This window comes from Oncorhynchus mykiss, chromosome 26, assembly GCF_057628025.1.
Source record: "Oncorhynchus mykiss isolate SJ-2025 chromosome 26, ASM5762802v1, whole genome shotgun sequence".
Lineage (NCBI taxonomy): Eukaryota > Metazoa > Chordata > Actinopteri > Salmoniformes > Salmonidae > Oncorhynchus > Oncorhynchus mykiss.
In genome coordinates, this window is record NC_143047.1 from 8,756,707 (window position 1) to 9,004,714 (window position 248,008).

Below are 248,008 nucleotides of genomic sequence, written 5' to 3' on the forward strand. Positions count from 1 at the left end.
CATCCATAAATTATTAAAGGCCCAATGCAGCTATTTTTATTTCAATATCAAAACATCCCCCCCCCCCCCCCGAACCTCGGCTCTGACATAAATCGGCCCTCGGCTGAATGTAGTTGCCTAACTCTGTCATATTGTGTGCCATTATGTTGCATCATACTGTATTTTAAGCCATTCGTACGTGACATATAATACATGTTAGTGTCCTAAATTGCAGCTGTGCAGTACATTGAGTACATTTGACCTTTCTTCATAAACTCTACTATGCCGCAGGCCAGGGTCAAGATTTGATGTGATTTTACCCCAACTGAGAACCCTGCTCTTGCTTCAGTAGGCTACACAAGACTGTCTCCAGTGATCCCCTATAGCAGGGGTGTCAAACTCATTTCATGGAGGGCCTGGTGTCTGCAGGTTTTTGTTTTCCTCTTTGAACAACCAGGTGTGTGGTTCCTTACTAATTAGTTACCTTAATTCATCAATAAAGGAGGAGTGAAAACCTGTAGACACTTGGCTCTCCGTGGAATGAGTTTGACACCTGTGCCCCATAGGTTCTACTTGTGCAGATTCTGTCCTTAGGCATGCTGTGTCTGCACTAATCATCACCACTCTCTGGCTGTTACAGTGGTGGAGACAGTGGCTCACAAAGGAGATGTCAGGGCCACAGTAGCACTTTTGATGAGCACTACTGAAGTGGCTGCAAGATCAATCTCAAACCCAAAGAGCAAACAGACTTTAGTCTACAGCCATGAGATGTTGTGCATTTAGAATGCTCTGTGCCAAATAGGAGGTCAAGGAGAAAGAGGACTACTGCGGGTGCACACAATGACCATGCTGCAGGCACTCACTGTGGACAATCCAATCTCCAACATAACGCATCTGCTTGATCATTTCAACAGGGCTGAATCATTTTGCACGCCCAATTTTTCAGTTTTTGATTTGTTAAAAAAAAGTTTGAAATATCCAATAAATGTCGTTCCACTTCATGATTGTGTCCCACTTGTTGTTGATTCTTCACAAAAAAATACAGTTCTATATCTTTGTTTGAAGCCTGAAATGTGGCAAAAGGTCGCAAAGTTCAAGGGGGCCGAATACTTTCGCAAGGCACTGTATCTCTAAGTATGGTACATCTTTCAAATACAAACTCATCTCATTAGTAATGTTCAAACATCCTATATTACTTCAATCACAATAGTAATTTCCATACTGTGTGAACAGGACATTTTCATAAAAGTAGAATACCCAACTCGCATGTTAGCCTACGGGCAAATGTGCACACCCTTTCAGCATACAAACATTGACATTTTGAGAAGAGTGGTTTGATCCTTTTCGTGGTGTTCCAACAAAATACAAAGGATCTGGAATTCTAAGCGTTTCACTCTAGAATTTGCAGATGTTGAATATGATAATATCCACATGTTTTGTGGATATGATTAATATGCCTTAATCATTTGCTTTCAAATAAATTGGCATATTTTATTTTGTAGTCATGTTCTGTCTAATTGTGTGATACAGGGCTAATGTGGGGTTTAATCTAGGCTGTAGGACAGGGGCCTGTTAGATATGGGACTGTTCTGGCATTCAATTCCCAATCTTGACAGGGGTGCCCACAAGCTTTGGGGCCCCCAACCCCCCAAAATGAATTTGCTTTAAAACAACTAAATTTGCTCTCAGCCTCATGTCAAAATTAGCAGAATAAGCAGAAAGTTTGTTTACAGATTCTTGAAAGTTGGGACAACCCTTCTCCAGCAGGGAAACGTTATTGTTATAGTAGAAAATTGTATTGAATACTCGGGGAGAAAAAGGTGTAGATTCACATGTCGAGCGCGGCAGGTGTTTATTACGCCTTCACAGAAGGCAGGAATCATGGTCACAGGCAGATAATGATTATACACAAGTAGGCAAACAGGCAGGTGAATCAAAACTAGGACTGAAGGCTATAATTGGTTCTCACAAACAAACTACGAAAAGGCTTAGTAGAGTCAAAACAAACAATACCTCACAAAGGCACAAACAGAATGAACTGAACTAAATAAGGAGCTGATGAGACCAGGTGAGTAACTAACAATGAACAAAAATGAAAGTCAGGGCTACGTTCAAGAACACAAAGAAACAGGGCTACAAACACAATGAAACAGAACACAAGGTTGACTAAGAAAATAAATACAGAACCTTACACAAATGATTGATTTTGTTGTGTTATTTGAGCTTAAAATGTACATTTAGGAGAATTTGATAAGGGAAAATATTTATTTTGGTATTTTCTAAATACTTTCAATATTATTCATGTTGGCTCTATGCCTGGAAATGCATTTGTTTGGCTCAAAGGATCCCAATTTCAAACTGTTCAAAATTCTAAAAACTGGCAATAATGATTATTAACTGGAAAATGATCTTATGTATATAGTTTCTTGCAATAGCCCCCTGTGACTTTAATATTTCTCTCAAAAATGTGATTTGGTCAGCGCCGTCAGATTTGTCTAAAATGAATCAGGAATGAGCAGGGTCAGCTATACTGTATCATAAGGACCCTTTTTTCATTTCTTAATTACATGTAGTGCAAAAAGACCACACATGGTCTTTAAAGTTCTTTACTTTTGATCTATTTAAACAAACAATGTTGGAATCACCATGGTCACAAAACTCCATCTGCCTGATAGAATATGAATTCGGTTCAAATACACTGAGTGTACAAAACATTAATAACACCTTCCTAATATTGAGTTGCACCCCCCTCTTTTGCCCTCAGAACAGCCTCAATTCGTCAGGACACGGACAAGGTGTTGAAAGCATTCCACAGGACTTCAGTGCACAACACAACAGCTGTCTGTGACCAGGCAACAATAAAAAGACTGTCAAAGTCAACATAGCTACTAGAAATAGCGCGTTAGCAGCCTCCTGAGTGGCGCAGCAGTCTAAGGCACTGCATTGCAGTACTTGAGGCGTCACTACAAACCCAGGTTTGATCCCAGGCTGTGTCATAACCGCCCGTGACTGGGAGTCGCATAGGGCGGCACACAATTAGCCCAGGGGAGGGTTTGGCCAGGGGGGGGGGCTTTACTTGGCTCTAGCGACTCCTTGTGACAGGCTGGGTGCCTGCAGGCTGACTTCGGTTGTCAATTGAATGGTGTTTCCCCCGACACATTGGTGCAGCTGGGTTACAGGTTAAGCGGGCGGGTGTTAAAGATCGTGGTTTGGAGGGTCATATTTAGGAGGACGCATGACTCGACCTTCGCCCCTCCCGAGCCCGTTGGGGAGTTGCAGCAATGAGACAAGATCGTAATTGGATATGACATTTTTATTTTTATTTACAAAAATAATTATGTGCTAGTAAAACTGCTACAGTCATGCAGTACAGTGTACAGTCAACAAGCAGTTTAGCAGTTACATCAGCGGACCCTGGTGGCAATAAATTAATAAAACCAAAAGCTTACCTTGACTTGGTAGCATTACAGTGTTGGATAGCCATAGCCAGCTAGCTAACATAATGTAGCATCCCTCTCTGTTTGAGCCGGGTGTTTGAGTATGCTAAACTAGCTAGCTGCATTCGCTAGTTAAGTGAAAGTGAGAGAACAAATACAACAAAATCTCTCTCTCTCTCGCTTCTCCTTAATTTTTAAATAAATACATTTGTTCCAAACTGTTCAACTATCGTCTTTCTCTCTCTTTAAGTCAACTACTCGCCACATTTAATACACTGCAGTGCTAGCTAGATTAAGCTTATGTTTTCAGTACTAGATCAATTCTCTGATCCTTTGATTAGGTGGACAATGTGTCAGTTCATGATGCAATAGCTCTGTTAGGTTGGAAATCTTCCTCCGGAAGTTGTCATAATTACTGTGTAAGTATATGGAAGGTTGTGAGAACCATGAGCCTCCTAGGTTTTGTATTGAAGTCAATGTATCCAGAGGAGGACGGAAACTAGCTGTCCTTCGGCTACACAATGGTGTTACCCTATAGAGTGCTGTTGAGGCTACTATAGACCTTCATTGCAAAACAGTGTGTTTTAATCAATTATTTTGTGATGTGAATATATTTAGTATAGTTTTCATCTACCAATAGGTGACCATTTATGTGAGGCAGTGTAAATCCTCCCTGGTCATTGTAGTTGAATCTGTGCTTGAAGTTCACTACTCGACTGAGGGACCTTACAGATAATTGTATGTGTATGGGGTACAGAAATGGGGTAATCATTAAAAAATCATGTTAGCCACTATTATTGCACACAGAGTGAGTCCAGCAACTTATTATGTGACTTGTGAAGCACATTTTTACTTGGCATTACAAAGGGGTTGACTCAAGTCATTTCAGATTTTAAAAAATTATTGTGTAAAAAAAAAAAACACAATTCCACTGTGACAATATCGGGTATTGTGTGTAGATCAGTGGCACAAAATATCAAATTAATTCATTTTAAATTCAGCCTGTAAGCCAACAAAATGTAGAAAAAGTCTGTGCCTGTCAGATAGTCTTACATCATTATCAACCTCAGTTCTTCTAACAAAACATTTTTTTTCTTCTATATATTTAACCTTTATTTAACTAGGCAAGTCAGTTAAGAACATTATTATTTACAATTACATTTATTCACGTTAGTAAGTAACAATATCTGATTTGTACGTGTTTGTCTGTCTGACTATGATCAAAGCTTCTGAATGTGGTATATCATTGCAAAGAGTTGGGGTATTTGTGTCCGACAATTCGTGAAAGTGGTCTGTTACTTTACATACGAAGCGTTTCATCAAGTCTACATCCGGGTTTTTTTCCTAGGCAATGGAGGCATATCACCTCCGTTCCTTAGGCAAAGGGAAATAAATTCGCCGCACCGTCACATAAAGTAGATCCTCTACTAAATGCGATTTCATCTATATTTATACATAGCATCACAATATACTGGATCGATTTAATACTTTAATGATATTATTGAATCAATCAGAGCCATTGGTGACTTGTTTTGTGCTAAGTGCCCCTCAGTTTTCCCTGCCCCGTTCTCGCTCACTCTTCTTACGCGCATTGATGTGCAATGTGCTCAGGATAGGGGGGTGAATGAGATTGACGAAGAGTTCTTGTTCTGTATCTCAGTTTTTCTCTTTATACTCAAATTAAATAGTGGGAAAAATTATCGGGAAAATCACATCATATGCAATGGAGTGTATTTGGATATTAAGTGGATAAATACACGCTCTGGGCGTTTTTCGGTGAAGAAGTACTACGGTGTTTGTAAATATTTATTTAAATAATTTGTGTGAGAAGAGCAGGGTTGGCTGCTGCTCAAGTGAGTGAAAGAGGAGGGTAAGAACATCTCGGGATCTTTCTATTATTATAAGAACTTTCATTTCCATCTCCGCTACTCTCTTTTATCTGATTAATATTGTTGTTTTAGATCAAGTGTATTCGCATTTTAGTCGAAGGAAAGCAGTCGCCGAGCAATCGTTTTGTTCATATATCCATATTCTAGGAGTTGGGTGATATTTTATAAGTGCCTTGCTATTGGAGGGTATTGAACGTAGTGCGTAAAGGGGCTGATTCTAACTTGCGCTAAGCTTTACGCCTCTGTTATACAATAAAAACAACGTTTGCAAAGAATTTCAAAGCACAATTCTAATGTATTTTATTGCGTGGGCAACTGCCGGGCAGTCATCCATTTCAGGTGGATAATAAGATGTTAATAAGTCAATGTGTCTGCTTTTTAGTTGAGCGAATGCTTTGTTGCTTGCCCTCTGTTTCTTTTTTTCGCGACGAGTAACACGTAATAGCGCCACAAAAGCGTTAGTGAATGCTATTGAGTAGGTTACCATTTCACGTAAAAGAAAAAAAACGTATCACATAAGTTCTTATATTTTATTCCAAAAGAGGGTTGACATGTGCATCCCCTGCTCTTGCGTAGTTAATTTTTTTGATTCAAGTTTATACCATGTGATATTTAAGTTAATAGTGTAAAAGAACTAAGCCGATTCTCATTGGACAACCAACTTGCTATTTGGAGGAGTAACTCCAGCTCGTGAATGATCTTTAGCTAATTTAGTTATGCCTGCATCAAGTGGAACTCGATAGTTTTTCTCCTGGTGCCCCACATACTAGCCTACTCCGAGAAATAAGAGTATTTACCTACTGAACAAGATATAACTAATTCGCAGGATTCGCTGTACAGTTATTCCCCCCCCCCCCCCCCTAATGTGGCCTAGCTGGTGAAATAGTGGGGGTAGTTGTAGGCCCTATTCCAGTCGAACGGCTGAGATTGGAACGCTTGATATTGTATCAGTTTTTCTTAAACGATGTCTTTATTATTAGTTTATTTGAGTGACAGACAGGTGCAGTGACGTGTCCTCAATTCAGGCCACTTTAGGAGTAGGACGTATACGTTGACCCATCTGTAGCTTACATTTCTAGTTTTGCATGGCGTTCATGTTTGGCCCCACTTTACATCATGTATTTAGACAGGTGCAGCGGAATTACAATGTAGGAACGCTACTCATTGTTGTACTCACTTACTGCACTGTTGGAGCTAGGAGCACAAGCATTTCGCTACACTCGCAATAACATCTGCTAAATATTTGTATGCAACCAATAAAATTTGATTTGATTAAACCGTATGTAGGCCCAGCCTGGTCTCATAGACTAGACGTAAAAATAGTAAACGTAAACCTAGAAACTCAAATTAGTATGATATGTTACGTTTGGTATTGTTACTAAAGACAGACGGTTACTTAACCTGTCAAGGACTGGCGGAACCCCTGCAACAGCCAGTGAAAGTGCAGGGCGCCAAATTCAAAACAACAAAAATCTCATAATTAAAATTCCTCAAGCATACAAGTATTTTACACCATTTTAAAGATACAATTCTCGTTAATCCAGCCACAGTGTCTGATTGCAAAAAGGATTTACAGCGAAAGCACCACAAACGATTATGTTTGGTCACCACCAAGCCACAGAAAAACACAGCCATTTTTCCAGCCAAAGAGAGGAGTCACAAAAAGCAGAAATAGAGATAAAGTTAATCACTAACTTTTGATGATCTTCATCAGATGACACTCATAGGACTTCATGTTACACAATACATGCATGTTTTGTTTGATAAAGTTCATATTTAATATAGTTCATATATAAGTTCATATAGATTTTCAAAAAACTTTACGGAGAAAGCAAACCATGCAATAATCTGAGTACAGACAACAAAGCAGCCAAAAAGATACCCGCCATATTGGGTAGTCAACATTACTCAGAAATAGCATTTTAAATATTCACTTACCTTTGATGATCTTCATCAGAATACACACCCAGGAATCCCAGTTCCACCATAAATGTTTGATTTGTTCGATAATGTCCATCAGTTATGTCCAAATATCTTCTTTTGTTAGGGCGTTTTGTAAACAAATCTAAAAGCACGTTCAGGTTGCGCTGAACGTCGGACGAAAAGTTTTTAAAAATTCCGTTATAGCCCGTAGAAACATGCCAAACTAAGTATGGAATCAAATAAGATGTAAAACTTCATTAATGTTCCAACTGGACAATTCCTATGTCTGTACAAATGAAGTGGAACGTAGCTACTTTTCATGTGAGTGCGCCAGACCGAGGCTGTGGCACTCTGCCAGACCACTCACTCAAAGAGCTCTTATGAGCCCCTCCTTTATAGTAGAATCCTCAAAATAGTTTGTAAATACTGTTGACATCTAGTGGAAGCCTTGGGAAGTGAAACATAACTAATATCCCACTGTATCTTCTTTTTTCTTTTTTTTCTTTTTTGAATTTTACCCCCTTTTTTCTCCCCAATTTCGTGGTATCCAATTGTTAGTAGCTACTATCTTGTCTCATCGCTACAACTCCCGTACGGGCTCGGGAGAGACGAAGGTCAAAAGTCATGCGTCCTCCGATACACAACCCAACCAAGCCGCACTGCTTCTTAACATAGCGTGCATCCAACCCGGAAGCCAGCCGCACCAATGTGTCAGTGGCCCGCCACAGGAGTCGCTGGTGCGCGATGAGACAAGGATATCCCTACCGGCCAAACCCTCCCTAACCCAGATGACGCTAGGCCAATCGCCCCACGGACCTCCCGGTCGCGGCCGGTTACGAAAGAGCCTGGGCGCGAACCCAGGCAGTACAGTGCCCTTAACCACTGCGCCACCCGGGAGGCCCCCCACTGTATCTTCAATGGTGGCTGAGTTGAAAAACTACAAACTTCAGATTTCCCACTTACTGGTTGGATTTTTTTATCAGGTTTTTGCCTGCCATATGAGTTCTGTTATACTCACAGACATCATTCAAACAGTTTTAGAAAACACTCTGAAGTTTCTATCTAAATTTACTAATTATATGCATATTCTAGCTTTTACAGCTGAGTAGCAGGCAGCTTAATTTGGGCACGTTTTTCATCCAAGCTACCCAATACTGCCCCCTACCCCAAAGAAGTTAAGGCAAAAACAAAAGTAGGGTGTGTGTATAACGCAAACGTCTAGCAACCCAGCGGTTGCATGTTCGAATCTCATCACGGACAACAATAGCATTTTAGCTTATTAGCACCCATCCAGTACCGGGTCTGACCCCCTTTCCCTCCAGAACAGCCTACATTCTTCGGGGCATGGATTCTATGCTCAGAGATGCTGTGGTGTTCAAATGTTATTTGACGAACAGAACTGGAAATGAAAGCGATCTATACTTGTTCCGGAACAGAACTGTTATTTTAAAAGCATTGTACCCGTTAATTACATTATTTTACGTTCCTGACATTTTTTTTCCAGTCCCCCAAAAATCCAACGAAGTGCCAATGCAAAGCTTTCACTCTGTCACTCAGAAACGTATTCCTGTGTCGGCCTGCCAGTTTGTGTGTAGGTGTAGGCTACCAGCCCCTTCCACTCTGAAGTATAGGTTACTAGCCTACTGACGATGTTACAAGCGTGATTTCGATATTATGGAGAGATGTTTAATTAGAGAAGAAGGGATTAACATTTTCAATGCTAGTTAAGGATACTATAGTTATCAGGTTTCACATTGGATTTAACTAACTTCAAAAAGGTAAGACGTGTTTTTCATTCTAGTGCTGTTCTGCACACACAAGCTTGTCAGCTATCTACACTGGTCTGTCCGTAGTGACTGGCAGCACAGTGTTTGTGTTTGTCTTTCATTATGATTAAGCCATGCTGTTAAGCAAAATACAATTAGCTCATAACGACTTTCCTATACAGATTAAATAATGATTCTGAACGAAACTATTCGATTTTTAAGTTCCAACCCCCCCCCCCCTCTCCACACCACTGCCACTGTCTGTTGTCATCCATGCATAGTCACAACTCTACCTACATGTACATACTACCTCAACTAACCGGTGCTCCTGCACATTGACTCTGTACCGGCACCCCCCTGTATATATTGTTATTTTTTTTACTGCTGCTCTTTAATTACTTGTTACTTTAATCTCATATTCTTGTCCATATTTTTTTTGAAACTGCGCTGTTGGTTAGGGTTTCGTAAGTAAGCATTTCACTGTAAGGTCTACCTACACCTGTTGTATTCGGTGCATGTGACTAATACAATTTTATTTGATTGTACGAGTTGCAATTTGTAACTTATTGTACGAATTGAAATTCGTAACATCATATGAAATGGATGATGGACATCCACAAATTAATACATACCATATGAAACGAAACATATCATACTAATTGGAGTGTTCTGGATTTACATTTACTATGTTACGTAGACCCCTGAGTCCAGGTTGGTAGGCCTACAACTGTTATACCTATAGTATTAACATTTAGTATGCTCGTCATGAATAATTTCAAGGATTTCTGCAGAAAGTACAGGTTTTTAGAAAATAAAGCCACTGTAACTGTTGATGATTTTTCATTGCAATGTCTTAACCCTTGCACTATAAATTGTGCACACCATCAAAGAGTGGACCACGAACAAAACAAAAACAAAAACAACGGTGCAAATGCATTTAATGCATGACATTGTTATGTGCAAATATCACTTGTTTTTTATTATATGTCTGTAGGCTATGGTGTTCAAGCAATGACATTCCATGACAGCATGGTTTAATCATAATGAAAGACAAACACAAACACTGTGCATGCAAACTGTAACGTTTTTTGAAACATAATTTGAAGCTATAACAGTATTGTTTACAAAGTTTTCTGTGATACCAAAAACAATGGACTAAGTGCTTTTTAGTTTTTTGGTTTTGATCATGTTATATTCTTCTAAATCAAGGGATACAGACTATTTCCCTAATTAAAATTACTGGAACTCTTACATACTTTTAGTAACCTACAGTATGAAAAAGCAGTGTACTCCTAGATCATTTGAATCGTAGATCAGCTTCCTGTACACTAAGGCTGTGAATTGCCAGGGACCTCCAGATATTATCTTAATGCTTAGCTCCCGATAGGATATGTATTGCGATGCGACACTGCGATTCTATTGGCGTTTTGATGTTCCAAACATATTGCTCACTATTTGTCTGCTGCTGAGAGACGAGAGATGAGAAAACACGTTTTGTTCAGTCATGGAAGTAAAAGTGCTGAAAATACATTGATCACTATTTAAAAAGAAGATGGACAACAAGCTATAGGATGAAAAATACCATAGTTTTTCCGCAGGTACACCCGGCTAGCGCTGGCTAACGCTACATTCAGTGCATTCGTAAAGTATTCAGACCGCATCACTTTTTCCACACTTTGTTACATTACATTACAGCCTTGTTCTTTTTCCTCAATAATCTACAGACAATACCCCATAATTACAGTGAAAACAGGTTCTTAGATATTTGTACAAATGTGTGTGTGTATAATATATATATATATATATATATATATATATATATATATATATATATATATAACTGAAATACCTTATTTACATAAGTATTCAGGCCGTTTGCTGAGACTCGAAATTGAGCTTGGGTGCGTCCTGTTTCCATTGATCATCCTTCAGATCTTTTTACAACATGATTGGAGTCCACCTGTGGTCAATTCCATTGATTGGACATTATTTGGAAATGCGCCCCCCTGTCTATATAAGGTCCCAACAGTTGACAGTGCATGTCAGAGCAAAAACCAAGCCATGAGGTGGATGGAATTGTCTGTAGAGCTTCGATACAGGATTTGGTCGAGGCAGAGATCAGAGGGAAAGGTACCAAAACAATTCAGAAGCATTGAAGGTCCCCAAGAACACAGTGGCCTACATCATTCTTAAATGGAAAAAGTTTGGAACCACCAAGACTCTTCCTACAGTTGGCCGCCAGGCCAAACAGAGCAATTGGGGGAGAAGGGCCTTGGTCAGGGAGGTGACCAAGAACCCAATGGTCACTCTGACAGAGCTCCAGAGTTCCTCTGTGGCAATGGGAGAACAATCCAGAAGGACAACCATTTCTGCAGCACTCCCCCAATCAGATGGAATCCACTCCTCAGTAAAAGGCACATGACATCCCGCTTGGAGTTTGCCAAAAGGCACATAAAGACTCTTAGACCATGAGAAACTACATTCTTTGCTCTGATGAAACCAAGAATTAACTCTTTGGCCTGAATGCCAAGCATCACGTCTGGAGGAAACCTGGCACCATCCCTTCAATGAAGCATGGGGGTGGCAGCATCATGCTGTGGGGATGTTTTTCAGCGGCAGCGACAGGGAGACTAGTCGGGATCATGGGAAAGATGAACGGAGCAAAGTACCGAGAGATCCTTGATGAAAACATGCTCCAGAGCACTCAGGACCTCAGACTGGGGAGAAGGTTCACCTTCCAACGACCCTAAGCACACAGCCAAGACAACATAGAAGTGGCTTTGGGACAAGTCTCTGAGTGTTCTTGAGTGGCCCAGCCAGAGCCCAGACCCGATCAAACATCTCTGGAGAGACCTGAAAATAGCTGTGCAGCGACACTCCCCATCTAACCTGGCAGAGCTTGAAAGGATCTGCAGAGAAGAATGGGATAAACTCCCCAACTACAGGTGTGCCAAGCTTGTATCATCATACCCACTGAGTAAAGGGTCTGAATACTTATTTTATTTGTCATAAATTAGCATACATTTTTAAAAACCTGTTTTTGTTTTATCATTATGGGGTATTTTGTGTAGATTGATGAGGGGGGGAAACTATTTATTCCATTTCAGAATAAAGTCTGTAACGTAACAAAATGTCAAGGTGAAAAAGTCAAGTTCAAGGTCAAAGTCAAGGAAAAGGTCAAGGTGTCTGAATACTTTCCGAAGACACTGTATAGTAGCCCAAAAATAATATATCATATTTACCTACTGAACAAAATCAAACTCATTTGCAGGCTTAAGTATACAGTTATTTCCCCCAAATAAATGTGGCCTAGGGATAGGTAACTATCGATTTATTCCCCCATCACTAATGTACACCTGGACTGTGTTTTACCTATATACTCTTTCCCTTGAAGTTGGCATGTTCTCAAGGATAGTGAGGGAAGGATATGAGGAGAGCAGGAGACAGAGAGAGAGTGAAAAATGGGAGAGGGAGGAAGCCAGTCCACTCAGCCAGGTGGTGAGTCCATGTAATGTCTCCAATGTTATTATTGTTCTCTTGGCACAAGGCCCTGGCCGGAAATCAATCCGCCGGCTGGGAGGCTGTAACACTGCTGCGATTTGACTCGCTCTCTTTCCCAGTTTTCACTCTCTATGAGTTGCTTACACACAGTGTACAAAACTAGCAGGATGTTAGTTTGCACATTCATCTCTTTATTTTCTGATTATCAAACAGTCTTTAAAAAAAAAATACTGCATTTGTTTTGGACCACACAATTGTCTAATGTACTATTAATACTTTAAAGGCCCAACCAGGCCTAGAGAAGAGAGGGTAGTCCATACTATCCAAAACATAGTAGAGTGAGATGATGTAAAACAAAAACCAGAAAAAAACAATTCCAAAACATTATGCGGAATCTTCTCTGGCATATCACAATCTAACGACTTAGTGGAGTAGCCCTGGGCCCTGACGTCTTTGAATGGGCTCTACAGTGAGAGAGAATAGAGAGTGGACAGCAAGTGTTTTGTGCCCCTGCTGTGTGTGAGGAAAGCCCATACTATGACATGCTGCTGGACGTTGTACTGCGACATTATTTAAGTGGAGTGGCTTATCTGATTCATTCTTTTTTTTTGTGTCACAGCTGCCACCCCCTCAATGCAAAATTGGATGGTGTTCAAAACTGAAGACTGTGTGAAGGTAAAGCTTTGAACATTTATGATGTGTGTGTGTGTGTTAGGGGTGTGAACGTTTAAATACAATTGGGATCCTTAACACATAACTGAACATTTTAATCACAGTGCAGTTATCACAAAACATATGATTTTACATGTTATAGTCTAACTAGACGATAGGCTATAAAGGCCTCGGGAAAGTTGTGTAATTTAAATAAATCCAGAGAGGATGATGTAAACTTTAGGCTACTTTGGTGAATTTGCGAGGCATATTAGATAAGACATTGAAAGATACAGATAACCAAGACATACAGTGCGTATTCAGGCCCCTTGACTTTTTTCACATTTAGTTACGTTACAGCCTTATTCTAAAATGGATTCAATATTATATACATTTTTTCAGCAATCTACACACAATACCCTGTAACAACAAAGCGAATAACAGGTTTTTAGATTTTTTGCAAATGTATTAAAAATAAAAAACATACCTTATTTGAGCTGAGTTACATCCTGTTTCCATTGATCATCCTTGAGATGTTTCTACAACTTGATTGGAGTCCACCTGTGGTAAATTCAATTGATTGGACATGATTTGGAAAGGCACACACCTGTCTATATAAGGTCCCACAGTTGACAGTGCATGTCAGAGCATAAACCAAGCCATATGGTCGAAATAATTGTCCATCGAGCTCCGAGACAGGATTGTGTCGAGGCACAGATCTGGGGAAGGGTAAGAAAACATTTCGGCAGCATTGAAGGTTCCGAAAAATACAGTGGCCTCCATCATTCTTAAATGGAAGAAATTTGGAACGACCAAGACTCTTCCTAGAGCTGGCCGCCCGACCAAACTGACCAATCGGGGAGAAGGGCCTTGATCAGGGAGGTGACCAAGAACCCGATGGTCACTCTGACAGAGCTCCAGAGTTCCTCTGTGGAGATAGTTGTCCTTCTGGAAGGTTCTCCCATCTCTTCAGCACTCCACCAATCAGACCAATATGGTAGAGTGACCATTCCTCAGTAAAAGGCACATGACGGATCGCCTGGAGTTTGCCAAAAGGCACCGGAAGACATAGACCATGAGAAACTAGATTCTCTGGTCTGATGAAACCAAGATTGAACTGTTTGGCCTGAATACCAAGCATCACGTCTGGAGGAAACCTGGCACCATTCCTACAATGAATCATGGTGATGGCAGCATCATGCTGTGGGTATCTTTTTCAGCGACTGGCAGACTAGTTGGGATCAAGGGAAAGATGAACAGAGAAAAGTACAGAGATCCTTGATGAAAAGCTGCTCCAGAGTGCTCAGGACCTCAGACTGGGGCGAAGATTCACCTTCCATCAACGACCCTAAGCACACAGCCAAGACAATGCAGGAATGGCTTTGAATGTCCTTGAGTGGCCCAGCCAGAGCCCGGACTTGAACCCAATCGAACATCTCTGGAGAGACCTGAAAATAGCTGTGCAGCAATGCTCCCCATCTAACCTGACAGAGCTTGAGAGGATATGCAGAGAGGAATGGGAGAAACTCCCCTTAATACGGTTGAGCCAAGCTTGTAACATCATACCCAAGAAGACTCAAGGCTGTAATCACTACCAAAGGTGCTTCAACTAAGTACTTAGTAAATGGTCTGAATGCTTATGTAAATGTGATATTTCAGTTATGTTTTAAAAATAAATTGGCACAAATTTCTAATGTAACAATGTGCAAAAGGTCAAGGGGTCTGAATATTTTCAGAAGGCACTGTATGCACACCTCTCTCTCCCACACGCTGGCTCGCCTGCTCTTTCTCTTTGCTAATGATGCGAGATACAGCATACCATTTGCTAGATGCAGCTTTTGATTGCCTAGTGCAATAGTTCTGACTTCGTCTACTTGGTGTCCGACCTGCCTATACTGTGCCCCTCCCCTCTCTCATCGTCCCTCGCTAGTTCGCTTTGAAAGATGCGAGCGTATGTGTTCACTCATCCCTTGGAAAACAGTGTGCACAGTCATTTTAGCTTGGACTTCATGCTAGTTAAAGCTGCTTTCTCTGATCTTTACACCACACCTACACACACACACACACACACACACACATACAGCACCCCGAGCTTGGCACACTCCCCACATAACACGCACATCCCAACTTAGCTGTCACAATCTTGACACTCAGCGATAGGAGTCAACACCGGGATGTCGACATGCAAGGAGTCGAGGAATCAATTATTTTGGAGTCAACTTTCCACCTCTACGTCCTCGCCGTTACCCGTTGGAAAAATTAGAAAGGCAAATGACAAAAGCGAAGTCCTGTATGGCCGTACATAGAGAAGTTAAACGAGAAGGTGGTGAAATGCAAACTTTGGTGGAATTGAGGTACGGTAATGGTAGTACAGGTGCAAAGCCTTAATCATCAGAAAGGGACGCACCAGGAGACCCAAACCTTTGCCGGCAGCAGCACAGCTGCATTGTGAATTCACGTGGAATTTGAATGACATTTGCTTGTCGTTTTAATGGGAACCCGCGAAAAGATTGGTTGTTTTAAACTTTAAAAATATATATATTTGTCACGTGTGTGTGTGTATACAGTTGAAGTCAGAAGTTTACATACACCTTAGCCAAATACATTTAAACTCAGTTTTTCACAATTCCTGAAATGTAATCCTAGTAAACATTCCCTGTCTTAGGGTCAGTTAGGATCACCACTTTATTGTAAGAATGTGAAACGTCACAATAATACTAGAGATAATCTTTTATTTCTCTCATCACATTCCCAGTGGGTCAGAAGTTTTCATGCACTCAATTAGTATTTGGTAGCATTGCCTTTTAAATAGATTAACTTGGGTCAAATGTTTCGGGTAGCCTTCCACAAGCTTCCCACAATAAGTTGGGTGAATTTTGGCCCATTACTCCTGACAGAGCTGGTGTAACTGAGTCAGGTTTGTAGGCCTTCTTGCTCGCACACGCTTTTTCAGTTCTGCCCACAAATTTTCTATGGGATTGAGGTCAGGGCTTTGTGATGGCCACTCCAATACTGTGTTGTCCTTAGGCCATTTTGCCACAACTTTGTATGCTTGGGGTCATTGTCCATTTGGAAGACCCATTTGCGACCAAGCTTTAACTTCCTGACAGATGTCTTGAGATGTTGCTTAATTTTCCTTCCTCATGATGCCATCTATTTTGTGAAGTCCCTCCTGCAGCAAAGCCCCCCCACAACATGATGCTGCCACCTCCGTGCTTCACGGTTGGGATGGTGTTCTTCAGCTTGCAAGCTTGCAAGCCTCCCCCTTTTTCTTCCAAACATAACAATGGTCATTACGGCCAAACAGTTTTATTTTTGTTTCATCAGACCAGAGGACATTTCTGAAAAAAGTACCATCTTTGTACTTTGCAGTTGCAAACCATAGTCTGGCTTTTTATGGTGGTTTTGGAACAGTGGCTTCTTCCTTGCTGAGCAGCCTTTCAGATTATGTCGATATAGGACTCGTTTTACTGTGGATATAGATACTTTTGTACCTGTTTCCTCCAGCACCTTCAAGGTCCTTTTATGTTTTTCTGGGATTGATTTGCACTTTCGCACCAAAGTACGTTCATCTCTAGGAGACAGAACGCGTCTCCTTTCTGAGTGGTATGACGGCTGCGTGGTCCCATGGTGTTTATACTTGCATACTATTGTTTGTACACATGAACGTGGGACCTTCAGGCGTTTGGAAATTGCTCCCAAGGATGAACCAGACTTGTGGAGGTCTACAATTTCTTTCCCTGAGGTCTTGGCTGATTTCTTCTGATTTTCCCATGATGTCAAGCAAAAAGGCACAGAGGTTGAAGGTAGGCCTTGAAATACATCAAAAGGTACACCTCCAATTCACTCAAATGATGTCAATTAGCCTATCAGAAGCTTCTAAAGCCTTGACATACTTTTCTGGAATTTTCCAAGCTGTTTAAAGGCACAGTCAAACTTCTGACCCACTGGAATTGTGATACAGTGAAATAATCTGTCTGTAAACAATTGTTGGAAAAATGACTTGTGTCATGCACAAAGTAGATGTCCTAACCGACTTGCCATAACAAGAAACTTGTGGAGTGATTGAAAAACAAATTTTAATGACTCCAACCTAAGTGAATGTAAACTTCCGACTTCAACTGTATGTGTGTGTGTGTGTGTGTGTGTGTGTGTGTGTGTGTGTGTGTGTATATATGTGTGTATATATATATATATATATATATATATATATATATATGCAGGTTAATAAACCAATAATTAAATGTTCAATGTGAAGTGTTTTGGAAATTAACGTCCACCTTTACTCAAGGTGATAGATAACATCTCCATTTTTACAGTGTTCTATGGCCTGATGCCATGTCATTGCTTTGTTGTCAGCACAACTTGATTTCACTGTCACAAGTCTTTATGTTGACATATTAGTATTGTTGTTGAATGAAGGGATAAAATATCCTTCTTCCTGGCTGAACAGGCTGAAAGCTGTCCAGGACTGAGCTTCCGACAGAAAGGATCAATGATGGAATTACAGACCCTCCAAGAGGCCCTGAAAGCGGAAATACAGGTTCATCAGGTAATGGGACTATGCGTTTCTCTGCTTTTCTGCCATTTAACCACCAGTTGTTTACTTCTTTAACCTGGAAATTATCATCAGAGGTGTTTTCGGGAGGAAAGTTGGTAACACACCAAACTGTGCAACAGAATATGGTTGGGTTTTTTGTTAATTCACTCCATCAGATTCTTGCCCTCAGACTGCTGCATGAATACTTCCTCCTTAGACTCATCCTATATGTCTGCTTATCCACCGTCCTTCTCTACTCTGCTTCCCCCAGCCTCTTCCTTCAGCGATTGTCCTTTTAAGTATGGTTTAGTGTCGGGTTTGGGTCAGAAAAATATACTTCAACCTGTTAATGTATACTCTACACTCTTAGAAAAAAAGGTGCTATCTGGAACCTAAAAGAGTTCTTTGGCTGTCCCCGTAGGAGACATGCACTCAATGCATGTCATTCAATGCAGAACCCTTTCCAAAGAGGGTTCTACATGGAATAAAAAAGGGTTCTACTATGGGGACAGCTGACTAACCCTTTTGTAACACTTTTTTTGTAAGAGTGTATACTCTGTAGTCTTATGAGTTGTATTTTCCTGCCATCCATAATGTTTCTGTTTTGAGGTTTGGTGCATGATACCCTCCATCTGGTTCAACCCAAATGCAGAAACCAGAAACATGAAGAAAACTTATCCCCACACATCTATCACTAGCCAGATGTGCTCCTTTCTAGAAACATGTGTTCATTGTTATGAGACTGATCACATTAGATAGACCCACATGTTCAGTGTAGTCCGTATAGTGCTCCTATTCGCAACCACTGGTGTGGCCCATCCAGTTGAGCATGAACCTCCTTGTTTGTCTGGAATGGATTGTACAGTGGGGAGCCATGAATGTGTTCCAAGGTTGCAGTATTGGAAGGTGCCTCTGGGGGCCACTGTGTCTACAGTTTGTATGGCTGTGACAACAAGAAGGCATTAGGTACTGCAACGTTTAAAGGGGGAGGGTGAGCGAAAGGAACGTTCTCTTAGGAAACATGTAAAAACCTATTGCAAAACCTTTTCTCAAACCCTTACGAAGCATGTGACATGTTAGGAACAAGTGGCACAGCCTCTCTCATTGTAATATATTATGTGTATCAATGAAATTGTTATGTGGTTGTTGATAACGTTCTATGATTTCTCTCTCACAGAAACTAGTGTCCCAGATGAAGCAGGATCCACAGGTAAGCCCCTCCTGTCTCCAAGGCAGTTGTACCAGATTGCTAGGCCCAAATACAGTATACGTTTTGGGGTTGACATTAGTGTAATTACTACAGAACAGTTCCGTCTGTTCAGAGGTTTTCAATCTTTTGAAAGAATGTAGTATCCCTATTACTCAGTCTACACAGTTGAAAAATAGGATTTAAAACAGCCTAAGAGGAAAACCGGATAAAAGGCAAGATATGATGTCCTTGTCACTGGGGCTCAGAGGTTTTAGATGTGCTCCAAATTCCACCTCTTTTACTTCACGCTGTCAATTTTGAGAACAGCCTTAAACTCCCCAGAGCTCTTCTATCTCTGTAGTATCCGCCCACCATACTTTATCATCCTGCATCCCTTTTACGGGGACTCTGCTGTAGCAGCAGCCCATCCCACATTTCAGTGGTGTCCCTACATCCCAGCTCTGAGTTCCCCCTCATGTGGCTGACAGCTGTGGCTGTGGTAGCCCAGTGACGGGAGGGGAGTGGATTACTCTTTCCACCTCATTTCTTCGTCCCGTGGAAAAACGGTGTGCACAGTCATTTTTAGCTTGGACTTCATGCTAGTTAAAGCTGCTGTCTCTGCTCTTTACACCTACACCCACGCACACAAACACAGCACCCCGAGCTTGGCACACTCCCCACATAGCACGCACATCCAACTCAGCTGTCACAAATGAGCAGTTCTTCACAGCTATGTATAAGGGAGCTATAACAAGCTTGTTGCTCTCTGTTTTTTTTTTCTTCTTTTTGTTATTGTTGCAGAATGCTGATTTGAAGAAGCAGCTCCATGAACGTCAAGCAACGATCACAGCACTGAGTGAGAAGCAGGTAGGCAACTGAAACAGGAGAGGAGACCTGTGGGTGGCTCTGGGATTTCATGTACCATCTCACTGAAACACACCAAGGTCTTCCCCACTCTTACATTACTGCACTGTGTATTAAAATGCTAGAGGTTTCTTCGCATGACAGAGCCTACTTTCACTTCCTGCCAGAGCTATCCTTTCTTTTTTCTCTGTCCTTGTCTCTTTCTTGAGTGGGCCTAGACAAGTCAATGTGGCAGATCTAAGAGTCCTGCATGCCACTGCACATGATGGATGATTTCTGTAGAGTTGAGGGTGTGAGCCTGGGATCACTTTGAGTTGGGTTTTGTCTCCTGCTTGAGGCTAAGGGCTTAGAGTAGGTTTCTGACTGATCCAGTTTCATGGTATGAAAAAGCAGCACTCTGACGCTGTTAACATTCACATCCATTGACAACCATGGGATAGGCAGAGATAAGAGTCATTTGAGACTTTAACAGTTTATCAGACCGATGTACAGCAGTGGTGTAAACTACTTAAGTAAATATACTTAAGTACTACTTAAGTAGTTTTTGGGAATATCTGTTAGTGATGCACCGATATGATATTTTTGGCCGATTCCGATATTTTCCTTGCCTAAAAAAACGATACCAATATTTAAGATTTTAGCAGCCTTTTTAAACATTCTAGTACAGGTAAATAGTTCAAACACACAAATGGACGCAGCAGTCTAAGGAACTGCATCTCAGTGCAAGATGTGTTACAGCCTGGATTCGAACCAGGGACTGTAGTATCACATCCAGCCGTGATTGGGAGTCCCATAGGGTGGCGCACAATTGGCCCAGCGTCGTCCGGGTTTGGCCGGGGTTAGGCCATCATTGTAAATAAGAATTTGTTCTTAATTGACTTGCCTAGTTAAATAAAGGTTACACACACACACACACCACACTGACCAAAAAGTTATATCGTTGGCATTTACGTTTGTCCCCATTACCAGCAAAACATAATCAAACCTATTTCTTTCGCTTACTTGCTGTGCTGTTTCGTTGTTCAGTCGTCACATTCGCAATCAGGATTTCTATGGAATGGCATTTGGGTCTTTGCGTGTCAAAAAGTATACTATTTAACACGATTTGACGTGTCCAATAACATGATTTGACGTGTCCAATAACATGATTTGACGTGTCCAATAACACGATTTGACCCATCAGGACCTGAATATGACTGCACGCCACATAATACTTTAACGCGTTCATTAACTTTTTACGTAGTTATTACACATTGATTACACTATCACTCGTATTTCATATTTCACAACGATTCATCGATACATATGCTATGATACTGGTAAAGTTGTCTCGCGCACCTACAGTGCTAGTCATAAAAAAAAGCTAGCTAGCTCATGGATGCAAATAATGTTCATCCCCAAAAACATAGGAAAACGACATAATCTGTTTCAGTAGCTTTATAGTTAGCTAGCTAACTATATAGCTAGGTGCCATCTACAATAACCCTAATTTATAAGACCGTTTTTAATTGATTAATGGTGGTCGGACCCATCTATGTGAAGCTAGCCACAATAAGGATTAGCCACAACAGTGGACTTTGCGGTTAGCCTTCAAAATCAAAGTATGGCATAATTCTACAATTTGTATTAATTTGCATCACTGTCAGTGACATACTTTTATTTTGAAGGCAAACCGCAAATTCCACTATTGTGCGTAATGCTCATTGTGGCTAGCGTCACAACATAACCCGGTCCAGTAGAACCTCGAGTTTCAAGCTACAATAGTCATTTACAACATTAACAATGTCTACACTTTATTTCGGATCAATTTGATGTTATTTTAATGGACAAAAATTAGCTTTTCTTTCAAAAACAATTGACCCCAAACGTTTGAACGGTAGTGTATATATTATTTTGTTGTTGCCAACTTTTAATTCATTACATTCATAAAGAAAATGATGTACTTTCTACTCCATACATTTTCCCTGACACCCAAAAGTACTCGTTACATTTTGACAGAAGATCTGTCCAATTCACACACTTATCAAGAGAACATTCCTGGTCATCCCTACTGCCTCTGATCTAGCGGACTCACTAAACACAAATGCTTAATTTGTAAATGTTGGAGTGTGCCCCTGGCTATCCGTAAATCTAGTAGTATTTTACTGGGGGACTTTTACTTGAGTCGTTTTCTATTAACTTTTTATGGCTGCAGGGGCAGTATTGAGTAGCTTGGATGAAAGGTGCCCATATCAAACGACCTGCTCCTCAGTCATAGTTGCTAATATTTGCATATTATCATTAGTATTGGATAGAAAACACTCTGAAGTTTCTAAAACTGTTTGAATGATGTCTGTGAGTATAACAGAACTCATATTGGCAGGCAAAATCATGAGTTGAAATCAAAACAGGAAGTCAGAAATCTGAGCTTGTATGTATTCACCACAGTCCGAAATGAAATCCCCTTGAGATATGAATGATGTTGCACTGCCTAGGGGTTCCACTAGATGTCAACCATCAATATAAATTATAATGAGGCTTCTATGTTGTTGTGGGAGTGAATGAGAGCAGAATATATCAGATGTCCATCAAGCAGCCATTTTGTGATCGTGCTTTTTCCTGGTCGTCACTTGCGTTCCATTGCTCACGATGACCAGAAGGAGTACTCCGGTTGGAACTTTATTGAAGCTATATGTTAAAAACATCCTAAAGATTGATTCTGTACTTAGTTTGAAATGTTTCTTCAACTGGTAATATCACTTTTTGAAGTTTTTGTCCGATATAACGCTGACCAGAATTAGCGTTTGGACATGTATACCAAACGCGCTAACAAAATAAGGTATTTGACATAAATAACAGACATTTTTGAACAGAACAAACATTTATTGTGGACCTGGGATTCCTGGAGTGCTTTCTGATGTAGATCATCAAAGGTAAGGGAATATTTATCCTGTAATTTCTTGTTTATGTTGACGCCATCTTTGCGGCTGTGGTGTTTTTAAATTGAGCGCCGTCTCAGATTATTGCATGCATTTCTTTTTCCGTAAAGTTTCTTGAAATCTGACACAGCGGTTGCATTAAGGAGAGGTATATCTATAATTCCATGTGTATAACTTGTATTATCATCTACATTTATGATGAGTATTTCTGTTGAATGATGTGGCTATGCAAAATCCCTTGATGTTTTTGGAACTAGTGAATCTAACGCGCCAATGTAAACTCATTTTAAAAAATATATAAATATGAACTTTATCAAACAAAACATGCATGTATTGTGTAACATGAAGTCCTATAAGTCATCTGATGAAGATAATTCAAGGTTAGTGATTAATCTTATCTTTATTTCGGATTTTTCTGAATGCTATATTTTGCTGGAAAATGGCTGTGCTTATTGTGGTTTGGTGGAGACCTAACATAACCGTTTGTAGTGCTTTCGCTGAAAAGCCTATTTGAAATCAGACACGTTGGTGGGATTAACAATGAGAATAGCTTTAAAATGATATAAGACACATGGATGTTTTAGGAATTGTAATTATGAGATTTCTGTGGTTTGAATTTGGCGCCCTCTATTTTCACTGGTAGTTGTCATATCGATCCCGGTATCGGGATTGCAGCCATAACAGGTTTTAAGGTACCTTTTACTTTTACTCAAGTATGACAATTGTGTACTTTTTCCACCACTAATATACAGTATATTTGTTATTGACTTACAAGTACAACTGGCATGCATGTAGGCTAGTGTTTTAGTGAATTTGCCCCTCAACCCTCATTAGCATATTCTTGTAAGAGGCTTTATTTTGGTGATTTGAACTGAACCTGGCTTTTGGAGATGATGTTTTTCCTCTTAATCACTTTGCTGCATATATACTTACCCAGTTATTGTGGATAAGTCTTGGGAATGACAAAGGTTTCTATTGAACTCTGTTTACAATGTCCCTGTTGTCTCGTTTTCTTTACAGACTAAAGGAAGGGGTGTGATTTCTGTAGACGTGTCCCATTTCTTTCCGCCTGTCACTTATCGATCGTCCTCTCTCCAGGCCCTTTGTCGGCTCAACCGACGAAGTTTTTAAAACGTCAAATTTAAATGCTGTTTGGGAAAGGGCCTGTATTCACTTTCAAAAAGAGAAATAATTGGCATGGTATTTGTGCAGAGGCCGGCACTTTTTTTGTACCTTAATTGAGGCTGTTTGTGTTGCTGTATTAGTTTTGAGAACCCTTAAGCTTTATGTTTGTTTAATGGTTTGTGCTATGCGAGCAGTTGGTCATATACTCACTGTGGAGGCATGGGTATCTGATCTGAAGAGTAGTTTAACACCTATTGAGAGTTGTTATTTGAGAATCAAGGAGAACATTCTACTGGAATTAGCATCAAACCTGCATCCCCATAGTCCCATCCAGACACTGCTTGTGGCGGTGCACTTTCTCAATCTATTCTTATTTCCCCCTCAAGATATGCTTATTAATAACAAGGTTGCTGTTGCAGTCTCTCCTGTATTCACTTTACATGGAGTCAATGTCTTCATTATTTAACTTACATGAAATGAATCCACGCCTTGCGGCTCCGCAAGGGAAACATGTTTGAAATATATTTGTCACTCGTGTGTGTGTGCACATTAGTGCTAAGCGATTAGTGCTTTTAGATTTTTGAGTTAATAAAAGGCCCATGATGGTAGTGACTGCCCATTACTGCTGATCACGTATTAACCATTGTTTATTCACCTTACTTTCATTTCATAAAACATTTGTGTTTTTTTTACATTTGTTTTATTTGATTGCTTTATTATTTAATTCCTAGTCATCTCTGTAGAACTGCCTGTACTGTGACAAAGTCACTATTTTTAGTAGTTCTTTAAAGTAAATAAGTCATAACTGAATACCAATTATCAACCACTTACAGTAGATCAGGGATGGGCAACTGATTAGGGATGGGCCAGTTCCCGACTACACAAGCGGGTCCCGATCCAGAATTCTAAATAATGTCACGGGTCGAATCAGATATGAATCTCTCGAGGTACGTGTAATTTAAAATGACTTTTCCAGAAGGACCCATATAGTTAAAAACTGTGACTGTTGCCGTAGAGAGAGCGAGAGAGAAATTGTATAATTTATGTTGCTGCTCTTTGCTTCTCACGTAGGTCAAAAAAGGCAATAGGCTAGTCATAGAGCCTCTGTGTGGGGCATAAGTTAGGAGCTATCTATTCAATGGAAGATGGAATTAAAATGATGGAATTGGAAGTTTAAGGAGAAGGATTGGCTACAATGACCAAGAGCCAAAAAGGTAGGCTGCTACTACTATGTTCTGAATGGAGTTGTTGTTGTTTAACTGTAGAACAAAAAAAGCACATGCAGCCTTAATTAGCCTACCTAGCTAGCTTAAATATCTTCTCCCGGTTTGAAGACAAGTACTATGTAATCATATTAGATGATGAATAACTTAGCTGGGGCAGCTATTAGTCTACTGTAGCGTGAGCTGGCTTGGTTGGTTGCAGTCTCATCTCTCCCTTCCTCCTCCCTGTGTATGAGCCTACACACACAGCACGGCCCCTGCTAGAGCGTCACTTCTCTCCACCTCCTCTCCCTCGCACTTTATCCGCTCTGGTTAATAAAGTGGCATAACATTTTACTTTTCTGCTGCTTCCCTCACTCAGATCGGACTGGGTCTGGATCCAACCAGGCCAATATGGAATGAGTCTAGTTGTCCTCAGGTCTGTCTGGAATGGGTCTCTATATTGTAAAAATGTACTTATTCATATTGGGTCCGGTTGGGAAAGCCCCAGGTCCATTTCAGAACGGGTCCAACTTTTTTTGGACCAGTGAAGACCTCTAGTTTCAACTTACTGTTGTTGCAAGTTAGAATAGTAGCATACACAAGGTGCAATTTCGAAATTTGGCTGTCCATTAGCAGTTTTTCTCTTATGTCAGTCACTGATAGTCACTCAATTAGCCCATGTCAGCGAAAAAATGTTGATTGGTAAGTCAAGTGGCCAACTATCTAAACTTAGTAATCATGGTCGAATTACCAGCCTGGGGACCCCCATTTGATTTTGTTAGTCAGCCTCACTCAAATGTCATACAAATAACTGCAAACATTTCTCTCCCCCCTATGGCAAAATGTGTAGTATTGCAACAAACTTGCTTTAAAACTACTACATTTTCTCTACGTCCCGTGGCAAAATGTGTAGACTTGTACAAAATTAACTCTAAAACGTAAACATTTTCTCGTCTGTCAAGCAGGAGACTACTAAAATATTGAGCTTGCAATGTGGTGGGGGGGGGGGGGGGGGGTATTCACATGTGGGTATGTAGTGGACGTCACGCTGCCTGCTTAGTGAGTACCACTTCCTCCCGATTCGGTGCAAACTCGGGACCTCTGCCTTGCTAGCACATGTGATCGTCCTCCCTCAAGCGTCTTAGCCGATCGCACCACCTCAAAAGCTAGCGAATGAGGCAACACAAGTGGGACACATAAGGCTGAGGAGTAAGTTTCACACGTGTTCATGTGCTACAGGTACGCAGACCAGCGAGCAACTGCGACCCCTCATAAGGAGTTCCGTTTTTAGTTGCCCATCCCTGACTTAGCTCATGTATTTTCAGGTAGAGATACCTCGTTAAGCTCTCTGGGATATGTGGGACGGTAGCGTCCCACTTGGCCAAAAGCCAGAGAAAATGCAGAGCGCCAAATTCTTTAGAAATTCCTATAAAAATCAAACTTTCATGAAATCACACATGTAAGATACCAAATTAAAGCTACAGGTGTTGTGATTCCAGCCAACATGTCAGATTTTCGGCGAAAGCAAACAGTGCTATTATCTGAGGATAGCACCTCCATAAACAAGAGAGAAAACATATTTCAACCCTGCAGGCGCGACATAGAAATACAAATTTAAATCATGCCTTACCTTTGACAAGCTTCTTCTGATGGCACTCCAATATGTCCCATAGACATCACAAATGGTCCTTTTGTTCGATTAATTGCATCCATATATATCCAAAATGTCCATTTTATTTGGTGCGTTTGATCCAGAAAAACACTGGTTCCAACTTGCGCAACGTGACTACAAAATATCTCAAAAGTTACCTGTAAACCTTGCCAAAACATTTCAAACTACTTTTGTAATAAAACTTTAGGTATTTTTTAAAGCAATTATCAATCAAATTGAAGACGGGATGATCTGTGTTCAATACAGGAAGAAAACAAACTGACGCTATCTTTCTGATCATGCGCCTCTATCAAACAGTACACATGAAGTGACCCTTGTTCAAGGTGGCCGTACTTCTTCATTACACAAAGGAATAGCCTCAACCAATTTCTAAAAACTGGTGACATCCAGTGGAAGCGACCAAGTCCCTTAGAAATCTGGATTCCCAATGAAAACCCATTGAAAAGAGTGACCTAAAAAAACAATCTGAATGGTTTGTCCTCGGGGTTTCGCCTGCTACATAAGTTATGTTATACTCACAGACATGATTCAAACAGTTTTAGAAACTTCAGAGTGTTTTCTATCCAAATCTACTAATAATATACATATCTTATCTTCTGGGGATGAGTAGCAGGCAGTTGAATTTGGGCATGCTTTTCATCCAAAATTCCAAATGCTGCCCCCTATCCTAGAGAAGTTAAACAACTGCTCTCTAGCCGTCTCGATTGCACATTCTTCTCTTCTCTCTTTCCGTGTCTTCCCCACACTAACGTAGCAAGCGTAAAAGAAGTAGGCGCTCAATGTATTATGGTCACTGTAGTTAATTGCCACCTTTTCTGCGCTAAACTATGTAGAATATTGACCTTTTGGAAAATACAACTCCCTACTACATCGCACAGTTCAGGCATGGCACTCTCTGTACTGTCTCTTGCCCGGTGCTGAAAGACAGGACACCTGCTGACGGAGTGTGAATAATACCAGGTTCATTTAACAAGGGTGGCAGGCTGCTCAGGCCAAGTATTTCAGCAGCTCAGCTATGAATTTTTAAAAGTGTTTTCTGTAAATTCACACGAGCAGCCGATTTTATATTCTATGACGTGTGGGGCCTCCACTAAGTCGATGTCGGATGAGCGTAGCTTATCACAGGAACGATTAGATTATCATTCCATAGAGCATTTACATTTTTCTATCATACTGAACTACTCGTTGTCTGTATGAATAGAGGTCCTTTGAGAGGATTACTTCATTTCAGCACTATGTGTGATAGACAAATAGTCAATCTGAGGATTTTCCGCTGAAATTAGTCACACCAGTGTGCTTTTGGCCACACGACCTCCACCACTGCATTGTAACCAGAAAGAATGAAATATTTAAGCACTGACTGAAGGTCAGGTTGGTTGTGTGTGTGTGTGTGTGTGGAGAAACCTGCAGGCCATTTCATGGACCTGAGCTGTTTTCATCTAGTTTTTCACACTGTTCGAGAGGATTCTAGCTGACTTATTTGCTGGACTGGCTTGATTGGGAGTTAGATACTGCAATGCTCTTGAGGAATATAGTTTTGACATAAGTTGTGTAACACAGAATTTGAGGTTCAGCTTATAAACGTATAAATCGTTATTTAAATTGTTTTGTTAACAAGCTTTTGAAAAAGGTCATTATAAGCAATTCATTCTTGTTAGGACCTTCGCTTAGCCCCCATAATGCACGGATGACTTGTTTTATGAGTGGAGAAACTTTTCCAGAAACCGTTTAGTTAAAATGTCCTGGACGATTAGCGTTCCACACATCAGCAGTTTTCATTATGTGGACTGAAAAGATGTAAACTCTCTCTCACATTTAATGAAAAGGCTCAACTCCGGGGATGGTACCCCCATCGGGGCTATGGAAGCAGCCATGCTGTGCTTCTATAAGTCATGCTGCAATGATCCAGCCGTCGATTTCAGACTGGGTTCGTCTTTAGCACAGTTGAAAACCCTTAAAAATGTGTTTTTTTTAAATTGATTCCTGTATTTATTTTTTTCCCCCCAACTCTTCCCTGTCCCCCATTTACAGTATTTTTTTCCACACTTGTCTCTCAGCACTGTATCTATGTGTCAGTGTGAAGTGTTATAATCAGAGTTGACAGCACAGTTCTTTCAACATTTTGATAAGAAGTAACAAAGTAGTAAAAAAAAACAGACATAAAGCTCACTTCTTGGAGTTAAAATAAACTGCCATGCGTTTTGCAGGGGTCGATACTAGGACCTGTTTTTCTACGATTTTATATAAACGCTATTGGGCAATCTGTTAAAATGTTTACATTTCATGGATATGCTGGTGATACGATTATGTATGCAATTTCCCCGACTGCTGCCCTGGCTGTGACAACGCTACAGTCTGATTTTGCAGCTGTGCAGGAAGCTCTCCAAATAATCTCCAGAAGATGTTTTGATTGGATGCTTTGAAGTCCCTAGGACAATTCAGACAGCAGATTTATTTATAATGAAGAATGTGTTCGTTTTAAATGAATGTGTTTTTGTAATGTGTATATTGTCTATATTTATGTTTATCTATACTTGCCTGTTTTATGTGCTTGTTTTTGTATGGTGCAGGGCTCATTTGCGAAAGAGACTCTAGTCTCAATATGACTTCCCCGTTGAAATAAATGGTAAATAATCTGAATATTTCTCTGAAAATCCTTTTTACTCTGGATAAGGAAAGTCGCTTTCCGTTGTTATTTGTAGAGACTCAGTAGCTTGTCTTTCTGAGCGTTATGGTAGCTCTGTTGTCGAGTTTACATTTTATTGGCTTTTGAGAGGTATACCGCTGAGGATGGCCGTGAGAATAAAAGGGGTTCAACCACTGGTCAGATCTGGCCTGATAAACTTGGGACACACGGGGGCAGAAAGTGCTGAACCTACCTTCTCTGATAATGTACTCCAGGGAGACTGTGTCAGTGAGCTGGTGTCTTATGTCTATTTGTGGGTTGGCCCAGGATTTATCCATATTTTCAAGCAGGTTTCAAGCAGTAGAAGAAGATTCCAGCATTCTGTATTTATGATACTATGTGGCGGTCCCTTCCTCTTAAGAGGTGTGCTATTCAATTTGGTCTGCAGAATTCCGAAGAAAAGGCTGCTGGCCCTCCTTTAAATGAGGGATCTCTATTGTCTCGGAATACCTGTCTGTCTGTGTGGCTCCCACCCCGGGATAATAAAACACCTTGAGCTCCTCCACTGTAGAAATAATGACCCATGGCACTGACACTAGGCACAATTGAATCAATTTATCTGCAGTCTGTCCTTTCTTTGACTGCCTCAATGGTCTGAATAGTACGAGACATTTTATGAGGAGAGGAACCCTGTGGGTCCAGAGAAATGGCACTGCGCTGGATGGTTGGGCTCGTCTCAACTGGCCTGCCCAGTACTGAATAGAGGGGAATCCGACAGACTGGCTGTGACGTGACATTATGGCTCACTGTAAAAGTCTTGCAGCTAAACTCAGCAAAACAAGAAACCTCCCTTTTTCAGGACCCTGTCTTTCCAAGATAATTTGTAAAAATCCAAATAACTTCACAACTCTTCATTGTAAAGGGTTTAAACACTTTCCTATTGTTTGTTCAACGAACCATAAACAATTAATGAGCATACACCTGTGCAACGGTTGTTAAGACACTAATAGCTTACACACGGTAGGCAATTAAGGTCACATTTTTGAAAAGTTAGGACACTAAAGAGGCCTTTCTACTGACTCTGAAAAACACCAAAAGAAAGTTGCCCAGGGTCCCTGCTCATCTTGCTGAACATGCCTTGGGCATGCTGTAGGCAGGCATGAGGACTGCCGATGTAACCAGGGCAATAAATTGCAATGCCCGTACTGTGAGATGCGTAAGACCAGCGCTACAGGAAGACAGGACGGAAAGCTGATCGTCCTCGCAGTGACAGACCACGTGTAACAACACCGTACACAGGAACGGTACATCCGAACATCACATCTGCGGGACAGGTACAGAATGGCAACAACAACTGTCCAAGTCATACTAGGAACGCACAATCCCTCCATCAGTGCTCGGACTGTCCGCAATAGGCTGAGAGAGGCTGGACTGAGGGCTTGTAGGCCTGTTGTAAGGCAGGTTTTCACCAGACATCACCGGCAACAACGTCGCCTATGGGCACAAACCAACTGTCGCTGGACCAGACAGGACTGGCAAAAGTGCTCTTCGCTGACGAGTAGCGGTTTTGTCTCACCAGGGGTGATTGTCTGATTTCGGACTGAGGACTGAGCTTCGGACTGAGCTTGTTGTCATTGCAGGCAATCTCAACGCTGTGCGTTACAGGGAAGACATCCTCCTCCCTCATGTGGTACCCTTCCTGCAGGCTCATCCTGACATGACCCTCCAGCATGATAATGCCCTACTGCTCGTTCTGTGCGTGATTTCCTGCAAGACAGGAATGTCAGTGTTCTACCATGGCCAGTGAAGAGCCCGGATCTCAATCCCATTGAGCACGCCTGGGACCTGTTGGATCAGAGGGTGAGGGCTAGGGTCATTCCCTCCAGACATGTCTGGGAACTTGCAGGTGCCTTGGTGGAAGAGTGTGGTAAACATCTCACAGCAAGAACTGGCAAATCTGGTGCAGTCCATGAGGAGGAGATGCACTGCAGTACTTAATGCAGCTGGTGGCCACACCAGATACTGACTGTTACTTTTGACTTTGATTTTGACCCCTCCTTTGTTCAGGGACACATTGTTCCATTTCTGTCAGTCACGTGTCTGTGGAACTTGTTCAGTTTGCCTCAGTTGTTGAATCTTGTTATGTTCATACAATTATTTACACATGTTAAGTTTGCTGAAATAAAACGCAGTTGACAGTGAGAGGACATTTTCTTCTTTTTGTTGCTGAGTTTAGTTGCACTTTGCATCTTTTGTCAATGCTTTTATTCTATAATCTCACACGTTATGAAGATGCAAATGGATTAACACAGACTGTCAAGCAGTGGAGTAAAGTTTTAGCATTCTGTATTCTTGATACTATTATCACCCTTATATTGCTCTAGGGACACAGGTTTGCTAGTGGGGCATTTTTGGGCAGGGCTGTTTTTATGGCTACTTCAGGAATGGTTCAGGGCTGGTTTCAAGACTGGTGCAAGTTTGGTTTGGGCTTGGTTAATCTGGCACTCCGTCTGAGCTGTATTTGCAGGCTCTAACGAGAGTCCCTGCTGCGAGGCCCAGTTATTATCACCCACCGTTGCTCTTCCATGCGTGGAACAATTGAGTGAGTCTGGATGTGCGTCTCTGCTGTGTGCCCAGGAAAGAGACGAGGGAGGTAGGGAGGAGAGAGATGGGTGGGCATAAAAAGAGCTGAAAACTAAAAAGTGCTTTAGTGTTGTTGAGGGATGATTCACAGTATTGCCCTGAAATGATATTTCCTGCATACAATATATGGTTGTCCTCGGCTGCACTCTTCTATATGCAGACAAGTATTGTTTCACACAATTTCCAATTGAATATACATCAAATTAAGTTTTCTGACTCTTAATGTACTTTTTAATTATTACCACACTCTTGAGGCTGTACCACACATTAAGTTGTGCTTTCCCCTCCTCACACTTTGAAAACACACACAGTAGAGGCATACATATTACATTCAGCCCACCAGGTAGACTCCTATTTCTTCTGTGTTAGGTACCTGTGTTGGAGTCAGTCTGCACAGGGTTCAGTGATCACTGTTCCTTAGCAACAGGTGAGCCATATGGTCGTTTCTGGCACAGTCAGTCTTTTCGTGAGCAGCTGGCTAGAACTTTGAGTTTTTTTTGTACTGCTGGTGCTTGTGGGGTGATTAGGGTTGCACTTGTGTCTGGTACAGGTGTACTGTATGTCAGTGATCTCCCGGTCACCTCCCAGAGTGCGCCAGTAGACATCTAGCTCCGTCTCAAGAGAGGAGAGTAAAGAGCCAGTCCCCTCACTGACTTTTCACCCTTACAGTTCAAAGGTTAGTGGAGTAGATGCACCTCCATTCTACCCTACAGCCCCTTTTAAGAACACCCTCAACACTTTAAAAGCTAACGGGGGAAGAATGCATCTCTATCTCTATCAAATCTCTATCATTGTCTTTTCTCTTTAAACTGAAAAGAATCAGAAAATCCCTATTCCTGAGAAGTGCTGTGGCGTTGCTAAGTCACTGTTTTGAAAGGAGAGCGAGCGAGGGAGGGAGGGAGTGTGTGTGTGTGCCAGAAAGATGTGCTTTAATCCAGCAGCACGGTGCCTCTCTGTGTTAGAATGTCAGCTCCACTCTTCCACACAGATGCCCTCTGGCTCCCTGCACTGTGGTCTGGAGAGGAGACTGTGGCAGGCCAGAGGAGAGCAGGAGAAAGGGAGCAGCCTGGCTGGCTGTCACTGGGAGAGTGGGGCCCAACTACCATGCTGTCTGAGAGCCGTGTGGGGAGGAGTTTCACTAAGACATGCCCCCGCGCTGTTCCACTGCAGGTCTGTCCTGTCCGACCCCCGGAAACCTTAAACTACAATCCGGGATAATCTCCTTGATGCCTGACTAATATGCCTGACTAATACAGTGAAAATTAGCCTCATAGACTCCCTCCTGGGGTGTGCTTTCCTCGGCGTGTTCTTAAAACGAATGACCCCCACCTGCTAGTTCACTGATACTTAAATCTCCATCACCAATCTCTCGGTAGATTAACATTTGCTCAGGCTGAATAAGCCACCAGGCCAAGGTCTTTGACTCAATTGAAAGTTCCTCCAAAAACACATCCGAGTGCCATGTGCTTTATAGGACGCTTTGACGGTGACCACAGACAACGAGCTTGTTAACTATCTGGGTAGATGGGGATTCTGTTTTCTCTCGTTTTCTATTCTGTACTGAGAAGGATTTAGAATATGCGTCATGAGAAATGCTGTAGGTAAAATAAAATTTAAAAAATCATTTATTTGGTAAATATTAGAAGAAAATTGAGAAATCACCCAATTTTGTTAATACCAATTTTGTTAATACTACTGCTTTATCTATATCAAAGCAGGTAAAGCTCTGCTCCTGGTGGACTTAGTAAATTGATTTAGAAATTAAGTTTGAAGATTAAACACACATTCATGGAAATGCTAATCCTTTTCCTGCTCGGGGTGCAGTTTACATTGTTCAGCACTTTGTACTTTGAAAGTAGATTTGTATTCAGTGCCCTGCACTTCCTCCCACCCCGCTAGAGCGTATCTGCAGGGAGCAGGGCTGTCTGGATAGAGAAGAGGTTTTATACCTGCTTAACCCACTTTCACAGCGCTCTGTGGCTGACTGTGAGACTGACTGAGTAAAAGAGAGCAGCGCATACCCCATAATGCATGTAGTTGCTGAGTAAATACTTCATTCTGACGGTGTGTGTGTGTGTGTGTGTGTGTGTTAGAAGACTGTACAGCTTTTACTGTTTCCTCCCTGGGTTTTAGCTCTAGGTGTGGTGGGCTTGATGGGAGGGGGGTAGAGCTAAGTCTGCTGGGTTATGCTTAGCTTTAAGGCCGACAACACGTGAAAGTGCCTCCCGAGGTCAACCTCTACTGTGGCCAGCCATGGTTGCATTAATAGTAGTGACACGTATCTACCATGCACGTTCATCGGATGTAATTGATCAATTTCTTTCTTTTTTTTTTTTTCATTTACTTATATGCTTGTGTATGCTTTTAGAGGCCTTATGATAATTACCTAAGCACCCTCTTGTTCAACCTCTCTTTTGTCTCCACTCCTATCTCTAAAATACGGGAAAAAAAGAAGCTGCAATGTGTTTAACACTCCCCCAGCTAATTGATATTAACGACTACCATTAAAGTACAACAGCATAGTAAATATCCCAGGATCCCTTACAATGCTTGACAATGACGCCATCCCGAGGTAGCTCTGACTTTAAACTCAGGCTCCTGTGAGAGGAAGATGAAACTGACGGGATGACCAGCTCTTTTTTCCTTGTATTTGACCCTTTGTAAGAAATGTCTACCGTTTACTATTGCCAAGCAATAATGTAACTAATAATGTCAAGTAACAGAGTAGACAGAGATGGACGCGGTATGAAATTGCCACAATCTAGTGCAACTGAGGCGGCCTGGCTGCGTTTTCATTTATTATATATTTTTTTAAATCACACTCGTACTTACTGTAATATGCATTGGTCACTCTGCCTCCGTGAAGAGCGTTGTCTTGGCAGCAGAGTGTTTGACAGTTAAGGGAATTGACTATCACTTTCACTGTAACGGGTGATAATGAAAGGCACAGGGAAAGGGCAAACGGTGGAAAGAGGTTGTGTGGAGGAGCGACATGATGTCAGGCTAGGACAGGATCCCTGTTACTCTTTCATGTTCTCAGTATTTTGCCCCACAATCTCTGTCAGTTTGTTGAAAATGTGCTTTTGTTTTAGTGAAGGAGATATGACCTTGCCTTCATTAGACCGCTGTGGCGTGAAAATAATCTCATGACAATACAGCTCTACCTGACACTTGGTACTTTTGAATTGGCTGCGTGTGGGTAACTGCGTATATATATATGTGTGTGTGTGTGTGTGTGTGTATTTATGTGTGGCGATAGGATCTTTTGAGCGGTGAATAATTGTAGCTGACGCATTGCATCCTCCGGTGTTTATTACTCCCTCACGAATCTTTGCTGCGAAACAAAAGGACATGGACGACTCACTCCCTCTAACTCATGGTTTCCCAACCCTCCCCCCGCCAGAGGTTTTACATTTTTGTTTTAACCCTGAACTGGCACACCTGATTCAATTAGTCAAAGGCTTGATGATTAGTTGACTAATTGAATCAGGTGTGCCAGTAGGGTTAAAACCAAAAAATGTGAAACTTATGGGGGGGGACCTTGTCCAACTGAGGACGGCAACAGGAGTCTACTGCAGCGGTAGGCAGTGCTGCGGGGACCTGGAGTTCCTCAGGCACTTCATGGTTTCGATTGAACCGACCTGGAAGACCAGGCATGTTGAATTTAGGCCGTCACTAAACTGATCAATTAGCGGATCAATGGTGCCTAGTTGGAACAACCATCCTGCAGTACCTGCAACACTCCAGGAACAGGGTTGCCTACCCCTTGCTACTGTGTGTACAGCCCAATGTAATCTGTAGTGTGTGTGTGTGTGCGTGCAAGCATGCCAGTATGTGTTACAATTACACACACTGGCTGCAGTAGGGAGGCTTTGTATGTGTCATGGATCTGCCCAGATGGAGCGAGAGGAGAGTGTTAATGTGTGCCTGTGGTGGGTTTAGTTCTAGCGTCGAGAGATAGCGAGAAAGAAGGGAGGGAGAGCGAGAGAGGGAGGACTGTGAGGCAAGAGGTAGTGTGAGAGGAATTTCAATCAAGGGCTCAACATGCTGTTTAAATACCATCAGCACAAAAGGGGAGGGGAGACTGTCGGGGGGGATAAATCCTCACACCTGAGAGGCTGAGAGGAGGCAGGCAGCCCCAACCCTACCAGACCTCCCTCCACATGGCTGGGAAGTGCCAGATGTGCCGCTCACATTTCATCCTGTTTCAGAGGAAGATAAAAAATGAAAATATAAAAATGAGAGGGTGAGGAAAGCCAGAGTCAGCAGGTCTTAAGCCAATGATGATAGCTGAGTACCAATACACAGGATCTGGCTTTTATGGGAAGAGATACATCTTGTTGATGGTTAGTACTGGATGCCATCATTTATAAGTCTGTTTATCTTGAAGTTTCTAGTTTTTGTTGTCACAGGCATTTCACTGTACTTGTGCATTTCTTGCTTTCTCTTTCCCATGCAGTAATCTATATCAGTAGTACTATTAAAAAAAGTTGAAAAAAACAAACAAAGAAAATAGAAATAAGGAGAACATAAGTAAGCTATATACCGGGTCAGTTCCAGGGTCAGTACCAATGTAATATTTATAACTCCCAAGTTAAATAAAATGTTTGGACTATTAGTTTTTTTTTCTTTGTACCGGGCAAATTAAATCAAGTGCATGTTAGTCATTTAAAAGTACACTGAACAAAAATATAAACGCAACATGTAAAGTGTTGGTCCCATGTTTCCTGAGCTGACATAAAATATCCCAGAAATTTGCTATACACACAAAGCTTATTTCTCGCAATTGTTTTGCACAAATCTGTTTACGTCCCTAGTGAGCATTTCTCCTTTGCCAGTATACTCCATTCACCTGAAAGGTGTGGCATATCAAGAAGCTGATTAAACAGCATGATCATTACACAAGTGCACCTTGTGCTGGGGACAATAAAAGGCCACTCTAAAATGTCCAGTTTTGTCACACAACACAATGCCGCAGATGTCTCAAGTTTTGAGGGAGCGTGCAATTGGCATACTGACTGCAGGAATGTCCAGCAGAGCTGTTACCTGAGAATTTAATGTTAATTTCCAACGTTGTTTTAGAGAATATGGCAGTATGTCCAACCGGTCTCCTAACCGCAGACCACCTGTCCAGCCCAAGACCTCCACATTCGGCTTCTTCACTTGCGGAATCGTCTAAGACCAGCCACCTGGACAGCTGATGAAACTGAGGAGTATTTTTGTCTGTAATAAAGCCCTTTTTGTGGGGGAAAAACTAATTCTAATGGGCTGGGCCTGGCTCGTTTTATATTTTTGTTCGGTATATATGCCATATGTACAGTATTTGACCCAGGTCTGCTGTACACGGTTTCCATGGCACAGCATGACATGAGGAGGAGGAGTAGGCCTGAACAGAGTGTACCCCTTCATTCCATCTGTTATATCCCTCCCTTGAGATGAGATGGGGAAATAAAGGAGCTTGTGCTTTTATAAAGTCAACCTCATCTGTGAGTCACTGCTTCCCTGCTTCCCCTTCCATTTGAAATGACAGCATTCTGTCCTCGTTGACAGGGGGATGGCCATCGGAGGCTGAGTGATGAAGTGCAATTTACCCTCGCCCGTCACTCACACGGTAGAGATCCCAGTGAGTGATCGACGTGCAGTCGGGGACTCATGACAAAGAGGTCTCCTAGTAACGGCAATGCCGATGACGGAAGGGCTTTTTTTTTTTTAACATGCGCTATGGGTTTTGACACACCCTGAGGAAAGCTCACAGAGGAAACAGCTGATGCTTTGAAGCCAGAGACTAAAGACCATTTAGCAGAGCATTGGTTCAGATTTTTTCCCCGGCAGGCAGCCTTTGGACTTTCCACCATGTATAATTTGTGAACGACAGACCCTCCCAGAGAAAGTGGGAGGGGGGCCAGTTATAGGGCGCCCTGCTGTGCGTGCTGAGTGAGCACTGGGCCTTTGATTAGCCAACCACTGCTTTGCGCCGTATGTTCAGCAGCCAAGTCAGCACTTCAGCAGACACACGGGGCTTTCTGCAAGGCCTCCGAAACACGCCAACACGCATCTGGAGATGACTCACTTGTGGTTCAAATCTATAACTGGAAAGGAATTGTTGCTATGGTCTCTCAACAAATGATTTTAAGAAAGTACATTAGGCTGTGTGTAAAATGTAGTTACTGTCCATTCCTGTTTTGGCTTTTGAGAGATTTGTGTCTTTTTGACCTCGTATTTATTCATCATTTATCATGTAAGCCTTGACCACATTGTCTGTGCATGCAACTGATAAACAGTGTCCCCCATCAAATAAGTAAACGCTTTGATTTCAGTCATTCGAGGCTCTGTGACCATATTGGGCCCTCGGGGGGGTCATGTCTGCCTGTGCAGGTTTCTTACTGTATCTTACTGGGCTGTGTTCCCTCAACAAAAAGCATTCCATCACTAAGGAGACCCCAAAAGGAAATGTAACTGTCTGAACTACCGTATGCCCCCAAGGACTTCTGCAGAATGAAACTCATCCTGCTGTAAAAATGGTCTCTGAAAAGCTGCTAGCTTGGTCTAGCTATTACTGAGCATCAGATAATACTGAACAGTTATGCTAAAAGATGAGGTACATTTTAAAAGTACCTAAGGACAGTAGTTCACATACTGTAGCTGTATGCGGAGTAAGAGAGGTGGAACATTTGAGGATGATTCAAGATGTCTTGCATTCGCCCAAGATGTCCCAAGACCTTAGTGGCTGATAGCTGTTGTCTGAGAAGAACAACTGTCAGAATCATGAGGGTGGTCTTTGATGAAACCTGTCTCACTGTGGCAGCTGTCCTGCTTTGCGTGCTTGTGTTTGCGTGCTTTGTGGTAGTGTGCGCGTGCGTGGCACAGAGTTATTTGTCCATTGACTCAATGTAACTGATGGCAATAACAGCAAAAAAAGCTTGAACGTGCCCAATTCTTCTTTGCGGAGCACTAAAGGGCAGCTCGTGCATATGCATCAATGACATTGCCAAATAAAATTTGAAGCGTTACACTGATAAAAAAAAAAGAAGAAGCGATTAATCATTTTACACGATCATCTAATTAGAATTTCCGTAATAAGCGGACGGTAAAAAGGCTGGTTTAAAACGAAATCATTGGTTAAACAAAAAGTATAATAGAAATCACTGCATCGGTCCTCAAGGCTTAACAGGAGTGCGTGCACTGAGCAGATTATGACATTCCAATGTTGAGCCTTTAGTCCTTATTAGTAGTGTTGCACGGTATACCTAAACGTCTGTACTTTTTTTCGATACTATAACATTTTTAAAAAACGGTCCGCTACTAGAATTTGTGTTCTTTTCAGTCCTTCTGTCAAATGTGTCTCACGAATCAAGCCTGTCTATCAGCGTAGCCGACCCCACTTACTCACTGCTAACCTGCACTTGGAGTCTGGGCTGCGTCATGTTCGCTCCCAACTCATGCTGCACAGAAGTTAACCCACTTGAATAATGCGACACGGCATGTAGAAATGTTGCAACTGTTAATTACTGTTTGCAAAACGGGCTAGTACATTACAGGCTAGAACACTTTACAATGGAAGAAGACGCTGGTGGCTTCCAGCTTTGTTAGCAAAATGTCCTTGCTAGCTGAGAGCTAAAGCTAACATACGTCAATTCACTATCCTAGTACCTTGTTTGTGATAATATGCAACCATAAGGCAAAATATGCAGCTTTTCCAAGCTGATTGCCACCAAAAACGTTATTCGTTGAATTGATTTCAATTCAATGAATGTCTGTGTAACAGACATATTCAACAAAATGTACAATGTGGACCCAGAGGATATCACTTGAAAGTATTCATTAAGACGCTTATTTTCAAAGTGGTCCTCGAGTGTTCCGTTCACTTATTTGGTCTCACCCACGTCTCTCCCAAAGATGATCTATAGAGAGCAAAATTAATGGCGTCTTTTTGTAGGCACTAACCCCGCCATGGTTCATTGGACAAAGCCTATGGAGAAAATGAATGCTGTTTTTTTGGAGGGATTTTGAATAAACGCAGGAAATCAGGTCTGTGGTGAAAGCAGGCTTAGGAGATCTTGTACGTTTTGTTATATGAGATCATCTTCATCAGCTAACGTCACCAGCTGTGAATTCTTCAAAATTCATGTAATAAACCATATAAAGGCTTTACAATTCATAAAAGTAATGCTAACTGACTGCTATTATCTCAAATGGAAGGAAAACTGATTTTGTCATCTGTAGCCCCATGAAGTCAGTCAAAACAAGCTCTAGATCTCAATGCACGCACACACTGCTATTGAATATGCATTCACCTGTATTGTGGATAGGCCTAGGCTACATCTCGATTTACGCAGTTTATCAACAGAGATTTGCCATCCAAATACATGATTACCATTATGTAGTTAGATTGGTAAAAATCAAATTGACTTTATAATTGATGAATTAATGCGTACATGGAAATCTCTGTAAAAAAATGTATGTCAAAAAAAATTGGGGGTTGGAAAGCTGCACTGAGGGGTGGAAAGTGCAGTGCCTGTAGCAGTTAAATAGGCCTGGTTTAAGAGGAGATAAGGGAATGTGAGCAGCATCACCATGTAGAGCTGACAGGACCCTCACCTCAAAACCAATGAAAGATTACATTAGAGGTGTGCAGTGGTGGAATTGTGGACCAGAGGGGGGATGTAGCACATGAATGGAAGTCACTGTCTAATTCTGACACATCCCCTCTTGTTAAACTAACACACAAACACATGCCATTCACAACAACACTTCTGAAAGCCTCATGCTTGTTGCTCTTCCCTGGAGCTGTGTATTTCACATGCACAGGTTGGCCTTTTTGTTCAGACACGAATGTGTTTGGTTGTTAATTGATGTTGCAGTTGCCATGTGGTCTCAGAGAGTTTGTTCATGCGTGTCGGATCTATTTCCAAATAGGCTGTTCCGTATTGTACTACTGCTTGATATTGATCAACAAAAATATTGTATTTTGATGAATAGGAAGAAACTTAAAGGTTGTTTTCCTATTGGGGATCAAATTAAGTGGAAATGGTATTTCAGTGAAATACTTACTTGCAAGCTCTTCCCTCAACAGTGTAGTATGAATCTAACAATTGTCAATGCCAGTAATATATATACCCACAAAAAAAGAGCAGATAAAAGTCAGATAAAAGGTAAGAAAGAACATACATGATTGGGATTTATATTTATTAATGAATGGTTATATTTTCACTGTAAAGCTACAGTTGGGTGTTTTTACTTGCTCTGACAGAATGTACGTAGCCAGTCAGTTACCCTCCAGAAAGTGAAAGTTTGGCTCAGCCCGCTGGCTCACTTTTCACTGCAGTGAGTGTGAGTGAATGGAATGAGGTGAACTAGAGCGGTCGGACTCTGTTCTGTCTTATCAGACACAGGCAGCAGGGGGAGGGGGGGGGGGGGGGGGGGGGGGCTTTCAATGCATACGTCAATAGAGTGAATGTGAGGGAAGAATGAACTGCGTCTCATTGTGCTGACTTCATCATACGTGTCCTCTCCTATCTCCTGGCTGGCCCGCGAGGGGCAGTGCCAGTGCCACAGTCAATGCGAACTAGTCTGAAGCCAAGCCAGTTGGAAAGTGTGTGTGTGTGCAAGGTTCAGCAATTAGCTCTCTGGGCATAAAAGAAAGCAGGAAATATTATAAACCGCGAAGCATTCTATGAGCCTACCAGATAAGGCTGGATGCTCACTGAGTGGGTAAGGTTACAGATCGTTGAGAATGTTTGTGATTTGCTGTGTCAGAACCAGTATAAACCTGTTGGGGGATGGCACAGATGATTTGCCTAGAAGCAGGCTGCTCATAACTGGGGTAGGTGCCCTATGTGCCGTAGCCAGGGGGAATCTGGGACACCTGCCACTTCGCTTGCTGTCAGCCTTGTGTGTCTTTGTCACAGTGTGTGTAAAACGGTTCCAGGCGGTATTTTATTGGACCAAATTCCAAACGTGAGTTTCAAGAACTGATTCTGCAGGAGGCTAGAAGGATTGTTCATCCTCATTTACTTTGTATTAATGTTTAGCTGTAGTAGTTGGTTGTGGTTAATATATACACATGTAATACTGAATCTGTGCCTTTTTGCCATAACAAAGGGATAACTAGAAGTCTCCAGGACACTTCCTGGTATTGCCCAGTGAGGGTTACATGTATATGGAACAGGATTTAGGCCTACATGCGTTTGAAAAGAATCCTCATGTCATTTTATTAAGGTCTAGTCCGAATAAAAATGTGGATACATAGAACATTTGTTTTTTGTTCAACTATCAACTGGGTAATGTACACCGTTTGGATTCTTTAGTTCAGTGCGCGATGTGGCCATTTTTTGGTTTGTTAGCTGATGTCGTCTATTTTGGGGTATAAATTTAACCTGAGGCAGATGCTGTTCTTTTCAATGTGAATTTAACCTGAAGCAGATGCTGTTCCTCTCTCTTCTTGCTCTTTCTGTTCCCATTTACCTCACCACCTCCCTCTGCCTTAAGCAGAAAGCATTTCTATTACGTTTAAGCAAAAAATGCCTTTATTGCCTATGAAGATACTTTTTTATATATCTTTTTTTTTTAATGACTGAATCAGCAACAAAGGGAATTGAGTTTGTATGAGGTAAAGAATAACATTTGACAAGGACAGTTGCTTGTCTCTTTTTACTTTTGTTTCGTGCTTTTGATATCCTGGTACTGGACAGTTTTGTTAGAGTCATCATAATGTATGTACCTCTCTCTAGGACAGCACGATCCATATGAAAACTTCAGAATTCCTTCTGTCGACTTAAATCTGTCTGTCCTCCGCTGTCTTGCAGAAGAAGGTGGTGGAGCAGCTGAGGAAAGAGCTGCTGGTGAAACAGGATCATCTGGAGGTCCAGGCCCATCAGCAGCCCCAGCACCCAGTGCAGCCTGATGGGAAGGCCTCTGCCCTGCCTAACCTCCACACCCCACCCTCCCTGCCCTCACCTGACAAACTGAGCACGCCACAGGTACTTGCTCACACACACACACACACGCACACTGCTGTAATAGTAATATTTTCGTATGTATTGTTGAAGGGTAGCCCCATATTCAACTTAGCTTCTCTCCTGGACAGAACACGATGACGGTCACGCCGGTCATCGCCACTAAGACTCTACCTCTGGTACTGAAAGCTGCCACCGCTACAATGCCTGCTTCCGCCGTGACGCCGCGACCCTCCGTCGCCAAGGTCACAGCCATCAGCAACACGCCCAAGGCCAGCATAGGTCACCCTGACTCACTGAGTGCACCTATCAACCTTCAGACGTCCAGCAAGTTGACCCATCAGGGGATGGAGCCGGTTCGGATAGTCCCCAAGAACACTATTGTTGTAAGTATACTGTATGTCCGGCATGTCACTCACTCCGCTTCATTGTCTGCACATACAATTCATTTACACGGAAGTGTCCCTGAAGTCCCGATTGTGTTAATAGTATATTTCTGATTTTGTAAACAAACATTTTAAATCACGGGGCACAGGTGGGGTTGCCGTGTTCTTTAGATAAGGAGGACGTATCGCCCTTTTCTGTGTCGCCGCAAGAGTGTCTGCAAATGCAGATTTCACAAGGAATGAGTCGGATCTGGGACCAACTTTTCTTCACTGTGTGAAGGTCTATCTCCTTGAGACTGTGTGTGGTTTTCCGCATTCTCTAATGTAAACGGATGGTTTCATCGCAGGTGCAGGCCACTGCCCAGCCTATCAAAGTTCCTCAGTTTATCCCTCCGCCTAGACTGACGCCTCGACCTACCTTTCTAACGCAGGTTCGTCCACGTGGATCTCCCCTCCCCTCACCCCGCAGCCTCTCTCCAGTAACACTAGCAGGGGGCGTTTAGACTGGATATCAGTCCTAGAATGGCCAGCTTTTAATTCGTTAGCTATCATCTGACGTCCTATAATGTCAAATGTACTCCATTTGAGGCAGTTTGATTGGATAGCCTACCAGACTACAATGGGTTTTCTATTCAGAGGTCTGAATAGGGATTCTACTGGAGGGGACTGTTGGAGCAAGTTCTTTCTAATTTGTTGTGTTTGTCTCGTGTCCTTTTGTGACGTGTGTGTGTGTGTGTGTTCCTGCATTCATATGCTTTTTGTTCAGGACCGAAGGCTTGGCCCAAGACCTGTTTCAGTGGCATTTTCGTAACCCCTTGCTAACTACCTGGCTTCACTATCTATGTCAGCGGTGTTGTTCCTTACCACGTGCTTTGGCTGTTCCTTCAATCTACCTGCCCAGTGCCAACCCACCTCCTACTAACCTTTGTTGTGAATGTGGCATGCCCTCTGTTGTTGCTGCTCTGTGTGTTGATCACAGAGGGCTAATGACAATGCTGTGTATTTGGTATGCACTTTTTCTTACTGTTTAAAAGACATGGGCTCTTACATACTGTATACTCACTATCCTCCTGTCTATATTGTGGACCAGGTCCGACCTAAACCAGCCACGCCTACGCCCACTTCCATGGTACCCATCGCCCCTGCGCCCCCTCCTCCCATGCTGGCTGCTCCTCAGCTCCTCCAGCGGCCTGTCATGTTGACCACCAAGCTGACCTCCACCTCACTGGCCTCCACCACCGGGCCCATCCACCAGGTACGCGTTGTAAACGGCCAGCCCTGCGCCAGCATCACCAAGACCCTGCCCTCTGCCCAGCTAACTGGCATCGTCATCACCTCGCCGGCCACCATTACAGCCACCCTGGCAACTCATCAGACCCTTCAGATCAGAAGCCTCAGCCCTGACACCAAGGTGAGAGGAGGGGGAACAAAGAGGGGGCGGGCAAACTTGATTTGTTTAAATTACAGTCTTCTCCGTGGACCCAATCAAATGAAATCTATTAGCTTCCAGATAATATTTTCAGTAGGGCCGTCGGTAGTGGAATTACCATTTTCATTGCTGTTAAACCAAGAAGCACCCAGCTGTTAGCCTTGCTATTTTGTGTTCATCACAGGCTTCTTACTTAACTCAATTTGGTCGGCGTAGACACCCTGCTTTGTTGATGTGCATGGATAGGTACTTGAGCAGCTGCCACAAACTCTATTCCAGAGAGTGAATTCGTAGATACACTGAATATTGGAAGACCTCCAAATAACATTCACGAATGTAGAATCCTCCACCTACATAAGCCAGGTCATCACCACCCTCTGTCCTGGTTTGCTGTGTGTGAAAATGTGTCTCTCGTGGGGGGGGGGGCGTCACATCCACCGCGGAGGGACTGTGGCTCTTGTTGTGTGTGGCTAACTCTGTTACTTCCGCCCTCCAGGCTGTTAAAGCTCGGGGTGTTACAGACCCGAAGACTTCGGCCAGTGCGCCCTCCTCCCCTTCACACACCGCTAGAAGCAACGCTCCACCCCTGCTGAGGAACAAGAGAGAGGACAACCCCCAGGTGGGCCTATACTCTATACACAGATGCAATGACAACGAGAAAATAAAAGTACAGTAACAGTCAAAAGTTTGGACACACCTACTCGTTCCAGGGTTTTTCTTTATTTTTTTGACTATTTTCTACATTGTAGAATAATAGCGTAGACGTCAAAACTATGAAATAACACATTGAATCATGTAGTAACCCCCCCCCCCCAAAGAAAGTGTTAGACAAAGTAGCCACCCGTTGCCTTGATGACAGCTTTGTGCACACTCTTGGCATTCTCTCAACTAGCGTATTCTACAACTTTTGACTGGTACTGTATATGGTCAGCTTTGTGGGGCAGTCTTTGACACGTTTAATGAAAATGTGATTTCTTGTTCTCTCCCACAGAAACTTGCCTTCATGGTATCCTTGGGACTTGTGACATATGACCATCTGGAAGGTTGGAAGACCCAAATGGAGCTTTTTAAAATCTTTTTTTTATATAGCATGCCCCCCACCCTATTCTGTATACGTTTTGTCAATAATGTCTGCGCCTACATGAAGACAATTTAACATCAGATATGTCCAGTGTGTTATACTGACCTGGTCTATTCTATACCTGTGTAGAGATCCAGAGTCGGAGGCAGGAGCGCAAGAGGAGAACAACAGCAAACCCAGTATACAGTGGAGCAGTGTTTGAGCCTGAGGTGCAGTACATAGACCACTAACGTTGTTATTATTATGGCATTATGATGATACTGTCAGGGTTGGTCTCAATTCCACTTATGCATTCCAGTCAGTTCAGGAAGTACGTTGAAATTCCAATTCTCTTCAATGGTTAAAAAATGTGGAATTGGAATTTGGTTTACTTTCTGAAATGGACTGGAATTGAAATGGAACCGACCCCAACTCTGGATACTGTACCTGTTCTAGGTCTGCTGTGTGCGAGAACCAGACCTAAGTAGTAAACACAACCTATATTTACAGCGTAAGAAGAACGGCGTCACCTACCTGAACACTCCTCTACACCAAGGCACCAGGAAGAGAGGTCAGTATGAATCTCCTGTCAGGTTATGGAAACATCTAGCTACTCAGGGTTGTGTGGAGTGTCCCACCTTGTAACCTTGCTAACACAATGTCAATTGGACCGCACAACCCTGCTCTCCCAGACACCTCGAGGAAGTCTATGCTGTCATATCTCATACAACGGTGGAGACCAGTATACATCATTTTGTTGTACTGTGATACTGCCCCGTCACAGACTTCTTGTCGGAGCTCTTTTGGTTGTGCTATCATGCTAGTGCAATAGAGCTGGCTCTTTCCTTGCACTTCCTGCTTTTAATACCACTTGACTCTGTGCTTTTGCCCTGTCTGTAATTCATGCTACTTAACCAGCTCTCTTTGCCCTCTCAGTAAGATGCCTTCCCACCCTGCTCTGAATGTATTGTTGAGGATGGCTTCACAGCTCTGTACTGTATTTGCTCAACCCCAGGACTCCACCAAGTAAAACACCCCCATGTGGATTTGAGCCATGTCTATGTCTGAATGCTATGTGTATGGCATTAGCCTGGGTACCAGTCTGAGTTAGCATTCCACTCCTTGCCACTCTTTCTCATGTTTAGCATTTACACGGAGTATATGTAGTGGAATGTTAACCAAACAGGTTTGTGGATCTCAGGCTAGTATGGCATGCCAAGCCAAGTCAGATCTCACTGCTCATTTGTTTGCAACAGACTTAAGAGGCCTGTTATGTAACATATTTAGTGGTACACTGCGGTTCTGTGAGCAGAACATTTGGGAGAATGAATCCTCATATGAACCAAGCATTTGCTTCCCACGTTCTGACTGACAATGTTGAATGCAGCTCTATTTGACCTATTGTTTCATAGAGTACATTGAAATAATGTAGATATTAGATTTTACATTTGTTTCAACAAAGTCTTGCCCTGCGGGTCGATTCGATGTGGCTTATGTCTTGCTTTGACCTGCTTTGTTCTCGGAACTACTGTCCCAATTAACTGTCAGCTTTGCCCAGCTCACCCTTCCTCTTGACCCGACTTCATGCTGTTCCTCCTCGCTGTGTACTAACGCTTCTGTCTGTGCTCCTCCTCTTCCTCTTCCTTATGCGCTAGCCAATGAGGACCCATTGTCACAGGTATGTCATAAGAATGTTTTTTTTATTTTGTTCTCCCATTTCCCTTTCTTTTGTTTTTGTTTTGTTTTGTCGTGTCTCATCTCACCCAGGTCGCCCACCCAAATACAGCAGTGTTCCTGAGCTGGGTCTTCACACCCCAACATCCCCCACCAGCAGTCATTCCGCCTCCCCGGCCAACCACCGGCCAGAGAGGGGGGGCTCTCACTTCCCCGTCCACCCCCACACCCTCCCTCTGCCTAGACCCAGCTCTGGGGATGTAAGTAGATGATGGAGAGCCCACTGCACCTACCAGGACTAGAGGAAGCCTCCCCCAAATCCCCCCCTCAGTGGTATCTCCCTGAGGCCCTATGGTTTCAGGACAGACCACCCCTCCTTACAACATGAAACATCCACATCCATTCACTTTTACACCCTACATGCCATTACATCCATCATTCATTTATGTCTGACAATCTATGTGTGTCCTGGTGTCCATAAGCTTACAAAGTGAAAAGTCCCTCACTCCTTTGGCTGAGGATGTTTGGATCAACGCATCGCACGTCATTGCTGTTGACAGTGGTGTTTGGGGTTTGGTAGGGTACCGTGACCAGCAACATTACTCGCGGTCATCCAGTGAAAACTGGCTCGTGTGAACAACACCCAGTGCCCACAAACACAATTACAATGTGAACAGTTTGAAAGCACAGTCAGATTGGGCAGGTGTCATTCAGTGAAGGGCGTCTCCCCTCTCCTCTAGTCCCACATATCCAGGTATGATCGGTTGGGCGTAGTGGGCCACAATACTGATTGATGCAATTCTTCCTGACAGGGAGACATCCATGAGGACTTCTGCACTGTGTGCAGGCGCAGTGGTCAGTTGCTCATGTGTGACACATGTGCACGTGTTTATCATCTGGACTGCCTCGCTCCACCCTTGAAAACCATTCCCAGGGGCATGTGGATCTGCCCCAAATGTCACGACCAGGTAACAGCATCACCTGTCCCTGCAGTCTCAGCCTCTTAGAAGCTCCCCCAGCAGTTCCCAGGCCAGTTGTAAACTAAATGCAGCTAATACAAGCTCCAGCTGAGCCACAGCCACCCCTGTTTATCCAAGCCAGTTTTTTCAGAGTGAGATATTAGAAGGGTGAAACCTCAGTGAGAACCACTCGTGCCACCTTGTCCTGGTGCTCTCAGGAATCTCAGAGCTTGTCTTAGTGTAGGGGGTCTGAGCAATAAGACTGTTTCCTAGCTTTGTATGTTCTCCAAACAACGTTTTTGAACAGGCACGAGAAAGCGCCATGCATTTCACTTCATTATTTGTACAAAATGCTTCTTGCACTGTCATCTTGTTCTTTTTTTGTTCGTCTGGTCTATGAAAGATTTGTGCACTTAATGTGGAAGTGCTCCAAAGGGGCCCTGTATGTGTCCCTGGACTTTTGGTAGCTTGGTTGAAAGGGAAGACGCGTTATGTTGATATCCCTCTGTGCAATGTTTCCATAACATACAGTATGATAACCTACAGTAACCAATAATCATTTGATTCACGGCCTTGTCTCTCTGTCCTAAACTCCTTGACAACAGCGTTCAGAGCCATGATTGTGTGAACATCTAAAAGTGGGGCGAAGAATTCAGGCAATTTCAACTAAAGTATATACAGTGCGGCCCGAAGTTGTTGACACCCTTGATAAAGATGAGCAATAATAACTGTATAAATTAAATAATTCAAATACCGAGCTATGTTTTATGCAAATTTTTCTTTTTTGGGGGGGAGTATATTATTTTAAACTAATACAATTGTTTAGGAAAATATTTTTATTAACAAGTAATGTTTTTTCTCAAAAGTAGCCATCAAAGTGATTGACACTCATAAATACTGGTAGAATTAAAGTAGTCAAAACGTTAGCATTCGGTCCCGTATTCATAGCACGTAAGGACTACATCAAGCTTGTTTATTTCGTTTTTTTTTTTAACATTTTAACATTTTAACATTTTAATTTCATCTTTATTTACCTAGGCAAGTGACTACAAACTTGTTGGATGCATTTGCAGTTAATTTGGTTGTTTCAGATTATTTTGTGCCAAATACAAATGAATGCTGATTCATGTATTGCGTCATTTTATAGTCACTTTTATTGCAAATAAACAATCTAATATGCTTCTAAACGCTTGTACATTTAATGTGGATGGTACTGTGAATAAGGATGAGTGATAAAGTCAGAGGGCCAGAGATCCTACCCTGAAGACATGCTAACCTCTCACCATTACCAATAACAGGGGAGGTTAAAAGCATGCGGCTGGGGGTATGATCTTTGACCCTCTGATACTTTTTCACTCATCATTATTCACAATTAATGCAGGATTATCCGTAATCATGTTAGCATCCACATTCATGTAGAAGTGTTTTTAGAAACCATATTTTATTCTTATTTACAATAGAAGTGACTAGGATACATTTATTTACCATTTGTTTCTATTGGGAACGAAATCATCTGAAACAACCAAAACTAACGTGAGCTGCAAATGCGTCCAACAGGTTTGTAGAATGACAAGTGCTAGTAACATGGGACCAAATACTAAACCTTTTGACGACTTCATTTATCAGAATCTTTAGGAGTGTCAATCATTTTTGAGCGCTACCTTTTTTGAGAGAAGAAAGTATAACTTGTTAAACGGAAATCTCTTTCTCTAAACAATTATATTCGTATTATATCCCAACTTTTGGGGGGGGGGGGAGCATACACTATATAGCTCAGTATTTGAATTATATTGTATTTCTCCGCTCACTTGTCTCCCCCCCCCCCCAAAAAACGAATGAAACATAATGGATGGTTGAATGGTTATTCAAACATTTTTAAAAAAGAAGCAGAACTTAAGCCTATTGTTGACATGGATTCCATTGTTTTCCCTTTTCTTCTTTAGATTTTGATGAAAGATGAGGCAATCCCATGGCCTGGAACCCTCGCTATTGTTCATTCCTACATTGCATATAAAGCAGGTACAGGAGAAGCCAGATCTTAAAAAGAGCTAACCTCCAAATGAATTTGTGTTCATCTAATGTAACACTTTAATGTTGACTGTAATGGTTTATCTGACAGCTAAAGAGGAGGAGAAGCAGAAACTGGTGAAGTGGAGCTTGGAACTCAAGCAGGACAGAGAACAGCTAGAACAAAGGGTCAAACAGCTGAGCCAATCCATAACGGTAAGCAGTACACTGCATGACACTGATGCTAACCCTGAAGGCGTGTGAAGTCATCTCAGAACAATAGATGAACTGGATGGTTAATTACTAATGAGCCTGTCCCTATTTCTCTCTAAAGAAATGTATGGAGAACAAGAACACTATCCTGGCCCGTCAGAGGGACATGCACAACTCCCTGGAGAAGGTCAAGGGCCTGGTGCGTCTCATTCAGGGCATCAACTTCTGCCCATCCCCTGAGGCCTCACCGCCAGCGCTCCTGACAAATGGAGGAGCAGACTGTGCCAGTGCTGACCACACGGACGACACAAGTCCCGAGGAGCACAAGAACATGACTAACAATAGTGGCGACGACCTGAACAACAACGCGGACGGGGCGACCGAGGAGGAAGGGAAGAAAGAGGACGTTAAAGAGATGGACAACCTCAACAGCAGCAGCCTTGGCAAAACCTTTGAGCCTCCCCAGACTATAGCACTGGCCCTTGTGGATGTAGCAGAGGGGGCCAAATAACACCCACCCACCCAGTCCAGGGACAGGAACCCCCAAAGAGAGGGAAAGAAAAAGATAAAGCACCCCATGAAGTTGCCCAAAGTTGCCAATCGATTAACACACACACCGACATATATATTTTTGGGGTCGTTGTTATTGTTAGTTTGTGTATTATTGGATTGTCCGAGAGGACATTATGATTATCAGATGGAGAAAGGGAAAGGGACGAAGGAGGGTGACTTTATGTACCAGTGGTATGCCAATCGAGGTCAAAGATTATTATTCAAGTCTGACGATGTTGACACTCTTACTCATAATAACGATATTGTTAATAGTAATAAACATCACACCAATGTGTGCCTCCAATAGTCGCCATAGCGCCTCTTTGTGGGGATGGTTTCTTAGGGTGTCTTAGTCTGCAGCTTCAGGGGAGATGGATCCGAGATGTCCAAAGATGAGACCTGCCCGCTCGCCTGAAGATCCACCACCTACACCACACCAGAAACAATTGGATCAACCAAAACACCATAACAGCCATTTGGAATTTATAAACTACCAGGGGACGAGGTTTTTGTTTGCTGCAGTATTTGTCAACAGTTTTGAAAATCACTGAAGTATTGCCTGAGGGATCTGATTAGTCCCAAATCACACTTTTTGTCTTACAGGAGCTCCAGCTCACCTCCATCCATCTATCCTACCTGCCCCCATTACGACCACCAACAACTCTGACAGTACAGCTTAAAGCTACATCACAGGACAGATGATGGATCAACATAGGTCAGCCTGACGTTCAAGTTGTATCCACTGTCACCTCAGTGCTGCCCAACAGACAGCCAGACAGACCGGCTACAGTGGGAGGAGCCCAGCATTCAGCTTACGGTCTGTGGTCTTCAGCAGCATCACATGGACTCGTTGCAGGCTTCATTGACAATGAAGATGTTTTTTCTTTACGAGGTCACCTTATCATGACTTGTTTTGCGTTATCCATTGTTGCTGAACCTAGCGTTCTTTTTGTATTATTTTGAGAATATGATTGACCACTTTGTTGATTGATACGTTCGGAGGCATAGACGGAAAGCGGCTGCATCAATATTCCATGTGAATGCAGCTCTAGGCATGCACGGGGGACTTAGCGACTATCAGTTCAGATATTGTCTGAGAGGTTTTTTTTTGTGTCCGTTTGTCATGCCCCTGGGATCTGTTGCTAAAGGAAACCATTTATTCTGGGGGAATATATTTCTATTCACGTCTTCCTAGTTTTCGAACATCAAGATATGCTTCTTCAAACGTGCTTTTCTCTTTCGCATTACTTTGGTTTCTTATAAAATATATTTGAACCGGAAAAAACTATGTAAATAGCTTTTATTTTTATTTTTTAGATGTTCCTTGCAATTGAATTTTTATTCAATATGCTCAATTCATAACTGCCAAATGCTATTGTATCCAAATACAGCAGGGAAACAGTCCTATTTTCTTATATAATGTTTTTAAGGTTTCAATTAGGAGTCCCCGTAGATAGGCACAAATTTAGCATGGCAGTTACAGACGTACAAAAGAGAGCGTGGCAATGACATTGTACCATATGTTGTTTGGGAAAATGGTCAGGAACGCTATAGGAAAAGCACAAACTTGTTGGCAAAAAAAAAAAAAAACTGGAACCGAACCACATACCCTCATCCTGCCATAAACATGTCTAAAGTAAATATGAACATTTGAACGACTATATTTTACACCACCACACTGACAAGTCACTTTTCATTTGACACTTTTGTACAGTATGTGTAGCTTTTGTTCATAACCTGCCGTTTTACATGTGTAAGTCCTTAAGAGTTGCAATGCAATGTCGATACATTAGTTGTGAAGCACTTGAGAAATGAGGGACGTTGAAGGAATAGGTTGCCGGTAAACATATCATTTCATCACAGGGCCTACTTGCTGTACTACATCATACGGTATGGGTCCCCCTGGCGGTGCCTTTGTCTAGAGAGTTTGAAGGCTTTTACAGGGCTCTATATATTTCCTCTTGACAAACCATGGCAATGTTTTATGTTTGAAAATACATAAACAAATCATCACAATAATGCAATTAACTGGAAAGCACAAAGAGAAGATGCAAGATCGGGTTTTTAATCTATCGCCAGATCAAAAGGAGAGCATTAGTTAACGGATAAGTGATGGCCCAGTCCAGTGTCTTGTGTTGAGGCCACTCTTCCTTTTGGCCTGCGGGTACTTGTCGTTGTGTAGCAATTGCCTTAAGAAAATGTTGCGCCTCGTGAACAAACTGTTCGGTGTATTGTTGGTCTTGTTTGAGTGTCACAAAAAAAAAAATCAATGATTTGTGGAAATCTTGTCTATTTGTGATGAACCACTTCAGGAAATATACTTCTCTTTGCACAGAACTGAGATAATAGGCTAAAATGGGAACCTATTGTATTTACAAGGGGGTCAGTTGCTCTGAGTCGTGTAAGAGAGTTCCGATTCGTTTTGACTTGACTTGCCAGTGTATGAAAAATAAGGATTGTGATTTGAACTACTATTTGAGTTGTCCCTCCACCAAGTCCCTCAAATACAAGCAATTCGCAAATATTATAATGCACCTTTGTGGTTGAACACTCAACAGTGTTAAATCCTGTAGTTCTCTCCTGACTTGCCATCTTCACGGGGCAAGATGCAAATGATAAAAGTGGCAGCAATGACACATACTTACCATGAAAATGTATAATTTAGGGCCAGATTTTTTTTCTGAATATTGTTAAATAATTGACATATTCTTCATATTATCTTTATAATCCTTTTGATGTGTTTTTATTGGACCTTTTTTGGTGCAGAAGCTTAGAAAAATGTGGCTCTCAGTGCCTCTAATGCAATAGAAATAATAAGCATCTCAGCAAATACACTCCCCCATCTGTGCTCAGCATGATGAGCCCAAAAACAAAACTATAGCTGTCGAAACCTCAACAAACCTATGTCTACATATGCAAATAGATTGTATGGACATGATTATACTTTTAAAAAACATTCCTACTTTTCATATATAGAACTGAATTTCACCTTTCCAACCTTGGTAACACTTTACTTTCAGGTGCCTTTCATAAAATATTCACAAGTCGTTCATAGACTGTTATTTAGTAGTTTACAGATTTAAGTTTATAACCCATTATAACGAATAAGTAACACAAAAGTAACCAGGGTATAGGCTACCTTAATGTAAAGTGTTACAGCAGTATATTGAAAGCTACAGCTGTACCATTAAATGTTTAATGTACTGTATACGTACCCCAATGACTCACGTAGGAAATGAAATGTCCCTCTCAATTAGTGACTTTTTTATTGGATCATAACTTTGAAGGCAAAGTGCTGAATATTATGGGCGGAATTGTTTTTATTTTCTGACTTAGGGAGGATGATGTGGTATGGCCAACTCAAATATTGTCTAGTGCTTTGTGCTGTGAAAGAAAGTAAATGTCATGTTGTGGTAAGAAAAAAAAATAGAAACAAAGTTAATATCCAAAGAATGATTTTAAAGATTTTTTTTATTTCCATTTATGATCTACACCAGCTAAATAATATTCACAACGAGAGCAACCAATTAGGAAACCAATATTGATTAGATTCTTCATCTCGGCATATCTTGATTAGTTCTGAAAACAGTTATTCTCATGCGAAATCACGTCACATCTGTGGCCTTCAAGTATTTTAGTTGCATTTCATTGCCATCAATATGGAGACTCCCCCCTTTCTTGTAAACCTCTGTCCCACCTCTTACTTCATGCACTCGTATCATTTCATTCATTTAGAAGGCTTTTTTTCTCAACGTAAAGTATTCTTCCTCTTTGTTAAGATGCATTGTAGCAGATCAAGCAAGTCAAAGGCACTAATGTGCTGGATATAGTGTAAATGGTTTATTGCACAGACTGCATACTCTCTTGTAATATTTGTCGGTTGTATTTTTTCACAATAATTTTTTAAAAGAAGTATTTGTTTATTTTTTACTACGGTTTTGTTACCAATCCTTTTTGTTGCCTGTGATCCACTGATTCATTTGACCTCTTTCCTGTACTTGAGTTATTTTATGCAGCTATTTGTATGCAGTGTTTGGCAAATTCCATTGCAGTGTCAGAGTAAGTCAAGATTTTTTGGAGCATTCGATCAATTTGTATTTATTTATTTGACCATTTTTAAATAAAATTACAAAGTTGTAATTGTGGCGTCTCTTCTCTCTCTGTATAAACGTATCCGGATTATGAACAGCCATCAAGATGTAGTGTGTGACAGTTCTTCTTACAAACACTGTAGACAGCAATCAATTCACTGTCAAACAGGTGGTAGTGAGAGATAATACCTCCAGGTCAAAGTGCAACTTCCGATCCATTTTCAGCTGCTTTCTGTCAAACTCCCATTGATGTTGTCAAGTGCCATATCAAAGCAGTGTGAACCTTTATGCAATTGTGCATTAACCAAATATGCCATAGACACACTGTGTGTGTGTGTGTATACTTTCTGTGAAATGCCTTCATCACCATTGCTGCGAGGGAGCTTGAGTGACTGTCCATGGCCAGTAGGTGGCGCTGGTATTCCAGACGCACCTCTCGTACCAACCTCTCAACCGCTACCTCCACAGCCACAGAACATTCCGCCGCAGACAACTCAAAGAAGCTGCACCTGAACATACACGAGGCTATAGATCAGTTCTCCATTCCTCATCACCCACTGAAAACAATTGGACAGTGTCAATTTAATGTATGGATATGGTTGAGGGACAAAGAAATGGTTTTCCAGCATGGATCATTCACCACCGGCTGATTATATTTTAATTCACTTGTGTCGGCAAAAACTTTTACTACATTTTAGTTCACACATCTTCAAAATGTAGTATGATTCAGTGTTCCAAGGCTAATAGGAATATAGCCGAATGGAAGTTGTTGCTGATGGCACCAGACAAGTGAATCAATTGAAACATGTCACCTCAGATCACTGGCAGGGGCCTTTCCTTCTCCTGTCCGCACCACCATTCTCCATGTCACATTTATTCACAACTATCACAGTAGGTATACCTGATGAAAGAGCACGAAACAGAGTTTAGAAACCTATTAAAGGGACACAAAACACACACACACACACACACAATACAGAAAATACACAGAGATGATCTTGTTTAAGATGGTCTATCTTGCTATGCAGAAAAGACAACCACCACATAAAGTTTGCAGTTACAATAAGCAGACCTACTGTTTTATCACTGTACTGCACTGGTGTGTAACAGTGGCTTGCAGTCAAACTCAGCTTAACACAGCCATGATAAAACCCGTTCCCCTAGTCATGAGTGATTTAATGGAATCATGATAAATTAGACAAACATTATACAAAAGCGTAATATCCGCCAATGAAAAGACAGCTGGACTTGCCTATGTAAAGTATGTTCTGAAAAGAGTCATGGTTGGGTTCTAGGTTGTCCTATAGCCTCTTAGAAGATGTAACCTCTGCAACAATGAGATGCCCTCCACTCCAGACTCAATTTGATTGCCCTTTCCTGGTGTTTCCACACGTTTAAAGTTGTCATCTCTCCCAGGGTCTACGTGACGTGATCAATACTCATCCTCTTTAAGTGTGAGACCGACTCAGAGCTGCTCCGGTCTGTGATGGAATACATCATTTGGAAACCATCGGCCCATTTAATGGAACTCTAGCAGAGGCATAGCACTTTTGGGAGCATACGCCAGTTTGTTTTGTTCTCTACAGTTGTTAGAATGGTATGGGGGTCTGGTTGTTTGAGCCTGAGAGTAATCGTCCTCTTTGGGTTTATAGAGGCCTGACACAAGGGCAGAGAGAAACAAATCCCCAAAACAGTAAAAATATAGACTTAATTCTGAGGTCGATTAAAGCCGAGAGGATGATGACCTCAGTCTCTGGATAGTACCTTGTTGGCTGTGTCCAATATTTCAAAATCGATGGTCTCCTTGTCCACAGTTTTCCAACACCTGTAAATTACTCCTGTATGAGAACACCACAGACAGAATGCTGTCAGCCTAATATAGTCAAGTGACAACTTGCATAAGGGACAGTAAAATTAGATGCAGTCTTTACCCTTTTGAACCGCTTGGTGATGTATCTAACACACAGGGGTGAGGTTCAAACAAAGCAGACCATGAGCACTCAGGTATTTTAAATATTTCCTCAATATTTGCTCAGGTTTTCAGCTCACAGTCCAGTCCATCCATTGCCTTCATTTCCCTTTTCAAAATGAAACAATCTGTAAGGGTGCGCCCCTTCCAAGTCTCATTAAATTGATTTGATTCATTGCTGTTGATAGCCAAGCATGCTGTGCGATGGAGACAGCTTGGCCTTTTCACCGTTAACTCAAACAAACCTTTGATATGGCAAATTAACTTTCTATCAAAGAGTTTTTGGAATGAACTTTAAACTGTATCGTTTCAAAAAAAATAGTTGTGCATAGTTATGCGTATAATGATTAAAATAAATGAACCAGTCATTTACACATGTATTTATTGGAGCATATACATCTTGTACACCACACCCTGCCCTCTTTTTTACAAATTAATTAAAAATGAAAAGCTGAAATGTCTTGAGTCAATAAGTATTCAACCCGTTTGTTATGGCAAGCCTAAATAAGTTCAGGAGTAAACATTTGCTTAACAAGCCACATAATAAGCTGCTGGATTCACTCTGTGTGCAATAATAGTGGTTAATATGATTTTTGAATGACCACTTAATCTCTTTACCCCACACATACAATTATATGTACGGTCCCTCAGTTGAGCAGTGAATTCCAAACAGATTCAACCATAAAGACCAGGGAGGTTTTCCAATGCCTCGCAAAGAGGCACCTTTTGGTAGATGGATAAAAATAAAATAAAAAGCAGACATTGAATATCCCTTTGAGCATGGTGAAGTTTTTAATTACACTTTGGATGGTGTATCAATACACCCAGTCACTCCTGAGTGGTGCAGCGGTCTAAGGCACTGCATCTCAGTGCTAGAGGCATCACTACAGACCCTGGTTTGATCCCAGACTGTATCACAACCGGACGTTATTGGGAGTCCTATTGGGGCGGCGCGCAATTGGGGCTCAGTGCGTGCTGAGCTCAGTGTTCTTAACTGACTTGCCTAGTTAAATAAAAGTTAAATTTAAAAAAAGATACAGGTGTCCTTCCTAACTCAGTTTACTGGATCGGAAGGAAACCGCTCAGGGATTTCACCGTGAGACTGGTGACTTTAAGAGTTTAATGGCTGTGATAGGAGAAAACTGAGGATGGATCGAACACATTGTAGTTACTAAGCTAAATGACAGAATGAAAAGAAGGAAGCCTGTACAGAATACAAATAATCCAAAACATGCACTTTAAAAAAAATCTTATTGAATCAAGCCCTAAGAACGGACACATCTCTCAACATGCTCACAACCCGCCAAATACAGTATTTGAGTAGAATTTGACTTGCACCATTTTTTTCCCTGTATCCAAATGTTTATCATTTGGATCCAATTGCATGTTGTGAGCATGTTGAGAAAAAAAGTATTAACCCCTCCACCACCACCCCTCTTTGGAGGAGAAATATATATTTCAAAGTTTTTTTTACAGCTTTTCTGCTACATATACATACATTTTACATATACATACAAATCCAACACAACACATCACTGAGTACCACCATATTTTCAAGCATGGTGTTGGCTGCATCATGTTATGGGTATGCTTGTCATCAGAAAGGACTACAGAGTTTTTTAGGATACACATTTAATTATCAATAAATTTGCAAACATGTTTTCACTTTGCCATTAGCGGGTATTGTGTGTAGATGGGTGAGAAAAATAATGAATCCAACAACAAAATGTGGAATTAGCCAAGGGGTATGAATACTTTCTGAAACTGTACATCTACACCTACTAAAACCTATATTATCACAAAATCATCTTTCTTTCTGCTTATACAGAATCTGGTGTCAACCACTTCTCTATTGCTGGCAGTGTCTCTGTGGAACATAGTGTTTTCCCTGTTGATTCTGAGCATGCAGACCTAGCTGAAGTGACTAAGAATGAGCTCCTGGAGGATTCGGACTGCCTCCGAGTCCACAGCCTCTGGCTTTCGACTGCCGTCGTCTGACTGGTCTGGTATATCAGTCCTCTCAAACGTCCAGGCATCCAAGCCTGATTGCAATGACATGTTGTGCAAGACGCAGCAGGCCAGAATGATGCGAGAGCACTTCTCAGGTGAGTACTGAAGGTAGCCTTTGGACCCATCCAGGCAACGGAAACGGGTTTGAATGGCCCTGAACGTGCGGTCCACAATGTCATGAGTGGCAGTATGAGCCAGGTTGTATCGAAAGTCTGCTGAAGTTTCTGGGTACTGGACAGGTGTCATCAGCCATTTCTTTAAAGGATAGTGGCAGTCTCCTACAAGAAAAGGCATGGCTAGGTTAGACATTATGAAAGAGGGAAGCTTGAAGAGCAAGACAATACTTTTTTTTAAAGTGTTTAACAATGAAAGTTTAAAATGGAAGATTATCAGCTATATTACCTAATAACCAGCCTTTGTGAATTTCCTGCTCTTCCAATTCCTTGTACACTGAAGACTGTTGAAATATGCAGTTATCCTGTAAGCTGCCAGGCCAGTTAGTCTCTGCACTGAGCAAAAGTCCCCTGGCATCACACACAAGTTGACAGTTTATTGAATGGAAGCCTTTCTTATTGACATATGAAGAATCATCTGCATTGGGTGCCTTAATGGCTATATGGGCACAGTCTACAACCCCCATGACGTTAGGTATTCCTGCTACCCTGAAAAACTCCTCTTTGGATTGCTGTTTTGTGGCTTCCTCTCTCATGAATCCTATGCACTCTGGAGCTTTCTCAACCAGTGCCTTGGTTGCATTTGTCACACAGCGACTCATGGAAGCCTGGCTAATGCCAATGGCATCTCCCATCCTCGTCTGGAAGTATCCTGAGGTATAGAATCCTAAAGCAGCAAGAATCTGAACTTCTGGGCTGATTGCTCGAGACCGTTGCGTACATCGTGATAAAGTGTCACGATGTAGATCCACCGGGTAGTAGATGAAATATCGAGGGAATCCAAATGTTGTTAATAGGAACTAATCTGAAACAGTCTCTATATCAAACCTGTCGAGAAATGTATGTCCACGACCATGGAGCAGCAGGTCACAATCCAGAATGGCTATTTGTGTAGCCATTTCGTTATGTATATTCTGTAGGGGGAATGCCCCATTTTTGAATGCATCAAAACAGAGCCTTGTGTTTTCAGCATGGTCTGTTTCTTTCAATATTATGTTTTGGTCTGATATGCTTAATCTCTAACCAAATGTCCAGTTAGATAAGTCGGAGATAGTCTCTACTTGATATAAAGATGATCGGTGTTCTTTGTTGTATTGCTAGCTAGCATTAAGGCTTGCGGCTAGCCTAGCAATTTCCTTATCAGACATTTAGTTGGGAACAGTGAAGCAGAGTCACCCAAGATGGTGCTAACTTAGAATAATACGAACTATAAATATCATTCATTATAAAAAAATATTTGAAAAACACGTCGAATTTGAACCTACCGGCGTTTGTTGTTATTGTCGTTGTGACTCTTCTGCGCAAAGTACACTGCGCATGTCACTTTTCTGATATCTAGCAAAAATATGTGAGACGCAGTTTCGAGTTTAAAACAAACAAATTAACGTAATTATTGTTTTCAAAACAACTTGTACTGTGTTTTTATTGATATTAAAACACTGAAATGACGATAGATGGGATTTTGCACATTTTATAGACCACAGCGTTGGAGATGAAAGTGCTTCTCAAAATACAACTCTTTCGAGACACGTCATACCCTCAAAGAAAATAAACAAGAAATGGGCCAGGTGGTCAAGGCTGGTGTCCAAATAACATAATGCGACGGTGTAACTTAGCCAATATAAGAATATATAACATTTAGACATATAGGTAACCAGAACTACGTTTTTCAGTACGCTATCAGCGCAACATTGAAATTACATGTGAATTTCTGATGTGATGAGCTAAGTACGTGCATGCTAGCTAGCTAGCTATGTTGCTAAACGCGGTAATTAGCCATGCTATCAAATTAATTATCTAGATAGCTACCACCAATCTAGAATATTTTCTTGTCATTGACAGCCAATATGTTTTAGTCAAGTATTACCTAGCTAGAGTCGAAGTTAGCTCGCTGTTTTTTGTCAACACACACAAGCTTAATGTGGACACACTGGAGTTCTTAGCTAAGATGACTATAGAATGGGGCTAGACAAAATCTAGCATGGTTTTGACTGACACGCAATTGATATAGCCTGCCAACAGTTAGATTAATGTGGCTGTCCTTGCTCACCAGAATGTGTTTTTACATTACAAGGGCATTCCATGATGGACAGTGATCTAAGTCCTCAGGATAAAAAAGACTTGGACAAGTTCATAAAGTTTTTCGCTTTGAAGGTACTGTCTTTAATTATGCACAATATTGCCACAATTAGATTATCAAGCACTTTCTATAGTATTCCTGAGTTGATTAATTCACTGAGGTTGATCATTTCCTAATTTGTCATCAGACAGTACAGGTGATAGTCCAAGCTCGACTTGGGGAAAAAGTATGCACACGCTCCTTGTCTTCACCTACTGGCTCTGATTGGGTATGTCACAATTTATTCTTGTTCTTATTAATTTACCGGTGCCATTTTTTTTCCCTGAAAGAGTTGTAGATTCAAGTCTCATTAAACTAAATTATTTTCACCAGTTCAACCTGGCAATCAAAGATATCCCAGAAGTTACACATGAGTCAAAGAAAGCTCTGGCCGGGCAGCTTCCTGGCATCGAACGGTCCATGTGTGTTGAGATCTCCCTCAAAACCTCAGAGGTAAGATAGCACAGACTGGTGTCACAGACAGTTCTTGAGACCAGTGGTCTGGATCATTGGGCATTTGTTTGTCAATAAGTCCAAGTCACTGTAAAGGTTAGAAAAACATCATGTCTTTGTCATATTTTCCAGGGAGACTCGATGGAATTGGAGACATGGTGTCTCGAAATGAACGAGAAGTAAGTAATGAGGATAAGTTTAGCATTTTCTTATTTTTGTGCCCCAGGTTTTGTAGTTGCTTTTTACATTTCATGGACCGTAACACTCATTGTAAAATGTATGATTCTTTTTTTTGCAGGTGTGACAAAGATATTAAAGTGTCCTACACTGTCTATAACCGCATGTCATTACTGCTCAAGTCACTACTGGCTATCACAAGGGTAACCCCAGCCTACAAACTCTCACGAAAGCAAGGGCACGACTATGTCATACTGTACAGGTTTGTTTGTTTTATGGTATACAGATATGTGTTATCATTATTTTGACCAGTATTGCTAATGATGATGTATATCGTGTTAGTAAACAGTCTGACTAATAGATACATTCTTTTGCAGGATATATTTTGGAGAGGTTCAACTTACAGGATTGGGAGAAGGTAACCATGCCTGTTATATTATCTACAGTGCGTTCGGAAAGTATTCAGACCCCTGGACTTTTTCCACATTTTGTTATGTTACAGCCTTATTATAAAATTGATTACATTGCCCCCCCCCCCCCCCCCCCTCATCAATCTACACACAATACCCCATAATGACAAAGCAAAAATAGGTTTTTAGGATTTTTTGCAAATGTATAAAAAAAAAACTGAAATATCACATTTACATAAGTATTCAGACCATTTACTCAGTACTTTGTTGAAGCACCTTTGGCAACGATTACAGCCTTGAGTCTTCTTGGGTATGACGCTACAAGCTTGGCACACCTATATTTGGGGAGGTTCCCCCATTCTTCTCTGCAGATCCTCTCAAGCTCTGTCAAGTTGGATTGGGAGCGTCGCTGCACAGCTATTTTCAGGTCTCTCCAGAGATATTCGATCAGGTTCAAGTCTGGGCTCTGGCTCGGCCACTCAAGGAAATTCAGAGACTTGTTCCGAAGCCACTCCTACCTTGTCTTTCCTGTGTGCTTAGGGTCGTTGTCCTGTTGGAAAGTGAACCTTCACCCCAGTCTGAGGTCCTGTATGCACTGGAGGATGTTTTCATCAAGGATCTCTCTGTACTTTGCTCTGTTTCTGTCTCCCAGTCCCTGCCGCTGAAAAACATCCCACAGCATGATGCTGCCACCACCCTGCTTCACCGTAGGCATTCAGGCCAAATAGTTCAATCTTGGTTTCATCAGACCATAGAATCTTGTCCTTTAGGTGCCTTTTGGTAACTCCAAGAGGGCTGTCATGTGCCATTTACTGAAGAGTGACTTCTGTCTGGCCACTCTACCATAAAGGCCTGATTTGTGGAATGCTGCAGAGATGGTTGTCCTTCTGGGAGGTTCTCCCATCTTCACAGAGGAAATCTGGAGCTCTGTCAGAGTGACCATCGGGTTCTTGGTCACCTCACCGACGAAAGCCTTTCTCCCCCGATTGCTCTGTTTGGCCGGGCAGCCAGCTCTAGGAAGAGTCTTGGTCGTTCCAAACTTCTTTCATTTAAGAATGATGGAGGCCACTGTTCTTGGTGACCTTCAATGTAGCAGAAATTCTTTGGTACCCTTCCCTCGACACAATCCTGTCTCAGCGCTCTATGGACAATTCCTTCGACCTCATTGCTTGATTTTTGCTCTGACATGCACTGTCAACTGTAGGACCTTATATAGACAGGTGTGTGCCTTTCCAAATCATGTCCAATCAATTGAATTTACCAGCGGTGGGCTCCAAACAAGTTGGCAAAACATCTCAAGGATAATCAATGGAAACAGGATGCACCTGAGTTCAATTTCAAGTCTCATAGCATAGGGTCTGAATACTTACCTAAATAAGGTATTTCTGTTATTTATTATTTCATACATTTGCAAAGATTTCTAAAAACCTGTTTTTGCTTTGTCATTATGGGGTATTGTGTGTAGATTGATGAGGGGAAAACAATTATTTAATCCATTTTGGAATAAGGCTGTAACATATGATAACGTGGAAATAGTCAAGGGCTCTGAATACTTTCCGAACGCACTGTACACATTTTGTCGGTCGTTTGGGTCTTTGGAAGTGTTGTGTAGGGCTGTGAAGATTCTGATATTTGTTGTTTCTGAATGCTGTTTTTCAGCGTTCCAGACAGTGCGTGTAGGAGTTGTGGGAACTCCTATTGGAACCATCACCTTATCTTGTGCTTACAGGACAAACCTGGCCTTCATGTCCACCAGGTACAGAAACAGAAGTTGTTCACAGCACTGCATGTGCTCACTCAGCGGTCTCAAATGCACTGCCTGTAAAATCTGCTTCTGTTTTCTCATTTTCTTCCATATCCTCCTCATTCTCCACTGGTTTTATCTATACATTTATTCCTAATTCTATATTCATATTCTCACAGGCAGTTTGAGAGGACGGCTCCGATTATGGGCATAATCATTGACCACTTCGTTGAGCGCCCCTTTGGCAACGTGGGACACATGCATCCATGTAACTACAGGTTGGTTAGCCCGCGCCCAAACACCTATACCGACCCAATACAGATTTGTGCATGCCTATTATTTATGATCATCTTTAATGAAGTTCTAAAATAAAGGATTGTGTAATGACCCGGTCATGTTTGTTTGCCTTCCCTATACTCCAGAGCACCCGGAGAAGATGAAGGAGCATACAATGGGGTGGAGGATTCTCAGGAAGTGTGCACCACGTCCTTCTCCACTTCTCCACCCTCACAAGTACGTATGTCACTGCTTAGCAAAGTCAAACTTTGCAACTGTGCAAATTTCGCAAACGTGTAACTTCATATGTGGTGTCCACGGTGAGATTTGTGACTGACTTCACTACCAAAAGGGTCAGGTGTTTTCTTAAGCTATTTTGTCCCTGCACCGCGTTCAAATAGATATGCATATTCAAACATTTGACCTATATTGATGACCATACATCCAACTGTTGTGTAGTTGTGTATCTATCTGGTGGTTTGCTATTCTCATACCCAAAGCTCATGTCACAATTCTGGCAGTGGGAAAGCACTGTGTTGGAGACATTACCAAGCCCCCGTACCAAATGGGTCCTCTCCGTTTTTCCGTATAGGTGCTTTAATTTCTTAGCCCCTTTCTCTCCCTCTTTCTGTGCTGTCTGTGTAGTGCGTGTTCACTGTACATAAGGCACATTTAAAGACCCCTAAACCTGCAGTGATGGAAACTCTGAAATGACCCATGATGGGCCTGGCCTTCTCACACCAAGTGAGTCTTGTCTGTGTGGGCATGTATCTCACTCACTCACAATGCCTGAGGTGTTCCAGGACTATTTGGCCTGTCTTCAGATACCTCTTTAAAAGTAATAGAAGTATAGAACGCTTAAAAGCAAATCAATGAAGCAATCAAATGGGACATCTCTTTATCCCTTACATTAGGGTGTCCAATCAAAAACACATCTTTTGACCCAATGGGTAAAATAATATGTGTGTTGTGTAGATACTCCTCTAATAAAACCAATGGTCCTGACCTCATCTCTCTATAATAATCAGTTCAAAAGTTATCGGTGTTGTTAACCCTTGTAGAATGGACTAAAACAATGGAGGCCAGAACACAAAAAAGTGGTAAAAAAATCAGGACAATTGCATTGAGTCAGCTATGCTGGGTTTTGTGCAAGAAATAAGGCTACTGTGGCTACCTGGCAGGCTCACTTTCCCATTGAACTCATCTTTCTTCAAATCCGCAGGACATAAAACAATATAGATGTAAGATGGACACCGATTTTGAGACATGACATGTAGAATTTTCATATTTTAGTATACCCTTTTCATATTCATTTGAAATTCCTGTTGTTTTTTTGCAGATTTCTCACAAAAACAAGTGTATCTCTGAAATGTCAACGGGGCACTGAGCGTTTTTCCAAGCTTTTCTTTTCCCAAAGCCTTTTAGATTTAATTCAGCTCGTGTCGGGCTAATTGTGCTTTTTGCCACCCATGGAAACAACTTTGAAAGACAAGGACCACAAAATGTAAAATGCTCAAAAGTTGTTACGAGAAACCTTCCGTCGCTAGGTCAACAGAGCTCTGTGCGTATTATCGTATGTATAATGTTAAGAAATCCAACATTTTGTAATGTAATGTTAACGATATGTTAGAGAGACTCCACTGAACGATTCAGAACATGAATAATCATGTTTGTCTTGGTAAAAAGCTATTTTATAACCTGCGGAAGTGCTTATGTAATTGACTACATTATCTACGGACTGCCCTAGGATTCCTAACCTTAATCCTTTCCACATGGTTACATTGGTTTGCTGACGAGGATTCCTTAACAAGTAGTTAGTCATCACATAAATATGTTTAATAGATTATCACGTTCATTGTCAGGGTAAGTCAAATCTGTTTAGAAGAGCCGTGCTTAAAACGTTTACCCTGTCCTCTGTAATGCTATAGTTTCTAAATCCTGCTGCCCGCCTCCCATCAGCCCATTTCTCCTCTGTGGATTCATTCATGTTTTAGCTCGCTCTCTTTTCTTTCTTTCTTTTGCTCTTTCTCGCTGTCTCTTCCTCTCTCTCTCTCACTCTCTGTTTCTCTCGCTCTCTCTCGCTGTCTTTCTCACTCTCTGTCTCTGTCACTCTCTTTCTCGCTCTCTCTCTCGCCCTTTCTGTCTCTGTCGCTCTCTTTCTCTCTCTTTCTCGCCCTTTCTCTGTCTCTCTCTGTCTCTCTTTCTCGCTCTCTCTCTTTCTCGCCCTTTCTCTCTCTCTCGCTCTCTCTCAGCTCTACTGCTCTCGTCTTTCTTATCAGTCTCCTGTGCTTGTTGGAGCTGCTGACTTCTGCCACCCCTCCACCTTAAACGCTGCCAACCCACACCAGGTAACCACCCAGGTGTTGAGCTAGTCAAATCACATTTTATTTGTCACATGCTTTGGAAACAATAGTTGCATATTAACAGTGAAATACTTACTTACCGGCCCTTCCCAACAATGCAGAGAGAGGGGGGAAAAAATAGCAAAATTATAGAAAAGTAATAATAAATACACATTGAGTAACGATGACTTGGTTATATACACGAGGTACCAGTGCCGGGGTACGAGGTAAATATGTACATACTGTATAACTAAGAATAAAGTGACTTGGCAACAGGATCAATAGCAAACAGTAGCAGCGGCGTATGTGATGAGTCAAAGTTAGTGCAAAGAGGGTCAGTGCCGATAGTCCAGGTACCTATTTAACTAACTACTTAGCAGTCTCATGGCTTGGGATCGAAGCGGTTCACGGTCCTGTTGGTTCCAGACTTGTTGCATCGGTACAGTCTATGACTTGGGTGGCTCGAGTCTTTGACCATTTGTAGGGCCTTCCTCTGACACCGCCTGGTATAGAGGTCATGGATGACGCCTTGCGGTCGGATGCCAAGCACTTTGCCATACCAGGCGGTGACGCAGCCAGTCAAGATGCTCTAAATGAATAGATTTGAGGGCCAACGAGGGAAACAAAGCTTTGTACTGGTGTTTCAACATGACTCAGCCAGTGCCAACTATGGCCTTTCACACGTCCTATGTAGATGGGAGTTCCAGGGAAGGAGGGCGGCGTACCCCAGCAGGTGCCTGTGCAGCCTTGTCATGGAGCCCAGGCAGAGCATCGACGAGTGTCCTCATGCCCCCCTGCTGATCATGTTCCCGCCACGCCCTCCAGCAGGTAAACCCCAGTCTGCCATGACCCCCCCCCCGTGTGACAAAGCGAAGCACCCTGTGGAACTCAGGATCACCTTAGGTGACGCTTGCTTGGGAGAAACCTGTTTGTTACAGCTTTGCCGTGTGATCTTTCAAAGTGGTGAGGACGCAGAGACCTCGTCGAGGAGCGTTGGGGTGAAGAGTGGCTCTCCCTGGGGTGTACTGGAGACCACCTTCACCAGGAAAGTGGGTGCCTTTGTCAACAAGCCAGGCACACAGGTAGCGACAGCCCTTTTATGTCCTTGTTTAAGTACAAAGCTTAGATATTTATTCCTGGAAGTACCCATTCTTACGAGTAAAGGACATATTACCAGTGAGTGTTATACCCTTGTAATTACTGCAGTATTAATCTATGTCCATTGCAGGTAACCACGGCAAGCCTGGACTTACCATTTGCAGCGTTTGCTCCCAGAGCATATGACCTCGAGGAAAATGACCCTATGGTAAATCAATTATTCACATAAATAATTGTCAGCCTTAAGTAACTATTTTCTGGGATCTGGTTAGGAGTCATTTTAGTGCAGACGTGGTAATGATATTACCTCTCCTTTATCCAAGGTTCAGCCTCCGGAGTCCTCAGCCACGTCCTCTCCCCTGCAGGGCAGTTTGCACTCCCAAGGCTCTGGTGAGAGTGGAGGCCCGGCACAGGACGACTTTGTAATGGTGGACTTTGTAAGTACCCTGCCTTCGGTAACACGGATTGCTCTGTTTTGTTTTCCAGAGGAGAACAGAGACTACATTTTAGTCAAGGACAGATAGTAACTCAATCAATCTGACCCCATTTCTTTGTTGTATCAAATGCTGCTACAAACAAATGTCTGTTTATGTCTGTCAATTGTGGATGTTATCTGCAGAGGAAGAAAACGTTAATTTTCTTCATATAGAAAAGAGCACTACTTACGTCACTTAGCAGTGGTCATTAATGTGTCTGCATACTAGGTTCGATTTGCTCCTAGCAGAACTCGGCTAGACGAAGTGAATGTCTGTGCCTCACATCCTCCCTTTAAAGACCTTGGCTTGAAAAATTATTTTAAAAAGCAGCAATGGTACTGTTTGTCCCTCTTTAGATGCCGTAGCAGTATTCAAGATTACAGTATACAAGTTTTCAGTCGTAGTCTTGCAATTTTACAACTAACTGAGATGTGTGGTGCAGTATTTCTCAACTGAAACAATTTGCATGAAAATGAGTCCTCTCTCTCGTTGAACGACATCAAGCACTCCATTGAAGAATCCCTACTCTTGACCAGTCACCGGCGAAGGAGCGAAGACTTCGGCTACCAAACATCGGCTTGCCTCAGGAACATTTTTATTGTGTGCATATGTACAGCCGAAATAACCCTTGCCCAAAAGACCAACATTAACAAACTGCTTCAGACAGTTTTTATTTCTGACTTGTATCTGGGCTGTAGAGTGACCATGAGAAATTCAAATCCAAAACATCAAAGGCGAATGCGACAAAGCACATAGCAAAGACCTAATGAAAACCAAAATCGATCAAAGGAGCTGGCTTTTTAAAGCAACAGAGGGAGAGATGTCAGCTTTGAACATTTTAGATAAACGCTTCTGATGTCGAGAAAATGAAGCTTATGGGAATGAGCGTTCTTACTTCAAATCTCTGACCTCGGACCCCTTATCTTGTGGTTAACAGTTGAGAATGAATTAGGACTATGTTGCTGGGAAGAAAATGTTTTAAAAAACGGAACCTCTGAGAATAATATGTGCTGCTGACCAAAACAATCATAGGGAGAAGTCTGTTATTAAGGAAGGGGCTGTGACAGTTGTTGCCCTGCACATCTGATTGTGTTCTGCGTGCTCTGTTCTTCAGAAGCCTGCGTTCTCCAAGGATGACCTCCTTCCCATGGACCTTGGCACATTCTACAGAGAGTTCCAGAACCCCCCACAGCTCACCAGCCTCACTATTGATGTCAGTTCTCAGTCCATGGCAGAAGACCTGGTGAGACCTCTGACTCCCAAAGAGAGATGGTTTCTGTTTTGTTGCCAGGTTGGGGGGTGTTGTCTATGAAGTGGTCCTGTTGGAATTTAAACGGCTTACAGATAGTAGTGAAAGGGGAACATAGTAGTTACCATTATATTATTTACTGTGTGTTTGAATGTCTCTTTTCTGTGGTGCTTTTTAGTCTAATAAATCAATATCTTAGTCATTCTATGTTTGTAATGATGTTGTTCATTTTCCCTACAGGACTCTCTTCCTGAAAAACTGGCAGTATACGAGAAGAACATTGATGAATTTGATGCATTTGTGGACACATTGCAGTAGGGATAGAAATGGATCCACTGTCTGCAATGACAAATGATCCCATTTAGTCCATCTGCAAGGTCCTGTTGTCTTTCAAGCTTGTTTGCATTCAGCCTGTGTATGCCTGTTCTTTCTTCTCGTAGTTTAAATTCCTTATTGATTTGTAATCAGAATGTTTCTCTTCAAACCTCACTGGTTGATGTATTGTAGAGTAAGAGAGCCTGTACCCAACAACCGAAGACATCTTTAAAAAAGAAAAAAGTTGCACCGTTTCTTTTCTGACGTGAATAACTGCAACATAACTCAACACATTTGCTTTAGTGTTGAGCAGACTGTGTCGTAATGTAAATACCAGATCCCCTCTCACCTTGCTGTTATAGAGCTTAACACGTAATAATTAAGACGTTCAGTTCATCAAAGCTGTTGTCTAAAGGTCATGAGGCGTTGGATTATTGCTGTCCCGTGTGACACTGAGAACGCTCATAGCAACTTTGCAGCCAGGCGTGGCCATGTTTTAGTAGATAGGAAGAAGCTATGTATGGAAATTGATCAATAGTAGTGAATCTATATCCAAGAAACGGAAAACATGCTGTGTAGCTGAATCTGTATGTTGAAAGAGAAGTTCCTGTGGTTGTTTTTTTGTAAATGGGGAGAAGAGTTGTCTTCTGCTTTCCTTCTCTAGATGACCAACTTTAGGCCATACATCACTGTGTGTCACTACAAATGATGTACAGTCACTGCTCACCTCTGAATCGCCATATAAAGCAAGCTTCCCTTTTCCCTATCTGTAAAGAGGGTAAACATTATTTGCACTTTCAATGTATCAATCTTAAGTCATCTTGATTTCCCCCAACGCTTGAATATACAGTAGCATGGTCATGTGTAATACATTTGATCTCAAATGGCCTATTTTGTATTATGGGAAAGGAATAAGCCAGAGGCCCTATATATTTCTGATTGTGGTCATTTGTGATTTATACCAGCACAACACGAGGGATCGTATTCGTCGTCCTTCTTGAAGCTTTTAAAATACAATAGAGCATCAATACACTTGTCACGTGAGTACGCTCCTCCACACATCTGAATAAATCAAATGAAGGCACTTTTAACCATCACCTTTTATTTATACTTTATATTCACAACATATAAAAAATGATTGCAGTAAAATACTCAACGAGAAATTTCATTTTCACTGTAGCAACCAGGAAATACTATTATTTGACAATACAGATAAACAGTACAATAAAGGTGGGACAAACGGGCACAATTTTTTTAAGGAGATATGACTGGAGTTGGTTCCTCGCCTGTTTGTTTCCTTAAGGCACACAGACGCAAAATGGGGTTGTAAAGGCTCTACTAAGCCACTGATCCGCATGTCAATGCAATTGTTTCATTGACATGACCAGGAAGTTTTCATACACCGTAAACAAATTAATTTTAATAATAGACAAAACATCGAAGCACAACAGAACTCTTACTTATTCCGTCTTAACATTAGCACGGTTCTCGTTCAGGATATGTTCATTACAAAGTCATTCAGGATTACAAAGCACAGGAGCTGTACCCCCAAAAGTTTGGCCATTGCAAATGGAAAAAATGTTAAGGTAAAAAAAAGTATCTAAATGGAACCATCTTAGTGTTCTCCAATGCAACCATAATTCTTTGGTTGAGTTGAATTTAGTATTGAACAAAATGCAACGACCGTCAATAAAATGAGCAAAATAAGGCAGAGAAACAACTCGCCTCACAGTAAACAAATGAAATACAGCAGAGCCTGAGAGCCCCCAGGTCTGTAAGTACACAGCATTTCAGTCTATCCATAATTAGAAGCCCTTCTAATACCCCTTACTGACTTTAAGGCTACAGAAAGATATTTTGCCAGCAATGACATTAGCCTTCAGTCTTTACAGAGGGATGGTGATGTTCAAGGAATAACTGCTGTAAGTAGAGTAATAAAACACAAATGAAAGTAGAATATGTGTCATGAAAAGACTGTCCTGCATTGAGAAAGCTAATCAGGCTTAACATGAAATGTAGAAGTTAAATGATTAAGAATAGTTTATTTTATAGTTGACCTGTACAAAATGATCAAACGTAATGCAGCAGAAAGGAACAAAGGCTTGCTGGATATGTTTAAAGGGGATACCAGTATGTTTTGTCAGATGAGTAAACATTTAAAAAGTAAGGCGATATGTGACCCCCCCCCGAAAAAAACGTAAATACACATGGTTTTATTTAGCTATATACTCTGTAGCTTTACACATAACCATGATTCTTAAACAAGTTGTGGCAAAATATAAACTCCCGATAGAATTGAGTACACTGGCTCACTGACTGCAGCGACCGATCATTTATGAAATTCGAAAATGATTTGTTCCAATGCAAATAGGACTTGACATACCAAGTAAATTAATATGAAATATATCTTGCTCCCCAGATACAAAACATTGCATAAATGTTCTCTGAAATCTGTACCATCAAAATAAATATTTGATATGATTCAAACCAGAACAGATGTGAACTGGTTTCGGTTATTCCAATTGTTTTAAAGTACCAAATCATGTACACTGTGTTGAACTTCTCCTGAGTGATAAGATATCTGGCGGAGACATTAAAGCCTTCTTCATACCGGACTTCTAACCCGACTTTTGGCATCTTCAATGGTTCGTCTCCCCTGTCTTTTTCCTCTCTCTGTGTCCTCAGTCACAATACACACATGCATTTGGCAACACTACTAGGGGACACTGGGAGAGACACAGTTACACTGTACTAGACCAATACAGAGACGGGGATTTAAACACCGAATGAATGGGGCGTGGTTAGAGATAGCTGTACAGGAGACGTCTTAGGGGGAAAAGACCTCGTAGTGTTGGTCCAACAGAGTTCTGGTGAAGTTATTGATGGGGCCGATGGCACTGAGTGTCATGGCAGCGTCTTGTCCCCATAGTAGGTTGGGTCCGAACACCACTGCCAGGTTGGTGTTGTTCATCTTGTTGATCTCACTCTGTGCGGACACCTACATGGGCAAGCATGCATGTTTGTAGAATATCAATAAGAAAATGACTCACTGGTTAATTTACACAAACTGGTAAGGGCCCGTGTCACCGGGCAGTACTAAAGGGCCAGTGTCACCGGGCAGTACTAAAGGGCCAGTGTCATCGGGCAGTACTAAATGCCCAGAATGATGCTTATTTAGACAGAACCATAGAACAACAGGCGTCCAAAGACAAAACAAGGAATGTATGCCCGAGCTTCTGATAAGTATTCAGCTGGGGATATGATACGACAGCAAACATACCTGCACCAGGAACTCAATGAGGAACTTCAGGGAGGTATAGTTCTCCTCGGGGAGCATTGCCAGCATGTTCTGGATCGCAGTCACTTTGGCACTGCTGTCAACATCTGAGGAATGAGCATAAAATAGACCCTTAACGTTACGTGGCTATGACTTAGAACTATCCTCTCAGGATTATGACCTACAAAAACAAATTGATAGCTTTAGCAACAAACATAAAAAATAGATCTCCATCTACTGTGTGGAGGATAAGAGAGAGTTCCCCAGACTTACTGTGGAAGTTGACAATGTCATTGTAGAGCTGGTATGTGAGGAGGGGCTCTGGTAGTTCTCTGAGGAATGTCTTGAGGATGACAGCTGCCAGGTGAACGTCCTCCATCTGGGAAAAACTCACCTCCTCACCTGCAGCCACAGACACACACAATCACAGAGCCATACAAATCCCACAGCTACAGCCAAAGAGATAAATGAGGTCTACCCAGGGACTTCATGAATTTTTAGACATTTGTTTAAGAGTAATGAGTGCAAATGCTTCACCCGAGTTATATCTGTGCTGAACATCTTTGACGAGCGTCACGTTGGCTGACCGCCGGAATATCCCCTCAATTTCAAGACCTAAGACAGGACCGAAAAAGGGGGAAACCATGAAAACAAAAACCTTTTGTAAAACAGAATCAATTAGCAGAATTATCCTTGTTTTGCAAGTCAAATACTAAATCCATGTCCAGTATCCATGAAATCGTCCAAAAAAAACGGATCAGAACAAAGACTCAAAAGTTTAACCCATCATCAAGAAAAATGACCACTGGTAAAAATATGCAAGAATGGTGCTTACCTTGTTCCATTAAGAAGGCCACAGTGTCTCGCATCACCAATGGAACTGCTTCGTTGTCAGAACTTCTCGCTCTTAGCCTTGACAAATCAACAACAACAAAAAAAACTGAAAATCTTTGAAACATCTTACGTATGTAACGTCAAGGTCGGATATTGAGGAAGTAGAGTCAAATAAAAAACAGCCCTCATCCAACTACCTACATCGGCAAGGAGACTCCAAACTGTTGATTGGGTAGTGGTGGACTGCGAGGGGGGGACATCTGGGCCTGAACTGATGGTTTCAGTGAGGCTCTGATTTTTTCATCATAGCTAATGGTTTGGGTGTGAGAAAGCAAAGTAAATGCACTTAACAAACTAGTCAGATATCACAAATAGACATCCTTTACGCGAGCGTGATCAATTCATTGGCAATGTTGAGATACAGTAGTTACATGAAACGTGTGTAAAAATGTTCTTACTCTCGCACCCGGGTGGGTATCACTAGCTGCTCACACTTAACAACGTCCTCCAGTTCACTCAGGTAGTTGATGTAGTTGATCTTTCGTCCAAACTTGAAGCTAGACAAGAAAGGAGACTCCATCACACATGGCAAACACTTTACAGTTGAAAGGAATAAAGAGCATCTCCTGGTGCTAGAATGCTAACCTGATGAGAGGCTTGAAGAGGATGAGAAGAGTCTTGATGAAGATGGTGGGGTGGACAATGTACAGTGCCTTGATGTTCTTCTTGTACCTGAAGAAAGCAGAGCAGTCAGCAAAAGTAAACTTGAATCGGTTCACTTGTTTGAGAAGTCAAGCCATAAGTACAAATAAAGCACATGGTACTTTTCATAGACATAAATATGGGTGAGGGCAAAGTCCACTTCCTCTTTGGCTTTAGTTTTCAGAGCTCTAGTGAAATGGAGTGCATCATCATTCATAGGTGAAAAAATGATCAAAATGTGCTTTGCGACTATGGTCTCCAGTGTCTGGCTGGAGGTAGGGTGGGACTCACTTCCTGTCAAATTCTCTGTAGGCGTCTCTCAGCCAGCTGAGAGATGGCTTGTTCTCACTGGTGAGGCCATTATGGAAGTAGATGAGGGTGTAGTCGCTCTCAACATACTGGTCTAGGGTAGCCTTCAGGTACCTGGATAATAGTATGATAGTTGAGAAGTCAATCCTCATCACTTATGAAAACACAACGACTATCGACTTGACTAGCAGCGGGGGAATCAAAGCACAACAAGAAGCTATTTATTAGACATTTGGCAGGATGAAAATGTCTCAGTAATCTCAAAACAACAACACCCACATCAGTAGCTTGTGGTGGTCCAGTTCGTGGTGGGGGGGCATCCGACAGGCGTTGAAGACAATCACCTTCCTGCCAAAGTTATCATCACCTTGACAGCAGAGTGAGAGAGGAAACAGTGTCAACTGGATTCAAGACTGAACAGGAAATCGAGGTCAGATAAGCTACACATGTAGAGACAAAGTTCTTACCTGCTACTTCGACAATCTGATGCCTGGCAATATCATAGTATGGGTGGTCCCAGGATAGGTGTGACCCCTCCCCCAACCGCTTGGATATGTCCGTCTCTGTTGACAGGAAAGGGGAAACATTCAACCACGTCACGCGTATCTCACTAGCTCATATCTTCGAGGGCAGAGTGCTCAGAATTTCACAACTCAATGTTTCGGCTCTGCCCCGTCACAGACAGTACTTGCTCACTGCTCAGGCACTCTTAGAATGAGTTTGCGAACACACTTTGAGCCTCTTCTCAATGCATACCAAAATAATTAGTTGGTCGAAACATTGCATTTTACAGGCTACCCCACACACACACGACTGCATTGTGTACTTAGTAAACCAAAGTCCTTTTCACAGAGTAAGTCACTAACATGCAGTTGCTCGAGGCGTGGTCAGACAGTGTGCTCTTCGTTTGATATCTCATAAGATGAACCCTTGTACCCTTCTCTTTCATCGTCCGTTCATTAATAACGATTCTGAGAATAATTCTAACTCTAAATCATGGTGCTGTAGATGCATCTATTAGTCACAAATAATGGCACAGTCCTCATCCTCCAATCAGACAAGGGGCTGGAGATCTGCTGTGAAAACAGAAATGAACCAGAAATTTGACTGTGCCTACAAATAGAATGCATAACTAATGTACGCACACTGCATCAGAGGGCAATATGCAATCAAGTTGTAATAATATGACACGAGTAACAAAAGGCTCACTGCATTGGGCTGTGAATAAGGCTCTCTTTTACTCTTCCCTTGGACTGATGACAGATTTACATAAAACTGCACGATTTTTAGGGAAATAACAGTGATAGCCCTACAACAACGTTCCATTTCTAAAAACTCAACTGATCTTACAACAGGCTGATTATTATCATATTACAAGGGCAAACATTTTGCCAGGAATGTGGCGTTTTAAAACAGTGATCTCACGATTTTGTTTTACTCAAGGGATTAGGTGGCTTATAGAACAATATAATTTTTTTACGCAATTCTCAAATTTCAGCAAGTTATTTTTATTTTTTTCATTGTTACCCAGCTGTCCACATCTGACAGCACAGAGAGGTCCAGCTGTCCTTCTAATAGCCTTTAGGTTCTTACCAGACTTGCTCATACTGGAGTCATCTGGGGGCCACAGCTTGTCCCCCATTGGAGACAGTTTGAGCTGGTCCAGGGCATTGCTGGGGGGATCATCTACTCCAAGGTCATCATTGAGGTCAACCAGAAGGTCTGAAGACATGGTGGTGAACTATGAGACTCCACACAGAACAAAATCTGGTCAGGTGCTCAGCCAGCCTCCTGTCACAGAAACAAGTGTGTTCGTCAACATCCATCCATAGATAAGGTGCTATCTCAGCAGTGGGATCACTTTCAGGATCTTTTTTTGCGTCTTCCTCAGAGTCCCTTCCCTATAGCTTAACTTAGACAAATAAAACAGCTAACAATTGTTTAACAGGCACAGATGCAAAAAAATGTAAGATGTCTTTTCTATTGTGCTTTGTGGTAAATTATCACTGCTATAATGGACCCTAGACACACAAACAAAAAAATACTTTAAAGCTGTACTGATACATCATAACTGCAGATGAGCCACTCCAATGGGGCCAGAAAGGACAATGCATGAAACATAGACTGAAGAAACAAATAGGTCTATAAACTCTTGTCCTTCACTCTTTTCAAAGTCCAACCTAAATGAAAAATAGACAAGGCCTAATTCACATCTGCAATCAGGTTAGCATTTGGTAATAATTTGAGGAGATGTCTGTGCAATGAAGCAACAATTGATTGGCTGGTTTGTTTGTGGAAGTTCTACACATTTCACACACACACACATTTTCGTATGAAATGACCCAATTTATCTTACAACACCACAGGGGCTGTGTTTGAAGAAGCAGCCTTGTTGTGTTACCCGTTCTTCGTTTTGTGGGAAGGCTCAAATACAGTCCTCCCCAGCTATGAGATGCAATATGCTCTGACATGTTGGTTCTTTAAAATATCACGACTGGAGTCAGAAACACATTCATGTATGCGCAGTCCACGTGAGGATAACTGCATTCAGGCAAAGTGCAATAATTGTATACATCTATAGTAGATAAACTAGCCAAAATATGGTATATTGCGAAACACTGCAACTGCCATATAGTTTAGCTACCGAAATAAGGTGATTCGTGTCTTAGAGAAACAGCTAACGTTACCCAAAACAAGGCTGCAATTTGTCCCGACTCCTCTAGTTAACTATTTAACGTATGCCCCATTACGCTGCGATGTCGAGATATATATATATATATATACATAAAAATAAAAAAAAACGTTAGCTAACGCCGGACGGTAACTTTACAGTAGTAGGTAACCTAGCTACTTAATGTTTTACAAATATCGATAGATTAAAACAAACGTTAGCTAGCTAACGCGTCAACTACCAGCAGCAGCTAACCTGTTTAACGGTGGTTAGCTAGCTACTTAACAATAGTTTAGCTAACAGCTTGTCAGCTAGCACGGTACAGTACGTTACCATTCGCCTCGGCTGGTTAGGCTAACGTTAACTATCTAACGAGGCTAATCCTCGGTTATATGAGGCTAATCCAAATGAGCTCGTCTCACGTTTATGTCCTAGCTAGCTATAGAACACGCAAAATACATTGATTCATTCAAACCTAAATCATTAAATTGGTGGATTTACCGTAAAAGCGAAATTGATCCCCGCTGAAAGGCTTGCTATAAGTTATCTCGCTAGGCTACCAACGTTAGCTAGGTCAGTGACAGCTGCTTGCTTCACAAGTCACAAACATCCGGTTTTCGTTCCGTGGGTGGAGAAGAGCTCCTTGCCTAGGCCACCACTCTTTCTGACTCCGAAACGAGACAGGGGCAAAGTGCTGTGTGAACTAGGCTTAGCTTTGATTAATGATAGCAGGTTCCAAACTTCCTGTCTGATAGCTCTCCAGCGGTGCTTGCTTTTACTTCATTAGATCTGTATCAAAACAATGTATGAAAAACCTTGTGTAACAACATGCAGAATTCTATTGGCAGTCTCAGATCTGAATTTAGTTTTGATTAATTTCTGTAAAAAGTATTATTGCTGAGTCTACGAGTAATAACAAGAAGATCATGATCAGGAACGCATGTTTATTTCCAATATTACATCAGTTTCCTTTGCATGTAGAGAAAAATGAGAAGAAATAACAATCAATCATCGTCATCGCCGCCTGTTTTGTCAATAACTTTCTTCATCCACCGTCTCATACGGAAAAGATGGGTGTAGAATCCATATTTCCCATCCCTGTCACATCCTTCTCCCCAGGACACAATGCCGATCTGGTACCAACGGTTGTCATCTGGGCTCTGTGAATGAGGATATAAGTCATTCTCATGAGTATATCAAATAAAGTGGGGGATATGCAAGACATTTAATGAGTGAAGTTTGTGTTTCTCTAGTTGTATACCTTCATGACAAAGGGACCACCGCTGTCCCCTTCACAAGCGTCACCAGTTTTCTGTTCCTCTGGTTTGAAGCCTGAAAAGTACATTGGCATTGTGAGGAAGCATCATACTAATGGTAACACCTGTGATTCACCAAATTGTTTATCAAGTCACCAATTAACTTTTGATTAACATATTGGATGGACTTGAGCTGCAATATACAGCAATTACCACACTGAGATAAGAGCTGAGAACTGCTACTCACCAGCACAGAACATATTGTCAGTGATGCGGATAGAGGTAGAGTCTCTGCAGATATCCTGTTCAACGATGGGTAGATGGATCTGCTGGAGAACTGTGGGTAGAGACTTGGGGGAGGAACTCCATGTCTCATATAGGTTCCCCCAGCCTGTCACACGGCCTTTATAGCCAGCAAACATCAGTCTTGAAGGAGAAATCAAAAAAAGATGCTACCATTGCTAGTAAGGGAAAAAGCTCAGAAATGTTAATAATTCATATTTAATCATTACTGCTAGCTACGTTAAACTCTCTTACGTCTTAGCAACCTGCTTGGTTGGTAGACAGACAGGATGAATCTCATCTGTGAAAGTAATGGGCCTCCTCATGTGCAGCAGAGCAATGTCCCGGTTCAGGTTCTCCTTCCAGTTGTACTTGGGGTGGACAATTATCTCATCAATAGCCACAATCTTCTCTGTGCCCTTCTCAAACCTGGGATTAGGTTGAAATACGGTATGAGCCAAGAATATTTTGCTATATTATTGTTTTGTCTTAAGTCTTATGGCATGTCATAGTTCACTGTTGAACTGTGCAAAAGTCAATGCGTGTCGCTTGTTTAATAAAGATAAAATGGGAAAATAGGAGATGGCCACTCACTTAGCTCTGTTATGTTTGCCAAGGCGGACCAGGATGTCATTAATGGTGAAGTTTTTGTTCCATGGTGGATAGAGGATGCAGTGGGCTGCAGTGAGGATCCACTCATCACTGATTAGACTGGCCCCACACAGCAGCTCCTGTGGGCTTTTCTTGTACAACATCACCTGCCTACCATCAAAGCATCCATGAATAACAGGTATCATCATTTTCTTCTGCCAAATTACATCTGTGCCTTTCTTTTTAGGCCGAGGCTGCGGATCTGACTTTTCCGGCCTTGTGCATTTCTCACGGTCAATCGTGAAATGATAATTATTCAGGTTTTACTGGTGAAACGTCCATGCAGCATCTGCATACCAACCATTTGATCTCAATCAGATTCATGGGGATAAGCATTTAGATCTTCTTGAGTTTTAGGCTACCGTTTCAAAGAAGCCTACAGTGTTATTTTGAATTAATGTACAGTGAGTGTATTTTAGAGCAGATGGTGTTAACGAACTGTAGTATAGCCAACCTGTGTCGTGTTTCAATCAAAGCACATATTTTGCCTAGTGGTGCGCTTTTGAGTTTTGGCTACATGAGGAAAAAAAAGACAATTTGATCGCAATCATCCTAAAATATCAAAATAAATTAGGTGGTGTTTTTTTGTCTTAGAGTAACGTTACTGTGCTATTATATTTGGTTATGCTATGTAGAATAGGCTACCATCATTATGTGATCTTGAAGACATCGATTCAGCTTTGATCTAACTTTATTAAAACGGGCACCATTCGCCAGAGTAGCCCTGTTGTCTATGAGTAGAACAGAGACTGTGTGCAAAGTAGAGAACCTTGCATGTGCAAAAGCTTCGGGGGCCCTTGGCTGTCTGGAAGAAAGGTGCAGAAAAGTCAGATCTGTAGCCACTCCATTCTTTTAAATTGGGCAATGCATCGACAACCCCAAAACACATCCTCTAAATGACAGACACACAGATAACTTCCTTTCCCGCACCCACCGTGTATATGGTCAAACATGACGACCATGATCCTGAGTGCCGGTCCTACGTAAATGCAATAGAATACATGTGGTGTTTTGAATATCTATTAATTTCATTACCATGGTGCACTGGCCACTTCTGCGTCAATCCCTTTAACAATACGGCCTCCTTGGTAGGAGTCAATCAGTTCTTGCTCTCTACCATCCTTCTTACTTATCTTCTCAAACATGGGTCGCTCTCCGCACACTGAAAACAAAGTCATGAAATAGACTCTTTACTCCTCTGTTTGCCGTACCTTACACTTTATGTAAAAAATAAATAAATAAATCCTAACCAAAATTATACTACTTACCCAGCTCTCCACTGCCAAAGCTCTGAGGGCTGAAGAAGGATTGTCTGGGCCCAGAGAGTGTTGTCCTTTCCCTTCCGCCAGCCGCCTCCTCATAGTTATCTATTGGGTCATCTGAAAGAGAACAACAGTCCAGCACTCACAGTAAAGAGCATTTATGATACTTGTCAGATATCCTTTCCCCCCCCAGTGTCCTAATATTTTAAGTTAATCATTTAAAACGAGAAAAAGTGTTGAAACAGCTCACCACACATCTCAAGGTCACAGTAGTCCACAGTGGTATTTCCATGCTGGTCCACATAGCACCAGGGTCCCTCCATATCTCCGTCAGGGTTTCTACAGTGGTTCGTCACAAGTTTGACCTCTGGGATGAAATTCTTTCCTTTGCTGAGTGCCAATGCCTTTGGGGAGGCCCAAGGCAGACACGTTTTGCCATTCATGGTAACTGAGAGATCACCTGTATAATCCAAGCCATTGTTGGCCAGGCAGTCCTTCTTAGTGTACTTGGCTTTCCTATCCACTGTAGCAGCTACTTTTGGGGGTACCCAAGGCTCACCTGTAAGGGAACAATCACAATAGAGGACCACTAAGACATATTGCAACAAGCAACATGCTCTGCACTTTGTTGTTGAACAAGGAGGCATATAAACCACCGATTGTCAGTGTAAAAGTACACCTAGCTCAGCAACAACATGTAACCAAATGTTGGTTATTATGCAAGTAGTGAAATCATACCACATTTTGGGACGGTGCATTGCTCTCTCCTGACTGTGGGATCCCTAGTGAAGCACCAAGGTCCTTCAGGAGTTTTGTCTGGGTTCCTGCAATAGTTCTCATACAGGGTCTCATCCAGCGAAGAATTGAACTCCCTAAGAAGAGATGTTACCCCTCAGCAACAACACATCATGAATGGAACAACTTTGAAATTACGTTCCTCATGTTATGGGGTCAATAATACATACGTAATTCTGTGTGGGAAGTTACTGCGCCAGTACTGGCATGTTTTTCCTGAGGAAGTAGTGGAGATGGTACCGTTGTAGTTCACACCATTGCCCACTGAGCACTCTCCTGTAAGACGCAGGCCCACATAATATTTGAGAAACAGGATGTCCTGCTCAAAAAATTGATCTTTACATTATAACATTTTCCTGGTAGATTCCTCACACTTTTTAGCTGATTTCAACACAAACATTAACATTCAGTCAATCAATCATTGACGTACAGTGGCTTGCAAAATTATTCATCCCCCTTGGCCTTTCACCTATTTTGTTGAATTACAACCTGTAACATAAATATATTTATATTTTTATTTAATGTAATGGACATACACTAAATAGTCCAAATTGGTGAAGTGAAATGAAAAAAAATAACAATAAAAATAGGCAAGGAGGGCATTTATCAGAGAGGCAACAAAGAGACCAAAGATAACCGTGAAGGAGCTGCAAAGCTCCACAGTGGAGATTGGAGTGTCTGTCCATAGGACCACTTTAAGCCGTACACTCCACAGAGCTGGGCTTTTACGGAAGAGTGGCCAGAAAAAATGCCTTTTCTTAAAAAATAAAATAAGCAAACACGTTTGGTGTTCACCAAAAGGCATGTGGGAGACTCCCTAAACATATGGAAGAAGGTACTCGGGTCAGATATGACTAAAATTGAGCTTTTTGACCATCAAGGAAAACGCTATGTCTGGTGGAGGTGGGTCTTCAAAGTATTGACTTTGGGGGGTGAATAGTTATGCATGCTAATGTTGTTTTTTTTGTCTTATTTCTTGTATCTTCAAAGTGGTAGGCAATGTTGTGTAAATCAAATGATACAAACCCCCCAAAAATCTATTTTAATTCCAGATTGTAAAGCAACAAAATAGGAAAAATACAAAAGGGGGTGAATATTTTCGCAAGTCACTGTATTTGAAATGTGCAGTGTAATCAGGCCATAATTATTACCACTGGCATCAATACACCCTCTCAATTTTTTTATACTGTCCTTGGCTCTCAGCAGTGAAGTGCCTTTGCAAGCTGTGAAGAAGACAGAGCAAGAATTAGAAAACATGAGGAAATACTTGACTCTACTTGCTTATAATTGCCAAAGCCGATATTAATGTTTGTATTTTAAGCATAAAGAGCATATCATGTGTGGGAAGAGCAAAATGTGTGGGGTCACCGACACGGGGGCTAAAGCCTGTTCCTCAAACAAGTCGACTCACATCTCAGTTGCACTTTGTTCTGGTTCAATACCATCTATTTACATTGGGTGTTCTGACTGATGATTGCATATTCCATGGATAAGGTTTTGATAGAAAACACACGTAATAACGAATAAAAAACAAATACTTACCCAAATAGGTGGTCCAAAAGGCTTTCTAAATTAAGAAAGATCAATTTAGACAGTTATTTGGGGAGAAATACTATAATCATACTTTATTACACAAATAAACATAGTGTTACCCAGGTAAACAGAAAGCTCATGATTTAGTTACCAGTATACCAAGGTGAATATTAATGTGCTTTGCATGATACTTCAATCGAACAAGCCAGACATTCTCACCGTCTTGTCAGGCTTTTCAAAGACTTCACGGGCTTCTTCATGGTCACAGATCTCCTCGATGCACTCCCGTTCCAAGTTCCCAGGTTTCAACTCCTCAAGGAAGGAATTTGCCCGTTTAGCACGGATAAAAACCTGTGAGGCCTCCTTGCTGTTAAGAAATACTATAAACAAATATTTGATAACTCAACCTATTGTTTAGTGAAATTATAACTGACAAATAGCCTAATTCACATCAAGGAGTAACAATTTAAGGAGTATACATTTTCAGAATATCAATATTTTGAAGCTTGCTTTTAAGCTTTCAGGGCTGGTAAATAACTGGTATCTCACCATTTTCACAAAGGGTGATCTGAAGAGTAGAAGAAAATAGTAGAGTGAAAATGAGAGTTGCGGGTATTCGACCCATTGTTGCGGATGGTTAAGACAGAACTCCTTGCAAAACCTAGGACATCACCAAACCTTCTCACCCCCTCAAAATCCAGTACTCATTGAAACCCCCCACTTTCTGTTACATTGAACCACCTGGTTAATATTGAACCACTGTACTAAGACTAGGGGCTGCGCCTCCCACCTGGGTCATGTCAACAACAGAAAATTGTACTCAGTATTTCCATTAGTTTTGAACTAGTTTGAACTATTACCTATAGCCATGGATACGCTTTCCACACTATGTCAAGAATAGCTTTCTCCATGGTTTATTTTCTGTCAGGGCCTACTCATGGATTACTTTATAAAAAAAAAATGTTTGCTATTAAGTCATTACAAGAGGAATATCAAATGATAAAGACAAAGGCCATGTCAAAAACACACACAATAAATAAACCTTTTAAATACTGCCATTTGCTAATTTAGAATATGATAGTGTGTGCTGCATAGACAAGCATAGCAAACACACAGTAAAGTTGCTCCAAACCAGAATATTTGCTGATTCAGTCTCGGACTGTCCCAACCATCTAAATATTTGCACCCAAATATTGAATGACGCATTGGATAAAGAGTGAATGGTCAAAGTCGTGTTCAAAAACACATACAACTGTTGTAAAGCCACCACAGAGGTTCTTCTCCATTTTAATTGGAGTCTTCAACAATAATGATCGTCTTGTTGATGGACCATATTTACAACAGTATATTAAAATACAGTAAAGCTATTTAATAAGCCTTCATAAACATTCTCTTAGACATCAAATATATTTTAGTCAGATAAAAAAGAAAACTATTCATGAGGATTTCTCTTTGTAACCATTAAGATATTTCCTAAAATACAGGGGCAGGTAGTTTTAGTACAGTCCTTGAAAATAACATTTGCTGTAGATAGTGGCTAGGCAAGATCCAAGATAGATGTGAGTCAATATTTGCTGATATCTTTAACTCGTTGACAATTATGGCTCCCTTCTCCAGTAATCTAAATGGAGTATCCTGATGGTGATAACATATTTTATATTCATGACAAATGTATTTTCCTACTAAGTACTGCTTATTGTCTTATTTTAGGTAAAGTACATCTAGCAGGCAAAACAACATTTTTTTCTTCACATTCTTGGTTTTATTTGAAGATTTTAAAAAATAAAAACAGCATCAGAAAGCAAAACGGTGTGACTTGCAGTTTTAAACTCCTGTTTCTATCTCTATTGTCTCTGCCACAGAGCTCAGTCCATCCTCTTCCTGTAGAATCACCAGGTTGCTGTGTGTTTTGTGCTCCCTTACCACAATGCACTTATCATTAGAATCTGAGACAACTATCTCAATGACATTCTCATTTAGCTGGATCTGGCCCAAATCCTGTTCCAACCCTTCCTCTATTACCACAGAAGATATGGCATTATCATGATACGAGTCATAGGTGCTGACAACAACCTCCCCTGAGTTAGGCATGGCTAAGTCTTCGATGGCCTGAACATACACTACTGTCTGACTCTCCATGTTCTCTTCAGTGACATCAACCCATGGCTTGACCTCTGTCTTGCGAGGGGTCTTTCTAGGTCTGCCTCTAGCAGGGGCAGAGTGGCTAGACTCCAGAGCTGCCAGAGCGTCAGCTAGCTCCCCAGATGTCCGATCGTCTCTCTTTTTATGGGAGAGCTGGTGGCGAACCAAGCTCTGCATTAGCGTGTAGCCAGCACCACATGCCTGACATTTGTAGGGCTTCTCCTCTAGGTGGGACTTCATGTGCCGGCGTAGCTTGGTGGCCATGGTGTAGGCCTTCCCACACACCTCACACTTGTGAGGTCTCTCCCCTGTGTGTAAACGTTCGTGGGCCCGCAAGGTGTGGGGGTCCCGCAAGGCTTTGCCACATATAGGGCAGAGGTAGACTTCCCCTGTGTGTGATATGAGGTGTCTGCGGAGTTCAGGCACCTGTGAGAAGTACTGATTACAATGGTTACACTTGTAAGGCTTTTCCCCTGTGTGGATGCGTAGATGCCCCAAAAGGTTCCCCCGCTGTCGGAATGTCTTACTGCAGTGGGGACAGGCATAAGGCCGTTCTCCTGTGTGCAAGCGCATGTGATTCCTAAGGGAGCCCGAATTGGCCAGTTCTTTATCGCAGACAGGGCACTTGAGCTTAGGAGCATGGTAATTTTCTTCCTTGGCGCGGTGGGCCTCTCTATGAATACGTAATGAAGGCCGGCGGGCAAAAGCCTTCCCACAGATATCGCAGACAAAAGGCCTCTCTCCTGTATGAAGAACTTCATGCTCCTTCAGATCCCGTTTCAGGCCATAGCTCTTGTCACACTGCTGGCACTTGAATGGCCTCTCTCCCTTATGCATCAGAAGGTGGGCCCTGAAGTTCTCTTGAGAGCTGTAATTCTTACCACACTCTGTGCATAAGTAAGGCTTTAGGTCCGAGTGAGTGAATTTGTGCTTCTTCAGGTGACAGAGCTGAAAGAAACTCTTGTCACACTCGTCACATGTATACCGCCTTTCCCTGATGTTAAAGAGGTCTGGAGCTGTCCCTTTGTCACTATCCTTTGGGATTTCACCTGTGCTTATATTTTCTCTATCTTTTATGTCTGTTTCTTGGCAAGCTTGTCCATTTTCATCACCAACTCTGGACGTAACCTCCAATGTCACTTGACGATCCAGATACCTATTTTTGCACCCTTGAAGACGCTTGTGGATGCAGCTGACTAATGAATGCACCTTCCTGGGTTTAGCAGCCAGTCTGCAACTGGCCCTGACAACCTGTGGCCCCTGCACCTCCTGGGGATTTCTTACCACATTACCTGGTTCTGCACTGCTCTTTGGAGGCTCGTCTGCAGGACTCACAAGTTTGTCCTCATTAGAGCATGGCACATTGGTTAGTTCTGGAATGAAACTTTCTGTTTTTATTATTTTGCCTGAGTCAACTTCTCCATTCTGTTCCATTGTTTTATCACCCCTGGAATGAGAGTCTCTCACACCTCTCTTTTTCATTTTGTAGATAAGAGGTTTGGTCCTTTTGATTCCAGCCTGGCTTTTCTCCTCCGCCACCATCGACCCCAGTGGAGAAGTTGACATGTCTGAATCTTCAGTGTGCTCCTCAGGCTCTGTAAGACATACAAACATCTTCCACGTAACATTTCGGAAACAACTATCCAAATATAAAATGTCATCATTTCATAACATCATCCTTATTAGTAAAAATATTTATTAGTTAGTGTGTATTAAGAATGTGGGTGTCAGGCTTACCTGTAAGCTTGAGCTCTTGCTCCATGAAGTTTACACCTGGGGATCTATCCTCCCTGGACTTGCGAGGTGTAACTTGTTTGCGAGGTTTGCCTGGTGTTATTAGTGGCCCTCCTTGGCTTCCATCGTGTTCCGGAGGATCAGCTAGGAAACTCCAAAGCAGAAGTTCTGTCCCTGGGTTGATGTCTTTGTAGGCCCTTAGACAGAGACTTCCATCCACCTCATGAACAGTAACATTCTGTTCATCCTTTCTCCTTGCATTGCAGGCAAATCTGCATAAAACAAAGAGGGTTTCTCTCTCCCAATGACCAAATTAAACGTGACAGTAATGTTAATGTGTTTGATACTGCTGAGCGCTACAACAACAACAAAAAACATTGTGTTATTCTTCTTTACCTAGAGACACCTACCTAATCCAATAGCACCTGTCCCAAAGATGCCCCTTGATTATCGTATGATATGCTTCTTCCATCAAGCTCTGACGACAACAAATGTGTTACATTCAATACACTTGCAATATTATAGAAACTTGAGCAAGTGCGTGCCTCCGCCATCACAACCACTCTGATACACACCTCTGTAAAGTCTTCACTTTGGTCAAAGGTGTTGCTTTGGTTTTCCACACCCAGAAGCATCCCTTTCTGCAGTGCATGTCCTACACACCAGAGCCCCAACTGGCCATCATTTGCTAGAGAGGGGCCCACTGTCAGTCCACGAGGAACAGCATTCAGCACACTGTGTAGGAAGTCCTGGTTTAGGGATGGGCCCCTCATACCCAGAGAGTCCATCCTACTCTCTGTAGCCACAAAATGTAGAGACTCTTAAAAATGCAAATGTTTTGAACGTCGTTTACAATGACTAGCTACATTGGAAGTATCTCCTTGATTTGTGTTTCAAGCTGTCATTGATACAGTACTTGTATAATGTGACAGTACTGTATACGAAACAGTAGCCACATATACAATGTATATACCATAGGAATATAGCTAGCTGAGCTTTATGGCCATCGTTGATCAATAATTGTATGTGACATGCATACGTGATTGCGTGGACCTGGCGGGTGGCAAGCTTTGTCGTGACAACTTATGTGTACATGCGCCGACAAGGCAACACATCTCAGTGCTAATGTAAGCCCCTGTCAAAACCATTAGCCAACGTTAACAGAATGTTCTCACTAACAAAAGTTGGCCTGCTTAACTGGAAACAGTACACGTCGACAAGGGACCGTGAGTAAGTGTGTCAATGAATTGTGAAACAGGCAGCCAATTATTGTGAAGAAGCACAAGCCAACTATTAACTGGCGAGCTAGCAAGCTATGCTTTCAGTAGCTAACGTTAGCTCGAGCAGGCTTGAGTATATATCAGAACTCTAGAAACAGTGGTTATTTAGCTTGATAGCTAATTAATAACGAACGTTAAAGCTTTTTTTATTTGTTCTCGGTGGCACTGATGATGCTAACTAACAAACTCAAGCACCTGTTTTTGCTACCTTGCATGCTACATTGTTGTTGTCTGGCTAACCAGTCGACGACAGTGTGAACATGATACTACGATTAGGATATCAAACATATTTCAACAAGACGTTCGATTCGCGGCAATAACACGAAAATATTTCAACTAACTCAGGATTTCCACAGGGTCTTGGCCAATTTGTATCATTCGTTTTTTCCATTTGAAAACTCCGGGAAAATCATCGTTCTCCAGCCGAGGACAGAATCCGGAAATCCTCAAGTTCCTTTCTATCGAAACATTCCGACAGGAAATATGTCATTTGACCCACATCTTAAATGCTATATTTATTCTAATTAGAATGGTTAAAAAGCCAGATATAGTCATGGATCTTTAGCTATCGTACCTTGCTGCTTTAGTTTTTTTTTCCAACTTCAACATATATTTGTCAGCGGCAATAGGAACTCATGTACGTTATCTCGTAGAGCAAGTGCCGTTGTCCCATTTATGGTTTTGCCATTGCCAGACTGAAATTTAATGTCGAGTTTATTTTAAATACTAGGACTAATTGTATTACCTGATCCACTTGTATTCATGAACTGCCATTATATTATGCTTTTTCTACCAACAGACTTGACATGGTATGCTGAGGTGGGGAGTCTGGGGACCTATGCACTTATGGCAGAGTCACTTGGCATCCAGGACCATTCAACAGAAGCAGAACTATGCACCAAGTAGTAATATGAATCAATTTGGCCTAGTAGCCAGCGGATTGCTTACAGCTGCAGACAGGCTAGCGTCGGACAGTCTTCCTGTGTAAATTAAGACACAGCGCCGGCTCCGAAAATGTACCTCAAATCCAGCGATGAGAAATGTGTTGTACTCCATTATCCCAACTGTTACACCGAGATGATTGAACGACTGCTAAAATAACAGCGGAGCCGGCGCGAGATATGGCTCGCAAAACGTAACCCAAACCAGGGATGATAAATACATTGAACTTCCGAATTGTCCCATTATCCCAACTGTTACACAGAGAAGATCAAATAGCAGTTGTTCAATCGTCTCAGTGTAACAGTTGGGATAATGGAACAATTCAGAGTACAACACATTCCTCATCCCTGGATTGAGGTACGTTTTGGCTCTGATGTGTCTTAATCTACACAGAAAGCTGACCCTAGTGCAGCTGTAAGCAAGCGGGTTGGATCTGCTGGATAGCCTAGTAGTATCTACGTGTTCTATCTTCTACTAATCAATGATCTGCTGTTTTGATCAGTGGAGGCTGCTGAGGGAAGGACGGCTCGTAACATGTGCCTGAAATAGAGTATAATGGCTGAAATGGAGTGAAAGGAATCGAACACATGAAAACCATTCCATTCCAGCCATTATTATGAGTCGTCCTCCCCTTAGCAGCCTCCACTGGTTTTCATATAGCCTAGTCTGTTTTGATATCTGTTGCCTTGATAGCCCATCTTTGCAGGTTAGTTGAATAAATGGATGCTAATCAGGTGCAGTAAGAAAAATCTAATAAAACATTTGACGCTCATCCAGAGATTGCATAGTCACTTTACTTCTACCTGCATACATATTACCTCAACTAACCTGTGCCCCCGCACATTGACTCTGTACTGGTACCCTCTGTATATAGCTTCACTACTGTTATTTTACTGCTGCTCTTTAAGAAAAATAAGTGTTAAGTAAAAACAAAGATTTATTCATTTATTAAAGCTGCATGTTGGTTAAGGGCTTGTATAACTAAGCATTTCACTGTCTACACCTGTTGTATTCGGCGCATGTGACAAATACAATTAGATTTGATTGAATTTTGATATGCTATAATCTTCTAGTGAAATAAAAGACATTGAGTCCTTTGAGACAAGGAGCCAACCAGAGATTGAAAGTCGACCACTTGCTTTTCACCATTGAAAGACACCAAAAATGTTACTTCTGGTGTGATTATTAGATATTTCCGTCCAGTGCCTTTACACACAGACTCGCACTAAGAGCCTTAGACTATGACTAAGAGCAGCTGAACTGTGTTTTACTGTTTCATTTGTTCTGATACTTTGATACATTTCCCAATGCCACTAGGCCTATCAATGGACAGTTTGTGACAAGTGCAAAGACAATTTTATTGATGAATGCCCCACACATGGCCCTCCAGTATTTGTGCCTCACACCCCTGTGCCAGTGGGTTGTCCCAAACCGTGCCGCCCTTACTATCCCTAGTGGCATTGAGGTCATTCAGGAAGGCAGTGAGGTGGATGTGTACTGCGTAGACAAAGACATTCCCAGGTGGGGCACTCTTCGGTCCTTACCAGGGTGAAGTGATGTCACAGGACAAGTCCTCTGGTTTCTTCCCCTGGATGGTAAGTTGAATCCACAAACCTCCTTACTATGTTTTGCAATTCACTTTTCACTAGTACAGTGGGGCAAAAAAGTATTTAGTCAGCCACCAATTGTGCAAATTCTCCCACTTAAAAAGATGAAAAAAATCCAGAAAATCACATTGTAGGATTTTTAATGAATTTATTTGCAAATTATGGTGGAAAATAAGTATTTGGTCACCTACAAATAAGCAAGATTTCTGGCTCTCACAGACCTACTGTGTAACTTCTTCTTTAAGAGGCTCCTCTGTCCTCCACTCGTTACCTGTATTAATGGCACCTGTTTGAACTTGTTATCAGTATAAAAGACACCTGTCCACAACCTCAAACAGTCACACTCCAAACTCCACTATGGCCAAGACCAAAGAGCTGTCAAAGGACACCAGAAACAAAACTGTAGACCTGCACCAGGCTGGGAAGACTGAATCTGCAATAGGTAAGCAGCTTGGTTTGAAGAAATCAACTGTGGGAACATTTATTAGGAAATGGAAGACATACAAGACCACTGATAATCTCCCTCGATCTGGGACTCCACGCAAGATCTCACCCTGGGGGGTCAAAATGATCACAAGAACGGTGAGCAAAAATCCCAGAAACACACGGGGGGACCTAGTGAATGACCTGCAGAGAGCTGGGACCAAAGTAACAAAGCCTACCATCAGTAACACACTACGCCGCCAGGGACTCAAATCCTGCAGTGCCAGACGTGTCCCCCTGCTTAAGTCAGTACATGTCCAGGCCCGTTTGAAGTTTGCTAGAGAGCATTTGGATGATCCAGAAGAAGATTGGGAGAATGTCATATGGTCAGATGAAACCAAAATATAACTTTTTGGTAAAAACTCAACTCGTCGTGTTTGGAGGACAAAAAATGCTGAGTTGCATCCATAGAACACCATACCTACTGTGAAGCATGGGGGTGGAAACATCATGCTTTGGGGCTGTTTTTTTGCAAAGGGACCAGGACGACTGATCCGTGTAAATGAAAGAATGAATGGGGCCATGTATCGTGAGCAAGGGCATTGAAGATGAAATGTGGCTGGGTCTTTCAGCATGACATTGATCCCAAACACACCGCCCGGCAACGAAGGAGTGGCTTCGTAAGAAGCTCAAGATCTCAACCCCATAGAAAATCTTTGGAGGGAGTTGAAAGTCCGTGTTGCCCAGCAACAGCCCACAAAATATCACTGCTCTAGAGGAGATCTGCATGGAGGAATGGGCCAAAATACCAGCAACAGTGTGTGAAAACCTTGTGAAGACTTGCAGAAAACATTTGACCTCTGTCATTGCCAACAAAGGGTATATAACAAAGTATTGAGATAAACTTTTGTTATTGACCAAATACTTATTTTCCACCATAATTTGCAAATAAATTCATTAAAAATCCTACAATGTGGTTTTCTGGATTTATTTCTTCTAATTTTGTCTGTCATAGTTGAAGTGTACCTATGATGAAAATTACAGGCCTCTCTCATCTTTTTAAGTGGGAGAACTTGCACAATTGGTGGCTGACTAAATACTTTTTTGCCCCACTGTATATGGTAGGACTCATGAAATTGTCTTCTTAACGTCATGCACCATGTGTAACTTTAAGGCTCTCGCATCTATGTGTTTATGTCAATGATTTTTTTTATTCCTAGTTGGTGGACAAAAACAACTCATAAAAATCCATTGATGGTAGCTACGAAACCAAAGCCAACTGGATGAGGTATGTTCGAAACTCTTCAGAGGACATTGAGCAAAACCTGACAGCCTTCCAGCATGGTGAGCACATCTACTTCCGGGTGTGCTGTGACCTGTCAGTGGGAGAGAGGCTTCGGGTATGGTACAGTGATGACTACATGGACCGATTACACCGCATGGCCCAGGACACCATTGACAGCAACTTGGCCACAGGTAACACTCCTAACTAATCCCTTTGCCAGCCCTCGAGTTAACTACCAAACGTATTGTTATTGCTTTCCAGAGTGCTACAATGTGTGTACTTTTCTACCCATATCCCTGATCTAAGAGCTCCTAAATAGTTATTCTAAGAAATTCAATAGTATGACATTTTGACCACCAGGGGGAGCCATGTTCCAAAATACATGCAGAAGCTCAAACAATGAATGGCAAAATCAAACCTTTTGAAATTAATACTTCATATACTTCATATTAATACTTCATATATCAGCATGTCGTTTTACACTCAAATATAGTTAATAAAGAGTATTTTGTCATTTTATTATGTAAGAATGATTACATGTTTGTTTATATTATTATAAGCAGTTTTAAGGTGCTTACCCGTCAGAGGCTGATCAAGTTAAACTTGGGGTTTTGAATGATCATCGTGTCTCCCTCCACAACAGTTGAAAAGGATTCACAAGTGTGGTCAAGCCCCTGGAATGTTACAGCCCGGGACCGGGAGGCCAACCAGGCCCTCATCGAGCACTACGGGTCCCCAGAGATCCAGGGCCTAACTGATCGACCGGACAACCAGAACCAATGATTTGAGATCATTGCCAGTCGGATAGAGGCACAGGGCTTCCTGATCAGTGAGAACTCCTGGCAGGCTGGCAAGCGATGCTTCCAAAAGTGGCACAACATGGAGCGCACGTTCAAAGACTATGTGCTGGCGTCCAAGAGGACTGACGCTGGACGCAGGAAACAGCCAGAGTTCTTTGACCAGTTCCATGCACCCATGGGCCAGAGGCTGAGCTCCAAGCTGGCTGCTGCTGACACCCCAGCCAGGGCATTGACCAAGCTGAAGCCTAAAGCTGTAGCACCAACTCCAAGCCTGCCCCTCTATGCTATTGTAGTCCCATCGGGCCATCCAGTCAACCTCCGTATCCCCTCCACCCCAGAGTCAGAGATTGGAGTCTATGAAGGCACCACTGAGCCTGAAGCGCTAGCCAGGAAGTCCAGGAGCAAACAGTTCCCACATCCCAAGATACGCCAGTCAAATGCGGAGGAGAAGAGGGCAGAGAATCAACTCCAAAAGGGGAGGTGGTCAGAGAATGTTGACATGGCCAAGAGGAAGCTTCCAGCCTACTTCAACAGGCTCTAGGACCTCATAGGCCACCGGCTTAGCCTTCAACTATTTGAAGACTCCCCCGAGCCTGATGGCAGCATGGGAGATGCTGAGGCAGATGCAGGGGTTGAGGACATAAGCCAGAATCTGTTACACATTGTGGAGGTGCCGGGGAGCCCCATTGACATTGTCAGTCCCCACTCCACTTCTGCCACCTTCTCCTTTTCACATAGAGAAAACCACCTCCGTATTAGAACCAGTGGGTGGAAGATAAGGAGGATGGCAGATATATTGGATGTCTTTCAGGGTTATAGGGAGGAGAACAAACGATTGCAAGAGGAGAGGGAAAGGAGGGCAGAGGAGCGCTTTAATCAGCTGCGACACACCTACACACCTACTCATTCAAGGTATTTTTTATATATTTTTTACTATTTTCTACATTGTAGAATAATAGTGAAGACATAAGAACTATGAAATAACACATATGGAATCATGTAGTAACCAAAAAAGTGTTAAACAAATAAAAAATATATTTCATATTTGAGATGCTTCAAACAGCCACCCTTTGCCTTGATGACAGCTTTGCACACTCTTGGCATTCTTTCAACCAGCTTCACCTGGAATGCTTTTCCAACGGTCTTGAAGGAGTTCCCACATATGCTCAGCACTTGTTGGCTGCTTTTCCTTCACTCTGTGGTCCGACTCACCCCAAAACAAACGCATTACGAAGGAAAGAAATTACACAAATTAACTTTTAACAAGGCACACCTTTTAATTTAAATGTATTCCAGGTGATTACCTCATGAAGCTGGTTGAGAGAGTGTGCAAAGCTGTCATCAAGGCAAAGGGTGACTATTTGAAGAATCTCAAATATAAAATATTTTCTGATTTGTTTAACACTTTTTTGGCTACTACATGATTCCATATGTATTATTTCCTGTAAATAAATGCTCTAAATGTCAATATTTTTATTTGGAATTCAGGAGAAATGTTGTCAGTAGTTTATAGAATAAAACAAAAATGTTCACTTTACCCAAAACACATACCTATAAATAGTAAAAACAGAGAAGCTGATAATTTTGCAGTGGTATCTTAATTTTTTCCAGAGCTGTATATACATACACGTATGTATGTACAGTTGAAGTCGGAAGTTTACATACACTTAGGTTGGAGTCATTAAAACTCGTTTTTCAACCACTCCACAAATGTCTTGTTAACAAACTATAGTTTTGGCAAGTCGGTTAGGACATCTACTTTGTGCATGACACAAGTAATTTTTCCAACAATTGTTTACAGACAGATTATTTCACGTATAATTCACTGTATCACAATTCCAGTTGGTCAGAAGTTTACATACACTAAGTTGACTGTGCCTTTAAACAGCTTGGAAAATTCCAGAAACTTATGTCATGGCTTTAGAAGATTCTGATAGGCTAATTGACATCATTTGAGTCAATTGGAGGTGTACCTGTGGATGTATTTCAAGGTCTACCTTTCAACTCAGTGCCTGTCACAGCTGTTTCGCCTCATCACATTGTCCTATGTCAGATTAGACTCTGGCCAAAACAATGGCTCCATTGCTGACACAACTAGGCAGCAAAAAGCATTTGCATTTTAAGTTGAAAAGAGAAGTATCAGACCCATGGGACAGGCTGATCTAGTCAGTACGTTTTACTTATTAATGAATCAGTGGGTTTATTTCGTAGTTCTCGTTCATGCAATTATTCTTCCAGGTTCATGTTGTCCTTGCCAGGCAATGGATAAAAAATGTCCCATCGTTCTTTCTCTCTTTCCTGGCCATGACGGATATTGAGGTTGATGAACTGTGCTATTGGTTATGTTATATAACCGGCAGATTGGAAACCACATTCATTATTCATTCTGGCCATGTCTGCAGCTGCAGGGAGATTGTAATGGATAGTCCACAGAACGCGTGGCAGGTAGCCTAATGGTTAGAGCATTGGGCCAGTAACCGAAAGGTTCCTAGATAAAAATCCCCGAACTGACAATGTAAAAATCTGTCGTTCTGCCCCTGGACAAGGCAGTTAACCCACTGTTCCTAGGCCGGTCATTGTAAATAAGAATTTGTATCATAACTGACTTGCCTTGTTAAATTTAAAAATATATATTTATTAAAAAGGACAACTGCCTGGAGACGCTGGATGATTTATTGTTGCCTTATATCCAACCACTGCCTCTGCATCAGTTAATTTACATAACAATGTAGCTACATCATTAGTTGGAAGTGCTGTTGTTTAGGGCTATAAAGTGTATGCACATTGCACACCATTGCATGCATAATGATTGCACTACTTACACACAAGCTCATATCTTAACAAATAGGAAGGAATATAATAGCCATGCTAAAACAATCTGGCAAATGATCATTCAGAATCTCATGAAGATGTAAATTTGTTTTTTAAAATATCTACAAACGATGACTTAAGGCCTAAGTACAATAACACACAAAATAAGACATTTGTTGAAAATATTTCCTAGAAAAAAAATATACATTTTTTTTTATTTAACTAGGCAAGTCAGTTAAGAACAAATTCCTATTTTCAATGATGGCCTAGGAACAGTGGGTTAGTTAACTACCTGTTCAGCGGCAGAACGCCAGATTTGTACCTCGTCAGCCCGGGGGTTTGAACTTGCAAACTTTGGGTTACTAGTCCAACGCTCTAACCACTAGGCTATCAGAAATGATAAGCCTGTGATTGTGAGTCAAGGAGAAGGCTACGTACTGTGAGCAGGATTTACGTAGGTGTATTGACTGAGATTAACCCCTTGTTCCCCTTTAAGGGTGATATGCTTTACAACAACAAAAAACTATGCATACATTATTACCAGTGTTCTTGTAAATTCAACACTGTGCATGTGAAACAGCCATACACTTTAGTAGTCAATAAGTTATCATGTAATAGGTTGATGATATTCCGGTCTGTTACAGTAAATCTTTGTTTTTTTGTGAAATGGCTTGGACCGGTGATATTAATATGTAACTTCATCTCAACGTGATAACGGTAGCTCATTCAGCTATGAAAAGCTAGCTACTGTATAGTAGGTCAGGTCCAAGGTTATATAAGTTACGCAAAATGAGCTCTGAGGATAGGAAGTATCAATAAATAGATATATTACATCAATGTCTGCCCGGATGTGGTGTTAGGGGCTGATACTGTACATAGTGCTCTCTGGATGCCCGGGTATTTGCACATCCTCAGTACAACTCGACGAGAATCAGATTTTGGCATGATATATTTTGAAGATGTTTTTATTTTCACACATTTTGTGTGTCAGTGTGTACATTTTCAAATTACACAGTGTGTTCCTCACTGGCACAGTCTATAAGCAGTTCACTTGACAAAAGCTATGTAAAAAATAAAACCACAATGGAGAAAAATACCTTTTGTACATAACTGAAGCAAAGTGGGTTGAATGGAAACAGGTGTGAAATTGAGTTGATAGTTGTATTGTAACTACTTTAAATATAACATGTATATCAACTCTCGTATTCTCCTAAGATAGAATATAGCTGCACATATTCATAAAAATGACAAATACAGTATATTACTAGATTAAACACTGCATGATTTTTTTAATACATCAACTGGAAAACTTTAGCTGCCGTTTTTAGACCCTGTGTAATAAGATACAGTGGACTACAGGTTTAAAGTGTAATTTATCACTGTTACAGTATATCTATGAATACTAATACTTGTCCTTTCAGTAGTACACCGGGCTTTTGAATCTCCTATCCGTTCAATATTGGCTGGCCTTTAAGTTTCTGCCAGGTGCATTTTCTCGATTGCTTTCCAAGCGTGTGAATACATCCCTTTACAAATAAAATGACAGCTCTACTCTAGAATAATTCACTGATATTTATCATACCCTTACATACCATATACACAATCCCCTATAACACAAAAACACAGGCATTATCATATTTATTCTGTTCAGCTATAAAAACAGATCATAGAGGTGGTTAAGTATAGGTACTGTAGGCAAAGTATTACATTGCATTGATGAGTTTCATTGAATATATAAAATGTGTTCATAATTGGTATTCTTTGGAAATTCTGTGATATTCAGTGACATTTCAGTTTGGTGTATGCTACTGTTGTCATGGGATGCTGTGGGTTAATTAATCGCAGGTATTGGGATACTTTCAATATAAGTGGATAAATAGATTTAGGCTCTTAAATCCTGATCCAGGAAGGCAGTTGACATGCCCCCCCCCCCCCCCCCCCCCCCCCCCCATTTGGGTATTTGGAAGGGCAAAGCGGACAGGTGGTTATCTTAGTCATACAGCGAGTGCCACATGGCGATCTGCTTACGGGGGTTGTCTAGCATTTGCTGCCAGTGTTGGAGGCCAGTGTTAGAGGCCTGTAAACCCAGCTGACAGTGGCCCAGGGACTCCTGCTCACTAGGACCTGCCTGGTTCAACACCTCCAAGTCCAGACTGGATTTAGACAGCAGCTCGCGGGGAACCTCCAGCATCATCATCTCATTCCACACTGGGTTCATCTTGTGCTTGACCCGTCGCGTCTGCTTCTTCTTCCTCCTCAGCTTGGTAGTCTGGTGCTTCAGGGCCAGTTTCACAGACAGGTCTAGGAACAAGGAACGAGGCTTTCACTACAATGACATCCACCAACAAAAATATTTTTCTATCTTAACATACTCTAGCGTCAACCTGTGGATGGACTACCCATTCACGGTTGTATGGTTTAATGAGCAGTTGTAGGCGTCATACAGTATGAGCGGCAATGGGTTAAATGAATAAACAGGGTGTACCTATGGAGTTCTTCAGCTTGTCTGACTGTAGTCCTCGAGCCTTCATCACCACTACTCCCAGCCGGTTGGCTGCAGGCAGGTAACTTATAGACAGCAGGAGCTCTCCAGCTGCCTGGACATCCTGCCGATTGTAGTCAATAGTCAATTACACCAATTCACTGTGATTAGAGCAGGTCACATGAAAACCTTTCCTCTGCAAATAATGTCAAAAACACACAGCGGGAAACTTCAACACATAGCAGACTTTAATATACATAGGTTAGAACAAATATCAACAAGCAATGTCCATTTATGAATGACAATAAGGTACGCCTGTTACCTTGACACCATCATTAGCGGACACAAAGTTCTGATTCACTAGTAATCAAATGGACTGGATGAATGGCTGAGTGAGTCACCTCTGTGCCTCAGGAAGACTAGGATTCATTAGGCACAGATCCTTATAATCCCTGCCATTATGCTTCTGATGCTACTGGTGAATCTCATATTGATCTGAAATTGTGCCACTTTGGTAAATGGTCTTCCTGCGTGGGTTAGGGGCATTGCAACTCCTACACATACTGCAACATGTCCCAATATGTCACTTTACTAAGTGGAATATCAGAGACTCTTACAACCAGGAAAGAGTCTGTCGTAAAAGTAATATCATATAAACGTAATACGTAATATGTGTGTAGGAGGCTTTACAGTCAACACGCCACCTTTTGTCAAACTGTTATCATGCACAACCAAACTGTGTGGAGGGTTGATTTGTGAAAGTAATTGATATCTAGGGTCTTTGGTCATCCAGTAGTGCACATATGAGGAAGAGGTTCGTATTATGTTCAAACAGGCCACACACAAAAATAGGGAGCCCACTAGTCTTGTTTTTTTTAAATTAATGTTCTTCTCTGAGTCATAACTCTGCACATCCACATCCAAATCAACAGTTTTGTGAAAATGTTTCTCTCTCTTTCAGTGGACGTCTGATAAATCAAAGATCTTCTCTCTTTCTTCAGTGGAGTATCATAGTGTGTAATCTCCTGAGGAGCTACAGCACAGTCTACTGCTGTGTGTGTCATCACTGGCTTCTGTCAGCCCCATCTGCCCCCTGTGTTCTCTTTATGCAGCTATGACCATTAAATAAAGAGCTGAAAAACTTCTCACTGTGTTCAATTAAAAATCATTTATAGCTATTCTCTCGCGGAGGTGTATCACTTGCGTCACAGCCTACATCAGACAAAACTGCCACCTTCCCCTCCCTGCATTTCTCAGCCTCCTCCTGTCCTCTCCATCTCCTCTATCTGCTCTTTGTCTTTGGCAAAGACTGATTTCTCTCGTGTCATCCTTGTATCTCTCTCCGTCATCTCCCTCTCGTGCATCATCCCGGTTTGTGATTCCTGGCAGGACTTCATGCTCTCTTGCGCATCCCAGAAGAAAGATAGTCCCAAGGGTTTGTGATGACGTAGATTCTGATCTCCTGCCTAGCTTGGAGGCTTACGATGGAGCTGCCAGGAAGAACTGGAGAGCTGGCTGTTTTTTTATTAAATCCCTATTTGCATTCAGGTGTCCTTGTAGCTGAAGTTTTGAAGAACAGCTTGTGGGTGGACAGAATGAGCTGTTCCGAAAGAAAAGAGAAACAAGATCATATTGGGGTTTCTTATAATTCCCTTTTTTTTAAAGGTTTCCCAGCCTTGCAAATGGATCAGAGACTGAATAAACTTGCAGTATAAATGTAGTCTCTGTATGTACTCAATCCTTTCAGAGATTTCTATCAAAACGTCCAACAACAATCTCCCTTTCAACACTATATACAAATACTCCCTGTGCCACTGAGAATGAGGCGTGAAATGGATTTCCTTTTTCTGTAGCGGTTTGAGTAGCTATCCTTTTAACCTAAATCCTCTTTAGGTTAACATAACATTGTCGCTGTATCTTGAGGAGGCTTGACAGTGCTTGTTACAGGGTAGCCATACAGACAGGCAGACCAAACCTAGCCATTGAGATAAATGAGTTTGGCCTTGAGTAAAAATTATTTTGATCACAGTGCCTAGTATTCAGTTTCACCAGATCCACAGAACAGTTGTCCAGTTTGAGAGCTGGGATGGCTCAAGTCACTATCAGATCACCGAGGGGTAAGGGCTCTCGAAGGACGCCATGGCAACGCCTATTTTTTTATAACGAACACCTGACAGCCCAGAGAAGCACAGGTTAGAGATAGTTAGTGGAAACACAAAATATCAGTGACTCAGCCAATACATCTCACCCCAATTCAGAATCCCTCATCATACCACCCAATCTTCAAAAGAAGATAAACAGTTACAGTACTCAAACTATATCTATGATGGTCTCAAAGAGGAACACAGTCCTATACAATTCAATTTACAAAAATATAATAATATTAAAAGAGAAACTGCACGTGCTGATTTGGCTCCTTTTATGGCTCGCTGCGGCCTTCTGGGAGAGAGGAAAGGAGGAGCTGGGATCCTTTGAGAGGTTCATGGCTCTGTTCAAGGCAGTCTTCGACTATCATCCCAGAGGGCAGAAAGGGAGGGGAGATACTTCTCCAGTGGGGTGCCCAGACCTCTGTGGAGTATGCCCTCACCTTTCGGACTGTGTCAGCCTCCAGCAGATGGAATGAGCCGGAGATGGCCATCCGTCTGGATAACCAGCACCTACCTCTCTCCTAGCCCTCCTGCTTTGGCTGTCCTGAGGCAGAGCCTGAACCCATGCAGGTAGGGGCCACACACCTTTCCACGGAAGAGCGGCGTTGCCGGAGACAGCTGGGGCTCTGTTCCTATTGCGGCCAGGAGGGGCACCAGCTTCAGTGGTGTCTGGTGCGTTCCAACCCAGGGTCCACTATGGCAGAGGGGCGGCCATGTATGCGCACAAACCAATCTCCCCGGCACGCTCCAGCAGGGAAACTACTTCCTCTGCCTCAGCGGCCTTGGTCCCATCTGTCCATATACTTTGTTACTGATCTCCCCCCCATCTGATGGTTTCACCACTGTTATGGTTATTGTGGACAGATTTTCCAAATTCTGCCGTTTTATCCCTCTCTCTGGTCTCCTTACCGCTCTCCAGGTGGCAGAGGCACTGTTCCAGCAGGTCTTCCGGCACTATGGTCTTCCGTAGGACGTCGTCTCTGACCATGGCCCCCAATTCACATCGCGGGTATGGAGAGCCTTCATGGAGAAGCTGGAGGCCATGGCCAGCCTCGCATTCGGGTACCGGCCTTGGTCCAACGGGCAGGTGGAGAGTACCGACCAGGAGCTGGGGAGGTTCTTAAGGAGTCACTGCCAGGACCGATAGGGGGAGGGGCCCGGTACTGTCATGCATACTCCCACTCACCCTCTCCAGTGATTGACATTACCAGTCAACTAACCACAGGCCCTGGCAACCATTATTATGCACACCTGCTCCCCATTATTATGCACACCTGCTCCCCATCATTATGCACACCTGGACTTCATCACCTTGATTACCGTCCCTTTATTTAGCCCTCGGTAGCCTCAGTCATCAGGCAGTATTGGTTTGATTTGATTCACGTTCTGTACACTTGTTTTATTTATCTGCATTTATCATTATTAAACTCACGTTCTGCACCTGCTTCCTGACTCCCCGCGTATTCGTGACACTCCTCAAGAAATGCCTGCGGCTATGACAGAAAACAAACTTGAGTTGGCTTGGGGGTGTGGTTTGATGTGGGTGTTTCTTACGTGGGCCCTTTCCACCACCAGGACACAACCATCTGTCAGAACCTTGCCCGCAGCCGTTTCCTCCCACTCAATCTCAACAAACCTCCCGGAGGTTGAGTTGAATAACTACAGATGCGTGAGGAGATGACGGAGAAAACTTTGAATAGGTCAGTAGCCTACAGAGTAATAATGAGAAGAATGCAATTGCTGAATGCATGTATACATTTTAAACTAAGTGTTTTGATAACGTTTAAAATGTAGCAACAGTTCCATGTAGAATAAACAACCCTTTACATAATACCGTAGAAGCAGTGTTCTGCTAACATAACAATGAGCACCTTTCATTGTCATTCCCAGTCGATACAGATACTGTGCCTATCAGCCTGTCAAGTGGTAGTGGGGCTACCTTGGCAAACATGTCAGAGTGGTCATACCTTCCTGTGTGATATCCCGTATGCAACAGGAGTTCCCTGATCAGATGCAGAATACACAGGGTTTCTCCCTCCCCATATTGACTGACACCATTAAATTCAGTCATTTAAAAAAAGACGATACAAGTAAAAGTTGTTTCTAGTAAAATGTTTATGCAGAGTGCAAGATCTCTCTCCATTCAGAGACATCTGTATCAAGCTCATCTGTCAGTCTGGACTTCATCCCATCATCTTGCAAGTCTTCATGTGCTGGCTCCATTCATGTTTCTGTTAACACATGCACATAGTCACTGTTCTATTACCAATGGCAGTTAGGATAGGTAATATCTGACACACAAACGGGTGTTATGTTGAAGTTTGAACAAGTCAGACTAGACCTACCTAATTCTGTTCTCTCTATCAACGACCGTTGGTGAGCAGGCAAGAGGTGAGGCTGGAGGTGAGGTCTTTGCCAGAGCCCCTTTGATGGGCATAGCAGCGTAGATCAGCTCCTGGCCCCTCATCAAAGATACTGGTCGTTCACACACACACAGAGCACTGATTATGATTAGCCTGGTGGATCCAACCTGAACGCTGGGTTCATCTTTCTATTTCACTTCAGATCGCTTATGCCCCGGACATTATATGCATCTAAAAAGGTAGAAAATAAGCAACAAGTAATGTCAGTTTACATCAATTATGTTTCACAATTGGGTTAGAATGTATCAAAGTAACGAAACGGGTTACCTTCTGTATTTGTACAAATGATGAGCCTGTGAAAGCTGTTGCCGCCGACAGGTGAAGGTTGCTGGCCGGATACTTGCCATAGGAATGCTCACAGCGAGGGCAAGTCTGCATGATGCTGATGAGGGCCCTCTTGCTGGTCTCTATGCTGCATGTTTGGCTGCAAACCTAACATCTCTGGAACAACCATATTTATTTGTGCCCTACCTGGACACTAACTTAGAGTGGCATGGAAATATGATTACATCGCTAAAGTAACCAAATAATTAGTATGATACAACTTTGCCATAGTATGGTGTCGTCAAATCAACTTTAGAGAGATGGCAATGTTGCCATTTCTGTTACGAGCAAAGTTTGTAAAGAAAAATTAGCTAGCACTGCTAATGTTAGCTAACTAAAATACGGTGGTCCCCTCAATCTCAGAACATCAGTCATGACAAAAGGCTTTCCTACTAATTATTTGCCTTCTTTTGAAATGTTAACGTTTCTCCATGCCAAATCTGAGTTGGATTTAGGTAGGCTAACGCTAGCCAGCTAGCTAGCTAACATCAGCTATGTTAGCGATGATAGTGATAATGATAATCAGTAAACATAACCAGATACATAACCAGCAGTCTATGGTCTAGTTACCGGTATACTCACCACCACTGGGGACCAACAAACTCCAACCACCTATTCCGCATGATTAGGGTCCTTCGGCAGGGCATGCAAACCATAGTTGTTGGCTATGCTTCTTGCTGGACGCATGCATTGCATGGTCAATCCATATAGATATTTTCAGTCTCAAACGGCCGTGATCCTTTGAACATGTTGGCTGGGGGCGATTAAACAACGGAGCCCCATTTAAAGAAGGGAAGCGAAGTGGGAGGAGTGATGATTTGCATGTGGAGCTTGGCAAAACGGGGCATGATTTGTTGACATAATTATAATCCAAACCCACCTTTCAGTTCCAAACTGACTTTATGACCAAAATGACCCTATTTAGACTTTGTAGTCAATTTTGACAATATAATAAATGTTCTGCCAATAGGCCATTTTCAAAAGGATTAGTTCATTTTTAGGAGCAGTTGCTCTTTAACTTTGCGGCCAATGCTGTCTACTATATATCAATGATAAGAACAGGGTAGCCTACCTGTTTTGGTGGTTGTAGGTCGACCCAGCAGTCTGCGTTGGACATCATGCCCACATCAACCAGCTTGAACCTCATGACGCCCAGGTTGGTGTTCTGGGAGAAGTGGTCACAACTGTGAAGGGAGAGAGCCACTTCGCCCTCCACCTCATACCCCCCTGGTAGGGAGAACACCAGGCCTTCCTCCCAGCGGGTGTGGCTGGTCAGGCGTCGCAACGAAGTCTGGGCCTCCCTCTGTCCTGCTGCCAAGGTCAGGACTCCGGCCACATAGCCCTCACAGCCTGACCCCACACTCAAATGCTCCGCTACAGAGGAAGACAGAGAGGGAAGGAAGGCAACAGAGAGAGGGGGAGCGAACCCTGAGAATAGCAGTCTATTGATGTAGTTTTAATTACATTTTTACATTTTACATTTTAGTAATTTAGCAGATGCTACTCTTAGAAGAGGATCGGGTTTAAAATGTTTTCAGAAGATGGGCAAGGACTCTGCTGTCCTAGCTTCAGGGGGAAGCTGGTTCCACAATTGGGGTGCCAGGACAGAGAAGAGCTGGGCTGACCGGAAGCTGCCCTCCCGTAGGGGTGGGAGGGCCAAGAGAACAGAGGTGGCAGAACGAAATGCCCACGTTGGGTGTGTAGGGCTTGAGCATAGCCTGAAGGTAGAGGGGGGCAGTTGTTCTTGCTGCTCCGTAGGCAAGTACCATGGTCTTGTAGCAGACGCGAGCTTCGACTCGAAGCCAGTGGAGTGTGCGGAGGAGAGAATCTCATTAGCTGTTCCCAATTCTGCAAAATACCAGGTCTGCAAAATATCTTATTATGTCAAATTCACTGAAGTTAGAACTTTATAGGCTATGTATTTATAAGGAGAGAATGCGCATGTCTAGTAGATGTGTTTATGATAAACAATGCAGAAGCACTTTGCAGACCCGGCATAGGTCTCTCCCAACAGTTTCTCTAACAGCAAAGCAGACGCTACACCTTGAATAAAAACAGTAATTAATGAAGCTAAAGGCTTGGATATAATGAGATATAATTGAGCACTCGGCAGGTGATAAACAAACCAAAGAGGCAGGACTCGCAGATAGCTGGCCTGCAGAGAACCTGTGTCCTCCGTTAGCATATCTCCATAGGCGTATGATGCTGGTATGAACAATGTGACAGCTTGCACCCGGACCCCACCACCAACTACCACCCACCCAACCGCCCGCCAGGCAAAGTAGATGCATTGTTGACCTTTTCATTGGGTGACGCATCAGCATCTAGTCGCTAAGCATCGACATACGGGGACCAGCCAATAGAAGGCAAATGCAAAGGCGTCCAAGCTACTCAACCCCTTATCAAATCCCCCACAGTCTTATGAAGGGGGGAGGCCGGTGGATTGCTTTGTCTCACCACAAATGAAATCAATTATTTTGTAGATGGAGGACATAAAAAAAGCAAGGTAGAATATTGAAATAGATTAAGCCAGTGTGACAGCGTTGGTGCGTCATCACTTTGCCACTCTATTGGCTTTGGAATATTGCTCCACAAGACATGATGCACTGAGGGGATTGGGTTGTGAGGTCTCCATTTACAGTTTCAATCTATTTGTCACTATTGATTAACTGTTGCCTCACATTTATTTATTCTATTTGCAGACAACTGCCTCTTAGTTTTTTCCTTTATCCTTGTTTTCATTTGCAGAAGACATCTGCATGTTGACCTCTTTGATAATGTTAATGAGGTTTGACAGAAAGAAATGCACTGTCATGTAAGTACTTAAATACAGTTGAAGTCGGAAGTTTACATACACCTTAGCCAAATACATTTCAAATCAGTTTTTCACAATTCCTGACATTTAATCCTAGTAAAAATTCCCTGTCTTAGGTCAGTTACTTTATTTTAAGAATGTGAAATGTCAGAATAATAGTAGAGAGAATGATTTATTTCAGATTTGATTTCTTTCTTCACATTCCCAGTGGGTCAGAAGTTTACATACACACAATTAATTTTCCTGCCTCATGATGACATCTATTTTGTGAAGTGCACCAGTCCCTCCTGCAGCAAAGCACCCCCACAATATGATGCTGCCACCCCCTGCTTCATGGTTGGGATGGTGTTCTTCGGCTTGCAACCCTCCCCTTTTTCCTCTAAACATAACGATGGTCATTATGGCCAAACAGCTCTATCTTTGTTTCATCAGACCAGAGGACATTTCTCCAACAAGTACGATATTTGTCCCCATGTGCAGTTGCAAACCGTAGTCTGCCTTTTTTATGGCGGTTTTGGAGCCGTGGCTTCTTCCTTGCTGAGCGGCCTTTCAGGTTATGTCGATATACAGTGCCTTGCGAAAGTATTCGGCCCCCTTGAACTTTGCGACCTTTTGCCACATTTCAGGCTTCAAACATAAAGATATAAAACTTTATTTTTTTTGTGAAGAATTAACAACAAGTGGGACACAATCATGAAGTGGAACGACATTTATTGGATATTTCAAACTTTTTTAACAAATCAAAAACTGAAAAATTGGGCGTGCAAAATTATTCAGCCCCCTTAAGTTAATACTTTGTAGCGCCACCTTTTGCTGCGATTACAGCTGTAAGTCGCTTGGGGTATGTCTCTATCAGTTTTGCACATCGAGAGACTGACATTTTTTCCCATTCCTCCTTGCAAAACAGCTCGAGCTCAGTGAGGTTGGATGGAGAGCATTTGTGAACAGCAGTTTTCAGTTCTTTCCACAGATTCTCGATTGGATTCAGGTCTGGACTTTGACTTGGCCATTCTAACACCTGGATATGTTTATTTTTGAACCATTCCATTGTAGATTTTGCTTTATGTTTTGGATCATTGTCTTGTTGGAAGACAAATCTCCGTCCCAGTCTCAGGTCTTTTGCAGACTCCATCAGATTTTCTTCCAGAATGGTCCTGTATTTGGCTCCATCCATCTTCCCATCAATTTTAACCATCTTCCCTGTCCCTGCTGAAGAAAAGCAGGCCCAAACCATGATACTGCCACCACCATGTTTGACAGTGGGGATGGTGTGTTCAGCTGTGTTGCTTTTACGCCAAACATAACGTTTTGCATTGTTGCCAAAAAGTTCAATTTTGGTTTCATCTGACCAGAGCACCTTCTTCCACGTTTGGTGTGTCTCCCAGGTGGCTTGTGGCAAACTTTAAACAACACTTTTTATGGATATCTTTAATAAATGGCTTTCTTCTTGCCACTCTTCCATAAAGGCCAAATTTGTGCAATATACGACTGATTGTTGTCCTATGGACAGAGTCTCCCACCTCAGCTGTAGATCTCTGCAGTTCATCCAGAGTGATCATGGGCCTCTTGGCTGCATCTCTGATCAGTCTTCTCCTTGTATGAGCTGAAAGTTTAGAGGGGCGGCCAGGTCTTGGTAGATTTGCAGTGGTCTGATACTCCTTCCATTTCAATATTATCGCTTGCACAGTGCTCCTTGGGATGTTTAAAGCTTGGGAAATCTTTTTGTGTCCAAATCCGGCTTTAAATTTCTTCACAACAGTATCTCGGACCTGCCTGGTGTGTTCCTTGTTCTTCATGATGCTCTCTGCGCTTTTAACGGACCTCTGAGACTATCACAGTGCAGGTGCATTTATACGGAGACTTGATTACACACAGGTGGATTGTATTTATCATCATTAGTCATTTAGGTCAACATTGGATCATTCAGAGATCCTCACTGAACTTCTGGAGAGAGTTTGCTGCACTGAAAGTAAAGGGGCTGAATAATTTTGCACGCCCAATTTTTCAGTTTTTGATTTGTTAAAAAAGTTTGAAATATCCAATAAATGTCGTTCCACTTCATGATTGTGTCCCACTTGTTGTTGATTCTTCACAAAATACAGTTTTATATCTTTATGTTTGAAGCCTGAAATGTGGCAAAAGGTCGCAAAGTTCAAGGGGGCCGAATACTTTCGCAAGGCACTGTAGGACTGGTTTTACTGTGGATGTAGATACTTTTGTACCTGTTTCCTCCAGCATCTTCACAATTTCCTTTGCTGTTGTTCTGGGATTGATTTGCACTTTTCGCACCAAAGTAGAAGATTCGAGGGAAAAAACGCTTTAATGTCCAAAAACCAGGAACACGTACAAATGGGTGAAGCCAAAACACAGGCGCAAACACAACCCAAGAACCACTGGTAATACCCGGACAGCGAAAACCCAACAATAAACAATACACCTCTTACATACACAGCAACAAGCCCACACAAACACAAGCGGGCTAAAACCAAAAAACCCAACAAGGAACAGGTGAAAACAATTAGATGGTGATATTCGTGACAATAGGCCTTGAAGTTCAGTCAACTTAGTGTATGTCAGTGTATGTAAACTTCTGACCCACTGGAATTGTGATACAATGAATTATAAGTGAAATAATCTGTCTGTAAACAATTGTTGGAAAAGTTTATTGTGTCATCCACAAAGTAGATGTCCTAACCGACTTGCCAAAACTTTAGTTTCTTAACAAGAAATTTGTGGAGTGGTTGAAAAACAGGTTTTAATGACCCCAATCTAAGTGTATGTAAACTTCCGACTTCAACTGTATGTTGAATAGGTAAACTAGGGTCAATATCATGTTTAGTGATACCTCACCCTTCATAACTTCCATGAAGTGGACATACTGGCAGATCATACTGTTGAGATTGTTGCCTTACCTTCTATCACGGTGATGTGTAGCTCGTTCTGGTCTGTATAATAGGTGAGAGAGAAATGCAGCTTAGGGTGGAGGATGGAGCTGCTTGTTGTCATCCCATTGGTTAGAGCCCTTGCACAGGGGGTTTTGTCCTTTGAGTCTGGGAAAGGAGACGACGTTAGGGCTGGTCAATTCCTTGGTAACGGAATTGCGCTGAGATTTTTCACTTAAAATGTATGACAAACAAAAACCATTGATTTCAAAGTTCAACAAACGCTACAACTCCATGCACAAGGACTACTTTTAACAATTTACACTGAACATTTGACAAAAAAAAAAACACATTTACTGGAAGAAATATGCAGATGCAAAGTTTGGTAACAGAATTTTGGTAAAATCTCCCTCAATTGTTTTATGTGTCCACGTTTTCCAAAAACTCTGTTAAATATGTGCTCCGAATTAAGTCTTAACAATGTCTGCAGAAAGAATGGGGTGTCAGCTATGACATGATACATTGACTTTGAAAAAAAACATTTATTTTGGTTATTGAACTACAGTAAGTGAAGTGGATTTACACCCAGTACAGAATTGTGTTAATGGAATTTATTCATGGGTCTGTGATCTGTACTACACAGAAATGCAGAATTATGCATATGAATGTCATTCTTTTCATGGTGATGTATCCTAAATCGGTACACAAAGGTATAAATATGCAATATCCTCCTTTGCATATTTGGGTATTATTCTTCACAATGGCTATTATTTTAATGAGCTCTGCCCCCAGACAAGACCAAATTGGTTTGGTCCAGACCAGACCAAATCTGAACCAATCATAGACGTCTATGTTCAACAAGTTCGGAAATCGAAGTGCAGCACAGTAGGGTAGAGTTCAGTACAGTATAGTTCAGTACAGTACAGCATAGTACAGTACAGTACAGCACAGTAGAGTGCAGTAGACTTCAGTACAGTACAATACAGTACATTATTGTGTGCTCTACTCTAGTGTGCTCTACTGTGTACTGTACTGAACTCTACCCCAGTACTGTACTGAACTGTACTCTAATTTTCCTTGCTGTACTGTACTCTACTGTAATGTACCGTACTTTCCAAACTTGTGAACCCAACTGTGGTTTGTGACTATGATTTCCCATTGTAGCCAATTCAATTGCAGAAATTCTGTTACCGATGTTTCGGAAATTAAATGATCGATTTGGTAACACAATTTCAAGTTTTAATCACTTAATAATTCATGAACAAAATTGGTATCAGTAAAAATACTACAACTAATTGATAGGTCTACCTTTACTTGTTACTTGTACTTGTAATTTCTCATGAGAGGAAGAGAAATTTAAAAATATATTAAAGATGTGTGGGTTTTTGGTAATGTAATATCAAGGCACAAGGCAATTTTTCTTAAACTTACAGACAGCAGAAAAAATTCGCAAAACTAAATATAAGTTTTGATATTAGTTGGCAGGGATCTTTACTTACAACATTATTGTGTTTTGATTGATTTCTACTTCCTTTTCAGACTTTTTCTGTAAGATGTTTCCTAAGACCCCTTTTCCATCTGTTTGACCAGAAATCGAAGGCTTTGCTCATTCCAAATTGTGTATATACATTTTCATTTCTCTAAAATATAGACCCTTAGCTTTCATTTGACACCCAATTTGATATGCTCCTATGAACTTAAGAGGTTGGTGCTCATGGGTCCTTTTATATGGAAATTACCGTCTGTTTGTCTTCCTGGGGACATTGAATGGTAAATGTGTGCATCAACTAAACCATGAAAATCAGTGCATCGTACATTTTTTTTTTTAAAGAAACAATTATTTGAGAAACTATGTATAGCCAAACTGGCTGTTACCGTAATTCAGTTGTAAGAATTCAGTTACCGCATTCAGTTGTAAGAAAGCACCAAGAATAGCAGTAGGAAGATCTTAGCCTTCTGGGACCAGTCCTATCCATCATGCATTAGGTTCCATTGACTGGACACATCAATAACACTAAGTGGATGAGTGTAGGGACGAGGGAGGGAAGAAGGGAGAGTGGGGCAAAGCCTTCGATCAATGCTCTGGCAGGAGGAGAGGTGAGTTTATTTGTATTTATCCTTTATTTAACTAGGCAAGTCAGTTAAGAACAAATTCTTATTTACAAAGACGACCTACCCCGACCAAACCCTAACCCGGACGACGCTGGGCCAACTGTGTGCTGCCCTATGGGGCTCCCAATCACGGCGGGTTGTGATACAGCCTGGAATCTAACTAGCGTCTGTAGTGACGTCTCTAGCACTGAGATGCAGTGCCTTAGACTGCTGAACCACTTGGGAGCCCAATAGAGTTAAGTAACTCAAACACAATTATCTAGACTGAGTGAGTGGTAACTCTAATACAATAGAAGGAAGTGATTGACTACAGTAATTAGCAACACCATTTGTTTCTGCCAAGAAACTGCCAAGATTTTTTTTCCGGATTTACAGAGAAAAAGTGGTTTCAATCTAGGTCCAAAAATTCACATGTAAAATGTTGAATCTAAATAACTGAAGAGTATAACGCATTGTATATGATGGAGGCATAGTAGCTGTGAAAAGAATAGGAAATGATAAAGGAATTTATCTTGTTTAATTCAGGGTGTATGTTATTGGTTGGGGTTTACCTTGTCTGAGGATCGTGAATGTGTCAGAGCTGTCAGTTGCTTGGTTACCAGCATCAGGCTCAGTCGAGGGTCCCTCGGGAGAGGGCTCGCCCCCCTTCTCTGAGGCATGATCAGGGTAGCTGATGACCTCAGATGAGGTCACAGATGGTTTGGGCTTGTATATTTTAGGACATTTCAACAATGTCCTTGGTTGGATGGGCTCTGTGGATTTTTCCACACTGAACTAGAGGAGGAAGAGATGGTTAAACACAGGCTAATAATACTGTACTATGATACAAGGTGTGGTGAGAAATCACAGCTAGTTTGTAGACTGCTTTCATGAAGATTTAGTGTTGGTCGTGCAGTTCAAAGACAGCAAGCCTGCTGTATGCTATCAATCCCAGAGGGGTTCATTAAGGCCATAGCAGTCCATTATCACTGCAGTCTGGCAATTCACTGTAAAACATGGAACACCAATTTACAGTGAATGCTACTCTCTGACAGTCAGCTAAATGTGGGCCACTCAGATGGGTGAGTTATGGTTATGCTTGCTAAGAATTTCCATCGATTCTCCTGGGCATGCATCATTACTCTCCCAAATCAAACTCTCAATGATAACATTGACTGGTAACTGGAAGCTATTATTTTAAGGTATAGAACTTTATTTATGCTTGTGGAATAAATTGCACACCGTTAAGTTACATTCCATAATGGGATATAAACAATTCAGAGGAGGACTAAATCTCTCCACCCAACAAGTGTTCTTTCACCTCCTTAGCAGCACAGTTGAAGTGCTGCAAAAAGCAAGCTGACTGGAACGTGGTGTCCCCCTGGTGCACGCATCATGTGCGAGGGCTTGTGTACGCTGAGGAAAGGAAGGCTGTGTGCATAGACTAGACGTAACATAGTAAATGTACATCTGGGACGATCAAATCAGAATGATATGTCACGTTTGGTATGGTTACATAAGACAAAGGTTAGGAGTTAGGTTAAAGGATTAACACAAACGTCTCGTAACCCAAAGGTTGCGTGTCTGAATCTCATCACGGACAACTTCGGCATTTTAGCTAATTAGCAACTACTTAGCATGTTAGCTTAACTTTAACCTAACTCCGTACCTTAACCCTAACAATCCTTTGACCTAACTCCTAGCCCTAACCTCAACCCTAACCCCTAGCCTAGCTATCGTTAGCCACCTAGCTAACGTTAGCCACAACCAATTGTAATTCTTAACATATCATACGAAATGGATGATCGACATCCAGAAATGAATACATACCAAACGAAACTTAACATACAATACTAATTGGAGTGTCCCAGATTTACATTTACTATATTAAGTCTACGCCTGATTCCAGGTTGTAGCGTGAGCTGCAGGGGTATCCTGCTCCCCAAATTACACTGACACAGATGTGCAGGGAACCCATGCATTCTTTATTAGGCTAGTCCTAGCAGTTTTTTTTTCCCGTTCTGAAAGATTCTGAATCACTCATCCCCTCGTCCTACAAACTCATCGGATTGCTGGGTGCGAACATATGCGTGTCTTTAAAAAAAATACATTATCTGCTTCTAACACCATTATTTAGCCATCTTCAAATGAGACCCATATTCAGGAACACTACACAGATCATTAGGCCATAGGAATTAAACACACTGTAGTTTGTTTAAACACACTGTCGCTCTTCAAAGTGGTTGCTGAGGTGTTAAGTCTGCTTCAAAGCTGTGGGATCTCACTCTATGACTAATCACTCAAGGTCAAATGTGGACATAAGTGCAACACCTTTCGCTTGGCTCAGAGAGAGGATGGGTGGGTTCACTGTAAAGGGGACTGCAACAGACAATCAACCTTTCCCACAGAAAGGACACTGTTTGTGAGCAGAACTGTGATACAATGCCACAAGCCAAGTCACAGGTTAAGCCTCCTGCAGCCCATAGGAACAAGAATAGAGTGCTATAGTAACTGTACTCCAGTGCCTATGACAGTAAAAAGACTACAACAAATGGTCATCAGAGGAGCCAATTGAAGGGCTCTATCTTAACGCAGTCCTTTATTGTAATGTAACCCCTATCTGATGTTTTTTTTTTTACTTCTGCATTTCCTGTGTTACAATCTTAATATCAGTTAAGGGAGATATCAAAGGCAGGCATAAGCAGATATTTGTAATCATCTTAGCCTGTTCAAAAATCAAGAGTAGTTGTTGTGTCAGTGTATTAAACAACTGTAGTTAGCTATATTATTTACCAAGAGAAACTGTAGTTACTCAAAGTAAGTTAGTTACCACTCAGAGTAGTTACTACTCAGTGAAACTGTAGTTGCTCAAATCAAACATACAGGACAAAGCTTTTTGCACTACAATTATAGATCACATATGAGATATTTTTTTTAAAACAGCTCTACATGTGATATGACATTTAGTCAATGTTATCACTCAATAACCATGGCATTCACTCCAGTCCCACGCCACATAAACCTAGTGACACAGATTCACCAAGTCCCCTGCGGTGATGGTAGTTACCCTCCCAGGAAAGTAAGCTCTCTAAGATCTGAGTCCATGTCCAAGTACTGTAGTAGGGCAGCTCACCTTCTCTGAGGAGTGCAGAACACTGGGTTTAGCCTTCTCTGGGTCTGCATCTTCACCACTTTCCGACTTGCCTTTCTTACAGGACCTGCAGATCAGTGAGAGCCCACAGAGAGTGAGGATGCCTGACGCAGTGCCCAGCGTAGCTCCAAGGATAGCAGCTGTGGTGAAAATCATGCTGGTCAAGAAGGGCAACACAGGAAAAAATAAAAAGGAAGAAGGAAGGAAACTAAAAATGTTCAAGTTACTCTTCAGGCAGCATTACAAATAAAGATGCTGATTGGTTAGTCTGCAGCAAATGTCCCACAAAAATAGGATGCTTTTTCAGGAGACAGGCTACACTTCATTCGGGTACCAGCAGTTGGTTGCAAGCACTTTCAATCTGCAGTTCCCTCATCCAGAGACAGAGGGAGAATGTTCCTGTCTGCAGAAGAGACGCGAGAGAGAGGCAGTCTGCATTGTCTACTTGCATATATTCAGTGAGAGGAGGGATGGGTTAATGACAAAGGGAGAGAAATGAGTGGGAGGGTACAGGCTGGCTGTCTGGTTAGCTGGTTAGGACAGAATATGTCTGTTTCATGTATTATGTCTGTTTCATTTATGCTTACCTTCCCTGTCTCTCTTTTGCTTTTTATCTCTAAGTTTCTCTCTCTTCCTTCCTTCTCTTCCCCACTACCACTTTCCTGTTGCCCTCAGACACATCCATGTCTGACATCTGAAAAAATCCTGCTCCCCAGAATAACTCCCCAGCTGAACTCATTCCCCTTCTCTCAATGCACTATCCCCATTATGCTGTTCAGCCATGAGAATGTGCACCACCACAATATGTATGTTTATTCCTCATGGCTAGGCAAAGGATATCTCTCTGAATTGAACATATCTCTGAATCTGAAATAGCTAGAGTATGAAGACATTTAATTTAGCCACATGAACAGTAAAAAATATATATTCTCGCTCATCAAATTCTATATTTGGTCCCCCAACCTTGCCTTCATATGCAGTTTCCATGGAAACAACATAACCCACAGTACAAACAGACCCCCAAAACCTGTAAAAACATCTTGAGGCCAAGCACTGTTCTTAGCACTGCTGTAACCAAAAGTACAGCACTTGAACATGACAAATAAAAAGTCTCAAAGGCTAATTTACTAACAACAGTAGCTGACTGCAAGTAGTTCCATTTTGCAAGCTCTTCTGGAAACATGCTGTATAATGAAAGCCATCACCATGGCTGTCTGGATAACTTAATAACACTTTAGTCTTCTTTTACATTCCATCCCCATGTCTAGATGAATCACATCCTGAAATTTCCCCCAGGGCAGTGGCCATCTCTCCAAACTGTGTGATGAGGTATGACATATGCTGCCTCAGTTTGGTTTTCCTGGCCGCTTTCATTCAGAAGGCAATACTGGTTCATAATTCTCATTTTTAACACAGCTCATCTATACAATTGAAACAAAAAGATAGCATTCTATAGGTTTACATGTATCCAGCAATGTACATCCAGGGTTAAACCCGCAGGATGCCTTTTGCCTTTTGGTATTCCGTCATTGTAAATAAGAATTTGTTTTTAACTGACTGATAAAGGTTAAATAAATAAGTACAGTATTATTATTTCAGACAGTGAGGGAAGTCCCTTTTAAGACAATACTCTTTCATGAATGTGAATTGAACATGCAAGAGCACAATATGTGAATTGAAGGATAACCCAATGTAGAATATAGGCCTAATCTTTGATGCCATCTTGAGGATGGCCTAAATTATAAGCAGTTTTAAGGGGCAACATGCAGTTGCTACACTCATTTTTGGATGTGTAACTTAATGATATGTACCCATTGATTTTTGAAGAATACAATTTATAAATGCCTCGTGAGCTTAGTTCAACTGTAGTATCCCATCAGAACCCAAAATATAAGATTGTTTTACTCCAATGTTTGTAAATAAACAAAGTAAATGTAAACAAACACTATATAGCCTCAAAACATGGTAAAAATTGTCAAAGACTCCAGCCACCCACGTCATAGACTGTTCTTTCTGCTAACACATGGCAAGTCTTGGTCCAAGAGGCTTCTAAAACAGCTTCTACCCCAAGCCACATTGACTCTGTACCGGTACCCCCTGTATATAGCCTCACTATTATTATTTTACTGCTGCTCTTTAATTATTTGTTACTTTTACTTTTAGGTATTTTCTTAAAACTGCATTGATGGTTAAGGGCTTGTAAGTAAGCATTTCACTGTAATACCTGTTGTATTCGGCGCATGTGACAAATAAAATGTGATTTGAAAATGATCATTGATATCATGGATTGTCAGTCCCTGCATCCATAGTTCTGTCTATGGATGCAACTGCTGATTCCTGCTTTAACAGGTGGCTTGAACAAGCAAGCATACATGGTATGAACACTGCACTACCAGCTATAATAATCAAAACTCCAGGTTCCAAAATGGCACTGTCCATGGAGCTAAACTTGAACAATTTGTCCTCCGATCCTTTGCTGTTAATGTTATTCTTTCTTGACTTTAGAGATTTGATCAGGTATGTATAACTCGCTTCAGATGGATAAATAAATGCCTGTGCACAAAATACCGTTATGCTGTGTAATAGAACTATGCTTAGCCACAGTAGCTAGCTATAGCTAACGTTCTCAATATGTTGTTCAAATCTAATTTTATTTGTTGGCTAGCAAGGCAAATAATTAACTTTTTTTACTAGCTAGCATGCTATCGCATGACATGTTGTAATCTTTCCTGGTTGTTTGGTCATGGGTCTTATTTAATTTGACAGTTTCAGGAATATTTATTGCATAAAATGTAACTACCAATTAGCCGTTGGCTAATTTAGTATCGCCAGGCTAATGCTGCGTTCATAACCAAGTGGGAAGGTGGTATTTAGTAGTTACATAAAGAAACGTGTATATTATTCATGTTCTCCGACATCTCCCACATGCTGATCTCTGACGTCACCTACTAAGAAATAACCTCGATAACAGCATTTTTGGCAGTAAAATGTACAGTGTTTTTCAGCGAGTTCAAAGAGCTTGAATGCCTCCAACGGGTAAATACCACCTTCCCACTTGGATATGAATGCAGCATAATAGTTTGTTTTGGTTTCAGAATCCTTGTTCTTGTATCTAACTAACGTTACTAATCCGCTGTCCCATTCAGATTAGACGGGAAATGTTATTAAACATTATACAGTGTCTATTCACAAAGCTGCCTGGGGAGATTTTGCAGACACTCCGACGCTGTCTAAACAAAAAGAGCCCAGCACGAGATACAATGTTTTAAACGTTTGGAACTTAAAGGTGCAGTATGCAGTTTTCGCGCCGCCATTTCCTGGTTGCAATTTTTTTGTTTGTGTGACAAACCAAGCATTGCATAGTTTTTTTCCCAAGCTATGCATAGTGTTGAGAATCATTGTACAATCTAAACCGCTGTGAAATATATTTTCAATAACCAACAATATTGTGTTTTCAGCTGTTTGAACCTGGTATACAAAAGTAAAAGACTCAAAAACGAAATTTAGGAAGGGGAAGCATAGAAATAGCATGCATAGAACATATCTACCGCTTCTTGTACTTGCTTTAAAGACGACATGACAGATCTACAACTCACTTTTCTATGGAATTTGGTCATAGCCCAAAAAGTGACATATTGCAGCTTTAACTTTAATATAAACAATAAAAAAATATTGTTTATATTTATGCAAACGATACACTTAATGTATGCAGTTTAGGAAAGTTGCACCTGGCTGAGAAACAGGAAAGGTGGAATGGAATGGTCCAATGGAAATGTGCCTGCTAGGTGAGGACAGTCATTGTCTGTTCTTTTAAGTTTTGATGTTGAGTCTTTGCCCGACAAGTGATGTTAAGATATATAAGTTATCCTGTACGAGCTTTTGTACCAAATACATTACGTTGTTACAGATGTCAAGCTTATGGGCATGTGGCAGCAGCGTGTAGGAGGGAGGTTCCTAGGTGTCAGAAATGTGCAGAAGGGCATGAGACAAGGGAATGTGTAGCATTGGGGAAAGTAGTGGTATGTGTTAATTGTAGGGGTGCCCATGGGGCTGGGGATCAGAAATGTACCGTGCAAGAGAGGCAGTTTGAGTTTTCCAGGGTTAGAGTAGTGCAGAAGTTACTCCCGTCGTTTACCCACGCTTCATTGAATTTCTTCACTTTGACATTTAGAGCACTGGGCAGAAATCAAATTGCGTCAACACCCACCGCGGGCCTTCGTGATGCTTTATTTTAAAGTTGTCATATGCCGAGGCAGTGAAGAAAGTAGAGGAACATGGATCAAGGGGGAGGGATCATGAGAGGAGTGGTATGAGTAGTAGATCTGTACCAGTACAGAGGGATAGGCCAACAAGTAATATATGTTTCAGTAAGATTGGATTTTTAGCATTTATTGCAATGGTTATCAACTGTACTGCAGGGATGGCACGTAAGTCGCAGAAAATTGAGGTTGTGGTGGCAGCTGCAGAGAAGTATCTGGGTGTGCGAGACTTGACATCAGAAGAGTTACAGGGTGTGTTTTTACTTTTTATTATTTGACCTTTATTTAACTAGGCAAGTCAGTTAAGAACAATCTTTTTTTTTTTTATTACTTTTTTTATTGTAAATGTTATTTCACCTTTATTTAATCAGGTAGTTCAGTTGAGAACAAGTTATCATTTAGATAAAGATAAAGCAAAGCAGTGCGACCAAAAACAACATCACAGAGTTACCCATAAACAAACATACAGTTAATAACACAATAGAAAATAAAAATAGAAAAATCTATGTACAGTGTGTGCAAATGTAGAAGAGTAGGGAGGTAGGCAATAAATAGGCCATAGAGGTGAAATAATGACCATTTAGCATTAATACTGTAGTGATAGATGTGCTGAGGATGATGTGCAAGTGGAGATACTGGGGTGCAAGAGGGTAAGTAATAATATGGGGATGAGGTAGTTGGGTGTGCTATTTACAGATCGGCTGTGTACAGGTACGGTGATCGATAAGCTGCTCTGACAGCTGATGCTTAAAGTTAGAGAGGGAGATATAAGACTCCAGCTTCAGAGATTTTTGCAATTCGTTCCAGTCATTGGCAGCAGAGAACTGGAAGGAAAGGCGGCCAAAGTAAGTGTTGGCTTTGGGGATGACAAGTGCAATATACCTGCTGGAGCACGTGCTATGGGTGGGTGTTGCTATGGTGAACAATGAGCTGAGATAAGGCAGGGCTTTACCTAGCAAAGACTTCTACAATGACGGCCTACCCGGACAACGCTAGGTCAATTGTGCGCCACCCTATGGGACTCCCAATCACGGCCGGTTGTGATACAGCCTTGATTCGATTCAGGGGGTCTGTAGTGATGCTTCAAGCTATGAGATGCAGTGACTTAGACCACTGCGCCACTTTGGAGCCCGTGTGTTAAGTGGTGATGTCCCATCCTTTCAGGTTGTTGGCATGAGGTAGGACTAAATAGATTTAAATAGTGGAGTAGGGTGGTGTTATTTTTTTTACAGTTAGATGGTAGGGCATTTATATTTATTTTTCAAGCAAAGTATAAGGGAGTTGTACTCCAGTCTAGTAGGTGGCGGTAATGCAACATATTGGATGCCAACCGCCGTTAAACCTAATCGAAGAAGAGTGTGAGTTGTAGGGAGGGAACACGTGAAAAACAGCTACACTGTGCAGAGAAGCTGGTCCTTCTTGGATGATAGTATGATAGTACTTGAATCCAAATAATTGTTTGTCTAAATGTTTTTGTCCTGCTGAGCTGAATAAGATGAATTTACATGAAAAAACTGCGCATATTAAGTGTATATTTTGTATTTGAAAGATTCTTTCTCGCTAGTAAGAAAGTTAAGTTCCAAAACCTTATCGCTAGTGAGGCTTTATTTGGGTAAACTGGATATACCCCAAGAGGAAGAGAGAGACCCAACTCGGCTGAACATCTTTCCCCTCCAGCAGGTGTTTTTTTTATTCTTTCGTTTAGCCCACCAAGCAAGGAGTTTTTGTCAGTGAGCGTGTCGAATTTGTTCAACAATAAAACGAATGGCTTATTTGCTACGTGAGATTTATTTGATCGAATAGAAGTTTGGTAAAGCTTATGTTGTTACGTAGTGTACTGATAAGACATTTAAGTTACATCCCTGCAACACAGCCCGCCGTGCCGCTTTGTGGACATTGTTAGGGCGGAGAGACATGTATATTGACAGTATATCGATCACCTTTGGTCTACCCCTTGGGTTCTTGAGAGCTACTTATTTGCCAGGCTATTAGCGTCCGAGCTAGCTAATGCTCATCCGTGTCCGTTATTTTATAACCCTCAAATGATTCTCCCCTGTATGATATGTGATCTCATCAGCATATGAACAGTTCAAAGCCTGTGTATTAGAATCTTGTCTGTAGCAAAGAGTAGAGTTGTAGTTCACTTCCTCTGGTTTGTGGTGAAGAGTGTGGCAAAAGTGTGGCAAAACATTCACATAAAAACGTTTCAAATTGTAAAAGGTTCAAAATGGCTTGTACCAACATTCTTTTGATCTCTTATTTGATGTATCAATCAGGAATGTTTGTACTGATTACTCAATGTGTTTATTTGGCAAACTGAATAGTATTGATACGTTTTTTATTTAGCTAATATTTTGTTGTTGAGCAGGTCTGACAAAATCCAAAAAGGTTCAAACCTGGAAGGAACTCTTCCTCGAGTTCTATACTGACTTGGGTCACTACATTGATCACTAATGGCACCCTGAATAAAGCCTGGGATGACCTGAAGGGATACCTTGACCCCAGGATGATCGCCTCTGTCAAAGGTAAGCCTCCACAAGGCATACACATCACCACTTTAGGGGATTTGATAGCAGTGAGATGGTTACATCTCACAATTAGGCCTTATTATCATAAAACCCTCAACCAATATGTTGATGGATTTCCAAATGCAATGGATAGAAAACCCATACTTAATTTTTTTTAAATGTGATTAGTTTGCCAAAGTCAATCTTATGATTTCCCCTGAGCAGAGGGAGCAAAGGAAGAAGAGCTGGATGGCATTGAGGCGCAGGTGGGTTGCAAGATTTCAAATGACTACCGGTGCTCATACCGGATACACAATGGGCAGAAGCTGGTTGTTCCTGGCTATGATAATGTTTGTTGTGCTGCTGAGCTGAATAAGATGAATTTACACTAACAAATGTACATAATTTTTTTACCACAAGTATACTTTACCTACCCCTATTTTCTTTCAGTTTAATGGGAAGCATGGCCCTGTCTAACCACTAGCGCTCAGAGGACCTGCTGGATAATGAAACGGAAGCAGGGGGCTTTAAGCAGCGCAAGGTCATGAGGCCATGTTTGCCCCTCACCTTCTGCTTTCACACAGGCCTCAGCCAATACATGGCCCTTATTTCACCTTTATTTAACCAGGTAGGCAAGTTGAGAACAAGTTCTCATTTACAATTGCGACCTGGTCAAGATAAAGCAAAGCAGTTTGACGCATACAACAACACAGAGTTACACATAGAGTAAAACAAACATAATAATACAGTAGAAAAATTAGTCAATATACAATGTGAGCAAATGAGGTGAGATAAGGGAGGTAAAGGCAAAATATTCCATGGTGGCGAAGTAAATACAATATAGCAAGTAAAACACTGGAATGGTAGATATGCAGTGGAAGAATGTGCAAAGTAGAGAGAAATAATGTGGTGCAAAATAAATACAGTAGGGGAAGAGGTAGTTGTTTGGGCTAAATTATAGATGGGCTATGTACAGGTGCAGTAATCTGTGAGCTGCTCTGACAGCTGGTGCTTAAAGCTAGTGAGGGAGATAAGTGTTTCCAGTTTCAGAGATTTTTGTAGTTCATTCCAGTCATTGGCAGCAGAGAACTGGAAGGAGAGGCGGCCAAAGGAAGAATTGGTTTTGGAGGTGACCAGAGAGATATACCTGCTGGAGCGCGTGCTACAGGTGAGTGCTGCTATGGTGACCAGCGAGCTGAGATAAGGGGGGACTTTACCTAGCAGAGTCTTGTAGATAACCTGGAGCCAGTGGGTTTGGCGAAAGCTAAATACTGAAAGTTATTTTTGACAGATACAACTCACTGCATCTGGGGGGAGACATTTTCTAGCTTTCTCACCACGTCAATTGCAAACAGCTTCCAGTGTTTACGTTTCATAAATTGGAGCAAGGACAACTCTTTGCCACTGGGAGCAGCCCTTTTCTAGCTATGGTATCTCACCACAGGCAGGAGAAAATGTTGAAAATGGAAATGAACTAATGGCGGTAGTGGAAAAAGTACCCAATTGTAATACTTGAGTTAAAGTAAAGATACCTTAATATACAATGACTCGCGTAAAAGTCACCCAGTAAAAGTATACAAGTCTTTGATTTAAAATATACATAAGTATCAAAAATAAAAGTTAAAATAATTTCACATTCCTTATATTAAGAAAACCAGACTGCATGATTTTCTATTTTTTATTTACGGATAGTCAGGGTCATACTCCAACACGCAGACATAATTTACAAACAAACATTTGTGTTTAGTGAGTCTGCCAGATCAGAGGCAGTAGGCCTGACCAGGGATGTTCTCTTGAGAAGTGTGAATTTGACAATTTTCCTGTCCTGCTAAGCATTCGAAATGTAACAAGTACTTTTGGGTATCAGGGAAAATGTATGGAGTAAAAAGTACATTTTCTTTAGGAATGTACTTGAGTAAAAGTTATAAAAAAATATAAATGGTACAAGTGCCCCAAAAAACAACTTTAAATTATTTTACTTAAGTACTTTACACTAATGGATGACTAATATGATTGTTCTAAATGTTTCTATTATAGGATAAAATGGCACAAGATCCATCTGCAATTGACATGTTCATCACAGGTATGATGAGATATTAGTTTGTTACTGAGGGATTCTGTATTTTACATTATAGCTATTAGCATATATATGATTAAATATTATCTGATGTTGGTTGTGTGAGGTATCTGCATTTGTGCACTGGAGCATCATTATGAGATTAAACAACTGCTTGCTACTTGCCTGTTTGTGTGTGTGACAAGAACTGAGTAACATGGTGTGACCTACATGTTGCAAAACTGTAGATAACAGCCCAGCAGATGCTTTGTCCTTGTGTTTGTATGTAACAATATTGAGCACATGGTGTGACTTGCTGTATCTTACAAAGTTGCGGTTAAGCAGGCATAGGGAGGGGTGGTCATCATGAGGTTTAACTGAGATGGAAAAATACTGAACAACACAATAGCAGGAACTGAGCAACTGTTATAACCAGGGGGTGATACCAGAACAGTAGGAATCTTTTCATCGGCGGAGGGAGGACTCCAAGAAACGCCAAGAGGCGGGGACCTGCCTGAGCGCCTGCGATAGGCTGAGCAAGTTTAAACCACGCCCAGCCTCTACTGTGATAGGCCAACAGACAGGTTGGAACAATGTCTATCACAGTATAAGAACATTGTTTATGTACATCCTATCAGTTCCCTGTTCTGCCCTGCGTGGTATTACAGTGAGCCCGTATATTGCATTTGCCATTTATTACTTAGCTAATAAAAAATACATAGTATACAATCGGTGACTCATTGTTATATTTATCCTGATACCAGATTCGAATTTACGCAACTCTAACATTACATATATTATAAAAATATTCAGTTAGGTTGTGTGAAGATGTTTCATGGCGACATCTCACTGCAAGTTAAGCAAACTTAAAAGCAACTTTTATTTGGATGCTTAACAACTAGGTTATGTAAGTCCAGGAATTCTTCAAGGTACAGAGGATTCTGGCATTGCTCCCATTCTTGAGGTTGTGGACTAACTGCATGATGGGAGATGTGAAATATAAACTGCTGTATTGCAACATAGCACTTCATTAATGGAATAAAAAAAATGAAAGTCTGGATTATTTGCTAAAATAATATTTGTTGATATTCAATGTTAGTTCCTCAACATAAATGGATTTGAACTTATGCAGTGTCTCACTTACTCATTATTTTTCTTCCTCTCACTCTAATTTCTCACCTCAGGGTCCAGCTTTACTGAGTGGTTTACCTCGTACGTCCATAATGTGGTAACAGGAGAATACCACATCATCTGGGATCAGACCTCCAGGTAACCTCCATTAACTTTCCCTTTCTGAAATACCTAAATGGCACATGCAGGGAGGTCGTAGTTTCTGTCTCATGATGGCAATACTCTACAATATGTAGTAGGGCTGACTGAGATTTCTTTAGTCGAGCACAGGCAAAATATATATATATATATATATATATATACAGTACCAGTCAAAATGTAGGACACCTATTCTTTCAAGTTAAAAAAAAATTGTATTTATTTTTTCTCTACATTGTAGAATAATAGTGAAGGCATCACAACTATGAAATAACAGATATGGAATCATGTAGTAACCAAAAAAGTGGTAAATCAAAATATATATTTTATATTTGAGAATCTTAAAGTAGCCATCATTTGTCTTGATGACAGCTTTGCACACTCTTGGCTTTCTCGCAACAAGCTTCACTTGGAATGCTTTTCCAACAGTCTTGAAGGTGTTCCCGCATGTGCTGTGCACTTGTTGGCTGCTTTTCCTTCACTCTGTGGTCCAACTTATCTCTAACCATCTCAATTGGGTTGAGGTCGGGTGATTTGTAGAGAGGGCTGGTCATCTGATGCAGCACTCCATCACTCTCCTTCTTGGTCAAATAGCCCTTACACAGCCTGGAGGTGTGTTGGGTCATTGTCCTGTTGAAAAACAAATGATAGTCACAGTAAGCCTAAACCAGATGGGATGGCTTATCGCTGCAGAATGCTGTGGTAGCCATGCTGGTTAAGCGTGCCTTGAATTCTAAGTAAATCACAGACGGTGTCACCAGCAAAGCACCATCACACCACCTCCTCCATGCTTCACGGTGGAAACCACACATGCAGACATCTGTTCACCTACTCTGCGTCTCAAAAAGACAGCAGTTGGATCCAAAAATCTCAAATATGGACTCATCAGACAAAAGGACAAATTTCCACCGGTCTGTCAATTGCTCATGTTTCTTGTCCCAAGTAAGTCTTCATATTATTGGTTTCCTTTAGTAGTGGTTTCTTTGCAGTAATTCAACTTTTCTTCTGCAGCAGAGGTAACTGTGTCTTCCTTTCCTGTGGCGGTCCTCATAAGAGCCAGTGTCATTATAGCGCTTGATGGTTTTTGCGACTGCACTTGAAGAAACTTTCAAAGTTCTTAATTTTACGCATTTACTTTAACACATGAAAGTCAGTCATGATGAACTGTTGTTTCTCTTTGCTCATTTGAGCTGTTCTTGCCATAATATGGACTTGGTCTTCTGTATACCAACCCTTCCTTGTCACAACACAACTGATTGGCTCAAATGCATTAAGAAGGAAATAAATTACACAAATTAAGATACACCTGTTAATTGAAATGCATTCCAGGTGACTACCTTGAAGCTGGTTGAGAAAATGCCTAGAGTGTACAAAGCTTTTAAGGTGGCTACTTTGAAGATTCTGAAATATAAAATATTTTTTGATTTGTTTAACTTTTTTTTTCTCATTACTACATGATTCCAAATGTGTTATTTCATAGTTTTGATGTCTAAACAATTATTCTACAATTGTTATTTACATATTAAAATTATTGAGTAGGTGTGTCAACTTTTGGCTGCTCCTCTATCTACAGAAATAAGACAGATCCTGCTTCTGTTGCCTGTTTGAGTGTTTGTTTAATAGCCTACTGATTCCATGAGCACCAAGCCTAATTTTTAAAATTTAATTAAATTTTTTATTTTACCTTTAATTAACTAGGCAAGTCAGTTAAGAACAAGTTCTTATTTTCATCAATGACTGCCTAGGAACAGTGGGTTACTAACTGCCTTGTTCAGGGGCAGATTTGTTCAGGGACAGATTTGTACCTTGTCAGCTCGGGGATTTAACCTTGCAACCTTTCGGTTACTAGTTAGAGCTACGTTACGCTGCCGCCCCATGCAACGACATGTCAAGTAAACAATTTCACAAATTCAGCTTTTTAAAATCTTTGCTTTGCTGTGATAAAGGCTTTACACTTTATTTTGTTAAACAGCCTCTCCTGTATTATTTATAATCGATTTAGTGTCTACAGTACTCCAAATTGTCAGAAAAATATTATTATAATAATACTACATTTGTTTGATGTTGTTGTTGTTGTTATTATGAGGATCCTAAGTAATTTATTTTTTATTTCACCTTTATTTAACCAGGTAGGCTAGTTGAGGACAAGTTCTCATTTGCATCTGCGACCTGGCCAAGATAAAGCATAGCAGTTCGACAAATACAACAACCCAGAGTTACACATGGAATAAACAAACATACAGTAGGAAAAAAATAAAACCAAAAGTATATATGCAGTGAGTGCAAATGAGGTAAGATAAGGGAGATAAGGCAATGTTTGGCAGCATGAGTGAAGGATGCTTTGTTGCGAAATAGGAAGGCAATTCTAGATGTAATTTTGGATTGGAGATGCTTAATGTGAGTCTGGAAAGAGAGTTTACAGTCTAAGCAGACACCTAAGTATTTGTAGTTGTCAACATATTCTAAGTCAGAGCCGTCCAGAGTAGTGATGCTGGATTGGCGGGCAGGTGCGGGCAGTGATCGGTTGAAGAGCATGCATTTAGTTTTACTTGCATTTAAGAGCAGTTGGAGGCCACGGAAGGAAAGTTGTATGGCATTGAAGCTCGTCTGGAGGTTAGCTAACAGTGTCCAACGAAGGGCCAGAAGTATACAGAATGGTGTCGTCTGCATAGAGGTGGATCAGAGAATCAGCAAGAGCGACATCATTGACGTATACAGAGAAGAGAGAGTCGGCCTGAGAATTTAACCCTGTGGCACCCCCATAGAGACTGCCAGAGGTCCGGACACACTGAACTCTATCAGAGAAGTAGTTGGTAAACCAGGCGAGGCAATCATTTGAGAAACCAAGGCAGTTGTCTGCCAATAAGAATCGGGTGATTGTCCGTCGAAAGCCTTGGCCATGTCGATGAATACGGCTGCACAGTAATGTCTCTTATCGATGGCGGTTATGATATCATTTAGGACCTTGAGCGTGGCTGAGGTGCACCCATGACCAGCTCTGCAACCAGATTGCATAGCGGCGAACGTACGGTGAGATTCGAAATGGTCGGTAATCTGTTTGTTAACTTGGCTTTCGAAGACCTTAGAAAGGCAGGGTAGGATAGATATAGGTCTGTAGCAGTTTGGGTCTATAGTGTCTCCCCCTTTGAAGAGGGGGATGACCACGGCAGCTTTCCAATCTTTGGGAATCTCAGACGACATGAGGTTGAAACAGGCTAGTAATAGGGGTTGCAACAATTTCGGCAGATCATTTTCGAAAGAGAGGGTCCAGATTGTCTCGCCCGGCTGATTTGTAGGGTTCCAGATTTTGCAGCTCTTTCAGAACATCAGCTATCTGGATTTGGGTGAAGGAGAAATCATGGCCAGCCATAGAAAAGCATGGCCAGCCATAGAACAATTATTATTGAAATTCTCAATTATAGTGGATTTATTGGTGGTGACAGTCTTTCCTAGCCTCAGTGCAGTGGGTAGCTGGGAGGATGTGCTCTTACTCTCCATGGACTTTACAGTGTCCCAGGACTTTTTTGAGTTGCAAATTTCTGCTTGAAAAAGCTAGCCTTGGCTTTCCTAACTGCCTGTGTGTATTAGTTCCTAACGTCCCTGAAAAGTTGCATATCACAGGGGCTATTCGATGCTAATGCAGAAAGCTACAGGATGTTTTTGTGCTGGTCAAGGGCAGTTGGGTCTGGAGAGAACCAAGTTCCTGGTTCTACATTTTTTGAATAGGACATGCTTATTTAAGATGGTGAGGAAGGCATTTTTAAAGAATGACCAGGCATCCACTACTGACGGGATGAGGTCAATATCCTTCCAGGATACCCGGACCAGGTCGATTAGAAAGGCCTGCTCGCTGAAGTGTTTTAGGGAGCGTTTGACAATGATGGGGTGGTCGTTTGACCATGGACCCATTACGGATGCAGGCAATGAGGCAGTGATTGCTGAGATCTTGGTTGAAAACAGCAGAGGTATATTTGGAGGGCAAGTTGGGGAGGATGATATCTATGAGGGTGCCTGTGTTTACAGATTTGGGGTTGTACCTGGTGGGTTCATTGATAATTTGTGTGAGATTGAGGGCATCAAGTTTAGATTGTAGGATGGCCCGGGGTCTTAAGCATGTCCCAGTTTAGGTCACCTAGCAGCATGAGCTCTGAAGATAGATAGGGGGGCAATCCAAGGCACAGCAGGGGGCAGAGGGTGGCCTATAGCAAGCGGCAACGGTGAGAGACTTGTTTCTGGAAAGGTGGATTTTTAAAAGTAGAATCTCGAATTGTTTGGGTACAAACCTGGATAGTAAGACAGAACTCTGCAGGCTATCTCTGCTGTAGATTGCAACTCCGCCCCCTATGGCAGATATTTCAAACTTTTTTAACAAATCAAAAACTGAAAAATTGGGCGTGCAAAATTATTCAGCCCCCTTAAGTTAATACTTTGTAGCGCCACCTTTTGCTGCGATTACAGCTGTAAGTCGCTTGGGGTATGTCTCTATCAGTTTTGCACATCGAGAGACTGAATTTTTTTTCCCATTCCTCCTTGCAAAACAGCTCGAGCTCAGTGAGGTTGGATGGAGAGCATTTGTGAACAGCAGTTTTCAGTTCTTTCCACAGATTCTCGATTGGATTCAGGTCTGGACTTTGACTTGGCCATTCTAACACCTGGATATGTTTATTTTTGAACCATTCCATTGTAGATTTTGCTTTATGTTTTGGTTCATTGTCTCCGTCCCAGTCTCAGGTCTTTTGCAGACTCCATCAGGTTTTCTTCCAGAATGGTCCTGTATTTGGCTCCATCCATCTTCCCATCAATTTTAACCATCTTCCCTGTCCCTGCTGAAGAAAAGCAGGCCCAAACCATGAGGCTGCCACCACCATGTTTGACAGTGGGGATGGTGTGTTCAGCTGTGTTGCTTTTACGCCAAACATAACATTTTGCATTGTTGCCAAAAAGTTCAATTTTGGTTTCATCTGACCAGAGCACCTTCTTCCACATGTTTGGTGTGTCTCCCAGGTGGCTTGTGGCAAACTTTAAACGACACTTTTTATGGATATCTTTAAGAAATGGCTTTCTTCTTGCCACTCTTCCATAAAGGCCAGATTTGTGCAATATACGACTGATTGTTGTCCTATGGACAGAGTCTCCCACCTCAGCTGTAGATCTCTGCAGTTCATCCAGAGTGATCATGGGCCTCTTGGCTGCATCTCTGATCAGTCTTCTCCTTGTATGAGCTGAAAGTTTAGAGGGACGGCCAGGTCTTGGTAGATTTGCAGTGGTCTGATACTCCCTTCCATTTCAATATTATCGCTTGCACAGTGCTCCTTGGGATGTTTAAAGCTTGGGAAATATTTTTGTATCCAAATCCGGCTTTAAACTTCTTCACAACAGTATCTCGGACCTGCCTGGTGTGTTCCTTGTTCTTCATGATGCTCTCTGCGCTTTTAACGGACCTCTGAGACTATCACAGTGCAGGTGCATTTATACGGAGACTTGATTACACACAGGTGGATTGTATTTATCATCATTAGTCATTTAGGTCAACATTGGATCATTCAGAGATCCTCACTGAACTTCTGGAGAGAGTTTGCTGCACTGAAAGTAAAGGGGCTGAATAATTTAGCACGCCCAATTTTTCAGTTTTTGATTTGTTAGAAAAGTTTTAAATATCCAATAAATGTCGTTCCACTTCATGATTGTGTCCCACTTGTTGTTGATTCTTCACAAAAAAATACAGTTTTATATCTTTGTTTGAAGCCTGAAATGTGGAAAAAGGTCGCAAAGTTCAAGGGGGCCGAATACTTTCGCAAGGCACTGTACCTGTGAACTTTGTCCAAACATTTCAAACAACGTTCTTAATCCAACCTCGGGTATCCTAAAATGTAAATATTCTATCAAATTTAAGACGTTTCCAATACCGAAGAAAAACAACACGGAGCGCGCTCCTGTTCACGCGCAACAAAATACTGGAGACCTTCTGAGTGACATGTAGAAAGAATAGCACTACTTCATTTTTCAAAAGAAAAACATCGAACAATTTCTAAAGACTTTTGACCTTGTGACCATTCTATGTATCTGTTGTTTGTCATGTAGTTTGAAAGCGGTGTATCTTGGCTATAAAAGACCTTTGTACTTTTATTTTATCACACTCAACGGATCATTTGCTTTGCTATTGCAAAGCTCTTATTATTAAAAATGTAGTTTAAGTATAACTCTGGCTTGTGTAATAAGTTTGTCTCTCCTCATTTGATATGAAGGAAATTAACCACCACAAACTGCAAACTGGGCCCTAATAATTCAGGTTTCCCATAGAAAAGCATTGGAAAACACCATGACCTCAAACTTTTTTCCCTGGATGGATTGTGCTCGGGGTTTCGCCTGCCAAATCAGTTCTGTTGTACTCACAGACATTATTCTAACAGCGTTTTCTATCCAAATATACTAATTATATGCATATCCTAGCTTCTGGCCCTGAGTAACAGGCAGTTTACTTTGGGCACGCTTTTCATCCGGACGTGAAAATACTGCCCCCTATCCCTAAGAATTTTTAAACCAGGAATAGTCACTCGGATTGCAGCTAGCTAGCTGTGGTGATCCAGGTGAAGAGGTTCAGAGCTTGCGGTAGGAAACTGGGGATATGGAGAGAAAATAGGTCCGGTATGCTCTTTTGAATCGCGTTGTACAAACTGGCGAGAGCTTTCTGAGCTAAAGGTTAGCTGATGACCACTAGCAGTTAGCTAGTTAGCTGGCTAGCTTCTGTTGGGGAATACCGGTCGGAGGTGGATACTGTTAGAGTTGCGTAAATTCGAATCTGGTATCAGGATAAATATAACAATGAGTCACCGATTGTATACTATGTATTTTTTATTAGCTAAGTAATACATGGCAAATGCAATATACGGGCTCACTGTAATACCACGCAGGGCAGAACAGGGAACTGATAGGATGTACATAAACAGTGTTCTTATACTGTGATAGACATTGTTCCAACCTATCACAGTAGTGGCTGAGCGTGGTTTAGACTTTAGCAGGCGCTCAGGTGGGTCCCAGCCTCTTGGCGCTTCTTGGAGTCCTCCCTCCGTCGATGTATAGATTCTTACTGTTCTGGTCTGGTTTCTCATGGTCTGAGAGTCTTTAGGTGCCTTTTTGCAAACTCCAAGTGGGCTGTCATGTGCCTTTTACTGAGGAGTGGCTTCTGTCTGGCCACTCTACCATAAAGGCCTGATTGGTGGAGTGCTGCAGAGATGGTTGTCCTTCTGGAAGGTTCTCCCATCTCCACTGAGGAACACTGGAACTCTGTTAGAATGACCATTGAGTTCTTGGTCACCTCCCTTCTCCCCCAATTGCTAATTTTGGCCAAGCGGCCAGCTTGTTCAAAACTTATTCCATTTAAGAATGATGGAAGCCACTGTGTTCTTGGGGACCTTCAATGCGGCAGAACGTTTTTGGTACACTTCCCCAGATCTGTGCCTCGACACAATCCTGTCTCGGAGATCTACGGACAATTCCTTTGACCTCGTGACTTGGTTTTTGATCTGACATGCACTGTCAACTGTAGGACCTTGTATAGACAGGTGTGTCCAAATCATGTCCAATCAATTTAAATTTACCACAGGTTGACTCCAATCAAGTTATAGAACCATCAAGAATGATCAATGGAAACAGGATGCTCCTGAGCTCAATTTTGAGTCTCATATCAAAAGGTCTGAATAGTTATGTAAATAAGGTATTTGTTATTTTTAATACATTTACTAAAATGTCCTGTTTTTTTTTGCTTTGTCATGGGGTATTGTGTGTAGATTGAGGAAAAAATCGTATTTTATCATTTTTAGAAGTCTAGAAGTAACAAAATGTAGAAAAAGTCAAGGGGTCTGAATACTTTCTGAATGCACTGTAGTTGATTTGATTAAAACACATAGGATGTGTCTATAAATGGAAAAATAATGATTACATTATTTTTCAAAGAAGAGACAACTCTTGGTTGACCAAGTTTTTTTTTTTTTGGTGGGGACACCACTAATATGTAGTTAACATGCATTCAAATCAAGGCTTCCAAAGGATTTTGAAGGTTTAAGCTTTGTCCCTATTCACAGGTACGTCCATGTGTTTCCGCCACGGGATATTACTGTTTCAGTGTCTACCTCATTCTTACCGGAGCTCAGCTCAGTGGATCCTTCACATTTTTTCTTCACCTACCGGATCAGGTACCACTATTTCCTCTACTGATTTTAGCTCCTGATAATGATTAAAATGATATGGGCAAATGGATCATAATACAGCTGTCATAACTTCCCTAACCTTATACATTACATTTTACCCTCAGGATTGAAATGGCAAATGATGCCCTCCCTGAGAATGGTTGTCGTTATTGGAAGATCACCAATGCTAATGTGAATGTGGAGGAGGTGACTAGACTAGAGATGATTCTGTGGACTTAGCGTAATGTTTCATTCTCAGTTGTCTCCTTTTGGTAGCAGTGGACAAAAACCTGTTACGATCTAAGAATGATTTGCAGCTAACGGATTACTAATGTAATTTTCATCATACAGTTGAAGTCAGAAGTTTACATACACTTAGGTTGGAGTCATTAAAACTCATTTTTCAACCACTCCACAAATTTCTTGTTGACAAACTATAGTTTTGGCAAGTCGGTTAGGACATCTACTTTGTGCATGACAAGTAATTTTTCCAACAATTGTTTTGACAGATTATTTCACTTATCACACTTATTCACTGTATCACAATTCCAGTGGGTCAGAAGTTTATATACACTAAGTTGACTGTCTTTGGGACCCACCCCCTACACTATTTGCTTGATATCATGGGAAAATAAAATCAGCCAAGAACTCAGAAAAAAAATTGTAGACCTCCACAAGTCAGGTTCATCCTTGGGAGCAATTTCAAAACGCCTGAAGGTACCACGTTCATCTGTACAAACAATAGTGATTTTAACATGTATTAACTCAGGACTGTGAACACGTATGTAAATGTATTTCCTTTTCAATACATTTGCAAAAAATTCTAAACACGTGTTTTCACTATGGGTTATTGTGTGTAAATGGGTGAGAAATATATTTAATCCATTTTGAATTCAGGCTGTAACAAAACATTTTTTTTTTAATAAGTCAAGGTGTATGAATACTTTTTGAAGGCATTGTATCTAGTTCACTTATTTGTTTTTTTCCCCTCATAAGACTGGACAAATTCAAAGAATTTACAGAGGAAGAACAAGAGAGAGAGAAAGTTAGAGGAACAAAGATAATACCCCCCAAAACGCTCCCCTCTCACAATTACCATTAACAGAGGTGGTTAGCATTTTTGCAGGGGTATGAACTTTGTTCTTCTGTAACTTTCGTGGTCTTTATTATTCACGATTCATACATAATTATCCACAATCATGGAAGCATCCACATTAATGTAGTGTTCTGAAACATCTATTATTTACAATAAACGTGACTCCAAAATGACAATACATTATTCACTATTCAGTTCCTATTGGGTGAAAGGTAATCTGAAACACAACCAAAACTAACTGCAAATCCATCCAACAAGTACAGTCGTATGAAAATGTTTGGGCACCCCTCTGAGGCTGCATAATAATTTACTCTGTCGTCACAGAAAATGATCACAGTGGCATGCCATTCATTTTCTAATAAAAGCTGAGTACTGGGGTATTGTCCAGACAAAGATTTTTAGTGTAGCAATATTAAGTTGTATGAAATTAAATCAGATGTGAAAAATAGGCTATGCAAAAATGTGGGCACCCTTGTCATTCTGTTGATTTGAATACCTGTAACTACTTAGCACTGATTAATTGGAACACATAATTGGTTTGGTGAGCTCATTAAGCCTTGAGCTTCATAGACAAGTGCATCCAATCATGAGAAAAGGTATTTAAGGTGGCCAATTGCAAGTTGTTGTTCTCTTTGACTCTCCTCTGAAGAGTGGCAACATGGGGGCCTCAAAACAACTCTCAAATGACCTGAAAACAAAGATTGTTCAACATTATGGTTTAGAGGAAGGCTACAAAAAGCTATTGCAGAGATTTAAGCTGTCAGTGTCCACTGTGAGGAACATAGTGAGGAAATGGAAGACCACAGGCACAGTTCTTGTTAAGGCCAGAAGTGGCAGGCCAAGTAAAATATCGGAGAGGCGAAGGATGGTGAGAACGGTCAAAAACAGCCCACAGACCACCTCCAAAGACCTACAACATCATCTTGCTGCAGATGGTGTCACTGTGCATCGTTCAACAATTCAGCGTACTTTGCACAAGGAGAAGCTGTATGGGAGAGTGATGCGGATGAAGCCTTTTCTGTACACACGCCACAAACAGTTGCTTGAGATATGCAAACGCACATTTGGACAAGCCAGCTTCATTTTGGAATAAGATGCTGTGGACTGATGAAAAAAGATTGAGTTATTTGGTCATAACAAGGGATGTTATGCATGGCAGCAAAAGAACACAGCGTTCCAAGAAAAACACTTGCTACCCACAGTAAAATTTGGTGGGGGTTCCATCATGCTGTGGGGCTGTGTGGCCAGTGCCAGTACTGGGAATCTTGTTAAAGTTGAGGGTCGCATGGATTCCACTCAATATCAGCAGATTCTTGGGAAAATGTTGAAGAATCAGTCACAAAGTTGAAGTTACACCGGGGCTGGAGGAATGGTCCAAAATGTATTTAACCTTTATTTAACTAGGCAAGTCAGTTAAGAACAAATTCTTATTTTCAATGACAGCCCAGGAACAGTGGGTTAACTGCCTGTTCAGGGGCAGTTAACAACAGATTTGTACCTTGTCAGCTCGGGGGTTTGAACTTGCAACCTTACGGTTACTTGTCCAACCACTAGGTTACCCTGCCTTCCCAAATGGATACCTTCAAAAACAAATACCTTCATCCAGAATCCAGACACTCATTAGAGGCTATGGGAAGTGTCTAGAGGCTGTTATTTTCGCAAAAGGAACCTCTACTAAATATTTATGTGATTTTTCTATTGGGGTGCCCAAATGTATGCACCTGTCTAATTTTGTTTTGATGCATATTGCACATTTTCTGTTAATTCAATAAACCTCATTTCACTACTGAAATATTACTGTGTCCATCAGTTATTTGATAGATCAAAATGAAAGTGTTGATCCAAACACCCAATTATTTATAAATGGAAATCATGGAAATTGTCAGGGGTGCCCAAACTTTTTCATATGACTATGTCGTCACAAGCTTGATGTATTCATTGCATGCTAGGAATATGGGACCAAATACTAAACTATTGACTACTTTGATACAATAAAAGTGAATAAAAAAAAAAGATGCATAAAGTTATTTCATTTCTAAACAGTCAAAGAGATGTATTAAAATAAAAGGTGACATTCTGTGCTGTCGCCTCATATTAAACGTATGATCTTAAATAATAAATTCTGGAGTATAGAGCCACATTTAAAAAATGTTGCTTGACTGTCTAAGTAAATACGGCGGGAAGTGTATATTATGTTTTATAATGCTTTCTGATGCAATTTCAGGTCATTAGATGGATATTATCTCAGCTTTGAGTACAAGTGTATCACTCATCTCAGCATGTACAGTTGAAGTCGGAATTTACATACACTTAGGTTGGAGTCATTAAAACTAGTTTTTCAACCACTCCACAAGTTTCTTGTCAACAAACTATGGTTTTGGCAAGTCGGTTAGGACATCTACTTTGTGCATGTCACAAGTAAGTTTTCCAACAATTGTTTAGACACATTATTTCACTTATAATTCCCTGTATCACAATTCCAGTTGGTCAGAAGTTCACATACACTAAGTTGACTGTGCCTTTAAACAGCTTGAAAAATTCCAGAAAATGTCATGGCTTTAGAAGCTTCTGATAGGTACACCTCAAATGATGTCAATTAGCCTGTGGATGTATTTCAAGGCCTACTTTCAAACTCAGTGCCTCTTTGCTTGACATCATGGGAAAATCCAAAGAAACCAGCCAAAAAATTCTACAAAAAATTGTAGACCTCCACAAGTCTGGTTCATCCTTGGGAGCAATTTCCAAACGCCTGAAGGTACCACGTTCATCTGTACAAACAATAGTACGCAAGAATAAACCCCATGGGACCACTCAGCCATCAAACCACTCAGGAAGAAGACGTGTTCTGTCTCCTAGAGATGAACGTACTTTGGTGCGAAAAGTGCAAATCAATCCCAGAACAACAGCAAAGGACCTTGTGAAGATGCTGGAGGGTTCAAAAGTAACTTTATCCACAGTAAAATGAGGCCAATATCGAAACGCAACCTGAAAGGCCGCTCAGCAAGGAAGAAGCCACTGCTCCAAAACCACCATAAAAAAGCCAGTCCAACGGTTTGCAACTGCACATGGGGACAAAGATCGTACTTTTTGAAGAAATGTCAGATGAAACAAAAATAGAACTGTTTGGCCATAATGACCATTGTTATGTTTGGAGGAAAAAGGGGGAGGCTTTTGAAGACATCCCAACCGTGAAGCGTAGGGGTGCTTTGCTGCAGGAGGGACTGGTGCACTTCACAAAATAGATAGCATATTGAGGAAGGACAATTATGTGGATGTATTGAAGCAATGTCTCAAGACATCAGTCGGGAAGTTAATGCTTGGTCGCAAATGGGTCTTCCAAATGGACAATGACCCCAAATGTACCTCCAAAGTTGTTGCAAAATGGCTTAAGAACAATGAAGTTGAGGTATTTGAGTGGCCATCACAAAGCCCTGACCTCAATCCTATTGAAAATCTGTGGGCAGAACTAAAAAGCGTGTGCGAGCAAGGAGAACTACAAACCTGACTCAGTTACACCAGCTCTGTCAGGAGGAATGGGCCAAAATTCACCCAACTTATTGTGGAAGGCTACCTGAAAAGTTTGACCCAAGTTAAACAATTTAAAGGCAATGCTTATAAATACTAATTGAGTGTCTGTAAACTTCTGACCCACTGGGAATGTGATGAAAGTAATAAAAGCTGAAATAAATCACTCGTTACTATTATTCTGACATTTCACATTCTTAAAATAAAGTGGTGATTCTAACTGACCTAAGACAGGGGATTTTTACTATGATTAAATGTCAGGAATTGCGAGAAACTGATTTTAAATGTATTTGGCTAAGGTGTATGTAAACTTCAACTGTACGTAACTGGACATGAAAATACCCTGGCTTAGCAGAGCAAATTCAGTTTTTTCAGAGAGATGTTTTTTCTTTGACAATGTTGCCAGGAAGATGTGTGCTGTTATGTATTATAACTGACTTGCCTAGTTAAAGATTTTTAAAAATAATAAAAAAGTGGCCTCTGTTGTAGCCTGACCAATGTTCCTTTGTTCAGCTGTTGAGTTGTGTTGGCCTACTGGTGTAAACCAATAGCCTCATTTCACCCATTCATGTCATGATAACTAATGTAAAGTAGGGTGCAGTAAGCTGGTCTTATTTATGACTAGCATTCAGTCTATGACAACTGTATTACAGTTCTCAATTCAGTTCATTTAGTTATCTAGTCCAATGAATATAGCACATTCCAAGGATGCATTGTTAAACCCAGCTGTTAAATTTTGCCCTGACATTCATTTTCTGAAACAAACCGGTGTAGGCAGTTGTGGGGTAATCAGTTAGTCTACCTGAAGATAAGAGTTTCAGTTCAAATAGTTGGCCATTTTGAAATGCACTTCAACCTCCAACTTGGTATCTCTCATGTCATGTGTCGATTAATTATTGTATTTAAAAAAAAAAATCTAACCTTTATTTAACTAGGCAAGTCAGTTAAGAACAAATTCTTATTTACAATGATGGCCTACACCAGCCAAACCCGGACGACGCTGGGCCAATTGTGCGCCGCCTTATGAGGCCGGTTATGATACAGCCTGGATTCGAACGTCATTAAATTATTAATGCTTCCTCATACAGTATTATGAAATGTAAATTGTTGTACCCTGAATATAACACCACACCTTAAATAATACTGAATTTACTTAATAGGTTGGTGTCATCACAAACTACGTTCCCCAGCAGTCGGCAGTTTATTTTTCTGAAAGGGAGGGGCCATGGTTGATATTTCTGAGTTCCTAAGCACTTGTTTGCCATTTTGCTTTCGTTGTTCGAGGAATCAGGGTAAGTCAAGACCTATTTCCTTAAAAATGTTCACTGTATGAATTAACGTAACTATTTGAGTTAATGTGGTGTGGTTGGCTATCTAGCATAGCTTTAGCTACACAGCTAATGTTAGCTACTGTAGCTAACGTAACCTTAGTCCTGCCAGTTGACCAAGTCTGGACTCTTTGGGACATCACTAATTACCGTGTTGGTCAGGTTACTGTAAACCAAAGCCATGGCAGATGCATATAGAGAGATACAGCTGGAAAATGGCTAAATAACGTTGGCTAAGCTGGAACACTAACCCATAGCAAACGAATGGAACGGTCGCAGGCCCTGTTGACTGGAGTGATGCATAGAATTTAATTTAACCTAAATGGCACCAAAATATGTATCCCTTTTTATTTTACCACTACAATCTGTTCTTAGGACGAAACTAAATAATACCAACTTGTGTAGAAAGTAAACATCCGCACCTCAGTGGTGTGCTTATGTCTGCATAACGAGAAGTAGTTAGCAAATGGCAACTTCTGACACTTTCTGGTCTAGCGTTTGACAGCGTAATACACTGCCCAGCCTTAAATAATTAGAGGGGATTCTCATGATTTAAAATGTCCAATATTTTTTTCTTCTTCTAAAGATACACATTGCGAGAGACAGACATACCTAGATTTCCCTATAGGAAATTCCATTAGTAATTTGTTTTACATTTGAACTACAAACAACGTGGGTAGGTCTCATTGCCAACAATAGCAAAGCAAGCATTGTGAAGTAGAACAGTAAACTGGGAATATAACGTTTTGAAGGCCTTAACTAATAGGAGATGGCAGCGTGAAAAAGGCCTTAAAATAAGGTGTTTTTTTTCGTGATTACTTAAACTATGGCAGGCAGCTTGTACATATGGTAATAGTATGAAACTGGGCTCCACGGCGGATGCAATGAATTCATTTTTATCAGGAAAAAAAGCATTGTTTAAAAATGTGTCATGTCTTTCATTGAGGAATGCGTTTGGACGTAATCCGGAAAGTGGTGTCATTGGATTTTACCTAGGCATGTGATTTGCCAGTGATCTCACGATTGGGTGTGTTAGTAAATTAAATATGAAGTGCGAGAACTGTGCGTTCGTAAATTCAGAGCGTTGTCACATTGTCCATTCGTAGATTTAGAGTTTTGCCCTAGGAGCATTCAGAACGCACACTGGACGCTCTGGCCGTTCTGACCTCAACGGCAGTCAAGCACCCGAGCTAATTGGCTAACGTTGGCTAGCTACTTCCAGACACAAATGAGAGAGCACCTCACTCTGACCATTTTACTCGCCCTTACAGAGCTGGTTGTGCCGTTTTCATGTTATCCAGAGCGTTGGTGACTGCAACTTTGCTGCCGGCAACAATTTAATGACGCTTTTTTTGCCAACGTTTACCTACACCGGTCTTATTCAACGGGTGTTGAGCTTTTGTAAATTCATCAGTTATTCTGCGCTCTGGCATATTCAGACGAGAGTGCTCTGAAATCGGAGTAGATGGCCAGAGTGACTTTACGAACGCACCCATTGTCACACTACTTAGCCGGTGCCAATATATGTATTGTGATTCGATGTTTCAAACATATCTCCCCATATGTCTGCTGCCTAGGGACAAGAGAGCCATGATAACTAGTTTGGATCAGTCAGGGAAATACAAGTGCTGAAAACAAAGGCTCCCTATTTTAAAAAGATGGAGAACAAACTATGAAGGATTAACAGGAGTGTTGGTGTAGGTACAGCCAACTAGCGCAAACTGTATATTGCGATATTGTCGATATGATATAGCGTCAAACATATCCCGATATGTAACTGTATAGGTTTTTACCCCCATCACTAGTTAAAGCCAGTCCTTCACTGAAACAATAAGTCACCCTGTTTTGGTAAAACGCTGAGGGATGGGCCTGGAGAAATGTAACTCTCTAATTCATAAACTGCTATCAAAATGATGGTTAAAACTATGTTTTGAGGCTATACATTAGATTAAAACAAGTTTATATTTTGGGCTTTTTTTATTTATTTTTTTTATTTCACCTTTATTTAACCAGGTAGGCTAGTTGAGAACAAGTTCTCATTTGCAACTGCGACCTGGCCAAGATAAGGCATAGCAGTGTGAACAGACAACACAGAGTTACACATGGAGTAAACAATTAACAAGTCAATAACACAGTAGAAAAAAGGGGAGTCTATATATACATTGTGTGCAAAAGGCATGAGAAGGTAGGCAAATAATTACAATTATGCAGATTAACACTGGAGTGATAAATGATCAGATGGTTATGTACAGGTAGAGATATTGGTGTGCAAAAGAGCAGAAAAATAAATAAATAAAAACAGTATGGGGATGAGGTAGGTGAAAATGGGTGGGCTATTTACCAATAGACTATGTACAGCTGCAGCGATCGGTTAGCTGCTCAGATAGCAGATGTTTGAAGTTGGTGAGGGAGATAAAAGTCTCCAACTTCAGCGATTTTTGCAATTCGTTCCAGTCACAGGCAGCAGAGAACTGGAACGAAAGGCGGCCAAATGAGGTGTTGGCTTTAGGGATGATCAGTGAGATACACCTGCTGGAGCGCGTGCTACGGATGGGTGTTGCCATCGTAACCAGTGAACTGAGATAAGGCGGAGCTTTGATGGGATACAACAGTTGAAATAAGCTTGATGCATTGAAGTTATTCTTCAAAAATTAATGGGTATATATCATTAATTTACAAGCCCAAAAATGGATTTAGCAACTAGGGATTATAGCTTTAAATGATTCTTGTCTCTTTTTATCCAGACGTGACAGTCAGCAGAAATCCAAATCATGAATAATTATCCTGGGATGTGCTTAGTGTTCTGTTTTGCAATATTTGGATTGGGTAAGTAATAATTTTTCTGCCATTAAAGTTGCTTCTTTGATACTGTTGCGTCTCGCCTTGCGCTTGAAAATTGAAGGTCATATAGCCACATGGTTCACATTTACAATGCTCTGTCTAACCGTTAATCACTGCATACAATACATTTTTGGAAACCGCACTCTACATTCATAGCACCCAAAAATGATTTTACAAATACAAAAATATATATTTACTGTGTGCCGTTTTAACAGATTCTCACAGAATTATTTTGCATTGCACTTCCTGAGCTAATAAACTCAGGAGGAAAGAAAAGCTTCCGAAACAAAAACATGAGTGGACATTTGTATATGGAAAGTTATTTTTGGATGATATTCAAGTTGAGTTCAAGTTTTCTAAAACTGTATCGCAATCAAGGATGGAGCATTTCACATTTGACCAAGTCACAGTAGCTAATCAAAATGGAAGTGGAATGATTTGAGTCATGTGAAGGGCTAAGTGTCTCACCTGGTTTTCTCAGGCTCTGCCATCCGCTGTGTCAAATGCAAGGATGACACCGGGAGCTGCACAACTACACAGGACTGCCGTGTTGATGAGGATGCCTGCCTGACACTAGCTGAGAGAGGTGCCGTAAAATGTGTAATCTGAATCAAATTATGAAAATCCTCCCATTTCTCTGCATTACCCTGTAACTCGTATGTTATTTGGCACAGGGGGACAGACAACTCGGCAGTGCATCAAGGTCTCTGACTGCGACTTCAATCGATTGGCCCAGATGTTTCCATCTGTACCAAAATTTACCTTTGATTGTTGCAGCAGTCACCTATGCAACGGAGCCACATCCATTGGCACTGGCAAGCCCTTGCTGGGCCTTCTTGCCTCATTGGCAGTGATGTGGTGGTGTATGCAGTAACCTCTCCTCACACTTACATCTTAGAAGCTCTAATGCTGCCATTCGACTCAACAGAAGCCACTGATGGAACGGCAACAGGAAGATATGATCTAAAAGCTCATGCTGAAATTCTGCCTTATTTGCCTGACTTACTGCTGCACATTTGCAATATTGAATTTGACACTTTGCACTTAATTGGATTTTAAAGCTTTCTATGATAACCTATTTGTTGATTACCAATGCTTTGTGCTTCAGCCCAAGGGCTGAAAATAGGAAACGTGCTCACAGGTCATGAGTTTGGAAAAGGTATATCATTCAACCAATCCTATTTTGAGGCTTGTAAAATAGACTAACAATTTCCATCTAAGGGGGTTTGCTCAGAATTATGACCAAGTATTGCTCCAATAGGTTGTCTATAGTTTGTTGACCCAAAGTTACTATAATGTGCTTAAATGTAAGGGATAATTTGAGAAATGTTTGTGGGTCTGTGATTGAGTGGACAAAGTATTGATTGTATAATTAAAAATGCAAATACTGCAGAATTAATGATGTGGAATTTGGAACTAAATGTTGATCATTTTGGGAGAGACATTTGTTCACATACAATGCCTTCACCGCTCTTATACTGTGTAGTGGCTTACCCTGGTACATAGCATTGCTTTGCCTGTTTTATAGGTATGTTAAACCAATCTGTCTTTTTTAAAGGGCACAGTATAGACCTATTAGGATTCAAATGAAGGGGAAGAAGTGAAATATTTATTCTCTGGACAATAAATAAAATATTACCAAAAAGCCATATTTGTCAGAAGGCTGTTTGTGTTTATTCTGTTTACCTACATGTTTTGATTCAGGAATGTCTAGCATTGTTTGAACGTGGACTACACTAATATTAGTATTGACAAATGGAGTTTTTGTAAAAGTCCTCAGCATCTTTGGTTAGAAAGGAGCTGTGCAGACTGGCATAATTACCATGATTCATTTATCTCCAGTCTAGGATTCCTTCCCTCTAGTGGTGAACTAATTGTGTATTTTATAAGTGAAAATTGCATTTTTTTTGCTACATATACAGTGGGGAGAACAAGTATTTGATAAGCTGCACAATCGGCAGTGTTTCCTACTTACAAAGCATGTAGAGGTCTGTAATTTGTATCATAGGTACACTTCAACTGTGAGAAACGGAATCTAAAACAAATCTAATTGTATGATTTTAGTAATTAATTTGCATTTTATTGCATGACATAAGTATTTGCTACATCAGAAAAGCAGAACTTAATATTTGATACAGAAACCTGTTTGCAAAGATCATACGTTTCCTGTAGTTCTTGACCAGGTTTGCACACACTGCAGCAGGGATTTTGGCCCACTCCTCCATACAGATCTTCTCCAGATCCTTCAGGTTTCGGGGCTGTCGCTGGGTAATACGGACTTTCAGCTCCCTCCAAAGATTTTCTATTGGATTCAGGTCTGGAGACTGGCTAGGCCGCTCCAGGACCTTGAGATGCTTCTTACGGAGCCACTCCTTAGTTGCCCTGGCTGTGTGTTTCGGGTCGTTGTCATGCTGGAAGACCCAGCTACGGCCCATCTTCAATGCTCTTACTGAGGGAAGGAGGTTGTTGGCAAAGATCTCGCGATACATGGGCCCCATCCATCCTCCCCTCAATACGGTGCAGTCGTCCTGTCCCCTTTGCAGAAAAGCATCCCCAAAGAATGATGTTTCCACCTCCATGCTTCACGGTTGGGATGGTGTTCTTTGGGGTTGTACTCATCCTTTTTCCTCCAAACACGGCAAGTGGAGTTTAGACCAAAAAGCTCTATTTTTGACTCATCAGACCACATGACCTTCTCCCATTCCTCCTCTGGATCACCCAGCTGGTCATTGGCAAACTTCAGACGGGCCTGGACATGCGCTGGCTTGAGCAGGGGGACCTTGTGTGCGCTGCAGGATTTTAATCTATGACGGAGTAGTGTGTTACTAATGGTTTTCATTGACCAGGTCCTTGACCAGGTCCTGCTGTGTAGTTCTGGGCTGATCCCTCACCTTCCTCATGATCATTGATGCCCCATGAGGTGAGATCTTGCATGGAGCCCCAGACTGAGGGTGATTGACCGTCATCTTGAACGTCTTCCATTTCATAATAATTGCACCTACAGTTGTTGCCTTCTCACCAAGCTGCTTGCCTATTGTCCTGTAGCTTATCCCTGCCTTGTGCAAGTCTACAATTTTATCCCTGATGTCCTTACACAGCTCTCTGGTCTTGGGCATTGTGGAGAAGTCGGAGTCTGTTTGAGTGTGTGGACAGTTGTCTTTTATACAAGTAACAAGTTCAAACAGATGCAGTTAATACAGGTAATGAGTGGAGAACTCTGTGAGAGCCGGAATTCTTACTGGTTGGTAGGTGATCAAATACATATGTCATGCAATAAAATGCAAATTAATTACTTAAAAATCATACAATGTGATTTTCTGGATTTTTGTTTTAGATTCCGTCTCTCACAGTTGAAGTGTACCTATGATAAAAAATTTGACCTCTACATGCTTTAAGTAGGAAAATCGGCAGTGTATCATACTTGTTCTCCCCACTGTATATATACATATGATCATGCATTTTTCAATTTTTCATATAAATTATTGCCATCAGAATCAGTAATAGTACCAATTCCCTGAGCCAGCTCTCTTTTTAGCTAGGTACAACAAGTACTTTCCTGGCTTATCGCTTTTGCCTGACAAATCTCATTTTCTTTTCAGCACCCTGTGTTAGGAGAGAGTCCAACGTTGATCTAAGGACTGATATTTCCTTTTAATAGGGCAGTTTTAATGTAGTCCTTCTCTTTAGTTTCTAATTCACCCTCTAAAGTTGTTTTGCTTTTCATGCTTTTTCTGCCTGGTGTATGCTTTACAGGTTTCCCAAAGGAGCGAGGGGTTATCTGTTGATTGAGAGTTAGAGAAAAATGCTTTAACCTCTTTGGTGCTGGTGGGACGCTAGCGTCCCATCTGGCCAGCATCCTTTGATCTTCCTCTGTTTGCAATCCAAAGGGTCCCAGCTACATCACAAATGGTCATTTTCTTCGATAAAGAAGCCCTTTACATCCCAAAAAAGTGTTTAGTTGGCGCGCTTGACTCCGTAATCCACCGTTTTCCCTCGTTCAAAATGCATACAAATGAATCCCGTAAGTTACCAATAAACTTCGTCCAAACAAGGCAAACAACAGTTCTAATCAATCCTCAGGTACCCTGATATGTAAATAAACACTCAAACAGACTCCGACTTCTCCACAATGCCCAAGACCAGAGAGCTGTGTAAGGACATCAGGGATAAAATTGTAGACTTGCACAAGGCAGGGATAAGCTACAGGACAATAGGCAAGCAGCTTGGTGAGAAGGCAACAACTGTAGGTGCAATTATTATGAAATGGAAGACGTTCAAGATGACGGTCAATCACCCTCAGTAATAGTATGTTCATTACCGGAGATAAATAACAAAGTGCGCGCCCTCGCCGACACGCACACAACACTACAGCCAAAATGGGAGCCACTTACAAAAACTACAAATTCTAGCTATTTTTTTCAAACAACAAGCCTGAAACACTTTCTAAAGACTGACATCTGCTGGAAGCCTTAGGGACTGCAATCTGGGAGGTATCCCTTATATATTCCCATAGACAGCCATAATAATCAGTGCTATATCAGTTCTGTTATACTCAGACATTTATTTTGTTTTCTATCCAATACTACCAATGATATGCATATCCTAGCTTCTGGGCCTGAGTAACAGGTAGTTTACTTTGGGCACCTCAGTCATCCAAACTTCTAAATACTGCCCCCTACCCTGAAGAAGTTAAACTCTGTAATAAAATATGATGTAAATGTATGGTCTTTAAGAATGGTTATATTCAACCTCCAATGTCTTGACAGATTGGATGCCCCATTGAGTTATGTCCAGGATCACCTCCGCATGATCAGATATGATTATGCTTCCTATCCTAGCGGATAAAACAGACTGCAAAGATGTCCTGGGCATAAAAAAGTAATCTATTCTAGTCTGACATCCATGAGGTGCAGAGCAAAAAGTGAACTCTCTGTTGGAGGGATGAAAGGTTCTCCAAACATCAGAATACCCCAGATCACAAATAGCTTTAAGTGACTTAGCTTGAGGAGAGAGTGAAGCTATACTGCTGGGAAACTTTTCAATAAGGGGATTCAACAAACAATTAAAATCACTGCAGTGTCTGAGTTTAATTCTGAGAAGTCTATAAATACCTTAGTGAGGAAATCAGGGGGATGGGCAGGGGGGAGTAAATATTCATTATGGAAATGTCCTGCCCTTGTAAAGTAACATTTGGTAATTTTGTTATAATTAATGGATCTTTCATACAATTCAACACCTTAAGGGGTAAGTTCTTTTTCACAAGAATTGCTACACCTCTACTTCTGGATGTAAATGATGAGAAAAACACTTGACCAAAGAGGTCATCATGTTGTAATTTCAGATGCTCCTTATCATCCAAATGAGTTTCTTGCAAAATCAATATTTTTTTTCTTCCAAAAAGACAGTACCTTCCTTTTCATGGGATTTTGGCTCCCTCTAATGTTCCATGTACATACACGCAGTCTGTTACCTGCCATTGCACTTACACTGGTACTGATTCCAGTTCAGCATTCTTAGCCTGAGACATTTCATAAATGCGTACAGAGGAGTACTGTTCTACAATCAGCTTTGCCTAGATCATACTGAATAAGATTATATGGACAGGGGTGAGTTTGATCATAGATCAGCACTCCTACTCAACACCAGTTGCTGTAACCTAACATTTTATAATCCAATTTCCTTTGCTGTCTAATGTCCTTCCGGAACACCACCTCAACATTGTTCTGTCAAGGCAACAAAAGCAAGTTGGCATGCTCTTGCAAGAATTTTAATTCACAACCTCTCCTTTGGTAATTCACCACCGTAACTACTACAACTATTTCTAAACTAACATGTGGGTTTCTTCAGGGGGACTAAGGTTAGGAACACCTTTGAATGGTCTACAAAGCATGCCCCCAGGTAAAAGTAGGCTTTTTCAGAGAATGGTTGTATTGTTACTCCTCAGCATAATATGTTAGCACAACTCTATTTAATGTACATTCGAAACAAGCCGTCACGTCATTCTTGCTATTTGATGGGAACTAGCCTCTGTCCCCCTACATACCTCGTTTGCTCTTTCAGGCCCACAAAGACAAGAAAAAAAAGTTACCCCATTAACTGCTCCTCTGGGATTTGAACTCTCAAACCCTCACTTTGGGGATCAACCACCATAACATTTTGACTCTGTCTGGTAGAGTAGTGGTTAAGGGCTACTTGAAAATGCACACAAAGACAGAGGTTGGGGAATGGTGTGGGGGCTTGCACTTCTTGGTTCAACCATTCCTCAAACTTCTGATGACTACAAGCATAGATTATGAATCTTCAAAACCTACACTATAGGATGGATGTTTAGGAATGGGGGACGAAACTCGAAAGGTACATGTTTCCAATGACCAGCAACTAGACGCTAGAAATGTTATTCCATCATCTTATTATTGTACCTTTTTCCCTTAATTTGCCTACTACTGTTTCTAAGCTATCATAACATGTGGGTTTTTTCATGGGGACCAGGTATCGGAACCCCTTTGGTCTACAAAGCATGCCCCCAGGTAAAAGTTGTCTTTTGCAGACAAGGGTTGTATTCCTGCCAGATTGGTTTCAATACCATTTTAATTCCGCTCAATTCAGAAAGTAAACCAAATTCCAATTCCATTTTTTTTTAAATCCTTATTGACAGCATTGAAGATGTTGTCAATTGGAATTTCATTGTACTTCCTGAATTGATGAGTGACATGGAATTCACCCCAACCCTGCCTCTTAACCCTTGTGTTGTCTTAAGGGTAAAACAAATGATCCACTATGTTTAACATCAGAGAGAACCCCCTAAATCATGTTTTTTCAACTTTATATTTGATTACTTTTCCTAGAGTGACCCCAACATTAGAAAAAGTGAAACATTGCCTTTGTTAATATTTCCATGAAAACTGTACACCACCAGAGTACAAAGATTGTCTTATGGTCATTTTTCACACAGCATTTATACAATCATTTTCACAACACAAAAACCACAAAGACTCTCTCTCACGCACACAGACACACAATGAGACATTTAGATTGTGTGCTACTGATTTAACTCAGACAAAACTAGAACTTTCTTGTGCATGTGCAGCATCTCCCCTCCACGACCCCAGACGAGTCACAGACAAAATGTAAAAAAAAATCAGACAAAATAAACTAAGTCTATTGGTCTGAAATAAAACCATTCATTGTTTACTGGTGGGGAATGCAGTCAGAGGCTATAAAGGTGCCGCAGATTACAGTCCCCCCCAGTTCTCTCTTTGCTCTCTTTCACGTTTCAGTCCCCAACAGGTCGTAGATATGTTTTTTTCAACTGTCCTGGAGGATCAATAGAACAATGATTTGGAAGAGGAATCTGAAGAAGGAGAATAATACAACCCAGAGTACAATGCATCATCTTCAGATGAAGAAGAAACCCCCCAAGGTGAAAGAGATACAAAAAAATCAAAGAACAGCTAAATAACATGGTCCTTGTCACCATATGACAACCAGGGCAGGATGGCAGCATGTAAGTAGTTGGTGAACCAAGCAAAGCAATCATTTGAGAAACCAAGGCTGTTGAGTCTGCCAATAAGAATGTTATGATTGACAGAGTCAAAAGCCTTATGTAATGGGTCCTATGTGTAGCTGGTGTAGAGAGTCAGGCGCAGGACAGCAGATATGAGTAATCAACATACTTTTACTCAAAATGTCAAATATACAAAGCAACAAATACACGCACACCATGACAGACCGAAAATACAATAAACAATCACTCACAAAAATCCATGGGGGAACAGAGGGTTAAATAATGAAACAGTAATTGTGGGACTGAAATCAGGTGTGTAAAACAAAGACAAAACAAATGGAAAATGAAAAGTGGATCGGCGGTGGGTAGAAGGCCGGTGACGTCGACCCCCGAATGCCGCCCGAACAAGGAGAGGGACCGACTTCAGCTGAAGTCGTGACACCTTAGGCAGGTCGATGAATACGGCTGCACAGTAATGTCTCTTATCGATGGCGGTTATGATATCGTTTAGGACCTTGAGCATGGCTGAGGTGCACCCATGACCAACTCTGAAACCAGATTTTATAGCGGAGAAGGTATGGTGAGATTCGAAGTGGTCGGTAATCTGTTTGTTAACTTGGCTTTCAAATACCTTAGAAAGGCAGGGTAGAATAGATATAGGTCTGTAGCAGTTTGGGTCTAGAGTGTCTCCCCCTTTGAAGAGGGGGATGACCGCGGTAGCTTTCCAATCTATGGGAATATCAGACGATACGAAAGAGAGGTTTTAACATGGTAGTAATAGGGGTTGCAACAATTTTGGCAGATTTTAGAAAGGGAGGTTCCAGATTGTCTAGCCCGGCTGATTTGTAGGGGTCCAGATTTTGCCGCTCTTTCAGAACATCAGCTATCTGGATTTGGGTGAAGGAGAAGTAGGGGAGGTTTGGGCGAGTTGCTGTGGGGAGCGCAGGGCTGTTGACCGGGGTAGGGGTAGCCAGGTGGAAAGCATGGCCATCCGTAGAAAAATGCTTATTGAAATTCTCAATTATTGTGGATTTATCGGTGGTGACAGTGTTTCCTAGCCTCAGTGCAGTGGGCAGCTGGGAGGAGGTGCTCTTATTCTCCATGGACTTTCATATCACTATGTTGCCCAAAAAGTTCAAGACTGTTATATTGTTTCCCTTTAATAAAAATACTTTCTGCACATTTCTGCTACTTTTTTACACTATACAAGTGCTATCTCTTGAAAAAAAACAAACATGTTTATACCTATGCATTACCTTTTAGCAATGATAAGAAACCTCTACTTTAGTGAAGAAAACTATTATGACAGGTGTGTTGTAATACAAAATTAGTGGTGTCCACTGACTAAATGCAGTCTTTCTGGAAAACCCAGATATTCATAAAGTTTGATGAATGACTGGTTGTTTCTTCATGCATAATAGATTTGGCCTTTACAATTCAATTAAGCTGCTTTATTTTCAGGGTTTAGTGAAGGTGAGTCATTTTTGAGTAAACAGGATGTTAAGACTACACAAGGGTTAAGTCAAATATTTACAAGGTGTCTAGTCATTCCTGGTAGTTAATGTCTAATTGACCACACTTTGTTGCAAGTTGAAGTGTCGTCAATGCTACACAGGTGTCTGTCGTCTAGGTGCTCGTTATAAGTGCTTGAAATCATAGATTGACGCCTTTGCCGTGTTCAAGAGCGTCAAGACTGTGATCGATCAAGGGTGAATTGTGACTGAATTACTGAGCTGCAAATAATATTAAGCGGTTATTTATAAATCGAGGTTAATCTAAATCAGTCTCGACTCGCCTTAAAAGTCGTCTGCAACGTGGAACGTGCCTCCAACAATTCATTGACACCGCTGTGACTGGTAAGGGTTATTTGTTCTAGCATCACATTTTACACAAGACATGCCAAAATTAATATAAAGATCATTTTAACATACACATGCCAATGTCATGTCCCATTGTGCCTCAACCAGACTCCTTCAAAGCCAGCGCTTTCACATCAACCATCTAATTGACGTGAAAGGACGTGACCCTCAAGTCTTACATTTTAGATTGATCGTCACATTTCAAAAGTAGTTTAATGAAAACATTTCACAATTTTATTTGAGTGTCGTGTCCCTTAAATTACATATCTTGAATTTGAAAATCCTGTGGTAGGTTATTGAGGGCCTTGGGGCACAATAGGAATTGAAATAGGATTGCTCTAATTCTGTGACTATTCCTGTGTTTGAATGGCTATTAGATCACCCACTGTTGACAAACTGTTTGAAAAAGGGTTGTTGCAGTCAGTCAGTCATCCAGGCTATATGAAATGATAGGGTGACGAACACCATATGGGTGGAGGACATCCGGAATTTAGAATACTCAAGGGGTCCACGGTCCAATTTATCTTTAGGCCCAGAATGGCACTAGTAACACAAGCAGGTGAAATACCCTGTAAATGCAATCAGTCATTCTGGTCAATATCAGACAAACATGCATGCATTACCCTAATAGTTTTTTGCCTTTACAGTTATGGAAATACACAAATGTTGAAAGTGGGTCTGCTACCTTGGTGGTCTGCAGCACCACTAAGGACCATTCTCCTATGATGTAGTAGACCCTATCAGAAAATATGTAACTTTTTGCTTTTATACAAAAAACAAGCCATTTCTCAATTTTGGTGAAAGTGGGCCATTAACTAACCACAACTTTCCTGTTCGAAGACCTTCATGAACTACTAAAACTATATCTGACAGTTTGGGGTAGAGAAATTCCATCTAACGGGTGAAAAATGAACCGGGTCTTTTCTGTGCATGTGTCTGTCTTTATGCATAACTGTATACAAATATACTAATAATGCATCCAGTCTCTGGTTATTGGTGATACTACCCATTCTGCCCAATTGTGACCTTTGACCCCTTGCACATGGTCTTAAATTTCCACATTCTGGATGACATCATGCCAAACTTTGTTGGTATTTCACTATTTGATCTAGCATGTGACTGTTTTTTTTCCCCCCAGCACTTGTCCCATGTTGGCTGGTCTATTATGCAGTTAAATTGAAAGGTTCTACAAGATGTAGCCATGACATGTGAATTGGGATGAGGGGAAATGCCAATTAATGACAACTGAAATGGCAAATATTTTCTGCACATCGCTATATTTGTTCATGGCGACATACTTTGAACATGTTTAATATGTGGGTGAAGCATTTATTTCTAGTCTTCTTAATTTGTAGTTTTGAGTGGCCTGTAAATATTTTTCAATAATTTGGTCGGATGTCTGTGTAAGAAATTATTAATGGTCATGATTTCAATTTAGTTTAATAACATCAAACACTCACTTCTGCAGATGGGCGCACATAATATTATTCACTGTTTTCCATAAATGTAAAAGCTTTAGATTGGCATATGCTAAGCTAAAATGAGTTTGCACCATATTTCCTCTACATGCTGAGAATTGAATGGGTGCACTTTGGGAGAACTGAGAAGTTTGGCACTAATTACTGCACAACTCCTTCCTCCCTCAATGAAGCAGTCACTGCTTAGACAGGATTGGGCAGGTCAAACCAAGGGCTCCACTACATGGGTTTAACCCTTCTAGTTATTTATAATCAGTTAGGGAGGAAGAAAGGGGGGGTATATGTAAAGATTGAGCGAGCCACTATTGTCAGCTCGACAACCCAATCGTGTTATTTGCATATAATAGACTTTTGACCTCTGACCTGTATACTGTCTGTACCATTCCACAGATATCTCGTACAGTGGAGACACTTGAGCCTCTGCATCATCCACATCAGCAATAACTCATCACTCCTACTCCAGGTAAATTCATTAGCATGAAGTTTGATACCCATATGACCCCACTCAACCCCAGGGGCCAAGTGTCAACATTCAATCTAACCTGGGGCCTTACGTATCAAGTGTCTCAGAGTAGAAGTGTTCCTCTCGGATCAGTTTTACAGTTTACAACAAGAACAAGATTATAGACTCATACACATCCTAGATCTGCAATTACTCTGAGATGATTTGTGGATGAAGTCCCACGTCCCCCTCTGTCCATGTTCGGATGTTCATTTGGATCTTAACATGCCTTTTGGGGCCCCTAACTGAGATTTTGTTGGGGTGCCCCCCAACCTCGCTGTCAAAACATTTTAGCTCCCCCTGACAGTGGAGAGAAATAGACATTTAGAATACATGTCATGCAATTAGACTCAGTTAGCCATGGAGCAGTATTATAGGGAATTTCCTGCAATTCTACACTGTTTTGTCAAGACTTAATGTATGTTAACCATATCTGAGTGAGAGTGACTTAACAAAATCGGTGTTGGGCCTTTATTACTAGAAGTTTAGAAAACTGGCTAGACAATCTACATTTTTGTAGCTGACATGTGACTTACACAACTTGTTCTGATATTTATTATATACATTTTAAAGATTGTTTTCTATTGTTAGGTATTACTGCATTGTGGGAGCTAGAAACAAACGTTTTGTTAGGTATTACTGTGTATGTGACAAACTTTTTATTTGATAACCAACTGCTGATTCATAACCAAATTTCAATTTCACCTTGTGTATTTTACTACTCTAATACAATAGTAAGTGACTGAATTCTTTAAAAAATAAATCATAATAATATTGTTAGGTGGCCCCCTAGCTACTGCTTATGTCGCTTATACCTGCAGCCCACTGGTTATGAATGCTAGCGTAATTCCATCCTCCCTGGAAGTAATCATTGCTTAGACATGATTTGGCAAGTCATGTATTTAGAAATGATCATTGATTATGGTTGCATTTTTTTCAAAGAATAGAATTCACTTTAAATCCATTTCCTTTACCTTCAATGTCAAATTCTGCATGCAGATTTGAATTGAAAATGATGTAATTTATGTAGAATGTAACAGGTCTCAATTTCATTCTGAATGTACCCGAGTCTGGCTTGGTAAACTATTTGATGCACTTCGGGATATTTTTCCATAACATTCCATATAGTTAGGACAAGTTTAAGACAGTTAACTAAGTGTAATCTCAAGACTTATACCAATGTAAATTTCCTTGTCAGAATGCCAAAGAGAAAGAGGGCCCCAACTTTTGATGACATTGCCTCAGTTGCTGAAAGGCTAGGCCTCTCACCAGAGGAAGTTACAGCAGCGAGCGACCATCAGGAAAATGTATTATTTTCTGTGATGGTCATTGAACTGGAAAGGTCTAACACCCTCAGCTATCGCCGTCAACTATACGACATGTGGAGTAAGGGAAGGATGGCCAATGCATAACCCCACTCCATCTCCCAGATTTCCCATTCACTACCCCCAGGTCCCATCAATCACTACCCCAGCAAGTATACACCACGTGGCAGCTGCCTTTAACACCAGCACAAGCAGCTGAAACGGTTGATCCCGCTAAGGTATCCCACCTTCCACCACTCCAACCCAAGCCTGGATACATTTTTCTGTTTGCAGGTAGTTCCTCGTCATGTGAGAACTGGAAGGCGGACCAAAAAAGATGGATTCAGAAGGGATCTCACAGCCTTCCTCGCCGTTCACCAAAACTAAGGGTGCGGTACTATGCAGGAAAGGAAGCACCAGGGTGCCAAAAAAGGGAGTATGAGTTGCTTCACCAGCCTGAAACTCCTGTGCTAATTCACTACTTTGGTGAAGAGGCACTCTCCAATGCCCCCAACCCACGCCAACAGCAGCAAGCAAGGGATTTCATCCGATCAGCTACCTCAATTATAGATGAAATGTCCCGGCGAAAGACTGAAACACCTGGCAAAGTATACTCTGATATGACCAATAACCCACCACCACCCCCAAATGCATCATTCATGCCAGTTTACCGACCTCGCAACTTGGCACAAGTGAAGAACACAATTCGTTGAGCAAGGGACGTCACTGTTTTGGACCGGGACGAGTTGGTGGCAACACATATGATGGGTGACATTCTCCCTGGATTTGTCACCCATATGGGGACTCAACCCGCAACCCTTCTGGTAGTGGTAGCACCAGAAATGGTTGAAGAGGCCAAGGCAGTTATTAAAAGCAAACACCAAGGGGCACGCATTTTTCACTATGACACCGCGTTTGACCTCGGCAATTTTTGTTTCACCCCTTGTTTTCCGTCATGTAACATTTCAAGAGGTACCTGTCCTTCCCCTGGCATTCCTCATTCACACCACCCGGCACATGGAAAACCACAGTTCTTTCGCACCATCCTTTCATTCATTCCCCAACTATCAACTTCAATCTTCTGCACAGACCATGAGGCGGCTATTGAGGGAACAATCCAGTCTGTGCTGCCGCAAGCCAGGATAGTCAATTGTTGGAACCACATCTCGAACAATGTGAAGCAGAAGATGGGGGTCAGAGGGTGCCGAAGGTGTGGCCGATTACCAGCAGGCTATCAAAGAGCTCTTGGCCTCGAAATCAAGGAGTGACTACGAATGCACACTGGAGAGTGTGTGCCTCCACTGGAGCCTTGATTTCGAGGCTTATTTCCATCAGTTGCTCTCTGACGCCATGGACAAGGGTGCACAATATGTGCTCAACAGCTTGGGCATCCAGTCAGATGAAATGACCAACAACTGCTCAGAGAGCTTCAATGCTGTCCTCAAGGCATTAGTTGGATGGAAGGTCAGAGTAGACAGTGGTTTATCTACTCTACCAACTCCAAACCAAAGCCTTGAGGGAGGTGCAGCGGGGCTACTGTAACCTAGGGAATTTCTACCTGACCCCAGAGTGCCATGAGCAATTTTCCAGGTGAATGCTCACCACCAGTTTCCCCTACCACATGTCAGAGGAAGACATGGTGTATTTTGCTGAAGGCATCCAGTCCTGTGTGGCACAAGGAAGAGGTTGTCATGGCAGAACTTGGAGTAGCAGCCTTAGCCAGGATGATTTTGTCAAAAAGGACGTATCCTCCTGGTTCCTCTACCAGGGCTTCTCAGACAAGCAGCATGTCGTTACTCTATTGCCAATGGAGACGTGCTCCTGCTCTGCATTTGACAGTTCCCAGAGGTGTGTCCGCTGACGGGCAGTTGTACTGGCCATTGGCGGAAGTGTACCACCCTATGCCAATAAAGCTGAGAACAAGGCATCTGGCTGCAAAACGCTCTGGCCATAAGTGTGCCACCAAGGAGCATGTCCAGATGGGAGCCAAACACCAGGAAGAACAATCGACCGTTCATCAACAGGTTGGTCTTTTGTGTTGCTGTTTAGTTACATGTCTTATTTGGGTATGCCATGTGGTCCTCATGGGTTTTATGTATATCTGGAAACACAAAATGCAGATCTGTCCCAAACTGAACTGTCACCGTTTATTCAATAGGGTCACCTGTCTGTCTGACAAACACCCCAGCAGGGATGACGAATTGGAGAATAGAGTAAGTGGAATGTGACTGTTTTGGTTACATTCTGCATGTTTTCCTACTGCATGTTGATCACATCTGTACTGTCAGGCAGTTTGGACCCCATTTTTTTGATGCCCAACATCTGTTTGTATAGGTCAATCAATCAATCAAATTTATTTTATATAGCCCTTCGTACATCAGCTGATATCTCAAAGTGCTGTACAGAAACCCAGCCTAAAACCCCAAACAGCAAGCAATGCAGGTGAAGAAGCACGGTGGCTAGGAAAAACTCCCTAGAAAGGCCAAAACCTAGGAAGAAACCTAGAGAGGAACCAGGCTATGTGGGGTGGCCAGTCCTCTTCTGGCTGTGCCGGGTGGAGATTATAACAAAACATGGTCAAGATGTTCAAATGTTCATAAATGACCAGCATGGTCGAATAATAATAAGGCAGAATAGTTTAAACTGGAGCAGCAGCACAGTCAGGTGGACTGGGGACAGCAAGGAGTCATCATGTCAGGTATTCCTGGGGCATGGTCCTATGGCTCAGGTCCTCCGAGAGAGAGAAAGAAAGAGAGAATTAGAGAGAGCATATGTGGGATGGCCAGTCCTCTTCTGGCTGTGCCGGGTGGAGATTATAACAAAACATGGTCAAGATGTTCAAATGTTCATAAATGACCAGCATGGTCGAATAATAAGGCAGAATAGTTGAAACTGGAGCAGCAGCACAGTCAGGTGGACTGGGGACAGCAAGGAGTCATGTCAGGTATTCCTGGGGCATGGTCCTAGGGCTCAGGTCATCCGAGAGAGAGAGAAGGAGAGAATTAGAGAACGCACACTTAGATTCACACAGGACACCGAATAGGACAGGAGAAGTACTCCAGATATAACAAACTGACCCTAGCCCCCCGACACATAAACTACTGCAGCATAAATACTGGAGGCTGAGACAGGAGGGGTCAGGAGACACTGTGGCCCACTCCGAGGACACCCCCGGACAGGGCCAAACAGGAAGGATATAACCCCACCCACTTTGCCAAAGCACAGCCCCCACACCACTAGAGGGATATCTTCAACCACCAACTTACCATCCTGAGACAAGGCTGAGTATAGCCCACAAAGACCTCCGCCACGGCACAACTTAAGGGGGGGGCGCCAACCCAGACAGGATGACCACATCAGTGACTCAACCCACTCAGGTGACGCACCTCCTCCAGGGACGGCATGAGAGAGCCCCAGTAAAGCCAGTGTAGGTGAAGGTGAAGCAAGTGTGGGCAATCGTCGGATGGAGTGGACAGGGCAACTGCAATAATTTTGTTGGAGGGATCCTTTGCCATCCTGCACCTTCCTTACGTTGAAGTCCAATGAGTGGCTTAGTGGGGAGGTATGTTAAGGTCCCCCACATGTTATGGTTGAATTGTATGAAATTTCCATGCGTGCAGTTGGTATAAAGTACAATTAGAGTTGTTGACTGAGCTGACTGTATTGCCTGGGCATCATGTCAACTTTGACCAACCATATGTCATTCTGCTGTAGGTAATTGACTTCTAATTCCAACTGAAGAGGATTGACCTTCAAGTGGAGGGGGATGTTTTTTATTTTGGATCACTTTGTGGCAGGGATTATCCTGCATGGGGATAAGGTGGCTGGCGATGCGCAATAACACCTTGTCAAAGGTAAAGGCATGTCCGCAGAGTTGCTTTTGTCATGGTTCTAAGTAAGAGGCTAGAGGGGTCAATGTAGGGAGAGCTGCCACCTTCCTGACAAAATATTGCCAGCCACACTGTATAAATGTATCTTCACTCCTATTCCTGTAGACCAGTCTGGAGCAGCACAGTTGCTGGATTGGAGTTTGCAACGTGGGAAACTACCACTGGATACTCTTGGTAAACTGCACAAGATTGACCATTTTAGTGAGAGATTGGACAGTACTATTCTTGAATATGTTATGTTTGAGGCCATTTTGATATACTGACTTGAAATTACCGCTTGCGTTTAGGATGTCAATTGCAGGACCCACTCTGCCATTGTCCTGGACCCCACTGGTTCCCCTAACGCAGAGAGCCATATGTGTGAGAACCTGGTGAAGCACATCAGGTATGGTCAAGCCAGTGGTGTAAAAATACTTAAGTAGTTTTTTGGGGTATCTGTACTTTACTGTTTATTTTGTTTTTACCAGTTTTACTTTACTACATTCCTAAAGATATGTTATTTTTACTCCATACATTTTCCCTGACACCGAAAGTACTTGTTACATTTTGAATGCTTAGATGACAGAAAAATGAGTCCTCTTCACTGTTGATGTTGAGACTGGTGTTTTGTGGCTACTATTTAATAAAGCTGCCAGTTGAGGACTTGTGAGGCATCTTTCTCAAACTAGACACACTAATGTACTTGTCCTCTTGCTCAGTGGTGTACCGGGGCCCCCCACTCTTTCTATTCTGGTTAGAGGCCGTTTGTGCTGTTCTGTGACGGGATTAGTAGTGTTGTAAGAGATCTTCAGTTTTTAGGCAATTTCTCGCATGGAATCGCCTTCATTTCTCAGAACAAGAAAAGACCGATGAGTTTCAGAAGAAAGTTATTTGTTTCTGGCCATTTTGAGCCTGTTATCTAACCCGCAAATGTCGACGCTCCAGGTACTCAACTAGTCTAAAGAAGGCCTGTTTTATTGCTGCTTTAATCAGAACAACAGTTTTCAGCTGTGCTAACATAATTCCAAATGGGTTTTCTGATAATGGCACTATGTACGCCTATTTAGATGTTCCATAATAAATCTGCTGTTTCCAGCAACAAAAGTAATTTACAACATTAACAATGTCTACACTGTTTCTGATCAATTTGATGTTATTTTAATAGACAAAAGCTCTTTTTCTTTCAAAAACAAGCAGTTTTCTAAGTCACACCAAACTTTTGAACGGTAGTGTAACTCTTTATTCAAATAACTTATCGACAAGGGATACCCACACAAGGTGGATATAGTGAGAACCCACTGAGTGAAGTTAGTATATAACCCAGAAGCGATCTCAGCATAGGTGCAACCTCCGATGCCGTACAATGGTTCCAAACACTAACCCCACACATCCTGTGCCATACCAATAACTTGTTTTGTGGAGTACTAAGAACTTAGGACATATGTTGTTAATTTGTTTTCTCTCCCTTTGTTTTCTCTCCCCCTAGGAGGAGGTGACTGGTGCACACACTGTGGAGACAAGTGATTGGTTCCCCATTACTCAAGCCACACATGGTTTGCAATAAAGACACAGTTCACATATGGAAACAATGTTTCCTTCTTACCTCCTTTGCCATATTCCTTGCTGATATTCTGCATAGCAAAGAGGACATGTGAAAGACAAGCAAGCCTGACTTCTCCCCTCTCTGGGCCCCAGGTGACTGAGGCCCATATGAGGGAGGCAGTGCAGCTGCCAACACCAGAGTCGGAAAGGAGACATTCTAATGACGAGTTCAACAGTTCAATCATAAAAGCATATTCTCATAAACATCTTAATTATCTATGTTACTTAGCTATTTCTGATTTCTCCACCCCAGTACTTTTCCACCACTGAGTACATCTATTGTATAGTCAGGCAAAAATATTCTTTGACCATTTCTCCAATATCTGGCATGTTGACCTGTCAATGTTGAGACTACTTTTACATTTATGGTCCGGTTGCATATTGACTCAATTAGCCTATGTGTTCATGTTATGAATGTTGTATGCTATGAAGAGAATTATGAAGCATTATTGATTTCTGTTCAGGCATGCCGTTTTCAATCTTGAGCAGCCATTCATGTGTTATGCAGGTGTATGAATGTTGGAAGTATAACAGGGAGGAGAGAATGTCATGGCCTATGTAAAAACTATGTTTTCCTCCCCAAACAGATACTGGTTTGAGGAACGAACCCGCAGAACTGGGACAGAATCTGTGTTCAGCAATGTTCCCTGGCAGGCGACAACGATACCGCAAAGCGACGTCTACAATTGTGGCGTTTATGTGCTGCTGGTGAGTTCATATGCTAATTAGTTCCCAGGATAATTCAGTAGGCAAATCTGTTATGTTAGAAATCTGTGGGTAGCCTTTAATGGTAGGACACCCACAACTGGGTCAATAGCAAATGCACCCAATGTTCACATGAAGAGATCTTTGAGGGTTTAGCCAAAGTCATTCCATTGAAAGGATTAGATTAGCATAACAAATTAGTATACATTTCACACCTGTCATGTGCACGCCTAAGAAAATGGTCTGGAACAGGAAGGGACCCATGTGTATGTGTTCAAGAAGAAAACATTTTTTTCTGTTGCTAACCGATGTCCTATGGTGTCCACTAATGAATATGACCCAGGTCAATAGGGAACTTGGTTGCTATGTGACAAACTCTAAATGAAATGTTGGTGTAATATCATCAAATCAGTGGAGCTTCAACATCACCAGTGTGCTGCCTTGTTTTCATGATTACAGCCAAGAAACAAAGGTTTTCCAAAGTGTAAGAATATCACAATGAATCAAATTATTACTATTGTTAACATGACAAGGCAGGTGGAGGCCTGCTTTCACATCTTATATTTCCCAATGGCCCTATAGATGGTAGACATATTTTTCCCATTGTCTGTCCTTTATTCTAGAACTTCAGGTGCCGACCGAGGTGGCTGCCTCGCTTCGCGTTCCTAGGAAACTCTGCAGTATTTTTTGTTATTTCTTACATTGTTACCCCAGGAAATCTTAGGTTTTATTACATACAGACGAGAGGAACTATTGGATATAAGAGCACCGTCAACTCACCAGGAATACGACTTCCCTGACGCGGATCCTCTGTTTGGTCCATCACCCAGGACAATGGATCGGATCCCAGCCGGCAACCCAAAACAAAGGCGCCGCAGACAGATCGTCTTCTGGTCAGGCTCCGTAGATGGGGACACCGCTCCTGAGCATACGACTCGCCAATGTCCAGTCTTTTGACAAGGTAGATGAAATCCGAGCAAGGGTTGCCTTCCAGAGACATCAGACACTAACTTTCTTTGTTTCATGGAAACGTGGCTCACTCGAGATACGCTATCTGAGTCGGTACAGGCACCTGGTTTCTTCACGCATCGCGCCGGCAGAAACAAGCATCCTTCTGGTAAGATGGGTGGGGGTGTATGTCTTATGATTAACAAGACGTGGTGCGATCATAACAACATACAGGAACTCAAGCCCTTTTGCTCACTTGACTTAGAATTCCTTTCAATCAAATCCCGACCGCATTATCTACCAAGAGAATTCTCTTCGATTTATAATCACAGCCGTATATATTCTCCCCCCCCCCCCCCCAAGCAGAAACATTGATGGCCCTGAAATAGCTTTATTTGACTATGTAAACTGGAAACCACCAGGTGTTCTGGGACCTAAAATCGCGATTCACCACAGCTCCGATCTGGTTCATCCGGACCCTTCCCGTCAGTTTGTGGTGGAGGCTTCTGATGTTGGAGTGGGGGCTGTTCTGTCGCAAAGTTCTGCCCTGGACTGGGAGTTGCATCCCTGGCCGCCTTCTCCCACCACCTCAATGCCACAGAGGAATTATGATGTGTGGAATCGGGAGCTTCTAGCGGTGAAGATGGCAATGGAGGCACAGGCTTGAAGGGGCAGAGCATCCGTTCATTGTGTGGACGGACCACACAAATCTGGAGTATCTCCGCACCGCCAATTGCCTCAACTCCAGGCAAGCGAGATGGGCGCTGTTTACCCAGTTCAACTTTTCCCTCTCCTACTGGCTGGGGTCCAAGAACGTCAAGTCGGATGCTTTGTCTCACCGCTATAAACCTGCGGCTACCACCCCGGAACCTGAGACGATCCTTCCTACCTCGTGCCTGGCGATAGCACTGAGGTCTGTGAGGCGCAGCGGTCCAGCAGTCCTAGCCGAAACTTGGGGGAGGGGGATCAGATAACCGGATGTTCGTGCCTAACGCTGTCCGCTCAGTGGTCCTGGAGTGGGCCAATTCCTCCAGGCTAGCCTGTCACAATCACCGTCGTTGCTCCCACATATCCTTGGATTTTGTCACGGTCTCCCCCATGTCTGAGGGAAACACTGCCATCCTGGCTGTGGTCAACTGGTTTTCCAAAGCCGCCCACTTCATTCCTCTCCCCAAACTACCCTCGGCCAGGGAGACGTGCTACACCATGGGCTGGGCCATTTTTTAAAATGTTTTAATTAGATTTTATTTCACCTTTATTTAACCAGGTAAGCTAGTTGAGAACAAGTTCTCATTTGCAACTGCGACCTGGCCAAGATAAAGCGTAGCAATTTGACACATACAACAACAGTTACACATGGAATAAACAAAACATAGTCAATAACACAGTAGAACAAAAGAAAACAAAGTCTATATACAGTGAGTGCAAATGAGGTAAGTTAAGAAATAAATAGACCATGGTGGCGAAGTAATTACAATATAGCAATTAAACACTGGAATGGTAAATCGGCAGAAGATGAATGTGCAGGTAGAGATACTGGGGTGCAAAGGAGCTAAATAAATAAATACCAGTATGGGGATGAGGTAGGTAGATAGATGGGCTGTTTACAGGTGCAGTGATCTGTAAGCTCTTCTGACAGCTGGTGCTTAAAGCTAGTGAGGGAGATGCGAGTCTCCAGCTTCAGAGATTTTTGCAATTCGTTCCAGTCATGGGCAGGAGAGAACTGGAAGGAAAGACGACCAAAGGAGGAATTGGCTTTGGGGGTGACCAGTGAGATATACGTGCTACGAGTGTGTGCTGCTATGGTGACCAGTGAGATGAGATAAGGCGGGGCTTTACCTAGCAGAGACTTGTAGATAACCTGTAGCCAGTGGATTTGGCGACGAGTATGAAGCGAGGGCCAACCAACGAGAGCGTACAGGTCGCGATGGTGGGTAGTGTATGGGGCTTTGACAAAACGGATGGCACTGTGAGAGACTACATCCAGTTTGTTGAGTAGTATTGAAGGCTATTTTATAGATAACATCACCGAAGTCTAGGATCGGTAGGATGGTCAGTTTTACGAGGGTATGTTTGGCAGCATGAGTGAAGGATGCTTTGTTGCGATATAGGAAGCCAATTCTAGATTTTAATTTTGGATTGGAGATGCTTAATGTGAGTCTGGAAGGAGAGTTTACAGTCTAACCAGACACCCAGGTATTTGTAGTTGTCCACGTAAGTCAGAGCCGTCCAGAGTAGTGATGCTGGACGGGCGAGCAGGTGCGGGCAGTGATCGATTTGAATAGCATGCATTTAGTTTTACTTGCGTTTAAGAGCAGTTGGAGGCCACGGAAGGAGAGTTGTATGGCATTGAAGCTTGTCTGAAGGTTAGTTAACACAGTGTCCAAGGAGGGGCCAGAAGTATACAGAATGGTGTCGTCTGCATGGAGGTGGATCAGAGAATCACCAGCAGCAAGAGCAACATCATTGATGTATACAAAAGAGTTGGCCTGAGAATTGAACCCTGTGGCACAGCCATAGAGACTGTCAGAGGTCCGGACAACAGTCCCTCAGAGTTCAGTGTGTCAAATCGATCAGAGAAGTAGTTGGTAAACCAGGCGAGGCAATCATTTGAGAAACCAAGGCTGTCGAGTCTGCCAACAAGAATGTTGTGATTGACAGAGTCGAAAGCCTTGGCCAGGTCGATGACTACGGCTGCACAGTAATGTCTCTTATCGATGGCGGTTATGATGTCGTTTAGAACCTTGAGCGTGGCTGTGGTGCACCCATGACCAGCTCTGAAACCAGATTGCATAGCGGAGAAGGTATGGTGGGATTCTAAATGGTCAGTAATCTGTTAACTTGGCTTTCGAAGACCTTAGAAAGACAGGGTAGGATAGATATGGGTCTAGAGTGTCACCCCCTTTGAAGAGGGGGATGACCGCAGCAGCTTTCCAATCTTTGGGAATCTCAGACGATACGAAAGAGGTTGAACAGGCTAGTAATAGGGGTTGCAACAATTTTGGCAGATAATTTTAGAGCGGGTCCAGATTGTCTAGCCCGGCTGATTTGTAGGGGTCCAGATTTTGCCGCTCTTTCAGAACATCAGCTATCTGGATTTGGGTAAAAGATAAATGGTGGGGGCTTTGGCGGGTTGCTGTGGAGGGTGCCGGGCAGTTGACCGGGGTAGGGGTAGCCAAGTGGAAAGCATGGCCAGCCGTAGAGAAATGCTTATTGAAATTCTCAATTATAGTGGATTTATCGGTGGTGACAGAGTTTCCTAGCCTCAGAGCAGTGGACAGCTGGGAGGAGGTGCTCTTATTCTCAGTGGACTTTACAGTGTCCCAGAACTCTTGAGTTAATACTACAGGATGCACATTTATATTTGAAAAAGCTTGCCTTAGCTTTTCTAACTGCCTGTGTATATTTGTTCCTAACTTCCCTGAAAGTTGCATATCACGGGGGCTATTCGATGCTAATGCAGAACGCCACAGGATGTTTTTGTGCTGGTCAAGGGCAGACAGGTCTGGAGTGAACCAAGGACTATATCTATTCCTAGTTCTAAATTTGAGGGGCATGTTTATTTAAGATGGTGAGGAAGGCACTTTTAAAGAATAGCCAGGCACCATCTACTGACGGGATGAGGTCAATGTCATTCCAGGATACCCCGGCCACGCCGATTTAGAAAGGCCTGCTTGCAGAAGTGTTTCAGGGAGTGTTTGACAGTGATGAGGGGTGGTCGTTTGGTCGCAGACCCATTACGGATGCAGGCAATGAGGCAGTGATCGCTGAGATCTTGATTGAAAACAGCAGAGGTGTATTTGGAGGGCGAATTAGTTAGAATGACATCTGAGGGTGCCTGTGTTTACTAATTTGGGGTTGTACCTGGTAGGTTCATTGATAATTTGTGTGAGATTGAGGGCATCAAGCTTAGTTTGTAGGATGGCCGGGGTGTTAAGCATGTCCCAGTTTAGGTCACCTAGTAGCACGAGCTCAGAAGATAGATGGGGGGGGCAATCAATTCACATATGGTATCGAGGGCACAGCTGGGGCCAGAGGGAGGTCTATAGCAAGCGGTAACAGTGAGAGACTTGTTTCTGGAAAGGTGAATTTTTAGAAGTAGAAGCTCAAATTGTTTGGGTACAGACTTAGCCTGCAGAGTTCTGCATTACTATCTGTCTTTGCAGTAGATTGCAACACCGCCCCCTTTGGCAGTTCTATCTTGGCGGAAAACGTTATAGTTAGGAATGGAAATGTCAAGGTTTTTGGTGGTTAAAACAAACTTAGGGAGTAGGCTTCTAATGTTAACATGCATTAAACCAAGTATTTTACGTTTACAGAAGTCAACAAATGAGAGCACCTGTGTGGTGGGAGTGGAGCTAGGCACTGCAGGACCTGGATTAACCTCCACATCACCACACATCACCAGAGGAGAAGTAGGATAAGGGTACGGCTAAAGACTATACGAACTGGCCGTCTAGCACGTTCAGAACAGAGAGTAAAAGGAGCAGGTTTCTGGGCACGATAGCATAGATTCAAGGCATAGTGTACAGACAAAGGTAAGGTAGGATGTGAGTACATTGGAGGTAAACCTAGGCATTGAGTAATGAAGAGAGAAATATAGTCTCTCCGGATCCATGGACTGCCCGTGGACATGGTATTCGACCGGGGGCCTCAGTTCTCATCCCGAGTCTGGAGGGCATTCTGCGCCCTCGTTTGGTCGTTGGCCAGCCTGTCCTCTGGGTTCCAGTCCAATGGCCAGTTGGAGCGAGCCAACCAGGATCTAGAGACTACTCTGCGCTGCCTGGTCTCCGCCAACCCTACCACCTGGAGCCAGCAGCTGGTGTGGGTTCGAGTATCCCCACAACCCTGCTCTGCCATGGGCCTATTTCCGTTCGAGTGTTCACTGGGGTATCAGCCTCCGCTCTTCCCCGAGCAGGAGGAAGAGGTCGGCATACCTACTGCTGAGATGTTTGTCCGCCGCTGTCGTCTAACCCGGAGTAGAGTCTAACCCGGAGTAGAGTCTAATCCATGTCTCACAGCTCTTGGTCTCTTGTTTCTGACCTCTGCCTACCCAGAACCCGAGCCTGCCTGCCGTCTGGTACCGTAGCCCCACCTCTGGTTACTGACCCCTGCTTGCCTTGTACTGTTTATTCAAATCAAATTGTATTAGTCACGTGCTGAATACAGTGAAATGCTTCCTTATGAGCCCCTAAACAACTGTGCAGTTACAAAAAATACAGACGAGATAAAAGTAACAAGTAATTAAAGAGCAGCAGTAAAATATATATATACACTGCTCCAAAAAATTAAGGGAACACTAACACATCCTAGATCTGAATGAAATATTCTTATTAAATACTTTTTTCTTTACATAGTTGAATGTGCTGACAACAAAATCACACAAATTATCAATGGAAATCAAATTTTTTGAGTCACACAAAATTAAAGTTTAAAACCACACTACAGGCTGATCCAACTTTGATGTAATGTCCTTAAAACAAGTCAAAATGAGGCTCAGTAGTGTGCGTGGCCTCCACGTGCCTGTATGACCTCCCTACAACGCCTGGGCATGCTCCTGATGAGGTGGCCTCCTGGACAGTCTGTGGTGCAACGTGACGTTGGTGGATGGAGCGAGACATGATGTCCCAGATGTGCTCAATTGGATTCAGGTCTGGGGAACGGGCGGGCCAGTCCATAGCATCAATGCCTTCCTCTTGCAGGAACTGCTGACACACTCCAGCCACATGAGGTCTAGCATTGTCTTGCATTAGGAGGAACCCAGGGCCAACCGCACCAGCATATGGTCTGACAAGGGGTCTGAGGCTCTCATCTCGGTACCTAATGGCAGTCAGGCTACCTCTGGCGAGCACATGGAGGGCTGTGCGGCCCCCCAAAGAAATGCCACCCCACACCATGACTGACCCACCGCCAAACCGGTCATGCTGGAGGATGTTGCAGGCAGCAGAACGTTCTCCACAGCGGGCCCTCGTACCACCCTCATGGAGTCTGTTTCTGACCGTTTGAGCAGACACATGCACATTTGTCGCCTGCTGGAGGTAATTTTGCAGGGCTCTGGCAGTGCTCCTCCTGCTCCTCCTTGCACAAAGGCGGAGGTAGCGGTCCTGCTGCTGAGTTGTTGCCCTCCTACGGCCTCCTCCACGTCTCTTGATGTACTGGCCTGTCTCCTGGTAGCACCTCCATGCTCTGGACACTATGCTGACAGACACAGCAAACCTTCTTGCCACATCTCGCATTGATGTGCCATCCTGGATGAGCTGCACTACCTGAGCCACTTGTGTGGGTTTTAGACTCCGTCTCATGCTACCACTAGAGTGAAAGCACCGCCAGCATTCAAAAGTGACCAAAACATCAGCCAGGAAGCATAGGAACTGAGAAGTGGTCTGTGGTCCCCACCTGCAGAACCACTCCTTTATTGGGGGTGTCTTGCTAAATGCCTATAATTTCCACCTGTTGTGTATTCCATTTGCACAACAGCATGTGACATTTATTGTCAATCAGTGTTGCTTCCTAAGTGGACAGTTTGATTTCACAGAAGTGTGATTGACTTGGAGTTACATTGTGTTGTTTAAGTGTTCCCTTTATTTTTTTGAGCAGTGTGTATATTATATTTTATATATATATATATATATATATACAGGGGGTATATACCGGTTATGTATGGTAAGATTTGCCAAGTGTAGGGCAAGGGAGAGCTTTGTACGCGTCTCTGTGTGTAGATAAAAGGTGGTCTAGAATTTGTTTCCCTCTAGTTGCGCATTTTTAACATGCTGATAGAATTTAGGTAAAACTGATTTAGGTGTCCTTTTTTGTAATGTTAATAGTATATTTGACATCCTGAGTTTTTAGATACTTTTACTTGTAGGTTATTTTTTTTATATAGTAAAATGTAATTAAAGTAACAGTACCCTGATAATGTCATATTGCAATACTGAACTGTGTAGATGGGTTATGGTTGAGCTGGCATAAGCAAATGATAGTGGATTTTAGCGAACTTATGTTTTGTTTTCAGTTGTCTGACTGAAGAACCTCTAGGGTCTTAGAGAAATGCACATGCTAGTTTTAATTTGGAATTTAAATGACCTTTTTTTTATTTTGAGTAACAATTGGCAGGAAGCCAACATAGCTACAGTAGGTATTTTGCTTTCTGCAACTTCTACAGAGAACATTAACCATTTTATATTGATGGAAAAAGGAATTTTCACACAGTTGGTGTTTACCATCAGTGACATTAAAAAGCCTTAATTACCATAATGGTATAAAGTCATTGACTCTTCATTGTATTGAAAGACTGTGCTAAATGTCTTGGGTATGATAGGATAGTATAACTTATCCCGACTGTATTAGTCTCAACTTACCATTTCTGAATTTAACTATATGGTTTAAAAAATATTTGGTACAAGGTGACTTTGTCAATATTTACAGTGCTTCAGAAAGTATTTGGACCCCTTGACATGTTCAACATTTTGTTATGTTACAGCCTTCTACAATTGATTACATTGGTTTTCTCATCAGTCTACACACAATAGCGAACAATGTCAAAGTATAAACAGATTTAGTGTAAGGGCACAAGGCGAGACCCAGATGCAGACACGGGAGGCAGATGGTTTGAGTTTTGATATTTATTAAACAAGCCAAAAGGGCTAGGCAAGAGAATGGTTGTGGACAGGCAAAAGGTCAACCAGTTCGGAGTCCAGGAGGTACAGAGTAGCAGGCAGGCAGAATGGTCAGGCAGGTGGGGTAAGGAGTCCAGGAAACGGGCAAGGGTAAAAAAAAAATTAAAAAATGGGAGGACTAGCAAAAGAGAATTGAAGCAGGAGTAAGGTGGAAAGGCCTTTTTATGCTCTCTTCGAGCAAAGCAACACTGAAGTGAGCATGAAGCTGTTCCGGACAAATGTGTGATCATGCTCTCCATAGCCGACGTGCGCAACCCCATAAATCTTTCGAGGGAGTTGAAAGTCCGTGTTGCCCAGCAACAGCCCCAAAACATAACTGCTCTAGAGGAGATCTGCATGGAGGAATGGGCCAAAATACCAGCAACATTGTGTGAAAACCTTGTGAAGACTTACAGAAAACGTTTGACCTCTGTCATTGCCAACAAAGGGTATATAATAAACTATTGAGAAACTTTTGTTATTGACCAAATATTTATTTTCCACCATAATTTGCAAATAAATTCATTAAAAATCCTACAATGTGATTTTCTGGATTTTTTTTTTTCTCATTTTGTCTGTCATAGTTGAAGTGTACCTATGATGACAATTACAGGCCTCATCTTTTTAAGTAGGAGAACTTGCACAATTGGTGGCTGACTAAATACTTTTTTGCCCCACTGTACTAGGCGGTGTCAGAGAAAGGGCGACGACTCCAGTCACCTTGTAACATATCACAACACTATTGAAATGACACATCAGATTATGTGATGGTGTAACTAACTTTAATTTGGATTTGATACAAACCTTCTCTGCAAATGGCTACTTTTACCTAGGGGCATGCTTTGTAGACCAAAGGGGTTCCGATACCTGGTCCCCCATGGGGAAAAAACCCCACATGTTATGATAGCTTAGAAACAGTAGTAGGCAAATTAAGGGAAAAAGGTACAATAATAAGATGATGGTATAACATTTCTGGCGTTCTATTTGCTGGTCATTGGAAACGCGTACCTTTTGAATTTCGTCCCCCATTCCTAAACATCCATCCTATAGTGTAGGTTTTGAAGATTCATAATCTATGCTTGTAGTCATCAGAAGTTTGAGGAATGGTTGAACCAAGAAGTGCAAGCCCCCACACCATTCCCCAACCTCTGTCTTTGTGTGCATTTTCAAGTAGCCCTTAACCACTACTCTACCAGACAGAGTCAAAATGTTATGGTGGTTGATCCCCAAAGTGAGGGTTTGAGAGTTCAAATCCCAGAGGAACAGTTAATGGGGTAACTTTTTTTTCTTGTCTTTGTGGGCCTGAAAGAGCAAATGAGGTATGTAGGGGGACAGAGGCTAGTTCCCATCAAATAGCAAGAATGACGTGACGGCTTGTTTCGAATGTACTTTAAATAGAGTTGTGATAATATATTATGCTGAGGAGTAACAATACAACCATTCTCTGAAAAAGCCTACTTTTACCTGGGGGCATGCTTTGTAGACCATTCAAAGGTGTTCTTAACCTTAGTCCCCCTGAAGAAACCCACATGTTACTTTAAGATAGTTTAGAAATAGCTGTAGTAGTTATGGTGGTGAATTCCCAAAGGAGAGGTTGTGAATCAAATCAAATGTATTTATATAGTCCTTCGTACATCAGCTGATATCTCAAAGTGCTGTACAGAAACCCAGCCTAAAACCCCAAACAGCAAGCAATGCAGGTGTATAAGCATGGTGGCTGGGAAAAACTCCCTAGAAAGGCTAAAACCTAGGAAGAAACCTAGAGAGGAACCAGGCTATGTGGGGTGTCCAGTCCTCTTCTGGCTGTGCCGGGTGGAGATTATAACAGAACATGGCCAAGATGTTCAAATTCATAAATGACCAGCATGGTCAAATAATAATAATCACAGGCAGAACAGTTGAAACTGGAGCAGCAGCACGGCCAGGTGGACTGGGGACAGCAAGGAGTCATCGTGCCAGGTAGTCCTGAGGCATGGTCCTAGGGCTCAGGTACTCAGAGAGAAAGAAAGAGAGAATTAGAGAGAGCATACTTAAATTCACACAGGACACCGGATAGGACAGGATAAGTACTCCAGATATAACAAACTGACCCTAGCCCCCCGACACACAAACTACTGCAGCATAAATACTGGAGGCTGAGACGGGAGGGGTCAGGAGACACTGTGGCCCTATCCGATGATACCCCCGGACAGGGCCAAACAGGAAGGATATAACCCCACCCACTTTGCCAAAGCACAGCCCCCACACCACTAGAGGGATATCTTCAACCACCAACTTACCATCCTGAGACAAGGCTGAGTATAGCCCACAAAGATCTCCACCACAGCACAACCCAAGGGGGGGCGCCAACCCAGACAGGAAGATCACATCAGTGACTCAAACCCACTCAAGTGACGCACCCCTCCTAGGGACGGCATGAAAGAGCACCAGTAAGCCAGTGACTCAGCCCCTGTAATAGGGTTAGAGGCAGAGAATCCCAGTGGAAAGAGGGGAACCGGCCAGGCAGAGACAGCAAGGGCGGTTCGTTGCTCCAACCTCCAAGCCTGGACACAAAGGTCCTGAGACAGGAGAGTGGTTTCAGTGGAATATGGGAACAGGCTATCATCACTGAAGTCAGTTTTCAATAAGTTCAGAAGAAGACCCCGATCTTCCGGTGTTGAGGTAAGCCTTGTAAAAATGTACATTTAGTTACTTTATGTACATAGTCATCTTGTCAAAGACTAGATTCGTATTTGCTTGATCGATGGTGATTCCGTACACCCCCTGAATTATAGGTTCCTGTTATATGGCATACAGGAGTGTATACAGTGGCAAGAAAAAGTATGTGAACCCTTTGGAATTACCTGGAGTTCTACATAAAATCAAACTTGATGACCAATTTATCAGGTATGAAGGTAAGACCCAGATCCAGACACGTAATTAACAATGGTTTAATCATCCAACAGGAGCAGGCAATAGACAGGTCAAGGCAGGCAGGGGTCAGTAACCAGAGGTGGGGCAACTGTACCGGACGGCAGGCAGGCTCAGGGTAGGCAGAGGTCAATAATCCAGAGGTGGGGCAAAGGTACAGGTCGGCAGGCAGGGTCAGGACAGGCAGGGGTCAAAACCAGGAGGGCGAGAAAAAGAGAGCCTGGGAAAAGCAGGAGCTGAGAACAAAACGCTGTTTGACTTGACAAACTGGCAACAGACAAACAGAACACAGGTATAAACGCACAGGTTGATAATGAGGGAGATGGGCGACAATCACAAAGACCGGTGTGACAGATCTGATCTTCATCTAAGTCACAACAATAGACAAACATTAGTGTGCTTAAACTAATAGAACACAAATGATTGTATATTTATTGTCTACATTGAATACATCATTTAAACATTCACAGTGTAGGTTGGAAAAAGTATGTGAACCTCTAGGCTAGGGGTCTCCATCCCCCTCCAGGTGTCGCCCATTTCCCTCATTATCAACCTGTGTATTTATACCTGTGTTCTCTGTTTGTCTGTTGACAGTTTGTCAAGTCAACGAATCTCGTCTTATTGATTGGACTCCAGGTTAGCGGACTCCAATTAGCTTTTGGAGAAGTCATTAACCTAGGGGTTGAAAGAAATGTTATATCTGTCCATTATAGGAACACCTGTAATTACAAAAGTACAATGATTCATGTTTTGCTTAATCTTGAGGTTAAGAATCAGTGGTAGACACTTTGTAAGTCCATGAAGAGGTCAACTGTAATATGCCTGTGAACTATACTTTCAGTTCCTGTTTATTTGACCTTTTATTTAACTAGGCAAGTCAGTTAAGAACAAATTCTTATTTACAATGACGGCCTAAGAACAGCGGGTTAACTGCCTTGTTCAGGGGCAGAACAACAGATTTTTACCTTTCCAGCTCGGGATTCGATCTTGCATTCTTTCAGTTACTGGCCTGATGCTCTAACCACTAGGCTCCCTGCTGTCTCCTGTTGATACTATGTTCCAGTCTTACATCTGCTAGCACATGATAGCAATAGAAGGAAGAAGGATTGGGAAACTAACTGCAACATCTTTGAAACTAACTGCAACATCTAACATCTTTGTATTAGAAACTATTAATTATGAGCTTATATGGTATTAAAGTTAAGGGACATCACCCTGGGAGGGGTGAACCTCAGTAGGGGATAAAAAGGGGAAAGACCATGTTTTGAACTGAGTGTGTTACTTGCAAATTACTGTAAGTGTATACTCCGGGTTGCAATCCGGCTTGAGATCCTTATTAAACAAACTAACCTCTGATCAAAGAAGTTTCCTGTCATCTCTTGTATGAACTTAGGGCAGAAATCCCTTCGAGTTCACATACTTTTCCCAACCTACATTGTGAATGTTTAAATTATGTATTCAATATAGACAAGAAAAATACAATAATTTGGTGGGGCGGAGCTAGCATGTTGGAGTGAACGGCTGTGTGTGAGAGGCTCCTGCAACTTTTTTGCGAAATAATCTAATTTAACCTACTTTATGGCACTTTTTACAACAAACGTTTCTTTCTAATACAAAATTGTAACTTTTTATATGAAAATGCTGAGTAATAAGCGACCAAAGGACAATAAATCCACAGCGGAGGCCTACTCCCCACTAAACAACGAGACATGGCGGAAGGCACATGCAACAACGTGACACTTACAGAACTTACCCGGGCTTTGGGGGAGCTACGTGTTGCTATAGCTGAGAATCTTAAGGCCACTATTGCTGAACTGGACACCAAAATCGAGAGCATCATTTGAACGGTCGCTTCGCATGGCCAGAGTATTGTGGACCTTGAGAAAGCTTCTGAATTCAACGCTGGTAGGATCGACGAGTTAGAGAAGCTATGCATGTCATTGCAGGATAGTGTGCAGAGGCTTTTTGTGAAAGTGGTGGACCTGGAGGGCCGATCCAAACATAATAACCTTTGCGTTGTTGGTCTGGCAGAGGGGGTGGAGGCGGGCTCACGCCCCACCGACTTCTTCGCCAAGCTATTGAAGGATGCAATGGGATTGGATGTTTTGGCTTCGGATCCCCAGCTGGACCGTGCACATCGCTCCCTTGTCCCAGTGCCTGGACCGGGCCAACGTCTTCGCCCAGTAATCATCTGTTGTCACAGTTTCAAGACCAAGGATCTTATCCTGCGTGAAGCTCGAATGAGGGGCAACCTGTCACATAAAGGGCACCCATTCCGTGTCTATGAGGATTATGCGCCCGATGTGGCAAAGCATCGCGCCGACTACAGAGATATCATGACCAAACTCTACAAACTCCATCTTTGCCCAGCCTTACTCTTCTTCCCTACAAGACTAAGAATTACCCCGCCTTCCGGTGAGAAGATTTGGCTCTCCTCGGTTTTAGACGCAGAGAAGTTTATCTGGGAATATACGCCAATCCCCCGTACAGGTTAGAGTGCCTTGTCATTGTGTGTTAGGGTCTGCTCATGGACTCGAATCCATACTATAATACGGTTTCACCCATTATGGTAAACGGGCTCAACAAGGGCTACCGAACATGTAAGACGCTGAGCCGACCAATGGATGGCGGTCAGAGCTCTCATTTAACGTTAAATTCACTTTCATCCCGGCTGTGCTCAGAGCGATGCATATTTTTACTTCCAGGTTTGATCACTGACACCTTCGAATGGATATACTTATATTCCCCCATTTTTGTTTTGTTTCGTTATTTATTTGACAATCCTTACATTATTCTTATTACCATACAATTTATTTATTGCTTACAGGGGACTGGGGGTGATGGTTGGGCAGAACGCAGACACCTGTTTAGCAAGTTGATGTTTTGTGCCGTTCTGCATATGTCTAGCCGTGGGCCTCTCTCCCGACTAGATTCCCACCAGCCCTCTGTAGTGCTTGTGTCTGTGTAGGTGTGCGTACATATAATTACTAGAATTCCTGGAGTGGCCTAGCCAGTCTCCAGATCTCAACCCCATAGAAAATCTTTGGAGGGAGTTGAAAGTCCGTGTTGCCCAGCAACAGCCCCAAAACATCACTGCTCTAGAGGAGATCTGCATGGAGGAATGGGCCAAAATACCAGCAACAGTGTGTGAAAACCTTGTCAAGACTTACAGAAAGCGTTTGACCTCTGTCATTGCCAACAAAGGGTATATAACAAAGTATTGAGATAAACTTTTGTTATTGACCAAATACTTATTTTCCACCATAATTTGCAAATAAATTCATTAAAAATCCTACAATGTGATTTTCTGGATTTTTTTTTTCTCATTTTGTCTGTCATAGTTGAAGTGTACCTATGATGAAAATTACAGGCCTCACTCATCTTTTTAAGTGGGAGAACTTGCACAATTGGTGGCTGACTAAATACTTTTTTGCCCCACTGTATAGTCAGTGCAGGAGAGTTGGTGCAAAAAAGTGTGTGTGTGAGTTGGGTTTCTAAGTATGTGCGAGTAGAGTCCAGTGTTTTCATAGAGTCAGTGCAAGAGAGTTAGTGCAAAAAAGGGACAATGCAGTGATGTACTGGGCCGAACTCACCACCCTCTTGCACTTTAAGGTTGGGTGCGTTGTAGTTGCCGTACCAAGCGGTGATGCAACCAGTCAAGATGCTTTCAATGGTGTAGCTGTAGAACTTCTTTAAGGATCTGAGGGCCCATGCCAAATATTTTCACCCTCCTGAGGGGGAAGAGGTGCTGTCATGCTGTCTTCACAACTGTGTGGACCATGTTAATTTCTTAGTGATGTAGATGCAGAGGAACTTGAAGCTCTCGACCTGCTACACTACAGCCCCATCGATGTGGATGACTTCGTGCTTGCCCCTCCGTTTCCTGTAGTCCATGATGTCTTGCTGACGTTGTTGTTCTGGCACCACACAGCCAGGTCTCTGACTTCCTCAGTATAGGCTGCCTCTGTATAGTGTTGCTTCCGGCCCTCTCCTCGCTCCTACCTGGGCTTGAACCAGGGACCCTCTGCACACATTGACAACAGTCACCCTCAAAGCATGGTTACCTATCACTCCACAAAAGCCCCTGCCCTTGCAGAGCAAGGGAAACAATTACTTCAAGGTCTCAGAGCGAGTGACATCACTATTTGAAATGCCACTACCGCTCACCGCTAACTAGCTAGCCATTTCACACCGGTTACACCTCATCGCCGTCGGTGATCAGTCCTACCACTGTGGTGTCATCAGCAAAAATGTATTATGGTGTTGGAGTCGTGTGTAGCCACACAGTCGTGGGTGAACAGGGAGTACAGGAGGGTACTAAGCATAGACCCCTGTGTTGATGGTCCGCATGGCAGATGTGTTCTTGCCTACCCTCACCTCCTGGGGGCAACCCCTCAGGAAGTCCAGGATTCAGTTGCAGAGGGAGGTGTTCAGTCCCAGGGTCCTGAGCTTGGTGATGAACTTGAAAGGGACTATGGTGTTGAATGTTGAGCTGTAGCCAAAGAACAGCATACTTACATACAGTAGGTATTCCTTTTGTCCAGGTGGGTGAAGGAAGTGCGTAGTGCAATAGAGTTTGCGTCGTCTGTGGATATTTTGGGGCGGTATAATTGTAGTGGATCCAGGGCTCATATCAACACCATCATCCCAGACAGGATGATGGTGTTGATGTGAGCCATGACCATGCTTTCAAAGCATTTCATGGCTATAGATGTGAGTGCTAAAGGGATAATAGCTATTTAGGCAGGTTAACTTGGTGTTCTTGGGCACGGGGACTCTTGAGTAGGAGTCCTGGTAGTCCGTTTGGCACTGCGGCCCTGCAAATGTTAACCTGAATCCTGTCGACGAATGTTTTGTTTTCTCAGGCCCTTAAGCCTGTGTAGGGCTGTGATGTGGACTATGACTGAAGGAGTGGGATGCTTTTTAAAATGTATTGTATATGATGTGTTACCTCCCGATTCCCGCAATGGAGGGAAGGGGCGGCAATACACCGTATCGGTGGTAGTCTGCCGATAAACCTCAAAGAAAGGTATATAAGCGACTACCAAGAAGAAGAAAAAGAGTAAAGATGGCGTCGCTGAATGACAGATCAGTTTGGGATGAGGTGGAGGTTTGTTCCTTGAATTAACTGATTTGAATGTGTTCATCAATTTATTATGATTAAAACATCTATTATTTGAATATGATCGTCACGATGAAGTTAACATGTATCCAATAAACTAAAGAGCTGATCCTTATATCAGCTAGCATAGCTACAAGCTAACGTTAGCTAGCCTGTTAAATTGATGGGAGAGTGACACAGGAAACTTTTCTTAACGTTAGCTTGGTTACATAAAACACACGTTTGGCTTGGTGTTTAGCCTGTTAAGGTAGTTCGCTAGTTATCGACTTTTTGGTCACTTAACTTTGTTAGCTGATAACTAACGTTACACACACACAGATTCGTAAACCTATCTGCAAGTTGTTAGCTAACGTTAGCCTGGCTATTTTCCTTGTCTTATTAGCCGCTAGCTAGTTTGGATAGTTAGCTTATAGCTAGGTATCGTGATTACTGTATAACGTTACCGTTAACGGTAGTAGTAAGATAGCTACGTTGTATCAAAATTAAAATTTTGTTTGTCAACAATAGGATGGGATCGGCAAAGAAGTCCTCAACATGTCCCCTGAAGAGATCGTTCAGCGGACACGTCTTCTGGACAATGAAATAAAGGTAACGTTAGATAGCTAACTACTAATTTTAGCTGTTATTGGTGTAATAGATGGCCCTCACTATTCTTTATTTTCTTCAGCTACTTACCTGTTATGTCTCCCATATACTTGACCGTTCCGTTTTTGAAATGACGATATGAATAAGTTGTGCCTAGGTCTATACATTCAATTGGACTCTTCTGTTGTAGATCATGAAGAGTGAGGTATTGAGGGTAACCCATGAGCTGCAGGCCATGAAGGACAAGATCAAAGAAAACACAGAGAAGATCAAAGTGAACAAGACCCTGCCATACCTGGTCTCCAATGTCATTGAGGTAGGAGAAATGAAGAAATATGTACACTTTTGTCTCAATGTCACATTGTTTTATTGTATTGAACAGTTTAGTAAAGCTCAATTATTGTGGAGCTCACTTTTGTGATGGGTGTTTATGACCATACAACAGTCATCACAGGTTAAGTTTCAGATGTCTTAAAACTCTTGCAGCTTCTGGATGTGGACCCAAATGACCAGGAGGAGGATGGAGCAAATATAGATCTAGATTCCCAGAGGAAGGGCAAATGTGCTGTCATCAAAACATCTACAAGACAGGTAAGTAGTAACTAGGAGTATGTCCAATCCAGTGTTTTCTTCAGCAGTCATTTAGCTGTGGCGCTGCGCGACGGCCAAATCGTTGCCGCCATGCCAACAAAATATGGAACATGAAAAAACTATTTATTCCAAGGCGCACTTTGAAGATGCTGGAACAGTCCACATGTACTTTTCCTCTGCAAACAAAACAAGTAATTCATAGAAATGTCTGACACCCACATAATAGTTTATCTATTTACCTTGTTTTGTGTTCTATGTGAGATGAATAATCCTCTTGAGGCGCATTCAAGTTACCAGTCCCAAAATTGAATATAGGCTATATTTATTTAGTAGGCTACTCACAAACTTTTACCAGCCGCACCACTTTATATGTCCTGCTTCTGGTCTACTGAACTAATGCCTGAATTAATGTAATAATTACATTTTTTACCTTTATTTTACTTGGCAAGTCGGTTAAGAACAAATTCTTATTTTCAATGACGGCCTAGGAACAGTGGGTTAACTGCCTCGTTCGGGCAGAACGACAGATGTTTACCTTGTCAGCTCGGGGATTCAATCTTGCAACCTTTTGGTTACTAGTCCAACGCTCTAACCTACCTGCCGCCCATAATGAACTGGATTATCTAAATCAAATAGGCCTACCTGCTTGCCACAAGGGACGGTTCCCGGCTCCACACACTCAATGGGTGCATGGCTGGTAGCCTTATGTCTGTCTCGCCGCTCACCGAATGGAATTTGCAACACAACAAACTCCTGGGTTTTTAAAATGTGTATTATCTCGATTTAAAATGTTTCCGACCATCATGTAATTGTTCTGACCCGTAAGCCGACCCACGGGTTAAAAGACTATGGGCATCCGACCCAATGCAGGACTCTAATGATTAGCCCAATAGGGTAAATGCAGATAGGAAACCCAATGCTTCAGCCTATTTATTTCTAGCCACTATTCTTCATCAGTTGGGCTACAGACAATACCTGATAATATGCTATTAGCAATATGTAAAAAATTATTGTAAAAAATAATTTGACCAATATGTTATTTTATTCATTTCTGGAGGTTGAAATTATATTTTAGATGATGTCAGCGTAATTTTATTTGCATTCATTTTGGACAAAAATGTATTTTTTAAAATTCACTAGAACAAAATGAAATAAATCAGCCCCTCCGCTACATTTTCCCAGAGGAAATACTGGTCCGATCTACTTACAAGTTCAACTGCATTTTGATCAGTACCTTTCCTGTGTCATTCTTAGTAAATTTAAACAGTTATTAATAGGAGTTATTCAGCAGTTGTAGTTGACAGCGGTTGCCCCTTTTTGTGCTCTTGCAGGCATACTTCCTCCCGGTCATTGGCTTGGTGGATGCAGAGAAACTGAAGCCGGGAGACCTCGTGGTAAGCCCCTTTACCTTCACTTGAGTGTCCTTGAATAGCAGCTCCCTCTGCTCAACAAGCTAAGGATTTATTTTTTGGCCATGCTTGAGTGTCACATTTTATTTTTCTCTTTCCCTGTGGTGATGATCAGGGGGTAAACAAGGACTCATACCTGATCCTGGAAACCCTGCCCGCGGAGTACGACTCCAGAGTCAAAGCCATGGAGGTGGACGAGCGCCCTGCTGAACAGTACAGTGACATTGGGGGATTAGACAAACAGATCAAGGAGGTCCGATATTATCATTTGTATCTTATCTCTTTAGAAACTCCTATATGAATGTTACTAAAACTGCAATTACGTGGTGCTATTCTTCTGACTTTCAGCTGGTGGAAGCAATTGTTCTACCCATGAACCACAAGGAGAAGTTTGAGAACCTGGGTATTCAGCCACCAAAGGGGGTTTTGATGTATGGCCCCCCAGGCACAGGGAAAACCCTACTGGCTAGGGCCTGTGCTGCCCAGACCAAGGTAAAACAAAACACTGACCTTCTGGCTTGCAGTTTAGCAAGGGGTTATTTGTTAGTGTGGGAGTGTCAACTCCTTTTCTGCTTTAGGTACAATTGTGTCGACAGGCAGAGGTTGATTTATATACAGTTGAAGTCGGAAGTTTATATACACCTTAGCCAAATGCATTTAAACTCAGTTTTTCACAATTCGTGACATTTAATCCTAGTAAAATGTCCCTGTCTTAGGTCAGTTAGATCACCAATTTATTTTAATAATGTTAAATGTCAGAATAATAGTAGGGATTTATTTAAGCTTTTATTTCTTTCATCACATTCCTAGTGGGTCAGAAGTTTACATACCCTGAATTAGTATTTTGCAGCATTGCCTTTAAATTGTTTAACTTGGGTGAAATGTTTCGGGTAGCCTTCCACAAGCTTCCCACAATAAGTTGGTGAATGTTGGCCCATTACTCCTGACAGAGCTGGTGTAACTGAGTAGGGTTTGTAGGCCACCTTGCTCGCACACGCCTTTTCAGTTCTGCCCACAAATGTTCTATAGGATTGAGGTCAGGGCTTTGTGATGGCCACTCCAATACCTTGACTTTGTTGTCCTTAAGCCATTTTGCCACAACTTTGGAAGTAGGCTTGGGGTCATTGTCCATTTGGAAAACCCATTTGCGACCAAGCTTTAACTTCCTGACTGATGTCTTGAGATGTTGCTTCATTATATACACATTGTACTTCCTCATGATGCCATCTATTTTGTGAAGTGCACCAGTCCCTGCTGTAGCAAAGCACCCCTACAACATGATGCTGCCACCATCGTGCTTCACGGTTGGGGTGGTGTTCTTCGGCTTGCAAGCCTACCCCCTTTTTCCTACAAACATTAGGATGGTCATTATGGCCAAACAGTTCTATTTTTGTTTCATCAGACCAGAGGACATTTCTCCAAAAAGTACGACCTTTGTCCCCATAAGCAGTTGCAAACCGTAGTCTGTCTTTTTTATGGCAGTTTTGGAGCAGTGGCTTCTTCTTGCTGAGTGGCCTTTTAGGTTATGTCGATATAGGACTCGTTTAACTGTGGATATAGATACTTTTGTACCTGTTTCCACCAGCATCTTCACAAGGTCCTTTGCTGTTCTGGGATTGATTTGCACTTTTCACACCAAAGTACGTTCATCTCTAGGAGACAGAACGCGTCTCCTTCCTGAGCGGTATGACGGCTGCGTGGTCCCAAGGTGTTTATACTTGCGTACTATTGTTTGTACAGATGAATCTGGTACCTTCAGGCGTATGGAAATTGCTCCCAAGGATGAACTAGACTTGTGGAAGTCTACAAAAAAAAATCTGGGGTCTTGGCTGATTTCTTTTGATATTCCTATGATGTTAAGCAAAGAGGCACTGAGTTTGAAGGTAGGCCTTGAAATACATCTACAGGTACACCTCCAATTGACTCAAATTATGTCAATTAGCCTATCAGAAGCTTCTAAAACCATGACATCTCTTTCTGGGAATTTTCCAAGCTGTTTTTAAAGGCACAGTCAACTTAGTGTATGTAAACTTCTGACCCACTGGAATTGTGATTGAAATAATCTGTCTGTAAACAATTGTTGGAAAAATGTCTTGTGTCAGGACATATTCTTTGTGCATAACGGACTTTCCAAAACTGTAGTTTGTTAACAAGGAATTTGTGGAGTGGTTGAAAAAACGGTTTTAATGACTCCAACGTAAGTGTATGTAAACTTCCTGACTTCAACTGTACTTTTCATCCTTCTACAGGCCACATTCCTCAAGTTGGCTGGCCCACAGCTGGTCCAGATGTTTATTGGTGATGGTGCCAAGCTGGTCCGAGACGCCTTTAACCTAGCCAAGGAGAAGGCCCCCTCCATCATCTTCATAGACGAGCTGGACGCCATTGGAACCAAACGGTGAGTGGTGCAGTTAAATTGTATGAGTCCTACACTGTAAACCAGCTACTCACGAGAGGTTTCACAGTTGCTTTCCATAGCTGTTTAATAGCATCGACACACGCCTCTGATCCTTTTTTCATTTCTCCAGGTTTGACAGTGAGAAATCAGGTGACAGGGAGGTACAGAGAACTATGCTTGAGCTCCTCAACCAGCTGGACGGGTTCCAGTCCAAGATGCAAGTTAAGGTATTGCTCGGTTCTTTACATGTTTTTCTTAATCAGCTGTACTTGAGGTACCCAAGATACCTGGTACCTAAGGAGAAATGCCTGTTTCACTATGCTATGAGGAAGGCCCTATATTGTTAGCCTGGCTGATGCGACTCGCGTGACTCAGCGCAGGGAGAGCGGTGATGCACTGGTCTGGATAGGCCGTTGTAAATGCATTATTGATTGGTTCTCATCGCTGAATTTTTTTGTGTGCAGTGTGAACTCCAAAGGAACTCAGACCCCTCAAAAAAGCCCCCAAAGCGAACCAAACTGAGACCATCTCGAGAGGCAGTCTGACTTAAGTTTGAATTTTTAGGGAATTGTGAACACAATGCACCATTTCCCCTGCCATAACCCCTCACATGGGTGCCACAAAAGAGAGATGACATGTTCTGTTTTTGGATATTGATTAGCGATTGTCATGGATACACAGACATTACAAAATGCCTGGAGTTTATACTGACACGATGTTCAGATATATATTTTTTGCAATATGTGATCTTTAGACTAAAGGTCTTCACAGGTCTAACGGATCTGAAATTCTAACAGACCTGAAACCCAGAGCAGGTCTGTGTTCTAAATTTTGACTTTTGTCTTGGGTAAAATTGATTTACCGACCTTTTTGTTAATTTATTGTTTGTGTGATAACTGCATGAGCTTGTTATGTCAGCCAATTGCAACTCAATAAAAGTATAGCTTATGTCCAGCTGAAACTGGTTCCAGCTGCTCACCTCTGAGGAGAGTAATGGGAGCCTTGGACTAGGCTACTGTTCATTGCGAAGATGGAGTTATTTTTCATTGAAGGAAAATGAGAGGAGAAAGAGTATAGCTAAAAGAAGCTGACAAGGGGGTTGTCCACAGGGACAAATTAATGTTGTTGTGGACAAAGATGAGAAGAACGTTGGCACGGCCAAATGGACTGTGTGCAACTCACTATTCAAGTTTGAAACAATTGTATACCTTTTCATTTATTTATTTTTAAATGTATTATTCATTGTTTAGTCACTAATAATTATTATACGTTTGTTATAGAATTAGCCTATTGCTGTCGTTTGGTAGGCCAACGGTAAGTAATCGCCTTTGTTGGTAATAGCTGCAATATAGGCCGAGCCTGTTAAACCTTTTTGAAGATTTCATTCTGTTGAGTCATTTTCATTCGAAAAATTAAATTCCAGCTGTAATGTATGCCGCAATAAAATAGAATTACCGGTACTCCTACTATGCTTTTCGCACTCAAACCATGAAAAGGATAAAGTGAAGTGCTACTTTAGGCTGAGTTTCATTAGCTGTTTATTTGATTGTGGGGTTTGAATAGTGAGAAGACCACACAGGGTACAAAGTCAATGCTAGTTAATAAAGGGGCAGATTGGGTGTACAATTTTTAATTACAGCGTTATTCAGTCTTTAGTTATTGTTATTCAATTTATTATGTTAATATTTAACTAAATCCAATCTAGCTTCCAAACTGTGAGGTAGGTATATTTAGCTGTACGATAACACGTTTTGTTGGAATGGCTGGTCCTGCACTTTGTGAAAACCCAGTGCATTGAGTGGAAGTTAGTTCCTTTCTAAACATAGCAATGTGAATGCAAAGAGGATTCGGGACCACAAAATAGGTGAAGTGAACTGGCAAAAGAGTCGGAGTCCTCATTCAAAAGCAAGGGCAGTGTGAATAAAAAAATGTTATTTTTGCTTTTATCACAGAGTTCACTTTCTAAAGAGGACTGAGAAGTTATTTCAAACACGCTCAAATGTTTTATTTTTTCCTGGGAGGTTGAGACCTCTCATTGTTTTGATTTGGTGATCGGGGGCTGTGTGTGGGTGTTTGAGTGAGAAAGACACAGAGGAGAAATGATCAGTAAAAAGCACAGCCCCCTTCATTATCAGCCACATCAAAAGTATTTCCAAACTGAGGTCAGGAGGACTTCGAGTTAGGTGTCAGCCAGACTACTGTACTTTATGCAGACACCTTGAATTTCTGATCCTCTTCTGCCAGGTTATCGCTGCCACTAACAGGGTGGATATCCTAGATCCCGCACTGCTGCGTTCTGGACGTCTGGACCGTAAGATTGAGTTCCCAATGCCCAATGAGGAAGCACGAGCCCGCATCATGCAGATTCACTCACGCAAGATGAACGTCAGGTTCGGACCAATCCACTATGCTTCATCCTACATTAGCCAAATTGATATGCAGGTTATGATTAAATGTACTGTCTAGCTCAAAGTTATACACAGGTTCCTCATGCATTATTCAGAATCTGATTTTTTTTTTTTTTTCCCCACAGCCCTGATGTCAACTACGAGGAGCTGGCCAGGTGCACTGATGACTTCAACGGCGCCCAGTGCAAAGCAGCGTGTGTGGAGGCGGTGAGTCATACCTCTCACACTAAACATGCACAAATTTGTGAAAGAACAAACCAGCCCTATTAACTAAAGTACAGTTACGTTGTTTCCTTTCCCCCGGTGAAATACTGTTCAGTCACCTGTGTGTCAAGGTTTTGATTAAGACTTAATTTGCCCTTTTTTCTTAAACTATATCAATATATTTAGGAACGACAAGCACAAACAAGGATTTTACTTTCTTTCCCCCAGGGTATGATCGCCCTTCGCAGGGGGGCAACTGAGCTCAATCATGAGGACTACATGGAAGGCATCTTGGAAGTACAAGCTAAAAAGAAGGCCAACCTGCAGTACTACGCCTAAGGCTCTTCAGGGGAAGTGTGTGTGATACTCTCCAGTTGTATCCAAAACATGAACCAATCTGTACAGCACTAATTGCCACTTCTCACTCTTTGGTGCAAGGCTGGAGACATGTTTTGGTTTATTATTGTACCAATGGTCCATGAAAGAATAAAAAAAGCTTTTTTCATTAATACATTTGCCCTTTGTCTAGATGGAAACAATTAACACGCTGTGGAAAAGACATCGCCACATTATTTCAGATGTTACCATTTACAAATATTATGAAAGGGGCATTTTGCCACAATATTGGGGCTGTTACCTGCGAGTACTTCCGATGGAGGGCCAATTGCCATTCTATTCGTGTTGCAAGTTGAGTCAATGTTTCAGGGGACTAGCTACACACTGGAGAATTAAATCAAAAGCAAAATGCTGTAAGAAAGCATCTTTATTTGGATCAGTCAAAAATGAGTTAATACAAGCACCTGACTGCTTCGACAAGGCCATAGACATGTCAACTCACTCTCCATAGCTCAGTGTGGCCCCAAGTTACCTTAACGCATCCATTTATCGCATGATTACATACATCAATACAAGGTCCCAATTCAATAACTTTTGAATTAAACATTACATGCAGATTAGCTAAAACTTCCATCTTATATTCAGGGAGGGCCTCCACTCAATGCCAGCCAGATATACAGGGTATTCCGATGGTTTGTATATTGGCAATAGGTGACATACAATTTAGTCTCCCGTCACAGAAAGAAGAACTGGGAACTATTGCAATCTGGTTTATTCCTGGATTTATGTGAAACGGCTCCATTTAATTATCCTGCAGTACAGTTTTACAAATTTCTATATAATAAAATAAAGCTCTTCACATTTCCAATCAAAGCAGCACATTGCTGTAAAACAATGCAATTTTATCTTTACTTGATGAGACTCGGACAGGTTGTTTAAAAAAAAAATCGTAAACAAGTGCATACAAAGGATTAGATGCCAGCGATCCACCCCCTTTCAGGCAATGTCAATTTATATTATTACAATTAGATTCTATGCAGGTAGTTCAAGACTTAAAAAAATCTCTTCTGGTCGGTTGCATAAGTCTTCCCCACAGGCAGCTTCCGGAAAAATAAACTGTTGCCTCTGCTCATGTTTCCCTATAAATAGAGAGAATACAAACACAAAACAGGAACAGCTTAAACAGCACATTCATCCATAATTCAATTTAACACGTTAACCAACGTGAATAACTAAGGATCTTATGGTTACATCTGTATTTTTGTGTAGCAGCAACCTACCTCTAGGCTCAGGTGCCTCCAGCAGTCCACCCAGGTTGGATATATTGAAGCATAGGGAGGGAGGCCGCCAGCCAGACTGTAAAAGACAGGAGTGCTTACGTGGACAGCCAGCCTCAGACATAAACCACTCACTACAGGGAAACTTTAAAAACGGTCCAATGGAGCAATTTAAATCGCTGTCAAATGATTTCTGGGTAATTGTTTTTAAAATGGTCAATGGTCTCAAGCAAGAGTTTTCCTAGGACTGTTGGAGTGGTATGAGTGAGGGACCTATTTGGACGAGCCTTATATGCAAAGGGATATGTAACCTGGAAACTAGCCATCATTGGCAGAGGTTTGAAATGATGGATGGGCGATATGGCCTAACAAACATACCTCTCTTTAGTTATGGCTGTTTCACAATTTATCAACCCCCCAAAATAAAAGGTTATCCAAATAAGCTTTGTTGTACAATTTAAAAAAAAAAAGGTAAAATACACTACATTTCAAACAGTCAGCAATAATTAACGAATTCAGAGCTTATGAAATTATACATAGGCTAAATAAGCATTCCACTAATAATTGTATTAGTTCAACATGCTTTTTTGGAATACTGTTTGAACAGCATCCTAGTCAGATGTTGGAAATCAAGTGACCTACCTTAAGCTTATTGCACATTTAGAAAACCGACTAGACAGTCTTTGGCTAAAGTACTGCAATACCGTGCAACAAACTGATCATTAATTTTAGAGAATCGATATTCCCATTTTAGTTGTCTGCTCTGAGCCAATTTGAGGAGTGGAGACAAAGGGTATTGTTAGACAGGCTAATTTCTCTATTACAGTAAACTGTTTTGGTGTTCATATGACCGATTCTGTTCAACCAAACCTCAAATGCAAATAGAGAGTTGAATCCACTTGTCAGAGAGGAAGAAGTGATCTCATCTATGTTGTTGTGAGTGGCAGGGGAGGAGTTTGGTGTGTGTAAACAGAGAAAGATGCAAAGCGTGAGGTTTCACTCTCGCCAAACCAATGCGTTTCCATGGGTTTTATTTTGGACCTTAGCCTGCCTTCGGGACAATGACTCCCTCCCATTGTTGGGGCAGAGACATGAGCATCTCGTCATTATATACGCATCTCTGGTGTAAATGGGAAGGTATACACAGCACAGAAGGATTGAAGGAGACGAGACCGAAACGAGATCAAGGGGACAAATGCTCCTAAAAACAAACTTGGATTCTTGTGATACAGATATTTAGAATATTACCCCAAAACAAATTAATTTGATATAATCGCCCAGACCTATTTGAAAGGCTTTGTGTTATTGGTCTATGAATTTACACCGACTGGTGATGTTGGTGTAAAAAAACATCCAAATGCAGCTACTTACCCGCAGTTGTTGACAGCCATGAGGTTTGACACCAAAACAAAGGGGTATGTGAGCATACTGGCGAAGAACTGGAACACGAGAGGGAGATACAAATTGACATCAGCAACCAAGGAAATACATTAACATTTTAGTAATTAAGCAGCTCTTATAAAGAGCTACTTACAGTAGTGAGTGCATACATTTATTTAAAATGTTGTACTGGTCCCCCGTGGGAATTGAACCCACAACCCTGGTGTTGCAAGCACCATGCTCTACCAACTGAGCCACACTGGACCCCAATAAAAATCCCAACAACTGTTTATTACCTGTATGGTATTACTAGTTGCCTGTGTTATGGCCTTACATTGATAAATTATAGATTTAAAACAAATGCTGTACACTTACCCCAGTCACAGCCTGAGAGCAGTTCTTTATTTCTCCTGTGTGACTCATCTGTGAGGAAAGGATATAAAATAAATAAAAAATGAATAATCACTTACCCATGCATTCTACACTGACAATGTACTTCAGTACAGGATCACTTTTTTATGTGAGGTCCACATCTACTTTTAAAGGCCCAGTGCAGTCAAAAAAGTGGTTTTCCTATGTTTAAAATAAAATAAAAAATAGAATACCACACTGAGGTTGGAATAATACTGTGGAAATTATAATGCCCTTTTAGTGTAAGAACAGTCTGAAAAGGCCGCCTGAATGTTCAGCCTGTTTTGGTGGGATGGAGTTTTGGCCTGCCTGTGAAAACAATCACAGTAAGGTACTTCATTGTTACCCAGAAATGATTTGACACGGAGATAAAGATGGCGGCATTGGACCTTTAAACAAGTGCCAAAAATCTCCAAATCCATCTGACTTACTGAGTCGTCAATGGCGTATGTGTTGACGAGGTGGGCAAGCATGTTGCAGATCCACAGAGACAGCACGTCACCCAGCAGACGAGGAATAAGGCCTCTGCATGAGAGCACAGCTATTAGTCAGAGGTTAAGACGACAGGGAAAAAGAGGTCATGGTACAGACATCCAGAGAAAACGGCCTCTAGACAACAATTAATTTGCGAGATTCAGGAGCAAGCATAAACCTACTTTTAAAAATAACTTCAAAAAGGATTGACTGAATTTACTGAGGTCAAATGTATTCTAGTAATTTAGCAGGTCAGGACTAAAGGTTGCCCTTGATGAAACATTGGTCATGTAGCCAAAGGAAGATCATACTTACACAAAGAATCCCAGAACTCCTTCATTCTTGTAGACAGTGACGATGGAATCAAACACTCCACTGCAAGAAAACAAGAAACATTTGTAATATTCAGTATTACATGGCTATAAAATCGTATAAACACATATTGAACTTAGGTTAAGAAAAACTCACCTGTACTTGGTTTCTCTACCGATAAACTGGACCATGCATCTCAAGGTGATCACTTTGGAACAAACATAACATAAACCATTAAGCCAGTATCCATGCAGTAGTCATTCTCCTATGAGAACATTTGAGGCAAAGGGTGACATGACAAAAGTTGCTCGACACAAACAGTACAATTACCATGGAAGGGGTGCGTGACGATCGTGGCACAGGAGCGGGCTATCATCTCTTTGGTTGTCTAGTAAAATAAAAACAGAAATAATGGAGATGCAGAATTTGGGAGAAACCATGAATCCAGTTTGGACAGCTTAAGCTTGGGATAATTCCCCTTACACCAAGAACCAGCTCCGCTCCAGATATTAACTTACTTGCGTATGGTGAAAAAAAGACAGCTAAGTGACAATTTACAGAATAAGGTCTGTTCAAGCCACGTCCTACAGAACTGTGAAACAAATCTGAATATTTTGATTGATCTTGGTTGTGTCAAAAGCAATAACATGCTAAAAAAAAGAAGACATCTGTCAAACCATCTGCTTTACTGAACAAATGAATTCATACCTCATTCACAACATGCTGCAAGGATCCCTCTTCAGCTTTCTGACTGGTTCCAGAGACCTAAAAAAGATTGAAAACTGACCACCCATATCCACAGCCTGCATTTAAAAGATAAAAGATTTAATAAAATAAATAAAAGAGACAATTATACAATTAATCCATAACCAGGCCAAAATATTTACCTCATATTTGCCTGCATCCTGGCATCTCTGTTAAAGACAGCAATGATTAGTTCAACAGAGATCCATTTCCATAGTGGTGTGTTGACACATTGCCATTTATGAATTTAGAAACAAATAGCATTTGTCACACTCACCATCCTAAGACAGTGAAAGGCCAATGCAGTTCAAGTCAGAGTCAATTCCCAAGCCAGCATATAGCTTATTCTCTGACGAGCATGACTTTCAATACAGAATGCGATCACATTTCCCATTTATTTATGTTTGAGGCTAGACTACTGCTGAGGTCTGGAAACATCAGATAACATGTATTTAAGAAGCTACATTAAGCCAGCTTGTTAGCTAGACCCACCTGCAAGACTCTGCTGTGTACAAGGGTGCCGATGGTCCCTGCACAGAGCCTGGGGGCTAGGCCATTAAAGAGACCTGCCTTGCCATCAATCTTTATGATGTGCTTTGCTAAAAGACAGAAATTAGAGGATCAAAAGGACACAGAAAATATGTTCATTAGTCAGACTGTATGGTACGGATAGGCCAGTCTTATTTCCGGTAGCCTACTAGTTGGAGTTTAACACCAGGCTAAGTCTAGTTTTAAATCCATCACTAGTAGTGCTGCGCAGGTTATATCCGCTGGGCAGGCTGGTTTAGTATCATGAAATATTGCGTGAATGAAGGCCAGGTTGAATAAAGAGAAAACAATACCTTTAAAAAAAAAAAATGTATCTATAGACAAAATATATATTTTTCTTTCATTATTTTATGCTCTCTGGTATTAGTGCCTATGCATATAAGCTTTAGGGCCTAATTGTACAACAGCCAAATATGCAACACGCCAACCGTCAAAACACTTTTGCGAACGGGCAGAAAGAGTTAACATCGATCCACGGAGGCAAAAAGGACAATGTCGGAGTTGAATTCAATCAGAGAAAAGCCACGAAATGGAGAGTTGAAAAAGATTTGGTGAAGTGGTAAAAGAGGATGATGGCAGTGCCGGCTATGTTGTGTGTGATGATTGTGAGGTGCTATAAAAATTTGACAGTCAAGACAGGCACTTCAAATAGACCTATGGCACGTCAAGAGAACTGTAGCCTACTGTTCAGATGGGTTAAAATGAAAGCTGAAATCTGGACACTGACTGTAGGTCTATAACCTCTCACATCGCCTTAATATGAACTCCTGCAGAACTAAGCATTTCTTGCAGTAAAATTATACACCAAGTAAAGGACACATTTTAACTCGGGAACAGGAGTGGAGAAATATGGTTGATTTCTTTCAGCATCTTGAGAGCATGCAAATCCACATTTAGATGCCATCTGTAGAGATGTTATCTTTATCAGCATCATAAAAGCTGATTGTATTTTAACCACATAAAATATGCATCCAAGCCTAACTGAAATCTTTCACAGCTTTCCATTTCCTTACAACCGGTCAAACTAATGTCATTTGGAAAGTTAGCCAAATCTTTCCTTGTTATTTATTGCATTTTCTTCCCAGTCCCTAAATGTCTTTGCTCCACAAAAGAAGCAGAGATGGCAGAAATGTTTTCTGAAGTCAACAAGATTGCATTCATTGTAACAATTTATGACATTCTGGTGAGCAAGGGCTTATTTAGTCTTCTAGGCAAACATAATGACAGAAGATAAGCTGCATGTATCAAATTTAGACAAGTTGACTACCGAATAGCCTACCAAAATGTCGTAAATTATAAGCACCAACATATCTTAAAAATTAGGCAAAATAAATCTTGCACCCCGTCAACAAAAATGGTTTGCCATCTGACTGTAGTCTACAGCACAGTTTATTTACACTGCTCAAAAAAATAAAGGGAACACTTAAACAACACAATGTAACTCCAAGTCAATCACACTTCTGTGAAATCACACTGTCCACTTAGGAAGCAACACTGATTGACAATACATTTCACATGCTGTTGTGCAAATGGAATAGACAACAGGTGGAAATTATAGGCAATTAGCAAGACACCCTCAATAAAGGAGTGGTTCTGCAGGTGATGACCACAGACCACTTCTCAGTTCCTATGTTTCCTGGCTGATGTTTTGGTCACTTGCTGGCGGTGCTTTCACTCTAGTGGTAGCATGAGACGGAGTCTACAACCCACACAAGTGGCTCAGGTAGTGCAGCTCATCCAGGATGGCACATCAATGCGAGCTGTGGCAAGAAGGTTTGCTGTGTCTGTCAGCGTAGTGTCCAGAGCATGGAGGCGCTACCAGGAGACAGGCCAGTACATCAGGAGACGTGGAGGAGGGCAACAACCCAGCAGCAGGACCGCTACCTCCGCCTTTGTGCAAGGAGGAGCAGGAGGAGCACTGCCAGAGCCCTGCAAAATGACCTCCAGCAGGCCACAACTGTGCATGTGTCTGCTCAAACAGTCAGAAACAGACTCCATGAGGGCCCGACGTCCACAGGTGCTCTTCACAGATGAAAGCAGGTTCACACTGAGCACGTGACAGACGTGACAGCCTGGAGACGCCGTGGAGAACGTTCTGCTGCCTGCAACATCCTCCAGCATGACCGGTTTGGCGGTGGGTCAGTCATGGTGTGGGGTAGCATTTCTTTGGGGGGGCCGCACAGCCTCCATGTGCTCGCCAGAGGTAGCCTGACTGCCATTAGGTACAGAGATGAGATCCTCAGACCCCTTGTGAGACCATATGCTGGTGCGGTTGGCCCTGGGTTCCTCCTAATGCAAGACAATGCTAGACCTCATGTGGCTGGAGTGTGTCAGCAGTTCCTGCAAGAGGAAGGCATTGATGCTATGGACTGGCCCACCCGTTCCCCAGACCTGAATCCAATTGAGCACATCTGGGACATCATGTCTCGCTCCATCCACCAACGCCACGTTGCACCACAGACTGTCCAGGAGTTGGCGGATGCTTTAGTCCAGGTCTGGGAGGAGATCCCTCAGGAGACCATCCGCCACCTCATCAGGAGCATGCCCAGGCGTTGTAGGCACGTCATACAGGCACGTGGAGGCCACACACACTACTGAGCCTCATTTTGACTTGTTTTAAGGACATTACATCAAAGTTGGATCAGCCTGTAGTGTGGTTTTCCACTTTAATTTTGAGTGTGACTCCAAATCCAGACCTCCATGGGTTGATCAATTTGATTTCCATTGATAATTTGTGTGATTTTGTTGTCAGCACATTCAACTATGTAAAGAAAAAAGTATTTTATAAGAATATTTCATTCATTCAGATCTAGGATGTGTTATTTTAGTGTTCCCTTTATTTTTTTGAGCAGTGTATTATGCTTGATCTGAAAATGTGTTCGGAGGCTCCGTATGGAGGGTGTGACAATTGCGGAGCCTCCAGAGGCCAAACTGAGTGCCGTAGTCCGTACTGAAATGTCGTAGGCCTCCCAAATTTTGTAACAAAGAGATCCGTATAGCTCTGGATTGATATGATTGGTTGACAGTAGGTGGGAGGTCCTGTATAAACAGAAACTCACTTCCTTGACAACTTCCTTCACAACAGCTCTGCACTGCTCCAGTAAACTACATGACCAAAAGTGTATGGACACCTGCTCATTGAACATCTCATTCCAAAATCATGGGCATTAATATAGAGTTGGTCTCCCATTTTCTGCTATAACAGCTTCCACTCTTCTGGGAAGGCTTTTTCAATTGCAACATTTGGTCAAAATTCCTAGATTGTTTGCACAAATCGTGCAGCCCTATGTGGCAGTGTGGAAATTATTTGAAATGAGTGCAGGAAATGCAGAAATTGATGAAAATGCTGAAATGTATTTTTGGTTGAAGTTGAGTTGAACAGTATAAAACAATCAAAATATAGAAAGACCCATTGAAATCAATTAGAATGTATAGTTAGCTAACGCACTTTTATACTTTGCGTTGTAACATACAATCAACCTTATTTTAGTGCCCAAAAAGCATAATACTTCCAGGTCAATTTCTCCCCTTTCCAGCAAAATCAATGACGAGACCTTGACTGAAGGCAATGAGCTCCGTTGGGTCTTTAAAAATAAATTATGTCATGATTTAACGTACGGCGTCAGAGCGGTCCGTTTCTTTAAACTTTTCTCCAAAACTAACATGTAAATCAAAGCTTGAATAGAAACGTAGTTCACACCCCATATTTTTATGCCAACACAGTCGCATTAGTTTTCATTGCAGCCTCATTTGAATGCCGCGGTGGCGAAAATTTGTCCGGAATGGGGTTAGTCAACAGTATTTGTTGGCACCCTCGGATCGGTCTCGCGCTACTAATAAAAGCAAACGTGCAGTCTTTATTTTTAATACCATATTATATTATATTTTGGCCATATCACCCAGCCCTATTCTGTACTGTCTTTGGTATTATTTTGCTATTGCCTCGCGCATTGGCAACTCGAAAAATCGGTTGTGAAATATGAACACGGAGCTCACATACGTTTGAAAAATGTAATTGCTAGTATTTTCTGTGAATATCATTTAAGATCGCACCAATTTAACACCCTACACCTGCTTCCTACTGGGCGTAGGGAGCAGGACTATCTTTCATATTTCACAACAGCTGTTTTAGTGTTGTCTATGCGCGAGTCAATACCAAAAAGAATACCAAGGTGGCCTGTAGAGTTTACGACCCACTTTCAACTAACTTGTGCAACCAGCCCGATGCCAATAGAAAAACCAGCTAATCATTTTGCAAGTGGGTAGACTGGAATTCGGGTCTCACCATAGGCAAACAGTCCTGGCAGCTGGTACACTTGTCTACCAAACAGGTTTCTTCCTATGGACGGAGGGAGAGGTTCATGTCCAACCTGGAAAAGGAGTACATGTGCAATTGCCATTTATTAGGCTCTGGGTAATTATATAACACATTGCAGTGAACGAGGCCAAATGTCAGTCAGTTATAGTTAGAACTAGTACCATTTGCTAGGCTAGCTAGCTAGATTAACAATATGATACATGTTTGACTTTCTTTGCGAACATTTGACACAGTACAATTACCATACATCTTATCTGACAACAGCACACACGGTAATGCATTATGATCCAGCGAAGTACCCGGTTGTGTTATAACCTTACTCATTTGCTAGCCCGCGTTACTCGGGTGAGTGGGCCAAAGGGCACCCATCCTGTCATGAACGTTTTGAATGAGAGCTAGTTACGTTAGCCAGTCGTTACTCAAGGTATTGATAATGTCACACAAATTAACATGACAGCTGGCTAAATAGGGTCATGTCTAGTTGGGACACTGTCAAATTTAGGTACAAATTAGTTGTTTTTTTGTGCATTTTAGCTAACCCTAACACTTTCGCTAAATTTAACCTAATTCTCCCAACCTGTTACAGTAGATGTCATTGTTTCTCATAACCTGCTACTTAAAGTCAAATTTTACAAAAGCTGCATCCCTCCTAGACAAAACCTCTAGATATAATTGTAAAACAATGTAATTGTTTATCTGCGACAAAACCGACAAAAATGTCGAAACCACTTCCTTAGTTAGCTAACAAGCTAACGTAGCTTAGCTCTTAACCTTTGCGTGGCGTCAACCCCCTAGCTACTAATTCTAGCTAGCTATAGAAACATAAGGTTTGAAACGATAAGTAAACTGCTGTTTAGATAATATATTGTCATGAGATCAGTTTGAATTTATCAGCTGTGTGGAGTATGGAAAGTAACGTTAGTTATAGTTAGCTAGCTATTCGTTATGGCTGTTGTTGTAGCTAACGTTAGCTACAGTAGCCTGTCAGTTACAGAACCGGCCTCGACGTAAAGCTAGCAGGATCAAAGATTCTGGTTTGTTTAATCTCAATATATATAGATCTTACCTGAACTAGAACTTTGATGTACATAAGGGGGTGGGAAAGGACTGTTAATCCAGACCCCAGAAGTACTTGGCCACACGTGTCCGCCATTATGGAGCAAACTAATAGGATTCTTCTCCTCCCACCAACCGGGAAGAGAGGAAGGAAAGGAAGCTTCACTAGGTTAGTAACTCAACTCACATGACACAGAAGGGACCGCACAGGCCGCAAATTCTTCAGATGACTTTTCGAAGACTTCATAGGATCCTACTGTGCTGGAATATAGACGTTTTAAATAATTTGTTTTCATCCTCTCTGAAAGATTAGTGGCTATATCAATTTAGCGCATACACATACATTTTTAGTAGGCCTAGACATCCGAAGGAATAGTGTTATGGTCTTACAATCTTGAGGTGAAAAGAAGACCATGAAGATAAAAGTTTTTAAAAAGCTCAGCCACCATCAGCTCTGCAGTATCCAAGCCGACCTTCGACCAGACCAGAGTTGACCCATCAACCAGACCAGACCAGCTGACCAGACCAGTTGGCTGACCCGCTGACCGTCCACCAGACCAGCGTTGACCAGCCGACCGTCGACCAGACCAGTTGGCTGACCAGCTGACCGTCAACCAGATCAGCGTTGACCAGCTGACTGTAGAACAGACTAACGTTGACCAGCCGACCAGACCAGTGTTGACCTGTCAACCAGACCAGCTCTGAGACACCCGACCAGACCAGCATTGACCAGCAGACCGTTGACCAGCTGACCTTCGACCAGACCAGCTTTGACCAGCTGACCGTTGACCAGACTAGTGCTGAGCCACCTGACAAGACCAGTGCTGAGCCACCCGACCAGACCATCATTGACCATCTGTTGACCAGACCAGAGCTGAGCCACCTCACCAGACCAGCGTTAACCACCTGTTGACCAGACCAGTGCTGACCAGCCGACTGCGACCACGTCAACATTGACCTGCTCACTGGGATGATAAAGAACCCTCCCTTGCTCGCTACTTCAATGAAGAAGTCAAATCAATCTTTGCCAGCATAGATGAGGGAATTTGGCCTCAATAAGATGTGCAAGTGACGTCATCCTACATCATACTTCTGGGTTCTGTCCTCTAATCTTTTGAATGGGCTTGATGATTATATCATAATATTTTTGAAAATGCAGTAATTTATTAAGATATGCAGTACCAGTCAAGGCTTTTACTTTATTTTTTTTACTATTTTATACATTGTAAAATAATAGTGAGGACATCAAAACTATGAATTAACACATATGGAATCATGTAGTAACCAAAAAAAGTGTTAAACAAATCAAAATATATTTTAGATTATTCAAAGTAGCCATCCTTTTTCTTGATGACAGCTTTGCACACTATTGGCATTCTCTCAACCAGGTTCACCTGAAATGATTTTCCAACAGTCTTGAAGGAGTTCCCACATATGCGGAGTACTTGCTGGCTTCAAGTTCGCTGACGACATGACAGTGGTAGGCCTGATCGCCAGCAATACAAAAGCAATACAATTATGTTGGGCCACCTGGTGTAGAATATTGCTTCGTTATTGGACAAATTCAGTTTCCCCCCCCATTTCACACTGTTTCAAAACTTTTTCTCCATACTGAACACAACCCTGTTCTCAATTGGTCCAGTAGGTGGTAGTGTTGGAACTAACTGTAATGACAAGGTTTGATCATAAGTCTAGGGGTGGGATCCCGAGTTGGGTGACAGGATTTTCTCTATGCAGATTTTTTCTTAACCGTTAATTGTTATTATTATACTGTGCTCTATTCTAGCTTTTCTGCTACTACACTGTAGGCTACATTTATTTTATAGGCTACAATGACTCTACACATTTTATGAACCATAATCCAATCCAGACAGTAGCCTCAGAAAGCACTGTAAACATTTAATTAACAGAACAAGTTGAGGAGAATAAATGACTTGGTATTTCCTTAGATTGTAAACTGTCATGCATGGTCAAAACATAGATTCAATGGTTTTAAAGAAGGGTCAAGGTTTGTCCGTAATAAAGAGATGCTCTGCTTTTTTGACACCACTCTCCACAAAGCAAGTCCTGCAGGCTCTAGTTTTATCTTATCTCGATTATTGTCCAGTCATATGGTTAAGTGCTGCTAAGAAAGACACAGTTAAGCTGCAGCTGGCCCAGAACAGAGCAGCACATCTGATTGTATTCAGAGGGCTAATATTAATATTATGCAGGCCAGTCTCTCTTGGCCAAGAGTTGAGGAAAGACTGACTGTGTCACTTCTTGTTTTTATAAGAAACAATGTGTGGGAAATTCCAAATAGTTTACATAGTCAACTTACACACAGCACAGACACACACACTTACCCCACCAGACATGCCACCAGGGGTCTTTTCACAGTCCCCAGGTCCAGAACAAATTCAAGGAAACGTACAGTATTATACAGGCAGCAAACCTGGTTTCAAAAAACAAATAAAGCAACACCTCACAATGCCTCTCCCCCATGTTTTTTATATTTAACCAGGCGAGTCAGTTAAGAACAAATTATTATTTACAATGATGACATATACCGGCTAAACCCAGACAATGGTGGGCCAATTGTGCACCGCCCTATGGAACTCCCAATCACAGCCGGTTGTGGTACGGCCTGGATTCACACCAGGGAGTCTGTAGTAATGCCTCTAGCACTAAGATGCAGTGCCTTAAAGTTGATGTGACCTACTTGTTGTGTGTATGTACTGACCTGTATGTGTAACTGATAGATGCACAGACACACTACATGTTCATGTTTTTAAATGTATGTCAATTGTAAAGTCTTTGGTCTGTAATGTATTTTTCGTTATGTGTCGGACCCCAGTAAGACTAGCTGTTGCCATTGGCGTCGGCTAAATGTAATGCAAAAATGTAACAGAAGGACATTCAAATGGAAACGGTTATTTTAACCACAGTGACATCATTTACATAATTATCTACTTCACTTTGCATAATGAACGAAAACTCAGACATGATGCAATTGTGGCTTTGATAGGCTTATGGTTGTAAATCAAACATACACTAAATGGCTCAGTGTTGATGTGGTAGTTAGACATTAACAAGCTGTTAGGTAACAACTTTCTTATTGTTTTGCTCAGAGATTCTAAAGGAACTGCTCACAATTATATGCTTTTTTTAAAATGGTCACCTGAGTGCTTGGAGAATGTAGGTTGGAGTTGGGGAGGGATTTTGTGAAGGGGTTGAGGTGGAACACTGCCCATCCATTTGAAAGTGTACAACTATGTACTTCCAATGGATTTTTGATTGAGAACAATTCATAAAAGCCCTACCTGTGGGTTGATTATTAGATTGATGTTTTAGTTCCTTTAGGGAATTATTGTTAGCAGCAAACAGGATAATTGCCAATCCAAATGTGTGTAGTTGTGCAGATACATTTCCAACACAAAGACAAGCTTTGTCCCCAAACATGACTAGTGGCTCATCAAGTCATCAAGCTAAGTTATGACCATTGGAAAATAGCTTCAAATATGTATATTTTGTTGACTATTACTTTATGTACAGTTCTGTTTATTTTTTACATTTATACTCAACACTTTAGGTTTCAGCATTATTTAACACGCTAAACGTAACTGTTTTCAATAGATTTTTTATTTGATCTTTAATGTATCTTCTATCTTTTATTTTTACATTTAATATATATTTTTTTGTGCAAGATCAAGAGAATCTCGGGACAGTAAAGCCTGAGTTTTGTCTGAATTAGTTTATTCATGTGGGTGTGCAATGAAACCACAACAATGTGCAATTAACTGAAGAGATTCACTTGCATTTTTTTTGCTATCTCTCACATGGTAGAGGTTTGATGACACCATAATGTGCAATATATTTTCCCTTCTGTATTGTTAACTTGAAAATACCTATGGCCAGATTGCATGCCTTTGCAACTATGTGCTCAGACTTGCTGTTAACATTAGGCAACAGTTTTCACAAAGACAAACATTAAGGGTAGTATTTCAACATGGATTTCATAACATAAACCACTTTCTGGGAGTTTGCATAACAGGCTCAACCTGCCAAATGCCATCTGCATCTGTCATTTTTGCATAACGTTCACTGATACCTATGCAACCTCCAAACTGGACTGCAGTAGAGTTTGTATATGGTGTTACTGACCAAGTTCTCAAGTGACCATATAATGAGACCCCATAATTAGTTCTTGAAAACGAATATGGCTGCCAGTAAAACATAGGATCAAAATATACTACAAAATATGTGTAATCACATACAAGGCTCTTCATGGCATGGCCCACTTCACTGCTTCAAAACTACATCTCCACAAGCATCCTCAGAAACTTTGGTTCTTCTATCCAAGTGCAAATGTCAGACATGGGGCATATGGAATGCCCACCTGAGAAAAATCTTGTTACTGTATCCATGTGAGACACGCAGACTCAGTCTCGACCTTTAAGTCTTTACTGAAGACTCATCTCTTCGGTAGGTCCTATGATTGAGTGTAGTCTGGCCCAGGGGTGTGAAGGTGAACTGAAAGGCACTGGACCGACAAACTGCCCTTGTTGTTTCTGCCTGGCCGGTTGCCCTTTCCTTTGGGATTCTCTGCCTCTGACCCTATTATGGGGGCTGAGTCACTGGCTCTTCCATGCCGTCCCTAGGAGGGGTGCATCGCTTGATGCGTCACTGGCGTGAACTTCCTGTCTGGTTTGGCGCCTCCTCGGGCTCGTGCGGTGGAGGACATCTTTGTGGGCTATACACAGCCTGGTCTGTTGATATCCCTCTAGGTGTGAGGGGGCTGTGCTTTAGCAATGTGGATGGGCTTATATCCTACCTGATTGGCCTTATCGTCAGATGGGACCACAGTGTCTCCCGACCCCCCCTGTCTCAGCCTCCAGTATCTACGCTGCAATAGTCTATGTGCCGGGGGTCTAGGGTCAGTCTGTAATATCTGGTGTAATTCTCCTGTCTTTCAGTTGAAGTCGGAAGTTAACATACAGTACACCTTAGCCAAATACATTTAAATTCAGTTTTTCACAGTTCCTGACATTTAATCGTAATACAAAATCACTGTCTTAGGTCAGTTAGGATCACCACTTCATTTTAAGAATGTGAAATGACAGAATAATAGTAGAGAGAATTATTTATTTCAGCTTTTATTTTTTTGTGTCTTTTTGTGAAGTGCATCAGTCCCTCCTGCAGCAAAGCACCCCCACAACATGATGCTGCCACCCCCTGCTTCACGGTTGGGATGGTGTTTTTCGGCTTGCAAGCCTCCCCTTTCTCCTCCAAACATAACGATGGTCAATATGGCCAAACAGTTCTATTTTTGTTTCATCAGACCAGAGAACATTTCTCCAAAAAGTACGATATTTGTCCCAATGTGCAGTTGCAAACAGTAGTCTGGCTTTTTTATAGTGGTTTTGGAGCAGTGGCTTCTCCCTTGCTGAGCGGCCTTTCAGGTTATATCGATATAGGTATCATTTTACTGTGGATATAGATATTTTTCTACCTGTTTCCTCCAGTATCTTCAATTTCCTTTGCTGTTGTTCTGGGATTGATTTGCACTTTTCGCACCAAAGTACGTTAATCTCTAAGAGACAGAACGTGTCTCCTTCCTGAGCGGTATGACGGCATGGTGTTTATACTTGCGTACTATTGTTTGTACAGATGAATGTGGTACCTTCAGGCATTTGGAAATGTCTCCCTTGGATGAACCAGACTTGTGGAGGTCTACATTTTTTTGGCTGATTTCTTTTGATTTTCCCATGATACATCCACAGGCACACCTCCAATTGACTCAAATTATGTAAATTACTTGTGTCATGCACAAAGTAAATGTTTTAACCGACTTGCCAAAACTATAGTTTGTTAACAAGAAATTTGTGGAGGGGTTGAAAAACAAGTTTTAATAACTCCAATGTAAGTGTATGTAAACTTCCGACTTCAACCGTATCTGGTGTCCTGTGTGAATTTAAGTATGCTCCCTCTAATTCTCTCCCTCTCCTTCCCCTCCTGTAGGACCTGAGCCCTAGGACCATGCCCCAGGACTACCTGGTCTGATGACCCCTTGCTGTCCCAGTCCACCTGGTCGTGCTGCTGCTCCAGTTTCAACTGTTCTGCCTGCAGCGATGGAACCCCGACCTGTTCACCGGATGTGCTACCTTGACCCAGACCTGCTTTTTTAAACTCTCTCTACCGAACCTGTTGATTTGACCTCTGAATTCCCGGCTATGAAAAGCCAAGTGACATTTACTCCTGATGTACTGACTTGTTGCACCCACTACAACCACTGTGATTATTATTTGACCCTGCTGGTCATCTATGAGCATTTGAACATCTTGGAGAACAATCTGGCCTTAATGGCCATGTACTGTTATAATCTGCACCTGGTACAGCCAGAAGAGGACTGGCCACCCCTCAGAGCCACCGTGCTTCTACATCTGCATTGCTCGCTGTTTGAGGTTTAGCACTTTTTGACATCTGCTAATGTAAAAAGGGCTTTATAAATAAAAAAAAGTGCTCTTATTCCTTTATGCAAGCTCTTATTTAATTGTTTTCAATATTTTAGTTCAATGGCACCCTTCCGTTCTAGTACAGTTGTATTGTATTTATCTTATTAATTACCCATGACATGTATGCAAGACATCACAAAACCACAGTCCCCAAAATTTGAGAAACACTTCTTTTTAAACATCTTGAAGCAAGACTTTGGTTGAATTGGTCAACATCTACGACTATTTTGCAATTTACCAGTATTCTGAGCAACGACAGCGTCTGTCAGCCGACATTATATAAACTGCAGGTCTATCATGTTGACAACAGATTGATCCTGGGCCATCCTGCAGTCCTTCACCATGGCACCTGTCTTTGTGCTGTCCATTTTCATCGCTGTTCTCTGCTCAGTTCAGGGCCGATCTACAGGGGTAAGGGTCCATCCGAGACTATTGAGAAACGGCTGTGCATGATGATGAATTATGTGCATTTTAAACACATTTGTACATATTTCCTTCTGCTGTTTTGCCATACAGAAAGCGTCATATGAATGGAGTGAAGAGGACATTGGTATGCTCATCCTGTATTTATAAACATTGAGCTATTGCATGACATTGTATTGGACATTGTATCATCTAAATATCGTGTTTCATAAACGAAATCCGTTTTTTATGAATCATTCATTGTTATAATGTAAATGACATATATTATCTTATTAAAATGTGAGTTATTAGGGACACAGTTGCATTTAAGCACATTTTTTATTCTATTCCACAGACGGCACTAGCACCAACAGCATTGAGGAGGATGAATACTCTGTTTCAACGCTCATTGAGAAGGCCAACAGAAATCTTGGTACGGAAGCCTGTACATTCCTACTCTGTATTTAATGGCATCAAGAATGGATAGCAGATAACCTTCACTTGGTGTTGTTTTCTAGGACAAAGACTTGATGAGCCACTAGTCATGTTTGGGGACATTGCAGTAGATACTGGGTTCATGAACGCTGACCCCTGCACAGCTCGCGGATGCAAGTGGCAGAAGTCCTCTGATGGGAACGTTTACGTGCCCTTTGTGATCTCTAATCAATACTGTAAGTATTTTGTTCTCTGAAACGTGTGTGTGTGTGTGTGTGTGTGAGTGTGAGTGTGAGTGTGTGTGTGTGTGTGTGTGTGTGTGTGTGTGTGTGTGTGTGAGTCTGTGTGTGTGTGTGTGTGTGTGTGTGTGTGTGTGTGTGTGTGAGTCTGTGTGTGTGTGTGTGCCTGTGATTATAGAGTTTCTGATTTCTTATTTCTTATTGCTCCATTGAGCAGCAGCCCGGGAGAGGTCCGTAATTGAAGGCGGGCTGCAAACCTTTGCTGCATCAACCTGCATCCGATTCTTTCCCCGAACCAATCAGAGGGACTTTGTGGACATCCAGTCTCAGTCAGGGTATGACCACTGCACATTCCATTACTAGGCCTGTTATACTTGTCTTTTGCCACTCTTATTTACTTAGTAATTACGTGACAATTTACTTGACTGTTTTATTGCATAAAGATAATACTTTATCACTTTTAGAAATAACATTTGTCTTCCGTATGCACCCTTGTTTGTAGCTGTTTCTCGTTTATTGGACGCCGGGGCAATGGCCAGGTCGTGTCTCTGAGTAGGAACGGATGTGTCTTTCTGTCTGTGGTGCAGCATGAACTGCTGCATGCCTTGGGCTTCAACCATGAGCAAACACGCAGTGACCGCGATAGCAATGTTCAAATCCTGATGCAGAACATTATTCCTGGTTAGTGCTTTATCATGCTTTATAATACTTTTTTTTTTTTACATAATTTCATAGGGAAATAATAATTTAGATTGTGCACAATATTCTTCCTGCCCCTTTTGAGTAAGAAATCTTAGTAACACTTTTATAACTTTAATGGGAAAGCCTTATTAAACTATTTATAGTGCACTACTATTTGAATAGAATAATAATACATTAGTATTTCATTATTTGTAAACATGTAGAAACATTGAGAAGAATTATAAGCTTTACAATTAATATGCATTTACACTATTCATAATCATCTGTAAAACATTTCTTTACAAGAGTGAATGTTATTATACTGTGTAAGAAAATGATTTATCATACATTTTCCATCCTAGGAATGGAATTCAATTTCAGAAAGATCAACACGATTAACTTGGGGACTCCTTATGACTATAATTCTGTCATGCACTACTCAAGGTAAATTAAAGAAATTCATTTAAAGGTTTTCTTAACTACGATAACAGCTGGAATGTTACATGGCTAAAATAAGAGAAATCCTTTTCCCCTTTCATAGTCTACTCATGTCATCCTCTAATTTCAATTGATAGCTTCAGAGTTTTCTGTCCTATGTTCTCTGGTTCCAGGTTTGCCTTCTCCAGGAACAGGCAGCCCACCATTCTTCCAATCCCTGACAATAATGCAGTTATTGGCAGGGCAACTCAGATGAGCCCCATTGATATTCTGCGGATCAATCGTCTCTACAACTGCAGTAAGTGCTATTTTAGGAATACCTGTTTATTATAACTGTGAAGGATAAAAGTTGTGATTATTGTACCTGCCTGTAAGCTTCACCCCACCGTTGCTCAATCAATGACAAATATTTGGGAATATAGTATTTGAAATGAAGTATGTATTCTAATTATAATTGTATTTTCTCTTTCCCTTCTCTTTTACTAGCGGGACAGCAGTTAGACTTGATTTGACAAGTGCGATGGTAGAGCGTCTGCTGAGGATTGGAACTGCAGTTATAGCTTGCTTTTCAACTTTGAACATGAACTCAATAAACAAACTATACGTTATGCTGAAAGCATGAATTGAGACGTAGATAAGCATTGTTTTCTGTATATCAGATCTGGTATGGCTTATCATAGATAGAACATTGGTATGGCAAAAGAATGTACTGCAGACTACTGAAACATTATCACAATAAACATGTGTAGTAATGTGTATTTGATAGTCTCTGTTTTTTGAGGGCTTATGTTTATTATTCTGATTGCAAATGGTACATTGATGGTGATTATCATATAATGTGCATAGGTGTCTAAGTGGTTTCGTGAGTAAAACTGAAACCTTTTGTATTTTTTAGGTCGAGTTAACAAGGCTATCTCACCAAAGCCTACAGCAATAACACTCGTCCAAACTCCCACATGCACAGAAAATCCTTTATTACACAGGACAACAAAATCATTTTACATTCTGTTACTTTTACATTTCGGAAGTCTGAAACAATGACATGAGCTTAAAAAACATTGTAGAGGGAGTGTCCAGTACAGTCAAGGATAGTAGCCTATTCATTTTCTTCAGTAACACTTAACTAAGAGGTTGAAATTGTAAAGGGTTTATAAAGGGTTTATAATTACATGATGAATCATTATTTAAATAATTTGAAAATGCATTTATGAACCATTAATAAACAGTTGTATCGCATTGGTCAGAATAGTGCAATAACTAGTCAGTGTTTGCCAAATAGTGAGCCAATATCTACCTACAGTTATTAACACGTTATAAATGCACTTACACACGCTTATAAGATGAACCCTTGTGTATCATTATGCAACCTTATTTTCAATAGTTGCACAGTTGAACAATAGTTATTTTCTCACTTGTGGGTGTGATGCATTGATGCTCTGTCCCAGGAACAGAAGAGGTTGGTATAAATGATGACCTGGCCAAATGTACATCCAGGACATTATTCAATTATCGTTCCTAATAAATTACCCCTTACCAGATTATATCAACACACTTACCACTGCTCAGTGATAGTCCACGTGTGGCGAACGCTCTGGTGTTAAATGGTAACTGTAATGCCTTTGGTTGGTGAAACAGCGGAGGGGGTATCTTCTCACAACGTTGAATGTTTTGGTCTTCATACCCACCATTCATTGACGAAATATTTTGAACAAAGTGTTGAATCTTTTCTCATTTACAGTACCAGTCAAAAGTTTTGACACACTTACACACTCAAGGTTTTTTTTTTTTACTATTTTCTACATTGCAGAATAATAGTGAAGACATCAAAACTATGAAATAACACATATGGAATAATGTAGTAACCAAAAAGTGTTAAACAAATCAAAATATATTTTATATTTGAGATTCTTCAAAGTGGCCCATTATTATTAGTGTCCTTTAATAGGAGTTTATTTGCAGCAATTTGACCATGAAGGTCTGATTCATGCAGTCTCCTCTGAACAATTGATGTTGTGATGTGTCTGGTACTTGAACTCTGTGAAGAATTTATTTGGGCTGCAATTTCTGAGGCTGGTAACTCTAATGAACTTATCCTCTGCAGCAGAAGTAACTCTGGGACTTCCTCTCCTGTTTCGGGCCTCATGAGAGCCAGTTTCATCATAGTGCTTGATGGTTATTGCGACTGCACTTGAAGAAACTTTCAAAGCCCTTGAAATTTTCCAGATTGACTGACCTTCATGTCTGAAAATATTGATGGACTGTTATTGCCATAATATGGACTTGGTCTTTTAGCAAATAGGGCTATCTTCTGTATACCAGCCCTACCTTGTCTGTCACGCCCTGACCTTAGTATACTTTGTTTTCTTTATTGTTTCGGTTAGGTCAGGGTGTGACATGGGTGATGTATGTGTTTTTGTACTGTCTAGGGGTTTTGTAGGTTTATGGGGTTGTTTACTATCTAGGTGTTTATGTATGTCTATGGTTGCCTAGATTGGTTCTCAATTAGAGGAAGCTGTTTATCATTGTCTCAAATTGGGAACCATATTTAGGCAGCCATCTTCTTTGGGTATTTCGTGGGTTATTGTCTATGTCTATGTCTAGTTGCCTGTGTCTGCACTAGTATTGTTATAGCTTCACGTTCGGTTTGTTGTTTTGTATAGTTTGTTAAGTGTTCTTCGTCTTCATTAATGTATGTATTCATCTTACGCTGCCTTGGTCTCCTCCATACAACGAACGTGACATTGTCACAACACAACTGATTGGCTCAAACGCATTAAGAAGGAAAAAAATTCCACAAATGAACTTTTAACTAGGCACACCTGTTAATTGAAATGCATTCCAGGTGACTACCTCATGAAGTTGGTTGAGAGAATGCCAAGAGTGTGCAAAGCTGTCATCAAGGCCAAGGGTGGCTACTTTGAAGAATCTCAAATATAAAATATATTTTGATTTGTGTAACACTTTCTTGGTTACTACATGATTCCATATGTGTTATTTCATAGTTTTGATGTCTTCATTATTATTCTGCAATGTAGAAAATAGTAACGATAAAGAAAATAAACTTGAATGTGTAAGTGTGTCTGTTTGTCTCAGCTCTGAGTGAACTCTCAAATCATCTGTAAATGATTTACCCACATGTATAACTGCTAAAAGTATAACTTATTTTAAAGTGACAGACCTACAAACATGTATAACTGAGTTATCAACATTTATAACTGCTAAAATTATACCATATTTTAAAGTGGCAATCCACTGACCATTAACAAATGAGTTACCAACATTTATAACTACTGAAAAACTACTTTTAAAGAAAGTGGAAACCTGCTGACCATTTATGAATGAGATGCAAATATTTATAACAGCATATAAACTCCCCAATCATGCAATACATAGTAAGAACAAAATGTAATTTAATAGAAGGATACATTGGGAAAATGATTTCAATTGCGGTGTCTCAATCTGTAGCCTGTCATTGGTAGTGAGTAGCTTAGCTAATTCAGACCAACATTGGGGTGTCTTTTTCTCCCATTTTTAACATTACAAGTCAGACTATAAATTGACAACAGATTAACTATTTAAAAATACAACACTAACATAGGGTCTCATGGTCCCCTTCTGTGTCTTCATCTGTTTCTTTCTTGTTAAGCATTTTCCCATCCTGGAGTCTGAGACCTTATGGGAATATGTGGGAGAGAAGAGGAATATATGACAATTTAGCATAGCACAGCTACACATAACTCTTATCCTCATTATCAGGATTTATACAAGTTAGTCTTAGCTAGTTATGTTATCCACTGCTAGCTAATAATAATAATATTAATAATATCTAGCTATTGTTTAACATTACTTGCTAACACTAATATCTAGATACCACAGATTAAAGGGGTTAGCTAGTCATCACAATTTTTGCTAATACACTAGCTAGTAAGTTAGTGTTAAAATTGGAACCACTAGTGTACTGTAGTGCTGAGCGATTAACCAAAACGTTGGTTATTTTTAATTTTTTAAACAACTTATTGACTGACATAGGTTAAATCTTTTTCAGTGAGCTTGATGTGCAGTTTCTGTATAGATAAATCAGATGAAGCCTGAACTGTGCGATGTAATATGAACTTGCTTGTTTATGTTACGATCGTCGTATACATAAGCGTACCAAGGCGCAGCGTGAATAGAGTTCCACATACTTTATTACAAAAGTGAAACTTAACAAAAACATCAAAGAATCAACGAACATCCAGTACAGAGCGCACATAGGCACTAACTGAAACACAAACAAACAACATCCCACAAATGCAGGTGGGAAAGAACCAAACTAAGTATGATCCCCAATTAGAGGCAACGATCATCAGCTGCCTCCAATTGGGAACCATACTCACACCAACAAAGAAGTACTAACGATTAGAAACACCCCCGAGTCACGCCCTGACCTAGGGCGTGACAGTATATAACCTTTTTCGGTAAGACAGATCCGAAAACTTACCGAAAAATAACCTTTTTCGGTAAGACAGATCTTCCAAAGGTGGTGGAGTGGCAATTTTTACCAAGGAACACCTTCAGTGCTCGGTTGTCTCCACCAAAACAATTTGATTTTCTGGTTTTAAGCATTAAACTTTCAAATAGCTCTTTGTTGACTGTTGCTGGGTGTTATTATCGTCCTCCATCAACACCGGCCTGTACCCCACCTGCCCTAATCTCTCTCCTGGCCCCGTACACTAAGTCTGAATTTGTCCTGCTAGGTGAGCAAAACTGGGACAAGCTTAAACCACCTGAACAAGTCCTAAAGCAATGGGACTCCCTGAATCTTTCTCAGACTATCACCAATCCTACAAGGTATGACTCCAAACACCCAGAAAAGGCTACTCTCCTTGATGTTATCCTCACAAATAATCCTGATAGGTATCAGTCTTGTGTTTTCTGTAATGTGATCACTGTTTTACCGCCTGTGTTCACATAACTACTCAGTGAAACAACTTGTCCTGATTTGTAATAGACACTTGCTAAAAACCTTAATGAGCAAGCCTTCCTTCATGACCTGGCCTCTGTAAATTGGTATAGAATCAGCTTGATCCCCTTTGTTGAAGATGCTTCGACCATCTTGTTTGATATTTTCAGTGATATTGTCAACAAACACGCCCCCAAAAAGAAAATGATAATTAAAAACAGGTTCTTCCCCTGGTTCGACCGTGATCTTTCATAGTCAAGAATTCCATTTGGCTCAGCACACGCATACTCAAGCTGACTGGCTCTCGTTCAGGAAAATGAGAAATAAGTGCACTCAGGCTATCCAGATGGCCAAAGTTAGTTACTTTAAGGAGCAGTTCTCTCTCTGTGGGTCTAACCCCAAGAAGCTCTGGAAAATGGTTAAAGACCTGGAGAATAAACCCTTCTTCTCATAGCTGGTCATGTCCCTTAATGTTTTTTATGAATGACCTTTTTTTTTATGGAATATTTAAACATAACATATACTTGCAGTGAAGCCGCTCAACAACTACATCACATTAGTCATCTAACAGACTCCCATCCAGAGAGACACACAGAAGCAACCAGGGTCAATGCCCTGCTCAAGGGTACGTCGACAGATCTCCCACAAGGTCAATAACAGAGACCCGAACCAGCAATCCATCAGCCCTTAACGTTGATGACGTGGTTGCTACTGACAAGGAGCACAAGACTGAGCTCTTTAATCACCACTTCATAAAGTCAGGATTCCTATTTGACTCAGTCATGCCTCCTTGACCGTCCAAAATGTCCCAATCCCCCATCCCCCCGATGCTCCTCCTTCTTTTTTCCCTGCCCCGCTACAAAGTTTCTCCCTGCAGGCCGTCACTGAGTCCGAGGTGCTAAAGGAGCTCCCTAAACCTGACCCAAAAAACATCTGGGTCAGATGATTTAGACACTTTCTTCTTGTTGGTTCCCGTTTTTCTGTGCTCCGTTTCATTTAATTAACAAATAAGGAACACTCAAAATGTGCACTTATAAATCATAACTATTTTAATCAAAAAACAGCTGTAGACAGAAGTCAAAGATCAAATATCACACATACAACTGATGTCTCTCCTGAGTTCTGCCCCATAGTAAAAGTCCCAAGTTATTTTATTAAGCCTGAAGTTCAGATGTTCTTTACCATTCGGCCATCAGATTTGCCATCAATGCTCCTTATAGGACACATCACTGCACTCTATACTCCTCTGTAAACTGGTCATCTCTCTATACATGTCGCAAGACCCATTGGTTGATGCTGATTTATTAAACCCTCTTAGGCCTCACCCCCCCTATCTGAGATATCTACTGCAGCCCTCATCCTCCACATACAACACCCGTTCTGCCAGTCACATTCTGTTAAAGGTCCCCAAAGCACACGCATCCCCGGGTTGGAATGAGCTGCAACAAACACTCGAACTGGACAGTTTTACCTGGATCTCTTCATTCAAAGACTCAACCATGGACACTCTTACAGACAGTTGTGGCTGCTTTGCATCATTTATTGTTGTCTCTCCCTTTTTGCCCTTTGTGCTGTTGTCTGTGCCCAATAATGTTTGTACCATGTTTTGTGCTGCGACCACGTTGGGCTGCTGCCAGGTTGTGTTGCTAGCATGTTGTTGTCATATTGTGTTGTGATTTAAACTTGTCCTGTCTTTGCGGAGCAAACACAGACTGAGAGAAGAAAGAACAGGCGATTGAGAGTGATAGAAAGCAGTTGCTCCCTGAGCCTGAAAATGCTTGATCTAAGTGATTGATAGTTGTATACAGTGCCTAGTCATATACAGTGCCTTCAGAAAGTATTGAGACCCATTGACATTTTCCACATTTTGATAGGTTAAAGCTGTATTCTAAAATTGATTAAATTGTTTTTTTCCCTCATCAATCTACAGACAATACCCCATAATGACAAAGCTAAAACAGGTTTTTACAATTTTAGCTTTTTATAAAAACAAAAAAAACTGAAAGATCACATTTATATAAATATTCAGACCCTTTACTCAGTACTTTGTTGAAGCACCTTTGGTAGTGATTACAGCCTCGAGTCTTCTTGGGTATGACGCTACAAGTTTGGCACATGTGTATTTGGGGAGTTTCTCCCATTCTTCTCTGCAGATCCTCTCAAGCTCTGTCGGGTTGGATGGGGAGCAATGCTGCATAGCTATTTTCAGGTCTCTCCAGAGATGTTCGATGAGGTTTAAGTCCGGGCTCTGGCTGGACCACTCAACTCCTGCGTTGTCTTGGCTGTGTGCTTAGGGTCATTGTCCTGTTGAAAAGTAAACCTTCATCCCAGTCTGAGGTCTTGAGCTCCCTGGAGCACGTTTTCATCAAGGAACTCTCTGTACTTTGTTCCGTTCATCTTTGCCTCGATCCTGACTAGTCCCCCAGTCCCTGCCACTGAAAACATCCCCACAGCATGATTCTGCCACCACCATGCTTCATCCTGCAGCATAAACTCCAAAAAGTTCTGGGACACTGTAAAGTCCATGGAGAATAAGAGCAGCTCCTCCCAGCTGCCCACTGCACTGAGGCTAGGAAACACTGTCAACACCGATAAATCCACAATAATTGAGAACTCCAATAAGCACTTTTCGACGGCTAGCGATGCTGTCCACCTGGCCACCACCTACCCTGGTCAACAGCCCTGCACCCCCCACAGCCACTTGCCCAAACCTCCCTCATTTATCCTTCACCCAAAACCAGATAGCTGATGTTCTGAAAGAGCTGCAAAATCTGGACCCCTACAAATCAGCAGGACTAGAAAATCTCTTTCTAAAATTATCAGCCGAAATTGTTGCAACCCCTATTACTAGCCTGTTCAACCTCTCTTTCGTATCATCTGAGATCCCCAAAGATTGGAAAGCTGCCGAGGTCATCCCCATACCAGCATCACTACTCTGGACGGTTCTGACTTAGAATATGCGGACATCTACAAATACCTAGGTGTCTGGTTAGACTGTAAACTCTCCTTCCAGACTCACATTAAGCATCTCCAATCCAAAATTTAATCTAGAATCAGCTTCCTATTTTGTATCAAAGTATCCTTCACTCACGCTGCCAAACATACCCTCGTAAAACTGACTATCCTACCGATCATTGACTTCGGCAATTTCATTTGCAAAATAGCCTCCAACACTCTACTCAGCAAATTGAATGCAGTCTATCACAGTGCCATCCGTTTTGTCACCAATGACCCATATAGTACCCACCACTGTGACCTGTATGCTCTCATTGGCTGGCCCTCGCTTCATATTCATCACCAAACCAATTGGCTCCAGGTCATCTATAAGTCTCTGCTAGGTAAAGCCCCGCCTTATCTCAGCTCACTGGTCACCATAGCAGCACCCACACATAGCACGCACACCAGCAGGTAATTTTCACTGGTCACCCCAAAAGCCAATTTCTCTTTTGGCCACCTTTCCTTTCAGTTCTCTGCTGCCAATGACTGGAACGAACTACAAAAATCACTGAAGCTGGAGACTCATATCTCCATCACTAACTTTAAGCAGCAGCTGTCAGAGCAGCTCACATATCACTGCAACTGTACATAGTCTATCTGTAAATAGCTCATCCAACTACTTCATCCCCATACTGTTATTTTTTTTTGTTGCTACTTTGCACCCCAGTATCTCTACTTGCACATTCATCTTCTGCACATCTATCACTCCAGTGTTTAATCACAAAATTGTAATTATTATACCACGATGGCCTATTTATTGCCTTACCTCCCTCATCTTACCTCATTTGCACACACTGTATATATACATTTTTCTATTGTGTTTTGACTGTATGTTTTGTTTATTCCAAGTGTAACTCTATCTTGTTATTTGTGTCGCACTGCGTTGCTTTATCTTGGCCAGGTCGCAGTTTTATATGAGAACTAGTTCTCAACTTGCCTACCTGGTTAAATAAAGGTTGAAATAAAATAAATAAAAAAATCGTAGGGATTGTGTCAGGTTTCCTTCAGATGGACAGATCTCACAAATTCGGGGGAATTTCTCCGAAACCAGCAAACCACACCAATATTATGGCTTGAAATCTTCAGCTGAAGCCTTCATTCCTGGAACAAATAAGTGTACCAATGCATCATCAGAGTTTCAAAAGTGAGGCAAGGCACGTCATGCGAGTTGACCATTGGTCTGAAAACCAACCATTTCTGTTCCTGGGGACAGCAACAATTCATCACACACAAAAGTGAGAATGATTAAATAACCGTTAATAAAGGAATAACAAATCCTTGATAAACCCTTTATAAATGGAATCTTATTGTAAAGTGTTAAAAACAAATTCAATACTTATGTCAATTTCTTAAAAACTTCTGATAATTGGGTCGGTTGCTCTTCTATGACCTTGCTGGAAACCTGCACAATCTTATCCAGTCTGTTCTTGATGCACATGTTCAAATGACTAAACCAGGCCACCATTGAGATAGAGTGAGTATATAAACACAACAGTAAGGAGATATAGCTACTTTCAGCCCCCATCCATACTTTATAAGCCCTATTCTGATCTGCACAACATGGGCCTCTTTCATGAAGCTAATGTAATATCTATGTTGAATGAGAGAACCCACTGACACGTAATGAAGTATGTGGGCTGCCAACAAAGATTTCCCAGCAGCAGATATTACATGAGAAGATTTCACAGTATGTTATTGTGGTCCCTTGTAGCTCAGTTGGTTTTTCTGCCACTTACAACACTAGGGTTGTGGGTTGGATTCCCACAGGGGACCATTGCGAACGAAAACATATTCACTCACTTCTGTAACTTGCTTTGGACAGAAGTCAAAGATCAAATATCACACATACAACTGATGTCTCTCCTGAGTTCTGCCCCATAGTAAAAGTCCCAAGTTATTTTATTAAGCCTGAAGTTCAGCCCTAGTGATGTCACAGCATACGTCATTACCTTCTACTCAGACTTGCTGTTAACATTAGGCAACAGTTTCCACAAAGACAAACATTAAGGGTAGTATTTCAACATGGATTTCATAACATAAACCACTTTCTGGGAGTTTGCATAACAGGCTCAACCTGCCAAATGCCATCTGCATCTGTCATTTTTGCATAACGTTCACTGATACCTATGCAACCTCCAAACTGGACTGCAGTAGAGTTTGTATATGGTGTTACTGACCAAATTCTCAAGTGACCATATAATGAGACCCCATAATTAGTTCTTGAAAACGAATATGGCTGCCAGTAAAACATAGGATCAAAATATACTACAAAATATGTGTAATCACATACAAGGCTCTTCATGGCATGGCCCACTTCACTGCTTCAAAACTACATCTCCACAAGCATCCTCAGAAACTTTGGTTCTTCTGTCCAAGTGCAAATGTCAGACATGGGGCATATGGAATGCCCACCTGAGAAAAATCTTGTTACTGTATCCATGTGAGACACGCAGACTCAGTCTCGACCTTTAAGTCTTTACTGAAGACTCATCTCTTCGGTAGGTCCTATGATTGAGTGTAGTCTGGCCCAGGGGTGTGAAGGTGAACTGAAAGGCACTGGACCGACAAACTGCCCTTGTTGTTTCTGCCTGGCCGGTTGCCCTTTCCTTTGGGATTCTCTGCCTCTGACCCTATTATGGGGGCTGAGTCACTGGCTTACTAGTGCTCTTCCATGCCGTCCCTAGGAGGGGTGCATCGCTTGATGCGTCACTGGCGTGAACTTCCTGTCTGGTTTGGCGGCTCCTCGGGCTCGTGCGGTGGAGGACATCTTTGTGGGCTATACACAGACTGGTCTGTTGATATCCCTCTAGGTGTGAGGGGGCTGTGCTTTAGCAATGTGGATGGGCTTATATCCTACCTGATTGGCCTTATCGTCAGACGGGACCACAGTGTCTCCCGACCCCCCCTGTCTCAGCCTCCAGTATCTACGCTGCAATAGTCTATGTGCCGGGGGTCTAGGGTCAGTCTGTAATATCTGGTGTAATTCTCCTGTCTTTCAGTTGAAGTCGGAAGTTAACATACAGTACACCTTAGCCAAATACATTTAAATTCAGTTTTTCACAGTTCCTGACATTTGATCGTAATACAAAATCACTGTCTTAGGTCAGTTAGGATCACCACTTCATTTTAAGAATGTGAAATGACAGAATAATAGTAGAGAGAATTATTTATTTCAGCTTTTATTTTTTTTGTGTCTTTTTGTGAAGTGCACCAGTCCCTCCTGCAGCAAAGCACCCCCACAACATGATGCTGCCACCCCCTGCTTCACGGTTGGGATGGTGTTTTTCGGCTTGCAAGCCCCCCCTTTCTCCTCCAAACATAACGATGGTCAATATGGCCAAACAGTTCTATTTTTGTTTCATCAGACCAGAGAACATTTCTCCAAAAAGTACGATATTTGTCCCAATGTGCAGTTGCAAACAGTAGTCTGGCTTTTTTATAGTGGTTTTGGAGCAGTGGCTTCTTCCTTGCTGAGCGGCCTTTCAGGTTATATCGATATAGGTATCATTTTACTGTGGATATAGATATTTTTCTACCTGTTTCCTCCAGCATCTTCAATTTCCTTTGCTGTTGTTCTGGGATTGATTTGCACTTTTCGCACCAAAGTACGTTAATCTCTAAGAGACAGAACGTGTCTCCTTCCTGAGCGGTATGACGGCATGGTGTTTATACTTGCGTACTATTGTTTGTACAGATGAATGTGGTACCTTCAGGCATTTGGAAATGTCTCCCTTGGATGAACCAGACTTGTGGAGGTCTACATTTTTTTGGCTGATTTCTTTTGATTTTCCCATGATACATCCACAGGCACACCTCCAATTGACTCAAATTATGTAAATTACTTGTGTCATGCACAAAGTAAATGTTTTAACCGACTTGCCAAAACTATAGTTTGTTAACAAGAAATTTGTGGAGGGGTTGAAAAACAAGTTTTAATAACTCCAATGTAAGTGTATGTAAACTTCCGACTTCAACCGTATCTGGTGTCCTGTGTGAATTTAATTATGCTCCCTCTAATTCTCTCCCTCTCCTTCCCCTCCTGTAGGACCTGAGCCCTAGGACCATGCCCCAGGACTACCTGGTCTGATGACCCCTTGCTGTCCCAGTCCACCTGGTCGTGCTGCTGCTCCAGTTTCAACTGTTCTGCCTGCAGCGATGGAACCCCGACCTGTTCACCGGATGTGCTACCTTGACCCAGACCTGCTTTTTTAAACTCTCTCTACCGAACCTGTTGATTTGACCTCTGAATTCCCGGCTATGAAAAGCCAAGTGACATTTACTCCTGATGTACTGACCTGTTGCACCCACTACAACCACTGTGATTATTATTTGACCCTGCTGGTCATCTATGAGCATTTGAACATCTTGGAGAACAATCTGGCCTTAATGGCCATGTACTGTTATAATCTGCACCTGGTACAGCCAGAAGAGGACTGGCCACCCCTCAGAGCCACCGTGCTTCTACATCTGCATTGCTCGCTGTTTGAGGTTTAGCACTTTTTGACATCTGCTAATGTAAAAAGGGCTTTATAAATAAAAAAAAGTGCTCTTATTCCTTTATGCAAGCTCTTATTTAATTGTTTTCAATATTTTAGTTCAATGGCACCCTTCCGTTCTAGTACAGTTGTATTGTATTTATCTTATTAATTACCCATGACATGTATGCAAGACATCACAAAACCACAGTCCCCAAAATTTGAGAAACACTTCTTTTTAAACATCTTGAAGCAAGACTTTGGTTGAATTGGTCAACATCTACGACTATTTTGCAATTTACCAGTATTCTGAGCAACGACAGCGTCTGTCAGCCGACATTATATAAACTGCAGGTCTATCATGTTGACAACAGATTGATCCTGGGCCATCCTGCAGTCCTTCACCATGGCACCTGTCTTTGTGCTGTCCATTTTCATCGCTGTTCTCTGCTCAGTTCAGGGCCGATCTACAGGGGTAAGGGTCCATCCGAGACTATTGAGAAACGGCTGTGCATGATGATGAATTATGTGCGTTTTAAACACATTTGTACATATTTCCTTCTGCTGTTTTGCCATACAGAAAGCGTCATATGAATGGAGTGAAGAGGACATTGGTATGCTCATCCTGTATTTATAAACATTGAGCTATTGTATGACATTGTATTGGACATTGTATCATCTAAATATCGTGTTTCATAAACGAAATCCGTTTTTTATTAATCATTCATTGTTATAATGTAAATGACATATATTATCTTATTAAAATGTGAGTTATTAGGGACACAGTTGCATTTAAGCACATTTTTTATTCCATTCCACAGACGGCACTAGCACCAACAGCATTGAGGAGGATGAATACTCTGTTTCAACGCTCATTGAGAAGGCCAACAGAAATCTTGGTACGGAAGCCTGTACATTCCTACTCTGTATTTAATGGCATCAAGAATGGATAGCAGATAACCTTCACTTGGTGTTGTTTTCTAGGACAAAGACTTGATGAGCCACTAGTCATGTTTGGGGACATTGCAGTAGATACTGGGTTCATGAACGCTGACCCCTGCACAGCTCGCGGATGCAAGTGGCAGAAGTCCTCTGATGGGAACGTTTACGTGCCCTTTGTGATCTCTAATCAATACTGTAAGTATTTTGTTCTCTGAAACGATTTTATGCTGAGCCTAATGGTTTGGTTTTACTATAGTATATGAGTCTGTGTGTGTGTGTGTGTGTGTGTGTGTGTGTGTGTGTGTGTGTGTGTGTGTGTGTGTGTGTGTGTGTGTGTGTGTGTGTGTGTGTGTGTGTGTGTGTGTGTGTGTGTGTGTGTGTGTGTGTGCCTGTGATTATAGAGTTTCTGATTTCTTATTTCTTATTTCTTATTGCTCCATTGAGCAGCGGCCCGGGAGAGGTCCGTAATTGAAGGCGGGCTGCAAACCTTTGCTGCATCAACCTGCATCCGATTCTTTCCCCGAACCAATCAGAGGGACTTTGTGGACATCCAGTCTCAGTCAGGGTATGACCACTGCACATTCCATTACTAGGCCTGTTATACTTGTCTTTTGCCACTCTTATTTACTTAGTATTTACGTGACAATTTACTTGACTGTTTTATTGCATAAAGATAATACTTTATCACTTTTAGAAATAACATTTGTCTTCCGTATGCACCCTTGTTTGTAGCTGTTTCTCGTTTATTGGACGCCGGGGCAATGGCCAGGTCGTGTCTCTGAGTAGGAACGGATGTGTCTTTCTGTCTGTGGTGCAGCATGAACTGCTGCATGCCTTGGGCTTCAACCATGAGCAAACACGCAGTGACCGCGATAGCAATGTTCAAATCCTGATGCAGAACATTATTCCTGGTTAGTGCTTTATCATGCTTTATAATACTTTTTTTTTTTTACATAATTTCATAGGGAAATAATAATTTAGATTGTGCACAATATTCTTCCTGCCCCTTTTGAGTAAGAAATCTTAGTAACACTTTTATAACTTTAATGGGAAAGCCTTATTAAACTATTTATAGTGCACTACTATTTGAATAGAATAATAATACATTAGTATTTCATTATTTGTAAACATGTAGAAACATTGAGAAGAATTATAAGCTTTACAATTAATATGCATTTACACTATTCATAATCATCTGTAAAACATTTCTTTACAAGAGTGAATGTTATTATACTGTGTAAGAAAATGATTTATCATACATTTTCCATCCTAGGAATGGAATTCAATTTCAGAAAGATCAACACGATTAACTTGGGGACTCCTTATGACTATAATTCTGTCATGCACTACTCAAGGTAAATTAAAGAAATTCATTTAAAGGTTTTCTTAACTACGATAACAGCTGGAATGTTACATGGCTAAAATAAGAGAAATCCTTTTCCCCTTTCATAGTCTACTCATGTCATCCTCTAATTTCAATTGATAGCTTCAGAGTTTTCTGTCCTATGTTCTCTGGTTCCAGGTTTGCCTTCTCCAGGAACAGGCAGCCCACCATTCTTCCAATCCCTGACAATAATGCAGTTATTGGCAGGGCAACTCAGATGAGCCCCATTGATATTCTGCGGATCAATCGTCTCTACAACTGCAGTAAGTGCTATTTTAGGAATACCTGTTTATTATAACTGTGAAGGATAAAAGTTGTGATTATTGTACCTGCCTGTAAGCTTCACCCCACCGTTGCTCAATCAATGACAAATATTTGGGAATATAGTATTTGAAATGAAGTATGTATTCTAATTATAATTGTATTTTCTCTTTCCCTTCTCTTTTACTAGCGGGACAGCAGTTAGACTTGATTTGACAAGTGCGATGGTAGAGCGTCTGCTGAGGATTGGAACTGCAGTTATAGCTTGCTTTTCAACTTTGAACATGAACTCAATAAACAAACTATACGTTATGCTGAAAGCATGAATTGAGACGTAGATAAGCATTGTTTTCTGTATATCAGATCTGGTATGGCTTATCATAGATAGAACATTGGTATGGCAAAAGAATGTACTGCAGACTACTGAAACATTATCACAATAAACATGTGTAGTAATGTGTATTTGATAGTCTCTGTTTTTTGAGGGCTTATGTTTATTATTCTGATTGCAAATGGTACATTGATGGTGATTATCATATAATGTGCATAGGTGTCTAAGTGGTTTCGTGAGTAAAACTGAAACCTTTTGTATTTTTTAGGTCGAGTTAACAAGGCTATCTCACCAAAGCCTACAGCAATAACACTCGTCCAAACTCCCACATGCACAGAAAATCCTTTATTACACAGGACAACAAAATCATTTTACATTCTGTTACTTTTACATTTCGGAAGTCTGAAACAATGACATGAGCTTAAAAAACATTGTAGAGGGAGTGTCCAGTACAGTCAAGGATAGTAGCCTATTCATTTTCTTCAGTAACACTTAACTAAGAGGTTGAAATTGTAAAGGGTTTATAAAGGGTTTATAATTACATGATGAATCATTATTTAAATAATTTGAAAATGCATTTATGAACCATTAATAAACAGTTGTATCGCATTGGTCAGAATAGTGCAATAACTAGTCAGTGTTTGCCAAATAGTGAGCCAATATCTACCTACAGTTATTAACACGTTATAAATGCACTTACACACGCTTATAAGATGAACCCTTGTGTATCATTATGCAACCTTATTTTCAATAGTTGCACAGTTGAACAATAGTTATTTTCTCACTTGTGGGTGTGATGCATTGATGCTCTGTCCCAGGAACAGAAGAGGTTGGTATAAATGATGACCTGGCCAAATGTACATCCAGGACATTATTCAATTATCGTTCCTAATAAATTACCCCTTACCAGATTATATCAACACACTTACCACTGCTCAGTGATAGTCCACGTGTGGCGAACGCTCTGGTGTTAAATGGTAACTGTAATGCCTTTGGTTGGTGAAACAGCGGAGGGGGTATCTTCTCACAACGTTGAATGTTTTGGTCTTCATACCCACCATTCATTGACGAAATATTTTGAACAAAGTGTTGAATCTTTTCTCATTTACAGTACCAGTCAAAAGTTTTGACACACTTACACACTCAAGGTTTTTTTTTTTTACTATTTTCTACATTGCAGAATAATAGTGAAGACATCAAAACTATGAAATAACACATATGGAATAATGTAGTAACCAAAAAGTGTTAAACAAATCAAAATATATTTTATATTTGAGATTCTTCAAAGTGGCCCATTATTATTAGTGTCCTTTAATAGGAGTTTATTTGCAGCAATTTGACCATGAAGGTCTGATTCATGCAGTCTCCTCTGAACAATTGATGTTGTGATGTGTCTGGTACTTGAACTCTGTGAAGAATTTATTTGGGCTGCAATTTCTGAGGCTGGTAACTCTAATGAACTTATCCTCTGCAGCAGAAGTAACTCTGGGACTTCCTCTCCTGTTTCGGGCCTCATGAGAGCCAGTTTCATCATAGTGCTTGATGGTTATTGCGACTGCACTTGAAGAAACTTTCAAAGCCCTTGAAATTTTCCAGATTGACTGACCTTCATGTCTGAAAATATTGATGGACTGTTATTGCCATAATATGGACTTGGTCTTTTAGCAAATAGGGCTATCTTCTGTATACCAGCCCTACCTTGTCTGTCACGCCCTGACCTTAGTATACTTTGTTTTCTTTATTGTTTCGGTTAGGTCAGGGTGTGACATGGGTGATGTATGTGTTTTTGTACTGTCTAGGGGTTTTGTAGGTTTATGGGGTTGTTTACTATCTAGGTGTTTATGTATGTCTATGGTTGCCTAGATTGGTTCTCAATTAGAGGAAGCTGTTTATCATTGTCTCAAATTGGGAACCATATTTAGGCAGCCATCTTCTTTGGGTATTTCGTGGGTTATTGTCTATGTCTATGTCTAGTTGCCTGTGTCTGCACTAGTATTGTTATAGCTTCACGTTCGGTTTGTTGTTTTGTATAGTTTGTTAAGTGTTCTTCGTCTTCATTAATGTATGTATTCATCTTACGCTGCCTTGGTCTCCTCCATACAACGAACGTGACATTGTCACAACACAACTGATTGGCTCAAACGCATTAAGAAGGAAAAAAATTCCACAAATGAACTTTTAACTAGGCACACCTGTTAATTGAAATGCATTCCAGGTGACTACCTCATGAAGTTGGTTGAGAGAATGCCAAGAGTGTGCAAAGCTGTCATCAAGGCCAAGGGTGGCTACTTTGAAGAATCTCAAATATAAAATATATTTTGATTTGTGTAACACTTTCTTGGTTACTACATGATTCCATATGTGTTATTTCATAGTTTTGATGTCTTCATTATTATTCTGCAATGTAGAAAATAGTAACGATAAAGAAAATAAACTTGAATGTGTAAGTGTGTCTGTTTGTCTCAGCTCTGAGTGAACTCTCAAATCATCTGTAAATGATTTACCCACATGTATAACTGCTAAAAGTATAACTTATTTTAAAGTGACAGACCTACAAACATGTATAACTGAGTTATCAACATTTATAACTGCTAAAATTATACCATATTTTAAAGTGGCAATCCACTGACCATTAACAAATGAGTTACCAACATTTATAACTACTGAAAAACTACTTTTAAAGAAAGTGGAAACCTGCTGACCATTTATGAATGAGATGCAAATATTTATAACAGCATATAAACTCCCCAATCATGCAATACATAGTAAGAACAAAATGTAATTTAATAGAAGGATACATTGGGAAAATGATTTCAATTGCGGTGTCTCAATCTGTAGCCTGTCATTGGTAGTGAGTAGCTTAGCTAATTCAGACCAACATTGGGGTGTCTTTTTCTCCCATTTTTAACATTACAAGTCAGACTATAAATTGACAACAGATTAACTATTTAAAAATACAACACTAACATAGGGTCTCATGGTCCCCTTCTGTGTCTTCATCTGTTTCTTTCTTGTTAAGCATTTTCCCATCCTGGAGTCTGAGACCTTATGGGAATATGTGGGAGAGAAGAGGAATATATGACAATTTAGCATAGCACAGCTACACATAACTCTTATCCTCATTATCAGGATTTATACAAGTTAGTCTTAGCTAGTTATGTTATCCACTGCTAGCTAATAATAATAATATTAATAATATCTAGCTATTGTTTAACATTACTTGCTAACACTAATATCTAGATACCACAGATTAAAGGGGTTAGCTAGTCATCACAATTTTTGCTAATACACTAGCTAGTAAGTTAGTGTTAAAATTGGAACCACTAGTGTACTGTAGTGCTGAGCGATTAACCAAAACGTTGGTTATTTTTAATTTTTTAAACAACTTATTGACTGACATAGGTTAAATCTTTTTCAGTGAGCTTGATGTGCAGTTTCTGTATAGATAAATCAGATGAAGCCTGAACTGTGCGATGTAATATGAACTTGCTTGTTTATGTTACGATCGTCGTATACATAAGCGTACCAAGGCGCAGCGTGAATAGAGTTCCACATACTTTATTACAAAAGTGAAACTTAACAAAAACATCAAAGAATCAACGAACATCCAGTACAGAGCGCACATAGGCACTAACTGAAACACAAACAAACAACATCCCACAAATGCAGGTGGGAAAGAACCAAACTAAGTATGATCCCCAATTAGAGGCAACGATCATCAGCTGCCTCCAATTGGGAACCATACTCACACCAACAAAGAAGTACTAACGATTAGAAACACCCCCGAGTCACGCCCTGACCTAGGGCGTGACAGTATATAACCTTTTTCGGTAAGACAGATCCGAAAACTTACCGAAAAATAACCTTTTTCGGTAAGACAGATCTTCCAAAGGTGGTGGAGTGGCAATTTTTACCAAGGAACACCTTCAGTGCTCGGTTGTCTCCACCAAAACAATTTGATTTTCTGGTTTTAAGCATTAAACTTTCAAATAGCTCTTTGTTGACTGTTGCTGGATGTTATTATCGTCCTCCATCAACACCGGCCTGTACCCCACCTGCCCTAATCTCTCTCCTGGCCCCGTACACTAAGTCTGAATTTGTCCTGCTAGGTGACCAAAACTGGGACAAGCTTAAACCACCTGAACAAGTCCTAAAGCAATGGGACTCCCTGAATCTTTCTCAGACTATCACCAATCCTACAAGGTATGACTCCAAACACCCAGAAAAGGCTACTCTCCTTGATGTTATCCTCACAAATAATCCTGATAGGTATCAGTCTTGTGTTTTCTGTAATGTGATCACTGTTTTACCGCCTGTGTTCACATAACTACTCAGTGAAACAACTTGTCCTGATTTGTAATAGACACTTGCTAAAAACCTTAATGAGCAAGCCTTCCTTCATGACCTGGCCTCTGTAAATTGGTATAGAATCAGCTTGATCCCCTTTGTTGAAGATGCTTCGACCATCTTGTTTGATATTTTCAGTGATATTGTCAACAAACACGCCCCCAAAAAGAAAATGATAATTAAAAACAGGTTCTTCCCCTGGTTCGACCGTGATCTTTCATAGTCAAGAATTCCATTTGGCTCAGCACACGCATACTCAAGCTGACTGGCTCTCGTTCAGGAAAATGAGAAATAAGTGCACTCAGGCTATCCAGATGGCCAAAGTTAGTTACTTTAAGGAGCAGTTCTCTCTCTGTGGGTCTAACCCCAAGAAGCTCTGGAAAATGGTTAAAGACCTGGAGAATAAACCCTTCTTCTCATAGCTGGTCATGTCCCTTAATGTTTTTTATGAATGACCTTTTTTTTTATGGAATATTTAAACATAACATATACTTGCAGTGAAGCCGCTCAACAACTACATCACATTAGTCATCTAACAGACTCCCATCCAGAGAGACACACAGAAGCAACCAGGGTCAATGCCCTGCTCAAGGGTACGTCGACAGATCTCCCACAAGGTCAATAACAGAGACCCGAACCAGCAATCCATCAGCCCTTAACGTTGATGACGTGGTTGCTACTGACAAGGAGCACAAGACTGAGCTCTTTAATCACCACTTCATAAAGTCAGGATTCCTATTTGACTCAGTCATGCCTCCTTGACCGTCCAAAATGTCCCAATCCCCCATCCCCCCGATGCTCCTCCTTCTTTTTTCCCTGCCCCGCTACAAAGTTTCTCCCTGCAGGCCGTCACTGAGTCCGAGGTGCTAAAGGAGCTCCCTAAACCTGACCCAAAAAACATCTGGGTCAGATGATTTAGACACTTTCTTCTTGTTGGTTCCCGTTTTTCTGTGCTCCGTTTCATTTAATTAACAAATAAGGAACACTCAAAATGTGCACTTATAAATCATAACTATTTTAATCAAAAAACAGCTGTAGACAGAAGTCAAAGATCAAATATCACACATACAACTGATGTCTCTCCTGAGTTCTGCCCCATAGTAAAAGTCCCAAGTTATTTTATTAAGCCTGAAGTTCAGATGTTCTTTACCATTCGGCCATCAGATTTGCCATCAATGCTCCTTATAGGACACATCACTGCACTCTATACTCCTCTGTAAACTGGTCATCTCTCTATACATGTCGCAAGACCCATTGGTTGATGCTGATTTATTAAACCCTCTTAGGCCTCACCCCCCCTATCTGAGATATCTACTGCAGCCCTCATCCTCCACATACAACACCCGTTCTGCCAGTCACATTCTGTTAAAGGTCCCCAAAGCACACGCATCCCCGGGTTGGAATGAGCTGCAACAAACACTCGAACTGGACAGTTTTACCTGGATCTCTTCATTCAAAGACTCAACCATGGACACTCTTACAGACAGTTGTGGCTGCTTTGCATCATTTATTGTTGTCTCTCCCTTTTTGCCCTTTGTGCTGTTGTCTGTGCCCAATAATGTTTGTACCATGTTTTGTGCTGCGACCACGTTGGGCTGCTGCCAGGTTGTGTTGCTAGCATGTTGTTGTCATATTGTGTTGTGATTTAAACTTGTCCTGTCTTTGCGGAGCAAACACAGACTGAGAGAAGAAAGAACAGGCGATTGAGAGTGATAGAAAGCAGTTGCTCCCTGAGCCTGAAAATGCTTGATCTAAGTGATTGATAGTTGTATACAGTGCCTAGTCATATACAGTGCCTTCAGAAAGTATTGAGACCCATTGACATTTTCCACATTTTGATAGGTTAAAGCTGTATTCTAAAATTGATTAAATTGTTTTTTTCCCTCATCAATCTACAGACAATACCCCATAATGACAAAGCTAAAACAGGTTTTTACAATTTTAGCTTTTTATAAAAACAAAAAAAACTGAAAGATCACATTTATATAAATATTCAGACCCTTTACTCAGTACTTTGTTGAAGCACCTTTGGTAGTGATTACAGCCTCGAGTCTTCTTGGGTATGACGCTACAAGTTTGGCACATGTGTATTTGGGGAGTTTCTCCCATTCTTCTCTGCAGATCCTCTCAAGCTCTGTCGGGTTGGATGGGGAGCAATGCTGCATAGCTATTTTCAGGTCTCTCCAGAGATGTTCGATGAGGTTTAAGTCCGGGCTCTGGCTGGACCACTCAACTCCTGCGTTGTCTTGGCTGTGTGCTTAGGGTCATTGTCCTGTTGAAAAGTAAACCTTCATCCCAGTCTGAGGTCTTGAGCTCCCTGGAGCACGTTTTCATCAAGGAACTCTCTGTACTTTGTTCCGTTCATCTTTGCCTCGATCCTGACTAGTCCCCCAGTCCCTGCCACTGAAAACATCCCCACAGCATGATTCTGCCACCACCATGCTTCATCCTGCAGCATAAACTCCAAAAAGTTCTGGGACACTGTAAAGTCCATGGAGAATAAGAGCAGCTCCTCCCAGCTGCCCACTGCACTGAGGCTAGGAAACACTGTCAACACCGATAAATCCACAATAATTGAGAACTCCAATAAGCACTTTTCGACGGCTAGCGATGCTGTCCACCTGGCCACCACCTACCCTGGTCAACAGCCCTGCACCCCCCACAGCCACTTGCCCAAACCTCCCTCATTTATCCTTCACCCAAAACCAGATAGCTGATGTTCTGAAAGAGCTGCAAAATCTGGACCCCTACAAATCAGCAGGACTAGAAAATCTCTTTCTAAAATTATCAGCCGAAATTGTTGCAACCCCTATTACTAGCCTGTTCAACCTCTCTTTCGTATCATCTGAGATCCCCAAAGATTGGAAAGCTGCCGAGGTCATCCCCATACCAGCATCACTACTCTGGACGGTTCTGACTTAGAATATGCGGACATCTACAAATACCTAGGTGTCTGGTTAGACTGTAAACTCTCCTTCCAGACTCACATTAAGCATCTCCAATCCAAAATTTAATCTAGAATCAGCTTCCTATTTTGTATCAAAGTATCCTTCACTCACGCTGCCAAACATACCCTCGTAAAACTGACTATCCTACCGATCATTGACTTCGGCAATTTCATTTGCAAAATAGCCTCCAACACTCTACTCAGCAAATTGAATGCAGTCTATCACAGTGCCATCCGTTTTGTCACCAATGACCCATATAGTACCCACCACTGTGACCTGTATGCTCTCATTGGCTGGCCCTCGCTTCATATTCATCACCAAACCAATTGGCTCCAGGTCATCTATAAGTCTCTGCTAGGTAAAGCCCCGCCTTATCTCAGCTCACTGGTCACCATAGCAGCACCCACACATAGCACGCACACCAGCAGGTAATTTTCACTGGTCACCCCAAAAGCCAATTTCTCTTTTGGCCACCTTTCCTTTCAGTTCTCTGCTGCCAATGACTGGAACGAACTACAAAAATCACTGAAGCTGGAGACTCATATCTCCATCACTAACTTTAAGCAGCAGCTGTCAGAGCAGCTCACATATCACTGCAACTGTACATAGTCTATCTGTAAATAGCTCATCCAACTACTTCATCCCCATACTGTTATTTTTTTTTGTTGCTACTTTGCACCCCAGTATCTCTACTTGCACATTCATCTTCTGCACATCTATCACTCCAGTGTTTAATCACAAAATTGTAATTATTATACCACGATGGCCTATTTATTGCCTTACCTCCCTCATCTTACCTCATTTGCACACACTGTATATATACATTTTTCTATTGTGTTTTGACTGTATGTTTTGTTTATTCCAAGTGTAACTCTATCTTGTTATTTGTGTCGCACTGCGTTGCTTTATCTTGGCCAGGTCGCAGTTTTATATGAGAACTAGTTCTCAACTTGCCTACCTGGTTAAATAAAGGTTGAAATAAAATAAATAAAAAAATCGTAGGGATTGTGTCAGGTTTCCTTCAGATGGACAGATCTCACAAATTCGGGGGAATTTCTCCGAAACCAGCAAACCACACCAATATTATGGCTTGAAATCTTCAGCTGAAGCCTTCATTCCTGGAACAAATAAGTGTACCAATGCATCATCAGAGTTTCAAAAGTGAGGCAAGGCACGTCATGCGAGTTGACCATTGGTCTGAAAACCAACCATTTCTGTTCCTGGGGACAGCAACAATTCATCACACACAAAAGTGAGAATGATTAAATAACCGTTAATAAAGGAATAACAAATCCTTGATAAACCCTTTATAAATGGAATCTTATTGTAAAGTGTTAAAAACAAATTCAATACTTATGTCAATTTCTTAAAAACTTCTGATAATTGGGTCGGTTGCTCTTCTATGACCTTGCTGGAAACCTGCACAATCTTATCCAGTCTGTTCTTGATGCACATGTTCAAATGACTAAACCAGGCCACCATTGAGATAGAGTGAGTATATAAACACAACAGTAAGGAGATATAGCTACTTTCAGCCCCCATCCATACTTTATAAGCCCTATTCTGATCTGCACAACATGGGCCTCTTTCATGAAGCTAATGTAATATCTATGTTGAATGAGAGAACCCACTGACACGTAATGAAGTATGTGGGCTGCCAACAAAGATTTCCCAGCAGCAGATATTACATGAGAAGATTTCACAGTATGTTATTGTGGTCCCTTGTAGCTCAGTTGGTTTTTCTGCCACTTACAACACTAGGGTTGTGGGTTGGATTCCCACAGGGGACCATTGCGAACGAAAACATATTCACTCACTTCTGTAACTTGCTTTGGACAGAAGTCAAAGATCAAATATCACACATACAACTGATGTCTCTCCTGAGTTCTGCCCCATAGTAAAAGTCCCAAGTTATTTTATTAAGCCTGAAGTTCAGCCCTAGTGATGTCACAGCATACGTCATTACCTTCTACTCAGACTTGCTGTTAACATTAGGCAACAGTTTCCACAAAGACAAACATTAAGGGTAGTATTTCAACATGGATTTCATAACATAAACCACTTTCTGGGAGTTTGCATAACAGGCTCAACCTGCCAAATGCCATCTGCATCTGTCATTTTTGCATAACGTTCACTGATACCTATGCAACCTCCAAACTGGACTGCAGTAGAGTTTGTATATGGTGTTACTGACCAAATTCTCAAGTGACCATATAATGAGACCCCATAATTAGTTCTTGAAAACGAATATGGCTGCCAGTAAAACATAGGATCAAAATATACTACAAAATATGTGTAATCACATACAAGGCTCTTCATGGCATGGCCCACTTCACTGCTTCAAAACTACATCTCCACAAGCATCCTCAGAAACTTTGGTTCTTCTGTCCAAGTGCAAATGTCAGACATGGGGCATATGGAATGCCCACCTGAGAAAAATCTTGTTACTGTATCCATGTGAGACACGCAGACTCAGTCTCGACCTTTAAGTCTTTACTGAAGACTCATCTCTTCGGTAGGTCCTATGATTGAGTGTAGTCTGGCCCAGGGGTGTGAAGGTGAACTGAAAGGCACTGGACCGACAAACTGCCCTTGTTGTTTCTGCCTGGCCGGTTGCCCTTTCCTTTGGGATTCTCTGCCTCTGACCCTATTATGGGGGCTGAGTCACTGGCTTACTAGTGCTCTTCCATGCCGTCCCTAGGAGGGGTGCATCGCTTGATGCGTCACTGGCGTGAACTTCCTGTCTGGTTTGGCGGCTCCTCGGGCTCGTGCGGTGGAGGACATCTTTGTGGGCTATACACAGACTGGTCTGTTGATATCCCTCTAGGTGTGAGGGGGCTGTGCTTTAGCAATGTGGATGGGCTTATATCCTACCTGATTGGCCTTATCGTCAGACGGGACCACAGTGTCTCCCGACCCCCCCTGTCTCAGCCTCCAGTATCTACGCTGCAATAGTCTATGTGCCGGGGGTCTAGGGTCAGTCTGTAATATCTGGTGTAATTCTCCTGTCTTTCAGTTGAAGTCGGAAGTTAACATACAGTACACCTTAGCCAAATACATTTAAATTCAGTTTTTCACAGTTCCTGACATTTGATCGTAATACAAAATCACTGTCTTAGGTCAGTTAGGATCACCACTTCATTTTAAGAATGTGAAATGACAGAATAATAGTAGAGAGAATTATTTATTTCAGCTTTTATTTTTTTTGTGTCTTTTTGTGAAGTGCACCAGTCCCTCCTGCAGCAAAGCACCCCCACAACATGATGCTGCCACCCCCTGCTTCACGGTTGGGATGGTGTTTTTCGGCTTGCAAGCCCCCCCTTTCTCCTCCAAACATAACGATGGTCAATATGGCCAAACAGTTCTATTTTTGTTTCATCAGACCAGAGAACATTTCTCCAAAAAGTACGATATTTGTCCCAATGTGCAGTTGCAAACAGTAGTCTGGCTTTTTTATAGTGGTTTTGGAGCAGTGGCTTCTTCCTTGCTGAGCGGCCTTTCAGGTTATATCGATATAGGTATCATTTTACTGTGGATATAGATATTTTTCTACCTGTTTCCTCCAGCATCTTCAATTTCCTTTGCTGTTGTTCTGGGATTGATTTGCACTTTTCGCACCAAAGTACGTTAATCTCTAAGAGACAGAACGTGTCTCCTTCCTGAGCGGTATGACGGCATGGTGTTTATACTTGCGTACTATTGTTTGTACAGATGAATGTGGTACCTTCAGGCATTTGGAAATGTCTCCCTTGGATGAACCAGACTTGTGGAGGTCTACATTTTTTTGGCTGATTTCTTTTGATTTTCCCATGATACATCCACAGGCACACCTCCAATTGACTCAAATTATGTAAATTACTTGTGTCATGCACAAAGTAAATGTTTTAACCGACTTGCCAAAACTATAGTTTGTTAACAAGAAATTTGTGGAGGGGTTGAAAAACAAGTTTTAATAACTCCAATGTAAGTGTATGTAAACTTCCGACTTCAACCGTATCTGGTGTCCTGTGTGAATTTAATTATGCTCCCTCTAATTCTCTCCCTCTCCTTCCCCTCCTGTAGGACCTGAGCCCTAGGACCATGCCCCAGGACTACCTGGTCTGATGACCCCTTGCTGTCCCAGTCCACCTGGTCGTGCTGCTGCTCCAGTTTCAACTGTTCTGCCTGCAGCGATGGAACCCCGACCTGTTCACCGGATGTGCTACCTTGACCCAGACCTGCTTTTTTAAACTCTCTCTACCGAACCTGTTGATTTGACCTCTGAATTCCCGGCTATGAAAAGCCAAGTGACATTTACTCCTGATGTACTGACCTGTTGCACCCACTACAACCACTGTGATTATTATTTGACCCTGCTGGTCATCTATGAGCATTTGAACATCTTGGAGAACAATCTGGCCTTAATGGCCATGTACTGTTATAATCTGCACCTGGTACAGCCAGAAGAGGACTGGCCACCCCTCAGAGCCACCGTGCTTCTACATCTGCATTGCTCGCTGTTTGAGGTTTAGCACTTTTTGACATCTGCTAATGTAAAAAGGGCTTTATAAATAAAAAAAAGTGCTCTTATTCCTTTATGCAAGCTCTTATTTAATTGTTTTCAATATTTTAGTTCAATGGCACCCTTCCGTTCTAGTACAGTTGTATTGTATTTATCTTATTAATTACCCATGACATGTATGCAAGACATCACAAAACCACAGTCCCCAAAATTTGAGAAACACTTCTTTTTAAACATCTTGAAGCAAGACTTTGGTTGAATTGGTCAACATCTACGACTATTTTGCAATTTACCAGTATTCTGAGCAACGACAGCGTCTGTCAGCCGACATTATATAAACTGCAGGTCTATCATGTTGACAACAGATTGATCCTGGGCCATCCTGCAGTCCTTCACCATGGCACCTGTCTTTGTGCTGTCCATTTTCATCGCTGTTCTCTGCTCAGTTCAGGGCCGATCTACAGGGGTAAGGGTCCATCCGAGACTATTGAGAAACGGCTGTGCATGATGATGAATTATGTGCGTTTTAAACACATTTGTACATATTTCCTTCTGCTGTTTTGCCATACAGAAAGCGTCATATGAATGGAGTGAAGAGGACATTGGTATGCTCATCCTGTATTTATAAACATTGAGCTATTGTATGACATTGTATTGGACATTGTATCATCTAAATATCGTGTTTCATAAACGAAATCCGTTTTTTATTAATCATTCATTGTTATAATGTAAATGACATATATTATCTTATTAAAATGTGAGTTATTAGGGACACAGTTGCATTTAAGCACATTTTTTATTCCATTCCACAGACGGCACTAGCACCAACAGCATTGAGGAGGATGAATACTCTGTTTCAACGCTCATTGAGAAGGCCAACAGAAATCTTGGTACGGAAGCCTGTACATTCCTACTCTGTATTTAATGGCATCAAGAATGGATAGCAGATAACCTTCACTTGGTGTTGTTTTCTAGGACAAAGACTTGATGAGCCACTAGTCATGTTTGGGGACATTGCAGTAGATACTGGGTTCATGAACGCTGACCCCTGCACAGCTCGCGGATGCAAGTGGCAGAAGTCCTCTGATGGGAACGTTTACGTGCCCTTTGTGATCTCTAATCAATACTGTAAGTATTTTGTTCTCTGAAACGATTTTATGCTGAGCCTAATGGTTTGGTTTTACTATAGTATATGAGTCTGTGTGTGTGTGTGTGTGTGTGTGTGTGTGTGTGTGTGTGTGTGTGTGTGTGTGTGTGTGTGTGTGTGTGTGTGTGTGTGTGTGTGTGTGTGTGTGTGTGTGTGTGTGTGTGTGTGTGTGTGTGTGTGTGTGTGTGTGCCTGTGATTATAGAGTTTCTGATTTCTTATTTCTTATTTCTTATTGCTCCATTGAGCAGCGGCCCGGGAGAGGTCCGTAATTGAAGGCGGGCTGCAAACCTTTGCTGCATCAACCTGCATCCGATTCTTTCCCCGAACCAATCAGAGGGACTTTGTGGACATCCAGTCTCAGTCAGGGTATGACCACTGCACATTCCATTACTAGGCCTGTTATACTTGTCTTTTGCCACTCTTATTTACTTAGTATTTACGTGACAATTTACTTGACTGTTTTATTGCATAAAGATAATACTTTATCACTTTTAGAAATAACATTTGTCTTCCGTATGCACCCTTGTTTGTAGCTGTTTCTCGTTTATTGGACGCCGGGGCAATGGCCAGGTCGTGTCTCTGAGTAGGAACGGATGTGTCTTTCTGTCTGTGGTGCAGCATGAACTGCTGCATGCCTTGGGCTTCAACCATGAGCAAACACGCAGTGACCGCGATAGCAATGTTCAAATCCTGATGCAGAACATTATTCCTGGTTAGTGCTTTATCATGCTTTATAATACTTTTTTTTTTTTACATAATTTCATAGGGAAATAATAATTTAGATTGTGCACAATATTCTTCCTGACCCTTTTGAGTAAGAAATCTTAGTAACACTTTTATAACTTTAATGGGAAAGCCTTATTAAACTATTTATAGTGCACTACTATTTGAATAGAATAATAATACATTAGTATTTCATTATTTGTAAACATGTAGAAACATTGAGAAGAATTATAAGCTTTACAATTAATATGCATTTACACTATTCATAATCATCTGTAAAACATTTCTTTACAAGAGTGAATGTTATTATACTGTGTAAGAAAATGATTTATCATACATTTTCCATCCTAGGAATGGAATTCAATTTCAGAAAGATCAACACGATTAACTTGGGGACTCCTTATGACTATAATTCTGTCATGCACTACTCAAGGTAAATTAAAGAAATTCATTTAAAGGTTTTCTTAACTACGATAACAGCTGGAATGTTACATGGCTAAAATAAGAGAAATCCTTTTCCCCTTTCATAGTCTACTCATGTCATCCTCTAATTTCAATTGATAGCTTCAGAGCTTTCTGTCCTATGTTGTCTGGTTCCAGGTTTGCCTTCTCCAGGAACAGGCAGCCCACCATTCTTCCAATCCCTGACAATAATGCAGTTATTGGCAGGGCAACTCAGATGAGCCCCATTGATATTCTGCGGATCAATCGTCTCTACAACTGCAGTAAGTGCTATTTTAGGAATACCTGTTTATTATAACTGTGAAGGATAAAAGTTGTGATTATTGTACCTGCCTGTAAGCTTCACCCCACCGTTGCTCAATCAATGACAAATATTTGGGAATATAGTATTTGAAATGAAGTATGTATTCTAATTCTAATTGTATTTTCTCTTTCACTTCTCTTTTACTAGCGGGACAGCAGTTAGACTTGATTTGACAAGTGCGATGGTAGAGCGTCTGCTGAGGATTGGAACTGCAGTTATAGCTTGCTTTTCAACTTTGAACATGAACTCAATAAACAAACTATACGTTATGCTGAAAGCATGAATTGAGACGTAGATAAGCATTGTTTTCTGTATATCAGATCTGGTATGGCTTATCATAGATAGAACATTGGTATGGCAAAAGAATGTACTGCAGACTACTGAAACATTATCACAATAAACATGTGTAGTAATGTGTATTTGATAGTCTCTGTTTTTTGAGGGCTTATGTTTATTATTCTGATTGCAAATGGTACATTGATGGTGATTATCATATAATGTGCATAGGTGTCTAAGTGGTTTCGTGAGTAAAACTGAAACCTTTTGTATTTTTTAGGTCGAGTTAACAAGGCTATCTCACCAAAGCCTACAGCAATAACACTCGTCCAAACTCCCACATGCACAGAAAATCCTTTATTACACAGGACAACAAAATCATTTTACATTCTGTTACTTTTACATTTCGGAAGTCTGAAACAATGACATGAGCTTAAAAAACATTGTAGAGGGAGTGTCCAGTACAGTCAAGGATAGTAGCCTATTCATTTTCTTCAGTAACACTTAACCAAGAGGTTGAAATTGTAAAGGGTTTATAAAGGGTTTATTATTACATGATGAATCATTATTTAAATAATTTGAAAATGCATTTATGAACCATTAATAAACAGTTGTATCGCATTGGTCAAAATAGTGCAATAACTAGTCAGTGTTTGCCAAATAGTGAGCCAATATCTACCTACAGTTATTAACACGTTATAAATGCACTTACACACGCTTATAAGATGAACCCTTGTGTATCATTATGCAACCTTATTTTCAATAGTTGCACAGTTGAACAATAGTTATTTTCTCACTTGTGGGTGTGATGCATTGATGCTCTATCCCAGGAACAGAAGAGGTTGGTATAAATGATGACCTGGCCAAATGTACATCCAGGACATTATTCAATTATCGTTCCTAATAAATTACCCCTTACCAGATTATATCAACACACTTACCACTGCTCAGTGATAGTCCACGTGTGGCGAACGCTCTGGTGTTAAATGGTAACTGTAATGCCTTTGGTTGGTGAAACAGCGGAGGGGGTATCTTCTCACAACGTTGAATGTTTTGGTCTTCATACCCACCATTCATTGACGAAATATGTTGAACAAAGTGTTGAATCTTTTCTCATTTACAGTACCAGTCAAAAGTTTGGACACACTTACACACTCAAGGGTTTTTTTAAAACTATTTTCTACATTGCAGAATAATAGTGAAGACATCAAAACTATGAAATAACACATATGGAATAATGTAGTAACCAAAAAGTGTTAAACAAATCAAAATATATTTTATATTTGAGATTCTTCAAAGTGGCCCATTATTATTAGTGTCCTTTAATAGGAGTTTATTTGCAGCAATTTGACCATGAAGGTCTGATTCATGCAGTCTCCTCTGAACAATTGATGTTGTGATGTGTCTGGTACTTGAGCTCTGTGAAGAATTTATTTGGGCTGCAATTTCTGAGGCTGGTAACTCTAATGAACTTATCCTCTGCAGCAGAAGTAACTCTTCGACTTCCTCTCCTGTTTCGGGCCTCATGAGAGCCAGTTTCATCATAGTGCTTGATGGTTATTGCGACTGCACTTGAAGAAACTTTCAAAGCCCTTGAAATTTTCCAGATTGACTGACCTTCATGTCTGAAAATATTGATGGACTGTTATTGCCATAATATGGACTTGGTCTTTTAGCAAATAGGGCTATCTTCTGTATACCAGCCCTACCTTGTCTGTCACGCCCTGACCTTAGTATACTTTGTTTTCTTTATTGTTTCGGTTAGGTCAGGGTGTGACATGGGTGATGTATGTGTTTTTGTACTGTCTAGGGGTTTTGTAGGTTTATGGGGTTGTTTACTATCTAGGTGTTTATGTATGTCTATGGTTGCCTAGATTGGTTCTCAATTAGAGGAAGCTGTTTATCATTGTCTCAAATTGGGAACCATATTTAGGCAGCCATCTTCTTTGGGTATTTCGTGGGTTATTGTCTATGTCTATGTCTAGTTGCCTGTGTCTGCACTAGTATTGTTATAGCTTCACGTTCGGTTTGTTGTTTTGTATAGTTTGTTAAGTGTTCTTCGTCTTCATTAATGTATGTATTCATCTTACGCTGCCTTGGTCTCCTCCATACAACGAACGTGACATTGTCACAACACAACTGATTGGCTCAAACGCATTAAGAAGGAAAAAAATTCCACAAATGAACTTTTAACTAGGCACACCTGTTAATTGAAATGCATTCCAGGTGACTACCTCATGAAGTTGGTTGAGAGAATGCCAAGAGTGTGCAAAGCTGTCATCAAGGCCAAGGGTGGCTACTTTGAAGAATCTCAAATATAAAATATATTTTGATTTGTGTAACACTTTTTTGGTTACTACATGATTCCATATGTGTTATTTCATAGTTTTGATGTCTTCATTATTATTCTGCAATGTAGAAAATAGTAACGATAAAGAAAATAAACTTGAATGTATAAGTGTGTCTGTTTGTCTCAGCTCTGAGTGAACTCTCAAATCATCTGTAAATGATTTACCCACATGTATAACTGCTAAAAGTATAATTTATTTTAAAGTGACAGACCTACAAACATGTATAACTGAGTTATCAACATTTATAACTGCTAAAATTATACCATATTTTAAAGTGGCAATCCACTGACCATTAACAAATGAGTTACCAACATTTATAACTACTGAAAAACTACTTTTAAAGAAAGTGGAAACCTGCTGACCATTTATGAATGAGATGCAAATATTTATAACAGCATATAAACTCCCCAATCATGCAATACATAGTAAGAACAAAATGTAATTTAATAGAAGGATACATTGGGAAAATGATTTCAATTGCGGTGTCTCAATCTGTAGCCTGTCATTGGTAGTGAGTAGCTTAGCTAATTCAGACCAACATTGGGGTGTCTTTTTCTCCGATTTTTAACATTACAAGTCAGACTATAAATTGACAACAGATTAACTATTTAAAAATACAACACTAACATAGGGTCTCATGGTCCCCTTCTGTGTCTTCATCTGTTTCTTTCTTGTTAAGCATTTTCCCATCCTGGAGTCTGAGACCTTATGGGAATATGTGGGAGAGAAGAGGATGATGAGAGGATGTGACAATTTAGCATAGCACAGCTACACATAACTCTTATCCTCATTATCAGGATTTATACAAGTTAGTCTTAGCTAGTTATGTTATCCACTGCTAGCTAATAATAATAATATTAATAATATCTAGCTATTGTTTAACATTACTTGCTAACACTAATATCTAGATACCACAGATTAAAGGGGTTAGCTAGTCATCACAATTTTTGCTAATACACTAGCTAGTAAGTTAGTGTTAAAATTGGAACCACTAGTGTACTGTAGTGCTGAGCGATTAACCAAAACGTTGGTTATTTTTTAAACAACTTATTGACTGACATAGGTTAAATCTTTTTCAGTGAGCTTGATGTGCAGTTTCTGTATAGATAAATCAGATGAAGCCTGAACTGTGCGATGTAATATGAACTTGCTTGTTTATGTTACGATCGTCGTATACATAAGCGTACCAAGGCGCAGCGTGAATAGAGTTCCACATACTTTATTACAAAAGTGAAACTTAACAAAAACATCAAAGAATCAACGAACATCCAGTACAGAGCGCACATAGGCACTAACTGAAACACAAACAAACAACATCCCACAAATGCAGGTGGGAAAGAACCAAACTAAGTATGATCCCCAATTAGAGGCAACGATCATCAGCTGCCTCCAATTGGGAACCATACTCACACCAACAAAGAAGTACTAACGATTAGAAACACCCCCGAGTCACGCCCTGACCTAAAGCACCATAGAGAACCCTGAGGGCTCTCTATGGTCAGGGCGTGACAGTATATAACCTTTTTCGGTAAGACAGATCCGAAAACTTACCGAAAAATAACCTTTTTCGGTAAGACAGATCTTCCAAAGGTGGTGGAGTGGCAATTTTTACCAAGGAACACCTTCAGTGCTCGGTTGTCTCCACCAAAACAATTTGATTTTCTGGTTTTAAGCATTAAACTTTCAAATAGCTCTTTGTTGACTGTTGCTGGGTGTTATTATCGTCCTCCATCAACACCGGCCTGTACCCCACCTGCCCTAATCTCTCTCCTGGCCCCGTACACTAAGTCTGAATTTGTCCTGCTAGGTGACCAAAACTGGGACAAGCTTAAACCACCTGAACAAGTCCTAAAGCAATGGGACTCCCTGAATCTTTCTCAGACTATCACCAATCCTACAAGGTATGACTCCAAACACCCAGAAAAGGCTACTCTCCTTGATGTTATCCTCACAAATAATCCTGATAGGTATCAGTCTTGTGTTTTCTGTAATGTGATCACTGTTTTACCGCCTGTGTTCACATAACTACTCAGTGAAACAACTTGTCCTGATTTGTAATAGACACTTGCTAAAAACCTTAATGAGCAAGCCTTCCTTCATGACCTGGCCTCTGTAAATTGGTATAGAATCAGCTTGATCCCCTTTGTTGAAGATGCTTCGACCATCTTGTTTGATATTTTCAGTGATATTGTCAACAAACACGCCCCCAAAAAGAAAATGATAATTAAAAACAGGTTCTTCCCCTGGTTCGACCGTGATCTTTCATAGTTACTCCACCTCAAGAATTCCATTTGGCTCAGCACACGCATACTCAAGCTGACTGGCTCTCGTTCAGGAAAATGAGAAATAAGTGCACTCAGGCTATCCAGATGGCCAAAGTTAGTTACTTTAAGGAGCAGTTCTCTCTCTGTGGGTCTAACCCCAAGAAGCTCTGGAAAATGGTTAAAGACCTGGAGAATAAACCCTTCTTCTCATAGCTGGTCATGTCCCTTAATGTTTTTTATGAATGACCTTTTTTTTAATGGAATATTTAAACATAACATATACTTGCAGTGAAGCCGCTCAACAACTACATCACATTAGTCATCTAACCGACTCCCATCCAGAGAGACACACAGAAGCAACCAGGGTCAATGCCCTGCTCAAGGGTACGTCGACAGATCTCCCACAAGGTCAATAACAGAGACCCGAACCAGCAATCCATCAGCCCTTAACGTTGATGACGTGGTTGCTACTGACAAGGAGCACAAGACTGAGCTCTTTAATCACCACTTCATAAAGTCAGGATTCCTATTTGACTCAGTCATGCCTCCTTGACCGTCCAAAATGTCCCAATCCCCATCCCTTCTAATGTGCCTAGCCCCGATGCTCCTCCCTCTTTTTTCCCTGCCCCGCTACAAAGTTTCTCCCTGCAGGCCGTCACTGAGTCCGAGGGGCTAAAGGAGCTCCCTAAACCTGACCCATCTGGGTCAGATGATTTAGACACTTTCTTCTTGTTGGTTCCCGTTTTTCTGTGCTCCGTTTCATTTAATTAACAAATAAGGAACACTCAAAATGTGCACTTATAAATCATAACTATTTTAATCAAAAAACAGCTGTAGACAGAAGTCAAAGATCAAATATCACACATACAACTGATGTCTCTCCTGAGTTCTGCCCCATAGTAAAAGTCCCAAGTTATTTTATTAAGCCTGAAGTTCAGCCCTAGTGATGTCACAGCATACGTCATTACCTTCTACTCATCAGACCAAGCCCATGCATACACAGCTATACAAACTTGCAAGAGAGATACAATAGTTCCAGTGTTTTCTAAGGGCTCAGCAGTAAATGTCCACTCCCCCAAGTTGATTTATAGAGGTATGTCTGACTAGTCTCTTATCTCTTTTACTCCTCTGCGGGTTCTGTGCTTATCTTTGAAGTGCTTTCTCACAGACCCCATGCAATATTTCACACATCTCTCAGACTGTTTCATTATAAGAGGCAGAGACCAGAAAAGACTGTGGAACAATATTAAGCCTTTCTAATGAATATCTATATTGTTAATGTGTAGTCTATGACCCTATAAATGTAGTGGGGGATGGGTCTTATAACCCTTCAGGTGTGATTACTACCTCTGAGGGTTTAGAGCTTTAGGTAGTCACCTCATACAAGTATTGAGAGTATGGCTATATGTCCTTCTCTCAGCACATATCAAAGCTGCAGGCTAAGGTTAAATCTAGACTTGGTTTCCTCTATCGTAATCGTTCCTCTTTCACCACAGCTGCCAAACTAACCCTGATTCAGATGACCATTGTACCCATGTTAGATTACGGAGATGTAATTTATAGATCGGCAGGTAAGGGTGCTCTCGAGCGGCTAGATGTTCTTTACCATTCGGCCATCAGATTTGCCATCAATGCTCCTTATAGGACACATCACTGCACTCTATACTCCTCTGTAAACTGGTCATCTCTCTATACATGTCGCAAGACCCATTGGTTGATGCTGATTTATTAAACCCTCTTAGGCCTCACCCCCCCTATCTGAGATATCTACTGCAGCCCTCATCCTCCACATACAACACCCGTTCTGCCAGTCACATTCTGTTAAAGGTCCCCAAAGCACACGCATCCCCGGGTTGGAATGAGCTGCAACAAACACTCGAACTGGACAGTTTTACCTGGATCTCTTCATTCAAAGACTCAACCATGGACACTCTTACAGACAGTTGTGGCTGCTTTGCATCATTTATTGTTGTCTCTCCCTTTTTGCCCTTTGTGCTGTTGTCTGTGCCCAATAATGTTTGTACCATGTTTTGTGCTGCGACCACGTTGGGCTGCTGCCAGGTTGTGTTGCTAGCATGTTGTTGTCATATTGTGTTGTGATTTAAACTTGTCCTGTCTTTGCGGAGCAAACACAGACTGAGAGAAGAAAGAACAGGCGATTGAGAGTGATAGAAAGCAGTTGCTCCCTGAGCCTGAAAATGCTTGATCTAAGTGATTGATAGTTGTATACAGTGCCTAGTCATATACAGTGCCTTCAGAAAGTATTGAGACCCATTGACATTTTCCACATTTTGATAGGTTAAAGCTGTATTCTAAAATTGATTAAATTGTTTTTTTCCCTCATCAATCTACAGACAATACCCCATAATGACAAAGCTAAAACAGGTTTTTACAATTTTAGCTTTTTATAAAAACAAAAAAAACTGAAAGATCACATTTATATAAATATTCAGACCCTTTACTCAGTACTTTGTTGAAGCACCTTTGGTAGTGATTACAGCCTCGAGTCTTCTTGGGTATGACGCTACAAGTTTGGCACATGTGTATTTGGGGAGTTTCTCCCATTCTTCTCTGCAGATCCTCTCAAGCTCTGTCGGGTTGGATGGGGAGCAATGCTGCATAGCTATTTTCAGGTCTCTCCAGAGATGTTCGATGAGGTTTAAGTCCGGGCTCTGGCTGGACCACTCCAGGACATTCAAAAACTTGTCCCTGAAGCCACTCCTGCGTTGTCTTGGCTGTGTGCTTAGGGTCATTGTCCTGTTGAAAAGTAAACCTTCATCCCAGTCTGAGGTCTTGAGCTCCCTGGAGCACGTTTTCATCAAGGAACTCTCTGTACTTTGTTCCGTTCATCTTTGCCTCGATCCTGACTAGTCCCCCAGTCCCTGCCACTGAAAACATCCCCACAGCATGATTCTGCCACCACCATGCTTCATCCTGCAGCATAAACTCCAAAAAGTTCTGGGACACTGTAAAGTCCATGGAGAATAAGAGCAGCTCCTCCCAGCTGCCCACTGCACTGAAGCTAGGAAACACTGTCAACACCGATAAATCCACAATAATTGAGAACTCCAATAAGCACTTTTCGACGGCTAGCGATGCTGTCCACCTGGCCACCACCTACCCTGGTCAACAGCCCTGCACCCCCCACAGCCACTTGCCCAAACCTCCCTCATTTATCCTTCACCCAAAACCAGATAGCTGATGTTCTGAAAGAGCTGCAAAATCTGGACCCCTACAAATCAGCAGGACTAGAAAATCTCTTTCTAAAATTATCAGCCGAAATTGTTGCAACCCCTATTACTAGCCTGTTCAACCTCTCTTTCGTATCATCTGAGACCCCCAAAGATTGGAAAGCTGCCGAGGTCATCCCCATACCAGCATCACTACTCTGGACGGTTCTGACTTAGAATATGCGGACATCTACAAATACCTAGGTGTCTGGTTAGACTGTAAACTCTCCTTCCAGACTCACATTAAGCATCTCCAATCCAAAATTTTATCTAGAATCGGCTTCCTATTTTGTATCAAAGTATCCTTCACTCACGCTGCCAAACATACCCTCGTAAAACTGACTATCCTACCGATCATTGACTTCGGCAATTTCATTTGCAAAATAGCCTCCAACACTCTACTCAGCAAATTGAATGCAGTCTATCACAGTGCCATCCGTTTTGTCACCAATGACCCATATAGTACCCACCACTGTGACCTGTATGCTCTCATTGGCTGGCCCTCGCTTCATATTCATCACCAAACCAATTGGCTCCAGGTCATCTATAAGTCTCTGCTAGGTAAAGCCCCGCCTTATCTCAGCTCACTGGTCACCATAGCAGCACCCACACATAGCACACACACCAGCAGGTAATTTTCACTGGTCACCCCAAAAGCCAATTTCTCTTTTGGCCACCTTTCCTTTCAGTTCTCTGCTGCCAATGACTGGAACGAACTACAAAAATCACTGAAGCTGGAGACTCATATCTCCATCACTAACTTTAAGCAGCAGCTGTCAGAGCAGCTCACAGATCACTGCAACTGTACATAGCCTATCTGTAAATAGCTCTTCCAACTACTTCATCCCCATACTGTTATTTTTTTTTTTGCTACTTTGCACCCCAGTATCTCTACTTGCACATTCATCTTCTGCACATCTATCACTCCAGTGTTTAATCTCAAAATTGTAATTATTATACCACGATGGCCTATTTATTGCCTTACCTCCCTCATCTTACCTCATTTGCACACACTGTATATATACATTTTTCTATTGTGTTTTGACTGTATGTGTTGTTTATTCCAAGTGTAACTCTATCTTGTTATTTGTGTCGCACTGCGTTGCTTTATCTTGGCCAGGTCGCAGTTTTAAATGAGAACTTGTTCTCAACTTGTCTACCTGGTTAAATAAAGGTTGAAATAAAATAAATAAAAAAATCGTAGGGATTGTGTCAGGTTTCCTTCAGATGGACAGATCTCACAAATTCGGGGGAATTTCTCCGAAACCAGCAAACCACACCAATATTATGGCTTGAAATCTTCAGCTGAAGCCTTCATTCCTGGAACAAATAAGTGTACCAATGCATCATCAGAGTTTCAAAAGTGAGGCAAGGCACGTCATGCGAGTTGACCATTGGTCTGAAAACCAACCATTTCTGTTCCTGGGGACAGCAACAATTCATCACACACAAAAGTGAGAATGATTAAATAACCGTTAATAAAGGAATAACAAATCCTTGATAAACCCTTTATAAATGGAATCTTATTGTAAAGTGTTAAAAACAAATTCAATACTTATGTCAATTTCTTAAAAACTTCTGATAATTGGGTCGGTTGCTCTTCTATGACCTTGCTGGAAACCTGCACAATCTTATCCAGTCTGTTCTTGATGCACATGTTCAAATGACTAAACCAGGCCACCATAGAGATAGAGTGAGTATATAAACACAACAGTAAGGAGATATAGCTACTTTCAGCCCCCATCCATACTTTATAAGCCCTATTCTGATCTGCACAACATGTGCCTCTTTCATGAAGCTAATGTAATAGCTATGTTGAATGAGAGAACCCACTGACACGTAATGAAGTATGTGGGCTGCCAACAAAGATTTCCCAGCAGCAGATATTACATGAGAAGATTTCACAGTATGTTATTGTGGTCCCTTGTAGCTCAGTTGGTTTTTCTGCCACTTACAACACTAGGGTTGTGGGTTGGATTCCCACAGGGGACCATTGCGAACGAAAACGTATTCACTCACTTCTGTAACTTGCTTTGGATAAGAGCGTCTGCTAAATTACTCAAATGTAAAAAAGTAATTTTACGCATCCTGAAAAGGTAGAACGACACACAGAGAAGGGCAAACCTGTTTGCAAATCGTCAAGGTCAAACGTATTTAGCCATGATATGATACATGATATGGTACAAAATGTTAACATGCACACCTCACACATGTCATGTTTCACACACGTTTCAAGGATTTCCTGCAGAATTTCCACATGACGTGCAGCAACCTCGACTCAATATGACATTTCCTTACCTGTCAGCATGTTTTTGTGCCCATATTCACTTATTTGGGGGTCTGTTATCTATCTACGTGTATATTCCTGAGGAAAGACTGTAAAAACGACACTAACTACTTCCATTTCACCCATTCCTTCTCGGAGCTCTAAGGTAAGCACTGTGCTCAGTGTTCATACTGTATGTGTGTGATTGTCAATGACCAACACTATGGCTGGTTTTAATGATTTTCCCTATATGGTTGTATTTATCCTACAGTCCTTTTGCTGCCATGTTTGTGTTCAAGTTCACTGTGGGTCTCCTGACCCTGATGCTGGTGTCCTCTGCCTGGATTGAGGAACTGACTGAGGTGAGTGACACAGGATACGAAGCTACCATGCCATAAGATCACTGCTTTGCTAAACTCAATCGACCAGTCAACGCATATTCAAAGTAACACTAGGACCTACTTGGACCCCAGTAACATTGGGACCTTAAAAATACTTCACACAATAAATACACTGAGCTCCAAAGGTATTAGAGTTTTGGCTATGTACTCCAGCATTTTGAATGTGAAATGATACAATGTCTACGAGGTTAGCGTGCATATTGTCAGCTTTCCTTTTAGGGTATTTTCATCCATATCGGGGGAACCGTTTAGAATTTACAGCACTTTTTGTCCAAATGTCTATTATGTGTATTAAAGAAGTATTTGGTCCCATATTCCTAGCACAATGTGAAGCGTGTGATTTGTTGCATGCATTTTCTGTTTGTTTTGGTTGTGTTTCAGATAATTTTGTGCCCAATAGAAATTAATGGTAAATAATGTATTGTGTCATGTTGGAGTCACTTTTATTGTAAATAAGAATATAATATGTTTCTAAACACTTCTACATTAATGTCGATGCTACCATGGTTAAAGATAATCCTGAATCCTGAATAATGATGAGTAAGAAAGTTACAGACGCACAAATATCATAACCCCCACAAAAATGCTAGCCTCCCGTTATTGTAATGGTGAGAAGTTAGCATGTCTTGGGGGTATACTAATTGTGACATGGATGAAAATACCCTCAAATGAAAGCTGACAGTCTGCACTTTAACCTCACAGTCATTGTATAATTTCAAATCCAAAATGCTGGAGTAAAACAACAAAAAATGTGCCACTGTCCCAATACTTTTGGAGCTCAATGTATTATTCATGTATTGTGTTCTTCATGAGTTCATATATTCTATGTTCATTTTATATGTATTCTCCTTCGTCATTGTCTGTATTTTTTCACGTTGTCATCCAAAGGTCGAAGGTGAGAAAAAACTGTTTCGGCACTATCTCACATTACCAAGCATATAAATAATAAAAACAAAAAAAGGTCCACTTCTTCCAGCGCCAGAACGAGAGGGACTACCTCAGCATTGAGTCTAAATTTCAATAACACGATTAAACAATTCGAATATCACATCAATACATACGTCGTTGAATTTCCCTTTGAGGATCATAATCCATGCAATGTTTGTTTTTGCAAACCTGCACTGTCAGGTGATCCCCCACCACTTTTATCTCTTATGAACTCATTACCCGGAGGTTTCCTAAAACCATTACAATAAACTAGATGATTAGGGTAGGCCCTATTTCTGGCATTGGATTAGTGCACCTTGACCCTCTGCTCTGCTCTTCTCCCCAGATGCTACTCCTATGTTGGCCGTTTAGGGTAACGCCCAGACTGTGTCTCTGGCCCGTCAGGGCTGCCAGTACCACAGCACCGCTCCATGCCCTAGGCTTTAAGCACGAGCAGACCCACAGCGACCGTACAACCATGTCTACTGGGAGAACATAATTGATGGTCGATACCATGCATTTATCCTGTTTGCCTTTAATTGACGTCCACTTTACACGATAAGAAACTGCCTGCTAATTCTAACAAAAGACAATGGATTTGTTAAATTGTATATTTTGGGGGCTGCCTAATACTTGTCAGCTAATCTGCTTTTTGTTTTATGAGCTGTTGAGTCATCTATAGACATAGAGTTGTTCATTTCCGTTATCTATTGTTGTTCATAAATATGTAATATTGTAGCTGATTGAGTCATCTATAGACATAGAGTTGTTCATTTCCGTTATCTATTGTTGTTCATAAATATGTAATATTGTAGCTGATTGAGTCATCTATAGACATAGAGTTGTTCATTTCCGTTATCTATTGTTGTTCATAAATATGTAATATTGTAGCTGATTGAGTCATCTATAGACATAGAGTTGTTCATTTCCGTTATCTATTGTTGTTCATAAATATGTAATATTGTAGCTGATTGAGTCATCTATAGACATAGAGTTGTTCATTTCCGTTATCTATTGTTGTTCATAAATATGTAATATTGTAGCTGATTGAGTCATCTATAGACATAGAGTTGTTCATTTCCGTTATCTATTGTTGTTCATAAATATGTAATATTGTAGCTGATTGAGTCATCTATAGACATAGAGTTGTTCATTTCCGTTATCTATTGTTGTTCATAAATATGTAATATTGTAGCTGATTGAGTCATCTATAGACATAGAGTTGTTCATTTCCGTTATCTATTGTTGTTCATAAATATGTAATATTGTAGCTGATTGAGTCATCTATAGACATAGAGTTGTTCATTTCCGTTATCTATTGTTGTTCATAAATATGTAATATTGTAGCTGATTGAGTCATCTATAGACATAGAGTTGTTCATTTCCGTTATCTATTGTTGTTCATAAATATGTAATATTGTAGCTGATTGAGTCATCTATAGACATAGAGTTGTTCATTTCCGTTATCTATTGTTGTTCATAAATATGTAATATTGTAGCTGATTGAGTCATCTATAGACATAGAGTTGTTCATTTCCGTTATCTATTGTTGTTCATAAATATGTAATATTGCAGCTGATTGATCTTGCTCATAAAGTGGGGTGAAACACAGCCTATCAGCTCTATGAACAATGAAGTACCACTTCCACAAGATCGCCCCCCTGAACCAAGGTACTCCCTATGACTTCAACTCTGTCATGCAGTACGAGAGGTCAGCTATGTGATGTCTTTCTGATACTGACAAATATTTATGGAATGAACTCCTATTACACGTAACGTTCCATCCCTTCCTCAGTGTCCTTTCCACCGCCCCACCATGGAGCCCATCCCCGACAACAACGTGTCTTTCGGCGAGGCCACCCAGATGAGCAAGAACGACATCGACA

The 248,008-nt window shown here is 41.5% G+C and overlaps 14 protein-coding genes, 3 long non-coding RNA genes and 1 pseudogene across 49 annotated transcripts; 11 read left to right on the forward strand and 7 right to left on the reverse strand.

Moving 5' to 3' along the window:
- The first annotated feature begins 4,999 nt into the window (after window positions 1-4,999).
- On the forward strand, window positions 5,000-55,303 carry LOC110506321 (PHD finger protein 21A). Of its 16 annotated transcripts, XR_005039674.2 has the most exons (19): window positions 5,000-5,286; window positions 13,115-13,170; window positions 17,600-17,698; window positions 18,864-18,896; window positions 19,677-19,742; window positions 42,734-42,907; window positions 43,015-43,269; window positions 43,617-43,700; window positions 44,360-44,680; window positions 45,195-45,317; window positions 45,690-45,741; window positions 45,909-45,988; window positions 46,269-46,329; window positions 47,526-47,692; window positions 48,245-48,400; window positions 50,335-50,410; window positions 50,511-50,614; window positions 50,733-51,668; window positions 51,767-55,303. XR_005039674.2 is itself a non-coding variant. In XM_021585856.3 (18 exons), the coding sequence occupies exons 2-18, from the start codon at window positions 13,129-13,131 to the stop codon at window positions 51,120-51,122; spliced, it is 2,283 nt and encodes a 760-aa protein (XP_021441531.3). In that variant the 5' UTR covers window positions 5,000-5,286; window positions 13,115-13,128; the 3' UTR covers window positions 51,123-55,303. The 16 variants fall into 16 exon arrangements, 13 of the variants coding, with proteins under 13 accessions (XP_021441531.3, XP_036819327.2, XP_036819326.2 ...); XR_016492177.1 differs by lacking the exon at window positions 43,617-43,700; XM_021585856.3 differs by having other exon boundaries at window positions 50,733-55,303.
- A 2,285-nt stretch (window positions 55,304-57,588) lies between these two features.
- LOC110506327 (putative nuclease HARBI1) lies at window positions 57,589-60,737 on the reverse strand. Its single transcript, XM_021585876.3, has 3 exons — window positions 60,672-60,737; window positions 59,636-59,757; window positions 57,589-59,511 (listed from the first exon to the last, which is right to left on the reverse strand). The coding sequence occupies exon 3, from the start codon at window positions 59,477-59,479 to the stop codon at window positions 59,135-59,137; it is 345 nt and encodes a 114-aa protein (XP_021441551.3). The 5' UTR covers window positions 59,480-59,511; window positions 59,636-59,757; window positions 60,672-60,737; the 3' UTR covers window positions 57,589-59,134.
- LOC110506324 (autophagy-related protein 13) lies at window positions 60,715-72,687 on the forward strand. 6 transcript variants are annotated; one of them, XM_021585870.3, is made up of 17 exons: window positions 60,715-61,134; window positions 61,481-61,560; window positions 61,674-61,754; window positions 61,859-61,978; window positions 62,111-62,157; window positions 62,277-62,417; window positions 62,533-62,573; window positions 64,225-64,321; window positions 64,489-64,587; window positions 64,732-64,822; window positions 66,838-66,933; window positions 67,622-67,755; window positions 67,889-68,009; window positions 68,156-68,233; window positions 68,349-68,462; window positions 69,616-69,744; window positions 69,991-72,687. In XM_021585870.3, the coding sequence occupies exons 2-17, from the start codon at window positions 61,489-61,491 to the stop codon at window positions 70,066-70,068; spliced, it is 1,539 nt and encodes a 512-aa protein (XP_021441545.3). In that variant the 5' UTR covers window positions 60,715-61,134; window positions 61,481-61,488; the 3' UTR covers window positions 70,069-72,687. The 6 variants fall into 6 exon arrangements, with proteins under 6 accessions (XP_021441545.3, XP_021441544.3, XP_090078088.1 ...); XM_021585869.3 differs by having other exon boundaries at window positions 60,715-61,056; XM_021585871.3 differs by having other exon boundaries at window positions 60,930-61,174.
- LOC110506325 (rho GTPase-activating protein 1) lies at window positions 71,151-78,666 on the reverse strand. Its single transcript, XM_021585874.3, has 13 exons — window positions 78,360-78,666; window positions 76,781-76,978; window positions 75,655-75,750; window positions 75,467-75,554; window positions 75,170-75,301; window positions 74,822-74,908; window positions 74,635-74,733; window positions 74,378-74,485; window positions 74,178-74,254; window positions 73,880-73,957; window positions 73,616-73,744; window positions 73,346-73,449; window positions 71,151-73,063 (listed from the first exon to the last, which is right to left on the reverse strand). The coding sequence occupies exons 2-13, from the start codon at window positions 76,917-76,919 to the stop codon at window positions 72,893-72,895; spliced, it is 1,308 nt and encodes a 435-aa protein (XP_021441549.1). The 5' UTR covers window positions 76,920-76,978; window positions 78,360-78,666; the 3' UTR covers window positions 71,151-72,892.
- Window positions 78,667-78,787: 121 nt separating this feature from the next.
- On the reverse strand, window positions 78,788-84,326 carry LOC100136077 (prothrombin). Its single transcript, NM_001124384.2, is given in 14 exon segments — window positions 78,788-79,018; window positions 79,120-79,190; window positions 79,362-79,540; window positions 79,652-79,825; window positions 79,991-80,158; window positions 81,083-81,209; window positions 81,316-81,426; window positions 81,560-81,868; window positions 82,048-82,181; window positions 82,275-82,380; window positions 83,256-83,327; window positions 83,647-83,671; window positions 83,857-84,017; window positions 84,187-84,326. Coding segments are annotated over 14 exon segments (1,869 nt in total). The 5' UTR covers window positions 84,263-84,326; the 3' UTR covers window positions 78,788-78,862.
- Window positions 84,327-85,376: 1,050 nt separating this feature from the next.
- On the reverse strand, window positions 85,377-89,626 carry LOC110506323 (zinc finger protein 408). Of its 4 annotated transcripts, none has more exons than XM_021585866.3 (5): window positions 89,539-89,626; window positions 88,089-88,309; window positions 87,924-87,991; window positions 87,517-87,785; window positions 85,377-87,374 (listed from the first exon to the last, which is right to left on the reverse strand). In XM_021585866.3, exons 1-5 carry the CDS (start codon window positions 89,555-89,557, stop codon window positions 85,462-85,464), a joined length of 2,490 nt encoding a protein of 829 aa, XP_021441541.3. In that variant the 5' UTR covers window positions 89,558-89,626; the 3' UTR covers window positions 85,377-85,461. The 4 variants fall into 4 exon arrangements, with proteins under 4 accessions (XP_021441541.3, XP_021441539.3, XP_021441543.3 ...); XM_021585864.3 differs by having other exon boundaries at window positions 89,368-89,596; XM_021585868.3 differs by lacking the exon at window positions 89,539-89,626 and adding an exon at window positions 89,135-89,269 and having other exon boundaries at window positions 88,089-88,248.
- On the forward strand, window positions 89,247-90,507 carry LOC149971359 (uncharacterized). Its single transcript, XR_016492179.1, has 2 exons — window positions 89,247-89,430; window positions 89,593-90,507. It is a non-coding gene; the product is annotated as an uncharacterized LOC149971359 (long non-coding RNA).
- A 392-nt stretch (window positions 90,508-90,899) lies between these two features.
- On the forward strand, window positions 90,900-94,541 carry LOC149971360 (uncharacterized; annotated as a pseudogene). Its single transcript, XR_016492406.1, has 4 exons — window positions 90,900-90,911; window positions 91,053-91,330; window positions 92,986-93,241; window positions 93,694-94,541. The product of XR_016492406.1 is annotated as an uncharacterized LOC149971360 (transcript).
- Window positions 94,542-97,612: 3,071 nt separating this feature from the next.
- On the reverse strand, window positions 97,613-115,431 carry LOC110506328 (synaptotagmin-13). The gene is made up of 6 exons (XM_021585877.3): window positions 114,959-115,431; window positions 112,398-112,620; window positions 109,765-109,902; window positions 105,110-105,411; window positions 99,147-99,267; window positions 97,613-98,962 (listed from the first exon to the last, which is right to left on the reverse strand). Exons 1-6 carry the CDS (start codon window positions 115,130-115,132, stop codon window positions 98,652-98,654), a joined length of 1,269 nt encoding a protein of 422 aa, XP_021441552.3. The 5' UTR covers window positions 115,133-115,431; the 3' UTR covers window positions 97,613-98,651.
- Window positions 99,374-103,884, reverse strand: LOC149971361 (uncharacterized). The gene is made up of 2 exons (XR_016492180.1): window positions 103,636-103,884; window positions 99,374-103,521 (listed from the first exon to the last, which is right to left on the reverse strand). It is a non-coding gene; the product is annotated as an uncharacterized LOC149971361 (long non-coding RNA).
- Window positions 115,432-117,320: 1,889 nt separating the features above from the next.
- Window positions 117,321-136,141, forward strand: LOC110506331 (F-box only protein 3-like). Of its 5 annotated transcripts, XM_090221964.1 has the most exons (8): window positions 117,321-117,493; window positions 121,604-121,760; window positions 121,968-122,008; window positions 122,193-122,370; window positions 122,815-122,910; window positions 123,780-123,825; window positions 124,983-125,067; window positions 133,149-136,141. In XM_090221964.1, the coding sequence occupies exons 4-8, from the start codon at window positions 122,287-122,289 to the stop codon at window positions 133,279-133,281; spliced, it is 444 nt and encodes a 147-aa protein (XP_090078090.1). In that variant the 5' UTR covers window positions 117,321-117,493; window positions 121,604-121,760; window positions 121,968-122,008; window positions 122,193-122,286; the 3' UTR covers window positions 133,282-136,141. The 5 variants fall into 5 exon arrangements, 2 of the variants coding, with proteins under 2 accessions (XP_090078090.1, XP_090078091.1); XR_016492181.1 differs by lacking the exons at window positions 124,983-125,067; window positions 133,149-136,141 and adding an exon at window positions 124,235-124,527; XR_016492183.1 differs by lacking the exons at window positions 117,321-117,493; window positions 124,983-125,067; window positions 133,149-136,141 and adding exons at window positions 120,631-120,915; window positions 124,235-124,527 and having other exon boundaries at window positions 121,979-122,008; window positions 122,805-122,910.
- A 5,805-nt stretch (window positions 136,142-141,946) lies between these two features.
- On the forward strand, window positions 141,947-143,688 carry LOC100136233 (CD59-like protein; the record flags this gene model as incomplete). Its single annotated transcript, NM_001124497.1, is given in 3 exon segments — window positions 141,947-142,028; window positions 142,525-142,629; window positions 142,718-143,688. Coding segments are annotated over 3 exon segments (360 nt in total). The 3' UTR covers window positions 142,918-143,688.
- Window positions 143,689-176,755: 33,067 nt separating this feature from the next.
- Window positions 176,756-185,605, forward strand: LOC110506332 (26S proteasome regulatory subunit 6A-B). Of its 4 annotated transcripts, none has more exons than XM_021585884.3 (12): window positions 176,756-176,902; window positions 178,009-178,089; window positions 178,277-178,402; window positions 178,573-178,677; window positions 180,009-180,071; window positions 180,202-180,339; window positions 180,435-180,578; window positions 182,336-182,484; window positions 182,615-182,711; window positions 184,729-184,874; window positions 185,018-185,099; window positions 185,325-185,605. In XM_021585884.3, the coding sequence occupies exons 1-12, from the start codon at window positions 176,864-176,866 to the stop codon at window positions 185,433-185,435; spliced, it is 1,281 nt and encodes a 426-aa protein (XP_021441559.1). In that variant the 5' UTR covers window positions 176,756-176,863; the 3' UTR covers window positions 185,436-185,605. The 4 variants fall into 4 exon arrangements, with proteins under 4 accessions (XP_021441559.1, XP_090078092.1, XP_090078093.1 ...); XM_090221966.1 differs by having other exon boundaries at window positions 176,771-176,923; XM_090221967.1 differs by lacking the exon at window positions 176,756-176,902 and adding an exon at window positions 177,444-177,489.
- Window positions 185,606-185,841: 236 nt separating this feature from the next.
- Window positions 185,842-196,214, reverse strand: LOC110506334 (mitochondrial carrier homolog 2). 2 transcript variants are annotated; one of them, XR_016492184.1, is made up of 13 exons: window positions 195,964-196,213; window positions 194,865-194,949; window positions 190,523-190,629; window positions 190,174-190,200; window positions 189,995-190,051; window positions 189,617-189,674; window positions 189,443-189,494; window positions 189,290-189,349; window positions 188,932-189,025; window positions 188,465-188,809; window positions 188,081-188,148; window positions 186,713-186,788; window positions 185,842-186,571 (listed from the first exon to the last, which is right to left on the reverse strand). XR_016492184.1 is itself a non-coding variant. In XM_021585886.3 (13 exons), exons 1-13 carry the CDS (start codon window positions 196,048-196,050, stop codon window positions 186,485-186,487), a joined length of 906 nt encoding a protein of 301 aa, XP_021441561.1. In that variant the 5' UTR covers window positions 196,051-196,214; the 3' UTR covers window positions 185,842-186,484. The 2 variants fall into 2 exon arrangements, 1 of the variants encoding a protein (XP_021441561.1); XM_021585886.3 differs by having other exon boundaries at window positions 188,465-188,512; window positions 195,964-196,214.
- LOC149971362 (uncharacterized) lies at window positions 194,713-202,460 on the forward strand. Its single transcript, XR_016492185.1, has 2 exons — window positions 194,713-194,993; window positions 201,954-202,460. It is a non-coding gene; the product is annotated as an uncharacterized LOC149971362 (long non-coding RNA).
- Window positions 202,461-202,755: 295 nt separating this feature from the next.
- On the forward strand, window positions 202,756-205,398 carry hce23 (High choriolytic enzyme 1). The gene is given in 9 exon segments (NM_001165111.1): window positions 202,756-202,858; window positions 202,964-202,997; window positions 203,205-203,282; window positions 203,368-203,520; window positions 203,741-203,858; window positions 204,026-204,204; window positions 204,567-204,648; window positions 204,816-204,940; window positions 205,129-205,398. Coding segments are annotated over 9 exon segments (864 nt in total). The 5' UTR covers window positions 202,756-202,789; the 3' UTR covers window positions 205,155-205,398.
- An 11,929-nt stretch (window positions 205,399-217,327) lies between these two features.
- On the forward strand, window positions 217,328-220,105 carry LOC149971363 (high choriolytic enzyme 1-like). Its single transcript, XM_090221971.1, has 9 exons — window positions 217,328-217,531; window positions 217,637-217,670; window positions 217,878-217,955; window positions 218,041-218,193; window positions 218,446-218,563; window positions 218,731-218,909; window positions 219,272-219,353; window positions 219,521-219,645; window positions 219,834-220,105. Exons 1-9 carry the CDS (start codon window positions 217,463-217,465, stop codon window positions 219,857-219,859), a joined length of 864 nt encoding a protein of 287 aa, XP_090078097.1. The 5' UTR covers window positions 217,328-217,462; the 3' UTR covers window positions 219,860-220,105.
- An 11,223-nt stretch (window positions 220,106-231,328) lies between these two features.
- LOC149971364 (high choriolytic enzyme 1-like) lies at window positions 231,329-234,826 on the forward strand. Its single transcript, XM_090221972.1, has 9 exons — window positions 231,329-232,236; window positions 232,342-232,375; window positions 232,583-232,660; window positions 232,746-232,898; window positions 233,167-233,284; window positions 233,452-233,630; window positions 233,993-234,074; window positions 234,242-234,366; window positions 234,555-234,826. The coding sequence occupies exons 1-9, from the start codon at window positions 232,168-232,170 to the stop codon at window positions 234,578-234,580; spliced, it is 864 nt and encodes a 287-aa protein (XP_090078098.1). The 5' UTR covers window positions 231,329-232,167; the 3' UTR covers window positions 234,581-234,826.
- Window positions 234,827-248,008: the final 13,182 nt, after the last annotated feature.

Coding starts and splice junctions, on each gene's coding strand:
- LOC110506321 (XM_021585856.3), top strand. CDS start 13,129: ATGCAAAATTGGATGGTGTTCAAAACTGAAGACTGTGTGAAG. Junction 13,171..17,599: donor AAACTGAAGACTGTGTGAAG/GTAAAGCTTTGA, acceptor CTGGCTGAACAG/GCTGAAAGCTGTCCAGGACT. Junction 46,330..47,525: donor CCAAGGCACCAGGAAGAGAG/GTCAGTATGAAT, acceptor CATCTCACCCAG/GTCGCCCACCCAAATACAGC.
- LOC110506327 (XM_021585876.3), bottom strand. CDS start 59,479: ATGACACCTGTCCAGTACCCAGAAACTTCAGCAGACTTTCGATACAAC.
- LOC110506324 (XM_021585870.3), top strand. CDS start 61,489: ATGATGGACAGTGATCTAAGTCCTCAGGATAAAAAAGACTTGGACAAG. Junction 66,934..67,621: donor ACGCTGCCAACCCACACCAG/GTAACCACCCAG, acceptor CGTCCTATGTAG/ATGGGAGTTCCAGGGAAGGA. Junction 67,756..67,888: donor CCCGCCACGCCCTCCAGCAG/GTAAACCCCAGT, acceptor GATCTTTCAAAG/TGGTGAGGACGCAGAGACCT.
- LOC110506325 (XM_021585874.3), bottom strand. CDS start 76,919: ATGTCTTCAGACCTTCTGGTTGACCTCAATGATGACCTTGGAGTAGAT. Junction 75,751..76,780: donor CTCCAGTATGAGCAAGTCTG/GTAAGAACCTAA, acceptor TCCTGTCAACAG/AGACGGACATATCCAAGCGG. Junction 75,555..75,654: donor TCAGATTGTCGAAGTAGCAG/GTAAGAACTTTG, acceptor TCTGCTGTCAAG/GTGATGATAACTTTGGCAGG.
- LOC110506323 (XM_021585863.3), bottom strand. CDS start 89,171: ATGATACAAATTGGCCAAGACCCTGTGGAAATCCTGA. Junction 88,310..89,134: donor AGACCCTGTGGAAATCCTGA/GTTAGTTGAAAT, acceptor TTGTGGCTACAG/AGAGTAGGATGGACTCTCTG. Junction 87,786..87,923: donor GACAGGTGCTATTGGATTAG/GTAGGTGTCTCT, acceptor TGTTTTATGCAG/ATTTGCCTGCAATGCAAGGA.
- LOC110506328 (XM_021585877.3), bottom strand. CDS start 115,132: ATGATTTTCACCACAGCTGCTATCCTTGGAGCTACGCTGGGCACTGCG. Junction 109,903..112,397: donor ATTCACGATCCTCAGACAAG/GTAAACCCCAAC, acceptor CTCCTTTCCCAG/ACTCAAAGGACAAAACCCCC. Junction 99,268..105,109: donor ACCTACAACCACCAAAACAG/GTAGGCTACCCT, acceptor TACAATCGGCAG/GATGTCCAGGCAGCTGGAGA.
- LOC110506331 (XM_090221964.1), top strand. CDS start 122,287: ATGAGGCCATGTTTGCCCCTCACCTTCTGCTTTCACACAGGCCTCAGC. Junction 122,911..123,779: donor TGCTGGAGCGCGTGCTACAG/GTGAGTGCTGCT, acceptor TTTCTATTATAG/GATAAAATGGCACAAGATCC. Junction 125,068..133,148: donor ATCTGGGATCAGACCTCCAG/GTAACCTCCATT, acceptor CCCTATTCACAG/GTACGTCCATGTGTTTCCGC.
- LOC110506332 (XM_090221966.1), top strand. CDS start 176,864: ATGTTGAGCTGTAGCCAAAGAACAGCATACTTACATACAGTAGGTATT. Junction 180,340..180,434: donor TAGACAAACAGATCAAGGAG/GTCCGATATTAT, acceptor TCTGACTTTCAG/CTGGTGGAAGCAATTGTTCT. Junction 185,100..185,324: donor AAGCAGCGTGTGTGGAGGCG/GTGAGTCATACC, acceptor TCTTTCCCCCAG/GGTATGATCGCCCTTCGCAG.
- LOC110506334 (XM_021585886.3), bottom strand. CDS start 196,050: ATGGCGGACACGTGTGGCCAAGTACTTCTGGGGTCTGGATTAACAGTC. Junction 190,630..194,864: donor GCCAGGACTGTTTGCCTATG/GTGAGACCCGAA, acceptor TCTGTCTTTTAG/CAAAGCACATCATAAAGATT. Junction 186,572..186,712: donor GGAGGCACCTGAGCCTAGAG/GTAGGTTGCTGC, acceptor CTCTATTTATAG/GGAAACATGAGCAGAGGCAA.
- LOC149971363 (XM_090221971.1), top strand. CDS start 217,463: ATGGCACCTGTCTTTGTGCTGTCCATTTTCATCGCTGTTCTCTGCTCA. Junction 218,564..218,730: donor GACATCCAGTCTCAGTCAGG/GTATGACCACTG, acceptor CCTTGTTTGTAG/CTGTTTCTCGTTTATTGGAC. Junction 218,910..219,271: donor GATGCAGAACATTATTCCTG/GTTAGTGCTTTA, acceptor TTTCCATCCTAG/GAATGGAATTCAATTTCAGA.
- LOC149971364 (XM_090221972.1), top strand. CDS start 232,168: ATGGCACCTGTCTTTGTGCTGTCCATTTTCATCGCTGTTCTCTGCTCA. Junction 232,899..233,166: donor TGTGATCTCTAATCAATACT/GTAAGTATTTTG, acceptor TCCATTGAGCAG/CGGCCCGGGAGAGGTCCGTA. Junction 233,285..233,451: donor GACATCCAGTCTCAGTCAGG/GTATGACCACTG, acceptor CCTTGTTTGTAG/CTGTTTCTCGTTTATTGGAC.